This window comes from Callithrix jacchus, chromosome 17, assembly GCF_049354715.1.
Source record: "Callithrix jacchus isolate 240 chromosome 17, calJac240_pri, whole genome shotgun sequence".
Classification (NCBI taxonomy): domain Eukaryota; kingdom Metazoa; phylum Chordata; class Mammalia; order Primates; family Cebidae; genus Callithrix; species Callithrix jacchus.
In genome coordinates, this window is record NC_133518.1 from 31,163,346 (window position 1) to 31,451,703 (window position 288,358).

The 288,358-nt window shown below is 37.9% G+C and overlaps 1 protein-coding gene, 1 non-coding gene and 2 pseudogenes across 3 annotated transcripts; 2 read left to right on the top strand and 2 right to left on the bottom strand.

Annotated features, from left to right (window-relative positions):
* Nucleotides 1–6,196: 6,196 nt before the first annotated feature.
* On the bottom strand, nt 6,197–143,689 carry ARHGEF26 (Rho guanine nucleotide exchange factor 26). 2 transcript variants are annotated; one of them, XM_002759476.6, is made up of 15 exons: nt 143,577–143,689; nt 142,034–143,158; nt 140,682–140,721; nt 135,177–135,322; nt 114,573–114,629; nt 110,489–110,649; nt 71,749–71,901; nt 68,222–68,351; nt 64,725–64,799; nt 50,731–50,820; nt 42,841–42,995; nt 25,929–26,138; nt 11,121–11,188; nt 9,404–9,508; nt 6,197–8,646 (listed from the first exon to the last, which is right to left on the bottom strand). In XM_002759476.6, the coding sequence occupies exons 2-15, from the start codon at nt 143,105–143,107 to the stop codon at nt 8,504–8,506; spliced, it is 2,607 nt and encodes an 868-aa protein (XP_002759522.3). In that variant the 5' UTR covers nt 143,108–143,158; nt 143,577–143,689; the 3' UTR covers nt 6,197–8,503. The 2 variants fall into 2 exon arrangements, with proteins under 2 accessions (XP_002759522.3, XP_017821229.3); XM_017965740.4 differs by having other exon boundaries at nt 142,034–143,689.
* Nucleotides 22,349–23,047, bottom strand: LOC100390217 (prefoldin subunit 5 pseudogene; annotated as a pseudogene).
* On the top strand, nt 117,968–118,074 carry LOC118149103 (U6 spliceosomal RNA). The gene has a single exon (XR_004736258.1). It is a non-coding gene; the product is annotated as a U6 spliceosomal RNA (small nuclear RNA).
* A 124,509-nt stretch (nt 143,690–268,198) lies between the features above and the next one.
* LOC118149052 (U8 small nucleolar RNA) lies at nt 268,199–268,339 on the top strand (annotated as a pseudogene).
* The last annotated feature ends 20,019 nt before the right edge of the window (nt 268,340–288,358 follow it).

Sequence of the window (288,358 nt, forward strand, 5' to 3'; positions counted from 1 at the left end):
CAAAAGTTTACAAAAATGAGCCAGGTATGATAGCATGTGCCTGTAGTCCAAGCTACTCAGGAGACTGAGGTGGAAGGATTCCTTGACCTGGGAGGTCAGGGCTGCAGTGAGCCATTGCACTCCAGCCTGGGCAACAGAGCAAGACTCTGTCTCAAAAAGCTCCTTTTGACAGATACACAATAACTACAAAATTAAAAATGTCATAAAACAATATTGAAGATGACTTTTAGCCAGTTTTTATAAATTTTTTTTCATCAATTGATGTAATAACCATATGATTATTATCTTTAGCTTGTTAATATTGTGAATTGCTGTCTTAGTCATTTTCTGTTGCTGTAACAGAATATCAAAAAATGGGTAATTTGTAAAGAAAATACATATTTCAGATTGCTGGCAACATGGCCAAATAGAAACAGTTCCAATCTGCAGCTCCCAGCAAGATCAATGCAGATAGTGAGTGAGTCCTGCATTTCCAACTGAGGTGCCCGGTTCATCTCCCTGGGACTAGTTGAACAGTGGGTGCAGCCCACAGAGGATGAGCCAAAGCAAGGTAGGGCGTCGCCTCAGCCAGGAAGCACAAGGGGTATTGATGAAACGTATCTCAAAATAATAGCTATTTATGACAAACACACAGCCAATATCATACTAAATGGGCAAAAACTGGAAGCATTTTCTTAGAAAACTGGCACAAGACAAGGATACTGTCTCTCACCACTCCTGTTCAACATAGTATTGGAAGTTCTGGCCAGAGCAATCAGGCAAGAGGAAGAAATCAAGGATATTAAAATAGGAAAATAAGTCAAATTGTCTCTGCTTGCAGATGATCTGATTTATATTTAGAAAACTCCATCATCTCAGCCCAAAATCTTCTTAAGCTGATAAACAACTTACAGCGAAGTCTCAGGATACAAAATCAATGTACAAAAATCACAGGCATTCCTATGCACCAATAACAGACAAACAGAGCCAAATCACGAGTGAACTCCCATTCACAATTGCTAAAAAGAGAATAAAATACCTAGGAATACAACTTACAAGAGACGTGAAGGACCTCTTTAAGGAGAACTACAAACCACTGCTCAAGGAAATAAGAGAGGACACACACAAATAGAAAAACATTCCATGCTCATGGATAGGAAGAATCAATATAGTGAAAATGGCCATGCTGCCGAAATTAATTTATAGATTCAATGCTATCCCCATCAAGCTACCAATGACTTTCTTCACAGAATGGGAAAAAACTTTAAACTTCATATGGAACAAAAGAGCCTGCATAGCCAAGACAATCCTAAGCAGAAAGAACAAAGCCGGAGGCCTCAGCTTTGAAGTCAGACTTTAAACTGTATTACAAACTATACTACAAGGCTACAGTAACCAAAACATCATGGTACTGGTACCAAAATAGATACATAGACCATTGGAACAGAACAGAGGCCTCAGAAATAACAACACACATCTACAACCATCTGATCTTTGACAAATCTGACAAAAACAGGGAAAGGATTCCCTGTTTAATAAATTGTGTTGGGAAAACTGGCGAGCCATACGCAGAAAGCTGAAACTGGATCCCTTCCTTACACCTTATACAAAAACTATCTCCAGATGGATTAAAGACTTAAACTAGGACCTAAAACCATAAAAACCCTAGAAAGAAAATCTAGGCAATACCATCCAGGACATAGGCATGGGCAAGAGTTCATGAATAAAACATGAAAATCAATGGCAACAAAAGCCAAAACTGACAAATGGGATCTAATAAAACTAAAGAGCTGCTGCATAGCAAAAGAAACTATCATCAGAGTAAACAGGCAACCTATAGAATGGGAGAAAATTTTTGCAAGCTATCCATCTGACAAACTGCTAATATCCAGAATCTGCAAATAAATTTATGAAAACGAACAACCCCATCAAAAAATGGGTGAAGGATATGAACAGATACTTCTGAAAAGAAGACATTTATGCAGCCAATAGACATATGAAAAAATGCTCATCATGACTGGTCATTAGAGAAAGGCAATCAAAACCACAATGAGGTACCATCTCACATCAATTAGAATGGCGTTCATTAAAAAGGAAGTAACAGATGGAGAAGATGTGGAGAAATAGGAATGCTTTTACACTGTTGGGAGTGTAAATTAGTTTAACCATTGTGGAAAATGGTGTGGTGATTCCTAAGGATCTAGAAATAGAAATACCATTTGACCCAGTAATCCCATTACTGGGTATATACCCAAAGGATTATAGATCACGCTACTATAAAGACACATGCACACATGTTTTTTGTGGCACTGTTCACAGTAGCAAAGACTTGGAACCAACCCAAATGCCCATCAGTGATAGACTGGATAAAGAAAATGTGGCATATATACACCATGGAATACTATACAGGATGAGTTGATGTCCTTTGCCAGGGACATGGATGAAACTGGAAACCATCATTCTCAGCAAACTAGCATTAGGAGAAATAGCTAATGTGGATGATGGGTTGATGGGGGCAGCAAACCACCATGGCACATGTGTACCTGTGTAACTAACATACACGTTCTGCACATGTACCCCAGAACTTAAAGTATAATAAAAAATAACTTTTAAAAAAGAAAATACATTTTTTTGTCTTAAAGTTCTTAAGTCCAAGACCAAGGTACCAGCATCTGGTGAAGGCCTTGCTGTGTCACAAATGGTGGAGGACATCACATTACTAGAGGGCAAGAGCGTGCTTGCCATCTCAGACCTCTTATAAAGCCACCAGTCCCGTCATAGGGACTTAACCCTGATTAACTTATCCAAGCTTAAAATTACCTTCCAGAGGCCCCACTTCCAATCAACACATGAAATTTATGGGGGGCATTCATACCACAGCAATTAAATCAATTGATTTTTAAATATTGAGCAATCCTTGCATTCCTGTAATAAACCCACTTGGTCTCAGTGTGTAATTTTTAAAATATATTTTTGGATAGAATGTGGCAGTGTCTTGCTGAAGATTTTTGTCTCTCTATTCATGAAGAATACCAATCTATAGTAGCTGCTGTTATAGTAATGTAATGCTAGCCCCATAAAATGTGTTGGGGACTGTTGTCTTCCTTTTATATTTTCTGGAAAAGATTATGCATAATTGCTGTTAATTCTTTAAATGATTGTAGAACTTTCCAGCAAAACCATTTACACTTGGAGATTTTTTCATAAATTATTTTAAATTATGAATTTAGTAATTATGAGATTATTCAATGTTTTGGTAGTTTGTGGTTTTATTGGTTCATTTTCTCTAAATTGTTTATGTGTGAAAGATTTTTTTGTATTGATCAGAAGCCTGGGAAGCAGTAAGAAAATTGTTTTTTGTAATATCCCTTTATTTTTTTATGTCTGTAATGTGGGATCTGTAATGATATCTTTGACATTCATGATTTTCTTTTTTGTCAGTATTGCTAGAATTTGTATCAACTATATTCATTTTTCAAAGAACTATGTTTTATAGATTTTTCTCTCCAGTACTGTTTTCAATTTTACTGATTTCTACATTTAAAAACTTATTTCCTTCTTTTTGCTTTTTTGGGTTTATTTTGTCTCATTATTTCTGGAGGGGAAAGATTAGATTTCTAATATAAGTTTTTTTGTGCTACAAATTCTCTAAGCACTGCTTTACCTGCATCCCATGTGTATTGATATTTTCTATTTCCATGTCATTTAGCCAATGTATGTTTTATTTCCCTCTTTATATATTTTTCTCTCTAATACGCAGATTATTTAGGAGTGTGCTGTTTTAAGTTCCAAGTGTTTGGAAATTATTTGTCTTTCTAAGATTAATTTCTAGTTTGATTCCATTCTGGTCAGAGAAAATACTTTGTATGATTTCAGTTCTTGTACATTGGTCAGTTTGCTATATGACTTAGAATATGTTTGAAAAACTATATTCTTAGATATATTTTAAAAATTGATAATCTTACATTGTTGGGTAGTATACTGTAAATGTCAATTATATTCCAGGTCTTGGTGTTCTGTTATATACTCTTAACACTATATTGTCATTTGTCTATTTTCTCCTTGTAGTTCTGTTGTTTGTTCTTCATGTATTTTAAAGCTCTACTACTTGCTGCATACATATTTAAGGTTTTTACGTCTTCTTGGCATACTGACCTTTGTATCATTATATAGTGTCCCCCTTTGTTCCTGATAATTTTCTTTGCTCCGAAGGCTTTGTCTGATAATAGTATAGCCCGTACAGCTGGCTTTTTTTTTTTTTGAATGGTATTTGCTTGACATTTTTTTAAACTCATATTTATTCAAAACCTACCTATATTAATTGTATTTGAAGTGTGTTTGGAGTAGACCCTGTTTTTGTTTCTTCTGGATTCAAATGCCATGTTTCAGTATTGACTGAAACTTTGGTAATTTGCCTTTAGAAAGAACTGAGAACTGTTATTTCTGATGATGCTAGTTTCTTCCAGAGACAGGATGTGTTTTCTTCTTCCAGGTCGTTAACATACTAGAAGCCCAGAAAGCAAAGCTTTAGATCTTTCAGATTCATACTCCCACATCGGAGTAAGCCCCCTTAGAGACCAAATCTACGACAAGTGTTATTATTAATGGTATCAACTCTGACCTGGATTATTTTTCAGCACTGCAAGTCCACTAAGTAGCACTGCCTCTCTGGTGCTTGCCAAACCTAGGGAAAATGCAGCAGCTATTTGGGATAGGGGATGGAGCAAAGAGGAGGATGCATCCTGCTACTTCCAGGGATGGTACTCTCTCCTCTTCCATCACTAGCTTGAGTGAAAATCCAGGAAAGAGGTATTTGATTGGTATATTCTACGATACAGGTATCTGACTGGTATTTCCTATAACTGTATCTTAGCTGCAAGAGATGCTGAAAACTCCAAACCTCAAGCATCTTAAGGTTTTATAGATGTTGTAGGCAGATTTCTAAGATGTTCCCCAATATCCTTTCCTGATATTACATCTGTAATTCTTTTATTTTGCATGGCAAAGGAATTTAGCAGATGTAATGAAGGTCTCAAATCATTTGATTTTGAGTCATAAGGGATGTTATCCCATGAGTCTAACCTAATTATGTAAGTTCTTTAAAAGCAGAGTTTTCTCCCACTGGTAGCATAAGAGGGAGTCACAGAGATTCCAAGTGGGAAAAGGAGTTAACATGCCATTGCTGCCTTGAAGATGGAAGGAGCCCGTGGTGAGGATATGAAGGGCCTCTGAAAGCTATGAGCAGCCCTAGCTGACAGCCAGCAAGGAAACAAGGACCTCAGCTCAGCAACAGCAAGGAAGTGAATCCTGCCAATAACAGAAATGAGCTTGAAAGAAGACACCAACCTCCAGATGAGAAAATAGTCAGCTAACACTTAGAGCCTTGTGAAACTCGAAGCAGGGAAACCCTGCCATGCTATTCTAGGCTTCTGACTACACAACTGTGAGATAATAAATGGTGTTGTTTATGCCACTAAGTGTGTAGTAATTTGTTATGCAGCAATAAAAAACTAACATAAAAGAAGTCTTTTTTTTTTTTTTTTTTTTTTACTTCTACCAAGGTTCACAAAGTGGCAAAATTTCACAAACAAACACTAAGGTTCAAATATGAGCTGACCAAATGAATGGCAGGTTATGCTCCAGGGAATAAGGGATCTGTGCACCAAATAAGGTAAGCAATTTAGTCCTGCAGGTTTATGCCAGCTATGTGAAGAAATAGCACAACCCATCTCCAAAAAATGTTCTAGTCTTCTACGGCAGCTGATGCCAGCATGTACCTAAAGAGAAAAGATTAGTCCCCTGAAATGTTAGCTACAGACACCTTTTATTTATTTTGAGATTGATGAGTCTCACTCTATCCAACCAGGCTGGAGTGTGGTGGCACAATCTCGGCTCGCTGCAACCTCCACCTCCTAGGTTTAAGCGATTCTCCTGCCTCAGCCTCCCAAGTAGCTGGGATTACAGGCTCCTGCCACCATGCCCGGCTAATTTTTGTATTTTTAGTAGAGACGGAGTTTCACCATGTTCTGGTTTCGAACTCCTGACCTCATGATCTGCCCACTCGGCCTCCCCCAAATACTGGGATTACAGGTGTGAGCCACCATGCCTGGCACAGATACCTTTTAAATAGAGCTCTGATTTGGCCAAAAATCCAGGAAACTATATACTTAACTGAAAACAACCTAGAGTAAAATAAATGACACCAGCACAAAAGGACAAGTATCTACAAAATCTTTATAAATTCACATATTTTTCTGAAAGTATACAAGCAGTCTCAATTCACTGGGACAAAAGTGAACGTTGTTTTTCTTTAGTAATGAAGTCAATGTACAATTCAGAACAGGTAGGTGTTCATAGAAACAACTAGGTTTGATAAAAAATCCTGTGTTATGTTACAGCAATTCAAGGTTGAAATCAAAAACTGAATGTGTTAAATACTTGCCATATAACAACACTTTAATACACAGCATTGATCTTCTTGCTAAATAAGACTATGATTCATAAGATGCATGTATTTCCAAAGCTGTATAACATTCTTACTTATAAATTAATTCACAGAATTCATACAGTTGCTTTTTAGCTTCAACTGGGTATTAGCAAAAATAATGCAAAATGATTCCCGTGCAAGCACAAATTTGCCTTCCTTCCTAAATAAAACATGACGTTAAATTACAACCTGTTAGCCTCTCCTTTAAAAAGTCTGTGACATTATTAAAGAAGAGACAGAATTCTTGTCTTGCAAACCCCAAGACATCTCTCACTGTGGTCCACTGCTTATTAACACAGTTGCTCAGACCTCAAGGCACTTGGACCTGAAATGTCTTTTACACTAAGAATGTATGCACAGGTCAAAGAGAGCAATCCAAGGGTTAAAAGTCCCCAGTGCCCCACACTGGCTCATTGCCGAGGTGGCAGGGTGCAGGGTGTGTGAGCCAAGCACACTTACCCCTCAACTGGGTTTCTGTAACTTTACAATTTTAACTAGTTAGCAGACAGTAGTTGGGACATGTCACATAGAGATATGAGTCTTCCAATAATGTCTACTTTGCTAGGTTTTATCCCTTTGTTAGAACAGAGAGGGAATATAGCTGCCAGTAAAAATCATTCACCCTCTTAATCTCCCAACCTTCATCATCTCCATGAAACCAACTATTAAAATAATCTTTCTCTCTCTGTGCACTAGTGGAAAAAGTAAAGTTCTACAGAAACTCACAGTTTAGAGAGACTCTGAATACAGCCAAGTAAGGCTTTTAGTGCAAATAGAATGTATTCCCACTAAGGTCAAAAGCTTTCAATTGGGTACCAAGCTGACTTCTTGATATCTTTTAAGGCCTAATTATCCCTTTCTTAAGATTACTGTAGTGTGTTCCAGCTAATTTCTACTTGGAAACAAGCTGGAACAGCTGAAAACCAGGTATTATTGAAGGCAAAGCAGCCTCACGTCAGTTTTTTAATCAGCTCATTTGGGAAGTTTTTTAATTAGAAAGTAGGCTGGGCATGGTGGTTCACACCTTTAATCTCAGCACTTTGGAGGCCAAGGCAGGTGAATCACTTGAGGTCAGGAGTTCAAGACCAGCCTGGCCAACATGGTGAAACCCCGTCTCTACTAAAAATACAAAAATTAGCTGGGCATGCTGGCATATTCTTATAAATCCAGCTACTTGGGAGGCTGAGGCAGGAGAATCACTTGATCCCAGTGAACCGAGATCACACCACCACACTCCAGCCTGGGTGACATGGGGCAGGGGCATCGGGAGTAGGACCCCTGTCCTAAATTCATGGTTTTCTCACATGTGAAACCATCTAAATTCTATGTTGTTAAAGGTAGTTTAGGTTAATTAGTCTATACTTATCTAAAACCAATGTGGGGTGAGATGGATTTTTTTTTTTAAATCCTTAAAGTAAGGCTCTCTACTTTCCTTCTAATGAGGAAAAAGGTGACAAAAATTCAAGTGTCAATGTCCCTTTCCTGGGAATAGGTTTAGAAAAACATAACAGCTCGCCTTCTGAACTCTACCAGTTCCTTCTGAAGTCAACAAAACATTAGAATCAGATTTTTAAAAAAAGAGAGACAGGGAAATATTTACAAAACTGGACATTCCTGACAGATATAAAATCTTGCTAATGCTGGGAAAACCATACAAGGGTGTTTAAAGACAAACAGTAACCTTAGTAAAGCATGATAGAGAAAACCAGGATATGATATGTGTTTTTTAATGCCAGAACATGGTGAAATTAGGAGGAGCAGAGATGACTGATCCCTGAAGTGGACTGCTCAGCTATTCTGCTCAGCCTCTAAGAAGGTCTTCAAAGATGTGGTTAGGTAAAAACTGAGCTGTGCAAACTAACTGTATCCACTGTTCTTCTCACAAGAGAGCAGAACAACCTGGCAAGCTTAAAGGCAAGTGTTTTCATTCTTTTAATTAAATAGGCTGTGATAAAATTAACAATAAAACTAGCCCAAAACCAACCAGCCCACTATGTGTCGTGCAAATCTTGCAGTAACGAAAGACCATCTGAGAGACTACACGTTGGTCTCCAGTCCTAGCAAGCGTCCCATTCTCTCTACATTCTTGTCAATTATAGCTTGACATGTTATCTCCTTGGCACATTCCATAGGAAACCAGCCTCTTTCTCCATCTCGCAGTCGTTCCCCCTCATACCAGCCTGTGAAAAAGAACAGAGTCCACATCAAACAAGTATTTGTGGTGTGCCAGGCTTCAAGAAGAATATGAAAAAGCTGAGACACAGTATCGCTCTCCAGGCTAGGTGCCATGGATGATGAAAGGTAAGGAGAATGAAACAGGGAAAGGTTTCAAGGGGGAATGAATGACATTCCAGGGAAAGAGCCTGAACAGAGGCTCTGAAGTGAAAAGGCTGAGTATCTGAACCTGGGCTGAGCTGGCAAAGGAGATGCTTTGGGTAAGGATAGCAGGAAAAATGATTTTTTTGAAAGGATGAATCTTTGGAGATGAGAACTAGGTCACTGTGGGACTGGGGAACAAAGAAAACTTCATGGTTTCCTTTTGAATAACAAATCAGATGACTGCATCTATATTCAAAGCCAAATTAGATGAATCATAAAGTGTAGATAGATGAGAGGCAGGTGAACATGAGAAAGCTGGAGGGAAAGCCCAAAAAGAGAAGAGGCAAATGTTTCAAAGTCCCCAAAACACCTCTCCAAGTCATCTTTAGGTCTTTGGTAAACCACTGATTTGGGGAATAAAGTCTTGGGGAAGAGGAAAGGAGTAAGAACAGAGAAGCAACAAAATTAGCCTTAGTGATAAGAATGCAGTACATGTATGTAATCTCATTCACGTATCAAGATTTGGAATACAGGCAATGATGACAAAATGAGACTCCTCTGGTCTGTAGAACTCTGAATCCTGGACCACCAGTGTCCCATAAGAACGCTCCCACTCACCATCGCTGACACGTTGATAGATGAGGACAACGTCTGCCACCTGCAGGGAGAGTTCATCTGGCTGCTTGGAAGTAAATGACCTAACGATTTCCACCTGGGTCAGTGCTGCGGCAAAGAGGACATACTAAGTTTCCAGTAGCAGAGAAAAAAACACGTGCAATCCAACAGTGTACATTTACTCGTTTTTCTCTGTAACTCAGGGCCAGCACTGAGGGAAACAAGTTGGGCTTCTAACAATAAGCAGAACATCTTTTCTAGCAATTCCTTTACTTGGCTATATGCTTTAGAATTTTAGAACCTCAGATTAGAGGCCTTTTATGATGCAAGAATCCCCTCAATAACAGGTTGATCAGGAGTCATTAGTCATGTCACACAATGGAGCAGAAAACAGCCATTTTTGCCTTAAGAAAACTGAGGCATGAGAGAGGTGCTGATGTGCTGAGTCCATGCAAAATATACAATAGACATAGTTCTCCTGGATCTCATCAGAGTGTTTTCCCATCCCAGCAGCAGCACAGGAAAGCTTCCAAAAAAGTTTAGAAATAAAAGGAGTTCTGGCTGTGCACGGTGGCTCACGCCTGTAATCCTAGCACTTTGGGAGGCTGAGGCGAGCAGATCACGAGGTCAAGGGATTGGGACCATCCTGGCCAACATGGTGAAACCCTGTCTCTACTAAAAACAAAATACGGGATTTCCAACTTTCTGGAATCCCCTCCCATACAGTGGGAGCTCAAAAAAATAAAACAAAATACAAAAATTAGCTGGGTGTGTTGGTACACACCTGTATTCCCAGCTACTCAGGAGGCTAAGGCAAGAGAATCACTTGAACCTGGGATGTGGACGTTGCACTGGGCTGAGATTGCACCACTGTACTCCAGCCTGGAGACAGAGTGAGACTCCATCTCAAAAAACCACCAAAAAAAAAAAATGGAGTTCCAACCAAAAGCTTAAAAGACATATTAGACCTCCTCAGAAATGCTGACATGTGACTTCTTACTTAATTTGCTTTTAATATAAAGCTTGATTTTAGGAAACTTTCGGACCATTCTGGCTTTTAATCTAAGCTTAAAGCTGTAATTTTTGAGGATTCCGAGAGAATGTTTTGTCCTAATTCTTTGGATTTAACCTTCCAATTGTAATAACCTAAGGAATCCCAGCATCAATGTTAGGAAGCTAATAAGCACACACCACCACCCTTTACTGCACCAGTTTTTAATTCTCTAGAATAATGAAACACACTTTCTTAGAAGGTCAAAAATGATTGTTAATTTTCTTTAAGATTAAAAATACTTTTCAGATTCTCAGTATGGAGAAGGCTTAAACATTATTAACTAAATTGCTCACTGATAACAGCTAAAAATGTAAAAGCTCTATAGTTCATATAGGGCTTTTAAAATAGATTATTTAACTTATCTTCACAACAACCCCATGTTGTGTATAATGGTGTAACTGACTTGCAGATGGTTAAATAGCTCTGTAATGCTAAGCAACGATTTGCCATGTTTCCACAACAAAGAAGTGCACCTTGGATTTCAATTCAGACCCCTTGACTTCCACAGCAAGTATCATACCCTTCTGGTGTAAAGCAGAAGGAAGGAAACCTTGGAGGAAACTTAGGCAAGGACTGTGGTGGTGTAAATGCATTAGTAACCCGGCGTCCAGCAGGGGGCAGAGCCCATCCATGTTCCCAAGTGGGCTTCCCCTTGAGAGCACTTACAGGTTCGGTCTGCTGGCGGCTTTCCGCTGCTGTGTCCCAGGGCAGTTATCCAGCGGGCTCGCTCACTCCTAAAACAGAAGGCAGATCCAACTGAGAGATTCAAGGTGTATAAACACAGAATGGAGTGTGTTCTAGACAGCCAATGCAAAGCCATTTCCAGAAAACAGATTCTCCAGAGAGGTACGGTAAAACAGGGTGAGAGTTGTTTAAAAGTGATAATCTGGAAATCTAAAATAAGCAAGAGATTAACAATCATTGTCAAAAGATTCTGAATGAACTTGGCTTGTTATTGATTAAAAGGAACTTCTCATATAACAGTTTAAAAGTTAATAAGGAGCTGATTACACAAACACACTATATCCCCAAATGATATTTTACATCCTCATAATTTGATGTTTAACACTTCAAAAGCAATGTTTCATTTTTTAAAAATCCTACTAATTTCTGAACTTCCTCCCTACTTCCCCTTCCCACTCACTCAAACCTTTCAGAAAAGATAAGAAACTTGACATATTTAGTTGTGTCATCCCTCATACAACTAATTTTGCCAAATATGAGCCTTACTGAAATAGAAATTATTTGGCCACTTATACACTGTTCCCAAATGTCTAAAATGGTTTAATAAGTATAGGAAAAATGACAAATATTTTTAATGTAATATTAAGTTATAATTACATAAAAATTAATTATTTAAAGGATCAAAAGTTTCAGATAAGCAAGGACTGTTCTACCTAATGCAGTTACCCTAGTTTTTTATTTTGAGAATCAAGTATTAAAATTGCAACTAATATTGCCCCCGCCATATACATACTTTTAAGTCTCTGTTTTTATCAAACACATGCTACATTCAGACACCACACTCAACGTCCACTATTTCTTTTTTTTTTCTTTAGATTACTTAGTCTTGGATATGTGACATCCACTATTTCACGTAATCCTCCCAAAAGCCCATTTGAAGGATACAAATACCAGACAGAAGTTCAGAGGCAAGCGATTCAAACCAAAGTCAATTTCTACTGTGCCACTCTATATTCTTAAGAAAAAGTGCCTTCATGACAAACATTTGGGGGGGGAAGTCTATTCTCTCATAGCAGCCTGAATCTACAGATGCTTGTCGCTGTCACCCCACCTTCATCCCCACATGCATCCTTCTAATCCAGGCAGAGAGGACTTACCGCACTGGAACACGACACCCTGGCCCCAGCCTTTCCTATTCCTTCCCTCTGTTTTTACCTAGATATGCCCACTCATTATTGCCATTTAAATTTCTTATTGAGGAATAACATACATAGCATAAACTGAAGTGTGCACAGTGTTTACTTGCCAAGACATGGATGCACTGGGCAGTTCCATTCTGTCCCTTTCCAATTAATAACCTCTGTCCAAAGGTAACTGCTATTCTGTTTTCCATTACCAAGGAATTTCTATTACCATGCCTCTTTTGTCCTTTTTGCAGATGAAATCCTTTAGTGTGTACGCTTTTGTATTTGGCTTCTTTTGCTCAACATATACCCACTCAATGTTGAAAACACATGGCTTGCTTCCTCCAGGGCGCCTCCTCTGATACATAAGCCAATCCTTCCATCCTCAACCCAGTCTAATAATCCTGTCATCCCCTCTGCACAATTCTATTACACTGCTGGTCAACAGTAAGCCTCAGAAAAGCAGTCAGCTTATCCATTTGGTTCACTGCATTATCTCTAGAACACTGCCTGACACATAACAGGGGTTCAGTACACATCTGCTAATGAATGAATCCTATAACTCATCGTATATTGAGTCCAATCATTTACTGACTCATCTGCTTCTCTTACCAGGCTATAAACTCCAGAAGGGCAGGAATTAGGCCTTGTTCTAAATGATATTCTGAAGCATGTATGTGTCAGCTATGGTACTAAACAATTCCAAGTATCATCTAATTTTTACAACAGTCTTGCAAAGAAAATATTACCAAAATTATTTCTGTTTTTTCAGAGGACAAAGGAAGTCTGGTATGTTAAACACCTAACCCAGGCAGTCTGAAATCAAAGAGCCAAGATTGCACCACTGTACTCCAGCCTGAGTGAGAGTAAGACTGTCTCAAACACACACACACACACACACACACACACACACACACACACACACACACACCTAATACAGGACAAAGGGCTGTACAATAGTTCTAGAAGAAATCAGCAAAGCACAACTTCATGTAAAATAATTCCCAGGCAAACACTTATATCTTTGCTATCATCTCTTTATTGGGAATAAGATCTATTTTTTACTTGGGCTCAAGTGGAATTTCCAAAGTACAAACCCAATCGAAAACTAAATACTTCATGAATGGAAGAGTTGCTCACCAAGAGAAATCTAAAATGACACATTTGTGTGTCTCAATGCAATACCCAAACGAGTTATACTGCTGTCTCAATGCCATACCCATACAGCCCGTACTGCTGTCTTCCTGGAGCAATTAAAGCAACTTGGAGCCATTGAGGCAGATCTTCCTGTACAGAGACACTGTCACTAGCACTGAGGGGCCAGTCTCAGCAGTGGCTTTGCCCTGCCACCAGTTTCCAAAAGTCCAGATGAAATCTTTCACTTATGTGGCATGCTGCCTGGATGCTAATGGCATCCCTTAGACACAGCTTCCCCTCACAGGGACTCCAGAGGATAGAACAAGACACTTCTTGTTGCCATCACTGAAAGGCACCGCTTCTTGAAACTGCTTCAATTGAGTCAGTCCCCACCCCACTCTTCGATGCTGTCAAATCCGTGGGACTTCCCTTGGGGCTTCCAAGGGCCTACCAAGGAGCTTCCCCAGCTATGAAGCAGAAAGCACTACATTTCTAAAGCAGGAACTAAGTTGTCGTAAGATGAATTCAAAAGGACAGGAAAAACCAGGGCATAGACTTATCCATTATTAAATTTAGGTATCAAGTCTAGGGCTCACTCACAGACATCTATTTTTTTCAGGGACATATTATCGATAGGAAACAATTAAAATGAATTCAAAATCTACCACACACCCAGTTCATAGACGTTTCCCTTTGCCCAAAATGACAGAATAAACAATGCTACACTAAAGTCCACCTGCAGCATATCAACTTTCTCTTTAATCTTTTTTTTTTTTTTGAGACGGAGTCTTGCTCTGTCCCTCAGGCTAGAGTGCAGCGGCGAGATCTTGGCTCACTGCAACCTCCACTTCTCGGGTTCAAGCAATTCTCCTGCCTCAGCCTCCAAGTAGCTGTGATTACCACCGTGCATGGCTAATTTTTGTATTTTTAGTAAAGACGGGGTTTCACTATCTTGGCCAGGCTGGTCTCAAACTCCTGACCTCGTGATCTACCCGCCTCGGCCTTCCAAAGTATTGGGATTACAGGTGTGAGCCACCACCCCTGGCCAGCATATCAATGTTCAAGTCTAACTTGACCACTCCTTCCTTCACCCACATTAACTCTGCACAGGCCCTGGGTTGGGTGGGGGGTGCAGAGTGAATACACTGGAGTCCCTTGCTCTTCACAGCCCTCAATACGAAGGAACACACAGAAAACACTCACAAAACCCAATACAGCAAGCAGTGTGCTGAAATGGAGCACTCTACCAAAACATTTCACCTAGGTAGAGAAAGACTAAATTGGGAAGAGACTCTTTTAACTTCTATATCCATAAATGCAGTCTTTTCATAACCCTCAAGTTCTCTCTGCATGGCATGAAATGATGTTTCTACGGTTTCCTATCAGCTGTGGTAGCACCTTGGCCTGTCTCTCACATAATTCATTATGCACAGTAGGTTTAAACTTAATTGCACAAAAGCCAAAGATACAGTAAAGTCTCACTTCTTATGGAATACCAGGCATCAGCTAGAAAGATAGATACCGACTGAAAAAGCAGGAAGTAGGCTTTGAAGTAACAGAGGCAGGGCTGCAGGTGAGACTACACAGAACAGAGCACTGGCAGAGGACTCCATCACTAACAGGGTTTTCCTGATTCCTCAACATAAAAAAAGAGCCCTTAGTTGCTCTTTAACCTTCCATTTATCCCTCCTCAAATGGCATTTGACCAGTTACCGTTTGTGTTTCTTCTCACAGCCTACACATTTACCTGTGGTTCCTTTTGAATTTTCTATACCCACGGCCTTCGAAAAAAGTCCTTCAAACCTTTGTAAAGAATAGGATTGTGAAGATGGTTGTTTTTGTTCATTCCCTCACATATTCAATTCAACTAGATTAGTTCAGAAAACTGACCCATAAAACAAAAGCCATAGCATGAAAAACAGTTATTAAAAACGCTATGAGACGAGACCTTAAAAACTAGATACCATCTCAACTTGCTAAATTTTAAAAAATCTACCTGAAGCAAAATAATATCCCTAGCCCACTAAGATTTCTAAAATTTAGATTTTTGTCACATGCTATATAGTTAAATCAATTATTTCTTGTTTATCATATTATGTTAGTTTGGACCTAAAATGTCTGGTCCAGAATCCTTCAGTTAACCTGAAGTGGGTCAATGATCTGTTTTCTTGCTGATAAAAGACCTCTTTATCCTACTGGGGTTGGTGCGAGGATCACATAAGATCAGGTCCTTTGACAGGCACTAGATAAATGTAAGATTATTACTGGGCTTAGAACTTAGATTTGACAAGGAAAAAATCCTGTGCCCTACAATAAGTAAAATTTTTCCATGCAAACTGTCCTCTTTATGTTGTGATTTTTCTTAAAGGATGAAGTATTTGACTGTCAGAGAAACTATTTACAATTTTATTCCATTTCATGTACTTCCTGTTAATGAAATCATTAACAGAAGCAGGAAAAGCTCAAAGACTGCCTGCAAACAATGCCCCTTTATCAGGAGGCCCAGGAATTGGTGTCTGGATGGTTGACAGCACCAGCCACATTCATTATGCTTCTAGCTCTGTGAGGGAGAAGTTTTGAGATGGGTATTTGATGATGGGCTAAGGTAATCATATTCTATATCTGAAATATAATGAGTGAAGACAGTTTACGTTCATCATGAACATGTCCTAGATGTTTCCTGATGGTACACACTATACCCAAATGACATCTAAATGTTCCTGCAAATGCAGGAAGCCAAGGACTCCACTTGCCACAGCCTGTTGTGTGTGCCAGCTGCAGCTGTCTGCGCTTCATTTTAATGAGGGCAGACAAAGGGGTCTCTCTGGCTCCCACATTCCTCTTGAAAGGCCCAGAGGGAAAAAGGAATGACAGTAGTAAAACATTCTTTCTTTGTCCTTTTATACGGGGTAGGCTTTTGTATTTTTCACAGACTATTGTCTCATTAATAATACCATGACTTAGGGCCTGTAATGGATAAACAGCTATAACACAGTATACATGACTTAGATGTACATTCTAAAAATCATTTGACTGAATCCTTAACAGCAAACATTGAAAAACAAGTAAAATTCAGGAAAAACTTGCTCCAGCATTAACAAAAAGGGCAGTAAATAGAGATAGATAGGAAGCAGCTTTTCTTCATACCTGGTTACTCTTCAACCTTGTCTTGGATAGAGAAAAGCTAGTTATAATAATTATGGGTCAATCCCAAAAATATTTATTGGGAACCCACTTGCTGTGTATAAAGCATGGAAAGGACGAGACTAGAGCTGAGCTTAGGGATTAGTGATAAAACAGTACCATACTGATGGGAGAGAAGAACGGCTAGGAGGCTATCAGGGTAGTTCAATATGATGTGACTGACCTAGGAAGCGGGCAGTGGAATGGAAACGTGGAAAGATGAAACAGACTTTTACACAGGAACAACTGGCAGGTGATGGGTATGTTCTGACACAGAAGCATCAAAAACAGCACCCAGTCTCCAGACTGGATAACGCAAAACAGTGCAGAGGGTACCATTTACAGAAGTATGTGTGTTGGGGAAATCTACGGGCAGTGTTGATGTTTGGTTTTGGACAGGCTGCATTTCTGAACATATAGTGAAGAGGAATGGTCACAGGTGTGACAGGCAAACTAAGAGAGCAAAGATAAGAAGCTGAGCAAAAAAAACCTCAAAAAAAGGGGTTAGTGTGAAAGAGCTGGATGGTCAATAAAACTAAAGGATACTAAAGGTAAACAAAGAGGAAGACTGGACTACTGGGTGTGAAAGTAGGAAGCCTCTTAATCTGATGGAGAGGGCTCAGCAGGATGCCAGAGGAAGAGGCCATGCCAAGATTAATTAAGGAACAACTCAACATATGGTGCCAGCAGCTTGTACCAAAAATCTGAATATCATCGATTCCTCTCTTCCATTTACTGCCACCCCAACTCATCCAATCCATTCATTGGTCCTGTTGTTTTTATCTCCAAAATATAACATTTCTATCTCCTCTTATATGCATGGTCCAAGCCAACATTGGGACTCCCTTTGACTACTCCAACAGGATTGGGGTTAGGGTTCTCATTGCTTGTCCCACTGAAACACACTTCTGTCCCCACCCCAGAGCCCTTGTTGTTCCTGGAACTCCATGCTATGGTTTATGCGGCTCTAAATCAGTGCTTCTCAAAAAATCTCTGGTAGAGAACCAGTCCCCACCCCTTGAATCCACTGCAGACCAAGAGTTTTTAGAAATACAATAAAAATAAATTAATTGTTAAAATCATCACATGCTTTGATGCTTCAAAAATGTCCAACTGCTTCCCACATACCAGGCTGGTAACTGCCCACAGACAGCACTGGGGTAGCTCTTAGATCAACTGGCTTTTGTTGCCCATTGACTGCTACCCTCTCCCTGGTTAATTCTGCTCCAGCCACATTCTCCATGTTCAAGCCAAGTTTGAGAACACGAAACTTGTTTCCTTAGAGGTCTTCCATTTGCTGTTCTCTTTGGCTGAAACATTCTGTCTTTGCATTTTCCTAATGCAGAAGGGTTGACTCCTTTTCACTCAAAGCTCAAATATCCCCTCTCAAGAGAAGTCTTCCTGCACCACCTAAGTTAGAGTGCATATCCCCACCCCCGCCCCAATTAGCACTCACTCTGGATCACATCACCAGCTTTAGAGTCTTCACTGCACTTACCACTACCTGAAATGATCCTTTATTTTTAATTGGATCAAGAAGAAATGCTTTCCTATCATCCCAGCTCATTGCAGGCCATTTGCCCAGGCAGACTGGCAAAAGCTCCTTTCCATCCAAAGTCACCCTTCTTAAGAGCAGGAAGTCCAAGGGGATCAGGTCTTCACTTGGATATGGGCCTAAGAACAGAGATCTGATCTCTGTATGGTTCCCTGCTACATCCCAGCAGTGAGAATAGCACTTCACAGAAAGTAGCTGCCCGACAAAAATCCCTGAATAGGCTGGGTATGGCGGCTCAAACCTGTAATCCCAGCACTTTGGGAGGCTGAGGCAGGTGGATCACCTGAGGTCAGGAGTTTGAGACCAAATCCCATCTCTGCTAAAAATACAAAAAAGTTAGCTGGGCATGGTGGCGGGCACCTGTAATCTCAGCTACTTGAGGGCTGAGGCAAGAGAATTGCTTGAACCCAGGAGGTGGGTTGCTGTGAGCCGAGATTGTGCCACTGCACTCCAGCCTGGGCAATTAGAGCCAAAGTCTGTATTGAAAAAAAATCCACTGAATTAATTAGTCTGGAGAAATGAAGGCCATTCTCTTGAGAAGTTCTGTAAAGGGAAGGAAGGATGTAGGAGCAGGTTGGGAGTTTGGAGTCATGAAGTGGAGGCCATGGATGAGACAGGAAACATGACAGGAAAGGTGAACAAACAGTGGCACACACAGCAAGCACCAGGAATTCTCAGAATGAGACTGCAGTGTGCAGTACTGAGAGCCTTCTTCGGCAGAGGGTACACTTGACATGGGCCCTAAGAGGAACTATCTGGCCATCTTAGGAGACCTGAAGTGGGCATTCCAAGAAGTATGAAAAACACAGGCAAAGGAACAAAAAAGAAAGTTTAACATGGAAAATAATTTTGGGGATGCAATATCTATTTAGCATTTTATTATAAAATCTTCCAACCCACATAAGATCACAAATTTAACATCTAGATTTCCACAAACATCTTCCTTTTTAAAGCCTACGGATTTAGGTCAGGCATAGTGGCTCACACCTGTAATCTAAGCACTTTGGGAGGCTGAGGCAGGCAGATCACTTGAGGGTCAGGAGTTTGAGACCAGCCTGGCCAATATGGTGAAAACCTGTTTCTACTAACAATAAAGACATTAGCCAGGTGTGGTGGTGGGCCCCTGGAATCCCAGCTCTTGGAGAGGCTGAGGCAGGCGAATCACTTGAACTCATGAGATGGAGGTTGCAGTGAGCCGAGATTGTACCACTGCACTCCAGTCCCAGCGACAAAGTGAGACTCTGTCTTAAAAAATAATAATAGTATCATTTTTCATCACCCGCTTATGAGTGAGAATATGCGGTGTTTCATTTTCTGTTCTTGTGTCAGTTTGCTGAGAATGATGTTCTCCAGATTCATCCATGTCCCTACAAACGACATGAACTCATCATTTCTGATTGCTGCATAATATTCCATGGTGTATATGTGCCACATTTTCCCAATCCAGTCTATCATCGATGGGCATTTGGGTTGATTCCAGGTCTTTGCTATTGTAAACAGTGCTGCAATGAACATTCGTGTGCATGTGTCCTTGTAGTAGAACACATGGACACAGAGAGGGGAGTACTAAACACTGGGGTCTATAGGGGGGAAAAGGGAGGGCCAGTGGGAGGGGGAGGTGGGGAGGGATTGCCAGGGGAGAAATACCAAATGTGGGTGAAGGGGAGAAAGCAAGCAAAACACACTGCCATGTGTGTACCTATGCAACTGTATTGCATGCGCTACACATGTACCCCAAAACCTAAAAAGCAATAAAAAAAAAAAGAGAAAAAGAAAAAGAAAAAAAAAAAATAATAATAATAATAAAGTCTTTGGACTCAAAAATTCTATATTTTAGTAGTTTCTCACAGCTAACAGTAACTGACTTCCTAAAGTTTTCCTTCCAATTCTAGAACAAGCCAAACTGAGCAGCAAAGTGGGGGTGGAACAGCCTACTGGTTGGCAGCTTCTTTGTAAAAAGATTAAAATTTATTACTAGAAACAGTACTAGACTGTCAGGAAGGCCAGATTCTAGCCCCAGCTTTGGCAATAACTCACTTCCTGTATGGCCTTTGTGAGTCTCGGTTCACATAGGGGAAGAAAATGAGGGAGCTGAACCATATATATATAATTAAAAATATGTGTATATATTTATATTTATTTATATTTTATTTTATAATATAATTATATATAATTAGGGTCACCATATATTTCATTCTTCAAGAATCTTCCGAGAGTCAAAAAGAGTATCATTCATAATTTCACCAGGAAAATGGACCTAAACTTGGAATTAGTGATTCTGGGAAAACCAAAAGGTCTGACCACCTGTATCTATATGCTTTCTTCAGCTCAAAAGTCTATCTTCCTCTAGAAACACCCATGGGTCGCTTTGTCATGTTCTATAGCTGGCTTGGTACCTAGCACATCCCAGATGCTCGCTGTTTGCCCCATCTCCTTTTGGTGAGCATTTCTGCATTCTTTATGTAATCAAATTCACTGATTTTTCTTCCACAATTTTACTGTCTCATGAAGTTAAATTGTTCTTGTGCCAAACAGCTCCTACTGCTGATTTTACATGTTGAATATCCTCAGGTGGCCTCTAGTTTTTCAAAGGAGGTAAATATTCAGGGGCAAAATTCATTATTCTACAGGTTAAAAAGTAAGTAGTGAAAAGATCTACCTGACTGGTCCTAAGTTCTTCAATGACTTAAGGCCAGAGTAGTAGCGAAAACCTTGTTTTTTCAACTAGATTGCCAATGAACCATATTAATCAAATAAGAGATAAAAGAAAACCTAAACAACATATACTTATTGATGCCTTTCACAAATCTTGGAAGCAAATAACACATTCTATGCAGATCAAAACTCTAACTCAAAACTAGGAAGGCCAGAGCTATATTTCCAAATATGGCATGTAACAATTTGCCAAGTTTTTAAATAGTCTTTTTTTTTTTTTCTAAGGAAACTCGAGTGTTTGATTGCTATTTTTTCAACACCAATGCTATTTTATGTCTAGAAAGCATGTTTGGGGGCCAGGAGCAGTGGCTCACGCCTGTAATCCCAGCACTTTGGGAGGCCAAGGTAGGCGGATCACCTGAGGTCGGGAGTTCGAGACCAGCCTGACAAACATGAAGAAAACCCGCCTCTACTAAAAATAGAAAATTAGCTGGGCATGGTGGTGCATGCCTGTAATCCCAGCTACTCGGGAGGCTGAGGAAGGAGAATCACTTGAAACTGGGAGGCAGAGGTTGTGGTGAGCGAGGATCACACCATTGTACTCCAGCCTGGGCAACAAGAGTTAAACTCTGTCTCAAAAAAAAAAAAAAAAGAAAGAAAGAAAGAAAGAAAGAAAGAAAGAAAGAAAGAAAGCATGTCCATTTATTTACTTCTCAACTGTAACTGAGGGTGAGGGCAAAGAGAATGAGAGAGTCACTCCTTCTGTACCCAGGGAGACCTCTGTTCCATGCCCCTTCTGGAATGTCCTCATGCTATTAATTAAAGAACTACAAATATGAGTCAGACCCACGGGTTTACAAGTGACATGACTAAATATTCTGAGAACATGTCTGATTGAGGAAATGAACAACTATTCAGTCTTTGGCAAGAATGAAAGGCAAAAGGATGGAACAAATGCTACAGAATGTCCCAGGAAAGGATCTAGCCTTGGCGTGAAATAAACTGAATATGTCAGTTCACCTCCTACTCTCTTGGAATAATCTCAGAAACGAGTAATGGAGATTACCTAAATTATGAATGAGACAGTCAGGAAAATCTCTGTTGAGATGTTGGCAAGGCCTGAATACAGAAAACAATCCTTGTAAACTGGAAGAAAAGGAAAACACGAGGCAAAACCAGCAACACTTTCACCATTACTAATGATATGGGGCAAGGGAAGTCTCTAGTTTCTGAGAATATAACACTGGAAAAGTACTAATCTCCCAGGTGTTTAAGCTGTTCTCATCCTTAAAGTCATATAACATCCAAAGCACAGGCATACTAAAAATTCTGTTTTTAAGAGATGTTTCCCCACACAAAGGAAGTCTAGGTTTGTCCTCACTGGTGAAGGAGTTTAAACCACTGGAGTTCAAGCAATGCTTCCTTCCCCTTGCCCCTGGTCTTGGGTGTATCACATGTTGGTCACCTCACAGACCAGCAAGCACACTCCCACCCAAGCTCACCTCCCCTGAGCCACAAACACAGACGGCATGCTTGGAATGCCATGAGCGCTTTTCAGAGCCTTCAGTGGAAGAACTCTGGGACCTCAGAGAAAGGCATTGCTTTTTTTTTTCCTTCTGCCCAGCTGGCACATTTATTGGCATTAAACACAAGACCCTTTCCAGCACCAGGAAGCCACGCCCAAAGGGTGTCCCTCTGCCCCATTTCTGCAAAAACTCTCAGGACTTAGCAGTAGCCTAAGCTGCCCCAGGGCTGTGAGCTGCTGAATCTTCTGGCTCATCATTTCCACGACAGCCTGTTTCATGGCATGCTTCTCCTCGAGAGCTGGTTGGATTTTCTCCATCTGCTTGGTTAGAAAATCTATCTTCCTCTTGAAGAAGTCCTTGGCATCCTCAGCTGTCTTCTCTACATAGTACCCAGTTCCCACATCGATGAGCACATGCTCCACATCATGCAGCTTCCCAGGGACATACATAGAACTTGTCAGTGGGACGAGTAATTCTTTCCCCTCAGTGCTCTTGTTCAGCACATTCAGACAGTACTTGGCTTCCACATACTTGGTCTGTACCACTTTGAGCTGGGCAATAGACATGGACAAGAACTCCACTTCCTGGTCCAGCTGGTTTTTGAGTATTTCTAGCTGCGACAGATTCAGCTCCGTGATGTTAATCGACTGCGCCATGTTGGGAAGCGAAAGGTATTTCTTTGCTTTGTAAACAAACACATGAGAATGAACCTCCCTTTTTTTTTTTTTTTTTTTTTGATGGTTGCTAACTAGGGTAATGGTTGCTGAAGGTTTGGGTCGCTATGGTAGTTTCTTAAATTAAGACAACAATGAAGTTTGCTACATCAATAGACTTTTTCATTCCTGAAAGATTTCTGTATAGCATGCAATGCTGTTTGATAGTATTTTACCCTCTGCAGAACTTCTTGCAACATTGGAGAGAATCCTCTCAAACTTTGCCACTGCTTTATCAGTTCAGCTTATGTAATATTCTAAATCCTTTGTTGTCATTTCAACAACGTTCATGGCATCTTCACTTTCTTTGCTCATCCTGAAGAAGCAACTCCTCATTCATTAAAGTTATATTATGAGATTGCAGCAATTCAGTTGCATCTTCAGGGTTCTCTTCTAAACCTAGTTCTCTTGCTATTTCCCTTGCATTTGCAGTTGCTTCCTCCTGAAGTCTTGAACCCCTCAAAGTCATCCATGAGAGTTGGAACCGACTTTTCCCAACTCCTGTTCATATTGGTATGTCGATCTCCTCCCATGAATTATGAATGTTTTTGATGAAATCTACAATGGTGAATCTTTTCCAGAAGGCTTTTAATTTACTTTGCCAAGATCCATCAGAGGAATCACTATCTACGGTAGCTGTAGCCTTATGAAATATATTTATTTTTTCAATACCTTGGTGAACTCTCTAGTTCATTTGGAATATTCTATAGCTTTCACCAACCTGTCCTTGGTGCTCTCCAGCCTGTGAAATGTTACTTCTAAGGCCAAAAAATGTTAAATAATTTGACATTTTATGTGGATGCCTTGTAATTTTCACATTTTTTAAAAGTCTCTTGATAAGATTCTTTGCTTGGCCAAACTTTAGTTAGACTTCTGTACCTTCTCCCAGGCTCATCTGTATAGTTCTTCATAAAATCCAGTTTTAGCAAAGAACTCTACTAAGTCAGTTTGGCAAGAATATCCCCCACCCCATCCTCAATATCTGATAAGATTCATTATTCTCCATCATCCCACGGGTTATAATGTCTGATCACCCTGGCCTGTCGTCAGCAAGAATCCTGTTCAGTTAGTTTAGCCAGAATCTCCCTTAACCCTGCTATTTCCTCTTAGTAATTTTCCATCCACGGACCTCCATCCTGCTCCATGGCTATAAATTCCCACTTGCCCATGCTGTATTCAGAGTTGAGTCCAATCTCTCTTCCCCACTGCAAGATCTTGTTGCGATGGTCCTTGAACCTATTAGGAGGGTCTTGAATAAAGGCTGCCTTTACTGTGCTTTAGCAAGTGCAAGTGTCTTTGAATAATTTTTCTTTAATATTCTCTTTATTCATCTAGGAACACTGTTAAAATCACTTTTTTTTTTTTTAGGTGGAGTTTCACTCTTGTTGCCCAGGCTGGAGTGCAACGGTGTGATCTCGGCTTACCGGAACTTCCACTTCCAAGGTTCAAGCGATTCTCCTTCCTCAGCCTCCTGAGTAGCTGGGATTAGAGGCATATATCACCATGCCTGGCTAATTTTGTATTTCTAGTAGGGGTTTCTCCATACTGGTCTGGCTGGTCTCGAACTCCTGACCTCAGGTGATCCATCTGCCTCGGCCTCCCATAGTACTGGGATTACAGTCATGGGTCACCGTGCCTGGCTCTATAATCACTCTTAAAGATATTTCTTTGGGATCACTTTCTCTAAGATCTTGCTACAGTTTTAGGGTTGTTATTCCCCAGCTGCTGATCCATTTTAACCACACCATTTAGGAACCTTGACAGAGATGAAGTGAAAGGCAGGAATCTGAGAGGACGAAGAAATAGGGAATTTCTCACTCTCTGACCCAACAGAATATTGATGATTATTGCAAATGGAAGTTTCTCATTTCCAAACAAATAAATTGGTCAATAATCCCTAAGTGGACCAAAAAAAAAAAAAAATCACTGAGGTGGACTTGAAAGTTAAACCCACCCCAGCTCATACAACATGAGACCTAACTGCACCCTAACCGCTGGAAAAACTGCAGGCACAAACAGTTTTGCTCTTGCATAAACTCTGGATTAGAAAGAGGATTTACTGGCATATTTTTATAAACTGAGTAGCTCTTTTGACAGAAATCATTGGGCCTTCTGCTCTCTGGTTGAAGGCAGGAGAGTGAGAAATGATCTCAATTCCATTACCTAAGAAGGCTTATGGCCTAGACTCAAACTACCAATTGAGTCATATTCCCTAAGGATAGTGTGTCATCTTTTTGTCAATGAAAAAGGTAAAATTATTCTTAAACCACTCTATAAAATAAAAACATCATCTAAAGCACAGTGTATCAGGACTTTTTTTTAATTTTTTATTATTTTTGAGACAGAGTTTCACTCTTGTTGCCTAGGCTGGAGTGCAATGGCGAGGTCTTGGCTCACCGCAACCTCTGCCTCCCAGGTTCAATCAATTCTCAGCCTCACAAGTAGTTGGGGTTACAGGTATGTGCCAACTCACTCAGCTAATTTGTATTTTTAGTAGAGATCAGGGTTTCTCCATGTTGGTCATGCTGGTCTCAAACTCCCAACCTCAGGTGATCCACCCGCCTCAGCCTCCCAAAGTGCTGGGATTATAGGTGTGAGCCACCATGCCCAGCCTATCAGGAGTTATAGAGACAAAAATAGCAACATCCATCTCCTGTAAGAAGATTATAATGAAAAGAACATCTGTAAAAAGCACCCAGTGGCAGTGCTTAGCAAACAGTAGGTGCTCAACAAAAACATGAAAAGTAGCTGCTGTTTTAGGGAGTCTGTAAGCCAAAGGAAATCAGGTCAGTGAGATACTACCAGATATTCCGGATCCTTTTCCCACATATACTTACTGGGTCTCAGCTCCTAGCAGCATTTCCACTTTCTCGTTCGCATGGTTACTAAGAACTGTCAGAGTAAAGAGGTGACTGGCAGAGCTCTGTCTTGAATAAAGCATTGTGGAGCTGTTCTTCCCTGGAGAAGAATTAAGCTCTTCATTGTCACAAGATTCTACCAATAGCTGATCTCTTAAGGAATAATCATTGACGTTGTAACTTTCTTCACTATAAAGGAAAGGGAAAAGAACATGTCAATATTCAGCAGATAAGACTGTGACACTGTCAGTTTTCAAGGCACATTTTGGTGGAAATGTTAAGGAGTAGGCAGGAAGGAGAGGGAGAGAATGACTTATTTTAAAATATGAATTGGAATTCTATCTACTGATTATGATTCAATGTAACCCCCTCCAATTAAACCTAATTACTATTTTTATGTGTGTAAATACTAAATTGCATTTTGAGTATAAAAGCAATACAAAAAAATAAAAAATAAAACCCTCTAGGTTTCGTTTGACATCATCCTGGAACTGTTATGTGATCCTTGCATCCATCTTGGTAATGCTGCAGCTGGTATACCTCCCCAGCTTCCACATCTCCATTTGCAAAATAAAGAAGCCCCAAATCTACTCATGCTCTGGGTAACAAGACCTTGCCTCCAAAACACCCATCTCCAAATGACCATGCATTAGAGAGAAGAGCCCCAGAGGTCTGCTTGCTTCTGGCAAGATACTCAACCCATTCTTCTGTCCCACACCCAGAGCCTCACCACCTGTTTCAGAAACCACCAGGACTAATCCCATCACACCCTCTATTCCCACTTAGGCTCAGGACCCCCCCAATATCCTTCATTCGCCTACACTCCACCTTTTTCCACTCCTCAGCTGGTTCCTGAACACCTTCCACTGTGCCCTCTGGGAATACAATTTCCTAATTTAGGGAATGCAGTAAAGTCTTCTAAATACTTGGCCCCATCCCTGAACTTTCCCTTCACATTCTTGCCTTAAAAGAAACTTGGCTATCCCTACAAGACAAGGCAACTCCTGAGAGCTCTCTGCCTGCCTGCTTTTTATTCTTGCTTCTATACAATCATCACTTCCGCCTCCTGAAAAATCATCAGCTTTGAAGTTCATGCCATCAGTCTCTAACTCACAACCACAGTCATCTATAGACCTCTGGATCATTCCCAATCCTCTCCCTTGAGTTTCATTGCTGGCTCTCTGTCCACAATACTTCACACACACACACACACACACACACTCTCTCTCTCTCTCTCTCTCTCTCTCTCTCTCTCTCTCGTCATCTACATCAAGTCCCCAACACTACTTCCTTCTTGAATTCCCATGTAAAGGATCTTTCCATTACCCTGTACCCTCAACTCTCTGACTTACTCTCCTCCAATAATATTGTTTTCTACTCTACTTCACCCACAAATCCACGGTTGTATCTTAGTCCTTGTCATTACAATCAACTACAACCTCTCTGTCATCCCAGTGTCAAACATACCACTCTCTAACCAACACAGCCTTTCTTTCCAACTGACCTCCTCTAATCCTCAACACCAACCATTATTTAACCCACCAGTTCTTGCAAACCATTGACTCTACAACCTTTTCCTGCCACCCTTAATTCCCTCAAATCCTCTTGTTCCTGCATATTAAATTACCTAGCTTGGATTTCTTGGCACTTAGTTATAATTGTGTCTTGCATACATGTTTATCTCCTTGATAGTACCTGCCTAGCAAATCCCAAACCTGGTTATATACAGCTTTTCCTCCAATCTGCGCCTGCACCCTTGCAACTTAACATGGGAGCACTCAATAAATAACTGTCACATAGTGGATGAATATGCAATAAATTCTAATATACTCTAGGAACATCAAATAATTACCTCATTTAATAATAAATGCAAATGCATGAAGTCAGGGGAGCTTAGAGAAAAGAAAAATGCTTGTACCTAATCAAGTACACTAGGAATTTCAAAACGGGACAATTTGCTCAAGATTTCTTGGAATTAATTTTACTCAGCAGCGGATATCTGTCAACCACTCTCTTGTAATGTTCCTTGAAAAACTGTAATCTTTTCTAAAATTTAGCTTGATAGACTCTCCCCTCAAAAAACAGTAAATGCCGTTATCTATAAAAGCAAAATACTGCCTTCTGATCAAGCCTAATTGTTTCTAGGATAGTAATCTGTATTAACTAAAAGTTTGTGTGGCATGATTATGTCCAAAGCTCTCCTGAGATTGCCTACAGACCAGCACACCCACACCTGGATATGTCAAATATTTGTTACATCCATAATGAGACTTATCAAAGCAGACATGACGTTTACAAAGAGGAAGCTGAATAATACGCTTTACAAACAAATATGGTTATTTCTTAAAAGACTAGATTTATAGAAACAAAGCAGTCAATTTTTAGCAGCATAGAACAAGTTTATAATGTTATAGATACTACATCAGACATGCATTTAACAGCACAGAACTCGGGATAAAACCCAAAAACCAGGATAAAGCAGCAAACATAACAAAACCTCAACAGCAACAGCATCAAAAACAAGAGAAAAAGAGGATGAACTGAGGCTTCCTTGTTTCCATTTCCTCTCTGCCTCTTCTGATTACTCTTTTGGTCCAATTTACAAGTTAAAAAAGGTAACCTGTTAGTCAAAGGCACCTGTTTCCACTTAAAAACAATTCTGCTTCAGAAACAGAAATGGAAGCAACCTAATATTGTGAACGTGGGGTAAGGCCCTAAACAATGACATGTACATAGGTATTGTAGGTATTTTGAAAGAAATAGAAGTCAAAGAAATGTATATGCTAAAAAAGTCATCATTTGAGATGACTCAAGTTCCAAAATGTTGTCAACATAAAATGGTTTCACCTATCAAGTCATTCCAATAGAATTCAAGACCAAAGGTTTACAAAAAATGAATATAAGTTAATATGAATAAACTATTTAAGGGTTTTTTTGTTTTGTTTTTTTGAGATGGAGTCTCGCTCTGTTGCCAGGCTGAAATGGTGCACTCTCGACTCAATGCAACCTCCACCCAAGTTTAAGCAATTCTCCTGCCTCAGCCTCCCATGTAGCTGGGATTACAGGCATGTGCCACCTCACGTGGCTAATTTTTGTATTTTTAGTAGAGATAGGGTTTCACCATGTTGGCCAGGCTGGTCTGAAACTCCTGACCCTCAAGTGATTGACCTCCCAAAGTGCTGGGATTACAAGCATGAGCCACTGTGCCCACCCAGTTTTGTTTTCTCATTCAAGAGCCATCAATGCTTTAAATTTTTGTCTTTTGGGGATAAAGACAGAAGTAGATGTTTTTAAACGTTTATTAGTTGTTCTCTTAAGTAATGACAACTACAAAGTCACTGATTAAGAGCCAGGGTGGCTGCTGGGCTCATTTTATGCCTACAGTCCTCTCAAATGTCCAGTTTGAATGATAAACTGGCTGCTCTAATTATAGCTGTATGATTTCACCCTAAGTATTTATTTCCACACATCTGCATAAGTGTGTCATTAAATACACCTGAACAAGGATTTTGGTCCACTGGACTTCTAGGTCCAATATAAAATGCAGGAAACATGTTGGCCTTTTTTGTTTTGCTTTTTGAGATGGAGTCTCACTCTGTAGCCAGGGCTGGAGTGCAGTAGCGTGATCTCGGCTCACTGCTACCTCTGCCTCCCGGGTTTAAGCGATTCTCCTGCCTCAGCCTCATGAGTAGCTGGGATTACAGGCGCTTGCCACTACATCCAACAAATTTTGTGTATTTTTAGTAGAGAAGGGGCTTCACATGTTGGCCAGGCAAGTCTCTAACTCCTGACCTTGTGATTCGGACACCTCGGCCTCCCAAAGCACTGGGATTCTAGGCGTGAGCCACGGTGCCCGACCCTTTTTTGTTTGTTTTAAAAGCGATTTACTACCAATCATCCAATATTCAATACTTATTTCATCTAGGCCAGTAAACTTCTGTATTACATAATAAATAATGTAGGTGTTCACCCCTTTACTGCTTTTTTAGGGACTCTAATATAAAAAGAAACAATTCCATTTAATAGTAGTGAAGTAAATAGATTTATCCTTATTGGCTACATAATTCAAACCCAGTGGGACAAAAACTGAAAGGAAAAAAAAAAACTGAGACTGGGTGCAGTGGCTCATGCCTGTAATCCCAGCACTTTGGGAGGCCGAGGTGGGCAGATCACAAGGTCAAGAAATTGAGACTACCCTGACAACATGGTGAAACCCCGTCTCTACTAAAAATACAAAAATTAGCGGGCGTGGTGGTATGAACCTGTAGTCCCAGTTACTTGGGAGGCTGAGGCAGGAGAATTGCTTGAACCTGGTGGGTGGAGGTTGCAGTGAGCTGAGATTGAGCCACTGCTCTGCAGCAGCCTGGCAACAGAGTGAGACTCCGTCTCAAGAAAAAAAAAAAAAGAAGAAGAAAGAAAAGAACTGAAAAAAAGAACAAAAATTGAAAAGCAGCTCACTCTTGCTTGCTAGCTCTTGATGTTCTCACACACACACATATACACTTACACACTTTATCTCATGAAGATTTGAATGATCACTGAAATACTGAATGAAATTCGTTCTCTTACTGTCAGCCAGCACCTATCTCTTAATAGAGAGTAACTGTTAAAACGTGTGTTCAGTAGAAAGCGGCGAGGCAACTCTATAGCCAGGTGCAGCTATTTAAAGCCCATTTTCCACCTCTGCTTACTTACCCATGTCTAATAAGTGTGGAGCAGGCTAAACAGGGTTGGGAAAGAAACTCCTTTCCTGAGGGAAGCTGATGCTAATCAGACTTCCCCATATTTGTCTCTATCATTTAACAAACATATGGTTTACATAGCCTCTGAAACAATTTGGAACATGTAACGAGGAAGTTAAAGTGCTCAGAAAAGGGCAAATGGAAAAACCATCTTTCCTTGCATGGAGAAGTTTATATGGAGACTTCCTTTGATTGTCTTATATGTGCTCCAAGTTTACCAGCTGCTCATCAAGGCATCTGCATTGTGAAAGCAGTGGCTCCTATCAGGTGCTTCGACTGAATCAAATCTATGTAAATCTGTTGCTTGGAGTGTAAACAGTGATGGGTTCTCCTCTGTTGAAATCCACTTAAGGTCCTAGTAACCTTTGTTGAGATTTCTTTCTCTTCTGGCTTTTAACAAAATAAAGAACTAGTAGTAGAGAAAAGGATATGATGATAAACACATATTCTAATTGTGTTTTTCCTCTGGAAGGCATTCTTTGTTAAGCAGGTCAGACAGTGTTTGGTTCTACTATATGCAACATAACATCAAGGGCAGAAAAATGATATACCTTATTGTGAGCAGTGGCTTTCTTAAGGAGATTATTATGTAGCCCTTTAAGTTTCTGTCCCATAATTTCTATAAAGGTTAGAATTTTCATACTTAGCATATATTTATCCCTTGAAATCAGGAAGGCATTTAAAATTTGCATACAACTTGCATACATTTTTAAAATACCAAAGCTACATATATGCATATGCAATAGTTTGCACAGGAATAAGAGATGCCAACTTCAGCAGAGTAGGTACTCAGGGGAAGAGGAGGAAGAAGGACTGATGGTGGAAGAACTTTAGGTAATCCGAAGTGTTTTATATATTTTTTTTGTTAAAAAAAAGGGATCTGACTCTAATATGGGAAAGAGTATCACTTAAGTGTGGATGATAGGTATGTTCGTGTTTGATAAGTTTTTACAAGGTTGAATCATTTTACAACTAAAAAAAATAATTTAACAAAAAATACATAGTTGTGACTGCTATCATTACTCTAGGTGTCTGTGGCTTCTTAAGGAAGCAACTGAAGTCCTGATAATGGAATGCCTTTTCTGCCCTCTGACAATTAATTCTTTGCAGATGACATCATTGCCCGAAAATACACTAACAAGTGAGACTGAATTCAGTAAAGTGATTAGGTGTTTAAAGAAATGGCTTTTTCTGCTGGGTGCAGTGGCTCACACCTGTAATCCCCACACTTTGGGAGGCCAAAACAGGCAGATCACCTGAGATCGGGAGTTCGAGACCAGCCTGACCAACATGGTGAAACCCTGTCTCTACTAAAAATACAAAATTAGCCGGGCGTGGTGGCGCATGCCTGTAATCCCAGGTACTCAGGAGACTGAGGCAAGACAATTGCTTGAACCTGGGAGGCGGAGGTTGTGGTGAGCTGAGATTGTGCCATTGCACTCTGGCCTGGGCAACAAGAGCAAAATTCCATGTCAAAAAAAAAAAGGCTTTTTTCTATATATGAATAACACCCAGTTAGAATATAAAATAAAAATGTCACTTTATGATGGCCACAAAACCCATAATATATTTAGGATTAAACTTAAGAGGTTTCTTCTGTACATAGACAATTTTAAACAACTTTAGAACAAGACCCAAATTAATGGATAGAATAGCTTGATATTATAGATATCAATTCTTTCTAAATTAATATGTAATTTAAACACAATCCAATGAAAACACAAGTAAGGGTTTTTTGAGAGATGGCAGGGAATGGAAATAGGTGATTCTAAACCACAGAAAAAAATAAACATGCAGAAATAGCCAGAAAGATTATGGAAAAAAAGAATAAACTAGCCTTATGATGTATTCAAACATACTATAAAGCTGCAGAAATTCAAAGACTGGGAGAAGGTCATGAGTTGACTGATGGATTAGTGAAGCAGAATAGAGGGTTCATGAATTGACATGGACATGTCTGGAGATCAAGGACATACCACAAAGGTGACATTTCAAATCTCTGAAATAATAATGGATCAATCAGTGAATAATATTAGGATGTTTGAGGAAACATATCAAATCATTTTTAAAAGTGGATCCCAATCTCACTCCAAAAACCAGGATATTTCCTTGGACCCAAGCTCTGGGTGGGTAAGAGTTGTGAAGAAGTGAGTGACAAGACAGGTCTTTCTGCTGGATACAGACCTGTAAGGGCCTTCCTTGTGGTCAGAGAGGTCCTGTTTTAACATGTATATACCACCTCAGGGCGAGTTCTCATCTTAACCCTTATTAGCAAGCATTTTAGGTACTTAACACAGATGAACAGGAATGGGAAACAGGCTAACTTAGCAAGATGAACCCAGGAGGGTGAAAGGTAGGATGGTGATGGCGAGGCAAGGGAGAGGATTAGACTGCACGAGCCAGTTTTCCCACAACCCATGTCGCTTAGCCCTATGTCGCTTAGCCCCAGCTGTAAGTATAAGTCTCACGCACCCCCTTATATTGTTTTAGAACTCTCTTTTATGGTCCATATCTGACAAATGGAAACCCACGCAGCACTTCCACTTTTTCCTTTTGTAAAAACGTTTAATTTAAAAGAAAGACGCTATTGAGATTTGTCACTAACATCAATATTACACGATTTTTGACATATATTCTCAAAATAATGCCATTTATTTTTACCTATTCGGTACTTGCCTTTCCATAGGCTTTTAAAACATTCACATAGCTTCTCTATCCTGAAAAAAAATCTTTACTAGAATGTGCTGGTGCCATGACAAGTGTCTCCTGAGTTAGCAACTGCCTGCGTTTTTCAGATCCTTGTGCTTACAGGCCAGTGAAGTGGCTTCCCAAGGCTACCACGGCCCTTCACCCCACCAAATCAAACACCTGGATTTTGCCATTATTTCTCCTTGTGTGTGTACAGAATCTAGTGACACTGAGCAACTGTGAATCCTAAAACTCATCTTCTAATGCCTTTTGTGAATTTTCTATGTCATTCTTCTCTGGGAACACTCTCCAAGCTCCTCTTCTAGGCTATCTTACATTAAATCCCTCTGAAGAATTTAACTGGATACACAGGAGTTGGGGTTTTATAAGCTCAAAGGAAATTCACCCATATTTATGAGAAAAACTGTTCTGTAGATTTCAACTTGTTTCCCTTCTCCTTCTAAAAAACACGACTCGTAAACCCTCATACTTGATCTTGTGCTTAAATACTAGTCAAACTTAGCTGAGATGAAGGACATTGAATTTATGCTGAAATTTATTTTAAGTCAAGAGATTAAAATATTTTTTCACATGACTGAGGTTGATTTCCATTTTACAGCTTGGTTTTAGAATTATACTACTAACATGCTTTTGGTGGAATACTATACAGTTTTAAAGGAATGAAGTATGGCACAGCAAGTAAAAGTACAGCCATGATTTGAAATGTCTGAGAAACCCAATTCTATCACTCACTGGCTTTGTGAACCCAAGGAAGTTACTGATCCTGTCTGTGCTTTAGTTTTCTCATCTGTAACATGGGAATAATAATACCAGACTCACTGGATTGTTGAGAGGATTAAATGAGATAATACATTTATTACCTCATTGTGTATAAGGCTTTTACAATCATGCCTGACTTACAGTAAATACTTAGTAAAATGTCAGCTATTTTTTTTAATTTTCCCAACAGAATGCCATCCATTTAAATTGCTGGCATTTTGTTAAAAGCCTGATAATTATATGTGTTTTGCAAATCTGCAGGTGGACCAAGCATAATTAAAAGTTGAATGCTCATGTCAAGAAATCCACAAATTGGCAAGTGCTCAGACCAGTAAAACAAGGCACAATATTTATCCAGAAACTGATTTCAAATAGTGTTACTTGCTCAGTACCTCAAGATAATTCTGAAGTCTAACAAACATGCCACACACATCCCATTTTATTGTTAATAATATAACAAATAGTGGAGATGAGATCCCCATTCATCAATATGATAAGGATCTGCTGTGATTCACTGCCACCAAAAAGACAGCCAATGACCCAGAAAAGGGCCAGGAAGCCACATTCCTGTCACCACGGACCACCAGATGCCATAGCCCAGCACCTCTGTGGTTGCCCAAGGGATGCTCTGAACCCACAGTCCTTGACAAAGAGGAGATGGACAGTTCTGAGAGGCTGTCAGCACCTTACTGAAGCTCTCTCCCTGGGATAAGTAGAAGTAAGCAAGCCCTGAAGAGCAGGCAGGCAGCTTCTTAAGTGGGTAACAAGGCAATCCAAATTATAGAGCAACCCCACACTCCAACTCAGGAGCACTGCACCACTGACGTATGTCAACATAAAGGAAAAATTTACTATTTATTTTACTTTTTCAACCACCAAGTTATATTGTCTCCTAATTGTGAGGAACAGTGCAAAAAAACCTGCTACTAAAACGTGTACACGATTTACACCAATTTATAAAAGAATAAAAGTAGATCAATAGTTATTCCTCACTCATGTGCTACCTGACATGGATTTCATGAAGAGGGAAAGGCACAGAGTTAAAGGCATTTATTCCCAAACTGCTTTTGTTCTGGAGGCCATAAATTCAGGTCTGGTCCCAGAGTATGCCATACCTTCAGCTAGGAAGCAATTATATAAAGGTTTAAAATCATCTTTTTAAATAATAAAATATTCTAGAAGCAGAAGGGCAACAATTTGATTTATGGCAAAATCTTTAGAGAGAGAAACACAGTATCAAAAATAATCTTTTTTTTTTTTTTTTTAGAGAAGGAAAGAAAAAAAATAAGTAAAGGAGAGGAAGAAAGAGGAAGAAAAAGAGGGAGAGTAAATGGAAATATTGCTTTATTTTGAAAAAAATTGGGTATTAATAATGGCCAATCAATGTTTTATTTAAACTTATGGGTAGGTGTGATGTGGTATTGACAAGAATGTATATTTTGTGTATTTGAAGTGGAGAGCTCTATACATATTTATTAAGTTTACTTGTTCCGAATCTGAGTTCGAGTCCTTGATATCCTTATTAATTTTCTGTCTCATTGAATCTAAGTCTCGTATCTGGGTGTTAGGATCGTTAGCTCTTGTTGTTGCATTGATCCTTTTACCCACTACATCTTTGTTGCTTTAAAATCTATTTTCTCCGATACGAGAATTGCAACTCCTGCTTTTTATTTATTTATTATTTATTTTTGCTCTCCATTTGGTTGGTAAATCTTTCTCCATCCTTTTGTTTTGAGTCTTTGTGTATCCTTGCATGTGAAACAGGTCTGGTTGTAACATGCTGTTGGGTTTTGGCTGTGTCTTTTGATTGGGGGATTTAGTCAATTTAAATTTAAGGTTACTGCCATTTGATGTTGACTGGCTGTTTTATCCATTCGTTGGTGTAAATTCTTCTTTATGTTGGTGCTCTTTACTTTTTGGTGTATTTTTAGAAAGGCTAATACTGGTTGTTTCTTTCTGTGTGTAATGTTTCTTTCAGAAGCTCTTGTAAAGCAGGCCTGGTGGTAATAAAATCTCTGAGTTCTTGCTTGTTCATAAAAGATTTTATTTTTCCTTCAGCTGTGAAGCTTAGTTTGGCTGGATATGAAATTCTGGGCTGAAGGTTCTGTTCTTTGAGGATGTTGAATATTGGCCCCCACTCTCTTCTGGCTTGTAGAGTTTCTGCTGAGAGATCTGCTGTACGTCTGATAGGCTTGCCTTTGTGGGTAACATGACCTTTCTCTCTGGCTGCCCTTAGTATTTTCTCCTTCGTTTCAACCCTGGTGAATCTAATGATTATGTGCCTTGGGGTTGCTCTTCTTGAGGAATATCTTTGTGGTGTTCTCTGTATTACCTGGGGTTGAATGTTGACCTGCTTTGCTAGTTTAGGAAAATTTTCCTGAATAATATCCTGAAGGGTATTTTCCAGCTTGGATTCATTCTCTCTGTCGCATTCAGGTACACCTATCAAACGTAAATTTGGTCTTTTCACATAGTCCCACATTTCTTGGAGACTTTGCTCATTCCTTTTTATCCTTTTTTCTCTAATCTTTTCTTCACGTTTTATTTCATTAAGTTGGACTTTGACCTCTGATATCCCTTCTTCTGCTTGAACAATTCGAGTGTTTAAACCTGTGCATACTTCTCAGAGTTCCTGTATTCTTCAGTTCCATTAATTCACTCATACTCCTCTCTAAGTTGTCTATTCTCAATAGGATTTCATCAAACCTTTTTTCAAAGTTCCTAGTTTCTTTACGTTGGGCTACAACATGTTCTTTTAACTCACCGAAGTTTGTTATTATCCATTCCTTGAAGAGTGATTCTGTCATCAGGATGCGCTCGTTCTCCATCAAGCCTTGTTCCATTGTTGATGTGGAGCTGTGATCATCTTTAGAGGGAGAGGCGTTCTGACTTTGAGTATTCTCAGCTTTTTTACGCTGGTTTCTTCCCGTCATTGTAAATTTATCCTCCTGTAGTCTTTGAAATTACCAACTTTCAGATTAGGTCTCTTGAGTGGGCGTCCAGGTTGTTAGTTCCCAGGGCCAGAGCAGCCGCGTTAAAACTGATGGTGCTTTTCTGCCCAGGATTCTCCTGTCTGGCTTCCTTCTTGTGTCCGTAGTAGGCGACTCTGCCTTCCCGGGGCTCCAAACCTCGGTCAGAAGGGGAACCGGTCCCGTTTACTCTGCGCCGAGCGCTGCCGCACCGAGGTGCCATCACTGCCGCTGCACTGGGCTCTGGTGTCATGCTGGAGGCCCTTGGGGGTCCTCCGAACCTGTTTACTCTGCTCCGAGAGCCGCACCAAGGTGCCGGAGGAACCGCTGCTCTGGCCACGAGAGTCGCGCTGGACACCCGTGTGTTTCCTCCACTGGGGGATCTTCTGCTCCGTGAGCAACCAGACTTTGTCTGAAAGTGTGGCGTCCTCTAGTTCTCCGCGCCTTCCCTGAGAGCTGCAATCTCGGGATGTTAGCGATCGGCCATCTTGGATCGTTCCGCCTCAAAAATAATCTTAATTATAGCACGTATCAGTTACTTAGCAGGACTATTCATATTCACTGTAGTAAGAGTTTTATGTGCATTATCTCATTTAATTCTCACAGAAACTCCATGATGAAGATGATGTTATTATCCCCATATTACAGAGAGAACACTAAGGCCCTGAGAGATGAGAAGTAACTTGCCCAGGATTTGAGCTCAGTTCTTTCTGACCCCAGGCATCGATATTGTGCTTCTCAGTAGTGGCAGCTTTCAACATTTAACAGCAATGCCAACTGTCCTGACATATACAGAGGAATATTCCTCATAACAGCAGAAGAATCAAGAGTACACAGGACAGTGGGGAAAAAAAGAAGCAAAAAAGAAACAGGGCTCTCATTTCTTTTCCACCCCGACTCGCCATCTTGAATTTAGAGCTCAATATAAAAATAGTCAGGAATAACCAAGTTTCATGTGTTCCAGGAATAAAAAATCTTTCAATCATTCTTACTGCCCTTCCTTTAGCCAAGATACTCTTAATTTCCCTAGGAAGGAGTTTATTCTGCAGATGAAGACAGATGTCAGATGATTTTAGCCTTCTATAATAGGGAAGAGCTTTCTCATGGAAAAAGCAGAAATGGAACCAAACCAGGCCATGAACCTTTCAAAGGAGCCTGTACAGCTTTAAGCCACTGGGTATTCAAACTACTCAGGAAAATCCAAGTTCAAACTTAAGTCCTTGACTTTATGATAATAACCCAGCAGTATGTATTATAGAAAATTTTATAAAACCTGAAAAAAATTTAAAAATTTTGAAAACCTTTTTATGAAACCTGAAAACTTGTAACATGTCATGGAGCTTCATGGGGCTCAAGCTATGTCTGTATATACAGTATTTATGGCACCAGAAATCAGGAAGTAGCAATATCCTATCTCAGTCTGCAGGAAGGAAATTCTATGAAAGGGAAACTCTTCTGCAGCTTCTGATGCTAGATTAGCAAATGGTAGAGGAAAACTCGCAAATATGATTGGATACTGGTTCTAGTTTTCTCCTAAAACCCATAAAACTATAAAGATACTCAACAATAGCTTACTTTGGAAAAGATGTTTCTCAAAACAGAAAAGGTGTACGTTTCTATGCTTTTCCCCCCAATATCTTTATAGGATGAGGGGAAAAGTGAAATATTCTAGAAAAATACAATGAAGTAGTAATGAACATAAAGAAATTGAGCCTTTGGAAGCAAAGACTCAGATTAGAATCCTGGCTCTGCTAAAAGACCTTAAAAAAGAGATTTTATCTCTCTTTTCCTCAGTGTCTTCATCTGTGAAATGGAAATAATCCAGGCCTCCAGAAGTGTGAGACAATACATTGTGTCTGTCTTAAGCCACTGACTCTATTCGTGGCACTTCGATATAGCAGCTGTAAGAAACTAACACAAATGAGGAAACTAATACAGGAAGGAAAATTTTGCTTTTAGCTTCAGGTAAAATTGGTGGAGAAGACCGAAGCCAGACAGAAGGGACTACATCTTACAAATAAACCTTTCAGGAGTTTGAATCTAGTTAAGTTTGGATTCAGTTTTGTATTTCAAAACTAGAGACAATAGTGCTTACAGCACAAGGTTATACATGAAGGTATAGTCTGTAATAAGTCTTAGATATAATAAGTTGTTATTAGGCACAAATTGGATATTATAATGTTACTCATTAATCTATGAGTATAATTTGACAATCTATTACTTTTATAATACAATATTACTATTCTTGCTGTGTCAGTCTGATAGATTTACACATCTTCACTACTCCAAAGGCAAAGCTGGTTTGGTTTACCACCATGCTAGTATTGTGGTTTTCAATTAGCAGTGATTTGCCTCATGGAGACATTAGGCAAAAATGTCCAGAGACATTTTTGGTTGTCACAACTACAGCGGATGGGGGCTGCTACTAGCAAACAGTGGATATAGACTAGGAATGCTGCTAAAACATCCTAAATTGCAGAAGACAGCCCCTACAACAAAGAATCCTCATACCCAAAACGTCCGTCATGCCAAAGTTGAAAAGTCTGCTCTTACAGTAGCACCCAGATAACTTCTAGTCAAAGTTTCAAATGCCAAAGTGTTCATATTTTCATCCAGAGTAGTCAATCATGTATCTTTTTGAAATTTAGTAGAACCAGACTATTAACAGTGACTCATTAGCAGCTCAGTGTTAATGAAAACATTAAATTTTCTTTTAAAGAGCGAGGCATGCACCGATAGCCCCAGCTACTCAGGAGGCTGAGGTGGAAGGATTGCTTGAGCCCAGGAGTTTGAGGCTGCAATGTGTTACGATCATGCCTGTGAATAGCCACTGCACTGTAGCGTGGGCAACATAGCAAGGTCCTATCTCCAAAAAATAATTACAAATAAAAATAACCTTTCTTTTAATGTTCTAAAAAAGTGAAAATTCCTATTCACAAAGACATCCTCACAGCCACTCATCAAGCCAGCTTTACAAGCAGTAGCAGTGATACATGCACTAGCTAGTGGAAGGGGCCACACACCTCAGCAATCTATGGAATGTGCTCAGTATAAACCATCTGCCAGTCGGGATCAGAGGAGGAAGAGTAACGGTCCTCCCAAGCAACCTTTCTCAGTAGTTGAAAAACCTTCCTGAAGATGAAAACCACTGGAAACCCAGCAGCTAAGTTCCTTGACTGAAACCTGGAATTACAATTAGGCAGTGGGTGGCTAGATCAGTCCTCAAGCACTGGCACCGGTGATTTTCCTTTATCTGTAACTTGTAGCCAAGCCTGAATTATTGCCTTGCTCAGGGTTGTTGTATCCCTTTTACTGTTGCCTCTGGCATGCAAAGCATTTGCAGTCGCCTCCTTGAAGCTATCATGTAAATACGATCAGGCATACTGTACATTTTTAACCAAGTCTGTTTATCAAGCTTCTGTGGTCCGCATGTCACCTCACCACACACTCAGGTCATAAACAATTTAGGTCTCCAATACTATTCCCTAAGAGCACGCTAGAAATATAATGAACTAATTGGCAAGGCAAGAAAATTCATTTTGGTAAACGCCAAGTTAGGGACTCAGGCTGTCCTCTCCATTGAAGCTGTGTATCTTGCTTTAAAAAAAAATTCATTGATCTTTGTTTTATTAATAATGCAAGTTCAAATTTACCTGAGCAAATAAATGTGGGATAGCTAGGTGAGCAATGTTAAATATAATGGCAAAACCAACTGTGAAGGGCGAAGTTTGCTGCTAGGTAGAATAGCATATACCTTAATTCTAACTTTCTTTTTTTTTGAGACAAAGTTTCGCTCTTGTTACCCAGGCTGGAGTGCAATGGCACGATCTCAGCTCACCGCAACCTCTGCCTCCTGGGTTCAGGCAATTCTCCTGCCTCAGCCTCCTGAGTAGCTGAGATTACAGGCATGTGCCACCATGCCCAGCTAATTTTTTGTATTTTTAGTGGAGACGGGGTTTCACCATGTTGACCAAGATGGTCTCGATCTCTTGACCTCCCAAAGTGCTGGGATTACAGGCTTGAGCCACCACGCCCGGCCAATTCTAACTTTCAATAGTCTGTATTTATTGACTAGTTCTGTGCAAATTTAGGAACAAAAGTCACACTGTACTGGTTTAAATACCTTTAGTGTTTTCATTAAGTCACCAAAAATCATCATAATTAAAATTACATTTATATTTAACATTGGCATGGTAATGTCAGTGTACATTTTATCATTTAAATCAAAAGTTTAGTTAAAGCTCTTGGTCCACTGAGACAGAACAAATATTTCAACAGCTGGAATATGTTAAAAGTCAAGAGTTCTGGCATTTGGAGAGACATATATAATTACTCTCCCCTAAAAACAAAACATCCTGGAGGAAACCAAGAAAAAATGCTATCTCATAGGAAACCAACAAAACACAAAAACATAAAAATTGTAATTCTTCTCCAATCTTTATTTATAAAATTTACTTTGCTACTAGAACTATTTAGACTGCCCAAGGTAAGAGAAATAATTTTTCCTTGGAGATATGGAAACCGTATTTTCCTAAGTATGAAAAATAATTATCATCATTTTATATATCATTTCATATTACGGCTTTTTAGGGAAGACTACACTAACTTTTCATTTCAGCTAGACAGCCACTCGGCTGAAATAATTCATAATATGGTCTGATTAAAAGGAACAAAAAGAAAAGCTCAATCTGTTTCAATTTAGTTTGAATTTTCAAGCTATAAAGTCAGCAACTCAGAACCAGCATTTAATTAAATATTTCATGATACATTTGGACATTTATTTTGTATTTTCATAGGGATCTGTTTCTATCATTCTCTTCACCTTGCCTCAATTGCACCCCAGGGCCACCCCTGCTCTCACCACGTGCCATCAATTCAGCCCACCATTATTTCCCTCATATGTGGAAATAACAGACCAAAGATTTATTTTTCCACTCCAAATTCGTATTCTAGAAAAGATGGAATATTTACATAGAACCTCACATGTATTAGGTGCATTTAATAAAATATGTTCCTTAGAGAAAGGCAGAGCTGAGGGTGTGTGTAGAAGAGGAACAGTTTAAGAGAAGAAATACTGCAAAGAAAAGGTTTTTACAGTATTCTTCATTGATGTCTCACCAGAGTTGGACAAAACTACGCAGCTAGAAACCTGAAGTAAGAAGAGCAAACACTCTGCCAATCAAATGATTTACTTTACTCCCTTCAGAAGGGAGTATGGCTAACACCTTCCCAGTCACAGGGGAACGTTTTAGACTAAGAATCATTAAAAGAAGTGCATTTTAAATTAAGCTAAGAGGAGCACTAAAGTTGTTCTCCAGCCTGTTCTCAACTGGACCAATTTTTTTCTGTTTTACACAAAGGTTTTATGGTAGAAGAAGTCTGAAAAACACTGAATGAGCAGAAAACCAATACTGCCTGACCAGGGATGTTATAAGAATTGAATGATATAAATGCGCAAAATGCTTAGAACAGTAGCTTGCACACTGCAAAAGTTCAATAGATATTGGCAAGAATTATGATGCAGATAATGATTCAAATCTGAACTACATAAGCAATTTAAAGAAAATGAACTACAGATGCTATTATGTTTCAGTATGTAGAAACTGTAGTTCTAACACCTCTAGCTTTTAAAAGATGATCACCCTAACAGGTATCTGGATGACAGAACTTTAAAACTGGATGTCTAGTCAGCAACACCAGATAAAGACTTACCTCTTCTTCTTGGTGATAATGAGCACATCATTAAAGAGAAAGAAGTAGACTTGCTGTTTGGATGTCCTTCTTGAGAAAAGCACAGTGTCTTCTACATAGGCTGTCAATTCACCTCTTTTTACCAACCACCGGGAAGAGGAGACTAAAGGAAAAGGCTGCAAAAAGAGAAAAACCCAGTGGCCAAAGCCAAATTAAAATCCTTTTAAGATTACTGAAAGTAAAATATAAAACTTACATTCAAATAAATGATACTTATCACAGTATGCATCGTTTTACAGACATATAAAACTGAAGTTAAAATACAGAAGTACAGTGCATTCTTCAAAAAAAAATGAAAAAGAATATATCTTCCAACACAAAAAAAACTATTAACTTCCCAATATGAAACTAAAACTCAATGAGAAAATGTTATTGAATCAATAAAAAATTATGACCCTTCTATTAACTCTCAAGTGAAAAAGGAGTTACATAAAATTGAAAAACCTCGTAATAAAATCTATCAGAATCAACTAGTTACCTTAAATACCTCAAATCAGAATCTAAAAATACAGAAAAAAACATGATTAATGACACAAATATAAAAGTCTACATTTACTTCATGAACTAAAAAGGTTTTTTCAAGAGAAAAAAAAAACCCACATACTTATTTTTTTGTCTACTAATTATCTACCTAGCCATATTCTTGAGAACACATGTTCGTAAGATCATGATACCTTTCTTTATGGAAGTTTGTCCCTGAAAGCATCATACCACTTTATGGCTGTGAAAATGAGGTTCTTCCAAAATAATTCATCATAGAATCATAGAAAAGGCTGTATCTAAAAAAAATCACATGCTACATTTTTTATTTTCTTTAGTCTTGTGCAAGCCAACTGGAAAACTCTCAAAACTACAGAACAATCCTTACCCTAGAAAGCTTTTTTTTTTTAAGTTACCAGAAATGTTTACTGCCAAAGATCTGATTTAAAAGACAACATCCATAAAATAAGCAAAAGTTCTTGAACACATAAAACATAATGCAGAAATGTGGTGTAATCAAACATCACCCTTTGCAGGAAATAATGATTAAAAATAGCTAAAGGAAATTGAGGATTCTTAGAGAGGAAATGAGAAGGTTAAGAAAGGATTTCATATTTACTTTAAACTTTATAAAAGGCTTTTAAAAAGATTGCTTATCATTTATATACTGTTTTCCTGAAGGTCCAAAAATGAAGATAAAAGATTATGGGTAACCCCAAACTTTTCAAAACTGGCTACTAAGGGAGGAGTTCATGAAGTTTCCAACCCCCTAAATCTCAGAATCAGACAATTACCCTACAGAGAAGGCTGAGACCTTAAAGGTCAACAGATTGCTTAGATAACTCCAGCAGATTAGGCAGCACATATAAGAGGTCACCTTGTGTCAGGGTAGGTCCGGCTGAAGGGTCATAATTACAGGAAACAGAGGACTATCTTGCTATTGCGTGTAACCCTACAAGATTAACCAAGGACAGCATTATGGTTAAGTTTTAGTGTACATGCTGCCCTGTTACTGTTCTGATTTAGGGGATGGAGAAAGAAAGGTTTTTTAATTGTTTTACAGTTTATAAAGCAGATTAGTTTTTACACAGTCCTCATACTCCACTAGGGGCAGAACTAAATTTCTACCTATAAGCACCTAAAATTGACAATGGCTTTCAATATATCTATGCTTCTTTCGAAAACAAAGTCCAAAATTACATATAGTGTATGATTCAAATTTATTATTAGAAGACTGAACTCAGATAGGTTTTATTGAAGAAGAGATATTAAAATGATCAAAATAAAGGAAATCAGAACGGCCCAAAGTGAGCATGAATGAATTCCCCTAGTGAGGAAGTACTAATACTAGAATTGAGGTGTGAACCAGAAATTAGAAAAAAAAAATCATGAACAAAGATATATCCTGAACAGTATTGAAATAATGCCTATGGAGCAAAGACTTCATTCTTTTTTCTATTACCTAGTATCCTAGAAAACTAGCCTCAGCATAAAATGTAACTAATTTTATAGGCAGCAAGAAAAGAAAAGAGCTGCTGAAGAGCAAATTTTTTTTTTTTTTTTACTGTTAAGATAAAATTTACATAAAATTTAGTGGTTTGTAGTATGTTCACAATGTTGTTTAATAATCACCATTATCTAATTCCAGAACATTTTCATTACCTCAAAAAGAAACCTCACATGCATTGAGCAGTCATCCTCCAGTCTTCTTCCCCTAAGCATCTGGCAACCACTAATCTACTTTCTAACTCCATGGATTTGTCTATACTGGTCATGTCATATAAATGGAATTATACAACATGTCATCTTTGAATTTGGTTTCTCTCACCTAGCATATTTCCAAGGTTCATCCACATAGCATGTATCAGAACTTTACTCTTTTCTCTACCTAAATATTTTACTATCTGCATATACCACATTTTGTTTATCAGTTCATCCACTGACTGGGGTTATTTCCACTTTCTTGGCTATTATGAATAATGCCATCATGAAAATTCATGTATACATTTTGAAGTATCTCTTTTCAGTTCTCTTGAGTATATACCTAGGAGTGGAACTCCTGGGTCATATAGTAACTCTTATATTTAGATTTTTGGGAAACCACAAAACTGTCCTCTATAGCATAAAGACTTTTTAACACTTCAGAGTTCTTCACGTTGTCTGTTATATCTTGGATTTCCATTATTAGCAAGGCCCCAATATGGCAACCAGCAAAGCCTTCTGCCAACTAATATACCACCACTCTACTCAGTGACACTGAATGTATGTCTCATAAAGCAGCCTAAGAACCCACAACTTCTCCATGGGCTTATTCATAAGGTCAAACTTTCCATCACAAGACAAAAAAATAAAAATTCTTCCCAATTCTATAGAGGCAACTTTTCAAGAAAGCTGTTTTCTAGTGGAGAAAAAAAAAAAACACTGGATTTGAGACATGAACTAATTTCTGGTTTTTGATCTTCTTGGTTTAGTGACCAGCTTTTTCTCTATAACCATCATTTTCTTTCCTACCATCTCAAAGGATAAGCTCTCCAGCCTTCAACACTCTGCTTTCAGCTCAAGGCCTTATTCCCTTGATTTCTTTCCCTCTTAGTATTATCTCCTTCCTGGCTCATTTTCTACAAACTATCCTGAAGACTATTCACTAAAAATGGTCCCATGACTTTGTGTATTCTCTAGTTCTCGTCACTACCTTATCCTCTTAATACTCAAGTTTCTGGAATGAAAAGTCTAATCTGCTTCAACTGCTTCATATCCCATTCCTTCTTCAGTGCACCCACCACATCTATTTAACTATTCTGATAAACATCTCAATAATGTTTGCTGCTTGCTACTATAAACTGGGTCTGTTTAAGTCCTTTATATCTTTTAAATAATTTAATTTTCAAAATAACTCCATGAGGGAAAGTATTAAATTAGCTTCATTTTAGGGTTCAGAAAACCAAGACATGAAAAGGCAAGTGATGCCAAGGTTGTACAGTTAGTAAGTGGTAGAGCTGCTACTGCAGCTCAGGCAAGTCAGCTCCAGAGTCTGTGCTCTCACTTTATACCAGCTTCCAATTTCCAATCCAGGGATGCTTTCCACTCCTCTCATATTACTGCAGTTTAGCACTTGACAGTCTTCCAGAAACTCACAAACAGAATTAAAAATGAAAAACATGTGTGAAATGAAAATGAAACACACACATACATGCCCTACAAAATTTATTTTCCTCCAAATTAGAAAAATATCCACATTATTATATAGTCATTGTTAAGAATGTAGACTCCAAAGATTTGAATCTAGACTTTATGATATCTTGGCCTATGACCTTGAGCAAAGTACTTAATCTCTCTAGCTTCAGGTTCTTCATCCATAAAATGAAGTTAATAATAGGATACTTTATAGGGTTTAAGTGAGAATTAAATCAGACAAATGTGAAAATGGCACTACTTAGTAAATTTGCAACCGATATTCTCATAATAGGAGCACTATGGCCATACCATAAACCAAATATGGCCAAAATAGAACTAATCACCCCCAAACTTGTTCCTCCTCCTGAATTTCCTGAGTGAGTGGATGGCTCTCCATCCAGTCAACACAACAAGGCACACTAACTGCCCACTGCCCACCACAGGTGATGATTAATAACTAGTTTCATCTGCATCTGTCCAAAGATTTCATCTGCAAAAGCAAACTATTTTTTACATGTAAGCCTTACTTTTTCCATTGAATAATATATAAGAAACTTTTCCATAAAGTTATCTCAAATTTTGCTTTATTCTGAGTGGTATCACATTATTTGGGTGTACTATAATTTATTTAATCAATCCTTTGATATTTAGATGTTTTTCCTTATCTTTCAATATTACAAACACCACTATAATAATAGCTGTCTGTGTATAATTTTATACATTGATGAGTACAATGTATATGTACTTCTAGATATGTACTCAATTTTACTTCTAGAATAAATTCTTAGAAGTAAAATTGCTGAGTTGTAATAACTTGCACTTGTAATTTTGATAGTTATTGCCAAATTGCACACCACTGGGGGTGTAACAATCTTTCCCACTAGCAACATATAGAAATGACTTTCTATTTCCACCAACAAAATGTATTATCAAAGTTCTGAATTATTTATAAATCTAAAAAGTGAAGTTCATTATTTTTATTATCTGCTAATCAATTAGCAAATTTCTTCTGAGTGAAATAAAGCATCTTTTCAAAACTTTAATAGTCATTTGGATTTCCTTTTCTGGTAGCAGTTTTCAGGTGCTTTTTTTTTTTTATACAACAGAAATTTATGTCTCACAGTTTTGGAGGACAGGCCAAGATGAAAGTGTCAGCAAGGCCAGGCTCTCTGAAGGTACTAGAGAAGAATCTGTTCCAGGCCTCTCCTCTAACTTCTGGTAGTTTGCTGACAATCTTTCATGCTCCTTGGCTTATAGACTAGTGGGTCTTCTCTTATCACTTTGATTTTATACACTGGGGATATTTACCCTTTGTATACATGTGAGTTGCAACTAATTTTTACACCAGTTTGCTCTTTGCCTTTGTACTTTTTTCATAGTCTTTTTCCCTCTAGAGAGAAATTTTAAAAAAATTTATATAGATAAATTACAACTTTTTTCTTTTAATGACTTCTGGATTTGGAATCAGCTGTAAAAATCTTTCCCCACTGCTGAAGTTGTCTTTACTAAACACACATCTATCTGATTGTGTCACTTCCCTGCTTAGAACTTTTCAGTGGCTCCCAACTTACTCAGCTCCTCCTCTTGGCACACAGGGCTGTCCACATAAGTGTTTGCCTGCTACTGCAGCTCCACCCTGCTCCTCTTACACCCCAAGTCTACCCACACTGAATACTTACAATTCCTGGGCCACAGCAGTAGAAACTGCATTTGTTTCTGCTCTAAGACACTTCCTAACTCACCTTTCAAGATTCAGATCAAACACACCTCTGGCATGAAGCTTTATCAGACTGCTCCAAGCCCTCCAACTCTCTGTCTCTTGCTCTTAGAGCTGTCCATCTCCCTTCCATTCCAGTATTTTCCATAGTCTTGTAGCTACTGTGACAGCTGTCGACTTTGATTTTCAGCAGTTTTCTATTAGATTATGAGGGCAGGGATCATGTTTTTGTTTATCTATTGCCTTCCACATGGAAGATGCTCAGTAAATCTGTTATCTTTCTATAATACTTGCCATGTACTCAGATAAATCACTTAACCTCACTGAACCTCTATTTTCTCATCATTAAAATGAATTAAGTAGAAATGTCCATTGTTATTCATACTGTGTTATAAGGTCCTAAGATTTTATGAGTATTTTTAATTAATACTAATTAGTAATTCTAAGAGTTCTAAATTAGGGACTCCACTGTAAATCTGTACTTTAGGCTCACAAATACTTTAATCATTGAATGAAAATAAAACAACCAACCAAAAACTCATGAACTCAATTGATGTTAAAAACTTACTTTTAATGATCCTTGGGGTTAGCATTTTTCAATTACAAATTAATTTTAGGTTCTAGATAGAGTTTCTTTTTTTTTCTTCTTTGAGATGGAGTCTCTGTTGCCTGGGCTGGAGTGCACTGGCGAGATCCTGGCTCACGGCAATCTCTGCCTCCCAGGTTCAAGAGATTCTCCTGCCTCAGCCTCCCAAATAGCTGGGATTACAGGTGCCTGTCACCATACCTGGCTAATTTTGTACTTTTAGTAGAGACAGGGTTGCCATGTTGGCCAGCTGGTCTGGAACTACTAACCCCAGGTGATCCACCCACTTCAGCCTCCCAAAGTGCTGGAATTACAGCCATGAACCACCTCTCCCAGCCTAGACAGAGTTTCTTTCTTTGAGACAGAGTCTTGCTCTGTCGCCAGTGGGGAGTGCAGTGGTGCAATCTCAGCTCACTGCATCCTCCACCACCTAGGTTCAAGCAATTCCCCTGCCTCATCCTCCCAAGTAGCTGGGACTACAGGCACATGCTACGACTCCTGGCTAATATTTTGTATTTTAATAGAGACAGGGTTTCACCATGTTGGCCAGGATGGTCTCAATCTTCTGACCTCATGATCCATGCACCTCAGCCTCCTAAAGTACTGGGATTACAGGCATGAGCCACCGCACCCGGCCCAGAGTTTCTTAAAAAAATCTACCAATTGACTTTCAATGGAAAAGGGGGAAAAAATAGAAATGTTTTTCGTCTTTTAAAAGGAGGAAATTAAAAAAAAAAAAACCTGTTGTGAGACGTATTTTCCGAAATATTTAGAAACAAATTAGACCAAAAAAATGGATTTTTTAATTGCTGTAAATTTCTGTATGAGAACATTATAACTATTTTAAGTGTGCGTGCATGCTTGTGTGTGCATGTGTGTATCTTGTTTTTAGCAAATACTCATCATCGTCCCTTTTACAGTTTGTGTTTCTGCATCTAAACCATTACAGTCAGGATGTTACAGTAGAGGAGTTTACACTGACCTGCAGGTCAGGATGTCTGGACCTTAGTCCTGATTTTATCACCACTAGCCAAGGGACTCTGCTGACAAGTACTCTGTGGGTTTCTTTTCCTCATTCATAAAATAAAATGGTGTAGCTGTACTATATCAATGTTCTTCAAATGTAGTATATATGCTGCCAAAGTAAGCACACAGTAATCCTCGCACTATATGACATGGCAGAGAATCTGCTCTCTACAGAATACCATGAAATGCTGATCTCTATTATCTCACTGCATGAAATAGAAACACTTTTACTAGGGAAAAATAGAACCTGTCATTTAAAATTGCTTAATTACATTTGTATGTTATAAAACTAAATAGAATCACAATCGTGACCACTCACTTCCCATTAAAAACTCAGCTGTGAGCCAACAAAGGAACGGCCAAGACCTAGATTTGCCATTAACTGTCGTTTTCTTGTTCTTTGTTCATCTTGTCATCTGCTCAAGAGTAGTATCAGACAAAGAATAACAAGTCACACATATTCAAAAAAGTTATGCGAGAAAAACAAACTTGAAAAAATGATCAATTAACAATCTGCTTTGTAAACAAGAAGAGGAGTATAATTATTTAATTTAGGAGAACACTGGTCCAGCTCATGGAATACCATTGTTTTTTAGAACGTTTTGCGAATAAAGTTTGGTGTCTTCCTGGGGAAAAAAAGAATGCTTCTTAGATAATGCCTGGCTTCAGGGCGTGAAGAAAGGTCACTGTGTCTGGTACAAACAAAAGCAAAACTGCCTGAAGCATTTGCTACTCCCTTTGCCAGCTTCTCTCTTATCAATTTATGATCCTTCTTTGAAAAGCAAATTCCTATCCACTTTGTCCCTCAACTGTCTCTATTTAGAGAAGACTTAGACAAGAACAGTGATAAACACAGGTACGAGAATACCTTAATTTTAAATTCCAGCTGGGAGTTAATTGTGTACATCATCTCAGTCCTTTCCATCTTCCGGGCGCCCTCATTGCACAGTCGAACCAACTGGGAACACAGAAGAGTAACAAGGGTTAAAGGTCAAGGAGAGAAACCTCACTTTCAAAAGCAGAATTCTCACAGGAAATAACTAACACTTGGAAAGCCACAGAGATTCACTTCCGACACAGAACTCACAGTTTTTCAGTTACCACATTCATATCCAATTAAAAGTGGTGTGATTAGGATGTGAAGACAGAGCGGGGGAGGGGGGGGGGTGTCACCTTATCTCAGGGAAAGCTACACCCTTCTTCCCTCTTTCAAATCAGAGCAGCTGAAGGGAGATGGTCAACTTCAAAAGCAAAATCTAAGCAGAGTGCTATGTAAAGCACGTGACCAGTAAACTGAGTGCTGATGAGGAAAGTGTTGCACAACAGTCAGCAATTCTTCAACAACCGCCAAGCTAAGGCCATCAGTTACCTTTCAGTTTCATTGGAAGCACTAAATTATCTACAAAGCAAAATTACCTACAAAGGACTTTCACAGTCCTTTAGTGAGTACCTAATCTTAATTCACTGGTCTAAATTAAAATGAATTTTGCGTCTCCAATTTCTTATTAACTGTAAACCTGAAAAAAAAGAGATAATATAAGGGTCATTGGCCATAAAAACAAATGTGATTGTTAAAAGTAAGGATTGGAAATTTTAATTTGGTTTATTTTAAATATTTCTGCTTTGTTAGGTAATAGATGCCCACTATAAAAATAAATAAATTGATGATGATGATGATGATGATACAGAAGTAAATAAAATAGGTCATAAAAGGTCCTGACCTACTCCCACTGCACAGATGTAGTTGGAAACAGACTGGGTTATATACTTTCTCTTTTTTTTCCCTATGTTTATAGGAACATATACATACATACATATATGTATAGAAATTTTCTTTTGTTTTTGGAAATGATCATTCTATGCTTATGTGTCTTTTTTCACTTACCAATTATTATAGACTAAATGTGTCTCCCCTAAATTCATGTTGAAATCCTAACCTCCAATGTGATATTAGGAGGCAGAGGCTTTGGGAGGTAAGTAGGTCATGAGAGTGGAGTCCTCATGAATGGGATTAGTGCCCTTGTAAGAAGAGACAGGATAGCTTTCTTCTTCTCTCTGCTCCCTCTCCACCATGTGAGGATACAGGGAGAAGGTGGCCATCTGCAAACTAGGAAACCAGCCTTCATCCAACACTGGATCTGCCTATACCTTGATCTTGGACTGCCCAGCCTCCAGAACTGTGTGATAAACATCTGTTCTTTAACAGATAAACATCTGGGTGTTCTTTAAACCACCCAGTTTATGGTACTGTTACAGCAGCTTGAACTAAGATAAAAATATTTCCCCTTCTAAAGTATCATTCATTAAAAAAAACTTTATTTAGTACTTACTATGTTTCAGGTACTAGAGCTGTAACAGAATCCCTAACCTCATGGAAGGGCAGACAAAAGGAAAAAAGAAATCATAGACTCAGAGCATAGACTAAAAAAAAAAAAAAGGGGGGCAGTAGGGGAGAGGGAAGTTGGGAGGGATCCAAGAGACCCTCTCCTGAGAGGTCATTTAAGCTGAAAGCTGAAGGAGAAGTAGTTACTACTAAATGATAAGATGCTTCAAGGAGAGGGAACACCATGAGCAAAGGATGAGATGGGAAAGTGCGTGAGTATTTGAGTAATTCAAAGATCATGGCATGAAGGAAGGTGGGATGGGAAGAAGCCAAGAGAGATAGGCCAGGGTCAGATCATTCAAGGTCTTAAGGTGTCTGGATTGTATTCTCAGTACAGAAAGAAGTCACCAGCATGCTTTCAGTGGGGGAATAATATGACCCAATTTATGCTACAACAATTAGATGAGCTTTCCACAATGTATTTATTCTATTTCCTGTTGATGGGCACTTAAATAATTTCTAATTCTCACTTGGCTTTTAGATTTGGAGAGCAGACCTGTCTTCAATAACAGCATATCTTTAGCTTTGGCCTGTGAGTTCACTGATGCAGGGACTGATGGCTTTATCTATCTGATCAAAGCTAAGAGCTGAAATATCCAGGTGTGAGGCAGAGGCAACCTGAAACTGTAATACCCTGAAAGGAACAGGGCACATCAGAGTGAAATCCAAGCACCATATCAGTCTTTTGCTGCTTGAGACATTTTTGTGACTTCTTTTGGGGAATGCGTTCACAGCTCCCAAATGTATGTTCCCAGACTCTGTCTATATATACCCTAGGCTCTGGATGCAACTATCTATATGACATCTCTTCTTGAATGTCCCAGAGCCATTTAAAATTCAGCATGACCAAACCTGAGCATCTCCTTCATCACGCTCTTGCCCCAGGCTCCACATTGTCTATCTTAGCATCATCCACTTCCCCCGAAAACTTGGCCCTCATCACTCAGACCCCTTCCTCTGCTTTGCCCTCTACATACGATCCAAGTCTCCTTAATGATGCTGTCCTGCTGTCCACTTCTCTCTACCTGCCTTGCCATTGAACTTAGGCTCAGACCTCTTGCTGCCTGGATTTGGGGACTCCTAATTCTTTTCCTCACTTCTGCCCTACATTATGCAGGCTCCACAAATAGGATGTCAGTTTTTCTAAGTTCAGATCTGATGACGAAACAACTCCACTAGAAATCCTTAAAAGGCTCCCGGAAGCTTTCAGAATCAAGTCTTAGCAAGACCCTTCATGATCTGGTGCCTACTTCCTTGACCCCTAACCTCTCCCTGCTCACAGGTGGGGCTTCAGCCCTACTAAATGTTGGATGCGTATGCTCTGTCCTGCCTTCCCACTTTTGCATGTGTGTTTCCCTCTGTCTGAACATCCTTCACCTCACTCTGTCCAACTGACTCCTTCTTATCTGGATTTATATCCCCTTACTTGTATCCCTCCAAAAAGACTGGAGAGCAGAGACTGTAAAATTTCTGTAATTGTAGGCCAAGAGCCCAACATAGAACCTAATGCCCAGTGGGATATTGTGACATAAACCACCTTCAGAGCCAGTTTATAAGTTACTTTTAAAAAAAGAAACAATTTCTTTATAGTTATTCTCCCCACTTTTTTGTGGAGATGAGGTCCTGCTATATTGCTGAGGTTAGTCTTGAATTCCTGACATCAAGTGATCATCCCACCTTTGCATCCCAAACTGCTAGGATTATAGATATAGCCAGCACACCAAGCCAATAGTTATCCCTTTAAAAAATGAAAGGAAAACACAGCATTATTAAGTTTGGGTTATCTTATTTCTTTTTGAGATGGAGTCTCGCTCTTGTTGCCCAGGCTGGAGTGCCTCAGCCTCCCAAGTAGCTGGGATTACAGACATGTGCCACCATGCCCAGCCAATTTTTGTATTTTTAGTAGAGACGGGATTTCTCCATGTTGGTCAGGTTGGTCTCGAACTCTCGATCTCAGATGAGGCTGCCCCCCTCAGCCTCCCAAAGTGCTGGGATTACAGTGAGCCACCGCGCCCATCGTGTTATCTTATTTCTTAAACTTCCAAATTCTGAGCCCATCAGCAAAAGCTGGAGTCATGCCACCACTAGGGAAATCCTAAAAAAACCAAAGGTGCTTCAGAAGCCTTACCAAAAACAAACAAGATTCCCAAGATGTCGTAAGCAATGGTGTCATCAATGGAGCTGGTTTTAATTAGTATTTTGAATGGAAGAGCATTAATTTGAATATATATGTTCTGCTGTTTTTATTGAAAGCAGCTCCAGTATATTACTGGACCTTCCTTCCGTTTATGCCAAAGCCTTATTAAATTTAGTTCACTACAGTTTTTGTTCCAGGCCTAATAAATATATATTAAATTTGGTTCACTAAAGTTTTTGTTCCAGGCCTAATAAATATATATTAGGCCTGGAACAAAAGCACGCACACACACACACAAACACACACACACACAATATATGCTCCATATATACACAATATTACTAATAAAGAAATATAAGTTAAAACACGAAGTCTTTTGGATCTATCAAATTCACAAAGATTAATAGAATATTTGATGCCGGTAGTATGCAGTAAGATAGACACTTTGAAATACTACTGGTGGATGTGGTCATGAACTTTTCTGGAAGGCACTTTGGCATTATATACAAAAGACTTTAAAACATTCTTGTATGTTTCTTCCCATAAACCTACTTCTGAAAATTTATCTTCAGAAACGGTTAAATATGCACAATCATTTATGTAAGACAATGTTCAATGGAGCACAACTTAGAATGCTAAATGAAATAGGTACCATATGTACCATGGATCCCCCCCCACCCCGGGGCCATGCATTGCTTAGGAACCCAGTGCACAGCAGGAGGTGACCAGAGGGCAAGTAAGCATTACTGCCTAAGCTCTGCCTCCTCCTCCTGTCAGATCAGCCGCAGCATTAGATTCTCATAGGAGTGTGAACCTTATTGTAAACTATGCATGTGAAGGATTTGGTTGCATGCTCCTTATGAAAATCTAATGCCTGATGACCTGAAGTGAAACCTGAAACCACCTACCACCCAGTCCCCAGTCTCCCCAACCAGTCTGTGGAAAAACTGTCTTCCATGAAACAGTCTGAGATGCCAAAAAGGTTGGGGACCACTTTTAAGTGTTCCTTTACTGCTATGTGCTATTATTGGAATAGAAAGCTAACCTGAAGGATACAAAATAGAATGACAAGAGTCATCCTTAAGTGATAAAATTACTGATGTATTTTATTTTCTGTTTCTTAAATTTTCCAAATATTCTGCAACATACATTTATTATTGTATATGCTTTTACTTTTTTTGTTTTTTGAGGCAAGCTCTTGCTCTGATCACCTAGGCTCTGATCACACCCAGTGGTGTGATCACTGTCACATGGTCTATCATAGCGTGATCAACATCCTGGGCTCAAGCAATCCTCCCACCTCAGCCTCCCGAAGAGCTGGAACTACACCTGTGTACCAGGCTAATTTTTTGATTTACTGTAGAGACGAGGTCTCACTATGTTGCCCAGGCTGGTCTCACTCTTGGGCTCAAGCAATACTCCTACCTCAGCCTCCCAAAGAGCTGGGTTTATATGTGTGAGCCACTGCACCTGGCCACTTTATCCACTGTTAAAATAAACCAATGTCAACTTAAATACACTTTTTTTTTTAAGAGGGAATCTTGCTCTGTCACCAGGCATTGGGGTAGAGAGAACACAGCAATTGTGATGCACTGTCCCGCTAGAGCAGAAAGAAAAATCAGACCAAACTCAGCTGATGCCCATCCATAGAGGGAGCATTTAAATCAGCCCTAGTCAGAAGGGAATCACCAATCCCAGCAGTCTGAACTTGAGTTTGGACCTTGCCACCAAGGCCTACAGCACTTTGTCTCTCAGTGAAATTGAAAGGCAGTTTAGGCTATAAGGACAGTGACACTTTGGCAAATCACAGTCGTAGTGCTCAACTATGCCCATTCCATAATGGAATGGGGGCTCACATGACATACTGAGACACCAGCTGGGGCAGCCAAGTGAGTGCTGGCATCACCCCTCCCCTAACCTCAGGCTTCAGAGCTGGGGCTCCAAAAGAGACCCCTTTCTTTTGCTTGAGAAGAGGAGAGAGAAGAATGGGGAACACTTTGACCTGCATCCTGGATACCAGCTCAGCCATAGCAGGAGACGGTGTTGTTCAAAGTTGTCAGGCCCCCATTCCAGAACCCACCTCCCAGGTGACTTTTTTTTTTTTTTGAGACATAGTCTTGCTCTGTCACCCAAGCTGGAGTGCATGGCACAATCTTGGCTTACTGCAACCTCCACCTCCCGGGTTCAAGATTAATTCTCCTACCTCAGCTTCCCAAGTAGCTGGGATTACAGGCATGAGCCACCACACCTGGCTAATTTTTGTATTTTTAGTAGAGACAGGGTTTTACCATGTTGGCCAGGCTGGTCTCGAACTCCTGACCTCAGGTGATCCACCAGCTTCAGCCTCCCAAAGTGCTGGGATTACAGGCATAAGCCACAACGCCCTGCCCCAGACAACATTTCTAGATGCAACCTGGGTCAGAAGGAATCTACTGCCTTGAAGAAAAGAACCAGTCCTGGCAGTATTCATCACCTGCTAACTGAAGAGCCCTGAGACCCTGAATAACCAGCAAGAAACACACTTCACCTATAAAGACACACATAGGCTAAAAACAAAGACATACATACACTAAAAACAAACAATGGAAACCAACCAACCAAACAAAAAAACAGAAGTCGCTATGCTTATATAAGATACAATGGATTTCAAGACCAAAACTATAAGAAGACACAAAGAAAGTCATTATATAATGACAAGGAGGTCAATTCAGCAAGAGGATATAACAATTTTAAATATATATCAACTCAACACTGGAGCATATAGGTATAAAAATCAAATATTGTTAGCACTAAAGAGAGAGATAGACCATAGTACAATAATAGCTAGAGACTTCAACACTCCAAAATTAGCACTGGACAGATCTTCCAGTGCTAATTGTGGGGAATACACCTTCTTTTCCTCAGCACATGGATCATTCTCAAGGATAGTCCATATTTAGGTCACAAAACAAGTCAGAAAACATTCAAAAATTCTGAAGTAATATCAAGCATATTATTTGACTACAATGAATTAAAACTAAATATTAATAAGAGGAATTTTGGAAACTAAAAATACATGGAAATTAAACAATATGCTCCTGAATGATCAGTAGGTTAAGGAAGGAAACTGAAAAATTTCTTGAAACAAATGATAATGGAAACACAACATATCAAAACCTATATAATATACTAAAAGCAGTACTAATATGAAATTTTATAGCTGTAAGTACCTACATCAAAAAAGAAGAAAAGGCCAGGGGCAGTGACTCACACCTGTAATCCCAACACTTTGAGAGGCCGAGGCAGGTGGATCACTTGAGGCCAGGAGGTCAAGACCAGCCTGGCCAACATGGTGAAACCCTGTCTCTACTAAAAAAACAAACAACAAAAAAAAATTAGTCAGGCATTTAGGAGTGCCTGTAGTCCCAGCCATTTAGGAGGCTGAGGCATGATGGAAGCAGAGGTTGTAGTGAACCAAGATCATGCCACTGCACTCCGACTTGGGAGATACAGCAAAGCTCTGTCTCAAAAAAAAAAAAAGAGGAAAAATAAAGAAACCAACAACAATGAAACTCAAAGAACTAGAAAAGCAGGAGCAAACCAAACCCAAAATTGGTAGAAAATAAATAATAAAGAAAACCTAGAGGAAATGGACAAATTCCTAGACACATACCACCTATCAAGATTGAACCAGGAAGAAATCCAAAGCTGAATAGACCAATAACATGTAATGAGATTGAAGCCATAATAAAAAGTCTCACAGTAAAGAAAAGCATGAGACTCAATGGCTTCACTGCTGAATTCTACCAAACATTTAAAGAAGAACTAATACCAACCCTACTCAACCTATTCCGGGAAATAGAAGAGGAGGGAATACTTTCAAACTCATTCCACAAGGCCAGTATTTCTGATACCAAAACCAGACAATAACACATCAAAAAAGAAAACTACAGGATGATATCTCTGATTAATATTGATGCAAAAATCTTCAACAAAATACTAGTAAACTGAATTCAACAATACATTTGAAAGATTATTTATCATGACCAAGTGGGATTTATCCCTGGAATGAAAGGGTGGTTCAACAGAGGCAAACCAATCAGTGTAATACATTATATCAACCACACAAAGGACAAAAAACATATGATAATTTCAATTGTGCAGAAAAAACACTTGACAAAATTAAACATCCCTTCATGATAAAAACCCTCAAAAACTGGGTATGGAAGGAACATACCCCAACATGATAAAAAAAAAACACATATGACAGACCCATAGCTAGTATCATACTGAATGGGGAAAAACTGAAAGCCTTTCCTCTAATTTCTGGAACATGACAAGGATGTCCACTTTCACCACCACTATTCAACACAGTACTGAAAGTCCTAGCTAACACAATCAAACAAGAGAAAGATATAAAGGCCATCCAAATTTGGAAGGAAGAAATTGTATTATCCTGTTTGCAGATGACATGATCTTATATTTTGAAAAACCTAAAGACACCACAAAAAAACTATCAGAACTATCAAACAAATTCAGTAAAAATGCAGGATACAAAATCAACATACAAAAATCAGTAGCATTTCTATATGCCAACAGTAAACAATGTGAAACAAATTAAAAAGTAATCTCATTTACAACAGCCACACATAAAATTAAATACTTAGGAATTAACCAAGTAAGTGAAAGATCTCTGTAATAAAAACTATAAAACACTGATGAAAGAAATTGAAGGAGACACCAAAAAATGCAAAAATACTCCATATTCATGGACTGGAAGAATCAATATTATTAAAATGTCCATACTACCTAAAGAAATCTACAGAGTCAATGTAAGCCCTATCAAACTACCAATGACATTCTTTATAAAAATATTAAAAATCCTAAAATGTATATGAAACTACAAAAGACCAAGAATAGCCAAAGCAGTCTTAAGCAAATAGAACAAAATTGGAAGAGTCACTTTATCTGACTTCAAATTATACTACATAGCTATAATAACTAAAACAGCATGGTAACTGGCATAAAAACAGACACATAGGCCAGTGGAGCAGAAAAAAAGAACTTAGAAACACATCCACATACCTAAAGTGAACTCATTTATGACAAGGGTGCCAAGAACATACACTGAGGAAAAGACAATCTCTTTAATAAATGGTGCTGGGAAAATTGAATATCCATACACAGAAGAATAAAACCACACCCCTATATCTTATCATATACAAAAATCAAGTCGAAATGGACTAAAGACTTAAACCTAAGACCACAAACTATAAAACTACTACAAGAAAATACTGGGGGAAATCTCCAGGACATTGGTCTGGGCAAAAATTTCTTTAAAAATACCCTACGGCCACAAACAACAAAAGCAAAAATGGATAAATGGGATTACATCAAGTTAAAAGGCTTCTGCAGAGCAAAGGATAGAGTCAACAAAGTGAAGAGACAACCCCTAGAATAGGAGGGAGCTACCCATCTGACAAGGGATTAATAACCAGAATATATAAGCAGCTCAAACAACTCTATAGGAAAAAATATCTAATAATCCAATCAAAAATGGGCAAAAGATTTGAATAGACCTTTCTCAAAAGAAGACATACAAATGGCAAATAGCCATATAAAAAGGTGCTCAACATCACTGATAATTAAAGAAATGCAAATCAAAACTACAATGAGATATCATCTTATTCCAGTTAAAATGACTTATATCCAAAAGACAGGCAATAACAAATGCTGGCAAGGATGTGGAGAAAAGAGAACCCTCATACACTGATGGTAGGAATGTAAATTAGTACAACCACTATGGAGTACAGTCTAGAGGTTCCTTAAAAAAACTAAAAATTGATTACCATATGATTCAGAAATCGGACTATTGGGTATATACCCCAAGGAAATCAGTGTATCAAAGAGATGCACTTCTCTGTTTGCTGCAGCACTGTTTACAATAGCTAAGATGTAGAAGCAACCTAAGTGTCCAACAATAGATGAATGAATAAAGAAAATGTGGTACACATATACAATGGAGTACCACGTAGCCATGAAAAAGAATGATATCCAGTCATGTGTGGCAGCACGGCCGGAACTGGAGATCATTATGTAAAATGAAATAAGCCAGACACAGAAATGTTCTCATTTGTGGGATTTAAAATTTTAAAAAGAATAAATTCATGGACATAGAGAGTAGAATGATGCTTACCTGAGGCTAGGAAGGGTATTGGGGAGCTGAGGAGGAAGTGGGTATTATTAATGGGTACCAAAAAATAAAATGAGTAAGACCTCCTATATGCTCTATATGATAGCACAACAGGGTGACTACAGTCAATAATGACGTTCTACATTTTAAAAGAAAGAGTATAATTGAATTATTTTAAACAAAAAAAAATACTTTCATATCTACTTATTTATAAAACAAATTTATTTCCATGCTTTTCAGGGAACAGGTGGTTTTTGATTACATGGAGAAGTTCTTAGCAATGATTTATGAGATTCTGGTGTACCTTGAGCACTGTATACTGTGCCCAATGTGTACTCTTTTATCCCACAACCCTCCCCCCTTACCCCTAAATCCCCAAAAGTTCATTATATCATTCTTACACCTTTGCATCCTCATAGTTTAGCTCCCATTTATAAATTAGAACACATGATATTTGGTTTTCCATTCCTGAGTTCACTTATAATAATGGTCTGCAACTCCATCCAAGTTGCTGCAAATGTCATTATTATTTTTTTAAATGGCTGAGTAGTATTTCATGGTGTATATATACCACTTTTCCTTTACCCACACATTGGTTGATGGCCATTTGGATTGGTTCCTTATTTTTGTAACTGCAAATTGCGTTGCTATAAATATGAATATGCAAATGTCTTTTTCACATAATGACTTATTTTCCTGGCTAGATACCCAGTAGTGAGATTGCTAGATTGAATGGTAGTTCTACTTTTAGTGCTTTAAGGAATCTCCACACTGATTTCCATACTGGTTGTACTAGTTTACAATCCCACCATCAGGGTAAAGGTGTTTCCTTTTCACCAAATCCACGCCAACATCTACTACTTTTTGATTTTTAAATTAGGGCGATTTTTGCAGGAGTAAAGTGGTACCTCTTTGTGGTTTTAATTTGCATTTATAGTTAGTGATGTTGAGCATTTCTTCACGTTTGTTGGCCATTTGTCATACACATGTACTTCTTTGTAAATGGCTGAAGCAATACATTATAGGAAAAGATTAAATAGAGCTTGACTATTTTGCCTCTGGGAGAAAAGCTCATAATGTAACACTATCTCCAACTCTAAATACAGTTTTGATGAGGTCAGAGTTAAAGCAGACATTCTCTTTCCATGGGAGAGTGAATAGATGGAAAGGACAGGGAAGATTCATTTGGCATAAGACCATCTCTTGATCACCATTCCTTACACAGTACACATCACTCTAGATAAGCTGAATTATTGGATCCTCTGGAAATTATCAGATTCCCTAGAAATCCTCTCCCCCTAGCATGTTAACAGAAAATCAGTAGGAAAGCACATTTTTCATTTTATAGAAATGTACTTCTTATAGTTCTTGTTTTTGAGTTGTTTGATAGGTCAGTAAGTCTTTTCAAGGCCCTAAATTAAAGAAGTTGTCACAGTCTTTTCAGCAATATACATGAGCAATTTCAAAGAAGTATTATTTGCATCATGCAAATAAACTGCATTAGTATTTTAATTACCGAAAAGGTCTGACTCTTTTTTTCCCGAGAATGAGTAACTACTTAGAGAGACTTACCCAAGAGATAAAGGCAGCATCTGGTTCTAAAAACTTGGGCCTCAACATACCAAATTTAACTCTGAAATAAAATGTTGGGAACTCCCCATTTCTCTGATTTTAGGTAAAGCAAACAAATGTACTTCTACATTTTCATTCTGAACCGTAAACGCTCTCTATGCATACTCTTTCTGCTGAAAATAATCATATTGTTTTCCCAGAATCTAAACAACCTCATCAGTAACCTTCACAAATAAAACAGAAGATTAATTCTCGAGCTGACCATATTAATGATTTCAGTTCCTCTGTAACACTGGGAGACTGAGGGAATAATTCAAATATTTACAGCTCATGCTCAATAGAGAGAAAGGAATGATGCCCTTCAGAGAAAGCAAGTCACTACCATGCACAGCCGTAGATACACTTACTCTTAATATAAAAATGTATGTTAGAAAAATAACAACTAGCAGCTGGGTGTGCTGGCTCACACCTGTAATCCCAACACTTTGGGAGGCCAAGGCTGAGGGATCGTGAGGTCAGGAGTTCAAGACCAGCCTGGCCAAGATGGTGAAACACCATCTCTACTAAAAATACAAAAATTAGCCAGCCATGGTGGTGGGCACCTGTAATCCCAGCTACTCAGGAGGCTGAGGCAGAGAACAGCTTGAACCTGGGAGGTGGAGGTTGCAGTGAGTCAAGATCACGCCACTGCACTCCAGCCTGGGTGACAGAGTGAGACCCTGTCTCAAAAAAAAAAAAAAAAAAGAAACTAGCTTATAAAACCCATGATTTTCTAATTATTATTGGCAAGGATGAGGATAAGTAAAATGATGACTTGATGTAAAGTTGACTAAAAGAAATAGTACTTCATGGTAAAGTGGTACAAAGCCATACCAAATTCACAAAGGGCTATGTAACTGGAGACATTTAGGAAGCTTCTGATGCTACCATTATCTCTGCTCCTGTGCCAACCTCATACAGTATCCTCAGTGACACCTATGCCTTCTATTGCTTCCTCTCAGCTAGATATTTTTGTCAGTAGCTAACCCTACCTACATTTTTCTAATCTTTAAACAAATAAACTAACTAAGACCCTCTCTCACTTTCCTTTCAGCTACCATTCTTGCTCTTTCTACTCTCTGAATCTTAGACATTTAGCTACCACTGCTGGCTGGCTGTATATTCGCACCTCCCTCTCACTTCTCAATACACTCAACTCAGTTACCCTCCCCACAACCACCAACCCCAGTATATAACCTATAGGATGATAAACCCAAGGAAAACTTCAATCATTATCTCACTTTATCTTTCAGGAGCATACAACAGAGTTGACCACCAAACTATCTGCCATTTGCCAAGCTATTACCGTTTTCCTTCTTCTCTGGTATGTTTTATTTTGTTTTATTCTTTTTTTTAGTTTCCTCTGCTGGCTTCTTTTTCCTAAATAAGACTATGAATGCCAGAATTCTTCATGGTCATTCCTCAGGCTCACTGCCCTTCTCATTCCACACAGTCTCCCTAAGTAACCCCATCCACTCTCCCAGCTTCAACTACTGTCCATATGCTGATGATTCTCAAATCCATGTCTCCAGTCACCTCTCTGAGCTCCTGACTTGTTTATTTAGCCAACTGGGGTATTCTAAAGGAATCTCAATGACGTGACCCAAATGGAACTTACCCACTTTTCCCTATGTTCATGTTATAGATGAAGAAGAGCATCCACCTTACTGCCCAAGCCAGAGACATATTCCTTAACTTCTGTCCTGAAATGTGCTCACTCAATCAGTCTCCAAGCCTACCTCCCTAGTACACAGGCAGACTTCTCACCACCTTACTATCACATTGATAGAAGCCACTACCATCCCTTGCCTAATCAACTACCACTGGCCTCAGAACTGGTCCCATTCCCACTATCATCTTCATAACACATGAATTTAGCCTCTGTATCATCTTAGAATAAGGCACCCAACAACCTAGTATGTATAACAAGGACCCACACAGCTGGTTCCCTAGTGCTGTCTCTCAGATTGCATTCTGGTCACATAAAGAACATTCCAATTCTTCAAAATCTCCAATATTTTCTTGCCTTTGGATCTCTACACACACCTGGGACACTCTCTTCCCCAATCCTGGGCTCATAGCCACTCCTGTGTTAGGTCTCAGTTTAGACACCACTGTGGCCTTCTCTATCACATCACCCACTACCCTTCATTGTAACTCTATTCAGCGTCTGCCTTCCTCTTTCCACTGCACATTCCACAAGTGCAGTGGCCACATATGTCTCACTCATCACTGCATTTCCAAGAACTGGCATCATTCTTGGCTCAGTGATTGACACTCAATAAACATTTATTGAATCAGAAATGAATAAACAGCTATTCAGCCACCAAAAAAAAAATGAGGTATCTGTTGGCCCATAAAGCAAAACTGTCTGAAACAGCAAAAATACCAATTTCACTTGAGTAGAGCAAATATTGTTTTGGTTTCCAACTACCTAAAGAATGCTGTGCAAATGGCAGTGAGACTCTACCAGTTTTCAGCATCAAACCAAGACAAACCTTCTTCTGAGGTAACTGAATGGTTTCCTGTCTTACAAGTAAACTGTCACCCAACAGTTACCTTGCTTACTTCCTTCAAGGCCCTTTTGCAGACTTCATACTTCGGAGAGTCCTTAGGTGTTTTTTGACAGATAGTCTGTAATGAAGTAAAAGTGAACAAAATTAATTGATTTATTTTATTAAGTAAATTACACCAATGTCCAGCCATACCCTCTTATTCACAGCAAAGTTAATGCCGAACACAGTATTATGGATGAGTATGAGGATAATATTAAAATCCTATTTAGAAACCAGGAAATAATCTTTAAACACAGGATCCAAGTCCATCCAGGGAATGGTTAAGAAGACAGAATTCAGAGATGGGCAAACCTGGTTTCAAATCTCAGGTCTGCCCCTTACTAATTATCCAACCTTGGGCAAGTCACCAACTCTGTCTTTATAAGCCTCTCTTTCCTCATTTGTAAAACTGGGGTGATGCCAAATATATCACAAGGTTGTTGGAAGCATTAATGATAATTTATGTAAAGTTCTTTATGAGTGCCTGGCATAGAGTATGCCCTCAATACATAAGAGTTTCTTTAATTATCACCATTATAATCATTATTATTAGAGGTAATTATATTTATAGAGGATACATTAGGAATAAAAAGAACACACGACGTCTGTAATCCCAGGACTTTGGGAGGCCAAGGTGGGCAGACTGCTTGAGTCCAGGAGTTCAAGACCAGCCAGGACAACATGGAAAGACTCAGACCAGCCAGGGCAACATGGAAGCCCTCAATACATAAGAGTTATTTTAATTATCAACATTATAATCACTATTATTAGAGGCAATTATATTTATAGAGGATACATTATGAATAAAAAGAACAGCTGGGCACAGTTGTTCATGACGTCTGTAATCCCAGGATTTTGGGAGGCCAAGGTGGGCAGACTACTCGAGTCCAGGAGTTCGAGACCAGCCACGGCCACATGGAAAGACTCCCCAAAAAATTAGCCAGGAATGGTGGTGTGCACCTGTGGTCCCAGCAACTCAGGAGGCTAAGGTGGGAGGGTCACTTGAGCCTGGGGGGTGGAAGCTGCAGGGATCCAAGATTGCACCACTGCACTCCTGGACAACAGAGTCTCAAAGAAAAAATAACAACAACAAAAACAAAATCAGCAAGGGAAAAAAAGCCTGTTAGGTTTTTGGTTGATATATTTATACTGAGAAATTTCATTTGTGATAGTAAAATCATGTTCAAACCGGGTCAATTCACAGTAAATTTGATTACGTATAACTTTAAAGCTATACACACACATTCAAAGCCTAGGGAACCACTTAATTGTTGAAAGTATTTATTTCAATTAACAAGCTTAACCGAATTTCCAATGAGGTAAAATTGGAGAGACATCATTTTAAGTACATTTATATTCTGCCTAAATGGCCAGATTTCCACACACGAGAAACAGATTAAGGCAATAGCAATCAGGCAGAGGTAGAAAGTAGTTGGCTATTAGCAAATCACTGGGTCCTGGACCCTTAAACGTAGAGAAGGACCAGGCCAAGATATCTGAAAGTCAGGCATGTAGATTTTTAACTATGTGCTATGTGAGAAACACAGAGTGTACCATCTGTGGAGGTTCTTATATTTTTTGACTATGACCCACTGTAAGAATACTTTTACACTGCAAGAAGCACACAGACACACATAAATGAACCAGGATTTTGTGAAACAACGTTTAACTACTTTATGAGCAATGTATGTATGCCCATAATTCAAAAGTCAGTTTTATGACCCACTAATGGGTATGAAAGCAGCATGAAAATACCAGTTTACAGCCCTGAGAGAAGGCATCCTTAGCTGGAGTCCATATATTGACATTTCATGTAACATTTTGTGCACACACACATTCTCTGGGAAGAAAAGTTATATAGTTTTACTCAGAATCTCAAAGGGGTCTGTGGCTCAAAAAAAGTTTAAAGCCTACTGCGCAATCATGGCATGAATCTCCAACACTGTATAATATAATGTGTTAGATTATGGAGTCCCATTCTATACAAGTAATTTTCTCAAAACTAAAGAGGCTATAAAAGGCTTGAAGATCACAGTATATACAAAATCTGGAAAACATGTTTAAAATGCATTTTATTTATTTTTGTTTTTTTAATTCTCAAAGAGGAATAAAATGCATTTCCAGAAGAAGAAAAAGACAACCTGGAAATTCAAAAGTCTAACGTTACAATAAGCATTATATTTACAAGGAACTCACTTCTTGTGAGGTCACTAACGTCTGAAATAATATTTCTTTATATGGACCAAGATTCCTTCTTAAGCCAAAATTTGATTTGGATAACTCAGCTGCATTCTATCATTAGACATGATAAATACAGATCTCAAAAAAATTAGAAAGTGAAATATTCAAAACTGCAAGCTTCCCACTATGCACACAGGAGGGATGTTCCTGAATTACAGGTGATGGGTGGAGAAGGTGTGAAGGCAGTAGATCAAGGGGAACTTGAGGAGCACAAGGTGCTGTGAGTTCTGAAATATCTGACAAAACCTCTCCAAAACTGCAGCAGTCAACTAAATGCTCACGATCCCACACTTTTACACATTTCAAAATTTCAGAATTTTAAATGAATATATTTTAGAATTCACAGTGGGATAAAGAATGTGAAATTTACTCTGTAACTATAACCATAATTTTTAATATATATTTTACTCTGTTTTGATTAGTAAAAATCAGGTATGTAAAAAGTTGATCTTATATCAACATTGTGATCCCATTTTAAAGTAGGATTGTAACAAAATATTTTCTAACTGGATCAAAAAGACGCTCTGTGGTCCACTGCTGGAATGTGACCTCTGTCGAGCCACCCCGCTTTTCTCTTTTGCTGCCTCAGCAGCTCCAGTGCAGCCAGTGGCAGGGCCTCCTGCCCATGGCCTACCTGTCTTTGCAGCTGCACGTACTACTAAGCAGGCTACTCACTTGCCCCAGTCATGTCTTATCATTATTCAAAGTTAAACACTTGCTTTCTTCATGAATACTGCTAACACAAGAAGGATGCTGGGCTTTCCCCACTCACTTTGCACAATGCATAATATAAGCAATACTATGCTTTGTCATGGTGAAGAAACTCTCACTCCTGTATTAAGTGGAAGACCCAGAGTACCTTGGAATATTACAGATGCAGGGATCTCAATGATCAGTCTGAGGAAGCTTAGGCCCAAAGAAACTGAGTTGCTCAAGGTCACATGCCTAATGGCTTAGCTAGAACTGGAATCTAGGCCTCTTGACTTAAAAAAGCCACAACTCTTCCTATTTCAAAAAAGTTGAGTCAGTGGGTGATGAGATCCAATTTCTTTAGAATGACCCTGGAAGCCTAAATGAAAGATAATTTCCAGAGCTATCAGATACAGGTCAGACTCCAAACAAACACCACCTTCTCACTTGATTGGGGGATTTTTAGACCTTTATATATGCATCAATTTAAGTGGAATAATAATAATTTTCTTAATCAGATTTATAGAAGCACAGCTATCCACAGAGGAAAAAGCCACCGTCATGTCTTACATCCATCAGCAGGGGAAGGCGGGTCACCCTCTGCATGGGGAGAATGAGAAAAGAGATCATGGGTAAGTTCCTACAGTCTTCATGGGACTCAATCCTTGACAATACTTCCTTAAAGGATGGATTGGTAGCTCTGAGGGAAAACAAAGAAAAGAGAAACTTCAAAATATTTCCTCCTCAAATTAAGGAGCAAATAAAAATGTACTACAAAATACTGTGATAAATACATATAGCATCAACTATTTAAAAATATATGAAAACATCCTACACACATAATTACACAGGCAAATACAAATGGCTTGTCTGCCTTTTATATTCAAGGCTGAATATAATAAGACGTGGATTTCACTTAACAGTAGTAACAATAAGGCAAAACATGTATGAGTTAGAAACTTACAGAAGTGGAAGGTAAGCAAATGAAGAAGCCATGGCATCATAATGGTGAGCATATGGGTCATAAATCAGTATACAAACTAGGCCTTATATCTGATCATCTATAAACACATTTCATTAATAAGATCATAAATAATGTTTAAAGCCACTATTCCAGCCCTAGACAATGATATAAGAAATTATCACTTAGATTAGACTTCAGAGGCTTTAGGCCACAAAGATCCTCTTCCTGAGACAGAAACTTTTTGACATATCGAAATATTCCTCTTTTTCTCCTGTTAATGTAAGAAAAGTATTAATGCTGCTGTAACATTTTAATGAAACCTGGCGAGATACTGTGACATATATTCTTTCATGTGGAACCACCAACATAACTTTTAAGGAAGACCAGATAGGGATTCCAGTAAGAGAAAGGAACATAGAAAGGTGCCTAGCCCACCGAGTAAGTATGACTTAGTAACTGGTAAAGACAGAAGTCAAACCCAGGTTTTCTTTTCTTTTTTGAGTTGGAGTCTCGCTGCCACCTAGGCTGGAGTGCAGTGGTGCGATCTCAGCTCACTGCAGCCTCTGCCTCCCAGGTTCAAGCAATTCTCTGCCTCAGGCTCACCAGCAGCTGGGATTACAGATGTGCACCACAATGCTCAGCTAATTTTTGTATTTTTAGAAGAGACGAGGTTTTTGTCATGTTGGCCAGACTAGTCTTGAACTCTTGGCCCCAAGTGATCCACCCACCTTGGCCTACCAAAGTGCTGGGATTACAGGCGTAAGCCACCGCACCCGACCTCAAACCTAAGTTTTCTAATGTTAAATTTGATACTCTTGTCCCCTCACTTTTCACTCTATTCTCACTTCATCCTGTGAGAAGCTCTGGAGAGTTCCACTGCCACTTTCCAAGGCAAGGAGGGTAGGAGGTAGATGGATATGATACTCCCATGAGGGGAGGAGGAAGCAGGATAGTGGCAATAGCAGTCATATTTTTTTAAATGTTATTTTGAAAATTAAATAATTTGGTTCAAGGCTGCTACTAAAAGCAGGAGGGGGAGAATGCCAGAATAGCAAATAAAAAGAAATTATACAGAAACATTTCATTTCCACTTTCTCAAGTTGAGAAGTTTTAAGTTTCCTTTTGCTGAAAGCTTTGAGATTTTTAGAAAGTTAAGACAACAAAACAAAAACAAACTCTAAACTAGTTGCATATTTAAATCACTCAGGTCCCAGTCCCCTCCCTCACCTTCCAAAGCTTCTGATTAAATAGTCTGGGACAGACTCTGGGCACTGTATATTTGCTTATTTCCAGGCCCCAAGGCATTTCTTACATGCAGCTAGAATTGAAAGGCACTGTTCTAACCTCAGATTCACATCAACTGCAACATAGGCCCTGAAAACCCAACTACTAATTCCCATGTGAAAGTGCAGATGATATCATTACAATCATTAAGATAAGAACCTTTGAGAGTCACATGATGTACAGCAGTACCTACTGATCTTTTTTAACTCCTGCAAAACAAAATGAAACCCAAATTTATCTCTAATTCAAGACTTTGTTTTCAGATATGAATTTGCATTCTCTAACAGTTACAGAGCAACCTCTGTGGAGAGGGGAAGTGATGGGTGTGGTTTTACCCTCAGGGGACCTGTTGCAATGTCTGGAGACATTTTTGGCATCTGGCAGATAGAAGCCAGGGATGCCCTTAAGCATTCTACAATGCATAGGACAGCCCACCACAAAGACTTATCCAGTCCAAAATGTCAATTCTGCGAACAAACCCTGCTTTATACTAAAAATCTCATTTGGGCTTGGCAGCTGTGTGTTTTCCACCCTGGCTATATGAAAATGTCGTGAAGATGTGGAGGAGAAAGGGGGCCATCATCAGCCCCTCTTACCAGCTTGGAGGCTTTGACTATTTCTACGAGCAGCCATAAGTTAGTCACCCTCAACCCCTTCTCCTCCACAGAGGCTTCACATATTTGCACAGAAGTTGACTAAAGCTTCATGCTATGGTCATAAATGCCACACCTCACAGGAGGGGGTGAGAACGATAACAGCCATTAAGCTCCCAAACTGGGTTTACAGCAGTGCACAACTGTGCTGTAACAGATACTTGTGATAAACAGGACCCTTTGAAAGACATATAGGCATTACTGAACAATTGCTGACTCTCTTAAGGACACAGAGGACATATGAATCACATCAAAACTCTCAGTAATCTAAAAAGGACAAAAAGAAAAGATGTGGTGGGAAATCTAATGTTTGAGTCTTTTCCTGCACAGCTGAAATCTTCAAGAACATTTTTTTTTTCTATTGCTTTCCTTCAGAACTTCCTTCTCCTCAACTCTAACAACCCGGCAGTGGGGGCGGGGAGGATAATCAGCAATTTTTATAAAAAAAATTTATTATCATTGTCAATTGAATGGAGAGAGATTAGAATAGTAGAGAAAACCCTGAATCTTAGCTTCTAGCTCAATCTACTCAAGAATCCACTCTAGGTCTCAGGAAAACCATTTTTTGCCAGTTAAAAGCTTAGAAGACTGTGGGTTTGGAGTGAGGACCACCTCTGTGACTTGCAGCAATTAAAAACAAACAAAGAAACAATAAACAAGGACAACATCAATAACAAACTATCATTTTAAAAGAGAAAATTCGGCAGGGCGCGGTGGCTCATGCCTGTAATCCCAGCACTTTGGGAGGCCAAGGCGGGTGGATCACGAGGTCAAGAAATCAAGACCATCCTGGTCAACATGGTGAAACCCCATCTCTACTAAAAATACAAAAAATTAGCTGGGCATGGTGGTGCGTGCCTGTAATCCCAGCTACTCAGGAGGCTGAGGCAGGAGAACTGCCTGAACCCAGGAGGCGGAGGTTGCGGTGAGCCGAGATCACGCCATTGCACTCCAGCCTAGTAAACAAGAGTGAAACTCTGTCTCAAAAAAAAAAAAGAGAGAAAATTCTCTACACACTAGATCTTTCTACTTAAACACCCTCACTCTAAAAGTCATGCTCTTAAACATTTCTCTTCTGGGAAATAGCCTATCAGGAGGCGTTTCTAAATATAATTCAAGAGATCAATTAATTTGTCAATGTAGCCTAATTAAAACTAGGTTAGACTATTGAAACTGTAGCATTCAACATTGCTTACAACAATTTCTGTAGTGTTCGTTGTTGGTAGACTTCATTCGTGCAGTATTTCACATATGGGTCAAATGTGGATGCTGTGTGTTTTTCCACAATGTCACTTATATCATCGATGAAGATATTATTCTGATGTCTTGCTTCCAACTCTATAAAGAACCTGAAAAACAAAAGGGGGGAAAACATTTATGTTTCTTTCATACACTCTAACAGAGATAACAGATAATCCTCATGTAATGCTATTACATGAGGTTTGAAAATTCAACAGTGCAGAATACCAACTAAAAAATATGTTTAAAAACTATAAAAATTTTATCTAAGTTTGAATCTACCATATTAACACACCTTGAGGCTGGGCTTTGTGGCTCACACCTATATCCTAGAACTTTGGGAGGCTGAGGCAGGAAGATCACTTGAGGCCAGGTGTTCAAGACAAGACAAAACCAAAAAAACCCAATTTATTGCTTTGAGTGTTTGACTTCAAACATTGATAATCCGAGGCATTTCTTTGCATTCAGGTACTTTAGACTAAACATATTTCACTATTTTTCAAGAATTATTTAAATATGGGGAGGGGAGTAAGTTCATGCTTACATATTTTACAATATTGAAAAGTATATGAGCAAAACAACTAAATAAATGGCTAAAAAATAAGTCTGAGGCCGGGTACGGTGGCTAATGCCTGTAATCCCAGCACTTTGGGAGGCCCAGGTGGGCGGATCACAAGGTCAAGAGATCAAGACCATCCTGGCCAACATGGTGAAACCCTATGTCCACTAAAAATACAAAAATTAGCTGGCCTGGTGACATGTGCTTGTAGTCCTGGCTATTTGGGAGGCTGAGGCAGGAGAATCACTTGAATCCAGGAGGTGAAGGTTGTAGAGAGCCAAGATGGTGCCACTGCACTCCAGCCTGGCAAAAGAATGAGACTCCATCTCAAAAAAAAAAAAAAAAAAAAAAATTCTGAGACAAATCTAATGCTATGTTTTTTTCTCTCAAAATAAAAACAATCACATTATTTTAAATATAATAATATGCTTGGTATTTAAATTTCTCCCTAATTTACTCAGATTGCAAGGTAGAGTCTCCCTTCCCTTCCCCGCTTCCCTTTCCCTTCTTTCCTTCCCTTCCTCCCTCCCCTCTCCTTCTTTCCTTCTTTCTCTCTCTCTTCTCTTTCTCTCTCTCTCTCCTCTCTTCTCTCTCTCTTTTTTTCTTTCCTTCTTTCCAAAAGAGCCTCACTCTGTCACCCAGGCTAGAGTACAGTTGCATGATCTCAGGTCAAGGCAACCTCTGCCTCCTAGAGTTAGGCAATTCTCCTGCCTCAGCCTCCTGAGTAGCGGGGATTACAGGCATGTACCACCATGCCTGGCTAATTTTTGTATTTTTTTAGCAGAGATGGGGTTTCACCAGATTGGCCAGGTTAGTCTCAAGTTCCTTACCTCAAGTTATCTGCCTGCCTTGGCCTCCCAAAGTGTTGGGATTACAGACGTGAACCACCACACCCGGCCAGGGTTACCAGATTTAGTGTACAAATAGATAGCAATTTAGGGTCACCTAAACAGGTATACAGATACAAGTGTATATATCTATGCACATACATATGATATACATAATTACATATGTCATATAGATAGCCATTATTCATCCATTCATTTGCTGATGGAGACTTGGGTAGTTTCCACTTTTTGGCTACCTGAAATAATGCTGCTATGAACATCTGCATACAAATATCTGTTTGCGTGTCTGTTTTCAAGTCTCTGGGTATATATCTATCAGTGGAATTTTAATCACACTGTGCCAATAATAATATGTGTGTGGGTGTGGCAGAGTATGTGGGTGTGGCAGTGTGGGTATATGTGTGTGTATAGATGTGTGTGTGTGTGTGTGTGTGTGTGTGTGTGTGTGTGTGTATAGAGAAATAGTAGCATAATACCTGAACCAAAACACAAAAAGCTGAATTATATGTAAAGGAGAGGTTAGTTCACTAAACAAAATTTAGTTAAGAAATGATCCCTTCCCTCCCAACACTCACAGTGGTGTGATGGGAGGCATGCAGCCAATTACAATACAGATCTATAAAGAGGTGAGGTATAATAAAAATAAATAAGCATTTGTTCTTCATCCCTGGTTCTTGGAACACAGCTCCTGAAATGCCTGGAATCTCTAGAGTGATAGGATTGTCTTTTGTATGCCAATGAGATGACTGGTAGCTGGGGATCCCTGGCTACAGCACGGCTCTGGTCACCAGAAAGACCAAGGCAAGACTGGAGGGTTAGAACTTTCAGTCATGCCTGGCCACCTCCAGTCAGAAGAGAAGAGTTTGAGTTCAATTGCCAAGGAACAATGATTTAATCAATCAAGTCTATATAATGAAACCTCCACAGTAACCCTTAACTGATGGGGTTGGGAGACATGATAAACACCTTGAGGTGCTGGGAGGGTAACAGGCCCTTGAGAGGGATGAGGAGGTCTGCAGTACCTGCATGCACTCCAGCCTTGTCCTGTAACAGTCCTTGTATTTGGCTGTTCTTGAGTTGTAGCCTATATAATAAACCAGAAATCGTAGAGTACCTTCCTGAGTTCTGTGAGCCATTTTAGCAAATTATCAGGGCCTGAAAGAGGGGAACCCGCCCCCCCACTGCAACTTTGTAGCCAAGTAGGAGAGAAGTGTGGGTTACCTGGAGACCCAATACTTGCATCTGCCATCTTAAATGAAGGCAGTCTTGCGGGACTGAAACCTTAAAGTTATGGATTCTGATGCGAACTCAGGGTGGTTAATGTCAGAATTGAAATTTTAGGACTGGAATTGTAGGACACACAATTGGTGTCTTGAGAGTTGAATATTGGGTTGGTATAAAGAAAAAAACCTCACACATTTGGTATCAGAAAGTGGTGATAAAAATGAAGAGTCCTCTTCAGAAGGCAGAGTGACCACTTTTGTGGTCAACACAGGTGAGGAAATGTGTAAGCTGGATCATCAGTGCCAAGGATGACATGACAGGAGCAGGGGAACGAAGCACAGCAGGCAGAGGAAGCAACGTGGGTCTGTTTGGGGAAACTGGGAAGTTCAGTAGAGCTGAGCTATAGACTCCAGAAGGAACAAGGGCATAAGGAGAAGACTGCAGAGCAGGTTTGAACTCCATTGCAAAGGTTATACTGCGTGCTGGGAAGTTTGGGATTAATCTGAAGACAGTAAGAAACCGCTGGAGATGTGGAAGCCAATAAATCACTCAATCTGAGAAAACTGGAGCAGAGCAAGGATGGATTTCTAGTAGGGAGGGAGAGATGACAAGCAGGCTGGTTAGGTGGCTAATATGGGCAAGCTGACAATAAAGCCTGGCAGTGGGAAATCAAGAGAGGACATAGAGTAGGTAAACAATCTGGAGAGAAAATTAATAGATTCAAGAAAGTCATTAGATGTGAAGTCAAGGAAGATGCTGACATTTCTGGTCAAGGTTTCCACCTGGCAATAAAGTGTGTTCTTAAACCTTTAACAAAGACAGAGATTTAGGAAGAGGGAGAAACAGCAGGGAGAGCACCATTTAATTTTGTCTTAGACATGTGTAATGGACAGCTAAAAATACACATCTGTGACATTTCAGAGGAACTGGAATTCTAGGTACTATATAGCTAAGACTACTTGATTTCTAGCTGGTTTTCATATAAATGTGGAATATTTGTCATTTAATTCCAACTGTTTTGTAATGCAAATGTAAAGAAAATTGTTCAAAGAAAATTGAAATAAGAAGAAACTATTCATAAGGCCATTATCATATAATTCTAGGGTATAACTATCTTTGAGGCAAATATCTCTTACAATTTCTTGTCTTTACTTACAGTTACCAGCCTGAAGGAATGCAACTTTGTAACCAAAAACAACAGTAACTTGGCTTTTCTCAATGAAAAGGAAAATTTCATTTATCACTGTAAAAGGTTTGCCAAAGTACAATATTAAAAATAAGGTACCAATTAAATATCTGTTTATGCTATTCACTTCAATATAAACCAAACCACCCATCTTTTATTTTTACATTGACATAATTGAGACAGAATTTAAAGCTTTCTATGTTAAATGATATATTGGTTATTTTGGGAAATTTGCATACTTTACTAAGTAAGGTAGCTATAAAAAGACCAAGAAAATATTACTAAAAAATGAGGAATGATTTCAGGAACCAAGAATGGTGGTGAATCAAATCAAATCTGAAGTAAAAGTAAAAGCATTCTGGTTCCCTGGATGAAATTTGAATGTAATAATTTGGGTTACTAAGAGGACAACTTTTTAATGGAAATACATATTTCAGTTTTATGAATTTTTTTCTAGGATAATACTTTCATTATTTCCTCTTTGTAGTATTACTAAGATGTTCACGTTTTATATCAATCATGTTACACAACCTTTATCTTTTTTCTTCCCCTAAAACTTTTCCAATCTCACCACTAAAGAGAAACCTTCTATGGACCAGGAAAAGCTGGCTAGAAACATCCTCCTTACCAGAAACATGAGTTAGCCCTGTTTGACTGTTAACTCACCATCACCAGCAAAATCACACCCATACTTCAAATGAGTGCTTTAAATGATTGTAGTCTACCCAGGTGAGCTTCTCAACTGTGCAGGTAATGGTCCTACCAAAGATAAAAGGTCAACATCCCAAGAGGTTCAGGATGATTCAACTAAACCTATGTTTGAAAAAAGAGCCTGATATGGAGCTTGCTTATGGTCTGGTAACTTTTCTTCTAATGTTTTTAAAAACTGCAGGGATTGTATATTCTTTAGGCTTTTTGTGGTTGCTTTATTACGCGATGATCTTAAATGTGGCAGTGAATTTTTGAGGAAAAAAAAACCAACAGCAGGGTAGCCACTTCTGATACACTCAGCGCATGTACTTTTGTTAGGTTCACTTTCGCCTTTGTGTAGTAGGTAGGAAAAGAGCTATAGATGTGATATGTCAATGCTCCTTATACCATTACTGACAGCCTTCTCAAAGGACAACTGGTAATGTAATTGGCATGTCAAATATGAGCATTCCTGATAGCTCTCAAAAAGACTGTACAGTAGAGCTCACCAATTCATAAAGGAGATTAAAACTCATTTAATACAGACAAAAAAAAAAAACCCTGTTTTAATCAGTCAACCAACAAAATCTTCTCTCATGTGTCTAGCACAGAGCAACAGACTGGTGGATGTCAAGTAGCAAACACTTGATAAATATGACTGCTATTCATAGTGCCAGGCCCATGGCTGTGTGTTTCCCATACACTGTCACATTTCATTTAATCCTCAAGCCTGCTTTATGAGATGGTCATTATACCCATTTTTACAGATAAGAAAACCAAGGCAAAGAGTGCTTATGTCACAACTCAGTTTGAAACCAGAGCCAGACCCTGTGCTTGACCCAACACACCTGCTGCCTCAGCTCTCAGCAGTGAGCTGATCTTGCCCACCTGTTGCTACTGGCCAACTCTCAACCAAGACATCCAGCAAGAAGAGTAACAGCTGGAATTGAAAAGAAAAAGGTCATTTTCCAAGACTAATGTTGAATGCCTCAGTAAATAAATTACACAAATCAACGAAGTGTAGACATTCACAGTAAGATTTATGCCATGACAAGATGTACAGACAACAGAAGGGTCAGCAACCATATTAGGTGCAGCCTCCAAGAAAGATAATCAGGAGAACCGCAGACAGCAATGTGCTCTGATCCTGGCTGACAGAGTGTGATCAAATATTGGCTTATGGGTACCCTGTGAAGCTCTCTGGAGGTTATTCATTTTGACCCTCCTATTCTTGCTCGATGCCCTTTTTGCCTCATGAACCCCACTTATCCTTCATGTATCAGATTAAACTTCATCTCCTCTAGGAAGCTTTCCCTGACCCTACCAGGATAGGTTAAGCTGTCTTGTTCTATGACTTCATAAACCCCATGCTTTTTCTTCAGCATTACCTGCTATGATGGCAATGAATTCTTTTGTAATTTTTGTTTACTTTTGTCTCTCTTAGCAAGGTCTAGAGGATGGGGCCATGTCTGTTGTGTTCACTACTAAACATACATGTATACATACACACACATACAGCTCAGACCTGGCCATAATACCTGGAATATAGGAGACAGTCAAATATTTAATAAGTGAATATAGAAATAAATCAAATTTATTGTTTTAAATAGAAAATTATAAAGCTGAAACATGTAGAAGAATTTTGTTCCATTGCTATTTTGCTAGGAAAGTAATATCCACAAATTGGGTCAGTCTCTACCTTGCTTTTCTCACTGATAAGTCAACATATATTTAATTGACCACAAGTTGGCTTCCCAGAACTGTATGTACAGGAAGGGCCACCAATGAAGACACGAACTCTCAGCACAAGCCTTTACAATTCTTCAACTAAGATTACTGAAGTGAGACCCAGTCCAGTATGAATTTGTTCAATGCCAGCTGCATTTTCTGAAAAAAACTGTCAGACCAGACCCTCCTTTATCCTACTTAGGAGGATACCAGAGAGGCTAACAAGCTCAACATTCAGCGCTCTAGCTCTGGAAACACAGAAAAAAAGGAGGTCTGGTTATAATCAACGCCGCTGTCCTGTGCCCTCCTAAGAATGGCATCTTTTCAAGGTACTTTTTCTTCATTAATATCCATCTGCCTAAAGCAAACTCAAATCATTCCTAGACGTCTCCCTCATTTAAATGAGCTGTCAGTCTAAATGGCTGCAGTATCCCACCAGAGAGGGTCATATTCACTTAGGCTGGAGATTTGTAACATTCCAGGCAGGTTTCACATGTCTAAGTTGCTGTTACTTAATAAAATATCTTCACTAAACAAAGAAATATTCCAGATAAGTGGCAGCAAAGTATGTGCTGCTGGAAATACTTTCCTAATACAGAACATTCTGTACTCTACCGAGATGAATTTATATTCTGCCGCCGGTAAGTGAGATCTGGGGCTTCTTTATTTGGACTTTTTTTGGTGGTCACATTGACATTGAAGATCAATATCAGTTTCTTTTGATATACTGGATCAGAGGGAGTAAAAGCATAGCAAGCACACCATCACTAACCCATGGCAGGCATCAGTAACTGTCTGGCACTCTGCCTACACGCAGAGTTTGCACTCCAGGCAGCCATTAACAATAAATCAAAATCAATGCTGAAGAAGATGAAGCTCAATTATGACTCCTTCACCAGACTAACAGTGATAGGGAATCTGTTAATTCCACTAAACTATAGGACAGTTGCTGCTCAATCAGAAAATATCCTACCTACACCCTGATCTGGTAAAGGTCTCAAGAGATTTCCTTTCCAGTTGACTATATGTCTTCTCACATTCTATTTTATCCTTTCTTCTAAAATTTTATCTCTGGATTGATAATAAGAGGATAAGAAATTAAAAGTGGTTTGAGATGTGAGGGAAAAAAAATTCTAAATAAAAATGTTCTGGTAGCTCTAATTCCCATTCTGATAGCTACTATTTGATCCTTAAAATCTCTAGAATAATTTTTGTTAGACAATTCCTATCATCCTGTTAAAACCTTTAAGATCAGCCAGGATATATGGCAGAAGAGACTGAGGTAAAAGACAAAAGCTCAGGTATTTCAGGACTTTGAATCAAAGGGTTTTCTTAGCCTTAATACCACACAACACAGAGCCTGCTTAGGTTTAAATCCAGCTCTGCACAGGCACCTTCAGTTCAAGGCACCTGGCAAATCCCAAAGGAGGGGGAGTGGAAGCCAGGGGAGGGAGAGGCAAAGAGAGACTACAAAACCAAGTGTCCTTCAACACTTCCCTATCAGTTAAGGCTCCAACTTACTAAGTCCTTCCTCTCACTGATAATGTATTTGCTAGAAGGAATATATACAGGACCATACAAATATGGGAAAACAGTATAAAAAAGACCTTGAAATTTCAATACCATTAAGACTGAGTTTTTGCCTAAAAATGACAATTTCACATATTTATCATCTGAACTTGCTTCATAGAATTAATGTGGAGAAAAAGGAACTTGTTCCCATGGTAACCTGAGTACTTGATCCGTTTGTTTCAGTGCTATTCAAATGCATTCATCCACATTTTAATTTCTCCCAGACATGAGGATAACACTCCTCAGAAATAGGGATAATGAATGACAGAAAACATGCCAGCACTCCTATCAAAACGTTCTTAGAAAAGAGTCTGTGAATGCATGGGCCTGAGATGCTCTGGGTTATGATGGAGAATTTTTCAATTTACTATTAATTTCCATCTAATAAAAACTGCCCTCTAATATTATATATGACCATGAAGACACAGACAAGTATGCCTGTTCACCCTGGGATCTCCAGTGCCTAACAAAGAGTAAACACCCAATAGATGTGTTGAACGAATCAATACTAAGTACCTATTATTCCCTCCTTGCCCCCACCATTAAAGTGCCTTCTTCCAAGGAGAACAATGAGAAAAAAAAATACGAAGCAAGTATCTACCAGGCATGATTTAACAACCACATTAAATTAACACTTCTGATGAGGTGAGCTCCGCGGAGAGGCCAGCTTCCCCCAGCTGTCAGAATCAGGCTGGCAAATACCACACGTGGGAGTTTACACTCCTTACACAACATCCTCAATGCAGAGATTGTATCTTCAAGAATAGTTTTGCTAATCCATTGCCTGGCAAAAATTCTTGAAACCTCAAACCCTAGGAAAGGTTTCTGACTTCTAAGGAACATTTCTTTTTAGGATACAATTGCTATAAAACCGGTTATGTGACTGACCTTTTCATTTTCGCTGCCTAGAAGGGTATTGTTGTTTAATTCTCACTCATAGTAACTCTACCAGAAGTGGTTAGACATGCTTGCTCTCTTCACCCCTGCCTTGTTTTCTGTGTCCCACTTAGCCTCACTGAGTATATGTATTTTATTGTAAGTTTCCTTCAGCTTTTTATGGATGCAGTTGGAGTATAAATAATAAATTATAAACAAACTGGGAGAATATGGATTCTTAGTTGCTGCTTGGAAAGCCTTTGCATGCTGATGCCCCCTTTCCTATTGTGGACTGGTCATTCTGGGATAAAAATCAGTACAGGAAAGAACACATTTCTCTTTGGGCACTATTTTCAATTCCTTTTTAGGGAATGTCCATGATATTTCAAATCCAAATTCAGCCAATGGTAAACATAACCTTTAAAGTGAGCCCCAAATCCTTGTATCTCTTGTCTTATTAAACATGTACCCCCACCCCACCCCACCCCACTCAAAAAAACTGTCTTCCTGAAAAAAAGACATGCTTTCTATGGCTTTCATCAGTTTCATCAAAAAAAAAAAAAAAAAAACAAAACAGGAAACAGAATTCCGAAAAACTCTAGAGGTCGATTTCCTAAGCCATAATATCCTAAGAAAAATGATGCTTGTCTACACGAGGAAAATAGAATTTCATTTCCTCTCTGATATTTTCCAATCCTGCTCCAGCTTATGAAGCAGCTGACTCCAGTTTACCCCTTTCACACAACCCTCCCCTTCAACTTTAATCGAAGTCTTTAAAATCTTTTCTTTTTAAATATTATTATAATGGATTAGCAAGCATCAGAATAATAAGATGTATGGGGTAAACAAGTCCTTGCCCTGATTTTAAGTAGATTTGGAAATGATAAATTTCCATTTATTCATTTATTAAAACAAAACAAACAAACAAGTGGAGAAGACAGGGTCAACCTCCAGTCCTGCTATAGACAGCAATCAGCCCAAGAAAGACCACTGGCAACCAAGAGAAAAAGGAAGCATGCCAGGAAGAAAAGGTCTTATAAATCAAAGATAGTGAGAATAAAAGAATGAAAAGAAGGAACGGGTGCTTATGAAGTTTCCAAATCACCTCCTCAACACCAAAGACCAGGCTTTCCACCTTCTCTTTTTCCCAACCTTTGTGTTTTCCTTTTCTTTTGTTATTGGTGAGATGGGATCTGTTACCTCATGAGTAAACTCTATAATAATATCTATAAGTGAATACACTTCCAGATAAAGTCCATTTCACAGACTGCCACACTATACATACTGCAGCACCCAAGGCTAATTATGTACTATGCACATCACCACTTTGGAAAATGTTAGCAGGGTATTGGTTACAAGTGCAAGCTCTGGAGCCAAACCACCTGGGCTCAAATCCTGGCTCCCTCTTTTATTAGCCATGCACCCTTAGGCAATTTTATGTCCCCACATCATGCCTCTATTTCCTTATTTGCAAAATGGGAATATGATGGCATCATCTCATTAGGTTCTCATGCTGACTAAATGAACTAAAACATGTTAACTGCTTAGATCATGGTTTGGCACATGGTACAGGCTCATTAACATTAATTGTCATTCAAAGTGCAATAAAATGCCTTTCCCTTCTATATGAATTCATAGAATTTTCAGGTCTTTTAAATAATGCCAGCAGGCTTTCTTCATATTCTAATTCATTCAGTTCAAGGACAGCAAGCCTCATTCCTATACTGTATTTCTATTAAGTCTGGTGGGCAGGTATAACAATCCTGCCATACACCAGATCTGCTCAGAATCACAGGTAAACACTTTCTCATCAACTTTTAAAATTTAGTAGGTATTTATCAAGGACAAAATTAAAGGAGGATGCAGCACAGACATTTTTAAGTCCTCTGTGTTGGTACCTCCCCAGTCACTGTGTTACACGTGGGAGAGAAATGAACCAGGGACAACTAACGGTTCTCACAACTTCTCACAAGTAACTGAGAAGTGGTGGAACATTTCCTTACATGCAAACACTGTTCTTGGCCTTGGCATAATCACTGTGAGAAAGAAGTAATGTTGTAATTAAGAAGCCCTGAGCAAGGCACAGGCACACTTGGCAAAAACACAAAGGGTGCCATGTTTATTTTTAGAGCCCTCTGTGGCAGGCTAAATTTAGTGTGGGCATGTACATGTCCATTATTTACGTCCATCATCTCAAAAATGTCCATGTTCTGTGAATATGTTATCTTACATGGTAAAGGTGATTTTACAGATGTGGTAATGATACTGAGATGGGAAAATCATCCTGGATTATCCAGGTGGGCTGAAAGTAATCACAGAGGTCCTTATAAGAGGGGGGCAGGAGGAAAAGAGTCGGAAGAAAAGTAGAAGTCAGAGAGAAGATAGTACATAGTAGGCTCTGAAGACAGAAGAAAGTCATAAGCCAAGATATAAAAATAACTTCTAGAAGTTGGAAAAAGCAAGAAAACAGATTCTCCCCTAGAGTCACCAGAAACAGCCTAGTGACTCCGTGACTTTAGCCCAGTGAAACTGATTTCAGATTTCCCACCTTCAGAATTGCAAAAGAATAAATTTGTTGTGTTTTAAACCACTAAGTTTGTGGTAATTTGTTACAGCATCAATAGACAACTAATACATCCTCTTAATCTGTTGTAGAAATTCTCTTCTAACCTCTTGTTCCATTTCTAATAACCAACATCCAGTATCTACATATCTGTCCCTCATTAGTCATGGGCCCTACTATAGAGCTTCTTCCATTCCAGAAAGCTGATGGTTCCAGATCCAGTTCCCCTTCCTACCCATTCTTTCAGTGACTACTTAGTGAATCCCTACTATGTGCCAGGCTCTATTCTAGATACACAAAACACACAGCTCAAGACAATTCCAACAAGAGTTTCTGTCTTCACTGCACTCACCATCTAGTTCTCAGAGAGGCTAGCCCTCTCTGTTCAATTCCCTCAGGACCCTGCTGCAGGCCTGCATAAACAACTGTGGAGCAGCAATGGTGGAAAAAGGAGCCAAACCACTTTCCTTCCCAGGTTCTCTGAAAGACACTCTAAGAAGCAAGAAAGTTTCTCATTAGGCAATCGGCAGGAAGGAAGAAAGCAGGAGAAAAGGGAGAGGGGTGAGAGAGTAGTATGAACAAAAACAGAATACTCAGATTGTGCCCCGGCAATGGGGTGGTGAACTTCATGGTTTGCTAATGATGTCAGAGTAATCATAAACTCTCTGAACTTGCATGCCAGGTTTGTCGTGTCAGCACAATTATACATGCTTTTTTTTTTTTTTTTTTTTTGAGAAAGCAAGAAACGTATGCCTACTGAAAAATTTTCAAAGGGGTCCATAACAAAAAGAAGTTTAATAATCACTGACTTGTATAATGAAATATCTAATGCTTGTATAACAAAACATCTACACAAGAACTTAGAAATTACTATTAAATGAAATTAGAAACATAGCCTGGGCCTAGACAGTGCAGAACTCGAAATGGCATATTAGGTAGTTTCCATTCATTTTGAAGTAACAGAATCACAATCACTGGAGTGATTAGAAAAGTAACCCTGGAGGAAGCAAGGTGAAGGACAGGAGGTAGGGCTGGAAAAGGCCAAACTGAGGTACAAACTGTGGTAAGGAGGCCTGCTTCAAGTCTACACATATCATTCACTTAAGAGAAGAGGCTGGCAGTTCCTCAAAATGTTAAACATAGAGTTTCCATATGATCCTTCAATTCCACTCCTAAGTATATACCCAAGAAAAATAAAAATCTAAAACACAAAAATTTGAACATAAATGTTCATAGCAGTATAATTTAAAAAAGAGAACTCAATATCCATCAATTAATGAATGGATAAATAAAATATAATATGTCCACACAACATATTATTCAGCAACAAAAAGAAATTACTTACTCCTTACGATATGGATAAACTTTGAAAACCTTATGCTAGGTGAAAGAAAGCAGTCATAAAAGACCATATTTTATATTTTCTATTAATATGAAATATCCAGAACAGTGAAATCCATAGAAACAGAAAGTAGACTGGTGGCAGTCTAGAGCTGGGGAAGTGTCGGGGGACATAGGGAGTCAGTGCTAATGGGCAGGGCTTTTCTTTTTGAGGTGATAAAATCCTAAAATTGTGGTGATGGTTGCACGCTCTGTGGCTATACTAAAAATCACTGAATTATACTATTTAAATGGGTTAACTGTATGGCAGATGAATTGAAATCTCAATAAAGCTCTTTTAATAAGAAGTACAGCAGTTAGAGAAATGGATGGAGGGCCAGGGCTGGCATCAGCTAGTTCTGTTCACATATAGAGCGTTCTCTTTTCCTGCTTCCCCAGATAGCAGATTTTGCATGTTTCATCCCTTTTCAAGGGAATCTTATGAAAAGTCCCAAGACTTCCACAAGAAAAGAGAGCTGTTCTGCTTGTAGTGGGGTCAGGAGGCCCAGAGCCCAGTTGCTTTGGCTTCCCTGACACCCAAATTGGCAGACCCTAAAGTGCCTTCAGGGAATTCCAGGCCTGGAACGCAATCTGAAACCACTCTATAGATCCAAATGGCTGAGAGATGGGGAATGTAAAGCATCTCTGTAGGGTCAGTGACAGGGAATTTAGCCAGAATATCCCCACCCTAGTCACACCAGGGAATGAGAGACAGTTATGTCCACACTAAAGCCAGTCCTGCACAACCTTTAACACATCATAAACGCTATCCTTCTGCTTAATCGCCATGCAAGATACCCTAGTAAGAGGAAATGATGGTTTCACTTACAGGAAGCTTAGAAAAGTTTGATTTTATACCCTCTTACGAGGGTTTTGGAGAGGTCCGATGCATGTTAATTTAGTCCATAACGGTCAAATGTTTCATATCCCAAAATCTTACCTAGCATTTGACCTTAACCAAAGTGCTGGCAGCCTCTAACTTTGTTTAATAACAGTAAGTTTAGAATTATAAAATATGTTCTTTTTTTTATTTTTTGAAACAGAGTCTCTCTCTGTCACCAGGCTGGAGTACAGTGGCATGTTCTCATCTCACCACAACCTCCGCATCCTGGGTTCAAGCGATTCCCCTGCCTCAGCCTTCCGAGTAGCTGGGACTACAGACGTGTACCACCACACCCAGCTAACAGAATGATAAAACACGTTATTTCTTTAGAGAAATTTCTATAGTATATATATTCTTAAATCTACATTTCTTACTGCCAGCCAGTAATTTATAAACCATAAATAGTCACATTTCACCAGTGTTGTTCTGTTTTATACAGGCACTCCTTACTTGTCTTATTACTCTACCCTGGCTCTGAAGCACACATCTTCTGCAATGGGCTTTTTATGGTATTTACTCTTCTCCCTTTTATTCTTGCATCAGTCTCCTTTTAAAGAACCTACCAAGCCAGGCACAGATGTGTATGCCTATAATTTTAGCTACTCAGGATGCTGAAGTGAGAAGATTATTTGAGCCCAGAAGTTCGTGACTAGCCTGGGCAATATAGGAAAACCTCATCCTATTAAAAAAACATACATATACTTTTTTAAAAAGGTAAAAAGAATCTACCAAAATCTGCTTCTAAAAATGTCTCTGGCCTCATTACCATTTTTCTCTGAAACACCAGACCCAGCTTTTCAACCCGAATTTCTAACTACTGGCTTCGAACCATACAACACCCTCTAAGTAAAGCACACAGAGGCACACTTCATCTTGGTTCTTCCCAACCACCTCTCAACCACGTCATGCCTCTCAGCCAGCCTAAATGCCTGGACCCACCAGCATCCTGTGAAGCAGAGTCATTGTGAAATCTTCTTTCATTGCTTGCTAAGAATGTTGACACTAATCACCAGGACTATGTCACTCACCAGGACACAGAGCAGCTGATTCGTAAAGAAGTACTCACTTATACACCTTCAGGGACTTTGCCATTTTCTAGTGTTACCTGTGTTTTTTTTTTTTAATTGCCTCTTAATAGCTGTAGTGAAAACTACCAAAAAAAGTTAATCTTAACTTTGGCCCATATACATATACACTGACATTTTGTCATTTCCCTACCAAAGAGCGGCTCCCAAACATTCTCTCCATCCTCACTTTCTGCCACAAAAGCAGAGCTGGCTCCCAGTCCGGTGCAGGTATGTGAAAAACACTAAAGAAACTGCCCATCTGTCATTTACTCGGGAAGGCCGCACTGTGATCCTTTCACAGGGTGATAGTCTCTAGTTTAAAGGGAATGGAGAAAGATACTCCTGAGGAACAGAAGGTAAGCACCACTGGATAGCGGCCTGTGGGATCCTGGCCCTGCCAGGGTCACATGACTGAGTTGTCAGCAGCTACTCTGGTTTCTATAAAACGTCAGAGCCCCAAAATGCCTTGGCACCTGTGCTGATAACAAAGCCAGCACAGAATGCTTACCTGTCATTATATCCAATAGCTTAACTATACCTTGCATAATGCTTTGTAGTTTCCAAGTGGGTTTATACATCTTTCCATTAAACATCAGTACCATTTCCAAGTGCTTTTCTTAGAACTTATTATAGCTATGCAAAATAAATACCATCTGGCTTCTTTAAAACAAAACAAAAGACACAGTGTCAATACTTTCCTTTGAAGGGGGAACTATACCACCCTCCTTCAGTTATTGAGAATTGTTCCCTGGGAAGTGGTCTTTGAAACAAAACAAAAATCATTTGTAGGTTCTAATTTGTAAATTAGTATTTCCCAGGAGATACAAACCTGAGGCAATTAGTTTCATTAAGAATTATATATGGTTTATCTTTACCAAATTATCTACAGGAATGTTAAAAGGACTCAAGATTTTTGAAAATACAATTTTAAAGGTTTTTCTTTTACAAATCTCCAGGTTGTGGTACATTAATTCCTGGCACTTTCTTTTCTCTTTTAATATTAGCTTGAAGTTTAACAGTAGAAAAAGAAGAGGGAAGTATTTCATTTCCTTGGAAAGTTAATGAACATATGAAAAGGTAAAAATAATTACCATAATGCCTGCCCTCCCTCTCCAACAGTGGAAATCGTCTTCAATATGCAGCTTCCACACTGAGTTACATGTGCAGCCCAAGTCAGGCTTAAACACTGTGATTTAGGACTAGCTGCAGGTGTAGGAACAGAGGTCAAAGATCTAACCATTATGGTTTATAGAACTTTTAATACAAGATAAAAGGGATGCCATCATATTTTCTTAGACTTTAAAATCTGAACTTTACCCTCTAGTCTTATGACACAGATGGTAAATTCAATTTTTTCTAAAACATAGAGGCTAAAAGCATTATATATAGAAGACCCATCCCTAGTAAATCATGACTTGCATGCTGAGGGCACTTACACTATGTCTAGAACCATTAGAGATTGAACTTAAAATAGTTTCCTTCATCATCTTTCTTTGCAGTGCTTATAAAAAGTATATTTATCTATATATTTTCTAATTTAAAGCAATTTCTCAGTTTTCTTTGACAAGCCAACTCAAAGTTCTTAATTATTTTTTTAAGTCAGAAAAAAATGAGTATGTATATGTATTATATATTTCCTTATTCTTTTAAAGAAAGGCTACTTTGTTTTTACTTCTGTATTAATACTGTAAAAAAGATAAATCTATCTGATCCTTTAGGTGCTCTAATATAAAAAGTCTGACAAAAGCATATTATTTAACTGATTGCCCAATTAATTTTAAAAGGAAGGAAAATGAAGAAAAGATAAGCATGTTTTATCATTGTTATATAATTGTATTTCCTCAATGCCTCAAACTGCCTATTAATATTTATTAATATAATTCATTAAGATATATTTTCCCTTCTTCCCTCCAAACCCTGCTGAATTTGTTTAGAGAGTCTCTGAGGATCTTCCAGAGTGCCACTTCATGCATAGGCACAAGCCCCAGCTTTTGTATCAAGCTAATTCGGACCAAAAGATCAAGCCAACACAGTGTCATTCAGTGCTCTCAAATGGATGGCTGGTGGGTTGAAACTGCCTTACACATGTATTTTAAAAACCTAAATTCACTCCAAACATTTAAAAATCAAGGAATTGCACCCAAACATCTAGATTTCCCACTTTTTCTGAAACATCAGTAGATCTGGCAACACTGAGCTCACATTCTACCATGGCTGGAAAGATTGGGGCCATACTAACAGTTCAGTTTATAGTGATCCCACTGCTCAGACCCATCTCACACCCATCCTGCTTTTCTCAGCTACATAACCTGGCTGCCAGGGCAGGTATTTGAACTTAACTCCCAGTAGGAAGAGCTCTGGATTCAGATCTTGTCTGAATTCCGGCTCCTACTTAGTATCTGAGTACTTACTTGGATACAACTTCTTTAACCTCTGTCTCTCATCTACTAAAAAAGATAATACTATATCCCTCATAGATTGTGGCAAGGACTAAACAACAAAGTACTAAAAGAACTTACCACAGTACTTGGCACACTGGGCTGAATAAATGGTAGTATATACTATTATTATCATCACCAAATGACAAGGCATCTAAGAAATACTTGAGAAGATGCTAATTTTCATCCAAGCCAAAAAAATTTCTGAAATCACTCATTTCCAAATTTATATTTTATTGAGAAACAAACTGAGCTTTTATGGACTCCTTAAACTTTTGCTCTTGTTTGTCAGGAACCTGCAAGCCTCCACTCTACATATGCAGAAAAAAGAATAAACAAACCTCTGCAGCCTCTGGTTTTTGTTTAGTTGCTAAGACAAGCAATAGATTGTTCATCAAAAATAGTTTTATACATGTATCAATCAATCTCTTCCCTACCCCTGAAAAGTTTCTGATGTTAACATGAAGAGAGCGGAGAATGCAAGCTTTCATTAACCTATAAAACATATAACCATGAGAAAGAACTAATTGCTGCAATTAGCAGCAAACATTGACAAATGTAAATGTTTATCTTTCATTATAAAGGCTTTGGAGTTTGCAGATTGCAATAATTGATATCTCTGTAAGAACTGTAATTGAGAACTTTTACAGTTCACTTACAGAAGGAGTAAAGGGAAGAGAAATTATATTCAATCATCTCTTCATAATGTTAATGTAATCTTGGTGAATTAAAATTGGCAGAAAAATTTTATCAACTTATTCATAATCTGAGACAGAAGAAACTATAACAGAACTTAAATCCAATTATTTATTCTATATTGGCAAAAGTCCAAGGCAGTAACATAAAGAATTTTTAGGTAGATGATTGCAGATGAGGTGGGGGGGCAGGTCATTGGAGTGAAGGGTAATGCAAAGAATCATCCATGGAAACCTTGCTAATAAATTCCCTTGAAATGGCATAATTAAGATTATGAAAAGTATTAATAGTACTTGGCTGAATACACTATATTCTGATAACAAAGTAAACGTTGCTGTAAAACCTTAACCATTTCTCAAATGTTGATTTTGGCTACGGTATATGTGAAAATTGGTACTTATGATCCTCAATAAGCATTTTACTTCAAAGTCAACAATGGTACAGCACAGACTATCCCACACATGATGACAATTTGAAGTTATAAAATGGGGACATTATTTATACAATTTATGTTTATAAAGCTAATTATTTTTGTAAATCAAATCACTACAAATGACCAAACAAAACCCTTGGATAGTTCATTTTGTAAGAAGAAACATTTTAGGGATGAACATGTTCCCCTCAGAATGAATGTATCTGTTCTATATGACTGGCTCTTCCTTTTTGTTTTGTTTTGTTTTGTTGTTGTGGTTGTTGTTTTGTTTTTTGAGATAGAGTCTTGCTCTGTTACCCGGGCTGGAGTACCCGAGTGGTGTGATCTTCGCTCACTGCAACCTCTACCTCCTGGGTTCAAGTGATTCTCATGCCTCAGCCTTCAGAGTAGCTGGGACTACAGGCACACACCACCATGCCCAGCTAATCATTGTACTGTTAGTATAGATGGGTTTTTGCCATGTGAGCCAGATTGGTCTTCAACTACTGGCCTCAAGCAATCCATCTGCCTTGTCCTCCCAAAGTACTGGGATTTCAGGTGTGTGCCACAGTGCCCGGCTGCTTCCTAGGCTAGCCTATCTTTAAATACAACCTGTGCTTTCTACATTCTGAAAACAAATGAAAGAAGAAGACTCATCCATATTGCATAGCTACTGTGAAACTTCAACAGCCATTTAGAGTGAAGTGCTCTACCTACCCTTCACTTTTCACTTCTTTGAAAGTGATGCTGATTACTCTGATAATCTTCTGAAGGCACGGAGACCATGCCAAGACTCTAGGGTTCCAAAAGTGTATCCTTTTCACATTGATGACAACCCAAAATGAGCCCATTGCAACTGCTTCTTGTGCAGAGCCTTTCCTGTCTACACCTCTGTATCTCATTGACATGCCACAAAATACTGATCTTCGAAAGAACGCCACAAGAGATTGAAACCATTCTTGAGGCATGTTGATTTCTTCCTTTATAAATATGCAAGAAGAAGAAACAAATTACATCCTGCTTGCTTTCTAGAGCATACCATACTCCTGGGTTTCCTTCTACTCCCACTGGCTTCTCCGTCTTGGCATTCTTGGTCAGCTCCTCTCCTACCACCATCTTGTCAACATCTTAGTGTTGGAAGGTCCCAGGGCTTGGTGCTCAGCTTTTTCTTCTCTATCTCCAGTCTTTCTCCAATAATCTCATTCAGCACCATTGTGTGAAATTCCATCTATATGCTAACCACTTCCAAATATGTCTCCAGCCTTCAAACAGCCCAAGTCCAAACTTCCTTACTTGGCTGAATACACTATTACCTGCCCATTTAATAGTGCCTCTTAAGTCTCATAGCCATCTCAAAATGTACATGTGGGACAAGGGACAAACAACTACTGCAAAACTCAATAGTATTAGAAAAGGCAAAACTATTCAAATAATAAAAAAGATCACTGGTTGCCAGGCACTTAAGGGGAGGGAGGGATGAACAGGTGGAACACAGAGGATATTTAGAGCAGTGAAACTACTCTGTATGATACTATAATGGTGACTGCATGACATTATACATTTATCCATTCCACAGAGTGTAGAACATCAAGAGCAAACCGTAATGTAAATTATGCACTTTAGGTGATAGTGATGTGTCAACATAGCTTCATCAATTACAACAAATATACCACTCTGGTGTGGGATGCTGATAGTAAGTAGGGTAGAACTGTGGGGGGTGGAAGCAGCATCAGAGGGTATAAGAGAACTCTTTGTACTTTCTGTTCAATTTTCCTACAACCTAAAACTGTTCTCAGACATAAAGTATATTTCCGCCAAGTCTTTCCTCGCTGCTAGACAAAGAGCTGACTAGTAGGAAAGGTGTAATGTCACTATGCCAGAACCAGATTCTAGACCACTTTCTTTCACTGAGCAAAAAAACGAAATAAGAAAATGCCACACAATTATGCAAATAAGAATACTCAACCTGTTCCTTTTCTATTTCTCTTCTCCAAGCAGCCCTCCAAAACCAGGAGGAGGGAGTAAATTGCTGTTGGGATCATTGATTTCTTTTTACTTCTTGAAGAAGAAAAAGAAATCAATGTTCCCAACAGGAATTTATAGAAATAGCCACTAATACAGTATTAGCTGTTAATTATGAATCATCCTCACATTAGAGGGTCACCATAAAATTTATCCTCCAAATTGGAGTATCTTTGAGAATGAAAGGGGCAACTAATAATTACACCCAAACAACTAAAATTATCCTGGGCAAATGAGGAGATGCAATTACTCTAGTCATTTAAAGAGCACTAACTGTATACCAGGAGCCAATCTAATGGCTTTCCATAGACTGACTCATTTAACTTCCATAACAACCAAAAGAAGTAGTTAGTGGTATCATTTCCATTTTAGACACATGACTGCTGAGGCACAAAGATGTTAGGTATCTTGTTCAAGGTCACACAGGACAAATGGTAGAGAAGGGACTGGAACTCAGGTGGACTGATGACAATCTTAGTCACCATGCTATATTATTGGTAGCACTACTGTTAGCAACATTCAAAAAGTCTCAATTTTTATAATGTTTTATAATAAGCAATTAAAATATAGTATTTCACAGTCCCTAGTTATCTCATTAATGGAAAGTTGTGGTTTTTTTCTCTTTTTTTTGAGACAGAGTCTTACTCTGTTAGCCAGGCTGGAGTGCCGTGGCACAATCACAGCTCACTGCAGCCTAGACCTCTTCTGGGCTCAGGCAGTACTCCCACCTCAGCTCCTGAGTAGCTAGGACTACAGGAGTACACCCCACACAATTTTTGTATTTTTTGTAGAGATAGGGTTTCACTCTGTTGCCCAGGCTGGTCTTGAACTCCTGGGCTCAAGCAATCCACCAACCTTGGCATCGTAAACTGCTGAGATTACAGGCATGAGTCACCATGCCCAGCCAGTTGTGGTTTTTTTCTTGTATCTAAACTAAATATTCCCGCTGTATCTTAGGGTAGAATGAGAAGAAATAAAACATAGCTAGAACTAGCAGGAAGCTGGCAACTTCTGGTTTTGCATTTATTACCTATTTTCATTATTCCCAGAAGTTATGTTTCATGAAGCTGCTGTGAACACTGAATTAGTGAATGCTGAACTAGTGGAAACAGCATGGGTTCCTACAAGCCTCTTGTCATGATATTTTCATCAACTGATCAATACATAACCTTGTTTTCTGTGTGTTTCTGTTTAAAGATGCCTTATTTAATATATATGGTGTTGATTCATTAACAATGAACTCACGCCAATGGCACTATCACTGCAGTCACATCACTATGTCATATTGTTGATTTGTTCATATTGAACTCATGCCAACAGCAGTACAGCACTGGAATTCTAACTTACAATAGCACTATAAGCTTGCCTAATATGCACATTTTCTCTCTAAGACACTACAGCCTTCTTGTACTTTGGAACACTACACAGTTTAGCACTATGCTTTGGATCATTTTAAACAGCAAAGTGATCAATAACAAGCACAAAAATTAAAAAAAACTGTGGCACTAAATTGACCATCAGAAGGACTCTTGTTTACAGTATAAGAAAAGACAGAGCTCTGACTTGTTCAATCTCAGTGGAAACACATCTCAGGAAAGACATTTTTTGCTGCTCTGCTTGCATGACTGTGAATGACCACAAAACTACTGCAAGTATTGATTGGGGGTTACAAATAAATTTTAGCAAATAGGTAAATTTGTGAATATGGAATCCACAAATAGTAAGTATCGACTGTACTTGTCACTCACAAATATATCAGGCTCCTGCAGCAGATGGGGAATTGAGACTTCAGCACCGGCCACTAATGTGAGTGCAGGCCCCCATTGAGACTCTGAGTGCCCAGGTAACTATGGGTAAAGTCCCTCACCTTCATCTGAGCCTCCCCTTTTCTTGTCTATAAAGTAATAATGTACAACTTTTTCTTCCCTAGGTTAAATAATAACAATTTCAATAATTTCCAACCTTTTACTTTACATTTCTAATCTTGTTTTTCACTACAGTCTTCATAGAACTATTCCACATTTCTCATATGGTAGAATTAGGCTAAATATAGCAACCTGGTTCTGATCTAAGTGGAGAAAATGAAGTGGGATCTGCAGGCACACTGACTTTTCTCAGGAGCTTAAATGTAAACTTCCTTGAGAGGAAAAAAAAGAGGCAGAATAACATATACACTCAGCATGCTGTGTTTTTAAAGAAAAGTGGGACAATAAGAAACCATTTTTATTTGCCTATCTCTGCATAATGAAATGCTAGAAGGATAAACAAGACATCTAATATACCAAATTAACAAAGGTGAAGGGTAACAGAGTCAATGGGGGTGGGCTTCTCAGTGTATAATTAGATGCCATTTGACAATATTTGGACATTTTTTCTTTTTTTGAGATAATGTCTCTGTCACCCAGGACTGAGTGCAATGGAGAGATCTCGGTTCACTGCAACTTCCACCTCCGGGTTCAAATGATCCTCCCACCTCAGCCTCCCGAGTAGCTGGAACTACAGGCATGTGCCACCACACCTGGCTATTTTTTTGTGTATTCTGTAGAGACAGGGTTTCACCATGTCGCCCAGGCTGGTCTCAAACTCCAGAGCTCAAGCAATCCATTCACCCTAACCTCCCGAAGTGCTGGGATCATAGACATGAGCCACCGTGCATACCTTCTTTGGACTTTTAAGCCATGTAAATACATGACATATTAAAAATACCATGAACCACCCTTTCCTATAAATTGGCTTAGAAGTCCTGGGTTCTAGCCTTAGCTCTAATTCTAACTAGCTGTGAGATCTGGGGTACTATCTGTAAATTACAGAATATGATATATGGCCTCTAAACTCAATCCCAAAATTCCATGGAAGTAGTTGATTAATCATAAAGTAGAAGAGTGAAATGAGCTCAGGCACATCATATGGCTTATGAAGATAAATAAATTAACAGCAGGTGAGTTATATCTTAGTCAAGCTATGATCACACAGTTGATAGGTTTTACAATTTCTATTTCTTATTTTCAATAAATTACCTGGAGACTATAAAAGCAAAACCGCAATCATGAGTTACAGAAATTTTCACAAAATGAAGTGTTACCTAAGGACATGATGTAAAAGCAGTTTCTAGTGAATCTGAAGTATAGATCAGATAACTTTTCCATAAGATAGATAAATTGACAGGATCCAAATCTTTCTGATTTAAAAATCATTCAGAGGCAAGGAAATCCAAGAATTATGCATTCAAACTAGAAGTATGTTTCATATTTTGAGCCGTGACATAATCCAGGCTCTGTTTTTCTTTAAATAAAAATTTTCATATTGCAGCTAAAGAATCCAATTAACTACAGTACAGAAATGTGCGTTTATTATGCTGTTCCATACATCCCAGGTGCCCATTTAATGAAGTTACTTGCAAATATAAAATAATTACTAACATGTGACTAGTATGGTATTTCTACATATAGTTAGAGACTAGATTGAATTATACTTGAATTAAAACATCTACTAAAGACTATTAATCTAATGAGATTAATTTGAGGAGGGAGGGAAGAAAAGAAGATTGAGGGGTAAGGAAAGGTCACCTCTTCAGTTCCCCCATCCAGGCTAAGGTCCTACTTTGAGGAATACTCTGTTTCTCAGGCACCTGTTGTGTGTGTGTTTATCCCCCCAGACCTCAAGGACAAGGACCTTGCTTGCCAAGCTTACTGTTATATTTCAGATACCTAACACAGTGCCTGGTACACAGTAGGTACTCTCACCCTAAAAAATTTTATCAAAAAATAAGATGTAATGCTCAATAAGAATCCCACATAGAGCAATGACTATTTTCACAATAAAATAAAGTCCAAAACTCACATGGACTTATTCATTTAAAGTTCCTTCATAGAAAAAACTACATAAAGAAAGCTTGGGCTTATTTGGGGAGAATACAAAGATCAAAAAAAGATACTCGGTGTTATTCTTTATTTAAGACTCTGGCTGTTTGATGGACTAAAATAGGTACTGGTGCATAACAGTGTGTATGGTAGGCAATCATTGTATTAAAAAATTACACTTGTATGTGCAGAGAATATCTCTGGAAGCTATGCCTCAAACCAGCCGTATGGGAACTTGTTGCTCAATGCATACTTTTTGGCAGTATTTGAAATTTCCACCATGTACATTTATTACTTTGAGTGGTGGTAGGTGGACCCTCTCAACTACTGTTTCTTTAATTAAGGCTGAGTATATTCCTCCAGATGGATAAGCACTGAGGCAGCTCCTGCTGAGGATGCACACTGTGAGCAGTGTGCAAGAAAAAACACAGGCATTGCAAATGGATCAAAAGAAGCTCTGGAGAATCCAAACTTTTACCATACCAAACAGCCTACAACACAATCCCAGCCTTACTCAAATAAATACACTCACTAAAATTATCAAAATACTGTCATGTTCTCCTCAAAGATGTTGTTCAACAATTCCAGAGGAAAGGAAAAGGCAGCTCCTTATAAAGCTCTCTGCTCCATCTGTTTTTCAGAGCATGGATGTTCACTCACAAAAAACCATTTGCATGCATTATCTTCCTATCCACAGGTGTCATTCTTATGTCTGCTACCTCTAGCAACTCTTTCCCACATTAAAAATAAATACTGGCAGGATGCGGTGGTTCATGCCTGTAATAAATCCCACCACTTTAGGAGGCTAAGGCAGGTGGATCACAAAGTCAGGAGATCAAGACCAACCTGGCTAACAAGGTGAAACCCTGCTTCTACTAAAAATACAAAAAATTAACCGAAGGTGGTGGCATGCACCTGTAGTCTCAGCTACTTGGGAGACTGAGGCAGGAGAATCACTTGAACCCAGAATGCAGAGGTTGCAGTGAGCTGAGACTGTGCCACTGCACTCCAACCTGGGCAACAGAAAAAGACTCAATACATACATACACACATACATAAATACATATATATATACATACATACTGTAGCAACATGTACAGTTATATTTTTAACAAACCATCCCCAGTAGGCTTTCACTGCATCCAGGCCCTGATTTAAGTCAGACTTCTGAGCCTAAGGTAATGTTTGCAAAGCTCACTCTCTAAAAGATTAACTTTCAAATCCACATACCATGGATAGAATTTATTGTCTAGAAAAAACACTGGTAGGAAAAAGAATTCTCCAGTGTGAGCTGGTGATAACAGACTCAGAGCAAGTGAGGACCTTAGGGCACTGGCTTTATTTATTTATTTATTTAGTTAGTTAGTTAGTTAGTTAGTTATTCCAATAAACATGAGTTTCATGCTGATGGAAAACTCACTGAGCAGCTGACATGCAGAGGTTCAAAGTCATCTGCCTAAGAATGAGATTAACCTTCCTTAGGCAGGTCTCAGGAAAAAGAAATGTGATCAATAAAAACTAGTATTCAAATTTGGGAATTAGTTCATGCCAGGAAAGTCTGAAATAAAATAAAGGCAAGCAAAAGTTTCTCCAGTTTGAACATCTGAGTTTCCAAATACAGGGGGGTCTTCAAAGAGTCCAGAAAAATATGCTTTATTCAACAGTATGCAGAGAAAAAGTGTTTTAATTCTAAATAATTATACTGTTTTCCCCATTCTAAGTTGGAAAAGGTACTTCATGAGTAACAGAAAATCACTTAGTGTGTCCCTCTCAGAATTATTAATAAAATGATATCCTGATCTCTAAATTTATTAGTAAACTGGTAAAGTAATATTCTGATATTCTAAACAAATTAAATTATATTACGGTTACAAAAGCAGCTTTGTGAAAGTAAACTGGGTATGGGCCAGGAAGATGGGAAAAAAAAGACTGAAAAAGAAAAAGGGTTAAAAAATAAGTCAAGGTTCAAAATAGGAGGTATACAGTAATCCCTAAAAATGGCATAAACGTAAGTGAGGTAAACCAAACTACCCTTAGATTTAATATTTTTAAAACCTGAAAAACATAGATTCTCCAATGACTATATCAGATCCTCCAAAAATAAAGATGAAGTAATTAAATCTATACCTGGAATATAGATTTTTTTAAACCAGTCTTCCTAAAAATCCTTAATGCTACTTAGATAAATCCAAGAGAATAATTTTGTGGCCTAATCACTCCTGCTGTCTTTTCAAGTGAATTCAACTTGAAATTTCAAGCAAAATTTCAACTTGTGAGAAAGCTTGTTGAGGATGCCTTGGAAAGCATCTTATTCACAGCAGATTTTTTCAGAGCTGTCTATATACATTCATAAATGTATACCTAAATATTTGTAACTAAGTCATGTGTATCATATACACAATGCAAGAGAATAATAAGTAGGAGCTACATCACGGGACAACTTCAGCAGATGAACACAAACATTCCTATTGTGTCCGGTTCTGGTTATTCATTATTACTCTTCTCTGCTAGAAAAGAAATTCCAATGAACTCCCGATACAGAGACAGTTTTTCTTGTTACAAAGGGACCTTTGTTTGAATCCCCCACAAGTGACAAGGTCAATCTCAGCCAATCTTGACATTTCTATGGAACCTTTCCATCAAATTTTTTTCAAAGTCCAAGTCATTTCCCGAAACTTTTCTGAAATCCAAAGAAAACACTGCATAGATAAAGTATCCATTAAGTTCTTTAACAAATACCATTCATCCTATGTTCCTCAGAAACATGATTTTTTATACATATATTTATAAAATTAAAAAACAAGGCTTACATGATTTAATCCACATTCTTAAAAAATTAGAGAATAGTAGTATACTGAATTAATATTAAAACAGTATTCACCTTCTTAGCATACAAAAGGTGATTTCAGAATTTTTAAAGAAAAGCATATTTTCATAGCCTTTTACACAAAGTTGACACTCTAAAAAATTAAAATATTTTGCTGTGAGGTTGCTCAGTATTTATATCAGCATCTAAAAGATAAACTCTTTCCTTTAAGGCCTAAAAAAGATTTGTAAAATTATTTTCTACAAAAGTTTATTTCGGAAACAGAGTTTTCAGACCAAAAGAACACAAAATTATAATCAGAATTAAGTTAGCACCTTCCAAACATACATTTTCTTTTTTTCCTCAAATCACTGTAGAGTAGCTTAGGGAGTCTGGTGTTAGTTATTTGGATATTTTTTTAATCTGAGGGAAATATATAGACAGTATACATGCAAAAGATAATCAATACAAACTCCAGAGACTTCAGATTATGGGACACTTTTATAATCAATTAGGTTATTTCTAGAGAATACTGCAATGCTGCAACCATTGGGACACACGCACAGACTGCTTATGCTAAAGATACGAACAATATTCTTAACTTCGGGAACTGTTCATGAGAAAATAAGACAATGATCTTTATGATGTGCCACAGAGCTATGTCACAGAAAACAAGATACTCTTTGCTTTCAAGTCTCCATATTCTAAGAGGTCAAAGTCATTCAAAGATGAGATAAAAATCTAATCATTCCCTCTGACTAGCTCCATGGGTGAGGTACACCAAAAGGAGCAAATTCAAATAATTTTCCACAAGTGTAATCCCTGGCAGATTAAAATTTAAATTAAAAAATAATTCTGTAGACGAAACCCTTAACTGCACATATATATATTTATGCAGTTAAAATACCTATTTACATACACACACACACACACACACACACACACACACACACAAACACACACACACACAATCCCAGGCTGGAGAACATGGGCATGTTTTGGGCTCACCACAGCCTCTGCCTCCTGGGTTTAAGTAATTCTCATGTCTCAGCCTCCTAAATAGCTGGGATTACGGGCATGCACAACCACACTGGCTAATTTTTTGTATTTTTAGTAGAGAAGAGGTTTTGTCATGTTGGTCAGGCTGGTCTCAAACTCCAGAGCTCAGGCAATCTGCCTGCCTTGGCCTCCCAAAGTGCTGGGATTACAAGCATGAGCCACCATGCCCAGCCACAAGATATACATGTATTTTTTAACAAGAGTCTATGCCAATACATTGTGAAGAATCAAAAAACTCACTAGGTTCAATTCCAGTTAGGTGAATGACTTTAAACAAATCCATATAACTAATTTGGGCCTCAGTCTCCTTACCTGCAAAAGGGAAATGATAGTACAGTAAATCCTCATAACGTTGTTGATAGGTTTTGGGGGCTGCGACTAGTCAAACAACGTATAACTAAACTAATTTTACCACAGGCTAAATTATATAAACAAAAGTTCTTACAGGATATTTCTGGTCAAAAGAACATCACCAAACTTCTAAATAAACACCCAAAACATTTCTAATATTAAACATTGAAATAAGTATAAGCTATACATACATTTAAGAAAAGAAAAAACAAAATAATATTTACTCAATTTTTGGTGAATCAGTGAGTGACAGCAGTTGTGGTGGTGGTGGGTTAAATCAAGGGATAAATGTTTGCAAAGTGAAAACTGGAAGGAGCACCTCCTACCACCATGCAGTTCGAAATCACGAACACGATGGCTCAATGAGCACTTTCGAAAAGCATCGTTTATTGTAGTGCATTGGTATGATTATCATGTATCATACAAATCTGTATTTCACAATCATTTGTATTCATTGTTTCATTCCTTTCCCGAGCACCTGATTCCAGTTCAGGGTCACACCTGGCCAGAGCCTACTTCGGCAGCTCAGGGAGCAAGATGAGAGCCAACCTTGCACAGGACACACTTCATCACAGTGCACTCTCACACACCCACATTCACTCCGACTGGGACTACAGACACGCCTATTCACCTAATGTGCACATCTTCAGGAGGTGGGAGGAAATCTGAGTACCTAGAGAAAACCCAAGCAGATACCAGGAGAACATGCAAACTCCGCACAGGCAATGGCCCTGGCTGGGAATCCATTTTTTTTCTTCATCAACATTATAGCAAAACAACATTACTCAAGCTTTGGCATACTTCACAGCATGCTATTAAGGATTAAATCAGATGAAATAAGAAAAGTTTTGGAGAAACACAAAACTGATGCCCAGATGCTAATAATTAATGCAAAGCAATCAGAAAAAACATCCCATGATAAGCAGTTAGAAGGCTTTAAAATATTTGCTTTTGAAACTTAATTCATCAACCATCTCCCTTGCCCTTAAATCAAGTGCTAGATTTAACTTGGCTAGAACACAAAGTTTACATTAAAATCTTTTCCATCCGCCAGAAAAACTGTGTGGTCCTGCTTATTTTACTCATAACTGGCAGAGTCAAAAATCCATCTAATGATTCAAAACCCACAGCTATAAATGCAATGCAGATGAAATACTACAGCTAAACCCCAGTCATTGTTTCTTTTTCCATATAGTTGTACCCTAATTTAAGATTGATAACAGCTAATGACTAAGTTGGTAACACTTCAGTCTGTCCCAACCAGGCTCATTATCTGAGTTTAAATCTCCATGCGACAACTCAGAATCCACAGACTTAGAACTTGCAAAGGAAATGCAAAAGGGCAAAATAGAATGTAATGGGTCCAAGTGCCTGCAAAAAAGTGACCAGGAGAATGGACTAACTGGCAGCCTAAGCATGCCAGGGCCTGCTAAGAAGCACTGATAGGAATCTACCACTCACAGATAAAACAGCAAACTGGTTGGAAGAAATAGCTTAAGTTTTAGTTCTAATCTAGGTCACAATTAATGCTTTTTGATTATGGAAGAAACTATTTACTTGGATTCATTCAATGCCAAAATGTAATATTGTGCCACAAGTATCTTTAAAAATAAACTCACGCAAACCATTGCAATATATGCTGCATAAAATAAGACCTATTCTTTAACTTAATCCTAGACCAATGCTGGCAGAGGCATATATATATATATGTGTGTGTGTGTAAACAAATATAAAATCCAGAGGCATTTCTGAATAACAGGCATAGATGATAAAAATGATAGTAATAACATCAACAAAATAACTGCTACTAAAGAACCTGCCTAGTGTTACGCTAAGCATTTTATGTATCATTTAATCTTCACAACATTATAAGGTTAAGTATACCATCATCCTTATTAAAAACAGAAACTAAGCCTCAGAGTCATCAAGTACTTGCCTGTTACTAAAATGGATATGTTTTAAGGTTTGAGGCTTTATTTATTTCTGCTGTCATCCTCAACTTACGGTTTCCTACAAAACCTAATAATGATGTTAATACTAATGTATCTGAACATAAATACCATTGACAAAGATGATAAAATGTTATTTATCCTATACTATGCCAATCACCATTTGACAAAAAAGGGGCAAAGTATACACACACACCTGGCTACCAGCATTCCAAAAGGAGAGTAGGGCAGAAGACTGTGGGTACCAACTGCCACTATACCTGTTTCCTGTACAACAGTCCCCTCCTTACGTGGATCTGGGTCCCCTGGTCCAGGGTTCACCAATGCTACTCTGCTGCTGGGGTAAAGATGGTCATCATCTTGCTAGGTAGAGCCAAACAGGGGGTCGAGGGTCTGACCACTTCTCAAACAGACTTGCATGAAACTTGCAGTTTTAGTCACACCTTTACCCAACTTCATCGTCAATTCCCGCACCTAGGAATTACCTTAAACCTAGTCCTAGACCAAATTAATGTAAGTTAATCACATTTATAGGTATGTTGCTATTAACACAGCAATTATCTATGAATTATTCCAAGTAACCATAAATTTGTGAAGGAAGAACCAAAAAAAAAAAAAAAAAAAAAAAGGAGAACCACCTTTCAGAGGTTCTAGGGTTTCAAACTGGTTGATCTTTGGTTTTCCTCACTGTCAGCCTAGATTTAAACTTTCCTGAATTACTCAGGATCCATCTCAGGTTTTTCAAGTTCCAAAATATTGTTGCTGTTGTCTCTATTCTTATTTTTTTTCTTTCTTTTCTTTCTGAGACGGAATCTTGCTCAGTTGCCGAGGCTGGAATGTCATAGCACAATCTCAGGTCACTGCAACCTCCGCCTCCTGGGTTCAAGCAATTCTCCTGCCTCAGCCTCCCGAGTAGCTGGGATTGCAGGCACATACCACCACACCCGGCTAATATTGGTATTTTTAGTAGAGACAGGATTTCACCATGTTGGCCAGACTGGTCTCAAACTCCTGATCTCATAATCCACCCACCTCGGTCTCCCAAAGTGCTGGGATTACAGGCATGAGCCACTGCATCTGGCCTCTATTCTTATTTTCTTTATCCTTATGTATTGACCTTCCCATCATTTTTACTGGGATTTTAGAAGAGAATGAATACAGTGCATGTCTCTAACCAGTCACCTTTAAGTGATCTCCTATTCAATTTTTCAAAGACTTCAAATCCCACCCTGCTTTTCTGCAGTCTTACCCAAAAGGACTGCATCTATTAAAACATTGCTAGTCTTTCTTTCTTTACGTGAAATAATACCTAAATAACTACCTATTTCTTTTTCTACTACTCCAGACACTGGTTGTTGATAAGGGTGAACAACATGGACTAGATACTCACGTAGACTTACTTTGAAATACTGGGAAAATACTTTGGGTGAATTTCAAATGAACTTTATCATTCATCTCAGGATACAGAAAAAGTCAAAAAGTGTTATAAAGAGTGGCTTTTGAATGTCACTGTCTTTTAACTGTCAGTTGAAGAAATCGATTTTAGAAAGAATAAAGTTTCTCTGCTATATTCAGGAAAACAAGGTAATGGATTTATTTACCAAAGATTCTGTGGCCAACCTACATTGAGTATACATGGAATAAGAAAATAACGTTTCCTAACACAAAACAGCAACAGCCATTACTTCAGGGCAAAAATTCAGCAGGTTCCACAACTTAAAGTGTTCCATATTCTCTGACCTAGTTAAATTTAATGTGTTTTTCCTTTAAAATTTGGCTTTAAGAATTAGTCAGGAAGGTTGAAATGCTAATATTAATACTATAGAAGACTTTTGAAGGTTTACTGTTATTTGTATAGCATTAAAGTTCAGAATTTTAATTACCAAATAAAAATATATATTTCATAATGCAGATATGCTATACTATTATTTAAATAAATTATCACTTATTGGTAACATGAACTCATTTCATAAAATAATATTAAAACGTGCATGTAAAGTAGTTCTTAATGTCATATGATATTTCAATTTTAATACAATCTGATTAAAATTAGGGAAAAAACTTCTAGGAAGCAAGTGCTGGGTAAGTACTATTTTGTATAGTTACTATTATTGTAATTTACTCTGCTACAGAAAGCAGAAACCAGAGAATTTGGCATTCACTGCTCATTATATGTTGGGAACAAATTCAGTTCCTCCGGACACAAAAGCACACTGATGGATATTTTTACTTTACTCTGCAGAAATTGAAGACAAGCATAGTGTTAGCTTTAAATGGTTTCCAAAGAAACACCAATGTTTTAACTTTGTAATTGGAAAAGAGAAATAAGCACCTTGCAAAGTTCTTCGGCAGCATGTTTTTATAGAGTACTAATAACGGCACACTCTGTTATTGAAAAAAATTAAATGCAAGATTGTTAACAAAACCTAGATATTTAGAATGAAACTCAGAATTGTGAGTAAAAACACATCTTTTTATGAAACATCAAAACAAAGACTCATCTAATTTCCATTTTTCAGAAAACTTTTTAACACAAAATAACTTATTTAGACCTTAGAGTTTCTAAACAGGGGAGAAGGGTTAACATTCAGTCTGTACAAAAGACAATTTTTTTCCTAAGAGTATCAGTCTTTTAATAGGGAGGTATCTTAAATTTAAAAACAATTGGGATTAGATCATATTCTGTTGCAAACTAATGAAAGTTAATCACATTTACAGTTCTTTTTGTATTAACACAGAAATCATCTATAAATTATCCTAAGTAATGATAGATTTGTGGAGAAAGAACCAAAAGAAATCAAAGGAAATATGAAAATATGCAAAGTATATACATGTGTGATGTTTTGTTATGAATTAAGCCTATTCATTTCTAAATGAAAGATGGTCTCTAATACTCATTTTTCAAGAGATGATTAGGCTTTTAAGATAGCTGAGATCCTTAAAAGACAAGGAGATCATGAAACCAGGAATAGTTCATAAATTTGAGTCTGGGAAGAAGTTGGTACAGTTACAAAGGAAGGAAGTAGACTTGGAAGTCAACAGCTTTTTCCTTGACATTGACCCTAAGCCATCTAGGTACTACCTAACTTTAAAGAATTTAGCTCTAATCATTCCATGCAAAAGGAAAGTGTGTCGCCCTTCTTAGGTGGGGTGAAAACAGAATCAGTAGGATTCTATCTAACTCCCCACATTCTCCTTTAAAGGAGGGTTAGAAAACAAACAATCATCAGGCTGTGGCACTAAGAGAGAGGGTAAAATAAAGGCATTATTAAGAGAGGCAAACCCTTTACAGCCAAAGAACTTGATAAAGGTCCATGCACACTGTGAAATTCTTCTTATCCTGTTTACTTCATTTCTGTCTCAACGCACAGACTCCATAAATATTTCTGTATAAAAATTCTAACCTTAGTCTTCTTTTTACTCCATCCATGTATCTCAAAGGGGCTTTAGTAGCATTTGGGTGGGACAATTCATGCTTACCTGGGACTGTTCTACTAAGTATATAATGGCTGGCCCCCTGGCCCCCTGGCCCCCATCTACCAATAGAGCCCTCCAAGTCTACTGGGGCAACCAGGAATGCATTTCCAAGTATCCTTAGGGGATAAATACCACCACCACTGCTTACAAACCGTGGCTACAAGCTCTAGTTATCTCATTTAAGCTTAAAATGACAAGAACCACCTCTGTGACTCAAATCAACATCCCTACTGAAGATTTTTCTGGAGTTCTAACCTGCTTTTCTCTTTTTAACTAAATACCTTACCCTCATGTTTCAGTCACTCAAATATAACATGCCCCAAACTGAATCCCTTGTCTCCCTCACTAAGCTCCAACCTGTTTGTCTTCTATCCTGGTTAATACAAACTCCAATCATAGTCACCTAGGTAGAAACCTGGGAGGCAAACTAAATTCCTTCCTGCCTTTCAGCAAGTCCTCAAGAGTCCATATTCCAAATTATTTCTTTGAGCCCCTATCAGTTTGCACCCTAGCTGTTACTTCAATTGCCACAAATCTTTTAACATTTCCACCTCTCTGCTAATGCAAACACCACACTGTTCTCCACAATGCCACAAAATCAGTCCCCTACTTAACTGGCAAATGTTTCCACATAGGCTTTAGGAAATGGTGAAAACACCTCAGCAGGGCACACAATGGCCCTTACCATCTGCTCTCCTGCTCTCCTTCTCACCAAGGGCTTAAAAACTCATAACCTCCAGCCACACTCAAACCTTTCCATTTCAAGGAAAGTGCCCTGAAATGCCTATGCAAATACATTTGAGGTATTCACCAACCACCATGGGTCCTAATGGCCAAGAGCCCCAGGGCAAATGCCGCCATCTGAAATGCTTTGGAACTTAGGAGCCTTGAAGAATAGGAGGCCCTCAGTGTTAGCTGATACACATACACATGCAACACACACACACACACACACACACACACACACACACAGTCAGAATGACTGTTGTCCCTGCTAGTCTGTTTTCAAATGGTGTCAATTTACATAAATCTTCTTAGTGTTACTTATTGGCAGTTAGCAACCTAAGCCACAATAAAGGGGAGAAGACACCACACTTAACAATCGGATGTTAAGGATGTTCTGACCACAACTATCTCATCACCTATAGCTATAATTTTTCATTAGGAAAAAGTAAAACAATGAAGATAGCCCTGGTTATGACATACTTAACAATGCCATGCTTACTCTGTAATATCTAATTCAGATACTGATCGTTTATTTTATTCAAGATTTTATTCACATTTTCTTAGTATTGTAAACTCTTTCATGAATATTACATTAAGTAGTTATCAACACTTGGGAGTTACTCTTGAAGTTCAACAAGCAGGCCTTATATTATAGAATGGCCTTTGCAAATCTTCTGAGTACTCTGAATTTCAAAAAGGCCGTATCTGAAATGAGTGTTTCAAACTAAATCAAATACACTTTTGTAATGTAAGTTATTATGATATAGACATAGGATTATCATGTAAAAGTTAAATATTACTAGTTGAAATATAACAGAGATCAAGTTATCACAAAAGCAGATATCCAAATTAAAGCACTGCATCTCAAGTGAAAACAAGATAAAAATGTAAAGATAGGAATATTTCTTTGTTTTTCTTTTAATGGAAGCTGAAAAGTATCTCAGTTTTCTTTTTAAAGAAAATAGAAAAAAAATGTTCAAAATAGACCCTTACTATAAGCTAGGACAGAAATAAAACATTTTCATAAAATCATAAATGATTTAAGTTTTGTGAATGATTGAAATCAAAGTAAAATTTTAGTCTATAATTTAACTAAAATGACTTATTTCAAGGTTAACCATAAGCTTACCCAGTGACTTCCCCTGTTTTATTCTGGACTCACGTTTGTTACTGCTTTTTTTGCCTTTCCTTGTGTTTTCTTTTCTAACTGTATAAACATTGTGTTTATTGTCGAAACAAATTACAGAAAAGTACAAAGACAGAAATTAAAATAACTCATAATTCTATCACTAAAGATAGTTATCCTTTATGTTTTGATAAATTACCTTTCAAATAATTAAAATCCAAAACAATATAAAATCCCACTCTTTAGACCTGCTTTATAATCAAAAAATATTGTGAAAGTTTTTCCATATTATTAAATATACCTTTAAAGCATTTTATTGGTTACATAATTGTACATTATACAGGTATACATAGCTTATTAACCTAAACTCATATTACTATTACAGACCTTCTAGAATTTTCTTTCAGTTTTCCTGACCCCTTAGTGATGACCTTTACATGCCTACTAACCATGAACTACATTAATACTTTTGTTATTTATCCTAAGACTTTGTTCACTGAGGGCAGTCTATTTAGTAGTACATATATACTCTGTTGAAAAGGCTATAACATAATGCTTGATATGAATGATAAGTATTCCATAAAAGATAACTAAAATAATAACTAAATAAATTATCCTACACATCCTTCAAGCTTCAGAGAATACCCTGGACTAATATTTTGGTATCTGAAAAATTCAGTTAAGTTCATAATTTCTAGTTATATTAACTTTTTCAGATAAGATGCCTCTAAGAGCCTCTATGAGCAGAAAAAAATGCTAATACTTTTTCCCTCTCCTCCTTGTTAAGCAGATAACTCTGTGATTAGCTAAGACAAACTTAGATGTTGACACTGCTGACCTAGTCAAAGCAAATATCCTTGTTTCTGCGAGCACTGGAAAGCCTCCTTCCTTCCTTCACTTTTGTTAATGTACTGTTAGTGCTTATCGCAAATTTTAAATCGTATCAATATCATACATGAGTATTATTAGTTTAATAATATCTTACTGATGATACATATTATGTTCCAGATGGCTCTTATTCATATGGAAAAGCTGGTAACAGAAATGCTAACTGAACCTCAGATAATCCTTCTTACCTACCAGATTGACAAAAATCTAAAGGTTTACTCACAAACTGCTAGAAAGTCTCTGGGGAAACAAGCACTCATCTATTCTTGGTGGTACTGCAAAATGGCACAATTGCTTTGAAGAAGAATTTGGCAGTATCTTACAAAATAGCATATGCATTTGCCCTTCGATCTAGCAATCCTATTTCTAGAAATCTATCTCAAGGATGGAATGGCTAAAATATAGCAGGCTGTAAGCACAAAGCAAGACTCTCTGTAACACTGAGACTGAAAATAATCCTAAAAACTACTAAACTAAAGTCACTGGATGGAGAATTACTGTAGCCAGAGAAAGGAGTAAAACATCTCTATAAACTACTATGAAGTAACCTCTAATATATATTGTTACACGAATAAAGAGATTGAGAAAAATAAGTGGAATATGCTTTCATTTATCAAAGAAAGCGAGAATACATATACATAAACACATGCATATGCTTCTTTTAAAAAACAAAGATAAACAACTTATTTGAGAGTATATGGAAAGGGAATAGGATAGAAGGGACAGGAATAGAAATTTTTTATTTTTTAAGCTTTATTGAGGTATAATTGATATACAAAAAACATATATATTTAATATATACACTTTAATTTGGAGTGCCTATGGGCTTTGAATATATCTAGTTTTGTAGAGAAAAAATTTGAACTTTTTTTCTGGCTATCTATTGCAAAAGCCTAAAATCACTTAGCAAGGAGTATCCCTGGTATTCACTGAGGTTTTAAAATACCATTTCATTTCAAAAGGCACCAGAAATCTTTGGGGAAATGGCTGATTCCAGGCCTGGAGCAGGAATTGTAAAACATAGTCCTTTAACATCTTAAAATGTCATATAGCAAGAAAATAATAAAAAATTATTAAGATCAAAGATGGAACAATTTGAGCATTAATAAATAGAATAACGTGAACTTTACCACCAGGTATATGAATAGACGGATGTACCTTTTCCTTTATAGAAATATTCCAGCTAATAAATGAATGAAGAATGATAAATTAGAGTAACACTGTTTTGCAATCCTTAATGAATTAATGGATCTGTTATTGATCGCCACCCATACATTATGTGCCTCATGGGAAATTCTACATAACAAATGACCTGATTTCTTCAACGATAATTGCACGGAAAAAGCATGAAAAAGAATGAGAAAACTTTTTATGTACAGACATGCTATAATCTCCAGGAAAAAGGTTAAAAAAAAGTAAGGAGCAGAACAGTATTTATAGTATGGAAACAATCAAGTAAAAATGAGAAAACATATATAAATATATTTTAATACAAAATCATAAAAGTATTACTAAAAAATACATGAGAAAGCAAATGTTGACTCTGGTTGTGTTTCAGGTGGCCAGGGAACAGTATATGAATGGCATTTTACTATAGGGTCTTTTGTATTTTTTGAATTTTAAAACATGTGAATCTATTACTTACATACAAAAAAATTAAATGGAATAAAATCATAAAAGCAGCATGATCATAAGTATGACCACAACCATGTAGTTATCTAAGAAAATGACCTTATTCATAAGAACTGAATACTGAAGCATTTATAAGTAAAACATCCTATGTTCATACTTGGAAAAATTTAAGCAAAAAAATATTTAAGTAAATATGGAAAATTTTAACAATTGCTAAATATAAGTTTTGAATGCATAAAAGTTTATGATTGTATCTACTTTTCATGACAAAAAGTGAAGCAAAAACCCTTAAATATGATGAAATATATATTATTAAATTATAGCCAGATATTGCCTACAGAAGACCTACTCTTTCTTTACTGAAATGGACAAATATCACAGACCAGCACCAAACTAAGATCCTCTCCTTGTTGTAATCAGAAGTAAAGAGCAAGCAGAAGGGGGAAAGAGCAGGAATAAAGTGACTTTGGACAGCTGTCTGCTGTGAGAATTCATTACACACTGAGCATCTATCTATCCACCAAAGTTGAAACATACTTCAAAATTTATTTCAAGGAATCAAGACAAAAGCCAATTGAATGAAACTTTATAACCCTAAATGCCTTCCTTTAGAGATAACAAAGTGTTTATTAGTATGCAACTTCTTGGCATTACCAAAGGCAGACTGCAGTGCACTTACTTTTTGCTTGCCTCGCAGACATCTGTAATATTGGAGAAAAGATGGTGCCTCTCAGTTTTAGTCATCGTATCACTCAGTTCTTTAGAATTTTTAAACATTCGTATCAAGATCTCCAAGCTGAGTAAATATGAATGTTCAGAGGATATGACTTCAAAGATAGCCTGGTAAGAATGAAAAAGAAATGTATTATTAATTCTTTTAATTAAAGAAATAAATATAGCTCTCATAATTTTCCTATAAGAATAACAAGATAGTCTGCTTTTGAGGTATAATATCTTGGAAAGTATAAAAAGAGAAGCAGTAAGGAAACAATATCACCAAACTACTATCTTTACATAGTATACATTTACCCAAATCTCAAAAAATACTCACTGTCTGGAGTGTAAATATGAATAAAATGAAAGCATGTGGATGACTTGACATCATATCCTGAGGTCATGCCTTTGCCAAGGGGTAGAATCTACAGAAGGAAGCTAAGGCATGTCATAAAATCTCAGTGCGACATTAATTAACCTTTGGGGTCATCTCCTCCAGCCCTGCTTTCAAAGCACACTGCTTTAGGGACAGTAAGGATTTATTGACATCTCTTGAGATGCAAAGAAAATTTCTCGCGCCTTCCTTCCCTTCCCTCTTGTGTGTCACACTCTTACTCTCCCTATGCTTAAACTGACTTATTTTCAGTCAATAACAGCAAATATTCTGGTATGACTGTATCTACCCTCAAAAGGTTCTTATCGGCCACAGGAATTCTCTTATATAAACTCATACAATTGAAAGTAATTCCATCTGTTCAACAAGTCACACTCTACTTTCATCAGTGTCTCAAAAGGGAGCAAAGGACTCTGCAGAGACTCTCAGTGACAGGCACACAGTGGTTTTCCTGATAAGTGTTAATGATGGAATGCCAACCCACATATGTGGATAAGACTCCAGCACCCTGTGTAAGGAATTCACCTAGATCCTTAACAAAATCAAATTCAGATCCTCTAAAAACGGATATAGGGACAATGCAGGCCTGAGATCCACAGCCTTCCTGGAAAGCTCCCTGGTAACACTGCCTTCATCACCCTGATCTCCAGGGCTCTATCTCTTCAAGTCCTTGCCCCAAAGAGCAGAGGGTACTGTGGCTGGGTGGGAGCAGGAAAGGCACAAGCAGGTCGACACCCAGCTGCTGATGGGTGCTCCATATCTTATAAATCAGGCTAGAAGTGCTAATCTTAGTTAGCCCTTAGTTCACCTCCATTTTTAGCTTCTGTAAGGTTAAGGGACTTGGGTCTTACTTTAATGTGCTAATCTAGCCTCAGTTGTCTTCCATGAAATTAAGTGATGTAACTATCTGAAGAGTAAAGAGTAAGAATGTTAAGAGTCTCGGCCAGGTGCGGTGGCTCAAGCCTGTAATCCCAGCACTTTGGGAGGCCGAGGTGGGTGGATCACAAGGTCAAGAAATTGAGACCATCCTGGTCAACATGGTGAAACCCCATCTCTACTAAAAATACAAAAAATTAGCTGGGCATGGTGGCGTGTGCCTGTAATCCCAGCTACTCGGGAGGCTGAGGCAGGAGAATTGCCTGAACCCAGGAGGCAGAGGTTGCGGTGAGCCGAGATCGTGCCACTGCACTCCAGCCTGGGTAACAAGACCAAAACTCCATCTCAAAAAAAAAAAAAAGTCTCATTTAACCTGTATATTGTACAATTATTTTTTTCAATCAATACAATAACCGCCCCCCCCCACAAAAAACTATATAGTAAGCAAATTAAAGAAAAATTTCCCTTCTGGATCATAAATGGATTTCAGGTGTTGATGTATATGATGTCTTGGAATGACTTAAAATATATACAACAACAAAGACACTTTCCACTTCTTCAGTGTTGAACTATGCTAATTTATTAATATGATTAAGTGTTAATTGAGGGTTTTGAGAACCAAAAATTAATATTGCGGCCGGGCGCGGTGGCTCAAGCCTGTAATCCCAGCACTTTGGGAGGCCGAGGCGGGTGGATCACGAGGTCAGCAGATCGAGACCATCTTGGTCAACATGGTGAAACCCCGTCTCTACTAAAATTACAAAAAATTAGCTGAGCACGGTGGTGCGTGCCTGTAATCCCAGCTGCTCGGGAGGCTGAGGCAGGAGAATTGCCTGAATCCAGGAGGTGGAGATGGCGGTGAGCCGAGATCGCGCCATTGCACTCCAGCCTGTGTAACAAGAGCGAAACTCCGTCTCAAAAAAAAAAAAAAAAAATTAATATTGCTGAATTTAACATTTTAAATAATTCCTTTTAATTAATTTTTGAAGGGCACAAACTAATAAACCCTTTGCTATCTCCAAAAGAAGGCATTTAGGGTTATAAAGTCTCATTCAGTTGGCTTTTGTATTGATTCCTTGAAATAAATTTTGAGGTATGTTTCAAGTCTGGTGGATAGACAGATGCTCAGTGCGTAATGAACTGTCACAGCAGACAGCTGTCCAAAGTCACTCCTTTCCTTCTTTTCCCTCACTCTGCTCGCTCTTTACTTCTGATTACATCAAGCAGAGTGTGGGTTATCTACACCAAATACTCAAACTGGGCAAAAAGACATAATTAACTATTTATAATAGAGCACAGGAAATGGTGAATAACTGGTAGTTTATTATAATAAGTTTAATAAAATAATTGTTAAAATATCCTGCAATAATGCCATCAACTATTTAAATGCAAATTAGGTTAAACCTGTTACATATAACAGGTAGGAATAGCTATATAGGGATAGAAAGTCTGAATAAATATTTTCAGAATATGATAGAAATAGGCAAGGTTTAAATATACAAAATTTAAAAGAACAGAAATGTTCAAATGGGATTAATACCTTGGAAGAGCTTTTAAATTTATCCACAAGGAGAGGGAAAATTTGTTTATGTCACAATGTTAACAATGAAGGAAAAAGTCCCACCTACTGTCCAGCATTGAAAAAACAGATAAAAAATATTTAAAGGTGATGTTCATAGAATAGAATACTATATGATGATTAAAATGAATGATCTAGATTCATATACACTAACATGAATAATCTCAAAAACAATGTTGAGTGTAAAAAATATATGCACAGAATCATATCATATGTATTCATTTTAACATATATGCACAAATATGTCTGTGTGTATGTTATATATAATTTTAAAACATAGGCTAGAACTATACGTACCAATTCATAGTTATAGTTGTCTCTGGGGAGGAAAGGAAGGAAATGAGACTGAGAAAGAGAATGTAGGCCTTCTACACTATCAGTTTTATTTTCTTTAAAAAATATGGAGAAAAATTACAATTGTATACAATTTGGTATACAATGGATGAGTATACCAAAGTTCTGTACTACTATGTTTTCTTAAACTTGAAAAAATGGCACTATACTGCACCCTTATATTTTGCTTTATTCCATGCCAATGAAAAAAGAAAAGGGCATCCTTGTGTCCTTTGTGGAATCAATTTATATGCATGTATATGCCCTGACATACACACACGCACACACACAAACTAATATACATAAGGCAAGAGGAAAGTGCTTTGAGAGCTTCACAATATTATTCCAATTTCAATATCCTCAAATTGCATCGATTTAAACTTCAAGTTGTAAAACTCCATTATTAACCTGTTTTTTTACTAAATAAACTTATTTGGTATAATTTTAGATTTATAGAAAACTTGCAAAGAGGGTTCAGAGTCCCTTATATACTTCATCCAGCATTCCCTAACCTAGGGTATCTTATATAAATAGGCTACATTTATCTACAGACTAATGTGAATACCAGTTTTTCCATAAACATCCGTTTTCAGTTCCAGGAGCTAATGTTAGTTTCATTTCTTATCATATTTCTCCCAGTTTAAATACCTGAACTAGGTGCTTTGTTGTTTAAAATCAAATGATGTTGAGATATTGAAAATTTTTTTCTTTTCTGGGGGCTTTCTTTAAAATGATTACTTAATGCTTTTGTTAAATACATTTCCAAAGGACAACGCTGAACAAGTGCACTTAATAAATGAAAACACAAAAGAGCAAACGCCCACATGCAAACTTCAGCTCTAAAGCAGCTGCACAGTAGAAACATACCTCTTGTCTCTTTCTTTCCTCCTGGCTTACTGTCTGAGATAATCCATTTCTTTTCACCTAGGAGAAAAAGCAAAGTAGACTTGATGCATTTATTAACACTTTAATTATTTACTAAACATTTATAGTGTGCCAGAAAATATACTAAGCATTTTCTACCCTTTTTCCCATTGAATCCTCTTACAAACTCTAGAAAGCTGATACTGTTCTTTTCCCCATTTCACAGATGGGGCTAACAACTGAGGCTTAGGATCCAAGAGCACATAGCTAAAAGGTAACAAGGCCAGGATCTGCATCCATGCTGGTCCAACTCCAGTACTCATGCTTTTAGTGAATATTATTGGTTAGGGACCCCCCTGCTCTCTATAAAAGTCATCCCATTTCTAGGGTTGGGCTAGCATCACTAAGTCCCCTTCTAATATCAAGTCTGCACCAGTTTTCATGTGAGCATTTTTTTGGGGTGGTTTTTTTTTTTGGTCCACAGATATCTTGGAATGTTCTTAGCTTTACCCACCATCCTGACCCTGGGTCAGCCTGTCAGCAATAATTCATGGCGAAAAAGGATTCTTTACACATATTAATAAGGGAGGAGACTGGCCAGAAGAATGTAACCCTTCAGAGCTTCTCTCCCTTTGGTTAATCCTGAGCAGGAATTTCACAGGATTTCCTGCCTGACCTAAAATCCTGGCAGATGGTACACTGGTGGCATGCCCACAAGCTCTTCAACAAGAATTTTCATGCCAGTGGCATCTCCACCCAAATGGGGTTCAGACCCAAAAATCTTAAGGAGAGGAGAATGAAATACCTGGGCTTAGAGGCCTACAGGTGACAGCCAGTTTACTAAGGAATTAAGTTTACTTTGTCCTATCCAAAGAGAGGCCAAACCCACAACTAAAGTACTTGCTCTTTTGAGGGGAAAGAGAAAGTAGTTTTGGAAAAGATAAAGTATTAAAATATAGAATTATAATCTTTCACCAATACTAACATGACAGATAGTAAAATATTCCTTTAACAAAAAAGCCATCAGGAAGGAACTAGCAAAACTATGGTGATAGAAAAAAAGATTCTGGGAAGTGTTCTTGTAGGGTGATTAAGAAAACTGAAGTGTCACACATTTGGGGGGCCTGAAAGTTTGCTCTAAAGTTATGACAAAGCAGTTCCTCATGGCTGGCTGCCCTGCTGCTGCACCTGGGCCCATGCTCCTGTCTCAACCCTTCCATGTTCTGTAACAGGACAGGCTCTCCAGGTTCTTCCTCTGCCATCCGGAGGAGTCATTTTGTCTACCTGAGGCCTCCTTCCACAGTCACCTCCAAATTAAGTAGCTCCTTAGAGCAGGTGTCTGGGGGTAGAAGGTCATGAGCAGGCAAAAAGATTTCAGAGACTGAGCAAAGTGGAGAGATGAAACCAAGGAGGGGATAGAATGATCTGAAAAGAGGCCCCAAGAAGACTGGGAGAGGGCAGAGAAGAGACCCTCAGGGGAGAATTAGAATGTAGGTGAATAACACCAAGTGGAAACAAGGAAGGAAGAAAGGAAGAGAGGAAGGGAGGGAGGAAAAAAGGAAAAGGAAGAAAAGAAGAGGAAAGAATGTGTACAAAGTTTTTAATAGGAAATGCCTCTGAAAACTCCCAAATTCAGAAATAGTGACCTTATCCATAAACTTAAGTAAAAATCACTTGAAGTTCCAGGCTTTTTTCAGCATGTCAAACACACATTTAAACCTATAGTCTTAAAATCTACATGCTTTTTGAAGTTTACCAATTTTTGCCAAGAGAATCTAAAGTATTGTCAAATTTATCACATTTCTTCAACGGTTTCTATCGTCTCCATTTGTGGGAAAGAAAACATAATTTACCAGCTTCTAAACCCTGTGAGTCTTATTTGGTATATAAAGTGTCAGAAATTAAAATTATACATGCTTTTTCATATTTATTTTATTTATTCTTTTAATTTTTTAAGACAGAGTCTCTCTGTTGTTCAGGCTGGAGTACAGTGGCATGATCTTGGTTCACTGTAACCTCTGCAATCCAGGTTCAAGCGGTTTTCCTGCCTCAACCTCCCGAGTAGCTGGAATTACAGGCATGCACATGGCACCTAGCTAATATTTGTATTTTTAGTGAAGAGGGGGTTTCAACAAGTTGGCCAGGCTGGTCTCAAATCCTGACCTCAGGTGATCCACCTGCCTCGGCCTCCCAAAGTGCTGGAATTACAGATGTGAGCCACCACACCTGGCCTCATTTTTAAAATATACATTTCATAGCAGCTTCAGCTGGATACAAATGGGAACACGTAAACAGCCAAAGCAACACTCCTTGAAACACTCAGACAGCCTATGCAACCTCACTTGAACTTTCTTATTCCTCACTGGTTTAAATTTCTAATTAAATATGTCATCAACAAGTAGAATTGCAAAAGTAGTTTTTAACAAAGCAGTAAGAACGGAATTTAATGTGAGGTTCTTGATTTTGTATAATCCAGCCAATTCCCAAAACTGTTCAAAACTGTGGATTCTGAATTTTAAAGCGAATACATGAACATACATCAGTATCGTCAATATTTTAAGTGGATAAAAATTAAACAACAGAATGAACAATACTACAGTTTTGACAGGTTAAAAGTATGAGCATATATCTGTGCCTTATTAAGATAGTGAATGCACAGAACTCGCTAATATAGTTTTAAATTCATAATTACAAATTTACTGTATAACTGGTGCTAAAATTCTTGACCTATGATCTTAACATCTGATATCTTTTACATGACAAAATGAGATGGAAATTAATAATTGGCTAAACCTAATACAGAACACTACAAGATACTTCCTCTACGGATATGATACTGTCTAGTTAGACCCAAAACATAGCTTATGAAATTTGTAAAAGTGTAAACTCCCAAAGTATAGATCCAAAAGTTAATTATTAGACACTCAATCTAAAATCATGCTGGTTTCCCTTTTGATACCTTGTACTATGGTCTGAATGTCTGTGTCCTCCCAAATTCATATACTGAAATCCTAACTCCCAAGATGATGGTATTAGGAGATGGAGCCTTTCAGGAAGTGATTAAGCTTTGCCCCATGAGTGGGATTAACACCCTTTAAAATAGGTCCCAGAGAAACCCTTAACCCTTCTACCATGTGAAAACCTAGCAAGAAAGCACCATGTGTAAGAAAGCAGCCCCTTGCCAAATATCAGATCTTCCTTGATTGTGGACTTCCCAGCCTCCAAAACTGTGAGAGATAAATTTCTATTGTTTATACGCTACCCAATTTATGCTATCAGCCCAAACAAAAGTACCTTGCAGGTCTGAGCTTCTCAGATAAATATCCTACGAAGGATCAGACAAGCTTTAGACCATGAGTCCCTTATTGCACTCATCACACTTACATTAAGAATCTCTAGTGCTCGCTTCGGCAGCACATATACTAAAATTGGAACGATACAGAGAAGATTAGCATGGCCCCTGCGCAAGGATGACACTCAAATTCGTGAAGGGTTCCATATTTAAAAAAAAAAAAAAAAAAAAAAAAGAATCTCTACCTTGCAGAACTGTGTAACAGAACTCTAAACTTTATGTAATATTTCTTGGTCTTTGACTCCACTAACTGGAATAGGTTATGAGCCAAGTTCTCTAAACTCTAAATAAAGCCCTCAAATTGCCATTTATACAGAACTTATCTATGGATACAGCCAGTCCTGCATTAGGACCAGTCTCTTGGCTTATCAGATCATCATTTTCTGTGAAGCAAATAGGGATTTTATGTTCTGACGCCCTCTATGTTACGTTCTGAGGCCATCCATGACTTGATATTATTTCTAGACGAATGTGCATTCCTTCTATTTTTGACACCAGCTAGGGAAAACAGATGGGAAGACCCCAAAAGCCTCACCAACCAAAAAGGCTCAGAAATGTAGCCAGTTAAAAATTACATTAGATTTACAATCCAAGATCACTCTTTCTCCAAAGAGCACTAATTTATACTGAACACCCATTTGAGCTAAGACTCAATGGAGTTTACTCACTTGCAGAAAATAAGCTTTTTCATGTCTTGGGGTGACTCTCTACTTACAAGCTTCTTTTCTCAAAAGCTCAAGTGGGAAGGGATTTCAAAGTAAAATTATACCACAGGACACAATCACTCTCAGATTCTTTCTACAGACTCAATGCAACCTGAGTCGTCCCTGACGACTAGCTCCAAATGAGCTGGAGTTCTTTCCCTTTAAATAACATGGGAACAGCAGCAATTTGAGAGTATGCTTGAAGTACTTAAAATGAAAAATCTGCCAGAGTCCAGAAAAAGTGTCCTCTGTAACCAGACCCAATAGGCTCTCTTTAGCCCCACTACATCCATAAGGAAAGGTTCTAAGACATCACTTTACGTAGCTACGAGCTACCGCAAAACACAAATTTTAAAGGGCCAGAGATCTGCATCACTAAACACTAGATATGAGGTCAAGATGGCTCATCCTTCTGGGGAGTGGTGGGTAAATAGAAAGAGAGAATACTTTTTTTTAAGAAAAGAAAAAGTAGAAGGATAATGGCACATATAATAAAATCATATACTTAATTTTATAATGCATCAGGTAATATGCTAGTGACCTCCAAATTAACTTGTTCAAAAAACTGATCTCTCTGATCTCCTGTTGTTAAGCTTAATTCTGTAATTTGCAAAAAAGTGTTTGGATCTCAAGAAATGTCAAGTACTCTGCCTCAAGTAGGCAATGTCAAGTTTGCTAAAATGATGTAAAACTCAGACTAAGCAGGCTAGAACATTTACTCCTCTATGGCCTGCATCACCATCTACAGATAGAGCCAGAATTCCTGAATGAACCCAATTTACTTCAATACAGACATGAGGCTGAGAATACAAATCACAGACAGGTAATTAAATGCACAAGAATGAACTGCTGTGCTTGGTACAATTTAGGAGATAAACATGTTACGTCATTTGCAGCCAGCACTCACTAGCTTGCTACCCATGTCTTGTCAATTCCTGACTCAAAGTTCTGGTTGGTTGTTAATTTATTTCTCAAACTACCATTATATCAAATGTTTACCATGAACCAGGTACTGCTCCTTCCATGCATCTAAACCCTACAACAATTCTGTGAGGAAGGGATTACGATTCTTAGTTTACAATTAAAGAACAGAGACACAGAAAAGTTAAGTCATTCATCCTAATAAGTGGAAAGCTGAGATTCAAACTCAGGCCTGTCTGTCTACCCCAAAGCCTGAGCTCTTAATCACTATAGTACCCCGCCTTCTAAAACTTCTGAGTTTTTTAAGAGCTGTGCAAGCTTCTCTTCCCCTAAATTAAGTTCCTACCCCTGAATGCCCAGAAACAACATCTCTCATTAGCTTCCTGGCTTCTGTTGCAGTGAAAGTGAAGCTGTCAGCAGGACTCTCTGGTCATTTAACTTGTTGATTAATCCTGACATTTCTACCACCAAACAAATTCCTTGTGGCTCTCTTGAACTTGCATTCCCCGCTGTGGGCTACTGAGCCTGGACCAAAATGGATTTATTCTCTATCCCCCAAATGAGCAAGAGATGCAGTTCTCATGCATCTATCAGAAATTAAGAAGAGAAAATTAGGTTAACAAATAAATGAAAAGCTAATGACACAGAAGTAGCAAAGATGAAAGGGAATAAATTCAGGGTAGAGGGCAATTCTATAATTTAACAAAATATTAACAATTTTTAAACATTCACTATTAAATAAAATACTAGACTAATAGCAGTGGTTAATAGCTAAGGGGTTGGGAATGGTGGTAAAGTCAAGCAGCTCTCAATCCTGTTATATTTAATTTTTTAAGCAAGAGAATATATTTCTTTTACTCCAGTAATTCAAAAATAACTATTTTTTAAAACTTAATCAGCTTTAAATTTTGAATTTTAAATTGAAAAATTAGAAACAAACACATGATTAACAATAGGAAATTGGTTAAAAGAGCTAAACATCCACTTATTTGAGGAACTAGTATTTGAGCTTTAAAAAGATTGTTGCAGTCCTGGTGTGGTGGCTCACACCTGTAATCCCAGCACTTTGGGAGGCCAAGGCGGGCAGATTGCCTGAACTCAGGAGTTTGCAACCAGCCTGGGCAACACGGTGAAACCCTGTCTCTACTAAAATACAAAAAAAATTAGCTGGGCGTGGTGATGCACGTCTGTAGTCCCAGCTACTCGGGAGGCTGCGACAGGAAAATTGCTTGAACCAGGAAAGTGGAGGCTGCACTAAGCCGAGATCATGCCACTGCACTCCAGCCTGGGTGACAGAGCGAGACTCTATCACAAAGAAAAAAAAATCTGGAGACAGCAAATGCTGGAGAGGATGTGGAGAAATAGGAACACTTTTATGCTGCTGGTGAGAGTGTAAATTAGTTCAACCATTGTGGAAGACGGTGTGGCAATTCCTCAAGGACCTAGAAATAGAAATTCCATTTGACCCAGCAATCCCATTACTGGGTATATATCCAATGGACTATAAATCGTTCTACCGTAAGGACACATGCACACGAATGTTCATTGCAGCACTGTTTACAATAGCAAAGACCTGGAACCAACCCAAATGCCCATTGATGATAGACTGGACTGGGAAAATGTGGCACATATACACCATGGAATATTATGCAGCAATCAAAAATGATGAGTTCTTGCCCTTTGTAGGGACATGGATGAACCTGGAGAACATCATTCTCAGCAAACTGACACAAGAACAGAAAATGAATGTGAGTGAGCATGTTCTCACTCACAGGTGGGTGTTGAACAATGAGAACACATGGACTCAGGGAGGGGAGCACTACACACTGGGGTCTGTTGGGGAATAGGGGAGGGACAGTGGGTGGGGGGAGTTGGGGAGAGATAGCATGGAGAGAAATGCCAGATATAGGTGAAGGGGAGGAAGGCAGCAACTCACACTGCCACGTGTGTACCTATGCAACTATCTTACATGTTCTTCACATGTACCCCAAAACCTAAAATGCAAAAATAAATTAATTAATTAATAAAATAAAAAAAGAATATCTAAACTAAATGAAGATTGAAAGCAGACCAGTAAGAGGGTGACACAAATTACAGATGTGAGATCATTGGACCTTGGCACGAAATTTGATAAAGGAGACATAATTTTTTTTAAAAAAAAAAGGTGATTGTAAAAGAATATTTAATGACATGAATCACATGGAAAGTCAACACTGGTAAGAAAAAAAGGTGAACAAACAGCAGGCTTAAGAACATGAAAAGGTTATTTACAACATCATTAAGGGAAAAAAATTGACAAAACTATTACTACATTATTGGTTTTGTTTAAAAGACAATCCCTCTGTCTATATATTTTTAAATCTGAAAAGTTACATACCAAAGTGTTAATAGTAATTGAATAGAAAGAGAGATTCCAATTAATTTTTTCCTTTTTATCTATTGGTACTTCCCAATTTTTCTATAATAAACATGTCTTGGCTTTTTAATTAAAGCGACACTTTGAATTACAAAAACTAAAATATACTTCAACATCCTCTTCCAAAAAAGAAGCAAAACAAGTAGGGAAGACAAGTAGAACTTTTTAAGGATGCCAATAATACCTCTATTTATTTGTTGCTGCCCCAAAGGAAAACTAGAGAAATGAGAGATGACCACCTGTAGATAAAAGAAATGAGAAGCTAAAGTAAAGGGAGGCAGTAAGAAAGAAAGACTTTAATCAAGTCCAAACTGAGCAATGGCTTATGGGGCAGTGCTGAAAATGAGTGATGACAGGCTGATCTGCAAGCGTGAGAGATAAAGGAGGAAGAAAGGCCAGTTAGAGTCAGAGTAACTGAGAATGACGCTATTTACACATAGTGAAGGTATGAGTCAAGGGGTTAAGGAACGTAGAACAGGTCTGAGGTTCCTCTCTTGCAGAAGAGAATACCTGTTTCTAAAGGTGATGCTGACATATTAGTTGCTATTTTATTTTTGTTTGCTATTTTTGTAAAATGACCAGTGTATAGGAATGACAAACTCCAAAATAACAAGCTACTCAGAACAACAGCGCACCGAAGTTAATTTCTGAGGTTTTGCAATAAAAATCTAACCTGAGCAAATCCTGATTCTGAAAAATGGGTAACAGAGTAAACCAATGCTTTGCATTAGCTATACAAAGCAGGCAGTGGTTTTTTTTGACAGGAATTATCTTATTGTACAGAGGTGTGACAAACAGACACAGAATTCCTGTCTTTCGACTTCCCTTTGCCTACTATCAAGCTTTATTAGCTAGCAGCGGTGGCTCACGCCTGAAATCCCAGCACTTTGACAGGTGAATCACTTGAGGCCAGGAGTTTGAGACCAGCCTGGGCCAACATGGTGAAACCTTGTCACTACTTAAAAAAAAAAAAGAAAAGCTTTATTCAAGCCATATATGCCTTCATTACTTTTATTTCCTACTCTTCTGCCCAACTAGCCCATCTAGTTTAAGTCACATCCTATACAGACTTTTCTCACCATCACCTCACTGCTTTCTGTGACTTCAACTGTTTCAATTCACTTTGGCATTCTGTCCTACAACCTTTCAAAACATCATTTAGACATGCCATTTTCATTGTCTTCTGCTCTAGGATCTAAGCTCCTGGAGGGTAGATGGGGTTTTAGCCTTGTTTTGTTTGTCCCGTCACTACAATGCAGTAGAAAACAAATGAATTTTGGAGTCAGATATCAGCATTGTTCAAATTACAAGTTATAAACTGGTAGTGAATGCAAAAAAAAAGTCTTACTGTGAAGTGATTGTTATCTATTTAAATGCAACGAAACAGAAAAAATTTAAAATACTATAGTACACTGCAAGCAGAAGTGTTTTATAAACTTTGAGATATATTCACACATACGCATGTACAAATACATATGTTCAGACACACATACTGGTTGGGTAAAACATTTCTTATCATGTGAAGTTGCTAATAAAGACCATGGTTTCCATATCCACTCTGTGATGTATAAATTTACACTAGACAAAAGTCAGTCATGTCCTTTAACACTCCCATGGACCTCTCTACAAGAAAAGCTTCTACTCACAGCTTCTGCAAAAGAAGCGGCCCCAAGGGACTATATTTTATGCCATAATACATCATGGAGGCCAAAGCTGACTGGAGCAGAGTTAGTTAAGCAACTGGCCAAATGACAATACATGTTCCAGTGACCTATTAAGTAGGGTCAAAATAGCTGAGCCAATATGATCCCTCTCTCTCAAGGAATTAAACTGGGCAGCTAAACTGTGTCACTCACTTTGGCTTTCTGGCCTACATTCTTTCAAACACAGGATGGAAGCTGAGAGAGTGACTTGAGGGCAGGACAGGGCTGTGTTAGGTAGCCTCAAGTGTAAGTTACAAGAACTCAGAGGCCGAGCACGGTGGCTCACGCCTGGCATCCCAGCACTCTGAGGCCAAGGCAGGTGAATCTTGAGCTCAGGAGTTCAAGACCAGCCTGACCAACATGGCAAAACCCTGTCTCTATTAAAAATACAAAAATTAGCCTGGCACGGTGGTGTGAGCCTGTAATACCAGCTCCTCAGGAGGCTGAGGCAGAAGAATCGCTTGAACCTGGGAGGCGGAGGTTGCAGTGAGCCGAAATCACACCATTGCACTCCAGCCTGGGCAACAGAATAAGACTCTGTCCCAAAAGACAAACAAAAAAGACAAAAAGAACTCAGAAATCCTGAGTATGCAGGACCTTTCACGAAAAAGGCAAGCATAGTAAAAACAAAAATACGCCAATTCATGAGAAGAGATGAGAGCCCACAGGCAGAGTTGCAGTCACATTATTGGCTGAGCACCTGAGAGAAATATAGTTCCTGCCCTTCCAGCATCCTAGGCACATGTATCCTTTTCTTTAGGTCACTTCAGAGGCTATTCCAAGTAGTCTCAAGACCCTAACTAGCAGCCATATTTAACATCCTAGCCTCTCAGTTGACTTGATACAAAGTAAAGAATTTGTGCTTACCCTCTGGTATTGTCACAAGGACTACATAAACTGTATTTGAGATTACCTAGCACAATCCTGGGATACAGTAAGTCTCCTGCAAATATTTGGTCAGTAATTTAACTACATGTAAACAAATCAATACTGTGATGATCCATGGCTGTTTCCAGAGCAACAACTATCCTGCAAGTCAGCCACTGCACTGCCTGCTCATCCAGAGACTTTGGACCCATGTGGGTATAAGGGCTTCCCGTTGCTTAGCGGGGCATACAACAATCAAACTCCTTTGTACTCCACTACCAGAAGCAGGATTTCTAACCATGCGAAGTGGAAATTGCTCCATTTTTGTGTTCTTACAGTTGGATAAGCTTATTTCCTACAAAGAGGGAAATAATCTGCAATTTTTTTTACTGTCAATAATGTTTCTCTCTGTAGAAGTTGTCCACTGACTATATAGTCCTTATCTCTCCAAAATAATAGAAATATAGATAATAAACATCCCAATAATCTTAAGACATTAGGGTACAGATTAATAATCTAGAAAATCAACAGGCTATATGTGTTCCAGATAAATCCACAAAATTTGTGTACAAACTTAAGGATTAATTCCACATTTAAAGATTCAATAGTAATTCTGAAGGTGACAATACTCTCTAACCATCATGGAGACCAACCACTGCGTAGATTTGACCTTGAGAAATAGCTCCATCTTTGGACTGAGGAAAGAGACCTCACAAGAGGATAAATTAAGGTCAACAGGGCAAATACAAGAATCTCATAGATAAGTCTGCAATCCAAAGCCAGTATGAGAAAGCCTTTCCACACAATTATTCAGAACTCCTCAACATCCCTGAGCCTTTTCTTCTATCTAATTATACTATATTCCTAAAGAATATTATTCTTGAATGTATCCCTTCCACCTCCCCAAAAGAATTATTTAGTTAAGAATAAGTCCATAATTTAATTTGATTTCACAGTAAGCAATAACTTGGGGTCATCAGAGTATATGATACATTTAAAAGTACAAGACTGACAAAATCATCACATGAGTGTAGGTAAGAAAAGAGGCCCAAGGATGAGCCCAGGGACCCTCCAACATTTAGAGAACAGAGGAATGAGGAAAATTCCACAAAAGAGATCAAGACATTCCAGCTACACTGGCCCTATCACAACTCCTCTTACCCATCATCACCCCAAAGGGTCTGTGCACATGACATTTTCTCTGCCTGGGACTCTTCTATCCTGCCACTTCCTAACTGTGTCTCATCACCTATCTGGACCCTCCAGATGATAGCTCATGTCACCTCCTCTGACACCTCTCTGCTGACTGCACCTTGCCCAGACAGGTGCTCTTCTCTAGCAGATCTTACAGCAGCACCAATAAGTCCTTCACAGCTTTACCACAGTAGTAATTATGCATTTATTTATGGGATGATTTGATATCTGACACCTGTCTCACCATTCAGGGTGTCTATGAAGACATGAATGCAAGGTGGAGTCTGTTCTTGCTCTATCCCCAGGGCCTGCCACAGAACTTCATGGGAGACAGGCCCTTGATGAAGACAATGAATACATTGATCTCTCTCACTGATTTTCTACTCAATAAAATAAGACCTTCTCTGTCTGAACCCTCTTAGATGTTTGTAGTTGAAACATCTGCTTTTGTAGTTATGGCCATAAAAATTAACTAACCCTGTTTTCATCTCCTCCTTCTTTCTTGGAGCACCTGTTATTTCTGATCTCCACCTACCCTAGGGTAACTGGTGTACATACACCCACATCCCAACACTTCATTGTTCTCTCAGAAGAATCACATAAATACTGGCAGATCTACCACTCGGTTGCCCTTTAATTACTCAGCTCCAACTAGAGTAGTTTTTTCCTGAATCTCTGTCTATATTTTTAGGGGTTATAGAAAGTTCCAACACTGCAATAATGCAGATAAAGAAATACTTTTTGAAGTGATATTGACAACATGGAAACTGTACTCAATACAAAAAAAACCTACACTAAAGTGCTCCTACTATTTGGAAATAAAGTCAAGAAAAAAAAAATACCTCCAACTAAAACTGAAAAAATAAAATGAAAATTTTACATTTATACATGTATGCATTTTTCTACAGAGAAAACCTATGGCTTATAATTTGTATTAGATTCTTAAAGCATGTATAACACTCCCAAAAAACATGGCTGAATGCATATCCGTCCTACATATTAATGCAGAGTTAAAACACTGTAGATCATGTGTAGATATGAAATGATTTATAAGACACATAGTTCAGAAAAGAAGCTATACATTTAAATAATCTGTTTATTTACATAAATATGGGTAATCTATATTGTTTCCTTAAATGCATATATGTGGATTTTCAGAAGAGTATTACCAAATTGAGTGCAGCATTATCTATGGAGAAGGGGAGAGAGATTGGGATTGCACGAATAACCAAGAGACTTCAGTCTTATCTGAAATGTCCCAATTCTTTTTTTTTAGAGATGGGGGTCTCACTATGTTGCCCAGGCTGGTGTCAAACTCCTGGGCTCAAGAGATCCTCGTGCCTAAGCCTTGCAAAGTTCTGGGATTACAGGTGGGACCCACTGCACCTGGTCCAAAATGTCTGAACTATTCTCTACATGAAGGACATATTATATATTGTTTATATAAGTTAACTTTCAGAAATGTTAGGAGAATACCACAATCTAATTATACAGAAAGAGCAAGACCACATAGAGCCCAGTCTCTGGCCCAAGCTAAGTAGTCCCCAATCTTTACCTCTCAGCTAGAGCAGTAATTCTAATTAGGGTCTTAGTCCATTTTTGGGTGCTTACAACAGAATACCTGCAATTGGGTAATTTATTTTAAAAAGGAATTTCTTTCCTATAGTTATGGAAGCTAAAAAGTTCCAGGCGGAGGGGCTACATTTGGTGAGAGCCTTCTTGCCGGTGGGGACACTCTGAAGAGTCCTTAAGTGGTATAGGGTATAATATGTCAAGGAGTCTGACCATACTGAAGTGCTACCTCAGGGCACCTCTTCCTATAAAGCCACCTGTTCCCCTCCCATGATAACGCTAATGAGTTAGCCCATAATCTATGGCTGTTAATCCATTCATGCAGGCAGAGCCCTCATGATCTAATCACTTCTTAAAGGCTCCACCTCTCAATATTGCTACAATAGGAATTAAATTTCCATGTGAGTTGTGGAGGGGACAAATATCCAAACAGTGGGTCTCAGGGCTAGGCACATGGGCCTCTATTTCTGTTTACAAAGACCAACTTTGTCTCCCAGAAGACCCACAGGCCAACTTAAAAGTGTGGACTCGTATGTGCCTGCAGTTCTGTTTATACTACGATTGCTAAATGTGAGCCAGCCATAAAAAATGAAAATAATTTTCCATGTTTTATACGCACAAAAAACGATATGGTAAAAGGCTTTAATCACCATCTAAAGTAAAAAATTATCTTATGAGACTGCTGTTGCCAAGCTGTAAATAAAAAATTATATAACTGCAGAAATCGCTATTTTAAGCAACAAGTCACAAAAAAACTGAAAATTCAGACAAATGTGAAAATTTAGGGAAAAGAGTAAGTTTAAATAAATTAAGCATTTCTGCAAACAGAATGACATTCAGGTTTACTACATTTGTTGAGCTCTGATTTTTACTAGAAAATAGTATGTCTTTCACAATAAGCACAGTATAAAATCTAAAATAAGTCCCATCACATCAAACTCTAAGACGCCAAAGTATCTGCTGTATTGTCAATGAAATGAAATGGTATTTACAATAAAATTCCTGCTTTTCAAATCTTCCTTTCTCATCCTGCAACTCCAGAAAGTCTCACACAGGTACTCTGTGTGCCTTAAGAGCTGAGCTCAGAACCAGAGACTGAGGTCTGAATTCTAGATCACCCATTGCACTGTTAGCCACACTAAGCACACAGCTGAATAATTTAATTAAAATGCTTTAATTAAAAAGTCAAACCATTTCTGACTACAAAGTTCAAAATTTTTGAGCAAACATTCCAAATGACTTAAGATTACTAATAAAGCCACATGTCAGCAAGTACAAAAGAAGAGTGCAGTAGAGGATCTCTCTATTAGGTGCTGAACAAAGAACACCCTTTTCAAAGGAATCTGGCATTTCAGGGTGATAGAAATTACACAAACACACCGTACAGCAAATAAATGGGGTCATGGCACAGCTGGCAAGTATGGCTTTGGTTCCATCACTGAACTTAACAAACACTGGTGTTGCAACAGTCATTTCTTAGTACATGCATAGTACATGATCTTGGAAAGATGGAGGGGTAGTTATGATGAAAAGCAAAAACTCCAATCAAAATCTATTTTAAAGAAAAGACGATAAATACTTCCAGGTCCTTCTAATGAATGAACACTTGGGGAAACCTGAAGTTCAGCTGATTATATACCTGGCATTAACTGTAACAAGTACATATTGTTCCATCCCTGACTAATACAATCAATATTTTTCTTCAAACCCACATGCTTTTCCCAGAGATCCAAGAACTGCTGGTTTAATGTTTGTGCTGCTGTTTTGGGTGAGGCACTGGGTGATCTACCTGTGTGCAGCAGGTTTTTTGTCTCTGAGCAGAGTTCCAGGTAATCTCCAGAGGTCAAAACTGAGTTTTCAAAGTCACTGAGGTTTCAAAACCTCAAATCCCTTCCACATATGACCAACCCAAACTGGGAACTATAACCATTAACATTATTTCAGGACAAGGGGAATATTACCACTGACCCCATAGAAATACAAACAATCATCAGAATATATTATGAACACCTCTATACAAAGTCTCAGGATACAAAATCAAAATGTGATTTAGTGTGTAAAAATCACTAGCATTCCTACACACCAACAGTCAAGCCAAGAGCCAAATCAGGAACAAACTGCCATTCACATTTTTTGCCACAAAAAAATAAGATACCTAGGAGTATAACTAATTAGGGAGGTGAAAGATCTCTACAAAAAGAAGTACAAAACACTGCACAAAGAAATAGAGGTGACATAAACAAACAAACAGATATTCCATGTTGATGGATAGGAAGAATTAATATCATTCAAATGGCCATACTGTCCAAAGCAATTCATAGATTCAATGCTATTCCTATTAAACTACCATTGAGACTCTTCACAAACTGGAAAAACTATTTTAAAATCTGTATGGAACCAAAAAAGAGCCCAAATAACAAAGACAACCCTAAACAAAAATAACAAAGCAGGAAGCATCGCCCTAACCAACTTTAAACTGTACTACAGGGGTACAGTAACCAAACAGCATGATACTGGTATAAAACCAGACACACAGACCAATGGAACAGAATAGAGAGCCCAGAAATAAGGCTGCACACCTACAACTATCTGAGCTTCTACAAACCTGACAAAAACACACAATGGTGAAAGGATTCCCTATAAATGATGCTGGGGTAACTGGCTAGCCATATGCAGAAGACTGAAACTGGACCCCTTCCTTACACCATATACAAAAATCAACTCAAGTTGGATTAAAGACTTAAATGTAAAACCCGAAACTATAAAAACCCTGGAAAACAACATAGGTAATACCATTCAGAACATAGGCACAGACAAAGATTTAATGATGAAGACACTAAAAGCAATGGCAACAAAATAAAAAATGAACACATGGGATCTAATTAAAATAAAGAGCTACTGCACAACAAAAGAAACTATCAACAGACAACCTACAATATGGGAGAAAATGTTTGCAAACTATGCATCTGAGAAAGATCTAATATCCAGTATTTTTAAGAAACTTAAACAAATTTACAAGAAAAAAACAACCCCATTAAAAGGTAGGCAAAGGACATGAACAAACACTTTTCAAAAGAAGACATACATGCAGTCAACAATTGTGAAAAAAAAGCTCATTGGAGGAATGCAAATCAAAACCACAATGAGATACCATCTCACACCAGTCAGAATTGCTATTACTAAAAAGTAAAAAAAATAACAGATGCTGGTGAGGTTGTTGAGAAAAAGGAATGCTTATATACTGTTAGTTGGAGTCTAAATTAGTTCAACCATTGGGGAAGACAGCGTGATAATTCCTCAAAGTCCTAAAGACAGAAATATTGTTCAACCCAGCAATCTCATTACTAGGTATATAGCCAAGGAATGTAAGTCGTTTTATTATAAAGACACATACGCATATATATGTCTTTATACATATGGCAGCACAATTCACAATAGCAAAGACATGGAATTAACCTAAATGCCCATCAGTGATTGACGAGATTTTTAAAAATGTGGTACATATACACCATGGAATACTATGCAGTCATACAAAAGAATAAGATCATTTCCTTTGCAGGGACATGGATGAAGCTGGAGGCCATTATCCTCAGCAAACTAAGGCAAGAACAGAAAACCAAAAGCCACATGTTCTCACCTATAAGTGGGAGCTAAATGATAAGAACACATGAACACAAAGAGGGGAAGAACACACACTAGGTTCTCTCCCTGCCTACTGGAGGGTGAAGATGGCAGGGAGAGAATCAGGAAAAACAACTAATGGGTACTAGGCTTAATACCTGGATGACAAAATAATCTGTACAACAAACTACTATGACACAAGTTTACATATGTAACGAATATGCACACGTACCCTTGAACTTAAAATAAGATTAAAAAAACAATTATTTCAAATACATTTAGGTTCCCTAAGGTCTGATGCTCAACACAAAGTTATATTCCCTAGAGTGAAGAAATCCTGTACTCCAATTAAGAATAGATATACTTTGAAAATCAAGTGAATGAAGAGTAAGCCTTAATTCCCCATCTCTTCAGATTCAAGAACCCAGGTCAGTTAAATAAATGACTATCATTCATTTTCCATTGAGGCCCAATTAAATAAATCCCTCTTACACAGTTCTAATTCTCCTTTACTCCAAAATGACAACACTACAGTTAAACCTGTCCCAACACCATAAATGGGGAACCGCCTATCACCTTTACGGCTGAACACTGCCTTACCCGGCATGGTCCAGTGAAACCGAAGGAGACATAAACAAACATGCTCAGATAAATTACACCACAGACTGAAGACTTAAAGATCTTATGTAACAACCATAAATTATTGCAAATTGCTGCACTTCAAAAGTATTCAGCATACTGAATGCTTTTTATAGTCAACTGATAAGGACAGTTTCACCATCCCAGGAGGCAGGCAGGTGTTTGCAATAAAGATAAGAGACTTTTTAGAAAACAAAACAATCAACAGTGCTAATGAACATACACACTCACTCCCTTACTCCTTAGCAGAAAGTGAAGGTATAAGCAAAATTGAGACCTAACCCACTGCCAGAAAACCCTTTGTCCTATTCTCTTTCTAGGATTAAAACTTGACTTTTAAGAGTTTTGTGTTAAAATGTTATACACAAAATTAGACAGGGGCTACCCTACTATTTTGATTACTAAAAGTTAAGTATGGAAGAATTTATATATATATATATAAATATAAAATGCTAGGTTTAACATATTAATTACATTAGGTTTAATATTTAAACCTAGTATAATATATATATTAAATCTAGAATTTAATATATCTATAATTAATATAATATAATATACATTTAATATATATATTAAACCTAGTATTTAATATACATATAATACCAGGTTTAACATACATACATATTATACTAGGTATTAAAATACATAATATGTAGTATACTAGATATTTATATATAGACCTCCAACTTTATATGTATACACACATATATATAATATATTTAAGTTGAATATATATATTAAAGTTGAAAGTCTTCTGAGACCTACCCTAAAGGCTGCAGCTTCACTACCAAGAGAGGTCAGATAGAGAAATGGAGGTGCCAATCACTTATGAGAAACATCCTGACATCATTAAAAATTCACAACGCCTTCTCTCTTTAGGGTCCTAAATGCAACTTGAAAATTTAGTAGCAGTTAAACTTCTAAAAAGGTAATGGTTGCTTTCTGGTGTTAAAATACCTACTTTCCTAACAGCCAGAGCTGTTCATATCTTTTTGGTGGACAGAAAATCCACATGAGAAGGACAGAAGAGAAGGTCAGGGATAGTGGTTACCTCTGGGGAGGTAGGGAGGAGAAAAGAACTGGAAAGGAAGGAGGGATTCTCTGAAATTGTCTTAAAAAATAAAAAATGAAGCAAATATGTTAAAATAACATTTGTTCAATCTGAGTGATAGGTACACAGAAGTTGATTACCTTTATTTTATTTTTTAATGTCTCTACAGGTTTAAAGCAGTTTATAACAAAAACAATTAAGGTAAAATATAAGTGAAGAGAAGACATAAAAGGCACAAAGAAAGTGCAAGCTGGCACCTAAGCAATGCTAAGTGGCGAAGTCCAATCATGCTACTTTCATTAAATGTAATTGCCAAGCAATACAATAAATACACACAAGCCTCCTGGGAACACTCAACTCCAAGATAACATACACTAAAGTCAGAACTCATTTTATAGTTTAACATTTTATTACAAGATAGTTCTATGATATCAATATTGTTTACAAAAGACACATCATTTATTTTTTGCCAAAATAAGGCACGTCCACAAAGTTGAACTGAAGGATATGCGCTATTATTTAATTGTAGGTGCATTTGTTCAACTATATAAAAGCCAAACTGCAGGAGGCATAAATATGGCAGCCTGTTTCTTGGGCTAAAGCTAAGTGGGATCCGGGTGTAACTGACATAAAATCCACATTTCTTTTTAGCATTCTTTCAGAGACCAACAGCAGGATTTAGGCCTGTGCTAACAAATGCAGCTGCTGCCACAAAGAGAAAACAAAAAATCCACAGCCTTCTTTCTTCTTCTGGATCCTCTACCAAATGGTCCCTACCAACAACTGAAGGAACTGAATGACAGCCATTAAAAGCTGACATGGCCTCAGTGGACCTTGTCACCAGTTTTTCCACCTATCTGTTTTGGGATACACTTATCATGAGATCACTAGATTAGGGTATAAGGCTGCTAACACACCAATTCTACCTATGGTTAGCTTTTACCTCCTAACCACATGCAAAAATTTTTGAAATATCACAGAAGTTACTCTCTTTTCTAATTATTAGAACATCTGGTCACACTGAGCCCCTGCACTCACCTGGTTTGAGCTAAGCAGTAGCTGTTCAATTTATGTAAGGCCTGTTCACCACACCTCCCACCACTCCCTATCACCTACATATACCAGCATCACATATTCATTCTACTTGCCCTGCCACTGTGGGTACTTTAATTTTTGGCATAATACTAAGGGTGCAATACCTCAGAGACACAGGAAGTAAATTGATTCCCTGAGATCAAAATTAGGAGGTGGGAAAGAAGACAGGGAGAAAGCACTTGGTGTACAGAATTTTGAATTCCAATACAGGTTAGAAGAGGCAAAGTAGAGTTTGAAGCAGAAGTTGCCTCCCACCGTTTACATACACACATTCTCATAGGCCTGGCTATACAGCACCAACATCAACAACTCCTTTTCTTACACTGGTGGTTCCCTAAATACATGAGATTTCCTGATTCTGAACACCTCTGTCATCTCTGTCTGATATTGCCTAAAGACTCATGGAGGTGTACTGGCTTGTTTTTGATGCAAAGCTCCCCTCAACCAACCCAGCCATGGGAATTCCTTTCTACTTGCTAATTCATCAGATACTTGCAAATGCTGTGCCCAAACTCTTATCAAGTAAACTAAGTATCACACTGTGACATTTTGTAAGCCAGGAGGAAAAAAATATATAGTTAAAAAGTAAAAGCCGTTTGAGGCAGAGAGGAGAAATTACTCATCAACACAAAATTAAGTGTCAGAGACAGGCACCCAAAAAAGGCACAGAGGGAGATAGAACAGAATACCATTCATTAATCAGCTTTAAGAATATATAAACATTTCTATATCAAATTAAATTTCCAGAGGAAGGGCCAGATGCGGTGGTTCATGCCTTTAATCCCAGCACTTTGGGAGGCTGAGGCGGGTGGCTCACTTGAGAAAAGGAGTTTGAGATAAGCCTGGCCAACATGGTGAAACCCAATCTCTACTAAAAATACAAAAATTAGCTGGATGTGGTGGCACATGCCTACTATAGTCCCAGCTACTCAGGAGGCTGAGGCAGGAGAATCACGTGAACCTGGGAGAATGCAGTGAGCCAAGATAGTGACACTGTACTCCAGCCCAGGCAACAGTAAGACCCCATCCCCCCGCCAAATAAAGAAATGTCCAAGGAAGAACTGTAACTAGCTCTCTATTATGCACAGATACATATACAGATACATACATACATGTATACATACATACATACATACACAAACACACAAACATATATATGTATATAGCCATAATTATGATAAAGTTCAGGTTATATTATTACCACTATAAATACACTATATTTAACAAAAAGAGAGACCTCATAGAGCTTCCAGAGTTCACAGTCCATCAGTCTCAAAGCACTTTATCAAACTTCATTTTCCTGATCAGAAATGTCAAAGTTCACGTTCTCATTAGTGCCAGCTGAGTTTCAAGAAACATTTCAATCTAGAGTTACAGGATCACTGGCAGAAAAGAACAAAAGCCAAATCCACACATAATTTCCACAACTTGGTTTTTTCCTACCACAGACAGAAAAGAAGGTAAACACTCACTGCAGAGAGCTGGCTCCATGTGGATCTCAATGGCTTATGGTGAATCACAATTTTTTCATCTGACTTCTGTTCTTTGGGCTCTGACTCTTCATCAGAATCAATGTCGAGTGCCTTTTCCTTGTAGTTCTGATACAGGACAGCATTTTCTGCAAGAAAACAAGGCCTATGTGTCACTAATTGTTCTCAATCATTATGCAACTTGTTCTAAACAAACGTCATATGTACCCAATGTTTGGCCTCCAATTTTATAAACAACAAAGAGACAAACAGACTTAGTCCCTGAAGAATAATTACAGAAAAGTGATTTTCTTATTCACATAGCTCTTTCTCAAACTTTACTGCAGGGGATGGGGAGGGACCCATACAGAGAATGCCAAGAGAAGCAAAGTTTCCATGTTTCTGTCCACTATCCATGAAGGACAGTCAGTCCTATTAAATCACTGTAATACAGGTTAAATTAGATCCTACCTTTTCTTTAAGGTCCATCACCATTCATTTATCTACGTAACAAACATTTATTGTATATCTATGATATGCCAGGGGCGGACAGTAAAATGGAAAACAAAAGAAAGACAACTCTCATGCCCTCATCCACCTCTCATGGGCTAACAGTTGAATAAGAAAAGCTGTCAAATTCACTCATGAAACAATTCATTCAACTGTTACTTAGAAAACACCTACTAGGAACCAGCAACAGTTTAGTGCCTGGAATATAATAAAAGACAAAAAATAAAAATCTCAATCTTCATGAGCTGCTATTAAAGCATGAGAACTGCAATAAATAAGCAAATAACTTTGATCGAATTTTTGATGGCGGTTAAGTATCGTGAAGAAAAATGAAACAGGGAAGTGGGGTAGAAAGTGCTGGGACAAGGGCCTGTAGATTTTAAGTAGGGTAGTTTAGTAAGGCCTCACTGGGTGACAACTAAAGACATAAAAGAGGTGAGAAAGTGAGCCACCTATATCAAAACTACAAAGAAAAGGCCCTTGACATTGACTCTGATGAAAAATTGGTGCCCAAAGAGCATCTTATCAGGGGTCACAGCAAGTACAAAGTCCCCGAGCATAAGTCTACTTGGTATGTTTGTATGTACCAGGAGCAGCAAGAACTGCATGGCTGGAGTACCAAGAAAATAGGGGGAAAGTACAAATGATGGGAGTTGAAGCTGGGCGTGATGGCTCACACCTGTAATCTCAGCACTTTGGGAAGCTGAGGCGGGCAGATTGCTTAAGTCAGGAGTTTAAGACCAGCCTGGGCAACATAGTGAAACCCTGTCTCTGTCAAAAATACAATAAATTAGCTGGGTGTGGTGGCGCACCCCTGTGCTCCCAGTTCTCAGGAGGCTGAGGCAGAAGAATCGCTTAAACCTGGGAGGCAGAGGTTGCAGTGAGCCGAGATCATGCCACTGTACTCCAGACTGGACTCTGTCTCAAAAAAAAAAAAAAAAGATGGGAGTTGAGGGTGAGCAGAAGGCTAATCAAGTAGGGCTGTGCCTCAGTGCCACTGAAAGGACTTTGATTTTTACTCAAAATATGATGGCAAGTCACTATAGGTTTGAGGTCACAATGATCTCACACGAATACATGCCTACAAACTGAAGGATTTATATACAGGTGCGAACAGACTGTCAGTAGGGTGTGATCTAGTCTGGCAGTTGGGTATTTTGTCAATGAGGCAATTCTAAGATCTGAAAGCTGAGAAGCTACAGAGCTATAGGAAAAGCACACACAAAAGCTCTAACAGGGACATAAGAGGAAACATAATACAGTCATGCACTGCATAACATTGTTTTGATCAATGGCAAACCAAACCACATCCACAATGGTGGTCCCATATATTATAAAGGAGCTAAAAAATTCCTATCACCTATCCATCTTAACGTTGTAGTGTACCACATTACTCTCACATCTATGGTAATGCTGGTATAAACAACCTATTGCACTGCCAATCATATAAAAGAATAGCACAGAGAATTACATACAGTTCATACTTGAAAATCAGCTATGTTACTGGTTTATGTATTTACTATACTACACTTTTTTATCATTATTTTAGCATGTACTCCTACTTTAAAAAAAAAAGTTAACTGTGAAATAGCCTCAGGCAGGTATTCCAGAAGGAGACATTCTTATCATGGGAGATGACAGCTCATGCATGTTATTGTCCCTGAAGACCTTCTTGTGGGACAAGATGTTGAGATGGGAGACAGTGATACTGATGATTCTGACTCTGTGCAGGCCTAGGCTAATGCATGTGTTTAGTTTCAACTAAAAAATTTAAAAAGCAAAAATAAAAATTTTTTACAATAGGAAAAAGCTTATGGAATAGGTATGTAAAGAAATAAAATATTTCTGTACAGCTGTACAGTGTGTTTGTGTTATAAGCCATGTTAAAACCAAAGAGTTTAAAACTTTTTAAAAATTTAGAATTTTACAAAATAAGCTACAGTAAGCTAAACTTAATTTATTATTGAAAAAAAGTTTTATAAATTTAACATAGCTTAAGTCTACAGTATTAAAAGTCTACACTAGTGTAGAGTAATGTTCTAGGTAGGCCTTCGCATTCACTCACCACTCACTCACTGACTCACCCAGAGCAACTTTCAGTACTGCAAGTTTCATTCAAGGTAGGAGGCCTATAGGAAAGTAACTTTTTTTTTTTCGAGACGGAGTTTCGCTCATTACCCAGGCTGGAGTGCAATGGCATGATCCGCCTCCTGGGTTCAGGCAATTCTCCTGCCTCAGCCTCCCAAGTAGCTGGGACTACAGGCACGTGCCACCATGCTCAGCTAATTTTTTGTATTTTTAGTAGAGATGGGGTTTCATTATGTTGACCAGGATGGTCTCAATCTCTTGACCTCGTGATCCACCCGCCTCAGCCTCCCAAAGTGCTGGGATTACAGGTGTGCCACCGCGCCTGGCCGAAAGTACCATTTTTAATTTTTTATATTGTATTTTTACTGTACTTTTTCTATGTTTAGATACACAAATACCATTGTGTTACAAATGCCTAAAGTATTCAGTACCGTAACATGCTGTACAGGTTTGTTGCCTAGAAGCAATTGGCTCTACCAAATATCCTATGCTATACCATCTGGTTTGTGTAAGTACACTCTATGATGTTTGCACAACAACAAATTTGCCCAAGGATGTATTTCTCAGAATGTATCCTCATCATTAAGTGATACATGGCTGTATCTTAAAAGAACTAGGAAAAGTCAATGTGGCTAAAGCTTAGGTACATCTAGTGGCCACAGGGTATAAGGTGAGTTTAGAGAGATCAACCAGACCATCCAAATCGAGTATTTGTAGGCAATACTAAAAACTGGATTTTACCCTAAGTACAAAAGGACTGAGTTTCTGTCATGATTTCATGTCTTTCCTGAACACAATGGAACTCCAAGAAAAGGAAATATTTGTGTAGATTAGAGAGCAACATTGACTACCTAGGAGACTAAGATGTTACCGGGGTAGTCAATCAAAGATGGTGGAGATTTGCGCCATATAACATAGAACAGACTGGTGAAAGACTGGATATGGGGGCAGAGAGATGGAGCTGTTAAGGATGTTTCCTAGGTCTGCAAGTCACACAACCAGAAAGTAGGAAATGGGAAAACCAGAAGACATTCAGGTTTGATGGGGAAGATGATGAGTTTGGTTTGGGATGTTTTGAGTTTGAATTGCCTTTTCCATCTGCCAAGACAAGCAAACATCTGCCTCTTTTCTCATCAACCATAGATTGTTCTGTACATTCTATGACTAAAGTAACACTGGAGTCTATGCAAGACTTTACTGATCTCTGTCATGCCATGCAAACTAGATGATGAGGGTAAAAACTGAGTCTCCAGTAGTCTTTACTCAGTGGTTGGCACAAAGTATATGCATAATATTGTTGATAGATTTCTCATTCATTTTCACAACAACGTGAGCAACAGTATCATTAACCTCATTTCACACATGAGGTGGCTCAATGAGGGCCCAGTGATATTAAGGGTTTTTCTCAGTATCACTCAACTGATGAATAGGAGCAGCAGGACAGGAACCTAGGTCTGCCTGGCTCCAATATCACAGATTCCCACCATTTGGCCATATTATTTCCTGAGTTATATTCTTGTTAATCATTAACTGTAAGAATCCTGCACTCCTCATACACATATATGTGAAAAAAATTCTAGGTCATTATATTTGAGAAGAAATGAGAGGATAAACAGAAACAGCTCCTATAAAAGGAAACAAAATACAACTAGTTATAATGAAGTCTACTCTCTAACTTAAAAAAATCTAAAAAGTTTAAACTCTCTTAGGCAAAGTTCACAAAAATAAATACCAAATTCCAGGGGATGTAAAGCAGCATCTCCTTAGGTAAATATTAGGTAGATGCTGTTCACTTCACAGTCAGAGTGCTACAAGAAGCAGTAAACTAGACTAAGAACCAGATCAGTGTCCTACTTCTGGCTGTGTAACTAGGTATGACAGGAAACAAGTCACCAAACCTCTCAGATTTTCTGGTTTCCTCAATTATAAAATTAGGGAGATGAACTTATTCCAACCAGCTAAATACTATATCTGGGTTTCCTAAGATTGGTGCGGTGAATGAATTTTTATAGATGAGTCATTTTTAAATGCTCCAATGGGAAACTCAGCTTGGTAAAAAATTATATAGGGAATTATTTGACAATCACCAAAGACTACATATTTTATAACTCTGGGTGGTTGTATATTTGCTTGGCTTATAGAGAGACATTCCTTTCTTCATTATTCTTTGAAGATTAGAAAATCTTCACACTTCAAAACATGGCAAAAACTAACTACCCTCACTGTCACCATGATCCTCCAGCCCAACAAGTGCTACAGCTGGGACTGCTCCCTTCATGTTCTTCCAGTTGGCTGACACTTGACCCATCTATTTACAGAAAGTCCAATAATCTGATTAGGGTTTGAACACCTGGTTGAAGCTGCTGCTGTTTTTGAGATCTTTAACAAAAATACTATATGGGTTGCAAATTCTTTAGAATATGTTTCTGTCAGCTAGGAGAGTTAGATTTCCCCCACAGTTGAAACTTAATACAGAACCAGGAAGTCAGAAATGATAATAAAATGTGGAAATATGGGCAGAATATTAAGTCAAAGGAAATGTGACCTAAAGAAATATGACCTCAGATCTAAATGCCAAACTCAGAATTTTTAACTAAAAAGCTAAAGCTTGTTCTTGTTTTTTCTCTGTTTCCTTGAGGGACATGGGGTTGGAGCCAAGGCAGAGAAGAATTAAAAATCTCAGGACATTGACTGAAAAAGTTATCAGCCTATAAAAAATGCCATTAACTATATTCACCATTAGTACTACTAGATAAAAATTTAGCTTGGTGAGAAGGTTTGGACTGTATAATTTGGGAAGAAGTTGGACATTCTCATCTTAAGTATTTTTGTTACTGCAGTTGAATTTCCACTTATAATTGGTATTCCACATTGAAACAGCAATAAAAGTTTGGAAAATTAAATGCTTACCTTCCCCATCAAATGTTCCTTGTCCTTTCAGCATTTTTTTCTAAGAGACAAGAAGAGTAAAAAGAAAAAAAAAAAAAAAAGAAAAAGAAAACTGTATGAATAACCAAATAGAAAATACAGCTATTTTATTTTGTTATTACATTAATTAGATTTCCAAGGGCACACAGCAGCTGAGTCCTGGAGCAGTTCACTCAGTTGATCAGTGCAATTCATTGAAATAGTGAAATAAAATGTTCAAGATCCCTCACACCCTGTCAAAACAGATTGAGAATCCTCAAATGACTAGCAGGTCAGTTCATTTTACTACTTGTGATTCACCATCACTGTTAAATTGAACTTTGTTATACTTGCAGAGTTGGAAAAAAACACTTAAAATGTTATGTAATTTTTTTCTTTAAGACCATAGGCTCTAAAATAAAACAGGCTTGCTTGTATATTACATATGTGACATTTATATAGTCTAGTTCCAGTGTTCTGATTAATCAAGAAAATAGGTGGCTGCCAAAAAGATTTCTGCCCTATTGCTGAGCTCTGTCTTGTTTCTGTGGACGGCAGCACGCACTCCAAAATTTCCCTCTTAAGTTTTCCTATTTCTTTGTCATACTTGGCAATATTTTGGTAAGTGCAGCTAACGGGACAATATAGGTGACCAATACCACACAGTGTCACCCTAACCTGACGTTTTCAGCTACCAACTTGTTAATGCACTCAAGGATGAATGAGCCTACAACGGGACTAACATACAACCAAAGGCCTGGTGACAAAAACAAGCAAGCAAAGGGATAACAAAATATATGTGTTTTTTATGATCCTGGCAATTGATTTTAAGACTCGCATTTTACCTGAATGACTTCAAGTGTGTAATAACCACTCAAAAAACAATTCAGTAAGTAAAAGCAGAAAATAACAGGCTCAAACAGGAATCAGTATTTTTCTGAATCAGCTGTGATAACAGCTACCATTGGCTGAAACCTCTAAGCAAACACTAGACAACTTGAGGCAGTCCAGTGCAGTTCTAAGCATGCTCCTCCCCCTTTCAGCTATCTCTTTTATGGTCAAGACTCAGCCAATAATCTGCCATAAATATTTCCTTTTTGTCCCCCCAATTTTGCCTGAGCTTAGAAAGTTAAAAGTGATGAATTTCACTTCTTCCCACAGAGTTGCATTAAACTCTGCTGTGCCTGCCAGCATCAAAGTGGCCAAGAAAGAGCTGGATGTGCACTAGTAATCAACAGCAAAACACAGAATTATAAGGGAATGACTTCTGGTTTCCTCTATGCTCCCCCTCCCCACCCCCAACATATCTACTTTTCGTTTAGTGAATGGCATCCCACACTCCTGCCCACTTTTACCTTTATCCTTCCCAGACTCGAAAACTTCTCCTTGTCTTCCATTACTGCTTTCAGAACAGGCTGGGACATTCTGTTCTTCTTCTTCGAGCTGGTAGGACTGTCAAAATCAAAGCCACTGACCACTGCCCTGCGATAAGACGTGGACCGCAAGCCTCTCCGCAGAGACCCTGGGCTATCCACGTCGTTATCGACCTCACTCTCCTCCCCTGCGTGACCCAGGGGTCCTCCTAGGCCCTCCACCATGCTGCGCACCTTAAGCAGCCTCTTGTGGGGCTCCACATTCTGACTGTTGGATTTACTGAGTTTAATTTCTGAAGCCAGACTCTTCGGAATGATCTGCTGCTTCCCCACCTTGAGAGCGGCGGGGCTGTTTGTACTCAAAACCACGGAAGGATTCTCGGGGAGCTCGTTCTCCTGGGAGGGCAGCCTTTGGAGGGGGAGTTTATGTTCCGAAGAACTTTTCTGGGGCGCAGGAGAGAGCCCCCTTTCGGGATCCTTAGCCTTCTGGCCACACTGCGAACCCGAGCCAGGAGAGTCGTTATTAGCGGCAAGGCCATTTGCAGTGGGCGAAGGCACCGGGCTGGCAGTCAACCCAGTCGGGTCCTCCTCGGGGGTGCAGGGGACGGGCGCGTTAGGAGTCCGCGGGGGGCGCAGCCCCGGCGGCGGCGCAGGGGAGGTCACCACGCCGTTTGCTGGGGACTTCGGGGAGCCGCCCGGCACCGCTTTAGGGGCCTGGGGTGACTTGGGTCGTCGAAGTCGAGGAGAGGCAGCCCTGTACTCCGGGGAGGCCATCCCACCATTGGCCACCGCTCTCTGCTGGGTGCCCAGAAGCAGGGGACTCCTGCGCACCGTCCTGCTGTCCGAAGCGGTGGGCACCTGGGCGGGAATCTGCGCTGCGGGGAGCGTCCCTCGGTCCTCCACTGGGAAATCCGTGATCAGCAACCCGTTGGGGCTCTGATAGGACTGGGGCCTCGGCTTGCTCCGGCCCAGCAGCTGGGGCTGAGGGATCGACCGCCTCCGCCACAAAGGCGTTATGCTGTTGCTAGAAAAATCCACCTCGCTCTCGCGGTCCATAGCCGGGCCTCGAGGTCAGCCCCGGGAGGAGCAACGCCAAGTTAGTCTTGCCTAAAGAGGAAAAAAGTTACGGTACTGTGCCTCCCGACAGCCCGGCACGCCTGGCAGACTCGTGCGCTTCGAATCCGGCGGTCCCCCTGCTGGAGCGCAGGACTCCACTGCACCGCACTTTAACCCGCCCTTTCTCGGGCAAAAACTGCACCACAGCGGTGCGCGTTCCCGGTCAGAAATCTGGGCTGCGGCCCAGGAGAATTAATCCAATCACCTTCGCGTCCCTCCCGCCCCAAAAGACCACCCGCACCAAACGAGCCCGCCACCAATTCACTGGGTGCAAGCCGAGGCACAAGAAACTTGGGACGAGTTCAGCTTTCTCGCGACCGCGGGACGCTCCCTTCTGTCGCCATCCAGCCGCCCGCCCTCATCGTGGGTACCCTCGTGTTCCAGGTGCTCGGCTCCCAGGCAAATTTACCTTCTGGGGCTTGCAATGTCCGGGGCCAAGGAGCACCCACTGCCCCGTGGGTGGCCCGGGTCCGGGACCTAAGTGCGGCCGCGAGAGTTCGGGAGAGCTCTGCCGCCGACGACGGCGCCGGCCCCGCCCCCACGCCTGACTACGCCCCCACACTTGGCCCCGCCCCCGCTTCGGCCCCGCCCAGATCCGCCTCAGTGGCAGCCAAGACAAGCTGTCTTCCCGCCCCCGCGTGCCTACGGTCGGCCCCAGTCTCCCAGGGAAACAAACTAGCGCACCTGAGCTGGGTTCTGAGCTCCAGCGTTTGCGGCTAGAAGTTGCGGACTGGTGGTGGCGGCGGCGCGGGAGTGCAGGCGCGCGGGGTCGTTGCTGGGGGACACAACTTGAGAACAAGCTATGGAGCCCTGCCGAAAAGGAGTTTACGAAGCCCTGAACCCTAGAGTTCCCGTGTTAAAACCGAGAACGCGGCGGAGCAGAATTTGTGAGATGCGTGGGCAGCAGTGCGGAGCTCAAACGCAGAGTCACGCCCTTTCAGCATTCAGGTGGTCTTATCTGATGGGCTGCTCCACTGCTGAAAATACATTATAATATAAACAGAGTGATGTGCTTGTTTGTGCCTAAAGTCTTTCCGTAGGAAAGACGCCTAGTAGCTGTGAGGAGGGAAACTGGGTGGCTAGGAAACTGGAATGAGGGAGAGTTTTCATATAATTATTTTTGGTACTTGTATGCTTTGAATCTTGAAAACTATCTATGAAAAATAAACTCAATTTACACGACAAGAAAAATATTGGTTTCCAGCAGTACATAGAATAAAACTCAAAATCCTTGGCTTACAAGACACTGGACTACTTACTGCCCTACCTCTTCAGCCTAGTTTTTCCGCTATCACTTTCTCCCTTATGATTTATTCGGCCACATTCAAAGTTTGACAGCCTCAGGAACCTTCTCTCTCGTTCCTTCTTGACCGTCTGACTTGTCACTGCCTCAGAAAGGCCTTCTCTGTCCCCTCATTTATACCATTGCCCCTGTTGTTTTCCCAGCTACTTCTGCACTTACCAAATTTTGTATATATACATATATTTTTTTATGTGTTTATGTTTATTTTCTGTTTTGTCGTTACACTAATTTGCATGAGGGCAGAGGTCGTGTTTTTTTTTTTCTTATTTCAGGCACATGGTGGGTACTTAATATTTGTTTAATGGGTGAGAGTGAATGAATGACAGGAATGAAGTGAAAACAGTGGCCATTCCTTCCAACGTGCTTGGTTGCCAAATAGCAGAAAGATGGCTATGTCTTGGCCAGGCTCCTGCTGTGTGACAATAATAAGGCAAACTTGAGAAGACAAAGAATTTTAGAACATAATAGCTGTATAATTGATTCTATTAGCAAGACATATGGGCCCTTCTCCAAGTTCTCTTTCAGCATTCATGCATTCAGCAGGGATGTAGTGAGAATCCACTGTGTGCAAGTTGTGCTGCCTGTTTTTGCCCTAGATTGAATGCAATGGCCAAAAATATTAAGACATGATCTCTGAGTGGTGAGATGAAAGATAATGTGTTTCATGTTTCTTTATATTTTTCTGTGCTTACAAAATATACTGTACAATGAAGATATATTACTTTGATACATTTTCATAAACGAAGAGTAGAAGTGTCATCAAAAATATATAAGAAATATTTTAAAAAAGAAATATTCCAAATTGGTTGGAATACATATGGCTAATTGCATACTCACACAGAGATACATAGACAATTGTTTAATATAGGGTGTTTTCTATACAAACACATATTGCTGTTATATTGGAAAAATAAATTAATTTCAGAAGTGGTTACCTCATGACAAATGCAGTGTTTACCTAATTCAAAATGCAATCTGTGACCTATATTAAGAAGCTGTAAGTGGTGATGTGAGAAGGAGGCTTTTCCTGAAATTCTGTTGCTTCTACAAACAAGTGTAACTGATATTTGTGAAGACTTTACAGAATCTGCTTACCTCATTTCTAACAAACAACAAAATGCCTACCAAAACAACAACAAAACACCAAGCTCTAGTCCTTCACTGAGGGAAGTTTACAAACTGACAGACCTAATGCCCATTCATCATTATCTATTCAAATCTAAGATATCTTCAATTACATATGCCACCAAGAAAGGAAAAGAGCTGCTAATTAAACTGACAAAGCGTGATATTGTATAGAACTTTTACTTTATATTTACTGAGTGCTTTTAGACACTTATACATAGATTTGTTTGGTACTGTGTATATGTGGGAAAGGAAAATATAAGCAAAATAAATTTACTGAAGTCCCGAGCATTGAGCCTAATTCTTCTGAATATCTTTTCATGTGAAACGTTCATATGTGTGTTTTTCTGCACAATGTCATTGACAGTGCACCGTTTCTTAAAGGATATTCCAGTCTTGTCTCTGGGATTTGCTTCCTAGACAGTGACATTCATTCTGCAGAGGTGATGCCGGCACTATTCCATTTGACTAAATAAATAATTTTCTTGTTCAACTGCGTTGTATGTCACTACAAGCTATGCAGCTTCTCTATTAATGGCCAGGAGAGAGTTTCTGACAAATTGTAGTTTCATGCCTGAACCATAGTCCTGCATGATACATGAACCAGTTATATCAACCTCTTTTTGCTTCAGAATTTCTTTCACCTAATCCGTCACATCTGGTAATTTCTCCTGCCTTCAATTGTGTTTCTTGGCATTTGGCTTTGGGACATGTAGGACTCAATTTCATAGAATTTAGTAGAAATGATGACCACTTATGCCCACGTTCACAAATAGGCAATGCCAACCATATCATCACTGTCACCTGGCCACTAGCTGTTTATTTGATAGTAAGACACATCTGAGTTTCAGAAAAATTAAAACGTGGTACCAAATTGTTCTTAAAATTGAAGAAGTACAGTATATCAAACTATTAGAAATGATATTTACCAGTGGTATATTACAGTGGTATACTGAACTATTAGAATATTTAGTGGTATAGGCTGGGCCTGGTGGCTCAAGCCTGTAATCCCAGCACTTTGGGAAGCTGAGGCGGGTGGATCACAAGGTCAAGAGATCGAGACCATCCTGGTCAACATGGTGAAACCCCATCTCTACTAAAAATATACAAAAAATTAGCTGGGCATGGTGGCGCGTGCCTGTAATCCCAGCTACTCAGGAGGCTGAGGCAGGAGAATTGCCTGAACCCAGGAGGCGGAGGTTGCCATGAGCCGAGATCGCGCCATTGCACTCCAGCCTGGGTAACAAGCGCAAAACTCCGTCTCACAAAAAAAAAAAAAAAAAAAAAAAGAATATCTAGTGGTAAAATGCAAGATACATATGGGTACATTTACTAAATTAGTCAACAATTTTGTGTCCCAAGCACAATAATTAGGCTATTTTTTTAAACACAAATTGTTAATGAGTCTTATTACATTTGCCAATATATCCCATCTCATGCCCCTTTTTAAAATTTGTTTGTTTATCCATTCCACAAATATTTATTGGGTGCATTTAAATGCCAAGCACTAGGACAGACCTTCCCGAAACTTACAATTTGGCTCATGAAACATGACTGACACATTAAAATAGTAATATAGGACACACAAACTGTGTAAAATGCATAGTAAGCTCCCTGTTCTGTGGAAACCTTTGTGAAGGAGTCTATAGAACTCGCCCAGATGGATAGGTAAAGTATTGCAGGGTGGAGAAGAGGGGAATGATGTCAGAGAAAGATGTTCCAGGATAAGCAAAAACATGGAGGGATGGCTGGAGAACTGTATTCATTAAGTGCCAACGATATGTTAACATTTGTTGTTTAGTACATATAATTTCACATTAGTGATGAGCCCGCTTAAATATGAAGCTAAAGCTCAAAAAGCTCTTCTCATACTGTTGATAATTGGTTGAGTCCGAATTCTAAACTTTTTCTTTACTCTGGAGCCCATGCATCAAGTCATACAAGAAACTAAGCTCACCAAAAGACGTTTGCATTTAGAAGTTGTGGGATATTAATTTGGTTGAATATGGTAAGAATAGAATGTGGGATGCAACAGAGACTGAGAGATTGAGATTCTACCTAGATGGCAACTGACTACTCTGATATGATTTGGCGGTTTGGCTCTTGTGTCCACAACCAGATCTCATCTTGAACTGTAATCCCCATGTGTTCATGGAGGGAGGTGATTGGATCATGGGGGCAGTTTCTTCCGTGTTGTTCCCATGATAGTGAATGAGTTATCACAAGATCTGATGGTTTTGTATGCATCTGGCATTTTCCCTGCTTGCACTTGTTTCTTGCCACCATGTGAAGAAGGTTCTTGCTTCCTCTTCACCTTCTGCTGTCAGTGTAAGTTTCCTGAGGCCTCCCCAGTCATATTGAACTGAGAGTCAATTTAACCTCACTCCTTTATGGATTACCTAATTTTAGGTAGTATCTTTATAGCAGTGTAAAAATGGACTAACAATACTCCTTGAAGAGATTTAAAGTTTGCCATCTTTTAAAAAATAAATATGATGATACCAGTGTCAGAAATAAAAAAAAACAGATGATTGACAGATTTGACAATTTAAAAATTTTAACATTTGTGCATTAAGAAAAGCCACATAAACCCATAAATTTTGAGGGAACTCTTCTCTTAGAAGGAAATAGAGAAAAATATTGAAATATATATAAAATACATAGAGATAGATTTGTGTATAATATAGCCATTTAACACTTTGGCATATATGATCAAATATTTATATATCACATAGTAAAAACATATTTATATATTATATATTAAAAATATATAAATGTTTAAACATATATATATAACAAAGTGTTAAATGACTATATCATACCCAAATTGTAAGAATAAGATAAGAAAAGTTGTAAAATGAATGGAGTAGGAATAAGCATTTTGGAGAAGACATGCGTGCCCACTATACATCAAAATATACTCAACCTCAATAATAAAAACAAAATGTAAGAAGTAATGAGGTAATTTTTCATCCAAGAGATTAGCAAAGATTGTCCTTTAAAAAGGCAAAACCGGGCCGGGTGCTGTGGCTAAAGCCTGTAATCCCAGCACTTTGGGAGGCCGAGGCGGGTGGATCACGAGGTCAAGAGATCAAGACCATCCTGGTCAACATGGTGAAACCCCGTCTCTACTAAAAATACAAAAAATTAGCTGGGCATGGTTGCATGTGCCTGTAATCCCAGCTACTCAGGAGGCTGAGGCAGGATAATTGCCTGAACCCAGGAGGCGGAGGTTGCGGTGAGCCGAGATGGTGCCATTGCACTCCAGCCTGGGTAACAAGAGCAAAACTCTGTCTCAAAAAAAAAAGAAAAAAAAAAAAAAAAAAAAAGGCAAAACCCACTGTTGGTAAAAACATAGGCAAAAGAGAATTCTGAATCATTCATGGTAAGAATGTAAACTGGTACATCTTTCTGGAGAGCAATTAGATGCTACTTAACAAAAATGTTGATTAACTTAACCAAACCTTTTCTTATGGTGTCCAAAAGTTAGCAACAGGCTAAATGTCTATCAGCCAGGGACAGGCTAATAAACCATGATGTACAATGCAACCACCAAAAATAATGGTATAGATATGTAATTGTCAAAAATTCAAAAGAGGTGATTAACATTTTTTTAAGAAAACTTTTTTTTTTAATTGCATTTTAGGTTTTGGGGTACATGTGCAGAACATGCAAGATAGTTGCATAGGTACACACGTGGCAGTGTGTTTTGCTGCCTTCCTCCCCTTCACCCACATCTGGCATTTCTCCCCGTGTTATCCCTCCCCAGCTCCCCCCGTGCTGTCCCTCCCCTATTTCCCCCAATAGACCCCAGTGTGTAGTGCTCCCTTCCCTGTGTCCATGTGTTCTCATTCTTCATCACCTGCCTTTGAGTGAGAATATGCGGTATTTCATTTTCTGTTCTTGTGTCAGTTTACTAAGAATGATGTTCTCCAGATTCATCCATGTCCCTACAAATGACACGAACTCATCATTTTTGATTGCTGCATAATATTCCATGGTGTATATGTGCCACATTTTCCCAGTCCAGTCTATCATCAATGGGCATTTGGGTTGGTTCCAGGTCTTTGCTATTGTAAACAGTGCTGCAATGAACATTCGTGTGCATGTGTCCTTACGGTAGAACGATTTATAGTCCTTTGGATATATACCCAGTAATGGGATTGCTGGGTCAAATGGAGTTTCTATTTTTAGGTCCTTGAGGAATTGCCACACCGTCTTCCACAATGGTTGAACTAATTTACACTCTCACCAGCAGTGTAAAAGTGTTCCTGTTTCTCCACATCCTCTCCAGCATCTGTTGTCTCCAGATTTTTTAATGATCGCCATTCTAACTGGCGTGAGATGGTATCTCAAGGTAGTTTTGATTTGCATTTCTCTGATGACCAGTGATGATGAGCATTTTTTCATATGTTTGTTGGCCTCATGTATGTCTTCTTTTGTAAAGTGTCTGTTCATATCCTTTGCCCATTTTTGCATGGGCTTGTTTGTTTTTTTTCTGTAAATCTGTTTGAGTTCTTTGTAAATTCTAGATATCAGCCCTTTGTCAGATGGGTAAACTGCAAAAATTTTTTCCCATTCTGTTGGTTGCCGATTCACTCTAGTGACTGTTTCTTTTGCCATGCAGAAGCTGTGGAGTTTGATTAGGTCCTATTTGTCTATTTTGGCTTTTGTTGCCAATGCTTTTGGTGTTTTGTTCATGAAGTCCTTGCCTACTCCTATGTCCTGAATGGTTTTGCCGAGATTTTTTTCTAGGGTTTTTATGGTGCCAGATCTTATGTTTAAGTCTTTAATCCATCTGGAGTTAATTTTAGTGTAAGGTGTCAGGAAGTCATCCAGTTTCTGCTTTCTGCACATGGCTAGCCAGTTTTCCCAACACCATTTGTTAAACAGGGAATCCTTTCCCCATTGCTTGTTTTCGTCATGTTTATCAAAGATTATATGGTTGTAGATATGTTGTGTTGCCTCCGATGCCTCTGTTCTGTTCCATTGGTCTATATCTCTGTTTTGGTACCAGTACCATGCTGTTTTGATTACTGTAGTCTTGTAGTATAGTTTGAAGTCCGGTAGTGTGATGCCTCCTGCTGTGTTTTTTTTACTTAGAATTGACTTGGCTATGCGGGCTCTCTTTTGGTTCCATATGAAGTTCATGGTGGTTTTTTCCAGTTCTGTGAAGAAAGTCAATGGTAGTTTGATGGGGATAGCATTGAGTCTGTAAATTACTTTGGTCAGTATGGCCATTTTCACGATACTGATTCTTCCTAACCATGAGCATGGAATGTTTCTCCATCTGTCCTCTCTTATTTTGTTGAGCAGTGGTGTGTAGTTTTACTTGAAGAGGTCCCTTATGTTCCTTGCAAGTTGTATTCCTAGGTATTTTATTCTCTTTGTAGCAATTGTGAATGGTATTTCGTTCTTGATTTGGCTCTCTTTAAGTCTGTTATTGGTGTATAGGAATGCTTGTGATTTTTGCACATTGATTTTATATCCTGAGACTTTGCTGAAGTTGCTTATCAGTTTCAGGAGTTTTTGGGCTGAGACGATGGGGTCTTCTAGATATACTATCATGTCGTCTGCAAATAGAGACAATTTGGCTTCCTCCTTTCCTATTTGAATACCCTTTATTTCTTTTTCTTGCCTGATTGCTCTGGCTAGAACTTCCAGTACTATATTGAATAGGAATGGTGAGAGAGGGCATCCTTGTCTAGTGCCAGATTTCAAAGGGAATGCTTCCAGTTTTTGCCCATTCACTATGATATTGGTTGTTGGATTGTCATAAATAGCTTTTATTATTTTGAGATACGTTCATCAATACTGAGTTTATTGAGGGTTTTTAGCATAAAGGACTGTTATTTTGTCAAAGGCCTTCTTTGTGTCAATTGAGATAATCATGTGGTTTTTGTTTTTGGTTCTGTTTATGTGGTGAACTACGTTTATAGACTTGCATATGTTGAACCAGCCTTGCATCCCTGGGATGAATCCTACTTGATCATGATGGATAAGCTTTTTGATGTGCTATTGCAATCGGCTTGCCAGTATTTTATTGAAGATTTTTGCATCTATGTTTATCATGGATATTGGCCTGAAGTTTGCTTTTCTTGTTGAGTCTCTGCCATGTTTTGGTATCAGAATGATGTTGGTCTTATAAAATGATTTGGGAAGGATTCCCTCTTTTTACATTATTTGGAATAGTTTCAGAAGGAATGGTACCAGCTCCTCTTTGTGTCTCTGGTAGAATTTGGCTGTGAACCCATCGGGACCTGGGCTTTTTTTGTATGGTAGGCTCTTAATTGCTGCCTCAACTTCAGACCTAGCTATTGGTTTATTCATAGTTTCGGCTTTCTCCTGGTTTAGGCTTGGGAGGACACAGGGGTCCAGGAATTTATCCATTTCTTCCAGGTTTACTAGTTTATGTGCATAGAGTTGTTTGTAATATTCTCTGATGATGGTTTTAATTTCTGTGGAATCAGTGGTGATTTCCCCTTTATCATTTTTTATTGCATTTATTTGGTTATTCTCTTTTCTTTTTTATCAGTCTGGCTAGTGGTCTGTCTATTTTGTTGATCTTTTCAAAAAACCAGCTCTTGGATTTATTGAGTTTTTGAAGGGTTTTTCATGTCTCTATCTCCTTCAGTTCTTCTCTGATCTTAGTTATTTCTTGTCTTCTGCTAGGTTTTGAGTTTTTTTGATCTTGCTCTTCTAGCTCTTTCAATTTTGACGATAGGGTGTCAATTTTGGATCTCTCCACTCTTCTCATGTGGGCACTTATTGCTATATATTTTCCTCTAGAGACTACTTTATATGTGTCCCAGAGATTCTGCTCTGTTGTGTCTTCTTTCTTGTTGGTTTTGAAGAACTTCTTTATTTCTGCCTTCATTTCATTGTTTATCCAGTCAACATTCAAGAGCCAGTTGTTCAGTTTCCATGAAGCTGTGCGGTTCTGAGTTATTTTCTGAATTCTGAGTTCTAACTTGATTGCACTATGGTCTGAGAGACTGTTATGATTTCAGTTGTTTTGCATTTTCTGAGGAGTGCTTTACCTCCAATTATGTGGTCAATTTTAGAGTAGGTGTGATGTGGTACTGAGAAGCATGTATATTCTGTGGATGTGGAGTGGAGAGTACTGTAAATGTCTATCAGGTTTGCTTGTTCCATGTCTGAGTTCAAGCCCAGGATATCCTTGTTAATTATCTGTCTGGTTGATCTGTCTAATATTGACAGTGGAGTGTTAAAGTCTCCCTATTATTGTGTGGGAGTCTAAGTCTGTTTGTAAGTCATTAAGAACTTGCCTTATACATCTGGTGCTCCTGTATTGGGTCCATATGTATTTAGGATAGTTAGCCCTTATTGTTGTATCTATCCTTTTACCATTATGTAATGGCCTTCTTTGTCTCTTTTGATCTTTGTTGCTTTAAAGTCTATTTTATCAAAGATGAGAATTGCAATTCCTGCTGTTTTTTGCTCTCCATTTGCTTGGTAAATCTTCCTCTATCCCTTTATTTTGAGCCTTTGTGTATCCTTGCATGTGAGCTGGGTTTCCTGGATACAGCACACCAATGGGTTTTGGCTTTTTATCCAATTTGCCAGTCTGTGTCTTTTGATTGGTACATTTAGCCCATTTACATTTAGGGTTAATATTGTTATGTGTGAATTTGATCCTGCCATTTTGATGCTAGCTGGCTGTTTTGCCCATTCGTTGATGCAGATTCTTTATTTTGTTGATGCTCTTTAGCATCTGGTATGTTTTTGGAATGGCTGGTACTGGTTATTCCTTTCTATGTGTAGTGCCTCTTTCAGGACCTCTTGTAAAGCAGGCCTGGTGGTGACAAAATCTCTGAGTACTTGCTTGTTCCCAAAGGATTTTATTTTTCCTTCACTTATGAAGCTCAGTTTGGCTGGATATGAAATTCTGGGTTGAAAGTTCTTTTCTTAAAGGATGTTGACTATTGGCGTCCACTCTCTTCTGGCTTGTAGTGTTTCTGCCAAGAGATCTGCTGTGAGTCTGATGGGCTTCCCTTTGTGGGTAACTCGACCATTCTCTCTGGCTGCCCTTAGCTTTTTCTCCTTCATTTCAACCCTGGTGAATCTGACAATTATGTGCCTTGGGGTTGCTCTTCTTGTGGAATATCTTTGAGGTGTTCTCTGTATTTCCTGGACTTGAATATTGGCCTGCCTTGCTAGGTTGGGGAAATTTTCCTGGATAATATCCTGAAGAGTATTTTTCAGCTTGGATTCATTCTCTTTGTCACATTCAGGTACACCTATCAAATGTAGATTAGGTCTCTTCACATAGTCCCACATTTTTTGGAGACTTTGTTCATTCCTTTTTGTGATTTTTTCTCTAATCTTGGCTTCTTGTTTAATTTCATTGAGTTGATCTTCGACTTCTGATATCCTTACTTCTGCTTGGTCAATTCAGCTGTTGAAACTTGTGCATGCTTCGCAAAGTTCTCGTGTTGTGTTTTTCAGCTCCTTCAATTCACTCATATTCCTCTCTAAGTTGTCCATTCTTGTTATCATTTCATCAAATCTTTTTTCAAGGTTCTTAGTTTCTTTGCATTGAGTCAGAACATGTTCTTTTAGCTCACGGAAGTTTCTCATTACCCACCTTCTGAAGTCTGATTCTGGCATTTCATCACACTCATTCTCTGTCCAGCTTTGTTCCTTTGCTGGTGAGGATTTTTGGTCCCTTGTAGGAGGCGAGGTGTTCTGGTTTCAGGTGTTTTTCTCTTTTTTCGCTGGTTTCTTCCCATCTTTGTGGATTTATCCACCTGTCTTCTGAGTGGTTGCTGATTTTCTGATTGGTTCTCTGAGTGGATGTCCAGATTGTTGATGATGAAGTATTTCTGTTACTTATTTTTCCTTCTAACAGTCTGGCCCCACTGCTGTAGGACTGCTGAGGTTCACTCCAGGCCCTGCATGCCTGGGGAACTCCTGTAGCAGCTGTGGAAACATGAGGGTTGCTACCAGATTCTTCTTCTGCTATCTTTGTCCCTGAATGATGCCCACCAAATGTCAGTCTGATCAGTACTTTTTGAGGTGACTCTTTGGATATACAGGGGTCAGGGAGCTGCTTGAGGAGACAGTCTCTACTTTATAGGAGCTCTAGTGCTGAGCTGTGAGCTCCATTGTTCATTCAGGGTGCTAGGCAGGTATGTTTAAGTCTGCTGCAGCAGAACTCATAAAGCCCCCTTATTTTTCTTCCTCAGGTGCTCTCTCCCGGGGAGTTAGGGCTTTATTTATGAGTATCCATTGCACTTTCCTGCCCAGCAAGGAGGCAGTCTAGTCACTGCCTGCCTATAGTGGCTAAGATGAGCAGCTGTGGTCTCGGCCCTGTTGCCATGGGCTCTGCCCTGTTGCCGTGGGCTCTGCCCTGTTGCCGTGGGCTCTGCCCTGCTGCCGTGGGCTCTGCCCTGCTGCCGTGGGCTCCATCCTGCTGTCATGGGCTCCGCCCTGTTGCCGTGTGTAATTCCCTGTAGTCCTGTTTATATGGGTGTGGTTAGAACTGCAGTGACAATGGTGGCCTGCCTCTGTAGTGGCGGTCTCTCTCTGTTATGGCGGGTTCCTCAGCAATGGCAGGCTGCATCAGCAATGGCAGAGTACCTCCATAGGGGTTGCATGCCTCGGTAGTGGCAGATGCCCCTCCCCCATTGAGCTGCACTGTCCTGGGTTCTGCTGTGCTTGCTGTGAAACTCTCAACCCCAAGCATTTCCAATTGCTGTTTTGTTTGTGTTTGTGGGGGTGGGACCCGCTAAGCCTGATCACCTGGCTCCTTGCCTCAGAGCCCTTTTTTTCTTCCTTTTTAAGTTGAATGGTTGACTCTCTCCCAGGTGTTCCAGTCGCCTGTTGCAAGGGCGCCAGGATCTGTGTGATTTCCCGTGCAGCGACCAACTGCGCCAGCTCAAACCATGTTGCTGCCCAGGAATATCTGGGCCTGGCTTTCTGTTTAAGTCCCATTTAATCAGATGAATGTGCTAATCTGCCTTTTGAAATCTCCAGTTGCCGGTTTAGCAGGGCAACCAGACCAGTGTATTTTGTATGGAGTGTTGCTGCACTGTGGCCTTGGCCCAAACAGCCGTACTGGCCCACACAGCCGCGCCAGCCCAAACAGCTGCACTGGTGGCCTATGGGGCTCTTACACCTGGGAATCTCCTAGTCTGTGGACAATAAATATCCATATGGAAATGCAGCATCCACTCACCCTCTGTGGATTCACTGGGAGCTGCAATCCTGAGTTGGTCCTACAGCACCATCTTCCTTCTTTAAGAGTTCAGAAAACTGTTTTTATACACGTTATGCAAAATATACTACTTTGAGTTTTGCAAAGTGCAAACAGCTATTTGTAAAACTATTTGGATATATACATAAAACATATTTGTGTATATATCTAATGCCTAGATTTTGAAATATCTGCTCCATACAGCTGGATTAAAGGTGATGCTTAGGTTATATTTTGCTGTGAAACACACACCCCAACACTGAGTGACATAAAATAGTAACTTCTATTATTTGTTATTTTTCACCATTTTGTGGGCTAGCTTGGCAGTTCTTCAGTAGATCTTACCTAGGTCTCCTCATGTGGCAGCAAGGCAGCCAGCTATGGGGTTGTCTGGGTCAGGAGGACAAAGCCTCACTCACATACCTCACAGTTGGTTGATGCTGGCTGTTATTTGAGGCTCCTGTTCTCCCTTTCTCAGATCTTCAATGTTCTGGACAAGATAATATCCCTGTGATTCCTGAGACAATGGAGTGGTAAGTCAAAATGAAAAAGAAAAATCTGGAAAGCATACTTGAAAAAGAGATTTTGAAAACTGACTAGCTCTCTTTGGGAAAAACAATTCGGGAAAAAGCAATTTCTTAAAAGGAGACTTTCTACAACAGTTATTAATGATTTATATGTTATATTATATGTTAACATTTTGTGAGTACTTACATTATACAGAACCTCTCTGTATAATGCTTCAACTATATTATGTAATTTAATCCTGGCCAGGAGTCGTGGCTCACATCTGTAACCCCAGCACTTTGGGAGGCCAAGGTGGGCTGATCACCTGAGGTTGGGAGTTCAAGACCAGCCTAATCAGCATGGAGAAACCCCACCTCTACTAAAAATACAAAATTAGCTAGGCATGGTGGCACATGCCTGTAATCCCAGCTACTCAGGAGGCTGAGGCAGGAGAATCACTTGAACCTGGAAGGCGGAGGTTGCAGTGAGCGAAGATCATGTCATTGCCTTACAGTCTGGGCAACAAGAGTGAAACTTCATCTCAAAAAAAAAAAAGATAATAATAATAATTTAACCCTCACAACAACCTTATGAGGTAGGAACTACTACCATAATCCATTTATACACAAGAAGATTAAGTATAGCACAGAGAGGTTAAGAAGCCATGCAGCCTGGCTCACAATGATTACACTATATTGTTATACTGTTTGTGATTCCATTATGTATTTATATTTTTCACAAATAAAATATAAACACCCCCAGGTCATACTAGTTCTTTATCTCCAGTAGTGTTTCAGTAATTGACAGATTGATCAATTGATGAAAACGCCAAGTTATAAGGAAAAAGGTGGAGCAAGGGGTGTCATCCAAGTAGGAAGAAAACCACAAAAGCCTGAAAAAGGAAGTTTCCAAAAGGAGAGTCAGATCAGCAGTCCTGTCAGTCACCTAATATTTATTCAGCTCCTGGTTGGTATCTGGCCCTAGGCTAGCTATAGGTACATTGGTAAAGAAAATACATACGTGATCCTTTCCATGGCGTATCAGGAAAGACCAACCTTAGAATGTGAAAGATGCTGCTCACTTAGTGCCCTTGCACCATCAGTCTTGGTGGGTACTGAACCCAAGTGTCAAGGCTTATGGAGAAGGCAAGTAGAAAATAGCCAAAGAACTTAGCTGCAGGTGTGAGAATTGTGATAGTAAAAGGAAGGAGAAAAATAGGGCAGTAGATGAAGGATAAGGGAGAAATAAACAGTTCTAGTTTCAAGACTGAGGACACTCGGCTAGACATCAGGAAGCTGGGTTTGAGTTTGTGTTTACCACTTTTGAACTGTGGGAATAAAGACAAATCATTTAATCTCTAAGACCACAGTTTCTTCAGCTGCAACATGAAGTTGTTCCTCCTCTCCAGCACAGTTTGGAAGCCCTGGTATAGATTAGAATAGTTTGGATGTGGCTGATCTAATGGTTGGAGGAAAGTAGGGACATGGAAATGGGGATGGGGCAAAGAGTAGGGGAGACCTGGCCAGATAAGTGCACAAAAAACTGAATTCTAATTTATTCCCCCCACTCTTGAACAGTAAAAAATTAGAACAAAAGGCTGTTATTTGTAACTCCATGATAAAGAATAAAGATAATAGTGAGAAAAGGGTTTGGACTCATTGAAAATGCCTCCAAGACTCTCCATGGCCAGATGGAAGGGAAGAAGACTTCACCAAGCAGAGAAGGGCTTCTTTCTTTCTTCCAGCCCTTACCTGCAACATCCAATATGTTCACCCACAACCCAACAGCAGTGAGAATGATTCAAAGATGATGTATTCAACCTCCAGTGATACCATGTTTTGAGGGGGAAGGTCTCTGTTTAACTAGAGTAATTAAGATCCCAGGTAAACCATGAGGTCAGAGTGGAGAGCAGCTCCCACAACTGGCAGGCACCAAGAGCTGTTAGCTTTTGTTCTTTGAATTGTAGAAATGAGATGAGCAATCGAGCAGGCACTTTGTTCAACGTGCTCTAGTATGAGCTCACTGTATGGCCTGTACAGACGCTTTACCTCTCTAAGCAGTGATTTCCTTGTTGATTTGTTTTTTGTTTTGTGTTTGCTTTAAAATATTTAATACATACATGTAGCAAAAATTGGGACTGCACAAAAGTAAAAAATCTCTGTCACTCTTGTCTCTAGTTTCCAAATTGGCCTGCTAGAGGTGTCCATTGTTAACAGCTTATGGTATTTTATAAATTTTCAGATGTACGATAGACATAAGTAAGCATATATGTCCCTATGCATACTGCACACTGGCATCCTTTAACACTCCTCTGTTCCTTACAAGTGACCTTAAATATAATTCATTTCATGCCAATACTTATAAAAGTACCATATATTTTTAATAGCTGCAGAGCATTAGATAGATCAAATAAAATTGCCGTTTTTGTAAGTCGAAAGCAGCCAAATATCAGGAATTTCATATGGTTTCACCTAATATTACATAATCCATTAGCAAATTTCCTGTTAACAGACATTTAAACTATTTCTTTGGAAAATCTTAGCACCAGTGAAAAAAATGTAAAATTCCTTCCAGTTCTTAATTTGTGTGATTCTTTGCTTTATTCTCATCCCTCAATGCCTGGAAGAGGTAAGATAGTAAAAGAGAATACTTTACTGAACAAAGATGCAGATATGATTTAATTTTGTTATGGTCAACTTATCGAGTCTGCTCTTAATGCAATCTTCATGGTGAAATAAACATGGATGAACATGCTCTAAGCAGGGTTCTGGTACTCTTTGGGGAAGTTGGGTTGGGGTGCTATTATCACTATTACTATTCTTTTGAGTATTATTTCCCCTCTTTTCCATCCTTTCCTGGATCCTGCTTTTTCTCTGGATTAACAAGACAGCATATAGAATCACAACTCTTGTTTCATAAAGTTTGTTCAGTAATTTGAACAAAGGTATGTCACACTGTTCCTTTTGTACAGCCAGTTTAAAGTTTGCAAAAGAACCCAAGATTTAATAAACAAATCTGTTGTGTCCACTCCATTTTCCAGGTAAATTTATATCAGGAATCACATGAGGATACTTAAGACTGGCTGATACTTTCAAGTTTTCTCCTGCCCAGATCTGTTTGGAAGAAATCTAGTCTTATCTACCTCAAAAGTCCAGTAGAGAAAAATAGCTGAAATAAATGAAGCCTGTGATTACTTGGTTCTGTGTTTACCTAGACATTCTGGCATTTGGTTCAAAAGACAAAACTTTTTAGGTTTTATTTGAACCTGAGTTTGCTATAGATTTTAAATTGGAAGAAAAAAATGGTAACAAAGTAAAGCTCTCTAAATCATACACATCTGGTCTGACTACCAAGCTCGTTTCACCGAGCAGTACTAATAGACTGTGAAAAATGCTTTCCAGAATTGAGACCTGCCACTTAGCAACCACTTTGAAATGCCTCCTGCAATGACCCAAGACTACTCAAAATGCCCAGTTTTGAAATTGGTGGGACATTTTGCTGTGTATGGGCCATAGTCATTGAAAGGAGGATTAGAACTTTGTTTTTAGGCCAAAGACATGCAGATTAGAAGGACTGTTTAGTTTAACTGCTTAACTGGTTTGGAAATAGAACTGGCAGATTAAATACAGATGAAAGATAATTGCATCGGCTATATGCTAAAAAAAAATCACTCTTTTTCTGAAATTGAAATCGACCTAAGCATCCTGTATTTTTATTTGTTAAAACTGGCAATCCTATTTGAGACTTTTTTAGTACAGAATAGAGGCATATTTGTAAAATATGCATTGTATATATTAACTTGATCCCCCAAGCAGATGACATTATGGACCAAGACACCTTTCTCAGAGCACTGGCTGTTGAGCCAGTGAAGAAGCCTGAACCATAGCAGACCACAGGTGTGGTAGGGCAGGAGCTAACAGAAGATAAGAAATTGCTTCAAGTTTGCACCCAGGACAGCTATGCTGAATGTAGGTCAGGCAAAAGAAGGGGTGGCACACAGAAGGGCAGTGACATCCCACAGGCAAAATGGTGGGTGATGAGGAGAGGGAAGTGCCCAGAAATCTAGAAGGAAATGGAAGTGGCACGACATCAGGAGTCGTTTTATTTTTGAGGGTGAGAAGAAGCACAGTGAAGCCCTCTACATAAATGTTCGCTCTGAAGCCTGGGCTGAGGTGGGAGGGGTGTAGCCTGTGATCCACTGGAGGGCGTTGCCACTTTCATGCAGCATCCCAGGAATTCTCAGGCTACTTGCACCAGCAAGGGAGCCAGCCTGGGACTGCAGAGGCTTTTTCAGGGACTCCCTTTCAGCTTCACCTGGCTTAGTTCTGAGCCTGTCATTTTGTCATCACAGCCTCCTATCCCAAAAATTTGTAGCCTCTGCTCACGAAATTAACCTAGCAGCACAGAACAGTTAAAACATACAACCACATACATCATCCCTATGTGTTTGTGCATAATTGAACACCTTCTGAAGAACACACAAGAAGCTGCTAACTGTGGCTGTGGTGGTAGAGGGGAGCAGGTTGGAGAAGGTAGGTCCTGAATGAAAGCGAGGTATTACGTTCCATATATCATATGTGGTCAGATTTCCACCAAGATGACCAAATAGGAACAGCTCCTGTGTGCAGTTCCCAGGGAGAGCGACACGGAAGGCAATGATCTTCGCATTTTCAACTGAGATACATGGTCCACATATTGTTCGTGCTCATCTATTTATTTTGCCATGTGTATGTATTACTGACTTAAAATAAAATTTAAATATATTTACTACAGACAAATTCAGCCCAGAATCTGGCTTATATTTAAACTACCTGCATCGATTTAAGATGGATCATTACACTAAGGTGTTTTCAAATAAAATATTTTATATGGTTTTGTATTATTTATATGTTAGAGAGGCCTAGGGTCTGACATTTTACTGTGCTTTCTGGAATATCTGCTGCTGAAATAGGTGAAAAATCAATAGCAACCCTTGACAAAAAGCTTTTGCTTATCTTTTAAAATATTTACTCTGAGATCTGCGCCATGCTGTTTTTATATATAGGTATTTTAAAATGCAAAGTGAAAGTTTGATAGAAACCAGAGTCTTTTTTTTTAAATTATTATGCTTTAAGTTCTGGGGTACATGTGCAGATCTTGCAGGATTGTTGCATAGGTACACATATGCCATCCACACATGCTGCCTCCATCCTCCCATCACCTACATCAGGCATTTCTCCCAATATTATCCCTCCCAAATCTCCCCACCCACTGCTATCCCTGCCCTAGCCCCCAAACCCCCAATAGACCCCCGTGTGTGATGTTCCCTTCCCTGTGTCCATGTGTTCTAATTGTTCAACACCCACCTATGAGTGAGAACATGTGGTGTTTGGTTTCCTGTTCTTGTGTCAATTTGCTGAGAATGATGGTTTCCAGATTCATCCATGTCCCTGCAAAGGACATGAACTCATCCTTTTTTATGGCTGCATAGTATTCCATGGTGTATATGTGCCACATTTTCTTTATCCAGTCTATCATTGATGGGCATTTGGTTTGGTTCCAGGTCTTTGCTATTGTAAACAGTGCTGCAATGAACATACATGTGCATATGTCTTTATAATAAAATGATTTATAATCCTTTGGGTATATACCCGGTAATGGGATTGCTGGGTCAAATAGTATTTCTATTTCTAGATCCTTGAGGAATCATCACAGTATCTTCCACAATGGTTGAACTAATTTACACTCCTACCAACAGTGTAAAAGTGTTCCTATTTCTCCACATCCTCTCCAGCATCTGTTGTCTCCAGATTTTTTAATAATCACCATTCTAACCGGTGTGGTTTTGTTTTGCATTTTTCTAATGACACGTGGTAATGAGCATTTTTTCATGTTTGTTGGCTGCATAAATGTCTTCTTTTGAAAAGTTTCTGTTCATATCCTTCTCCCACTTTTGGATGGGTTTGTTTGTTTTTTTCTTGTAAATCTGCTTTAGTTCTTTGTAGATTCTGGATATTAGCCCTTTGTCATGTGGGTAGCTTGCAAAATTTTTTTCCCATTCTGTTGGTTGCTGGTTCACTATAATGATTGTTTCCTTTGCTGTGCAGAAGCTCTTAAGTTTAATTAGATCCCATTTGTCTATTTTGGCTTTTGTTGCCATTTCTTTTGGTGCCATTCCTTTTGGTGTTTTAGTTATGAAGTCCTTGCCTATGCCTATGTCCTGAATGGTTTTGCATAGGCTTTCTTCTAGGGTTTTTAATGGTTTTAGGTCTTATGTTTAAATCTTTAATTCATCTGGAGTTAATTTTAGTGTAAGGTGTCAGAAAGAGTCAAGTTTCTGCTTTCTGCACATGGCTAGCCAATTTTCCCAACACCATTTATTAAACAGGGAATCCTTTCCCCATTGCTTATTTTTGTCAGGTTTGTTGAAGATCAGATGGTTGTAGATGTATGGCATTACCTTCAAGGCCTCTGTTCTGTTCCATTAGTCTATATATCTGTTTTGGTACCAGTACCATGCTGTTTGATTACTGTAGCCTTGTAGTATAGTTTGAAATCAGGTAGCATAATGCCTCCAGCTTTGTTCTTTTTGCTTAGGATTATCTTGGCTATGCAGGCTCTTTTTTGGAGAAACCAGAGTCTTTTATAGCTTTTTAAATTTTTTTAAATAAAAGCAATATAGAGTCCTCCTCTGTAAATTTCATTAGGTCAGGAGTCTTTGTTTTGTTCAATAATGGATGATCTCTAGAACCTAGAGGCTTTCTGTCATATATTAAGTGCTCAATAAATATTTGCTGAATGAAGGAATACATAATCATAAAAATCCAAGCATTACAGAAAAATGTTATTGTATATGTAATATTTTCTAATCCCTTTCCTCCAAATATTCATTACCCTAATCTCTTAAAATAAAGGAACAAATTATTTTCTGAGGTGTAAAATTTCACCATAAATATATTTTTAAAAGATAATTAAATGGCACCATAAAGAATGAAAAGACAAGCAACAGAATGGGAGAAAATATTTGTGCAAGACTAGTATTTAAAATACATACAGAACCCATTACAATCAATTAGAAAAATGGACAAAACACTTCAATACACACTACGTGTAAGAGTAAATCCTAATGGTCAAAAGAATATAAATCATTTCATTAGTCATCAGAGAAATGAAAAAACATACAATCAGAAGGTTAACAAAAATGTAATGTCTCACAATACTAAACGTTGGTGAAGATCCTGAGCAATAGGTACTCTTGTATATTGCCTGAAGGAGAGTAACTTGGTAATCTACATAACTCTTTGGCATTATCTTCTAAACATGACTATACATCAATTTTATGTATTTCAAATAAAAATTGATTAATGTAGAAGAAATATTTGTTACATGCCAAAATTGGAAACTACTCAATTATCTACCATTAGAAGAAGGGATTTAAAAGTATAGTATAGCTCTACTCTAGGATTCTATAAAACAAAGTGAACAAATAGCATCTTCAGGCAAAAACATGGATAAACTCATTTACATATAGTTGTCATAAGGTTTTGTAATGGCTTCCCTAGGGGATCAGCAAGTGATTTCAGTGGACAGACTCTTTTAGCAATTCAGAAATGTCCCAGTGCTGAGATAGTTTCTACGTAGAAAGCCAGCTCCATCTGGGGACAAGCCAGCTCCATCTGGGGGAAGAGGTACATATAGAGGTCACTAAAGGGATCTGTAGATGCAAGGTAGACTGTGAGGCCAGGGAAACATTTAGACACTGGCATAAAGTCTCTGGCATAGGGAGCAGAGAGCAAGTCTGTAGAGTTTGGGTTCTCACAATCTCTCCTGGGGTCTTCATGCTGGGATTCTTAGGCTTGCTGTGAATCAAGAACAAATTCCCCTACAGTGGGGATTATCAAGCAACTGGGAAGAAAGGGGCTGCAGGAACATATGAGTACTCCAACTACAGAATCCATGGAGGCAGAGGCTCTGGGTGATGTGCTTGTCTCCTTGTCTCTGGCCTGGTGTCATTGTCACTGTTGTTGGTCTTGCTACTGCTCTGGGGAGTGTCTTTGGCTCAGTTATTCTTGAACCATACCAGAACTTGGTGCTCAACTAAGGGTGAGTGTTTTAGCCCATGCCTCCCTTTCTTTGTGGGTTGGCCATCTCACCTCATAGTTTTTCTTTTACTCCTATCACTGTCCCCTATTATAGATGTGTTCCTGACGTTTCCTTTTTGAAGGGACAGCTGTGTAATCATTCATCCATCTGGTCATCAGTTTCCACATTTGTGAAATCAGCTTCTGCATCATGGAGTTATGAGTTCCCAAGGAACTTGCATCCTTCACTACGGCTGTTTCTACCTGTTGCTGTCACTTTGTTCTGAAGAACCACTGTGAGTTGGTTCTGCAAATATAAAAAAATGTGAGTTTTAGGGGGTTTGTATGAACTCTGCATATGGATAAAGACAGAATTTGTAGACATGAAAAGATAATGAAACCCATGCTCTCCCATTTTCTAGGGGAATCTTTGAATAAGTCCCTGAATCTCCCTGAATTTAATTTCCTTATCTTGAAAGTGGAGCTAATACTCCTAGCTCAGACAACCACCCAGACTGGGTGTGACTATGAAATTTTAAAATGCTTATGAAAAACACCTTATAAAATTTGTACAAAACAGAGGCAGACATTTATTATCGATTCACAGGGACTGATTTCTCATAGTCAAATGAACATATGAATTGCCTGAGAAGCATTTTCAAAGCACTCAAGTTTGACTCCTGCTTAGACCAGACTGGTCTTACGGTCTTGAGAAGATTTCTATTCTGTGGGCTGCAGCAGAGCCCATGAATCTGCATTTTATAAAGCATCCAGGTGATGTAGATGTAGATGACTCTTGGACTTCACTTTTAGAAAATTTTGGTTTCATTTCAGGTAATATTAACTTTTTCACACGCAGGTGTTATTTGTTCAAAGAGACCTTTAGTATTTCTGTATGAATAGTGGAGATATTAATATTTAGTATTAAATTAGAGATGCTAAAGGACCTCTCTAGAAAGCTTTCTTGGGGATATGATAAATAGAATTCCAACAAGTAAAAGGAGATTTTTCCAAGCCAAAACTTTGATATGTGTATGTTTGTATATACTACATACACAAATTTTTTTCACGTATCAATTGTTAACATCTTTTGTGCATTTTTATGTTGGGCAGTTGATCATTTCCTTATTCCATGTGAGCACCTTTCATATCTAGGAAGATAGGCTTTTGCTGACCATACATCTTGCAAAAGTTTTTCTAGCTTGTTGTCTTTTGACTATGTTTATGCACTCATTGCTATAGAGATTTACAGCAAATATTTCAGTAAGTATTTTCTTTCATGTCATACATAGAGAGGCCTATTTCACTCCATGATTATTTTTTTTAAAAAGTAGCCAAACTTTCTTTTGAGGCACTTATGCCCAGAGGGCATGTCTTACACTAGATATTTTGGTACTAATAATAGGCACCTCAACAATAGTGTTTATTTCCCTCCTTTTCTTGTAGTGGATACATCACTGAACCAGTTGCTTTATTCATGTTTACTCTTAATCTTCCTGCCTTATCAGAAACTACTGTCTGTACTTTACTATGAGACCCACAGAAGTCTTACAAAGAGGATACTCTTCTTCATTCCCTACCCTCTGAAACAGTTTAAAGAACCTAAGACTGACTCCCTTGTTTTTTGAAATCTGGAAAACTTCACAGTGAAATTGCATGAAACAGTCTTCTTTTTGGAGAATGACTCTTTAATATTTCTTTCAGGGTTATGTATGTATTTGGATTTTATAGCTTTTCTTGAATTGGTTTTTGTTTTTGTATTTTCTCAGATGTATTGAATTATTCTCTTAACTGCCTTACTCACCTCTGTTTCTAAGATCGGTTATATTTTCAGTCAGTCCTATTTTTAATATTCTGCATTTGTACACTCATCATTATTATTATTACTATTATTATTACTTTGAGGGGGGTATCACTCTGTCACCCAGGCTAGAGTGCAGTGGTGCAATCAGCTCCTGCAACCTCCACCTCCCAGGTTCAAGCGATTCTTCTGCCTCAGCCTTCTGAGTAGCTGAGACTGCAGGTGCATGCCACCATGTCCAGCTAATTTTTGTATTTTTAGTAGAGACAGTGTTTTGCCACATTGGCCAGGCTGGTCTTGAACACCTGACCTCAAGTGATCCACCTGCCTCAGACACCCAAAGTGCTGAGATTACAGGTCTGAGCCATGGCACCTGACTGCTCTTATTTATTTGATTAATATTGCCATACAAGCTTGCCTATTTAAATTTGGCAATTTTTTAAACGTTTCTTTTTTTCTTTTCTCTTTAAAAAAAAATATGTTATAGCACTTTACGTTCTGGGGTCCATGTGCAAAACATGCAGGATTGTTGCATAGGTACATACATGGCAATGTGGTTCGCTGCCTCCATTCCCCCCATCACCTATATCTGGCTTTTCTCCCCATGTTATCCCTCCCCAACCTCCCTAACCCCTATGTTCATCATGGATATTGGATTTGCATCTATGTTCATCATAAATATTTTTTGTTGAGTCTCTGCTGGGTTTTGGTATCAGGATGATGTTGGTCTCATAAAATGATTTGGGAAGGATTCCCTCTTTTTGGATTATTTGGAATAGTTTCAGAAGGAGTGGTAACAGCTCCTCTTTGTGTGCCTGGTGGAATTTGGCTGTGACCCCATCTGGAACTGGGCTTTTTTTGATTGATAGGCTATTAATTGCTGCCTCAACTTCAGCCCTTGTCATTGGTCTATTCGGGGTTCTGATTTCTTCCTAATTTAGGCTTGGGAGAGTGCAGGTGTCCAGGAATTTCTTCCAGGTTTACTGGTTTGTGGGCAGTATATTCTGTGGATTTGGGGTGGAGAGTTCTGTATATGTCTATTAGGTTTGCTTGGTCCAGATCTGAGTTCAAATCCTAGATATCCTTGTTAATTTTCTGTCTCGTTGATCTAATATTGACAGTGGAGTGTTAAAGTCTCCCACTACTGTAATCCCAGCTACTCAGGAGGCTGAGGCAGGAGAATTGCCTGAACCCAGGAGGCGGAGGTTGCGGTGAGCCAAGATCGTGCCATTGCACTCCAGCCTGGGTAACAAGAGCAAAACTCTGTCTCAAAAAAATAAAATAAAATAAAATAAAATAAAGTCTCCACTATTATTGTGTGGGAGTCTATGTCTCTTTGTAGGTCATTAAGAACTTACTTCCTGTATTGGGTGTGTATATATTTAGGATTGTTAGCTCTTCTTGCTGCATTGATCCTTTTACCATTATGTAATGCCCTTCTTTGTCTCTCTCTCTCTCTCTCTTTTTTTGAAAGAAAGAAAGAGAAAGAGAAAGGGGGAGAGAGAACAGAAGTCTTGCTCTATTGCCCAGGCTGGAAGGCAATCTAAAAATAGGTATTAAAAACCTCTTTTATGCCGATAAATGTGCTTAACAGCAGAGACAAGAAGGAATAAGGGAAGAAAATAACAAACAAACAGCCAACTAATATTTCATTTAAGTCTGTGAAATGCTATGCAAATGCTGAAGAGTGATTTACTTCCAATTATGTGGTCACTTTCAAAATAGGTGTAATGTGATACTGAGAAAAATGTATGTTCTGTGGACCTAGGGTGAAGAATTCTATAAATATTCACTGAGTTTACTTGTTCCAGGTCTGAGTTCAAATCATAGATGTCCCTGTTAATTTTCTATCTCATTGATTCATCGAATATTAACAATGTGGTGTCAAAATCTCCTGCTATTATTATGCGGTAGTCCAAGTCTCTTTATAAGTCATTAAGAACTTGTCTTATGTATCTGGGTGTGCCTATATTGGGTGCATATATATTTATGATCATTGACTCCTGTTGTTGCATTGATCCTTTTACCATTATGTAATGTCCTTCTTTGTTTCTTTTAGTCTTTGTTATTATTAAAGTCTATTTTGTCAGAGATGCAAGTTACAACTCCTGGGTTTTTTTTTCCTCTCCATTTGATTGGTAAGTCTTCCACCAAACCTTTGTTTTCAGTCTTTGTGTGTCCTTGCTTATGAGATGGATCTGGACACAGCATACAGATGGATTTTGACTTTTTATTCAATTTGCCTGTCTGTGTCTTTGATTGGGGCATTTAATCTATTTAAATTTAGGATTAATATTGATATTTGTGAGTTTAATATTGTCGTTTAATGCTAGCTGGCTATTTTGCTCACTCGTTGATATATATTCTTCATTATGGAGATACTCTTTACCTTCTGGTAAGTTTTTGGGATGACTAATACTGGTTGTTCCTTTCTGTGTATAGTGCTTCTTTCAGAAGCTCTTGTAAAGCAGGCCTGGTGGTGATGAAATCTCTGAGTGCTTGCTTGTTCATGAAAAATCTTATTTTTCCTTTATTTATGAAGCTTAATTTGATAAGAGATTCTGGGTTGAAAATTCTCTTCTTTGAGAATCTTGAATATTGACCCCCCACTCTCTTCTAGTTTGTAGGATTTCAGCTAAGAGATCTGCTGTGAGTCTGAAAGGCTTCCCTTTATGGGTAACCTGACCCTTCTCTCTAGCTGCCTTTAAAATTTTCTCCTTTATTTTAACCCTGGTGAATCTAATGATTATATGTCTTGGGGTTGCTCTACTTGAGGAATATCTTTGTGGTGTTCTCTGTATTACCTGGAGTTGAGTATTGTCCTGCCTTACTAGGTTAGGAAAGTTTTCCTGAATAATATCCTGAAGAATATTTTCCAGCTTGGATTCATTCTCTTCATGACATTCAGGTACACCTATCAAACGTAAATTAGGTCTTTTCACATAGTCCTACATTTCTTGGAGATTTTGCTCATTCATTTTTACTCTTTCTTCTCTAATCTTGTCTTCTCGTTCTGTTTTATTAAGTTGGTCTTCGACCTCTGATATCCTTGATCGATTCGACTGTTAAAACCTGTACATACTTGGCGGAGTTCTCGTGTTGTATTCTTCAGTTCCATTAATTCACTTATATTCCTCTCTAGATTGTCTATTCTCATTAGGATTTTGTCAAACCTTTTTTCAAGGTTCTTAGTTTCTTTACATTAGGCTAGAACATGTTCTTTTAACTCACAGAAGTTTCTTATTATCCACTTTCTGAAGCCTAATTCTGTTATTGGAATGCACTTGTTCTCCATCAGACCTTGTTCCCTTGTTGATAAGGAATTGTGATCCCCTGATCACAGGGAGAGGCATTCTGATTTTGGGTATTCTCAGCCTTTTTATGCTGGTTTCTTCCCATCATTGTAAATTTATCCACCTGTCATCTTTGTAATTACCGACTTTCAAATTAGGTCTCTGAGTGGACATCCAACTTGCTGATTCCCAGGGCCAGAATCTGAGCAACCCACTGCACTGGCTAAAACAGTGGCGTTAAGATTTGTAGTGCTTTTTCTGCCTGGGAATCTATGGTCTGGCTTCCTTCTTGAGTCCCTTTTTCAATCAGCTGAATAGGTGACTCTGCCTTCCCGGAGCTCCAAATGTCGACCAAAAGGGGACCCAGTCCCGTTTACTCTGCACTGAGAACTGCCACTCTAGGGCACTGGCAAAACCACCATGCTCGCCGCAAGAGTCACGTTGGCAACCTGTGTGGCTCCTCCACTGGGAATCTCCTGGTCCGTGAGCAGCAAAAATTTGTCTGAAAGTGTGGTGTCCTCTTGTTCTCTGTGCTTTCTCTGGGAGCTACAATCCTGAGTTGCTAGTAATCAGTCATCTTGGATCTCTCTCCTGTGCTTTTTTCTTCTTTGTCTCTTTTGATCTTTGTTGATTTAAAGTCCATTTTACCAGAGATGAGGATTGCAACCCCTGCTTTTTTTGCTTTCCATTTGCTGGGCAAATCTTCCTCCACCACTTTATTTTGAGCCTATGTGTATCCTTGCACATGAGATGGGTTTCCTAGATAGAGCACACCAAAGGTTTTTGACTTTTTATCCAATTTGCCAGTCTGTGTCTTTTGATTGGGGCATTTGGCCCATTTACATTTAAGGTTAATATTGTTATGTGTGAATTTGATCCTGCCATTTGATGCTAGCTGGTTGTTTTGCCCATTAGTTGACACAGTTTCTTCACTCTGTCGATAGTCTTTATCATTTGGTACATTTTTGGAGTGGCTGGTACTGGTTGTTGTTTCTATGTTTAGTGCTTCTTTCAGGAGCTCTTGTAAGGCAGGCCTGGGGGTGACGAAATCTCTCAGCAATTGCTTGTTCATAACTCATTTTATTTCTCCTTCACTTATGAAGCTTAGTTTGACTAGATATGAAATTCTAGGTTGAAAGTTTTTTTCTTTAGGGATGTTGAACATTGGCCCCTACTCTCTTCTGGCTTGTAGGGTTTCTGCCAAGAGAGCAGCTTTGAGTCTGATGGGCTTCCCTTTGTGGGTAACCCGACCTTTCTCTCTGGCTGCCCTTAGCATATTTTCCTTCATTTCAACCCTGGTGAATCTGACAATTATGTGCCTTGGTGTTGCTCTTCTTGAGGAATATCTTTGTGGTGTTCTCTGTATTTCTTGAACTTGAATATTGGCCTGCCTTGCTAGGTTGGGGAAGTTCTTCTGGATAATATCTTAAAGGATGTTTTCCAGCTTGGATTCATTCTCTCTGTCACATTCAGGTATACCTATCAAACATAGAGTAGGTCTTTTCACATAATCCCACATTTCTTGGAGGCTTTGTTCATTCCTTTTCACTCTTTTTTCTCTAATCTTGTCTTCTTGTTTTATTTCATTGAGTTGATCTTCAATCTCTGATATTTTTTCTTCTGTTTGGTCAATTCAGCTGTTGAAACTTGTGTATGCTTCTCCAAGTTCTCATGTTGTGTTTTTTCAGCTCTATTGTCATTTATATTCTTCTCTAATCTGTTTATTCTCATTAGCATTTTGTCAAACCTTTTTTCGAGGTTCTTAGTTTCTTTACATTGAATTAGAACATTTTTGTTCTAACTCAGAGATGTTTGTTATTACCCATCATCTAACTCAGAGATGTTTGTTATTACCCATCTTCTGAAACTGGTTTCTGTCAATTAATCAGACTCATTTTCCATCCAGTTTTATTCCTTTGCTGGTGATGAGTTGTGATCTGTTGGAAGAGTAGAGGCATTCTGGTTTTGGGTGTTTTCATCCTTTTTGCACTGGTTTCTTCCCGTCTTTGTGGATTTATCTACCTGTGGTCTTTGTAGTTGGTGACTTTCAGGTGGGGTCTCTGAGTGGACATCCTTTTTGTTGATGATGAAGTTATTTCTTTCTGGTTTTTTTTTTTTTTTTTTTTTTGGTTTTCCTTCTAACAGTCAGCACCTTCTGCTGTAGGACTGCTGGAAGTCCCCTCCAGACCCTGCTTGCCTGGGGATTACCTGCAGTGACTGCAGAATAGTAAGGGTTACTGCCAGTTTCTTCTATTATCTTTGTACCAGAATGATACCCACCAGATGTCAGCCTGAGCTCTGCTTTATGAGGAGAGTCTTTGAATATGTGGGGGTCAGGGAGCTGCTTGAGGAGACAGTCTGTCCCTTATAGGAGCTCAAGTGCTGAGCTGCAAGCTCTGTTGTTCCATTCAGAGCTGCTGGGCAGGTACGTTTAAGTATGCTGCAGCAGAACTCATAACCACCTATTTTCCCAGGTGCTCTGTCCTGGGAAGGTGGGGCTTTATTTATAAATTCCTGATGTGCTGCTGCCTTTTATCAGAGCTTCCCTGCCCAGCAAGGAGGTAGCCTAGTGACAGTGTGCCAGCAGAGGCATTGCTGAGCTGCTGTGCGTTCTGCCCAGCTGCTGTGTGAACTTCCTTGTGGTTTTGTTTATAGAGGTATAGTTAGAACTGCCTCAGTAATTACAGTCTGCCTCAGTAATTGTGATCTCCCTCAGTAATGGTGGACTGCCTCAGTAATGGCAGACGCCCTTCCCCCAGCAGAGCTGGACCATCCTGGGTCCAGCTGCCCTTGCTGCAAAACTCTCAATCCAGAGCATTTCAGATTGCTGGTCTTTGTGGGGATTTTTACCCACCAAGCCAGATCACCTGGCTCTCTGTTTCAGCCCCCTTTTTTTCAGACCCCTTGAATGGGTGGTTCTGTCTCCCAGTTGTTCCAGGCACCAGTTGAAATGGCCTCCCAGATTTGTGTGAGTTTTTGTGTGAAGACCCACTGTGCTGGTTGAAAACAGCCATGATGGAAACTCATGGCACATTTCAGCTCAGGAACCTTCTGGTCTGTGGGCAGCAATAACCTGTTTGGAAATGTGGTGTTCACTTACCCTCTGCATTGTTCTTGCTGGGAACTGCACTCCAGAGCTGTTCCTATTTGGCCACCTTGGATCTACCCCTAAATGTTTCTTATATGTATTTATCAGTTCTACTGACTATTTTTTCTAAGTTATTAATTTCTTTTTTATCATCAGTAATGTCTTCTTTCTTTTTCTTTCTTTTGTGTGTTTTATTCTTTTTCTAGTTTCTTGAATTGAGTGGTGTGTGTCAGTCTGGATCTAATTTGAAGAGGGAGATAAACCATATGATTTGAACAGGGAAGGTTTAGTATAAAGAATTATAAGCCACAGCAAGTCATTAAAATAATTAGGAATTGGCTAATAAGAAGTAAAGAGAACACTAAACACAGGAATAGCACATATAAGGAACAGTCACAACTCTCTGGGTTGAGATGGAGCACCTAAGCAAGAAGCTCCCACTGTCTGCCCCACCCCACCCCCAAGGCTGAAATCAGAGAGAATGCCCTCTTGGCTCACTGGATGGTAAAGAAGTCTCCATGATGCTACATCAGTGGAACTTGCTGGAAATCTGCTCTCAAAACTTGCCAAAAATCTGCCCTTTAGTATGCCAGGAAAAATTGTTCATAGGAAGGTGTCTCACTCTACTACAAAAGCATCCAGAGGGAATGTTGTGGGGTTGAGTGGGAGAGCTTCTGGCCCCTGGATTCTGCTGTCCTCTGCAGTGGAAAATACAAACTTTAATGGATGATGAAGTCATTGAGCATTTCACAAAATTAATCTAGGTTATGAATGACCTTGACTTACCACCATTCCTTCTGAGTGTTTGACCCCTTCTAGGACAATTATTAGAGCAGAAGTCAAAATCTGGTAGGTCACAGATGTGTTTTATTAGGACCACACATTGTTGGTCCACATAATGCTTTAAAATTTTTAAATAAGTTGCCAATATTTTAAAAATCAGGAGATTTTGCATTAAAAAATATAGATTTCTGGCTTCTCTTGAATCAGATGCTCTCTCTGGCAGTGCTGAGCACACATTCTCTCATGGAAGCAATAGACTGGGGCTGAGGAGCAGTTGCCTACTTCAGACAAGGAATGCATTTTCCAGGCCTCTACAGACCTTTTTGGACCATTTTGCATGCATAGGTTACCTTTTGGTCTCTGTAGGCTTGTTAGTCTGCAATCATTGTCTAAGGTCCTGCTTATGAACTTGCCCACCCACTGTACACATGCACTCAATATGGTAACAATTGAGCTTGCCCAGTACTGACCCTGGACTCCATATGGCAAAAATGTTGTAAATTTTGGCTAAGAAATAACTGCTTGGTCAAGAGCTACTTTCCAGAAATTCCCCTGCAGAGTCCATATGCACATAAAACTACAAACAATGGAAAATTCTTCTTTCCTCTTTATTAAGACCTAAAAGATTTTAGTAAGACGATATTTTTAATTGGCAAATTTGAATCATGGACTTGTTAAGTATGAGTAGAAAAAAATCAGTAGTAAAATAAAGCAAACATAATATGCTTTATTACACATTCACATCCAGTGTAATATCACCCTTTCTCACGTCAATGGACAGTAACCCAGGCCTAAGCCTGATTAGGAAATAGCATTTCCTAGAAACACAGGTTACAGCACAATAACTTTCCTGGGCTAGGTTTACAGATTTTAGAGGTATAAGAAATTCTAGAATTAAACTATTCAGTGTACCTATTTTTAGAGGAGGAACTGAAGTCCCCAAGAGGTGATGTGAATTGGCCAAGAACATGTAGCTTCTAGAAGTAGAATTGAGACCATAGCTGAGTCTCCACACTCTGTCTCTTTTATTTAAATTTATTATGTTGCCTTTAAAAATGAATATCTCTCTTAGAATTATTTTGCATTCATCATTCTCTTGCAACTACTATTTATATTATTCTACAACTCAACTCCATTCCTGGCCTGTTTACCATATAATATTTCCATACTGTATGCCTCCCTGCTCCAAATTCAAGATATATACTGTTAATTTTGCTCATTTTATAACTGTGGCAATCAGGACTCTTCTAATATATAGAAGTAGAAAACCAATCAAGCTGTCCTTGACCAACAACTTTTTTTCTTTTTGTCACTCAGAAGTTTGTTGATGCTGATGTAAGCACTGCTGAATGCAGGGCCAATGATGTCATCAGATTTCTTGATCTGCTTATCTCTGTCCTCTGGGTGTAGTGGACTACTTCTGGAGCAGACAACCTTTTCTAGGCATCTGGGGAAGATAGGTGCCAGAAGCACCACACATCATAATCATCATTTAGTAACCACATGGAGAGAAGTTTCTTCACTCATTTTGCATTTTTTGTAGAGACTGGGTTTTGCCATGTTGCCCAAGCTGGTCTAGAACTCCTAAGCTCAAGCAATCTGCCTGCCTTAGCCTTCCAGAGTGCTGAGATTGCAGGTGTGAGCCACCATGCCTGGCCTATTAGATGCATTCTGATATTTGCTTTTTTATTCCATTTCTTTATAATCTACTTGATTCTATTCCATCCTACTCCGTTTTAAAACGATGATGATTGCAGCCCACAAAACACAACCCACTAATGGTGTAGTGCCTGTTACTCAGCAGATATTGGATAATTTGCAGCTCTTATTCTTACTGTTATTATTATTATTAGTAGTAGTAGCATTAAGGTTGTACAAGGAGGTAGTTAAAGGCTGTGCCCTTCAAGAATATCAGGAAATTGATGGATTGAATGTACTTTGGTTTTACTGTATGCTTCAGAGTGTAGAAGCAGTCCATAAGCACAGTGTAGATTGACACAATTAGTATAGATGTAACAGATCTGAGAAAGCAGGTGGGTTTGTTCTGTACTTTGTAATAAATTAAGTTGTCAATGGTGATGGCAGCAAAGCTGGAACTTTGGTTTGGAAAGGCAGGCAGGATTAAATGAAGTGAGTTAGAAGACTGCATTGGCTGACACACTTGAGAAGTATTAGGATTCTTTCAGTTGCAGGTGATCAAAGCCCAGAACCAGGCTTAATGGAAAAAGCGTTATTGGCTCATATGCTGAAAAATCTATTGGTATTTTGGTGGTTCCAGGCCCTTTAAAAAGTCCTCACAAAGCTATTTTTTATTACTGTCTTTTGGTTATACTTTGCTCCACTGGCTTCACTCTCAGTAAGGTGCTTCCTTAATGGTGACCTCCAGCAACTTCAGCTCAAAATCTAGAAGAAGGAGAAAGTATGCCCTGCTAAGAAGTTCCAATAAAAGTCTTGGGCCTAGCTCTCTTTGACTTGCATTGTACTCCATCCTGGACCCAGTTTCTCTAGCGGGGAAAATAGTTTCTGTGATTGGCTAGAGTCCCAGAGCCACACAGACTGAGAAATAGATGAGTTACCAAAGGAAATGAGAATGCTGCTACCAGAAGTAAGGAGAAGCAGGATTAGGGAGACGTGAGAGTACAAAAGCCAAGAAATGTTTAAAATAGATAGTAATAGTTCAGAGCTAGACAGTAGATCAGAAGTCCATGTAGGTAAGCAGCAGGTTTTAGAAACTCAGGTAAAGTGAATGGTCATGAGGGGCTAAAATCCAGGCATTAACCACAAACAACTTTGGAACAGTAATAACAAAAGAATTCAAAACTCCCGTTACCCTTCTGTGCTTTGCCAACCTGGCGTGTGCAAAGACATCTGGTTAGGAGCATCCTCCTTAGCAAGAAGGGGAAAAGAGACCTACAGCAAGAGAATTGTACTCAGCTAAGGAGTATTATCTTTATTATTATTTTTTTAACAAAAGATCCTCAGGCAGCCCTGGCATGGGTAGTAGTGTTTACACACACACAAATACACACAAACACACACACAAGTAAACTGAGGTCACACAGCTAAAAAGTGGTAGAGTCAGTATTTCAGCACGGGTTTGTCTTACCCAAAGTCCATGTTTATTACATCTGTTTGAAATTTTGTTCTTGTGTATTCCTGAATGGTGAATTCTGAGCCACACATTAGAGTGTACAGATTTACCATGCATCTCTGGGCTCCCATAATACTTAATTCACATCATGACTGCAGAATCTTTTAATACAGTACAACAATCAGTTGTTAATACACCTGTCAATAGTCTAAGTTTGTTGCTTAGGGTACCCTAGTGGTTAAAAAAAATCTGGGAGTAGCCTCCTGGATATGTATTTTTATGCTTACATACATTTATGACATAAATATACTATTGCATATTTATAATACTAATATTGGTATTGACATTAGATGGTAAGCCCATTGAAGGCAATGACTGTGCAATTCATTTTTATCTAGATTTTGCAGGGTCCCTGATATGTAGCCATAATAATACAATTTTCCAACAAAAGTTTTTGAACATGAAACTACATCTCTACTAAAAATACAAAAAAATTAGCTGGGTGTGGTGGCCGGTGCCTGTAATCCCAGCTACTTGGGAGGCTGAGGTAGGAGAATCTCTTGAACCCAGGAGGTGGAGGTTGCAGTAAATCGAGATTGTACCACTGCACTCCAGGCTGGGCGACAGAGCTAGACTCAGTCTCAAAAAAATGTTTTGAACATGTACTTTGACATATAACAGTGACGTAATTTCCATTATCACTAAATACTTGTATGTTATCCTAGAAAATATAATCTTCCTATTAATTCTAAGTGGTAGGCACCACTTTTCCCATTTTATAGATGAGAAATCTGAATTTATGCAATAATTGACAAAACTTGTATTCTAATCCAGTTATTCAGAGCCTGCAAAGATACTAAAGCTAAATACTATGCTAAAATTGATTTAATGCATGAAGTGACAATGAGTTGGAATATTGACACTGCAATGGAAATTTAGAATATAGGCTGTTTAAGACAGGGTTTCGCTCTTTCTCCCAAGCTGGAGTGCAGCATCACAATCACCCTCACTGCAGACTCGTCCTCTCTGGCTCAGTGGATCCACAGGTTTCAGCCTTCCAAGTAGCTGTGACCACGGGTGTGCGGTACTACACTCGGCTAATTTTTGTTGTTGCTGTTGTTGTTGTTGTTTTTTGTGGAGATGGGTTTTTGCCACGTTGCCCAGGCTTGTCTCCAACTCCTGGACTTCCCATTCTCCCACCTTGGCATCGCAAAGTGCTGGGATTACATTAAGAACAACTGCGTCGCCTAAACACATAATTTTAGTTGTTCATTAAATAGCCATGTGTTAGCAACTTTTTTGTAGTTTAATGCTTTGTCTTTCTAACTAGTTTATAAGGCTTTTATGTGTACATAAATTTTTACCTTTTTCTATTCCATCTTGTATTGCTCAGATGCTTTACCAATGTTTTCGTTTGGGTTATTTTTCAGAAGGACCAGAGAAAGGTGTATGTGGAGGAGTGGGCAAGTATGAGTGTAGAGAGGTGTCGGCTGGTGAAGGTGGGGTACGTAGCACTGACAGCAGAATGGCTTTCAGACCACTTTCCACACACCACACACCACAGGTTGCTAGACATCCTAGATAAGAAAAAACTCTACAGCCTATTAGGCACTGAGATTTCACATCTTCGCTATCCAGCAGTAAGAGTGGCATAGAAGTGATCACTCTGAGTAACCGATGATGTTATTTAAAAGAAGAAAGTTTCAAATTTAATTTCCAGTAAAAGTCCAAAGATTTAAATAAATGGAATGTTGCCAGCAAGGAAATGGTGTCTGCAGTGCTGGCTAGCAGTTACACAAAGCAAAATGCCTTCTTCATAATGAAATAGAACTTAAATTGGGTAGACACATTGTCCTACTTTAAATGCTACAAAATAATAGATATGTCCTGAGAACCAGAAAAAAACATAAATGACATTACAATCCAGAAATGAGAAAGTGTCTTAATTTCTGACAGCATTTTTTTCCCCTGCCACTAAAGCACCTGTATCAGGAAAGGTCTTGCACCCACCTTGTTGGAAATGAACTCACTTATCTAACTGTATTTCAAAGGTGAAGTGATGGTATAAATTCATTTAGATATAAAATTGAAGAAATTTCCTTGTATATACATGCCTCAGAGCAACACAGCTGTGCCCTCTAGTGATCATTTTCTTCTGTCGTTTCATGAGGAGTCTTGAGAAGCATTGTAACAAATTTACTCTGGGTTCAGGTTCCTCTTCTATTTTAGAAATTAGTTTTCTGTGGGGGATGATTGTCACTTTGAAAAATAAATCCTTCTTTGGCACCAGGTGTAGTGAGTGTAAAACAAAGTGTTCTTTATTTTTATTCTCTGGAGACAAATTCCTTTATAAATTTACTTCGTTGGGCCGTATCTTCAATTTCACTCTAGTTACCAGGGAATTGGATTGAAATATAAAGAATTCATATATTCAGTATTCCAAATCAGTTGGATGAAGTCATGACAATATTTTTTAAGGAATATTAACCTTCCTTAATACATATTGTGAAATGTGGTATGGCAAGAACTCTGTTAGGAATTTTCAGTGAAATTTGACCCTTGGCTCAATTTGATTTACCAGGTACACAGGAGTTCATATCTCAACTCTTTGCTGAATTGTAAATTCCTTGTACATAGGTCTTGTATCTTCTAGAGCTTGGTATTTTGCACTGTACTCTGTTTTGAAGTGTTCCTCACATGCAAAAAGTTCTAAGAATTTTAAAACGATCAACAGACTTTAAGTTGCAAGTACAAAGAACTTTTTTGATGGATCATTTAAGAGAAAGTTACCAGTATAAGACCCTGTGTTTCCTGGATATTTTAATATGTGTTTTCTAACATTAATATGTTGCTATCACCTAAATTCCAGACTTTATTCCAGTTTTGTCAGTTGTCCCAATAATGTTCTTTTTTTTTTTTTTAAAAAAGGCTCAATTTCAGGATCATGTGTTGCATTTAATTGTTATTTCTCTCAAGGTTCTTCCACTCTAGAACAAATTTTCAGTTTTTTCCCACTTTCATGACCTTGATGCTTTCAAAGATACTAGCCAGTTATTTTGTAGAACAATCTTCAGTATGGGTTTGTCTGAAGTTTTCTCATGATTATATTTAGATGACATATCATTGGCAGGAATATCACAGAAGTGATGCTGTGTTCTCATTACATCCTCTCAGGTGCACATGATTTTAACTTGCCCATTGATAATATTTTTCACTTTTATTACCTGATCAGGATGCTGTCTGCCAGGTTTCTTCACTGTAAAGTTACTCTTTTTCACGGTATAATTTTATAAGTGTTTTGTTGGGAGTTCTTTAAGACTATGTAGATATCTTGCTCTTCATTAAACTTTCAATGTATTCATTTACTTCTATGTCTTAGGGTTTGTAGTTTCTATTTTATTCAATGAACTATAATTTGTTAATATCAGTATTTTAATGTTCAAAGTTTCCCCAGTTTGGCCAATGATAACTTCTGCAAGTTGATGTCTGTGTGCTTTTGACACATTTCTATTACCTTTTCAGCACAAAAATTGATCATTTTATACTTTTCCTTCTACAGCCCTGGAATCTGCCATTTTTTCCAAGAAGTTTCTGGTTTCTTTTAATAGAGAGTAGTATTTAGAAACAGGACCTTGGCACTAGGTACTCTTGCTGTCTCAGAAAACTAAGCTAAGAAATAGATGTATGCGTATGTGCACACACACAAGCCTAGGTAGCTATAGATACTTCAATATCTATCTATAATTATTCAAATTCATAAGTTTATTATCAACAGCTCCAATTTCTGTTCATCACAGAATTAATTCTAGTTGTCTTTTTTCCTTTGTTTTAATTTCCCTTTCTGTGAGTGAGAAACTTGGCTCTTATATTCCTTAATATATTTACTTAACCAACTTGCCTAAATGTTGCCAATGAACATTTTCCCTGCCACTCCACCCAGGCATCGACACTCTGTGTCCGGTGGTGGCTTGTATGTCTGTTCACCCTCTTGCTCCAGCTCTGAGAACCCATGCAGGATTTCTCCCATGGGTGGGTATTCTCTTCACTCAGTTGGCACTCTGACTTCCCACTGAAGCTGCCACCTCAAACAGCAGTGTCCTTTCTCTTTTTTGAGGCAGTCTTGCTCTGTCGCCCAGTTTGGAGTGCAGTGGCATGATCTCGGCTCACCGCAACCTCTGCCTGCTTGGGTTAGAGCGGTTCCCCTGCATCAGCCTCCTTAGTAGCTGGGATTACAGGCAGGTGCTGTCACACCCAGCTAATTTTTGTATTGTAGTAGAGTCAGTGTTTTGCTATATTGGTCAGGCTGGTCTCAAACTCCTGACTTCAAGAGATCTGCCTGTCTCAGTCTTTCTAGTGCTAGGATAACAGGTATGAGTCACCGCGCCTGGCCCTTTCTCTTCTTATAAAGGTATGTCATATTGGATTAAGGGTCCACCCTATTTATTAACTTATCACATCTAATTAATTAACTAGTGAACGAACGGCATTTAGAAACTAAGATCTGGATGCCAGGCAATCCTGTGGCTTGGCCACTTTTAAGAAAAATGACCTTTTCTGATTTGTAGATTCTCAAGTCCCTTAGGGCTCTGTCCTAAGCCATTTTTTCCTCTGTATGTTAAACTCTCTTACCCATTCTTATGGTTTCATATGACATTTATATAACAATTTCCGATGCTGTACCACTTCCAATCTAGACCTTGCTCCTAAGCTTAAGGTTTTACATTGCATGCTGCCTAAATCACTCCACTTGATTGTTCCTCATATCCAAAACCAAATTCCCCCTACTCACCTATTTTCACCAAAATTGTACCTTCTCCCATCTTTTCTGTCATAGATAACGCAAACCAGATACCTGACTGTCATACTTGATTCTTATCCTCCTTCGAATGTTTTTCCCAAACCATTGCCACAAGTTACCAGATCTTTTGCTCACTCTTTTATCTCCTTTCCTTTTCAACTGCCACCATCCTAGTCAAAATGACCATTATGTCTTGTGGGTTTACTGCAGTTGCCTCTGACTGCTATCCCCAATTCTTAGATTGTCCCTTCCCATCTTTTCTTTATAATATTATCAGAGCGATTTTTTTAATAAAAAAAACTTTTTAGTATAAACACTTTTAGCTCTACTAAAAGTAGAGGAAATCGTATAATAACTCCCATTTACCCATCAGTCAGATTCAACAGTTACCAGCATTTTGACACACTTGTGTGCTTCTTGCTTGTTATATCTGTCTTCTCCCTTTTTTTATTCTTCCATCCTTCCTTTATTTTCCTTTTTGAGACAGAGTTTTGCTTTGTCCTAGGCTGGAGTGCACTGGTGCCATCACAGCTCACTGCTGCTGGAATGCCTGGGCTCAGGGGATTCTCCCACTTCAGCCTCCCACGTAGCCAGGACTGCAGACATGCACCACCATTCCCAGCTGATTTTTAAGTTTTTATTTCTGTAGAGACAGGGTTGCTCCATCCTGCCCAGGCTGGTCTCAAACTTTTGGGCTTACATGATTCTATCACCACAGCCTGCCAAAGTGCTGGGATTACAGGTGTGAGCTGCTGTGCCTAGCCTCTTTTTTCCTCTTTCTCTCTCCTGTTCTAATTTTTTTTAATTGTAGATGTAGTTTATAGGAACTTCCTGATGTCAAATAATTTCACCTCAAATACTTCAGAAGATATATCCAAAGAATAAAGAAAAATGATTTTTTAAAAAATCTGTATTTAAAGGCATTATGTAATCACAATACCATTATCACACCAAACCAAATTCAATCAAATTAAAAATAATTCCTCTATCACCTTATCTTCAGTTGATACTCGGATTCCTTGAATTATCTCAAACGTGTCCTTTAAAAATGTGTTTGTTACACTTATTTAAAAATATGGATCATGTTCGAGCCAACATGGGGTAGCCCCATTCTTTCCAGGTTCTCCATCCTAGAGCCAAAAAACCCTAGAGACAATACAACAAACAGGCATAGGAAGATTAAAAAATGTAGGAAGAATAAGGCAGATGGTCTAGGACCTTGAGACTTGAAGGATGACATGACGGTGAGTTTCTTAGGTTATTGCTTTCACATCATCCAGAGAGGTTGTTGTCTCCAAACTGGAGCTGCCAGTAGGCGCAAGACAAAGAGCCCCAAGAAAACCTATTCCCGTTGCTGAAGGATTGGGAAAAGAATGACCTAACAGAAGAAAAGCCTTTTGGCAATTCCTGCCCTACTCCAGCCAAACACCAATGGAAAAACTGCCTCCATTCCTGAGGTTTCAGCGGGACCAGGCAGGAAGCAAATCTTCTATTTCTTCTTCCCTGCCCCGCTCCCATGGAAGAAGCAGTTACCTGTGCTGATTGTCGTGCATATGCCTTGTGCACTTTTCCTTAAGAGCATGAAGCTTATTTCAGTTTAGTACCTTTTTATAACCCTGAGCCATAAACTCCCTTTCTTTCCTGTTTAAACACACTGAGGTACAGTCCAAGTGTGTAAGAACTGTGAAAGGAGCACCAGTCATAATACCTAAGTCCTTTATGCTTTGCTTATCCACGTTGGAATGCACTAATAATGTAATTTTTCACATAATAATGACAAAAACAAGTAAAAAGTAGCTTAGGAGGTGCAGAGAGACTTAAAAAAATAAGTATAACCACCTATGACAACAAATATCAAGCAGATTACATAAAACCATTTTTCGTATAATCCATGTCTTTCTTTTTCTCTTGCTCTAGTGTGGTAGACTGACTTTAAGCTACCTCCAGTCCCTATGTCCTTGCATAATTCCCTTTCTTTGAGTGTGGGCTGGCCTAGTTTTAACCAATAGAACTTACCAAAGGTTATGGATTGTCATTTTCATGATTAGGTTGCAAGAGACAGTAACTTCTGGGTAGCTAGCAGACTCTCTTGCTGGTTCTTATGAAGGATGCTGCTATGCTGTGAGCAACTCCATGGAGAAGTCCATGTGATAAGGGACTGAGGATAGCTTATGGCTGGCAACCAACTAGGAACTAAGATTCTTGGTTCAAAACACAGAAGAAACCAAATCCTGCCAACACCTAGGTGACCTGATTTTCCAGTTGAGCCTTTGGATGATATGTACCTTCCTATCACCTTGATTATAGCCTGTGAGAAACCCTGAAGCAGAAACCCCAGCTAAGACACACCTGAACTCCTGACCAAAAGAAACTGTGAGGTAATAAATACATGTTGTTTTAAGCTGTTAAATTTGCGGTAATTTGTCATGCTGTAATAGAAAACTAACAGATATAGACATAATTTTAAAATCGTTTTAGGTGAGATCTATGAGTGGCACACTGAACTTCTGTAAGGCTAAAAAGTATTATCTTGGCTGGGTGCAGTGGCTCATGCCTGTAATCCCAGCACTTAGAGAGGCCGAGGCAGGTAGATCACTTGAGGTTAGGAGTTTGTGACCAGCCTGGCCAATATGGTGAAATTCCGTCTCTGCTAAAAATACAAAAATTAGCTGGGCCTGGTGGCAGGTGCTTATAATCCCAGCTACTCAGGAGGCTGAAGCAAGAGAATTGCTTGAACCTGGGAGGCAGAAGTTGCGGTGAGCCGAGATCATGCCACTACACCCCAGCAGCCTGGTTGACAGAGTGAAGCTCCGTTTTAACAAAAAAAGGTATTTTCTTTCAGACTTGGAAGAAATACTTCAGCTGTTGTATACAATTGTTGATTTTTCACAAACATTTGAAATATGACCACATGTTTTTTAGCTTCTGTTGTGGGTGAGGAGTCTAATTATCATATTTTGCAGGTAACCTGTTTTTTCTCTATGTGTTTTTCTTTTCTTTTTTTTTATATAGTGAAAAGATATACGTATATTTAGAATTAGCCAGCTGGACTCAGTTTAGATGATCCCAGTTTTGTTGGCAACATCCGAAGCATTGTAATCAGGAGCTAGTGGAACATATGCCTTCTTCTCTCCATCAGGCCGAATCAGGGTGTTGACCTTGGCAACATCAATGTCATAGAGCTTCTTCACAGCCTGTTTGATCTGGTGCCTGTTGGCTTTAACATCCACAATGAACACAAGTATGTTGCTGTCTTCTATCTTCTTCATGGCAGACTTGGTGGTCAGCGGACGCTTGATGATAGCATAGTGGTCAGCTTGTTTCTCCTGGGGGCGCTCTTCCGAGGATATTTGGGCTGCCTCCGGAGTCGCAGTGTCTTGGGCCACACCGGAAGGTGGGCGACGTGCGGATCTTCTTTTTTTTGTGGCTGTGGACACCTCTCAACACTGCCTTCTTGGCCTTTAAAGCCTTCGCTTTGGCTTTGGCTTTAGGAGGGGCAGAAGCTTCCTTCTTCGCTTTTGGCGCCATCTTGTGAAAAGGGTCCTCTATGTGTTTTTCTTAAAGTTTTCCCCTGTATCTTTTACATGCTTTAAGAAGAATGCATTGGTGTGGAACACACATCCAACATATGTTTCTTTGTTCTTGTTTTATTATACACTCTCATTATTTTTATCTTACTTTAGGATATGCTGAGTTAATGTGACACAGCTTGTACAAAGAGCAGCCAGGATGCAGGCCAGCTGCAGAGGCCTGAGGGAAGCAAAAGGTAATCAACTTGAGGCCAGATGATTGAATGATTGACAGGCCAGGGTACTTGGCACTGATGCAGAGGTGATAAAGAACTTTTGAAGAATTTAGAGCAGGAATGTGAGGGTTAATGTTAAGAAGGTCAGTCTGATCTTAGCAAACAAGCCAAGGTGAATCAGAGTGACAGAAATTCCAGTGAGCAGTTTATCATACAACTGCAACCCAGTGAGCATGATAACCATGAGAATGGAGTGGAGAGTACAGAGTAATAGCATTTAGTGACAGATTAGAAACAGATGTAATGAAGGAAACAGCACCATGGGGAAGGACGTAAGAGGTCCCTGGAGTTAGACTTGGGAGATGTGAGTTTTATCAGTTTTGCCATTAGCTAGTTGTGTATATCCTTGGGCATATGACATTCTTTTTTTGTAATTCTGTTTTTTCAGTTTCCATTTGAGATGCAATTAGATTAGAGACTGTAGTGTAAAAGCTGCCAAGCTTCATTTTTTTAAAACCAATAAAGCATTTTATAAGAGTTTGAATTGACTGTAGACATTTATACACTGGAATTACATACAAATCTGGATTTCTGGCTTCTCTTGAAAAACTGGAAAATCTGGTAATACCAGGCTCCTGATCTCATGTGACAGCAATGTGCTTCACCCTGAGTAGCAGCTAGAGTGCTGTCTAGCCAGGTGACCACAGTTCTCCCTACTGTCCTTCATCTTGCCAGTTTGTTTCAGTCATGTCAATTATATTGCCTGCGTCGGCTCTGTAGGCATTTGAGTATGTTTAACCCTGGACCAGTTGATTTTCAAGTTTCTTGCATTTGTAAATCCTGTAACTCTCAATACATATCCTAAAAAAATGTGAAGTGAAAAGGGAATAATAGCAATCATAGATTTATTAAGAGCTTATTTTGTACACTATTGTTTAGGTACTTATATTATCTCATCTAATCCTCGTAACAACCTTTTAACATCAATATTTTTTAAATCATCATCTCCATGATACAAGTGAGGAACAAAGGCTTAGAAGGCTAATTTGTCCAGGGTCATACAGCAGTTGAGAGGTAGAGTCAGGGTTTGAACCTGACAGTCTAACTCCAGAGTTAAAGCTTCTAATTCTTAAGCTTTGCAATCATAGAAATGTCAGTGGATTTTGGAGAAAGCTAGTTTTTCTAGGTGTATGGAAGGGTGGTAGGCAGGGCATTATTGTGGTCATGGAGGAGATGAAGATGATCAAGATACTCACTACCTTACTTATGTAGAAGGGTGAGAATCCTCAACTGCTATGATTTTCCATGCCAACAGCTAAACCATGGGAAGAATAGGCCCAATCTAGTCCTATAGTAATGAAGCATTAAGAGATGCACTGAAAAAGGCCTTGAAAAGGGCTTAAGAATTAAGGGAGGAACAGAAGTCAGAATGGCAGTTCAAAGTGGGGAGAGTATGTTGTAGTAAAGCCAGGCATGTGTTAGCTTTTTTCTTCTGCCACGAAGCTTTGAGTGCAAACTTGAAATCTGGACCCAAGGCCAGGCAGGTACAATATTGCTGTACATTGATCAGATCGAGCTTACAAACTATGGTGAACAAGCTGCTTTTATAAGATTATCCAGAGTGTCTCTGGGCAATAGAGCTACAGAGAGGGCTTAATAACTATTTTAAGTTGTTGGTTTATTAATCATGAAGATTTAGCATATATAATATGTTTTAATAAAATATGGAAAATGTACATAAGTTCAGAAACTTACAATATAAAAAAGCTTAAATATGAAACTATAGGGGCATATTTTTTCTAAAATGCATACGTAAGCACTTTGATTATTGCAATTTGCCCTTCTTTTATTCTATCATTTTTATTTCTTTTTATGTTAGTGAAAAATAACGATGGGAAATTGTGAAAATTACATAATTAACAAAGGCCAAAAAGAACAGATACATATTAATGGAAAGTGTAGTGTTTTATAATTGGGCCAATTGAGACTATATGGATTAGAGAAATGGCTTGCCTGCTATAATATGTTTTTGGAAGAATTGATAAAAAACTAAGTTTAGAACTGTATTTTATTTTTCCATTTAGGAAACATTATTTTATGCTTGGCTCTCAATGAGAAGTGAAGGGAAAAAAATATTACAAATACCATAGGCTTCAAGAAATTTATAACTTCTTCCGGTTATCTGAGGCCTGGCGACAGTGACAGTGACTGGCCATTTGGCTATTTTGAGGCGAATGATTCTATGCTAAAGTGTGGATTACCCACTCCCCCAAAATCTTTTCTCCTACTACCTGATGCTATAGGCCGTATGTCAGGATGGAATCAGGCAGAATCTTGGACTGCTATCAGTCTGAAACATTCAGCAATGCTTTTCAAACTCCCTCCTTCCAAAGTGTGCAAAATATGTGTATCTTATAATATTAACTTTCTGTTTTTCACATCATTCTTAAAATGGAAAAAGGTTGAGCCAGCTCTACATAAACTGGCTTTATTTTCTACTTCTGTTAAAACTGCTTTTAGAAGTGTATAGAGCGTTTTCAGGGCAACACTTGGGTTATGTTGATTGTTTTTTACTTCATGAAAAAGTTAAGACAACTGTGACCAGGATTGGGAATGCAGAAATTTGTGAAAAAGTGAAAAAATATTTTGGATCAGCTCTTTAGACCAAATACTCCTTAGAACAGATACTCAATTTTGACAAGTAGCATAATCTGTTGATGTGTCAAGGGACAACTTAGCTTGTTTTCTCTCATTGTCCCCAATTGTTCCTAAAGCCATTCCAACTAATTTCCTATAAAATCTATGAAAAAACAGTAAGTTTGCTAGGCAAATGCAGCTTCACCAAAAGCCCCACAGTACCCCCTTCTAAATGGGATGACTCAGCTGAGCATCTTATATAAAAATTCTGAAGCATACACCAGCTGAATTTATTTTACAGAAGCTTTGAAGCTGCTGCTAAGCCCCAACAGAATCCTGTACTGGTGCTATCATTAGTCAGTCATCAGGGCTAAGAAAAACGCCTCTTTTAACAAGCAACCCATCCTGCAAGGATTAAATCAGTGATGTACAGTGAAGGATGGATTGGTTTAACCAATTTGCCTGGCAAGACAGGTGTTCTGGTGGTGGAAAAGAAAGAAGATGAATCTTTGCACACTGCCTGAAAAAGCAGGCCTGCTTGGGTGTGAACCTCCATGGAAACACTTGGAGTGGGGTGGGACCAAGACCCCAAGATATGTTTTGAGGATGCACATAGGTTATATGCAAATGCTACATCATTTTTATAAGTGATGTGAGCATCTGTGGACTTTGGCATTCAAGGAAGAGTCTTGGAACAAGTCCTTCAGGATACTAAGGGATGACTGTATAGCTACTATTTAGAGGTCAGTAGGTCCTTCTCCTAAAACAGGCTATGTAGTCATTCATTCAGGCTCCTTTACTAACTTGTATGTTCACTTTGGCAAGTCAACCAAATTCAATTCAGTATTCATTTTGCTAGAGCTTTTTCCTCATGCAAAATGAAAGCCCAGGGCTTCATAAACTCCAAGCCTTCTTCAGGCTCTACAGATACGTATTTCTTTGTGGAATCCTTGCAGTTGAGTGAGCTCCAGGGATGCCAATGATGTCTAGAACCAGATGTTGGGATTTGTAGTGTTAATCACAAATGATAAAGAGGTTTCCTGATAAAAGAAAGGAGAGAAAAGGGAGACCAGCTTGGAGTTCCTAGCGTCGAGCACACATTGGGATGGGCAAAGTGAGGCTCATTTGGCTTAAGGTGTCCAGAGTGGGTAGGGTTCTTTATTTCATCTAGAACCTGCAGTTACATAGGACTGGTAAAATTGTGGTGAACACATTACGAGAGTCAGAGAAAACATGGTTTAAGCCTTAAAGAATGAAACAGGGTGTAACAGAATGACTTTTTTAGTTTGACTAAAGACTTAACTTTGTCATTCTTTACTTAAAATGAGTTCTTTAAATTGTTTGTATAAGTAAACATTTTTAAATTTTGAGAAACAAATTTTATATGTAATACCCAGAAAATGTATGTGGTTAAAACCTTTTATTTGCACATATTAAATATTTCTGTGCTCCAGTTGTGTTAAACCAAAACTGTGTAACTAATCTGGTGTGCATATGGCAAATGGAGTGGAGAAGGAAATAGTTTATAAATTTTAAAATCACTGTAATTAATAGAAGAAAATATACAAGCCATCTTCATGTAATCGAATACACATGAACAGTTTCCACTTGCATCATGGGTGTGGAACTGAAGGCAATGTGGAATAGAAAGGAAGCCAATTCTAAAGATGTTTATTTTTCAGTATATGAAGAACATGCGGAATTAACTATATAGAAAAATACATCTGAAAATTGAATAACTACGTCAACAAGTTAATATTCAACTCTTTAAGGCCAGAGAGAGTTGAACCCATTTTTCAATCATTAGTACTTCTAACAGTACTTGCTACACAGAAGGTATTCAGTAAGTTTTGAGAGAGGAAGAAAGAGTTTTTTCTCATTAAAAGTTAAGAAAAGATTTACATTTACTTGAATCTGAGGGGGAACTAATCATTTTCAAAAAGTGGTAATAATCCACAAATAAAAACCAGATCACTTTATAGAGTACAGTTGAATTACTCTTTTAATAAATATTTATTCTTCACTTTCAATGTGTTGGAAAAATACCAAGGTTCAGAGAGCTAAGAAGAGAAATAAGACACTCGTTGCCCTTAGGGAATATTTGACCAAATAGGCGAGATAAAATATACACAAACAAATGGTGACAAAGACATAAAGTGATGCAAATATTTGTTATGTTATATAAATGTTCAAGTGAGATGTTAGTTTTTTTTTTTTTTTTAAGAGATAGGATCTCACTTTGTTGCTCAAGCTAGAGGGCAGTGGTGTGATCATAGCTCACTGTAGCCTCCAACTCCTGGGTCAAAAGATCCTCCTGAGTTGCTGAGACCATAGGCATGAACCATTGTACCTGGAGAGATAGATATTAATTTTGGTTGATGGAATTTATTGAATACCTATTACATGTTAGGCACATTAAAAATCATTTCTTCTTTCACATAATAGGCATTTTTTTATCTGTCTTACAGATAATGAAACAGGCTCAGAACGGTTTGCCAGGGAAGAATTCAGAGTTGGCATTTTGTGCTAAATACATCGTGGCCCATGTATTTAATTACCACATTATGACTTTCAGAATCAGAGGAGGTTCGTGCAGGAAGTACCACAGGCTGGGCATTGACAGGCCTTGTTCTGGTAGAGTCTTGTCCCATAAAGATTCCAGGGGGAGTGAGCCCTGAAGGCCATATCATCCTCTGTGACTTTCCTTCCCTGACTCCTCGCTGACCCATCTTAAACCAGATTAGTTAAAATCTGCTGTCGGGAATTTTCAATCTGAAATCTAAGGAATAGAAGTGGTCAACTCTCAATGTATGGGAGTCATGGGAAATACGTGCTGGGAACTCTCGTTTACCATGTCCTACAACACAGGGCAAAAGCTGGACCACTGCAGAAAAAATGAAGCTAATATATCTGTAAGAGCAGAGATGAGAATGGAAATGAAAATGAGAGAGAGTGCAAGAGAGCACTGTTTTCACTTTTCCTGAGGCCCAATTGTAGCCCTCTCCTCCCCCTGCCAAGGGAAAAATTCTAGAATCCTTTAAATTTCTTTGACTAACTTAACTCGAGTTTGTTTTTTTGTCTCTTGCAACTAAAAAATGAGTAATATGATGAGGTGGTCTTTGAAGGCAATATAAATAACATAAGCAAAAAAAAGGGTGGAAGAAGGTCTGTGTGGATTTCCCAGGAAGCAGAACCTGAGGCAAATGCGGGTGTGCTGGCACATCACAGGGAGTGCAGTCCTGGGAGCAGTGGTGAGGGGAGTGGGACAGGAAGAGAAGGATGTGCAATGTGAGGGTGTGTTATTCACTTGGCTGCCACTTGGTTTAATTATGAAAAATTTCTCTAAATTCGGAGAGGAGGAATTTATCCACTGACTCTCATCACTTGATGGTCAAAGCTTTGTCTGGTGGGGCATGAATTCTCTGTTCTTCTGAGTTGCACCACATAATTCGTTGGGGTATGCATGATCAGCAACAACAGAGAAGCACTGAGCACAAGTGAAGTATGTGATGCAGGCATGAAGCAAGGTGCTATTGGGTTGTGTCTGCATGGAATCGGTCAGAGTTCATTCAGAGTCTGTAATAATCAATCTTACTTTGACTTTGCCTGTTGACATAAGAATTAAATGTTAGGCCAGGTGCCATGGCTCACGCCTGTAATCCCAGCACTTTGGGAGGCCAAGGCCGGCAGATAATGAGGTCAGGAGATCAAAACCATCCTGGCCAACATGGCGAAACCCCATCTCTACTAAAATACAAAGAATCACCTGGGTGTGGTGGTGCATGCCTGTAGTCCCAGCTGCTCGGAAGGCTAAGGCAGGGAAATTGCATGAACCCAGGAGGCAGAGGTTGCAGTGAGCTGAGATAGTGCCACTGCACTTCAGCCTGACAATAGAGTAAGAGTTCATCTAAAAAAAAATTAAATATTACTGCAAGTAATGTACAGAGGACACTGCAGAACAACTGGTTATCATTAGCATTCAGTAGATATTAACTATTCCTGCTATTGTTACCGCTGCTATTACTATTGCTGTTACTACTCCTACTACTGTTACCACCACTTTTACTATTATAGGTGTTAGAAAATAGTGATAACACCATAAGGGTATATGTGATGGGTTAGAATAGAGGAGAAATGGAGGTGGGGAGACCAGTTAAATCCTGGAGCACACACTTGCTCCAGGTATTGCATGAGTTGATCAGAAGGTTATTGAAATAAGTTCAGGTAGGCAGACAAATAAAGCAGGTTGATATATTTCTAAAAATCACATGGCTCTCTTGGTTTGTTCTTGGTTTTATTTTTTTGATGAAAAAACATGAATAGGCTTGGCATGGTGTCTCATGCCTGTAATCCTAGCACCTTGGGAAGCCAAGGAGGGAGGATCAGTTGAACCCAGGAGTTTGAGACCAGCCTGGGCAACAAAGTGAGAATCTGTCTCCACACACATATATAAATAAATAATAAATTAGCGGGCTGGTGACCTGTGCTTGTAATCCCAGCTACTTGGGACGCTGAGGCAAGAGGACTGCTTGAGCCCAGGAGTTCGAGGCTGCAGTGAGCTATAATTTTAGCACTGTACTGCAGCATGGGCAACAGAGTAAGACTCCATTATAAACAAAACAAAGTGAAACAAACCAAACTAAAACCATGGATATAGAAAAATATTTATATACCAAAAGAAAAGCACTGCTAATATAGATAGCAATGATTCTTGGTGTTGATGTCAGGGAGATAATGAGAAGCACTAGGGACTGAGATAAGCTGAGAAGCACATGCCCTGTACGAAGGAACAACTATTTCTCAGTGGCAGTTGACTAATGCCACATGAAAAACTAGGCCAAGTGCTGCCAGATCTTCAGATTTCTGAAGAGCAGCTGAAATCCTGAGATTTGTTGAAATTACTCATGGTTTAAATATTGGCTGAAATTTTTCTAAAATATAATGTGAGTCAAAGACAACATATGTACCAGCCTCTTCTATCCTAAGCTTGTTGATTTGTAATCTCTGTGGGTAGTGAGGGATGCCTACAAGCCAGATCATAAGGCTGAGATGTCCCAGAGTACAGAATCCTATCTTAAGGATTTGTATATTCAGTATGAATAGTACCTCACCGGCATCAGTAAAAATCCTTCCCTTACAACCTAGCTGGGAGATAGGCATATGAACATATTATTATAACATAGTGTGATAAATACACTGACAGATCTGTTCAAGGTATTATGAAAGCACAAGGTATTCGTAAAGCAGTAAAACATCTCTAGTTAAGAGAGCCTATGTCCACCAGGACTTCTTGGAGGAAGTGGCACTGCATTGCTAAGTAGTAACTTTAAAACTCCTAAGAAGGTCAGCATGCATATTTTTCAATATTTGCTTTAACTGTAGTTGCAAGCATTTAAAACACATATTGAAAGTTAAAGAAACACGTGATAATTCTGTATCCTATTCAGTTTCATGCGATGATAACAATAAATGCATTAGAGGTAGGAGAGTAGCAGGACTTGTATTCTGGTCATAACCCTGCTGACCAAAACAGGATCTGGTCCAGACAGCATAAAGTAAACAAACCAACAGAAACCAGCAGATGGTGATGAAAATGATCCCAAGTGGCCCTTATAGCTGCTCGTAGCATAAGACCAGCACCATGACAGTTTACAAATGCCATGGCAACAACCTGGAAGTTACTTCCTTTCCTAGAAAGTTCTAAATAACCTATCTCTCAAATTTCACTAACCTGCTCCTTAGTTTACATGTAATTAAAAGTGAGTATAAGTGGGTATAAGTGCAGTCGCCAGCAGCCCATACATTGTCTACTCTGGGCACCCTCACTCTGAGTTAGTCCTACTCCACAAGGATCAGAACATTCAATAAAAGATTGCTTTCTAACACCACTGCCTCATCCTTGAATCCTTTCCTGGGTATGCCAAGACCTCTCATGGGCTAAGCCCCAATTTTCGGGCTCACCTGTCCTGTGTCATATTAATATTTTTTCTTAGAAGTGAAAATGGGGAAGCATAAAAAGTTTGTTTACCAAACAATTAAATATTTTATTTCCTTATGAAATAACCAGGTCTGCTTGGCACAGTGGCTTACACCTGTAATCCCAGCACTTTGGGATACCAAGGTGGGCAGATTGCTTGAACCCAGGAGTTCAAGACCAGCCTGGGAAACAGGGAAAAATCCCATATCTACAAAAATTAGCTGACTGTGGTGGCATGCACCTGTAGTCCTAGCTATTCAGAAGTCTGAGGTGGGAAGAACACCAGGGCCCAGGAGTTTGAGACTACAGTGAATCATGACTGTGCCACTGCACTCTGCACTCTAGCCTGGGTGACGGAGCAAGACCCTGTCTCAAAAAAAGAAAAGAAAAGAAAAGAAAATGGCCATGTCATGTGACAGGAGAAATTATTTGGAAGTTATAATAGTGTCTGTTCAGCCAGCATTGAGTAGTATCGACATTGCATTTATTCTCTTACTTGCTTCTCAGTCTTAGGAAATGTGGCTGACTTTTATCATCAGTTAAGACTGCTGATTTTATTTTATTTGAGATAGGGTCTCGCTCTGTTGCCCAGGTGGAAGGGCAATGGCACGGTCTCGGCTCACTGAAAGCTTTGCTTCCAGGATCAAGTGATTCTCATGCCTCAGCCTCTGGTGTAGTTGGAATTACAGGTGTGTGCCTGGCTAATTTTTGTATTTTTTATTTTTAGTAGACACGGGGTTTCACCATGTTGGCCAGGCTGGTCTCCAACTCCTGGGTCTGGGCCAAGCTAGTCTGGAACTCCTGTAATCCCAGCTACTTGAGAGGCTGAGGCAAGAGGATTACTTGAGCCCAGGAGTACAAGGCTGCTGTGAGCTATAATTGTACCACTATACTACAGCTTGGGCAACAGAGTAAGACCCTTCTCTTAAAAACAAAACAAAACAAAGTGAAACAAACCACACAAAAGCCATGAATACAGAAAAATACTTATATGCCAAAAGAAAACCACTGCTAATATAGATAGCAATGAATTCTTGGTTTGTGTCAGGGAGATAATGAGGAGCACTAAGGACTTAGTGCCTGAACTCCTGGCCTCAAGTGATCTACCTGCCTTGGCCTCCTAAAGTGCTGAGATTACAGGTGTGAGCCACCATGTGCAGCCTAGTACCTTATTTTTAAAGGACACATATTTTTATCCTTGGGAGCCAATAGAAAACTTTTATATGTATATTTCAGCAGTAAAATAAGTTTTAGAAATACCTTTGAAAATCTTTCAGATGTATGATTGCATTTGAAAATCTTTAAGATTCAGGGGGAACTAAAATTCTCTCTCTCTCTATTTTTTTCTGAGAAAAGCCATGTTTTGTTCTTGGTACAGATATATCAGATTAAGAAGGAACTTAAACAAATGTGTAATCACAGATGCCAAATTAGTTGAATTGGCACTTAATCAATGTGAGCAACGTGGAGAACCTCAAAGGGAAGTATTGCACTGTTCTGAAAGAGCCGATGGCTATAGGACATTATTTTTGAGTCTGGTGGAACTTTTATTTTTGGCTTTTTTACTTTTAATAAAATATATAAGACAGCAAGATTTTAGGAGGAACTGTTTACCTCTGTGGGGAGACACAATCTTCAGGACTGGAAGACTGACTGCTTAGTGTACCTCAGCCCCTCACACAATTCTGCTTCCGAAGGCTAGTTCTTGGTACCATAAAATATTATCATTTTGGCTTTGGCCAATTCATAATTTATAGTAAGTCAGAAGGGACATGGGGTAAAATTTATTTTTGAACCATTTGAAAGAGAGTAAAAATATTTTAAAGCAGCTTAATGTAATAAATGAGTCTGCAGATGAGATGTTTAAGACGATAAAAAAAGAGAACAAGCTGTTTTCAAACACTTTAGAAGTATGGACTTGAATAAACAGATGAGCTATGTGCAAATGACTTAAACCTGTTCTAAACCCTGTTCTATTTGTTATGAATCTGAAAGGTTATTCAGTAGTATTCTGCTTTCACCATCTTAAACATATTTATTTGAAAATGCTTTGTTCAAAATGTCACTAGTAAGTAATAAAATTACTTTTCTTAAATCACTCTATAATTCCAATTGTTCTTTCCAGAAAAAAAATCTAAATCAAAAATTTTCGGAATATCTGTAAATTATTTTGAGTAGCTTTCTTTATCTTTTCATTAGATTTCTACCTCTTTCTAAATGTATAGTTTTGACAATTAAAAAAAATTAAAATACCTTGGGTTTGGCTCAGCAGCACTTGACAAACTCTGCCCGGTGGAATAAACAGCATGGAGCTGGAGCTAGACCTGATGCTTGACCTGTGAACAGACTTAGCCACATGGGCTGAGTGGTGTCAGTCCAACAAGCAAGTCAGGGTATCCAAAACAGTATGGTAAAAGAAAATGGAAGCACTGGGGCTTCAAGAGCACATCCTGGGAGATTTGTGGGGCAGAGTCAAGATGAAATCAAGTGATATTTGATGGTCAAAAGCCAAGACAGTTGCCTTTAGGAAAGTTAGCCAATAGACCCAGGACCCAGATCCTCAGCAGAGAGTTGGAAAGAACAAGATAAGATCCAGTGCTAAATAGCAGGGGTAAGAAAGCAGATAACTAAGACAAAAAGCTAAAGAAACAGAATCAAAGCGAAATTGCATATAGTCCATAAACTAAGCTGATGTTTGGGGTATGATCGATCCTGTCTCCCAGGTAGTGACCATAGTACCCATGACTTGGTTTTTCAATACTTGACCCCCTCCTTCTGTCCTCCCTCTGGTAGGGCCATAGTGAATGTCAGGACTTTTACTAAGATGGCTGCAATACAGATGCTCTGTCCCTTCTTGGGCGCTATTGTAGCCAGTTTTGATACCATGAAGGAAACCATTTTAAGGAAAAGACTAACAGAAGAAGATGGGCAGAATTGGAAATTTGCAGAGAAATGAAGACAAACTCTAAGGATATAGTAAACCTTGGATTGTGTGATACCTAAGAACAACATTACCTCTGGACTTTTTAGTTGCCTGGACCAATGCACTTCCTTTTTGTTGCAGCCATTTGGGTTGGAAAACAATGGATGCATTAGCTGTTGGCCAGGGATAATGAACAAGCTCAGTTGTTCAGAGGATGATTCACAGTGGGCACCCACGTCTCAGGATGAAGACCAAAGCCTTGTGATTTGTGAGACCTGAGGTCAGAGGTAATCTCCTTCTGAATCCCGAAGTACTGGACAAGAACTATTTAAATTTCTTTTGCTGAAGATTAGAATTTGTGCTACAAATTTCAGTGAAAATTGAATCTGCAGATGGACAACAAATTGGATGAGAGGAAGATGGGCTAAGAGACAAGCTGGGACTGAATTCATTTATAACACTGGCAAAGTTGATTTATTCTTAGAATTGAAAACAAAGATTTTGAGTGGGACCCAAACTCTGATTTTATAATGCATGCCTAAGGAAAACATAAAACACATAAATAAATTAAATAGTTAAAAATATTTTTTTGCTTTGAAAAAGGAAAATTTATTTTTATGAACCTGAAGGGATAGTTCATTCTGTCTGCTCTTTCATCTGTTTTAAAGAATAATTTTAATTTTAATTTTAGATTCAGAGGGTACATGCACAGGTTTCTTACATGGGTATATTTTATGATACTGAGGTTTGGGGTATGATCAATACCATCTCCCAGGTAGTGATCATAGTACCCATTACTTGGTTTTTCAATCCTTGACCCCCTCTTTCTATCTTCCCTCTAGTAGTTGCTAATGTCTATTTTTGCCATCTTTATGTCCCGGAATACCCAATGTTTAGCTCCCACTTATAGATGAGAATATGTGGTTTTTAGTTTTCTGTTCCTGCATTAGTTAGCTTAGGATATTGGCCTCTAGCTGCATCCATGTTGCTGTGAAGAGACATGATTTTATTCTTTTTTATGGCTACATGGTATTCCATGATGCATATGTGCCACATTTTCTTTATCTAATCCATTGTTGATGGGTACCTAGATTGATTCCATGCCTTTGCTATTGTTTTTAATTTTATTTTATTTTTGGGACAGTCTCACTCTGTCACCCAGGATGGAGTACAATGGTGCAACCTGGGCTCACTGCAACCTCCGCTTCCTGGGTTCAGGTGTTTCTCCTGCGTCAGCCTCCAGAGTAGCTGAGATTACAGGCATGTGACACCACACCAGCTAATTTTGTATTTTTAGTAGAGACAGTGTTTATCCATGTAGGTCAGGTTGGTTTCAAACTCCTGACCTCAGGTGATCTGCCCACCTTGGCCTCCTGTAGTGCTGGGATTACAGGCGTAAGCCACTATGCCTGGCCGCCTTTGCTATTATTAATAGTGCTGTGATGAACATATGAGTGCATATGTCTTTTTGGTAGAACAGTTTATTTTCTTTTGGATATATACCCAGTAATGGAATTGTTGGATCAAATGGTAGTTCTGTTTTAAGGTCTCTGAGAAATCTCCAAACTGCTTTCCACAATGACTGAAATAATTTACACTACTACCAACAGTGTATAAGTGTTCCCTTTACTCTGTAGGCTTGCCAGCATCTGTTGTCTTTGACTTGTTAGTAATAGCCATTCTGACATGTGTGAGATGGTATATCATTGTGGTTTTGAATCACATTTCTCTGATGATTAGTAATGTGGAGCGTTTCTTCATATGTTCGTTGGTTGTTTGTATGTTTTATTTTAAGAAGTGTCTGTTCATGTCTTTTGCCCACTGTGCTAGTCAGGGTTTTCCAGAGGGACAGAGCTAATAGGATATATGTATGTTTGTGTGTGTGTGTGTGTGTGTGTGTGTGTGTATATCCTACAGGAATTTATTAGGGATAATTGACTGACATAATTGCAAGAGGAAGTCCCATGATAGGTCATCTGCAGGGTGGGGAAGAGAGAAGCTGATAGTGTCTTGGTCTGAATCTGAAAGCCTCAAAATCAAGGAAGCCAACAGTGCCACTCCCAGCAAGTCATGATGCAAGTCCCAGAGTCCAAAGACTGAAGAACCTGGAGTCTGATGTTTAAGGGCAGGAAGAGCAGAAGGATCCAGTATGGGATAAGCATCCAGCATGGGATAAAAAAGCAAGCCAGAAGTCTGAGCAAGCAAGGGCAACCTACATTCTTCTACCTGCTTTGTTCTAGCTGCACTTGCAGCTGATTAGGTAGTGCTCAGCTGCATTGAGTGTGGGTCTTCTGTTCCCACTCTGCTGACCGAAATGTCAGTCTTCTCTAGCAACACCATCGCAGACACATCCAGAAACAATTCTTTACCAGCCATCTGGGCATTTTTCAATCCAATCAAATTGACACCTAATAGTAACCATCACACCCTCTTTTTAATGGTGATATCATGGTGTATTTGTCTTTTGCTTTTTCAATTGTTTAAGTTCTTTATAGATTCTGGATTTTAGACCTTTATCAGATGCATAGTTTTAAATATTTTCTCCCATTCTATAGGTTGTTTGTTCACTCTGTTGATAGTTTCTTTTGCTGTGCAGAAGCTCTTTCAGTTAATTAGGCCCCAATTTGTCAATTTTTGCTTTTGTTGCAATTGCTTTTGAGGACTGAATCATAAATTCTTTACCAAGGCCAATGTCCAGAATGGTGTTCCCTAAGTTTTCTTCTAGGATTCTTATAGTTTGAGGTCTTAAAATGAAAGCTTTAATCCATCTTGATTTAATTTTTGAGTATGGCAAAAGGCAGAAGTCCAGTTTAATTCTTCTACATATGGCTAGCCAGCTACCACAGCACTATTTATTGAGTAGGGAGTCTTTCCTCATGGCTTGTTTTTATTGCCTTTGTCAAAGATTAGATGGCTGTAGGTATGTGTCTATAATAGACACATAGATCAATAGAACAGAATAGAGAACTATGCTGTTTTCATTACTGTAGTTTTATAGTATAGTTTGAAGTTGGGTAATGAGATGCCTCCAGCTTTTTTCTTTTTGTTTAGAATTGCTTTGGCTTTTCAGGCACTTTTTTGGTTCCATATGAATTTTAGAATAGTTTTTTTTTCTGATTCTGTGAAAAATGGTGTTGGTAGTTTGATGGGAATAGCTTTGAACCTGTATATTTCTTTAGGCAGTACAGCCATTTTAATAATATTGATAATTTGAATCCATGAGTATAGAATATTTTTCCATTTGTTTGTGTTATCTATGATTCCTCTCAGCAGTATTCTGGTTCTCCTTGTAGAGATTTTTTACCTCTTTAGCTGGCTGTATTCTTGGATATTTACTTTTTTTGCCTGTGGCTATTGTAAATGGGATTGTGTTCTTGATTTGGCTCTCAGCTTGAATGTTGTTGGTTTATAGAAATGTTATGGATTTTTGTACATTGACTTTGTATCCTGAAATTATACTGAAGTCATTTATTCTAGGATCCTTTTGGCAGAGTCTTTCAGGTTCTGTAGGTATAGAATCATATCATCCATGAAGAGAGGCAGTTTTAATTCTTCTTTTCCTATTTGGATGCCTTTAATTTCTTTCTCTTGCTTGATTGCTCTGCCTGGCACTTTTGGAATTACTTTGAATAGGACTGGTGAGACTGGGCATTCTTGTGTTAGTCTAGTTCTTAAAGGGAATGGTTCTAGCTTTTGCCCATTTAGTATGTTGTAGGCTGTAGCTTTGTCATAGATGGTTCACATTATTTTAATGTATTTTCCTTTGATGTCTAGTTTGTTGAGGGTTTTTATCATGAGGAGATGTTAGATTTTATTAAAAGCTTTATTCATGTCTATTGAAATGATCATGTGATTTTTTTCTTCAATTCTGTTTATGTGGTGAATTACATTTATGGATTTATGTATGATGAACTAACCTAGCATCCCAGGAATGATGCCTACTTGATCATGCTGAGTTAACTTTTTGATGTGCTGTTAGATTTGGTTTGCTAGTATTTTGTTGAGGATTTTTGTGTCTATGTTAATCAGGGATATTGGTCTCTCATTTTCTTTCTTTGTTGTGTCTTTGCCAGTTTTTGGTATCAGGGTGATGCTGAATTCATAGAATGAATTACAAAGGAGTTCTTCTTCCTTGATTTTTTGAAAGAGTTTCAGTAGAATTGGTACCAGCTCTTTTTTCTACATCTTGTAGAATTCAGCTGTGTATCCATCTGGCCTGAGGCCTTTTTTGTTTGGCAGAATTTTTTATTACTGATTGAATTTCAGAACTCAATATTGTTCTGCTTAGGGTTTTAATTTCTTCCTGGTTAAATCTTGGGAGGTTATGCATTTCCAGAAAGTTTTTCATTTTCTTTAGATTTTCTAGTTTCTGTGCATAGAGGTGTTCATAGCAGTCTCTGAAGAGATTGGTTGTAATGTCATCTATGTCTTTTCTGATTACACTTATTTGAATCTTCTCTCTTTTTCTTTGTTAATCTAGCTAGCAGTCTATCAACGTTGTTTATTTTTTCAAATAACCTACTTTTGGTTTCATTGATCCTTTGTATGGATATTCCGTTGATTCTTGGATGGGTCTCAACTTCATTAAATTCTGCTCTAATTTTAGTTATTTATTTTCTTCTGCTAGCTTTGGGGTTAGTTTATCCTTGTTTTTCTAGTTTCCTCTGGGTGTGATTAGATAATTAATTTGAGACCTTCCTAACTTTCTAATGTCGGTATTTAGCACTATAAACTTTCCTGTTAGCACTGCTTTTGCTGCATTCTAGAAATTTTGGTATGTTGTTTCTCTGTTTTCAGCCATTTCAAATACTTTTTTGATTTCTGTCTTAATTTTATTGTTTGCCCAAAAGTCACTGAGGAGCAAGTTGTTTAATTTCCAAGTAACTGAGTGGTTTTGAGAAATCTCCTTTGTATTGATTTATATTTTTATTCCATCGTGGTCTGAGAGTTAAATTTCTTTTCTAGCCAATATCTATATTATGTGAAGTAAACCTATATAACTAATCATTCTCCTTATCTTAATTGGCACCAAGAATGCCAATGAGAATAATATGACAGTAATTGTAATAAAAGGTTAAATTTCTTTTCTATTATCTTCCAGAGAGACTATACCTATATTGTTTAGTGTTATATTCCTGGTGCCTAGTGTAGTTATTATTTGGAAAATTGAGTGGTTAAGTTGGTTGTCTTTCTTCGGGCTCCCCACAAAGCCAGCCTTGACATAAGGACTTGGGTGGAGGTGGCTTATTTGGGATGTAAATTGAGGCAGCCAAGGTTGGGAGACAGGCTAAGAAAAAGAACCAATAAAAAGTATAAATAAGCCAGCTATCTTTGTAGGCAACTGGAATTCAATTCCCCTAGAGACATTCTAAGAAAGCATATTGAACATACTGCAAAATTTCCCACTGGACATTGAGAAGGTTAGAATTTTACCTACCAATTCACACTCTTCTCTGAGTGAGGATTGACTCCATTCCTGGTGGTTAACTCACGCATGCTTTGTCATGAGTCTTTGTGATGGTGCAAGTTTTCACAGTGTAGAAAAGGCCCTCAGGCAGATAAACGAGTAAAACCAGGAACTCAAGAAGGGAAGCTACCAGTGTGCCAGAAACCATCTACCACAGTGACAGGCAAACTCAGAGCTGGATCAAGAGAATCCATATTCTCTTGACACCAAAGGCATCCGCCACACTGTTTACCAACATCAGTCGTATTTTTCTGGCCATTATTTCTCACCCATATCTTTGAGTCATGGCATCTCCCTTTCATTTGGTGAACTGTTGTTCCTCCACTCCATGCATTTCTGGTGTGTCTGTCAATCAAGAACTGCTGGATTCTGTCACATTGCCGTAGAATTTTATATGTGGACACTGGAATAAAGAATATGTCTCTTTTCTCTTAGTGAATTAACTAGAATAATATAAACCTGGCACTGTCTGCAGCTATCTTTTTCCTTCCAATGCAGCAAGGAGGAAGCCATCTATAGTTGGAGAAAATAAAGTCAATATATACAAAGAGAAGCAAAATCAAGGAATGGAGAGAACCACATAGACAGGTTCTTAAATGCAGTCATTCCCTATGGCCAACCTAATCCTGTCAGATAGGTACTCTTGAACTATTAAGTCCCACGAGGAAATCAATTTTTACTTTACTCTCCCCCACCTAATTTTTTTCTTTGCATATGCCAAATTGAATTCTCTTGCAACTAAAAAAGTATTAATTAATACACTTGATTAAATATATATATATATATTTATTCCACAATGTGATACATTTTGACATTCAGTGTTATGGTTTGGATCTGTGTCCCCACCAAATCTCATATTAAATTGCAACCCCCAGTGTTGGAGGTCAGGCTTAGTGAAAGATGATCGGATCATGTGAGCGGAATTCTAATGAATGGCTTAGAGATGAGTTATTGTCAGATATGGTTGTTTAAAAGCATGTAGCACCTCTCCCCTCTCTCTCGGTCCTGCTCCTGCCTTGTAAGACACCTGCTCCGGCTTTGCCTTCTACCACAAGTAACAGCTTCCTAAGGCCTCCCCAGAAGCAAATGCTAATGCTTACTGTACAGCTTGAGGAACCAGGAGTGAATTAAAACCTCTTTTCTTTATAAATCACCCAGTTTCATGTATTTCTTTACAGTAGTGTGAGAATGGACTAATATATGCAGCAACCACTATTTTTCAGGGAATCCTAAAATGAACTACACATACCTCATGAATGGAAACTTAACAGCTGGGAAGAAAATAATTATCTTATCTCTGCACTAGAAATAGAAAAAAAAAATGATACAAATCTTGTGTGGTCTACAGAAGAGCAAAATCTCTTTAAAACGTCCTGAGTTTAGTGTATAGAAAGGTGGATTTTATACACAAGTTTTATTTTGGACATCAAAACACACTGGGATTTTGGCAGGAAGGGTCCATCAAGGAAAGCTTTGTATCAGCAGTGTATGCTTGGCTTTTGTGTGTTCTTCTAATGACTATCTTTAAAGCTGTTTTACTATGTATTTATTATTTTATTAAGTAATCTTCATAATGATGTCTTAAATACTTCAGCTCTTTTCCTCTTCTTTATGGTATCAGTTACTAGAAACAAGTTTAAGAAGTAAATAGCTTGATAACATCATTATCTACCTTATAAGGTATTTTTTTTCTTTCTTTCCTTTTGTTAAACAGAAATCCTTATACTTCTCTTAATCTGCTCCTATAAAACTCTGTTTATTTAGAGCTTTTCTATTTGACACTTTTGCGACACTTAATCAAATGGAAAAAAACCAGCTTCAAGTAATTTGTATTTACGTACATCAACCAGGATGTGTTTTCATTTAAAAATAGCAAATCAGTATTTTTGAGAAACATTTACAAATTGCCTTGTGTATGTTTCTGATCAGTGTTTAATACAAGTAGACACATTTTGCCTAGTTTATGTTGAGCCAGGATTGTGGTAGACTGAAACTATTAGATGAGTGCAAAAGTAATTGTGGTTTTTGCATTGTTGGAATTTACTGTTTGATAATGGAATACATTTTTAAATAAATGGGAATTTTTTTTGCTAATGACTTATTACTTGCTGTTCATTTTATGATTATTTTAAACAATGGAAATCATGTTAGACAAAAAGATTCGAACGATTTTCTTATTCAAGTTCAAAGTGGGTCAATCATAAAGCAGCAGAGACAACTTGCAACATAAACAACACATTTGGCCCAGCAACTGCTAAGGAACATAAAGGAAGTTTTGTGAAAGAGACGAGAGCCTTGAAGATGAGTATAGTGACTGGTCACTGGAGGTTGACAATGACCAGTTTAGAGCAATCATCGAAGCTGATCCTTTTACAACTACAGAAGTGCCTGAAGAGCTCGATGTCGACCATGCTACTGTCATTATTTGACATTTGAAGCAAATTAGAAAGGTGAAAAAGCTCACTAAATGAGTGCCCATGAGCTGACCAAAAATTTTTTAAAATGGTCATTTTGAAGTGTCGCCTTCTCTTATTCACAACAGTGAACCGTTTCTCGATCCAATTGTGACATGCGGAAAAGTAGATCTTATGTGATGACCAGTTTAGTGGTTGGAATAAGAAGAACTTCAAAGCACTTCCCAACACCAAACTTTTACCAAAGAGAAGTCATGGTTGCTGTTTGTTGATCTGCTGCCGGTCTGATACACTATAGCTTTCTGAATTCCGGTGAACACATTACATCTGAGAAGTATGCTCAGCAAATTGCTGAGACGTACCAAAGGCTGCAAAGCCTGCAGCCAGCATTGGTCAGCAGAAAGGGCCCAATTTTCTGCCAGGACAATGCCTGATCATATGTGGCACGACTAGTCTTTCAAAAGTTGAATAAATTGGGCTACGAATTTTTACCTCATGAGCCATATTCACTTGACTGTTCTCTAACCACTTCTTGAAGCATCTCGACACACTTTTCAAGGAAAATGCTTCCACAACCAGCAGGATGCAAAGAATACTTTCCAAGAGTTCACTGAATTCCCCAAGCACGGATTTTTTTGCTACAAGAATAAAAAAAACTTATTTCTCATTGGCAAACATGTATTAATTGTAATCATTTCTATTTTGATTCACAAAGATGTGCTTGTGCCTAGTTATAATAATTTAAAATTCAGGGTCTGAAACTGTGATTACTTTTGCAACAACTATCAGGCTGTATATCCAGGTCTCACATAAACCCTGGTAGATGATCCTTGTTATTAGAGAAGTTCTGCCAAAAAATTATTGTGAAACTCAACTGTCTCTAGGTTGTTCTGAGAAAAGAGACCTGGAACCATGGGTTGATCCCAGGGAAACACTGGCCATGGATGATTTGGACCCAGGTAGGGGCACAGGAGGAAGTTCATCCAGAACGGCTGAGGCCAGTAAGCTGGAGGGAAAGCACGAGTAACAGATGAAAAGGAAAGGTCACAGTAGCACTGATTATCAGGTCTGGAGGAGCTTGGGGCAGAAAACAGAAAATAAGGTGTCTGACAGCAGGGAATATTGAAAATAAGTTGGATCAAGGGAGTGTCAGCTGTGTAAACAGTGACAGGGTGGAAGGCCCACTTTTCTGGGGTGCTAGCAGGAGTGTCTGGTAGTTCTCAACAGCTATTCAGAACCAGCCATTATTCACAGTTAAAATAACTGCAAATCAAAGCAATGGAGGTAATCTACCCATTTACTTACAACATGTCAAATAACTTGTTAGATCAAATTGATTCTCCCAGTGTGGTTGTACCTATTTACATTCCTACTTGTTAAGAATGGAAATTCTAGTTGCTTCACATCTACACGTGTAGTTTCTATTATTGATCTTTTGTATTTTAGGATAATCGTTATTTTAAAATATATCCTGTTTACCTTATGAGGAGTAACGTTGAGAACAAATTTTCTATGATTTGAGAGAATAATACTAGACAGATAAGAATAAAGGACATTTAGAAAAGTCATGTGAGAACATTAGCCTCTTTGTGTTAACTAATCCTCATCTGTGGAATTAAGATAATACCTCATAGGGCTATTGTGAAGATTTGAACATGTAAAGACATGCAGAGCACATTGTGTTTGCAATGTCAACTATTACTACATCTTCACCATAGAGTCAACCAAATAGTGAACAAACATTCCTGGGTACAATTTTCCATAGATTGTGTTCGGCTTCCCCAACACTCCTGCATTCTACAGTATCAGGCGTGAAGATCGTAAGAGGCACTTTTCAGCCATTATGTGGCAATGCCAAACAAAAAAAAATATGAAAAAAAAATATTAACTAGGAGACAGGAAAATGAAGATAGGTTACCCTCTTTATGATTTCCACATTGTAAATATCTTCACAAATATTATGAATGTGAAGTATCTAATGATACTAATTTTTTTCTCAAATTTGAACTGTTGGCTTATGAGAAGCCTAAGAAATAAAATGGAGAAAGTAAAATTTAAAAATAACTTATGATTGTACATATACACGTAAAATAATTTCTACCAATTCATACAATTTCAGAAATGTTATAATTTCAGAAGAGGAGAGGGCAGATACTATCAGTGGGGTCAGTGTAAACTTAATGTAAGCATCATAAAAAACAAAACAAAACATTGTTTCATGTCAACACATTAAAAAACTGTTACTCTAAATGAATTTATTTATTTATTTTTTTGAGATGGAGTTTTGCTCTTGTTACCCAGGCTGGAGTGCAATGGCGCGATCTTGGCTCACCGCAACCTCCGCCTCCTGGGTTCAGGCAATTCTCCTGCCTCAGCTTCCTGAGTAGCTGGGATTACAGGCCCGCGCAATCATGCCCAGCTAATTTTTTGTATCTTTAGTAGAGATGGGGTTTCACCATTTTGACCAGGATGGTCTTGATCTCTTGACCTCGTGATCCACCTGCCTCGGCCTCCCAAAGTGCTGGGATTACAGGCTTGAGCCACCGCGCCCGGCCTGTATTTATAATTAAAAGCAACAACTGAGCATTTGCACCAAGTGTGCCATCTTTTACTTTTAAAGTTGTACTTAAAAGCAAGAATAGGATGTTTTGTTTGTGGCTATTTAGCACTTAGCAAGTGCATAAGTTTGAGGAAAGGTTGTGAATAAGTCTACAGTTTTTATTTATCAACCACTGTATAACCAAGACAAAATACCTTTGGATGTATAAGAGTCAAATGCATATTGCTAACTTTTTACACTGGTTATTTAAATATTATCTTATAAAAAATTTGAACAATATGTTAATATTGTAAGAAAGAAAAACATATCCCGAAACACTAGCACTATTATGTTTTGGTGTTCATGTTTGAATGTTTAATAAACTCTAAAAGTTTATATTTCTCATTAGAATTCTCATGGGCTAACTGGGTTGCTCAGTTAGATGCATATACAATCAAATTCAGAGCTCTCAGTCACCTTAAGCCCATCAGCATATTAGCTCGATAGGTGCAGATAAATTAGGATCCATAAGATTAGGTTCTGGGATTCCAGTTTTGGGAAGCAGATTTTCTCTTTTCTGCTGAAAACATGTAGCCTGGACACCTTCTTAAGACTTCAAAGAGAATGCCTGTTGGGAATGGAGCCATTGCTAAGGAAATATTGCTGAGAAACAAGAGTCCAGTCACTTTGTATAACTCACTGGTTCAATCTTCTGAAACTGTACCTCCTCACCTCCTTCTGGACTTTTCAGTTACGTGAATCAGTAAGTTCTCTGCATGGCTTAAACCAGTTTGAGCTGGTGTTTCAGGTATTTGCAACCAGTTATGCTGACCAATGTACTGAGCTACTGGCAGTTCCGTTTTTACAGGACTCTAAGTTCCACAAGGGAGTTGGTAGCAATCTGTTCTTGTATGTAGTCTCAGCTCTTTCATGAAACCACTACTTCTATAACGTGGCATGTCATATGGATAGACCGCTGGGCTTGGTGATAGAGAAAGTAGAGTTCACTCTTGGTTCTGACATGTTTTTTATCAAGTTAATTCTATAATTAACTTAATCTCAGTTTCTTTATCTATAAAATGAAGACGTAGGCCTTTAGTTTGTTTACATATCTATCTATCTATCAACTATCTATTTGCAGAGCTCTTTTTCAGAAGAAATCATATGTAGAACTCAACAAATAAAACAATGACCATTGTGAGTTATAAGCATGGCAATTGTTTTTCTCATTCCTGTTTCCTTAGCATAACCATAAACCTGGTGAAACGTATATATTCAGCAAGTAGTTGCTGAATGAATGAATAAAAGCAAAGCTCCTCTGTTGGAGAGATGACATGGAGGCTGGGTCCCCACTTGTTTGACCTTCCCCTCATCCCCTCACCCATCCTTGAGTTTCCACTAAGAAACTGGGTTTGGTAGATACTGCTTGGCAGAGGCTGAAAGCCAATGACCAAGTCATCTCTAAGGCCCTTCCAGTTCTAACATTGTGTAGAACAGTTTAGTGATTCCCAACTGTGGCAGTGGAGGAGTGCGGGTTGATTATGTCACCAGAATTAAATTATAAGACTTTACATGATTGTTCCTACTACTGAGAGTCTTTTTCTGTTAACCTCAATTAATTACTTCTATTAATTAACCATGTACTATTTTTATTAATCCCAATTTGATTGATTAATTAATCATTTTTAAAAGAGCCTCCCATGCCTAGGCACTGTGCACGGGCTAGTGGTCCACCACTAAACAAACAAGACAGAGTGACAGACATGATCCTGATATGGCTTCAAGGAATGGAGGAACACTAGGTTCTTCATCTCCAGTTGAATTAGAAAAAAATGACACAGACACCTGTGGAGTAGTTTTAAGGAGCAGAGAGTTTAATTGGCAAGAAAGAAGGGGAAAGAAACAAAGAAAAAGCTCCCTTGTACAGAGACAGGGGAAAGGGGGGCTCCAAAGCTGAGAGAGGGAACTCTACTTTCAGGTAATATCAGCCAGCTATATTCAATGACTGGAGGAGGCAGTATCTGATTTGCATAGGGCTCAGGGGATTGGTTTGAACAGGCGTGTCATTGACATAGCCTGCAAAAAAACAGGCCCCTCCCACCCTAGCCTTTTAATATGCAAATACAGAGCACTATGATATTCCACACATGTGGGGATATGTGGGTGCGGCCATGCTACCAGACACATGTGAGGCAAGGGCAAGAAGGCCACGGGAATCGCCATGCTGGGTGGACCCGGTTTCTAATGGCCTGCATTTGCATATCAAAGTTTGCTGGCCCTGGCTCTAAGAGCCAGGGCTTTACAAGAAATTTTTCCCTAGATGTTTTAAAAATGACAACTTACCAAGGATTGTTTTCCTTCCTTTCTGCCTAAAATAATTTCTTAATATCTCCCACAACAATCCCATTCTCTTGGAGCTTCCTTGGTTGAATATTAGCTCTCCCTGGGAGCTGTCAAAATCGACATGGATGAATCTGGAAAACATCATCCTCAGCAAACTGACACAAGAACAGAAAATGAAACACCGCATATTCTCACTCATAGGTGGGTGATGAAAAATGAGAACACATGGACACAGGGAGGGGAGTACTAAACACTGGGGTCTATTGGGGGGAAAAGGGGAGGGCCAGTGGGAGGGGGAGGTGGGGAGGGATAGCCTGGGGAGAAATGCCAAATGTGGGTGAAGGGGAGAAGAAAAGCAAAGCACACTGCCATGTGTGTACCTACGCAACTGTCTTGCATGCTCTGCTCATGTACCCCAAAACCTATAATCCAATTAAAAAAAAAAAAAAAAATCTTGATGCTTTAGGTCCCACTTCCAGATAATCTGATTTCAAAATTAAAAAGTATGAAATCACAACAGGTGCTGTTGTTTGTTGAATGACAGCTAACTGAAGAAATTAGTACTTGCAAAAAGGCTTACTTGGGACATGTTGCATTCTCTACATCTGAGACAGTCAAGAGAGATTGGGCAACAACTTTATATCTGTCTCTGCGTATATATATATTAATGTCACCAGGAGAGTAAAACTTCAACTGGATTGCCTGGTTTCCACACTGGAAGTAGATCCCGGGCCACCTGGGTGGAAACCAGGAATCCTAACAGCTAGACTCCCACGAAAACAGGATTGTAGCCGGCTGGTAGCCTCTTGGCCTCTCTAATCCAAAGAATGGGGAAAAGGACCCCGGAAGCTTAGTGTCCAAATCGTGGACCCGAAAAGGTTTGCGTAAGAACAATTTTTTGGACAAAGAGCGAGAAAGAAGACAGCTCCCATGCTGTCGTGGGAAGGGACCCAGAGAAGGAATCCGTTCAGGTAGGAGCAGCTGAAGTTTTAACTCTTGAATTATCCCCTCCCCATTCATGTTTTTGGCCAGTGAGGGGAGTTCTTTCAAACTTCCTCTGGATTGATTGATTTTTGACTCTGATGCCTGATTGGCTACTTGTTTTACATCCCTGAGTTAGAGCTCCCTCCTCCCAGCGGTTATGGTGGGAATTTGGGACAAAAGAGCCCTACCTGGCTTTTCCTAGCTGGAAGATCAGACAAAGAATTTTGCCTGGCCTGGTGGAGGAGGTGTTCAAAGAGCTCCAGCTGCCTGAAGCAGGGAGCCAGAATTGCATTTGAAACCCCTCTGGTCTCCAGATGAAGGTGTGGAGGAGGTGCTCAAAGAGCCCCAGGAAATTCCTGCACTTGAAACCCCTCCCCTAGCGGAGGGGAATAGAAGAGAAGTTTCTCTAACACCATCTCTCATTTATGCATATATTTTACACACACAGAGAGAGGAGTCAGTCATGGGGGGGTGATTTTGTAATTCTGAGCTTATCAGAATGTGTGAAGTTAACACACAGTCACTCTTGATGATGCAATTTTTTATGGGCTCTCAGGGAATAGCTGCACGACAATGAGGAGATACCAGGGGGCAGAGTTTTATTCCTTTTCCCACAATGTGTGTGTGTGTGTGTGTGGGTGTGTGTGTGTTTGTGTGTAGGAGAAACTGTGTTGGGATGAACAGGTCTGAAGAGAGTAAAGAACTTTTAGCTTCTTGGCATAAATGGTACCTAGTGGGAAGTAACTACACATTAGGTATATGGAAGAGGAAGTATTTGATGTATTAGGATGGTGAAGCCATCTTCAGATGAAAGTGTGTTAAGTAAAGCTTTTAAACCTAGCATATTTCAGACTGATTTAATCCTTACCTGTGGTAAAACAAACAAACAAACACCAAAAGCATACCTATGTGACTGAAATTTAAAGGAAAATAAAACCAATCTCTTTACTTACCTTGAGAAATGAAACTCTATGTATTAGTTTAGGCAATTAGAGTTCTGTTAGTACCACTTCTGGTATTTAAACTTTATAAAAAAATAAATAAATAGAGTTTAAAACACTCAGAAAATCTACTTATTGTTTTCAAAATGGATACTTTGATCATTGCTGTAGTGGAATTTTAGACTAGGGCCGGAATTAGATGGCATTTGTGCTTCTTGCCTCTGGGCATTTGTTTATTTCTTTTAAGGTTCAGCTCAACTGACATTTTCTTGCAAGAAATCTCCTCTGATCCTCGTCAGCACAAAAGAATTTGACAATTTTAAGACATGCAAAATAGTCATTGTTGCATTATTTATTATTTTGAACACCAAAATATTTCTTAATTAGTTGCAAGATCATAGAGGCACGACTTTGGTTCACTTCTCCCCCATTAGGCCAAACATATTGCCTTAGCATCATAGGTCGTTTACTGAATGGGACAGCTTTGTTTCCTTCCCCTGACTGGCTAATGAATGATATTATGATGCAATCGCTTTTTATTCTGGACTCCATTGTATGAAGTAACCGCAACAAATTTTTCTACAAACCTCACCATTAGATGTAGCAGTTCTAGAGAGCAACTTCTGAAACCAAACCAGGAAAAGACATTATGTATTGATGTTAGAAACCCACAAATGCTTCAGTTTTAAATACTTTCCACTGTTTATTTTTTTGAACTCATCAAATGAAATCTTTCCATGTTTTAGCTCTAGGAGAGATTAAGCACATTCAATCTAATTATACAACCTACTGGCAAAAGCAGTTTCAATGTGAAACACTCTGCTGGTTGTATTTCACAGTTGCTAATGGAAACAGAGACAAGTTTGGAAAACTGCAAAGTCAAGTCTGAGCCTTGGCAATATCATGCCTCTGAGGAAAGGCATTTCCTGGGTCTGTTCTTTCTTTCTTTCCTTCACTCTCTGTATGCATGCTGTGTGCATCCAGTCAGTCTCTGCAAATAACTGAAAACGGTCACATCAAGGTAGGAATATCATAGACATAAAAAATGGATAAAAGCTCGAAAAGTTTCACAAAAACAAAACAACTTGCTAGGGAGTCTGAGACTTGGTAAGTTTTTGTAGATAGATAAAATCAATTTGTCTGATGTTAAAGAATACCAGTTGTCATGACATTTAAAAAATTCCTAGTTCCGAACATCCTTGGCAGCTCCCCAGGCTAACAATGCAACCTTACAAATTATAGTTGTTAGCTGCAGGTTTTGTTTTTCACCCATAGTTGCATGGTATATTCAGATACAGAGAAGTCATTGTACTATTTCCAAAACAAGTTTTTAAAATTTTTAGTCACTTTAGGTTCAAAGATGAAACAGTTTGTTTTCTTTCCTAAAAATAATTTTGCTGAATTATAGACCAGATTTACATGAGAGCTGGAAAACATTTTGGAAGTGAAAAAAAAGAATGCTGGCATCGGTGCGAGGAACATTGAGATGCACAAATGATTTCCCTGAAATGAGAGCGCTCAGCCATGTAAAGAGAGCCAATTTGATCAGACAGCCAGTTTGACCAGTTTCCTTCCTGTCTTCTCTCTAGGCTCTGGTGTGTATTATCTAATTGGAAAATCTTTACAGCTGACTGACAGGTATGGCAAACCCCTGTAGGACTGCTCTTTGTAACAGGAACTGAACTCTGTGTTAAACTTTCTGTCAACTCTGAGTGTCCAAGTGTTAATCTAAGCAACTTGGACTGTTTTCCTGAGCTCTTCACCTCAAAGCAGGCCCTGAACTGACGTGTGCTGTAGGCCCTGGGCTCTTTGTCTTTTCTTCTGGCCTGGGGTGCTGAGGTCCCAGCATGCCTGAGGCAGGGCCCACCTCAGGGGTCGCTTGAATAGAGTTTCTTATTTACACAAATCTTGAAATCATTAAAAATTCAGTTTTTACATTCTATTTCATGACTCAGTCTCTTGTATTAGCCACCACCCAAGACCTCCCAGCTGGAATGACAGTGCTTGCCAATTGCAGGATTAGTGTTGACTATTTCCATTCATTCATTTACTCCCTCATCCAATCACCTATTCCCACCTCCATTCAGCAGCTATATCTGTCAATCACATACCATATGCTAGGCACAGTGCTATGAATACTGTAAGTCAAAGTAAACATGATTCTGTTCACATGGGTCTTAGAGTCTACTGAGGACAGGGAATACCAATCAAATAATAACCCCAAACAAATTTAAAATTAGAAATGAGGGCTGGGTGCAGTGGCTCATACCTGTAGTCCCAGCACTTTGATAGGCCAAGGCAGGAGGTTTACTTGAGCCCAGGAATTTGAGACCAATCTGGGTGATGTGGTGAAACCCTGTCTTCACAAAACATACAAAAATTTCACCAGACATGGTGGTGTGAGCCTGTAGTCCTAGCTACTTGGGAGGCTGAGGTGGGAAGATCTATTGATCCCAGGAGTTCAAGGCTGTAATAAGTGGTCATCACACTACTGCACTCCAGCCTGGGCAACAGAGCAAGACCCAGTCTACAAAACAACAGCAACAATAACAACAATGAAGAAATGAGGTAAGTTCTTTGATGGAAAGGTGCACAGTGCTATAAGGGAGCCTACTAGGTTGGAGGGAGGGGGCAAGAAGCCTTTCTCCTAGAAAAATTACAACTTGTCTGAGCTAAGATCTGGAGGGTGAGTTGCAATTATGTTACCAAAGGATTAAGGTGGTGGCCAGCAGAGCATTTCATTCAAAGGGAGCCATGCACAGTCTCCTCTGGCAGGTAGAGGCTCAGCCTTTCTCAGGAACTAATGGCAGTATGACAAGTGCACAGAGTGTGTGAAAGCATAAGGAGGGAGAGAATCTAAAGGAAGCCTTGTAGATCCATGATAAGGTTCTGATCAGAGACTAAGAAATGATCGAAGGCTTTAGAGCAAGGCAGTGAAATGACCAGACTTATGAGTATTTTTAAAGATTACTTTGGCTACTAAGTTGAAAACATGGAGGTAGGAGTAAGGTGGCTGATAGTCTTGGTGCAGATGAAGGTCCCTGGGCCTTGGGGGTGGTGAATATAAACAGTAGTGGATCAATTTGAGAGATTTTTCAGGACAGATCCATTGTGCATAATAATGTATTGCATATGAAATGTGAAGAAGATGATTCTGGGATTGCAGAATGTCCTGACTAGTGAAGCCATTTGTAGGGAGGGGAAACACACTGGAAGGGGGTCCCATTTAGAGGAGAAGATTATGAAGGTGGTTGTGGACATGTTGAGTTTGGAACATTAAACAGGAGATGTCCAAAAGGCACTTGAATATTTCAGTCTCAGGTTTAGGGGAGAGGTTGAAATTGCACATTTGTGGATCATTGATGTGTAGGTGGTAATTGCAACCATAAATTTGAAGGATCTCTCCTGTGTATAGTGTGAAGTGAGAAGACAGAAGGGCCTGAGAATGACGATGACATTCCAACATTTAATGATCAGACAGAAGAAAATACAATTATCTTTGAGGAAAGTTGTCAAACTTAAAGAGAAAACTGGGAGAGAATCATAGATATTCTCTGTCTGTCTATGCTTCTCCATGCTACTCTATGCCTTGAGGATAGAATTTTATGAATTACATCAGCCAGGCTCCCTGGCCTCTGGCTTGATATTGGGTTAAGCCAATGAGAGAAGAGAAAGATCCTGCTTCTCTTCCTGTTATGCTGTGATTTGACAGCAGCTTTATTTTCCCAAAGTCTATAGTTTCTATATCAGAATAAGTAGTTGAAGAACATAAGAAATTAAAAAAGAAAGTATATTGATAAGTCTTAGGAGATACTTAGTGAGTGTGGCTTTAAGTAAAAGAATGCAGCCACTATGAAATTGTAACATAGCAGATTTGGCTTAATGCATTTCTTCATACGAAATGTCTGGTGAGACTTGTTTGTTCTCTCTCTTTATCTTTTTCTGCATCTTCCACATGTTCTTCAGCTTATTCCAATCTGGCAACTTACCAACATTTTGCATAAAGGAAAAGAAAGTCAAATAAAAGTAGCTAGAGGTGAATATAGGTTCAAAAAATAGTTTTCAAAAAGCTTCAGAATCAACCTTTGGTGGGGATTGGAATTCTTTCAGATGCCATATGTCTGGTGTCTGGTGTGCAATTGGAAGAAACTTGCGCATCCCCCTGAATAATATGAACTGTATTACTGGTCTCAGTTCCTCACTATGAAAGTCCAAACTGTATGTTTCTTAACTCATTTGATTCTCTAGGCAGCAGTATCTTGGTCAAAATAATTAAGTGTGTCCATTTAGTATTGATAAATTACACTGAGGTTGGAGAGTTTTTAAGGTGAAAAATCTTGGCAGCAATAGGAGAAATTAATTGAAAATCGCTAAACCTATATTTTGAAATAAGAACTATATATTCTGTGGTATTTATAATAAGGCATGAATAATGAACTAATTCAGAAATTAATGTTCACATCTTCCTTTTAAAATTATTGCCGAATCATTTAACCAAGAGAAGCTAAAGATTTATCTCTGACCTGTTTTCTTTTCTTGAGTTGTCTCTGTTGTTCTGCACATGTCTCCTGTCTTGTGCCTATTTGGGCTAGGAAAGTTATATTCTTAAGTTTGTGTCTTAATGACCAATTACAGAAGGATTTTTTAAAAAAATCTATCATTGCTCTGAGTTTATTGTCAGTATAGAGACATTATCAATTGTCTTTGAAGGAGGTGGCTTCCATCCAGTGCTTTCTGTTTAATGCCTTATGCTTATTCTATTTTATTCTCTTGGAAATGGATTCTCTTTTTATTTGCTGGATTGCAGCTTTTGGCTTCTTTTTCAATACTCTAATGCCTCTGTATTCTACATGCATGCTGCAATGTGAGGGGCTTTATTTCACTTATTTTTGTGATGGGAAAGTAATTTGCAATTTGAATCTGAACTAAAAAAGGTCCCCCACTGGGCAGAAACAGTAAGACCACGGTAATTCTTGTCTAAGTCTCTTAATCATCTTTCCTTTCCAGTATACAAAACTCAGGAATTTATTTAACTGCTTTAGAACAAATATCATGCAGGTTATGTAGATACAAAAGTTAGATACGTAACAAAGGAGTTTGGACAAGTAAGGTTACAAAAATGGAGTTTAAAACTGGACTGAGAATTCAAAATCTGACAAATACCAATTCAATTTCCTAGATATTTCTTTCTTGGAGATAAAGTAGTTATTATATTGTCAGGGCTTCCTATAATAGTGAAAGAATGTAGGTCCAAATTTATCTATACAGAGTGAGAAAAAAATCATCTGTGGATTTGGATCAGCAATAACCACTTGAGCTTAGCAATTCTTTTCTTGCTCACCCTATGGACTAGACTCTAGACTCTGCCTAGGCGTCTGCTTCTCAACTGCCCTGCATTAGCATAAACTCCCTGGATTCTACTACTTGCCTACCCCAAACCATAATTAATCTCAGATCCCTGTCTGGGCTCTTTGTAGCCAATTTGGCCTTGCCACATCCTGTATGGGATTAGCAAGACATTGAGTTTGGGGAGAAATTATAAGGTGCGCTGGGGCACTAAAACAAGTCAATATATATGATTGTTGGTAATAATAGTTGACATATAGTTCTATTAACCTCACTTATGTAGATAACCTATGTAAGTATAAAGCTTGTAGGCAAGTTAACATAAACTATTGTCTGAAGATGTTCAGTGGCCGGGCATGGTGGCTCACACCTGTAATCCCAGCACTTTGGGAGGCCAAGATGGGAGGATTTCTTAAGGCCAGATGTTTGATACCAGCCTGGTCTACATGGCAAGATCTCATCTCAAAATAAATAAATAAATAATAGAGATGTTCAGTGATGGCTTAGAAAATATCATGTAGGAGACTCAAGATATGCTTTCTTTTAGTTCATAAAGATGGACTCATTCTAAACATCATGGACCACAAATATATGTTTATTCTCAAAATTAAGAAAAGAGAGTAGCTATGCCTTTAAAGGTGTCATTATGTTTAAGCAAATAAAATTTTTGAAGCATTGTGAAGATTTTGGCAGATTGTGGATTTTTTTTTTCTTTCAAGTCACCTAATGTGATGAGAATGGTTTGCAATATATGAATTTAAGTTGCAAAATGTAGAAGTTGAATTTCTTCTTTTTTAAAGATCAAGATTTTTTTTCCCATTTTTTTTCATTGTTACTAAAGTGATAATATTTAGAAGGCACTGGTTTTTGACTGATTTTAATAAACTGCATTTTCTAAAACCTTTTATTATTTAATAGTTATATATTTTGAGGCCTTTTTATAAGTGTATTCAAAATAGAATTATTGCATCTTCTTAGTGAATTAAAACTTTAGTTAATATTAAATTTCCTCTTTACCTCTAGTAATTTTTTTGGTTAGTGTTTGCATGGTATATATTGTTCCATTCTTTTGCTTTTAACATGTCTGTGTATTTACATATAAGGTTAGTTTCTTGAAGGTAGCTTAGAGTGTTTTTTCCTCCTTAATCCATTCTGACAATCTTTGTCTTTTAATTAGAATATTTACTTTGTTTATATTTAATATAATTACTGATTTATTTGAAGTTAAGTTCACTATATTAAAATTTGCTTTGTTTTTGTCTCATTTTGTATCTGTCCTTTCTTTCTTTTTCAATTTTTTTGCCTTCTCTCTGATGAACTCTCTTTCTATTATTCCATTTCTCCCTTTGCCATCTTTATAGTTATAAATTCTTTTACCGGTCTTTTATTGGTTACTCTAGAGATCACAATATATATCTTTGAATATTAATTTCTATTATAAATTACTTCTTTTCCCACTTTATAAATAATGCACAAGCCTTGGAATACTCTAAATTCACTTACTTCATTCATAATTTATATGCTATTGTGTTATGTACTTTAATTCCCTATGTATTTTGAACCCTATAAAGTGTTATTTTTACTTTAATTTTTATTATTTATTCAGTTAATAATCATCTAAACATATTCACATATTTCTCCTCTCCACTACTCTGTATTTTCCTATATTTTCAAGTTTCCATCTGGAATCACTTTTTTTCTAGAAAGACTTTGTTTAGTATTTCCTTTTGGGTGGTTTTCTGGTAATTAATTCTAGTGTTTGTGGGTCTGAAGAGTCCTTATTTCCTCTTTGCTTTTTTTTTTCTTTTGAGACAAAGTCTTACTATGCAGCCCAGAATAGGGTGCAGTGGTTATTTACGAGTATAATCATAGTACCCTTCAGCCTCAAACTCCTGGGATCAAGGAATTCTCCTACCACTGCCTCCCCAGTAGATGGAACTCTTGGCACACACCACTGTGCCCAGCTCTCTCCACTTTTGAAGACTATGCTTGTTGATTATAGAATCTAAGTTGTTCACATTTTTAAGAAAGCATTTTGGAGATATCATTTCATTCTAGGCTCTCATTGTTTTCACTGGAAAAATTAGTTACCAGTCCCATTGTTGCTTTGATGGTAATCTGACTTTTTCTTACTGCTTTTACGATTTTCATGTATGTGTAGCTTTTTAAAAATATTTTTTTGCTTGGGATTTTAAGCATTCTTAAATCTTTGCAAGGAAATAAGTAAGGAGAAACAATGGACTTTTCAGACACACAGAAACTAGAATTAATCACCACCAAAGCATCCAAAGGAAATACTAAAGAAAGCCTATTTTGAAAAAAAGTGAGTTCAGATGGAAACTTGAAAATATGGGAAAAAATAAAGAGTAGTGGAGAGGAGAAATAATGTGGGTACATTTCAATAAATATTAACTGAATAAATAATAAAATTATAATGAAAATAATAATGTTTTCTGGGGTTAAAAATACATGCAGAATTTAAAATACATGAAAACAATAGCATATAAATTTACTAAAGTAAATGAAGTTAGAGTATTCCCAAGCTCTATTTTGAAGACCTTATATGTTTTGTCAATTTTGGACAATTTTTTGTCATTATGTCTTCAAATATTGCTTCTGCTAGATTATTCCCTTTTTAATGAAATTATAAATAATCATAATTAGACCTTGCTGATACACACACAGATCCTCCGGATGGTTGACTTAATGGTTTTTTGACTTTACAGTGGTATAAAAGCAACACTGGAATAGTCATATGTGGTATGACACTTTCTTGTGTTGCTGGGCATTGGCAACAAGCTTGGCTTCCAGTAAGCTGTATGATCATGAACAACTGTGTACTGCATCCTCAGCTTTTTTAAACTATTGTGTTTTTTGCATCCCAACATATCTACAAAATGCTTATCTGTGTGATATGCTTTGGATCTGTGTTCCTGCCCAAATCTCATGTCAAATTGTAATCCTCAATGTTGGAGGGTCTGGTGAGAGGCGATTGGATCATTGGTATGGTTTAGCACCATCCCCTCAGTGTTGTTCTTGTGATAGTGAGTAAATGAATCATTGTGAGATCCAGTTGTTTAAAAGTGTGTAGCACCACCCCACTCTCTTGCGGTCCTGGTCCTGCCATGTAAGATGCCTGCTCCCACTTTGGCTTCAGCCATGATTTTAAGTTTCCTGAGGCCTCCCCAGAAACCAAGAAGATGTTGCCTTACTTCCTGTACAGCCTGAAGAACCATGAACCAATTAAATCTCTTTTCTTTATAAATTGTCCAGTCTCAGGTTTTTTTTTGTTTTTTTTTTTTTTATAGCAGTACAAGAACTGACGAATACACTGCGGACAGTATTCAACACTATTTTATTGTAAAATAGGTTTTGTACTAGATAATTTTTGCCTAATTGGGGGGTTAATGTAAGTGTTCTGAGCACATTTACAGTAGACTAAATTAAGCTATGATGTTCAGTATGTTAGGTGCAGTAAATGCATTTTTGACTTACAGTCATTTCAACTTATGATAGGTTTATTGGGATGGAACTCCATCGAAGGTTGGGGAACCTCTGTATTTCATATATTCTATATATAAAGTAAACATTTACTTACTTTTCAGTTGATTAATTCTCTTTTCACCTTTGTCTAATATGTTCTTAAATTCATTCATTAGATTCTTTTTCTATATATCTTTAAAATCTATTAAAATTCTTAGCTTGAACTTGTAATTTCTTGAAAATACTATTCCTACTTCTTTTCACTACATCTAATAAATCTATAATCTGGAGTCTGTCTTCTTCTTCTTATTGATTATTGTCTTCTCATGTGTTCAGTTATTTTTTATTGAGTCCCAGACAGTATATGTAAAAATTTGTAGAGCTATTTTAAGATTGTGGAAGATATTATCTTCTTCTAGAGATTTACTTTTGTTTCTCACAAGTAGTCAGAACTAGCAGTCCTAGCTAAACATACATTCAGTTAGGTACAGTAATGACTCAAAACTGGGCTTCAGTGTCTGATAGTGCTGGTCTATTTTTGTTCACCCTAACTCCTAGATGCAACCCTTACATGTCCCAGTCAAAACACTGATTTTTGTCATGGCTATCTTTTCTTGGTAAATCCTAGAATCCTAGCTTCTGTCCCAGCAGCCTCTAGAATCTGCTCAGGGCTGTGCTCAACTTCTCAGACTCTAAAGTCAGCAGACTCCTCTAGGAAAAGAGGAGTCTCAAATGTCAGACTTACCTCTCTGAGCTTTCTTTCAATCCTAGGTTTTGTCCCTACAATTTATTATTGGCTTGTTAGTTGTTTGGTGCCTCAATAAAACACGTTTTATATTTAATTTAGTTTTTTTTTTAAGATTTTATTAGTGGGTATATTGGTGCAAAATAACTTGGTTATTGCTTTATGTGGTGCATTTTAAGAACAATTTTATCAAACTATTTAGACATTGAATTGGCAATACACACACCCATCATTCTAAAATAAATACTGTAATTTGAGATGAACACTTAACATCAATAAATTATTTAGTTATCTGCTATTGATTAAAGTAAAAGTGGCTAGTTTAGTGCCAACTGGACTTTTTTCCAAACATTTTTCCAAAGCATATATGTAGATGATGATGAATAAAGCAATTTGGAGGAGAAATACAAAGAAGACAAATATTTTCAGATGTTAATGTATTTTCAGGGAGGAAATGTGTCAAATTACTGAAAATCTTCATACTGTAGTCACTAGCGTAAAGATAAATGTGCAGTTTTAGTTTCTTTTCAACTTAAAATTTTTTTAGTATAAAAGCAAAATGATATTTTTGTAACAAATACTCCATAGGTGATGTTTTGTATTTCTTATTCTATCCTATGTAGAGGTAAGTAATATTTAGTGTCCCATTACTGGTAAGGTATGAGAAAGGAAGACTTGTTTTGAAAATGCTCAAGATTACCCTGGGACGAGCAGAGGAGGTAGGAAGAGCTGGCCTATCTTTCAGAATAGAAAAGGGAAGGTAAAGTGAAATAACTGAGATGAAAACAGTTACCAAATGAATAAAGAGAAAGTCCTTGGGACTTGAAAGGAAGGGAAAAATCAGTAGATTTGGCTTCAAAAATTAATACAAGAAAATTATAGATGTTGGAATTGATGTGGGGAAAAGTGAAGATGAGATTAAATGTTAGGTATAGCAAGAACATAAGGAGAAGGCAGCACTTGCAGATAAAAGGAACCAGTAGAACTTGGCTTTGTGAGTAGAAGAGGAAAGAAAGAGGGAAAATAATATAGAAGAACCAATGGATGAAAGAGGAAAGCAAATGAGGCCAATAGGCTTGCAGCAGACAGAACAAAGACCCTAGAGGTAAGAAGACAGTTGGAGGAAGTGAAGGATATGACAGAAGCTGAGGTTAACTGGAGAGACAAAAGAGAAGACTGCAATTATTATATTACAATGCCATTATTATCTTCATTGTTGTGGTTACTGTTATTATTATTGTTACTTCTTCACAATTCCCCAGAGCAGTTATTTCAAACCTTTTCCACTTGCTAAGCTCTGAGCTTATTCTTAGCCACTGACAATATCTCCTACTCTGTTGAGAACAGTGAGACAAGTATGCTAGGAACCTCATTAACTTCTTCCAATTTTGCATCACATTTTCTATATTTAATATTTCTGTATATTTAATAATATACATTTAATATTTTTTGTATCTTTAATAATGCTCATCTTTATTCTAATTTTTAAATGTCCCTTCTTTTTCAAGTTACCTTTGATATTACTTACTCTTGCCTCTCATAGGAGTTGGCTCTTTAATTATCAATTTCTTTTTCTCATAATCAGTGCCTCCTGCACTACTCACTAATTTCCTTCAGAGGAGAAGCATTTTCATGTCTCTCCTGTGCTGAACATATCTTGCTTCTCAATTTGCTATTACAGTAAACTCTATACTTATTAATTTATTTAATTACACACACACACACACACACACACACATATAATTTTTTTTTGAGACATGGTCTTGCTCTGTCCCCCAGGCTGGAGTGCAGTGGCATGATCTCAGCTCACTGGAACCTTGTTTCTTTCATTTCACTACTAAGCTTCTTACAAAAGAAGTCTACATCTTTTCAGTAAAATATATAAAGTTTCAAAGTGAGAAAGAAAAGCGTATCACCTCAAAAGAAACGAAAATCATGCAGAGGGGGAGGCACAACAGCTCTATCCCACAGCCAAAGATAAGTAGAGTGGAGCCATTAATCAATGGTTCTTGGTAGGTAAAGAAATGAAGATGAAGGACAGGGTGGAAAAGATGCATCTACAAAGAGTTTGTAAGGATTATATTCCAAAAGATGAGTAAAAGAGAGGAGAATCATGATCATGGGGGTGAAGACCATACTAAGTCTGAAAGTTTGGAAAATGAAAAATACATGAAAAATAACGCACAAAAGAGAAAAGGAATAAAGAAAAATACATTCCTTTGTATGTCTACATAACTATGTGTGCATTTGTGTGTGTATATATATGTGTATACCATGAGTAATTTATAGATAACAGTTTTGAAATTTTACTCAGTTTGAAAGATGTTATAAAAATGTGTGTTATATAGTATTAATCATAAGCCACATTAATCTGCAGGAAATATCCATTACTTTATTTTTTCTAAATTAACTTGAACCCTGACCTGGTTTCTCCATTCTGAAAAGTGGATGAGAAATAAGGTATTAATCCTGACCATGGCTCTTTCCCCCACCTAGGATGGTACAGAAGGTGTGTGCAGTGCTTAGGAAATGAAAGCAGGGTCTCCAATTTCTAGCGCTTTTTGGTTTCTGTTCATGGTACACACACCCACAGACTTGTGACATTCAGCAGTTCTGCATTTTCAGTGCCATGTGTAGAGTCCAACTCCTCTGTGGGCTTGCCACCCATCCTGGGCTTTCCAGGGAGCAAGATGTAGATCTTCCAGACTGTCTTCCCCTTCAGTTGTCCAAGATCATTCATGTCCCACTCTCCAACAAAAACGCAGACTCACATGTTCACCCTTAAAGAAACCCTAGAACGACTAGCATAATATCGCCAATGGCGATAGACTTTTACAAAAAATTACCTGGGAGCAGCTTTTGCATCATGCCCTACAAATATCCCCGAGCATCTGGACTGGACAGTAGAATCTGATTTGGGTTTGAGGATGGGTAAGAACTATAACTTGGACTCAGCTTACTCCTGAAGCATCACAAAAGCAGAGCAGAAACACATAAAGATAGGGACACAAGTATGTAGGCACAGCTCCTCACTATCAGGCAGAGGCACAGCCAGTCTCAAGGGTCTTGGCAGCCTCTGAAAAGGGGAATACCTTCCAGTTTGGGGATGAGCTTGTTGTTCTTCATATTTCCAGCCACATCAGCACCCAGAAATAACATATTGCCCTGAAAGGTAATAACCTTCTCTAGGAAGCATGTGAACCAGACCAAAAATCTGGGTTCCAGGCCATGACATTATTGCTTTGCCAGCACAGGAACAGTCTCTCCTTATCTGAGTTTTCCATTTAAGTCTACTTCAGGGCTTTCTGTGGGCAGAGCTGGCAGTGGCCACCACACTTAGGAGAGGATATTAGAAAGACACTGTCTACATTCTTGGAAAAAAAGAGAAGAAACACACACATTAATACAGCGAGAACTTCTGCCAAACATATGTAAATATCTTTTATTATGTAGAGAGATCAAATTAAAGTATGTATGTGAAAATGTTCTGACAAATGGACCACAGCCCTGGGACATACTTGATTTCTGTTTTTCCAATTACAGTTTCCAAGTATCCTAAGTTTTATGACAAAGACACAGCTTCCATTTAGACAGTTGGATTTGTAATAGTTTATTTTAATAATGTATTTTAGAAATTCATTTCTGGCATAATGAATAAGAAAACATCTGATTCCAAGACCTGAGGTTTGCTCACTGAAAGAGAAATATTGTGAAAAAAAAACCATAGTAACTGGCAGTAATTAACTAGAATTATATATGGGATATTGGCTACAATAATTGTTCAATTAATATTGTGGGTTTTTTTCTTTAACAGCAAAATATGATTGGCAGGATTTCTGTAACACTTTTACTCTGGAAGATGTAGGAAAAAAACCAATAGAAATCAGTTGCTAAACTCAAATATTTATCTACAGGCCAAGCGATAGTTCCAAAAAACACTTCTCTTCATTTATAATATAGCAACACAGTTCTTAATCTGGAAAGATGGTTTAACATACCAGCTATTTACAGAAAAACATGGGCTTTGAACTTTCGCTTTATACTGAGGAATTCATGTTTCTCCACAGGTTCTTCTGTGACTAATAGCATGAATCTCTCAGTTGGCTTAACTGTCAGTCACAGAATTGTACAGTACCACCCCTCTGCTGAAAATGGGACCAGAATAGAGCAATCTGTTGAGCTAATTGGAATCTGATTTCCCACTACCAGAGTCTATCTCCAGAAGGGGAGAGTAGAAAAAAATAAAAATAAGCAATTTGCAAAAATATAATGGCTAATTTAAAAAATTTGATGAAATATATAAATCTAAAGATTTGATAATCACAACAAATTCTAATCATACTTGAACATATAGTAAAACTGCAGAAGTCTAAAAATAAAGAAAAGATTTTAAAACCAAAGAAAGAGGACAGATGCTACAAAGAAATGACAATTAGACCAATGGCAGACTTCTCAACAGCACTAACAGATCCAGAAAATGGTAGAATTTTATTTAAACTGCTGAGAGAAAATAAATGTCAACCTAGAATTATAAATTTTGCTTGATTTTTAAGAATGTGTACAAAATAAATATATTCTCACACTTGGAAAACTGAAAAAATTTGCAACCCCCTGTTTCTCACTAAAGAAAAATTTTAAAGATTTATTTGACAGTACAGTGTTGCTATTAGGGACAACGAAAATGTTCTGAAATTGATTGTATAGATTGTCATAGAATTCTAAATATACAAAAAATTTTACATTTTACATTTTATTGTGCACAAGTTGGTGAATTGTACAGTACATGTAGAGGTTGAATAGTGTCCCCCCAGAATTCATGCGCACCTAGAATCCCAGAATCTGATCTTATTTGGAAATAGGGTCCTTGCAAATGCAATTAGCTAAAGATCTCAAGAAATCATTCTGGATTTAGCACCTCAAATTCAGTGACTGATGTTTTTATAAAATGAAAAGACACAGAGAGACACAGAGAAAAGACCATTGTGAAGAAGGAGGCAGAATTTGGAATTATGCTGCCACAAGCCAAAGAATGCTGAAAGCCATCAGAAACTAGAAGAGGCAAGCAAGGATTCATTCTCCCATAGAGGCTTTGGAAGGAGGCTGGACCTAACAGCAACTTGATTTTGAATTTCTGGACTCTGAAACTGTGAGAGAGTAAATTTCTACTGTTTGAAGTCACTACGTTTATGATAATCTGTTATAGTAGTTCTAGGAAATTAATATAGTATATAAATTATATCTCAACATTTATATGATATTCTTGAAGAAGAACGTGAGTTGGAATTCAGGCATGCGAGAAGGACTGGTGAGAAAGATATCTGGGAAATATGTGAGTAAATCTGAAGAAAAATTGGGTGACACGATTTGGATAGTTAAATTATGATAGAACATAAATATTTAGAAAAATTAACATGTATGATGAGGGGTGTAAAAACGGTTAAAAGTAAAATATTTGTATTTGAGAGAAATTTGAAATGTTGAACGATTTCAGATCAAAGAAGTTTGCATATTAAAATCTTAAGGTTAACCAATAAGTGAATAGAAATAGAGTATGTAATTTTCAGAACTAAAGAAAAAATTAAATTAGAAACTTAAACTTACAAAAGAAGAATAAAAAAGCCCAAGCTCTCCACTTAGAAGACCAAGATAGGTTGGATTAAAAACAAAATATCTAGTATGCTATCTCCAGGAAAAATCTTAAGTGCAAAATGATCTAAAAAGTCAAAATGGAAAGATAGAAATAGTTATAGAGTGACTTACTACCCTGATTTGCTCTAATCTCTTTGCTTTTGAGTATGTTTGCAAATATCCATAATAAAATGGCAAATCAAAGAAAAAATGATATAACTGGAGAATTAACAGATATTTAGAAGAGAGCAAGAGATCTCTGTGAACAAATTTATGCCAATACATTAAAAAAAGACAAAATGAATAATTTCCTAGAAAAGCGTAACTTAGCAAAACTCAATCAAGAATAAAAAATTTTAGTACTCATATGACTGTTAAATAAATTAAAGCAGTTAAAATACCCACAGAAAGAAAACACTAGACACCAACAGTTTTACTAGTGAGTTCTATCAAGCCTTCATAAAGGAGTTAATTTCAATGCTTTGAAACTTTTTTGTAGAATATCAAAAGAATGACTATTCTTCAACTCATCTTATCAGGCTAGTAAATGCTAAAACTAAAATCAGAGTAGGATGTTATAGTAAAAGATAATTGCTGGGCACAGTGGCTCATACCTGTGATCCCAGCACATTGGGAGGCCAAGATGGAAGGATCACTGGAAGTTAGGAGTCTGAGATAATCCTGGGCAATACAGAGAGACCCTGTCTCTACAAAAAATAAAAAAGCTTAGCTGGGTATGGTGGCATGCCTGTAGTCCTAGCTACTCAAGAGGCTGAGGTGGAGGGATTACTTGAACCCAGGAATTTGAGGACGCTGCAGTGATCTATGATAGTGCCACTGTGCTTCAGCCAGAGTGACAGAGGGAGACCTTATCTCTTAAAGAAAATTACAAAAACCTGGGCTTTTGTATTTTTTAATCTATTGTAGGAGCTCCTCAAAGCCACCAGAACTCTGCCAATTCCTGATATGAGCTAAGAACAAAGTCTCAACTAAAGTGTTTAGTGGCCAAAATGTAAGCAGAAGGAAACCAGCAGAAGAGAGACCAACAAATACCCCCAGAGAGGAAAACGGCTGGTTATCAGGATCAACATCTCATCTAGGAAGGATTCTTCTGTCTTTGGAATTTATTTCATTTACTCCTAATTGTTTCTATACTTCTTCATTTTTATTGTTTTTTGGTATTGAACTGAATGAGGATATTACAACTTATTCTTCCATTTTTTAATGAGCTTTTAGGTTGTTTTCAGTACTTGGTTATTATAAATATGTTACTATGAACACTTGGTACCTGTCTCCTGTTGCACATGCGGGGAACATACTTAGAAGTTGAATTGCTGAGTGATAGGATATGTGCATGTTCAACTTTGGCAGTTAATGTCAAATAATTTTCCAAATTCTTGACCAACTTATATTTCCATCAGCAGAGTGAGAATTTTCATCGTTTTAATTTTAATCAGTCTGATAAATATATAGTAAGAACATATTTTGTCTTTAATTTATGTTTTCTTGATTACTAATGAGGTTGAGAATCTTTTTCTGCTTACTGGTCATTTGGATGTCTCTCTTTAGAATTCCTTTTCAAGTTTCCTTTTTGCTTTTTAACATAGATGTATCTCCTTCATATTAGTTTGCAGAAGTTTTTAATGTAGTCTTGATATGAGATCTCAGTTTGATTTATACATTTTCTCTCATTCTTTAAGGTGTCTTTTTTTTTAGGTACATGTTTTTACATTTAATTTTGGTAAACACACGCAACATAAAATTTACCATTTTAAATCTTTTAAAGTGTACAGTTCCATAGTGTTAACTATATTCACATTGTTATGCAAAAGACTTCTAGAACTTTTATATCTTGCAAAACTAAAACTTAATACCCTTTATGTAACAACTGCCCATTTTACCCAATCCCTAGTTCTTGACAAACATCATTCTACTTTCTGTTTCTATGAGACTGGCTATTTAAGATTATTTCATATAAGTAAAATCATACATTATTTATTACTTTGTTATGGACTTTTTTCAGTTAATATAATATTCTCATGGTTTATCTTTATCATAGAATGTGACAAGATCTCTTCTTTAAGATTGAATAATATTCCATTCTGTATATATGCCACATTTTCTTTAACTGCTCATGTCAAGGGACATTTGGGTTGCTTCCACCTTGTGGCTTTTATTAATAATGCAGTAGTAAATATGAGTGTGCAAATATCTTTTCCAGGGTCTGCATTGCCTACTTTAGATAGGTCCTCAGAAATGGGATTGCTGGATAATAATTCTCATTTTTAATTTTTGACAGCTCTCCACAGTTTTTCATACTGGCAGCATCATTTTTTTCCCAACAGTATGGAGGGAAATTTTCTTCACATCCTCAACAGGTTTGTTTTTCATTTTTTTTAATTTAATTTTTACTTTAGGTTTAGGGGTGCACATGCAGATTTGTTATATATAGGTAAACTGCGTGTCACAGAGGCTTTGTGTACAGGTTATTTCATCACTCAGGTGATAGGCATCATACTCCATAGGTAGTTTTTGATCCTCTCCCTCCTCCCCACCTTCACCCTCAAGTAGGCCCCAGTGTCTGTTTTTCCCGTTTGTGTCAATGTGTTTTGTTGTTTAGAGTTGTTTATAAGTGAGAATATTTAGTAATAGTGTTTTTGATTAATACAAGTTCTTCATTTTAATGTAATTCAATTCATCAATTTTAAGCTTTTTATTCTTTCCTTTTTTCTTATTTAACTGACTAGTTCAACCAATTCAGTTGACTAATTCTATGTGGTTTTTGATATCTCTCTTATGTTGTTTTGCCCTTCTAGGAGAGTTTATGGTTTTAACATTTGTACTTCTTCAGCTTTACAGTTATTATTTAACAATAACATTTATTTCTTGGTTGAAATAAATATTATTATAATATTCATATTATAATAATATAAATATTACCATAATAATTTTTATTATAATGTGAATATAATATTATATATTTTATTACACATTAAGAAATATCTCTTGATTGAAATAAAAATTGTTAATAATTCTAAAGCTGAAGAAGTACAAATTTTAAAACTTTAAAATGCCTATTTATTCACTGATACCACATTTTTCTTCAATTTTTTTAATATTTTTATAGACATAACTCTCTCTGAAGTGAGCTCCACATGTGCCAAAATACTTGGCTAACTACTGAGTTTTTCAGCATAGAGAAAACCCACAGAGAACTGCATTTTAAAAGCAGTGCAAAGACATTAGAATAGGGCAAAAAGAACATGAAATGGTTCTAAGATACAAGTAATTTCCTGCAGGTTTGTTTGCTTTGGGATCTGTATTCTGACCATTAGGTTTTCTGTTACTTGAACTTTTCACAAGGAATGTGCTTTTTTAAGAAAAGCATCCAATTCATGGATTCTACTCTGTATCACTATATTTCTCAAGAATATACATTTTCTTCCTACTGCCTACTTCTCTGTGGTGTCTCCTGAAGTCTCAAAATTTATGAATAGTTTAGTTATTAGTCAGACATTTAAGTAGTTCAGATTCTGCATTTGGGTGTCTGTGGTTTTTATATTGTGAGCTCACGATTCTTTGCTCTTCCACACAATTTTTTTAAATTTATGCTTTTAGAATTAATAACTTTAGGTAGTTTGGTTTTTAGTATCTTTCATGTTTTATAATTGTTATCTGCTGCAAGTTTATAGGACCACTTTTCTCCAACTATTACTGGAAGTTGATTTTGAATTAACTTTGAATATTCTCAATTTTATATTATCTGAAAATGTATGTATTTCATTTTCGTTTTTTAAGAATGATATTGCTGAGTATAAAAATCTAAGTGGAAAGTTGTGTTTGTACTGGTATGTTAATGATACTTTACTGTTTAAGTTTTCGTTCATTGGTGCTCTTGGAAAGTCATCTGTTAGTCATTGCTCTTTTGAAAAGAATTTATATTTTATTTCTCCCTTGGATGCTTTGTTCTTTTTTATTTGATTATATGTTTTGCTGTGATGTATCTCTTTGTAAATTTTCTTTAATCTGCCCTGTAGTCTCTTGAAGTTAGTTGTGGCTTGCTTGGAAAATTGTCAGTCAATATTGTGTAAATATTTTTGTCCAACTTCTTATCTTTTATTACAACTCTAATTAAATGCTAGATCTTTCATTTTTTTCTCTATGACTCAAACCCTCCTTATTGTATTTTTCAAATTTCTCTCTCTCTATATGCATCATTGTAATTCTTCCTGATCTATCTTCTATCTTTCTTTAATCTGTTCTTCAACTCATCCAGAGTTATTAATTTAGCTTCTTTGCATTTTTAGTTATAGAATTTTCTTTTTGCTTTATTTTTATTAATTGACAGGTAATAATGGTACATATTTGTGGGGTACTAGTGATGTTTCCATACATATACTGTATAGTGATCAGATTAGGGTAATCAGCATTTCCATAATCTCAAACATTTATCATTCATTGTATTGGGAATGTTCAATATCAAATTAGTTCTCTTTAAAATAAGCAATGCTTACTTTTTATAGTTTCCAGTTCATTTTGGAAATTTAAAAGTTGGCCTTTTAGCTTCACCTCATATACATGGTAATTGTTTTATATTCTGTTTCCAACAACTTTACTAACTGGAGATGCTATGGATGTTTCTGCTGACTGTTATTTGTACCATATCTTGTGTATGTTATCCTGTTTCCTCATGTTTCTCATTACCTTTAATTAGGTGCTGCATAGTGTATTTAAAAAATTATTTATAGAAAAAATTTGAGGCCTAAGATGATGTTAATTCCTCCAGGGAAGATTTACATTTGTTTCTTTTATGTGCCTGGTGTCATTACTAATCTAGGATCTCCTAAATCTAATTTTAGGATTTGGGATATTCTGTGTTACCCAGAAAATTTGATGGCAGAGAGAGAGAGAGAGAGAGAGATCTTGCATTCCATGTAGTTCTTTGATTATTTACCATTCACTTATTTATAGAATGCAGTTTGCAGTCCTTCTGAATCCCAAATTAAGTGGGGAGTTCTTTTCTAGGTTTCCCAACTTTGCTTATATGTTTTTATTCAAGTGACATTGTAAAAGGTGTTGCATAATCTTTGAGTCATCTTTTTTTTTTTTGATTTACAAATGCCCACTGGTGGGGTGGTTTTGAATGTTAGGCTCATCTCTTCAGATTCCTATTTTCTCCTAAATTTAATAATTCCTAATTGTACTTTTAGTTCTTTTATGCATTTAGGAGTTAAAAAATTTTAGCTAGTTGTTTTCATTAGGTTTGACTCAAATCACTAAACTAGGTATTGCTGGAAGTAAAATCATCCAGAGTCAGGGGTATACATTCTAAGCGATGCCATCTTACTTTTGCCTTCTGAATAAAAAGAACAGTGTTCAAGATCTTGAGTCCAAATGGATTCCCATCTTATTCATCATGTAACCAAAGTCTTTAGAAGAACCTGTAAGATACTATTGATCTGCCCTTCTCCAGCTCTCTGACCATATTTTCCACTGCTCTATCAATCACTTTGCTCCAATCACGCTGATCTCTTCCGTCTTCTTCTAACGTATCAGGCGTGCTTTTTCTCCTTCAGGATCTTTGCATTTGCTGGTCTCTGTGCCAGAAATTCTTCTTTCCCAAATATCCACACATCTTTACCTTCTAAGGCCTGAAATTAAATGCTCCCTTTTTAGTGGAACCTTCCCTGACTGCCCTGTCTAAAATTTCAAATACTGTTTTTTTCTCACCTATTGTCTTGGTGTGTTTTGTATTGCTATAACAGCATTCCACAGACTGGGTAATTTATAAGGAATGGAAATTTATTCTCTCACAGTTCTATATGCTGGGAAGTTCAAGATTAAGGTGCTTCCAGGTTAGAGCCTGGTCTGTCTGGTTTCAAGATGGCACCTCACACACTGCTTCCTCCAGAGAGGAATGTTGTGTCCTCACATGGCAGAAAAGCAAGAGAGAGAGAGAACTCTCTCCTATGAATACTTTTTATAGGGTCATGGCAGAACCTTCATGATCTAAATGTCTCTCATTAAGCCTGTTCTCTCAATACTGCTGCACTGGGGAACAAGTTTCTAACACATACATTTTGGAGGGGATACATTAAAACCACAGCACCTATGTGCTACCTATTGCTATATTCTATTTTATTTATTCCTTATAAAAGCATTATTATCTAACATATTGTATACTTTCATCTTTTAAATCTTATTAGAAACCTCTCTTCAACTAAAATGTAAATTCCATGGAAGCAGTGATTTTTGTCTATTTGGTCATTGTTCTACCTTCACTACAGAGAGTGGAGCTTGTCACAAAATAATTAGTCAGTCAATATTTGTTGAATGAAAAATAGAGAACTCTTGTTTATATTTCTCAGGTAGGCTAGATATACCTTGAATTATGCTTAAGGAATATTTTCCTAAGTTCCTTAAGGAGCGAAAGGCAAAACTGATCAAATGTTGTTTTTATTAAAAGTTAAATACAGATTATTATTGCTTTCAGGGCTCCACCAAGATGGCCAAATAGGATCAGCTCTGGAGCACAGTTCCCAGCAAGAGTGACACAGAGGGTAAGTGATCACCACATTTCCAACTGAGGTACCAGGTGCACTCAATGGGACTGGTTGGACAGTGGGTGTAGCCCAAGGAGGGTGAGCTGAGGCAGGGTGGGCTGCTGCCTCACCTGGGAAGTGCAGCAAACCCAAGGAACCCCCACACACCCAACAGAGGCCATCAGGGGCTTTTCTGGCCATTTAGCACTCTGGTTCAGATACTGTGCTTCCCCGGTGGTCTTTACGGCCCACAGACCAGGATATTCCCACCAGCCAACAAGTGCTGTGGGTTTCCAGCACTGAAAGCTGCACAAATCTGGATGGTCATTTAAATTGTTGCCTGGAATGCCTGCAAGATAGAGCCACACATTACCCTGAAGGCAGGGAACCGGATCATCCACCTAGGTAGTTCCCACCCCAACAAAGACCAGCAATCTGAAATGCACTGGCTTGAGAGTTTCACAGCCAGCAGCTGCAGTTTGAGCTTGACCCAGGATGGTCAAGCACTGTGGATAAAAGGGCATCCACCGTTACTGAGGCAGTCTGTTATTACCAAGGCAGTGTGCCATTACCGAGGCAATCAGCCATTACCGAGACAGTCTGCCATTACTGAGGCAGTCTGCCATTACCGAGGCAGTTCTAACCTTACCTATGTAAACAAAACTGCAAGGACTCTTACACAGCAGCCAGAAAGAGCTCATGGCAGCTCAGCAACGCCTCCTAAGGCAGACTGTAACTAGACTCCCTCCTTCCTGGGCAGGGCATCTCTGAAAAAAAGCAGCAGTACATCAGGGACTTATAAATAAAGCCCTACCTTCCTAGGACACAGCACCTGGGAAAAGAGGTGATTATGAGTTCTGCTGCAGCAGACTTAAATGTCCCTAACCAGCAGCTCTGAACGGAACAAAGGAGCTCCCAGGACAGCACTTGGCCACTGATAAGGGACAGAAAGCCTCCTCTAGTGACTCCCTTACTCCTGTATATCCAAAGAGACATCTCATAAAGGAGAGCTCTGGCTGACATCTGGTGGGTACCCTTCTGGGATGAAGATACCAGAAGAAGGAACAGGCAGCAACCCTTACTGTTCTGCAGCTTCCATGGGTGATTCCCAGGCAAACAGGGTCTGGAGTGGACCTCCAGCAGTCCTGCAGCAGAGAGGCCTGACTGTTAGAAGGAAAACTAAGAAACACAAAGAAATAGCTTCAACATCAACAGAAAGGACATCCACTCAGAGACCCCATCCAAAAAGTCACCAACTTTAAAGACCAAAGGTAGATAAATCCATGAAGATCGGAAGAAACCAGTGCAAAAAGGATGAAATCACAAAAAACCAGGATGCCTCTCCTCCTCCAAGGGATCATAACCTCTCACCAGCAAGGGAACAAAACTGGGTGGAGAATGAGTTTGATGAATCGATAGAAGCAGGCTTCAGAAGGTGGGCAATAACAAACTTCTCTGAGCTAAAGAACATGTACTAATACAATGCAAAGAAACTAAGAACCTTGAAAAAGTTTAGATGAAATGCTAACTAGAATAACCTACTTAGAAAAGAACATAAATGACTTGATGGAACTGAAAAACACAGCATGAGAACTTCATGACACATACACAAGTTTCGGTAACTGAAGGAATCAAGCAGAAGAAAGGATATTAGAGATTGAAGACCAACTCAATGAAATAAAATGAGAAGGCAAGATTAGATAAAAAAGAGTGAAAATAAATGAACTAAGCCTCCAAGAAATATGGGACTATGTGAAAAGACTGTATTCAGGAGACCCATCTCACATGCAAAGAGACCCATAGACTCAAAATAAAGGGATGGAGGAAGATTTACCAAACAAATGGAGAGCAAAAAAAGCAGGGGTTGCAATCCTCATCTCTGATAAAAATGGACTTAAAAGCAACAAAGATCAAAAGAGACAAAGAAGGGCATTATATAATAGTAAAAGGATCAATGCAACAAGAAGAGCTAATGATCCTAAATATACACACACCCAATACAGGAACACTCAGATACATAAAGCAAGTTCTTAATGACCTACAAAGTGTCTCCCTACACAATAGTAGCGGGAGACTTTAACACTTCACTGTCGATATTAGACAGATCAATGAGACAGAAAATTAAGAAGGTTATCCTGGACTTGAACACAGATCTGGACCAAGTGGACCTAATAGACATCACCAGAATTCTTCACCCCAAATCCACAGAATATACATTATTCTCAGCACCACATCACACTTACTCTAAAATTGACCAATAATTGGAAGTAAATCACTCCTCAGCAAATGCAATAGAACAGACATCATAGCAACCAGTCTCTCAGACCACAGTGCAATCAAAATAGAACTCAGGAATAAGAAACTCACTCAAAACAGCACACCTACATGGAAACTGAACAATCTGCTCCTGATTGACTACTGGATAATGAAATGAAGGCAGGAATAAAGATGTTCTTCAAAACTAATGAGAAAGAAGACACAATGTATCAGAGTCTCTGGGACCCATTTAAAGCAGTGTCCAGAGGACACTAAATACCCATATACAAAGTGTAGAAAGATCTAAAATCAACACCCTATCGTCAAATTAAAACAGCTAGAGGAACAAGATCAAAGAAATTCAAAAGCTAGCAGAAGACAAGAAATAACTAAGATTAGAAGAGAATGGAAGGAGCTAGAGACACAAAGAACCCTTCAAAAAATCAATAAATCCAGGAGTTGGCTTTTTAAAATGGTCAACAAAATAGAGAGACCACTAGACAGACTAATAAAAAAGAAGAGAAGAATCAAATAGATGCAATAAAAAATGATAAAGGGGATATCATCACTGATTCCACAGAAATACAAATTACTGTCAGAGATTACTACAAACAACTATATGCACATAAACCAGTAAATCTAGAAGAAATGGATACATTCCTGAACACCTACACCCTCCCAAGACTAAACCAGAAAGAAGTTGAATCCCTGAATAGACCAATAAGAAGGTCTGAACTGGAAGCAGCAATTAATAGCCTACCAACCAATAAAAGTCCAGGTCTAGACAGGTTCACAGCCAAATTCTATCAGACGTCCAAAGAGGAGCTTGTATCATTCCTTCTGAAATTAATCTAAATAATACAAAAAGAGGGAATACTCCCTAACTCATTTTATGAGACCAACATCATCCTGATACCAAAACCTGGCAGAGATACAACTAAAGAAAATTTCAGGCTAATATCCATGATGAACATCAATGCAAAAAATCTCCAATAAAATACTGGCAAACTGAATACAACAGCACATCAAAAACCTTATCCATCATGAATAAGTAGGCTTCATCCCAGGGATGAAAGTCTGGTTCAAGATATGAAAATCTATAAATGTAATCCATCCCATAGACAGAACCAAAGACAAAAATCACATGATTATCTCAATTGATGCAGAGAAGGCCTTTGACAACATTTAACAGCCCTTTATGCTAAAGACTCTTAATAAACTAGGTATTGATGGAACGTATCTCAAAATAATAAAAGCTATTTACAACAAACCCACAGCCAACATCATACTGAATGGGCAAAAACTGGAAGCATTCCCTTTGACAACTGGCACTAGACAAGGGTGCCATCTCTCACCATTTCTATTCAACATAGTATTGGAAGTCAGACCAATCAGGCAGGAAAAAGAAATAAAGGATATTCAATTAGGAAAAGAGGAAGTCAAATTGTCTCTATTTGCAGATGACATGATTGTACATTTAGAAGACCCCATTGTTTCATCCCAAAAGCTCCTTAAGCTGATAAGCCACTTCAGTGAAGTTTCAGCATACAAAATAAATGTGCAAAAATCACAAGCTAAACTACCATTGAACTTCTTCACAGAACTGGAAAAAACCACCTTGAACTTCATATGGAACCAAAAAAGAGCCCACATAGCCAAGACAATCCTAAGCAAAAAGAACAAAGCTGGAGGCACCATGCTACTTGGCTTCAAACTATACTACAAGGCTACAGTAATCAAAACAGCATTGTACTGGTACCAAAATAGATATATAGACCAATGGAACAGAAAAGAGGCCTCGGAAGTAACACCACACATCTATGATAATCTGATCTTTGACAGACCTGACAAAAACAAACAATGGGGAAAGGATTCCCTGTTTAATAAATGGTGTTGGGAAAACTGGCTAGACAAGTGCAGAAAGCTTAAACTGGACCCCTTTCTTACACCTTATACAAAAATTATCTCCAGATGGATTAAAGATTTAAACATAAGACCTAATACCATAAAAATCCTAGAAGAAAACCTAGGCAAAACCATTCAGGGCATAAGCATAGGCAAGGACTTCATGACGAAAACATCAAAAGCAATGGCAACAAAAGCCAAAATAGACAAATGGGAACTAGTTAAACTTAAGAGCTTCTGCACAGCAAAAGAAACAATCAACCAACAAAATGGGAACCAGCAACCAACAAAATGGGAAAATTTTTTTTGCAAGCTACCCATCTGACAAAGGACTAATATCCAGAATCTACAGAGAACTAAAACAAATTTACAAGAAAAAAACAACCCCATCAAAAAGTGGGTGAAAGATATGAACAGACGCTTTTCAAAAGAAGACATTTATGTGGCCAAAAAACATATAAAAAGTGCTCCTCATCACTGGTCATTAGAGAAATGCACACTAAGATACTATCTCACTCCAGTTAGAATGGCGATCATTAAAAAATCTTAAGACCACAGATGCTGGAGAGGATGTGGAGAAATAGGAACACTTTTACACTGTTGGTGGGAGTGTAAATTAGTTCAACCATTGTGAAAGGCACTGTGATGATTCCTCAAGGATCTAGAAATAGAAATACCATTTGACCCAGCAATCCCATTACTGGCCATATACCCAAAGAAATATAAATCATTCTATTATAAAGACATATGCACATGTATGTTCATTGCAGCACTGTTTACAATAGCAAAGACTTGGAACCAACCCAAATGCCCATCAGAGATAGATTGGATAAAGAAAATATGGCACGTATACACCATGGAATACTATGCAGCCATAAAAAGGGACGAGTTCATGTCCTTTGCAGGGATATGGATGACTCTGGAAACCATCATTCTGAGCAAACTAACACAAGAACAGAAAACCAAACACTGCATGTTCTCATTTATAAGTGGGTGTTGAGCAATGAGAATACAAGGACACAGGAAGGGGAATATCACACACTGGGATGTCTTGGGGGTTTGGGGGATGGGGAGGGATAGCAATGGGTGGGGATATTGTGGAGGGAGGAGAAATGTAGGTGGCAGGGGGATGGAGGTAGTGAACCACCATGGCATGTGTATACCTATGTAACAATCCTGCATGATCTGTACATGTACCCCAGAACTTAAAGTAAAATTTAAAAAAAGAGAAAAAAATTTATTGAAGATTTGATATACTAACAAAAAATGTTAAATATAAAGAGATAAATAAATCGCATACTAGAGCTGAAAGATAGTGTACTGATAATAAATAGTAAAGCAGTAGTTCGTAAAGTTTAGCTTGCTTAAGAAATATGGGAGGATGCTTATTAAAATAAAGGTTCTAGGGCAGGCCCTTCAGGTATACTAAAACAGCAAAGATGGGGTGATAGCTAATAATGTGCATTTATACTAATATTTGAAACTTGGAGAAATATTGACCTAAATAATCACAAGTTGCTCCCTGAGCATAAAAATGAGTACAGGAGTTAGTAGCTGAGCTTGGGAAAATACCTTCTTCTCTGACATTGCAAATTCACTGATCATATCCTCCTTTAGCAACGGGTTTTTAGACTCCATAATAATTTACTGGAATTCTCAGAAGGAGGCCAACTTCTTCATCCCTCAGTTTTCTTCTTTGTAAGTTAATTACGGACTCATTTACATTTACTATTTCATATTTACAAAGTGTTGAAAGTGCATTCCTGGAGCAGAACTGAATGTATGAAAACATCTGATGATAAACAGAGATTATACTGGAGAGGAGTTCTCGGGCTCCTGCTTTGTCCTCTTGGACTGTGATATTAAAATGCTCACCAGCTGTGTTCAATCAATATTTCTTTTCACATTGGAGTGTAGTTCCAACTCAGAGACAAAAGTCTAAGAAATATGTTCTAAAATTTATCAGAGAAAGAACTAAATACCTACAGTATGCCTCCTTTTTTTGACCTGTTTTCTACAGGCTCCATTTCAGTAATCCACAAATTCTTGCTACCACCTGATAAGTGAATATAAAGCATTAAAGTGCCAATTGCACAGTTTTTGTTTTTAAGGGTCAGCGAAGGGTTAGGACATCCTGGGTCTGGATTTCATTCCTCTCTAGACTTCCTGTGTAATTTAATGCTCCTCCATCTGGACTCAGAATCCTATTAGAATAAAAGAGAGATTTCAGCTGCTTTTTCACCCATATGTAACTGCGTTTCTAATGGCAACATCCCAATAGAGGTTCAGGTGTTTATGTGACAAAAGCACACTCTCACTCCATTTCAATAAAATTGGAACAATGAATTTAGAAGAATAAACTTTACATTTTTCATCCAGCATACCTCCTACCTTCAATTTAGAAGCAAGCAAGTTTATTCCTAAATATATTTTGAGATTTTCTCTACTAATTTATTGAATTTAAGTATTTTTCGAGGCCCTTTGAAGATTGTGGCATTATTTTGTGGTAGTTATTGTTTTACACTGCACAATAAGTTTTCCCATGTGCATCTTCCCACTTTATATAATAGGCCCTTTCATTATATACCCCAGGTGATGGAAATAACACTCAGTCGTGGCCAAGAAGAGCACTCATTCTCCTGGCTGCATACATTCGTTATCGGTCAATCAGTCAAACTTGTTAGGATATTCCTATTGGAACAAGGGTGGATTTGTCTCTTGCCTCTGTTGTCCCCTTACTGGAAGGATAGGAATCTAAAAGCACTAGAAACTATTCTCATCATGTGGGTACAGTCTGCTAACCATACGAGAGAATGAGGTCCACACCTAGACAGATGTGGAGCTGAAACATGAGGAAAAGGCTAATTAAAAAAATATTGTTTTTAATTGACATGTAATAATTGTGTATATATATACAAAATAAATACACAATTATTACATGTCAATTAAAAACAAAGTTTTTGTGTATATATATATATACAATTATTATGTGTGTGTGTGTGTGTGTGTGTGTGTGTGTGTGTGGAGTACACTGTGATGTTTCGAGGGGAAAGGATCTTGGTAATCTGATCCTGAATATATTAGGTTGGTACAAAATGTTTGATGCTGGGACCATTTCTTTCCTTTCCAATTACATAGTCAATAAATTAATTTTTACCACATGCTAGTTGAATTGCATTTCTGTTATTTTGAACTGAAAATATTCTGACTAAAATAAATAACAACAACACATAAAAATGGAGATTTTAAAAAAACATGCAGGAAGTTAACAATTCTTTGAATGGTACGTATGAGTTTTCTGGATATGTAACAGGTATAGGCATTTTCGTTAATAACTTGCTTTTGTGTCAGAATTCCTCTATTACTCCTGCATCTAACATTAATAAATTGCTCTTTATTGTTAAGGGAGCTCCTATAATATTAAATTTAGGGAGATCTCAGAAAGCCTTTCCAAATCTTCCAAAACTTGGCTACACTGTGACCTTAAGCTTAGGAATCCAAAATTCAATATGGACATAGAAAGATCTATTCTTAAGGGGAGAATTCCAGAGTAGCTGAAAATTTTTATTCTTTTTTTGGCACCATGACACACAACTATAACTGTTGAACTCTTTAGGGGGACTTTTGCATTTGCCATTGGAGATGTCATTTCAGTGCCTAAAAGCCAGATAGATTAAAGATAGTATGTAGCTTGGGACATGCATAGTAGGACACCTCTGAGAGTAAAAGGGTTTCTATCAACAGTTAGACCCAGGACAATAGGTCCAAGAATACCAAAAACAAAAACACCAAGAACCAAGCACATGGTAGAGAAAGGCAGGTATTTGTCCTTGACAAAGATGATAGACTTTTTCTAGACTAGCGGTTTCCAAACTGGTTCCACATTAGAATTGTCTGGGAAACTTAGAAATATACAGAAGCTAAGTTTCCTCACCTAGAGATTTTGGTGAATTGTCTGGAGTGTCATCTGGGAATTTCACTTCAAAAGTCCTCTGGAGACTGTACAGCATAGTTTTAGTATGTAAGTACGTAAACCTGAGACTCAAAAGGCTAAGACCTGGTGTCTCTTCTTTCATTAGCTAGGTGTGTGATTCTGGACAAATAATTTTCTGATCTTCACTGGCTTCATCTAAAAAAAAAGAGGTTTAGTCTAAAAATACTCTAAGATCTATTGAACACTGATATTCTACATTTCTGATCCTTTGGAAGATAACTCTTCTTTCCAGGAATTGAAATTTCTCTAAGCCAGAACCTACTTCCCCTAGTCTTGAAAAATGACAACACATTATTTGAAAGAAGGGTAATCAAGTTTATTTCTTAAAGCCAAGGATGTGTTGTATAAATGAAGTGAAAGAACATGTGCACATATTAATTCTAGTGCTGTTTGAGAGTACTGAGCAGTTTCCATGTCAGCTGAGAGGATGAAAGGCCTGCAATCCTAAGAGACATTATGTAATCTTTGCAATCTAATTCAGCACAACATTCAGCAACTGAAATGTTGAAGGACAGGTTTACTTTTCCCCATAATGAGGTTTTATGGTTGCTTATACTGAGAAGGCACTACATTGTGTGTGTCTTGTTAATGACCTAATCCAGTGTGTTCTTCTGTCTCTAAATGGAAACTAACTGAGAGATGATACAACTTGTCTAAAATAGAGGGCCTAGTTCAGGGTGTGAAATGTATTTTGTTAAGTCATTTTAAGCCTCAGTTTCTCATTCCTTTTAACAACAAATTCTTTAAAGACTTAATGCTAGCATTGAATTACTTTTCATAACTCCATAAAAATCCTCTCCCTCTGCTTCTTTTGTTCTGACTGAGTTAATATATCAGGTAGGATATGATAGATTGGGACAACTTTTCCTCAAATTCACCAGCCAGTAATCTTCCCTTCTTTTTCTGTGGAGTATTCGCTAACAAATAAAAATAAGGAGGAATATCTCTCTACTTAATATTTCACTTCTGAGTTGATCACATATAGTTTATTTGTCCAAAAACATTTTTTGAGTTCCTACTGGGTTTGCAGCAGATCTTTAGATTTAAACTGCCCTAAATTTTTGTTTGTTTTTCTTCATCTCTGTATCTGGGCCTGCAAAACCACTAAATGTGATCCATGTTACAACATCATGTTTTCTGCCTAGATCTCAAACCAAAATGAAAATTCCCCTTCCTGACAATAGTATCAGCTAAGAATTAGAAGAAAATCAGTCAGATTAAACTAATTTATATTACTGTATAAAAGACTACAAGAATATATTGCTTCAGTATGACAATAAAATATGCATTCTATTTAGCTACTTATAATATTTTTTCCTTTTCTGCTTGCTTTCTAAAAATATTTTGAATTATTTCTTATATGCATTTCTCACAATAAGTTGAATTCATATATTGGGGTGCTTGGTGCACATTTCCCCATGAAGTAGTGCTGTAGATGATAGCTAGCTTATCAACCAGTCCCTAAAATCCCCATTTAACTCTTCCTGTAATTTATAAACAGAAGACTATGAATAAATGTTGCCTAAGTGAATAACTGAATAGAAGCTAGACAGGGACTCATCCATGATGAGGGTCTGCAGGTAGTATTCAGTGCTTGAAGATACAGCCTTCTCTTTTCCAGGGCAAAACACTGCCCTGGGTAAAATTATAATGCTCACAGAGCATCTTTTGTATCATATCTCCCTACTCATACTTTCCAACCTCTTTAGACTCTCTCTCTCCAATGCTTTCCTAGGTTTATAAGTATAATCTTTGACCTTGCCCTTCTCATGGAAGGCTACCTTGCTCCAATATTACCTATTTCTTTCCTACAAAAACCCTTCATACCTCTTAAATAAAATCCATCTTTTATGAACTCTTCCTAATCACCTTTTAGTATGAAAATAAGCTGATTTAAACATAAGACTCCAAGATTGTTTGTGCTTTAAAAGAAGATATGTGTTAACCCAAAGTATCTTCAATAGTGGAGTTTTATGCAGTCTGGCTATTTCAATGAGACAATTTAGGCAGAGTGAGAGAATATATTTTCAAGAGGCCACACTATAGAGTGTCTTGACTGTGTGTCTTTCTCCAGAGTTACCTCCCTTTCATATCTTTTCTTTTTTCTATTTTTTTTTGTGGGGGAGGAATAAATGGTTAAATTATGTAGATAATTTGTCTAGAAAATAAATATCAAACAATGAAATTGCCTTGAACGTATTTTAAATTTTTTCATGCTTTTTTTGGGATTGTTTTGAATGTTTTTTAAAAGTTATTATTTTTCATCAATGCAAGAATGATTTGCTATTTGCTTTGTTGTAGCAGTGAAGGCAGTGAGAGGCTGTGGTGTGATCCAGGAGGCTGAGAATTACACAGTCGGTGCTGTCACCTTAAAGACATCAGCATGATCAGGCAGATTGTCATGGTAGTAAAATAGATTAGAAGCTGCTCTGAGAGGTCATTTTATGAAATAAAAGTGATTTACCACTGAGCAGGAGATATCCCAGCTGCAGTGGCTGGAAGAGAAATTTTCTAAGCAAAGATGAGAAAAAGCAAATGGCTGGCGCTGATGGATCTTTACCAGCAGTGCTATATGGCTTCTGTATGCTTCTGCAGAGACTGCATCTGTACTCCTGCAGTGAGTGATTCTGACATGTTGCACGTGCATATCAACACACATTTCCCTGAAGTACACACTTCATCGGGTTTCAATGACTGAGATTGTTTTGTCAGTGTCATTTTTTAAAGAAAGTGAACGTTCACTACTCCTGATGTTTTGTTGTTGTTCTGATTTTTGTTGTTGTTGCAGGAAATGATACAGTGCATCTGCTATGATTTTGTGAGCAAATGTTTAATTTTTAACAAATTTTATAAAGGTAAAGATGAAGCAAGATGGTTCAGGAATCCTGTAACTCCCAGCCCACTCCCATTCTCCCAATTTAACCCATATCCACCACCACCTTGAGAAAGGGAAAGGTGAGGAGGACCCAGCAAAGTGGCTGAATCTCAGCAAATTAATGAGTTGGGAAAGAGAAATAGTTTCAGACTGGGGATCGAAGGGAATACATTTATTTATTTACCTATTTATTTGTTTTTCTTTTCTTTTTTGCCTCTTACCTTGATTTTGGCAAATGAAAGGCTCTAGTGGGTGTGGAATTTGAGAGCACTGGAGAAGAGAAGGGAAAACAAGATGTACTAACTGTGACATTTTGCTGAGTGCTTAGAAATAGATCCCCTTTACTGTCTTTACAGAATTTTAAGTAAGGAATGAAATTCCATTCAAATCTTTTTTGTCTGTTTGGATTGTGCCTCTATGACAGTGGTACTACTCTGGGGTTAAGTCTAATGTGTCACAACCCAACAGTTTGGGCTTTATCTCTTTTTCAACTGATTACATGAAATAATTCTATTAAATAGAAAATGTAAAGGCATAAATGCCTTGATATATATTTCTTGTCAGTCCTCATATCCCTTAGTAGTTCTCTATTTAAAGCTCAAAAATTATCTTCTCCTCCCCGACATTGCTTTTCAGTCTAAACTTCCCAAATTTTGTGAATGTGAAGAAACTTAGAAACTCTGATATTTCTGAAAACAATCTTCCATTGTAAAAGTAATATGATCCCATTAAACAAAATTTGAAAAAAAAAAAAAAACCAGAAAAAAAGAAATAATCACCTACCACAGTATAAACTAAACTGATACAAAGAAACACAAAACTATTTTGGTATTTTTTTTCTATATTTTCTTTTAGAAAGCCTAGTCATGATTACATTAAGCACTTTACCTTAGGTAAAGCACTCAGCAGCTTCTTCGATTCTAGCATTTGGGATCTGAGGGGCATGATCTTTGGTAGCCATTTTTTATGCTTCAGGAGTTTATATGCCACGATCAGACTGTCAAATGGGTCCATATTAATATCTGTTAAATTCTGAACATTCAGGGGCGAACTTTTAATCTATACTTAGCAAAAACTGATAAACTTGGAGGTGCTAAGTAAATACAATTTCTTAATAAAATTCCATTACAGTGTTCACATGTACTATTCTGATACTGTATTTTTTGTTTGTTTGTTTTTGAGATGGAATCTTTCTCTGTTGCCCAGGCTGTAATGCAGTGGTGCAATCTTGGCTCACTGCAACCTCTACCGTCCAGGTTCAAGCGATTCTCCTACCTCAGCTTGTTTAGTAGCTGGTATTACAGATGCGTACTACAAGGCCCAGCTAATTTTTGTATTTTTAGTAAAAACCTTTCAACATGTTGGCCAGGCTGGTCTTGAACTCCTGACCTCATGATCCACCTGCCTCGGCCTCCCAAAGTGCTGGGATAACAGGCATGAGCCACCACGCCTGGCCATTTGCCCCTTACCTTTTTGTCTGCATGGCAGGGTGCCATGCCAAATCATCTCAGCAAGAGGTCTCTACGTCACAGTGCAGGCAAAGATACTGGAGTTGGCAAAGAGACCCTTCTATCACCTTTTCTTGGCCCAATTTTCTCATAATGACCCTGCATGAGATGATCTCTAAGGTTCAGTTATGTTGTAGCAATATATTCTGTGGAGTTGATAACTTGAAAAATTTCCTCCACTTAGCACAGTTTAGACAGAAATGTCTTTTGCATATTTAAGGCATATTGTATATGACAGTGGTCTTCTAATTTTTTTCTGACATGCCTGCTAAAAGAATTTTAAAAAGCTATATACCCTCCTGCACATTTAAATGGACATTACAATTTCTTATCATGACTTTAAACAATGATAAGGAATGTAATTCTCAGTAAAATGTAAATACTAACCTTTTTGAATAAAGCCATTTTAAAAGCACTCCGTATAACATAAAAATCATAGTGTGTGTTACTAGCTATAACCCATTCAAAACTAGGAGACCATGCTTTTCAAACCAGAAATTTCATTTGTAGTTTTATGTGCTCTTTTATTTCCATTTCATCCCCCCACAGAATTGTGTCTTAATTTAATATATTTTTATGCTTAAAAATCTTCCATTGTTTCACTTGCAGTTTTCTTTGTACTTGTATATCTGCCTCAGAATTGTAAACTGATTTATTTTTAAGCTTAAAAATCCCGTATTAATCACATTACTGAGCAATAAATATAGGAGTACTCATTTAGAACTAATTTTTGAAATTCATGACCATAGGTTCTAACTGTTCAAATGTTTCTTTGAATGGAGTTTTCATAATAGTTATTAGTATAAAATTGAACTAAATGGCATTAATGTATTATACATTTTGATACATAATTATTAAGCAAATGCATTTCTTAGGGGGACAGATATAATTGTTTTAACCAATTAACTTATTGTAGACATGGATGAATATTACTTATTGCTAGAAAGGGTTGAGCATCAACTTTGCTTTATTTCTGCTCCTTAGAGATTAAAAGCTTTTGTTCACTTAAATAAGTAGATAAGAATGAAAGTTTTGCTACAGTAATGTCATTCGATTTTATTGACTGGAGTCAATATATGCAAAAAAACATACATCTCTGTTATGGTTAACTTTGTGTGTCACCTTGGGAAGGCTATGGTGCCCAGTTATTTGATCAAACGCTACTTTAGATGTTGCTGTGAAGGTGTTTGTAGAGGTGATTAACACTTACAGCCAATACACTTTGAGTAAAGCAAATTGCCTACAATAATGTGGCTAAGCCTCATCTATTATATTGCAGGCCTTAACAGCAAAGACTAAGGTTTCCCAAAAAAGGAAGCAATTCTACTTCAAGACTGCAGCCAGCATAGAAACCCTGCCTGAGTTTACAGCCTGCTGGCTGCTTTATAGATTTTGGTTTCAAGACTGCAATGTTAACTCTTACCTGAATTTCCAGCCTGCCAGTCAGCCTTACAAACTTTAGACTTGTCAGTCCCATTGCAAGAGCCAATTCCTTAAGATAATTTTCTATCTCTCTCTCTCTCTCTCCCTTTATTTCTATCTCTGTCTCTGTATCTATCTCTATCTCCTATTGGTTCTGTTTATCTGAAGAATACTAACTAGTACTCTCATATCAAAAGTACTTTCAGTGATCTATCACTGACAATTGAATTAAGTACTCCCTCAAGTGCAAAAAATGATTTGTTACCTAATCTCAATTTTCTTTTATTTTTTTTTAACTACTGCTTTTCCTGGACCAAATCTTAATTTTCTTATTATCTACACCAACATTTCAAATAGATCTGATGCCCCAGAGATTTTTATACCCTTAAGGTAGTTTTCTTTCTTTTGTGAAGGAGAAGAAGGGCAATTATGAAAGGGAATTATTTCAACTATTATTTCCATAAAACTATCTTTGTCATTATAACCCATGGAAAGTGTTAAGTAGCCTCAGGATTATATCTCAGTTGGAAAACTGCTGATGTAAACCTTCTTGCTGCCTATCTGCTTACACATTTTCCTGTTGTTATTTATTTATGGATAGCATTTTGATTATAGCAGAAATTAAATACATTAAATGACTAAGCTCATAAATAAGAAAAAAAGGTCAGTGGTGATCACTTATTTGGAAACTATGATATTTTAATGATATTAATAGTGCCACTGACATTTAGCCAAACATATTTCAACATAACTAGAGCACTTCAACTCTTATGGTCCATTTAAAATTTAATCATACATTTATGTATTTCTAGTTAATGTTTGAAACTCAACTGAGTAATCAATGTACATCATTTATTTTGCTCCTAAGTTAATAGATAAAAGTATAAGTAAGTTATGCTTTGAAATTACTAATTTGCTGCAATATCTAACACTCTCTTTTGAGACTTACATGGGGAAAAAAAAGATATAAACATTTTATGACACCAACCCCAAGTATTTTTGAAGCCTGGGGTCTCTTCGAGATTTAGTGTAGTGTTTGACAATGATACTTTGTTACTATTTGTTGAGTTGATTAAATAGATTCTCCAGTATTAAGTATCCCCAAATTATGGCTGTGAGTACTGAAAAATGAAGCAATCACTTTTATAAAAGTAAATATTTTCATAGATTTAAAGAAAAGAGGATAAAATATGAGAAACTAGTTGAATAAAATAACCTAATAATTGCAAAAGATTGACACCCATCATTTGTAAGCTCTTTTATTTCATTTTTGTAATTAACCATTTGCATGTCCTACTAGTAAAACATAACCTTGATTAGTCCTAAAAATACAATTTAAAAGCTTCATGTAAATTAATACATATAAATTTTCAATAAGAGTTAGTCATCATCACTGTAGTTGTTATCTCTTTGTCTGCTTTGTTGTTTCTACCGATGGAATATTGTCCTAATTATATAATTCCATGGCAGTGTCAGATGAACAGATAGTATTACTCAATGTTTGAGGCAGCATCTGAATTCCTTTTATTCTTAAATTAATATTTTTAAAATGTATTTTTTTGTGAAAGTTAATGTGAATAGAAAAATTTCTAACATGTTATATGTGTGTATCTTTTGGTACAGGATGAGCATCTCAAATTGGAAAATTCAAAATCTGAAATGTTCTAAAATTCAACTCTTTTGAGTACTGACATGACATTCAAAGGAAATGCTCATTGGAGCATTTCAGATTTGGGGTTTTTGGTTTGGGGATGTTTAACCAGGGTAAATGTAGAATGCAAATACTCTAAAATGTGAATAAAATTGAAATCTGAAATACTTGTGGTTCCAAGCATTTTTGATAAGTGATGCTTAAGCTGTATAACTTATAAAACTGAATATAACAAAATTTTCCAACATGTGGAAAATGATGTCTTTTTTCAAAAATTTCAATAGCAGATACATGGTACAATAAGTTAGGGGAAAAATGAGATTTCATGTGTTCTATATTTCTAATTAAAAGGAACCCATTCTAGGTTGGAAGAAAATGTCGGTAAGATCATTTCTCATATTTGAAAATCATCCAAAGCTTGACAGAGTGATTCAGGCCAGGAGTGTAGCTGGGAGTGTAGCTGAATGATATCTCCCCACATCTGTATAATAAGCTGTCATCTGGTTTAAAAGAAAAAGCTCTCAGCATGACTTAATGTTGCATTTCTGGAATACAGCTTGAAAAGCTCTTCTCAAATTTGAATAGAGCATGAAGATAATGGTTATTATCTACTCACATTAAAAAAAAAAAAAAGAAACCACCACAGAAACCTACTTATCGTCTTTAGGCTCTGCTTTCAAAAGTGGTCTTCATGAATGCTTTTACACTGTTGGTAGGCAAAGGATTATAAATCATTCTACTATAAAGACACATGCACATGCTGTTTACAATAGCAAAGACTTGGAACCAACCCAAATGCCCATCAGTGATAGACTGGATAAAGAAAATGTGGCACATATACACCATGGAATACTATGCAGCCGTAAAAAAAATGAGTTTATGTCCTTTGCAGGGACATGGATGAAATTGGAAACCATCATTCCCAGCAAACTGACACAGGAACAGAAAACCAAACACCACAAGTGGGAGTTGAACAATGAGAACACATGGACACAGGGAGGAGAACATCACACACTGGTGCCTATTGAGGGTGGGAGGCTAGGGAAAGGACAGCATTAGGAGAAATACCTAATGCAGATACTGAGTTGATGGGTGCAGCAAACCACCATGGCATGTGTATGCCTATGTAACAAACCTGCGCATTCTGCACATGTATTCCATAACTTAAAGTATAATAAAACATTGTAAGTGCCCTTTATGTGTGCGTATGTGTACATACATACATATTATATATATGTTTTAAATGTATTATATCTCTCTCTCTTTTTTATAATTCAGAGGTATTTTTTATTTTTCTATACCTATTATGTCATGAATTGATAGGGACTAGTTTCCAGCACCTCACCCTCCTCTCCATTGGTTCTCACAAAGTGTACTTCTCTGGGTGGAGCTGGCTGACACCAGGTACCTTTCTCTTTGGCTTGCTTTTTTTTCTGATCATTTTTCTTCATGCGTTTCAGGAAGCTATTTCAGCTCTCAGAGTGCATATCGAGCACATGAATTCTCTTGGCAAGAATCCTGCCCTTGTTTGTTTACAACAACACCAACAGCATGCTGGGTAACATTGTAGACTCTTCCAGGTCTGCCATGGTAACACTTGTGGGGCTTCCTTTTTGAACAGTGTCCATTCCCTTGATGTCTACAATATCGCCTTTCTTATAGATCCCCATGTATGTGGCTAAATGAACAATTCTATATTTTCTAAAAGGCCAAGAGAACAATTACCAGGTGACCCTGTTTCCTTTTGTGTTCATCATTTTGGTGAATTACTGGAAAATGATGGTTCTGGCTGAAAGGAATATTTTTATAGCTTTTATTCTGCAGTTACTAATTTTTATATTGTTGATTTGTGTGTATGTAATTATAGTCAACCTTCCGTCTCTGAAATCCAATGATATAAAAGGATAATATTTATGTTGCCAAATACTTTACTTAAGAAACAAAAAACTGAACAGAATGTAAAAGATTACATTTATCATAAATTATATACCCTAAACTGCATAGTCAGAGTAGCAAAATGCAGACACTTTCATCAATTCAATTCTGATGGTTTTAAAGCATTTCCCCCCATTGGTGTGATGAAACAGGCCTGCACTGGCTTACAACAGCTAATTGTTAGATTTTTAGGAATTATGTTGGTAACTTGAATCGTCATAGAAGGAGTATTTACACCATGTAAACCAGCAAATGTCACAGACCAGCACCTTTTTATCCCTCCAGGGAGAGGCCAGATGTTAAACAGTAACCAGTACACCACTACCTACGTACACAAAGTCTCTCTCTCTCTCTCTCTCTCTCTCTCTCTCTCTCTCTCTCTCTCTCTCTCTCTCTCTCTCTGTCTCTGTCTCATAAAGTATGTATGATTAGGAGGAAGAAATTCAATGATTAATATCAAATTGCCTATTATGTTTTTGTAAAGTTGTTGTGAATCAAATGTATTATATTCTTGGGAGAAAAAAATGAAGTCTGGATAAAAGATGAATGCCTTGTAGAAAATGTATGAATTGGTTTCAGAATGTACAGTTCTAGATTTTCTTGACAATCAAAAACATGTTCAATGAAAATGAATGCTTTTTTATTTTAACAAATAAGGACTCCATTTACAACTGAGCAACTGTCTTTTTTTACAGGAAATTTTTTACAAGATTATTCCTCTTGCCTCAAAAAAGGAGCCCAAACTTAGACTCAAGTTCTGTTTAATGTTAGGCAATGCTTTGTGGCAAACCAAGAGAACTGTGGTATTCTATCACTATAGAATTAGCCTCAAGGCATGCTGTTCCAAATACTCTTACTTATATTGTTACCAGTTAAAAGAGCTTTTATTGTACTCAATATACAGACACACAGGAAAAGTAGAGTCAATATTGGTGGTGGAACTGTGAGTTGCACTAATATGCTGGCTGAGTAGTTATGTGTCTGAATTCGCTAATATTAGCTTCTGTTATGTCTAAATAGCTTTCAAAATATGATAATGAAATTTCTCTCTTCTGCCCCAGAGTTCCAATGTCAAAAATTATTGAATTTAGAGATTTCTAAGATTGATATGCAAACCAATGTAGTCCAAGATTCTCTTACAAGGCTACTTATTAAGAAAATTTGTGAGACCTAGGTCATATCTCTTTTCATTCATATAATTTTTCCATACAGACAGTTTTAGCAATAATTAGAGTATTATCATTGTCTTATGTAATTTTATTCTTTAATAAACAAGATTGCAGTTATGACAGAAAAAACATCTACTTATTATGGTAATGAATTATTCATTCATGATTGAGACAGACACCTATAATTATATTATGATTTGGCTTATCTTTGGTAAAGAGTTTTAAATTTTATTTTTTAAGGATTTGAAATAAAATTATGTGGTATGTAATTGTATTTTGTAAATGTTCCACTCATATTTTAATAAAATATATACTTTTTAGCTGGGTGTGGTGGCTTATGCTGCTAATCCCAGCACTTTGGGAAGCCAAGATGGGAGGATTGCTTGAGGCCAGGAGTTTAACACCAGCCTTGACAGCAGAGTGAGATCTTATCTCTACAAAAAATAAAAATAAAAATAAATAAGCTGGGCATGGTGGTGCATACCTATAGTTGCTGCTACTCAGGAGGCTTAAGGTGGAAGGATTGCTTGATCCTAGGAGTTCAAGGCTGCAGTGAGTTAATATTGTGTCACTATACTCCAGCCAGGGCAACAGAGCAAGACCCTGTCTCTTAAAAAAAAAAGTGTACTTTCTCTTTGAGAGTTCCCATAAGAAGTTTCCTCACAGGATTTTGTATTCATCAACTTCTCTATTTATATATGTTGAAACTACACTCAACTATTGTTCCTTCTTGGGGAATTATTCCCTTCATAAATTTGAAATACTCCTTTTTGTCCTTTTCAGTGTCTTGAAATCTGCTTTATTTGCTATTAAAAATACTAGTGTATCAGATTTTTAAAAAACTAATATTTCCTTATTGGTTTTTATCTCATTTGGAATCTTAAATCTTTTGTGTTATTTTGTTTAAATGAGTCTTTATATCATGTAAATAGTACAGTATCTGAGAATGTCTGTCTTTTATGAGGTAAAGTTAAAGCCTTCACTTTTTGGAGTAATTACTGGTAAGTTTGGACTCATTTTGTCATTTCTTTTCTTCTTTTGGCTCAATTTATCATCATTTCCATTTCTTGGTGGTTTCTTTTCTACTTCTTATTGGGTTGGCCAGTCATTCTATTTTCACCTGAATCCACAGTTTGGAAGTTATACATTTTTTGTAAGTTCTAATTTTCAGGAGTTCCCTTAATATTTGACATTTTTCTTGATTTCAAGGCAAGAAATCATAAACATATAGTTTGATGATTTCACACCCAAATCAAAACAACAGAATATTAGTGGTGTCCTGGAGGCCTCCTTGGGACCTCTTCCAGTTCTAACTCCTTTCCCCAAGATAACCATTATCTTGACTTCTAACATAAGAGATTAGTTTCTCCTGTTTTTGAATTTTATATAAATGGAATTCTATGGTATTTATTTTTGTTTAGCTCTTTTCTTCTTGCTGACATTATGTTGGTGAAATTCATCTGTATTGTTTCACATAGTTGTAGTTTATTCATTGTCATTATTATATAATACTCTGCTGTATCACTATCCCAAAATTTATGCATTCTACTGTTGATGGGCTTCAGGTAATTTTCACTTTTGGCAATTACAAATAATGCAGCCATGAATTTTGCAGTACAAGTTTTTTGATGTATATTAGTACTAGTTTATGTTGGATATATTTCTACAAATAAAATTATTGGGTCATATGGTATGTATATATCCAGTACTGGTAGACATAGTCACTTTCCCAAAGTGATTGGACCAATCTGAACACTCATCAGCAGTGTATGAGAGTTCTAATTGTTCCACATCTTCACCAACACTTAGTATCATGTGTTCTTTTCTTTTTAGCACTAATATTTTAAATATGAAAACTTTAACTCATGTTGAAACATAATTTTACAAATTATGTTGGGTTAATCTTATCCATTGGACCCAAGTATAATTTTTTTTCTTCTCTTTCCTGCCCATATAAAGATCATCTAGGATTTTAGTTACACATTATGATTATTATTACTTCTCATGGTTTTTGCAATTCTTTTTTTCCTTAAATTCTCTAGCTAATCTTTCAGAGAGTTTGTGAAAATTACATTTTAGTATCTGAAAATGTCTTTATTTTGTTTTTTCATGATTTGAAATTCTAACAAAAATTGTTGCTCTTTTAACTACTGAAGATATTTCTCATTACTTTGCATTCATTCTTACCTATGAGAAGTTCTATGTCACTCCAATTATTGCTCCTTACTGGGTCTTTTATCCTCTCTGTAGGATTTTCAGATTTTTCTGATGTCATGAAATTTTACCATAATGGGCCCACAGAAATAATTACTTTTACTTTTTCTAATGAGAACTTTAAATATTCTTGTTTTTTTTATGTTCTGAAATTAAAATAACACTTTATTATTTTCCCTTCCATTTTCTTTGGAACCTTTGAAATTTTTGAAACTTTTCAATCTATCCTCTTTCTTGACATTTTGGGGCTACATTCTAAGTGAAATATTAGATCTCTATGTGTGTGCATGTGTATGTGTCTTTGGATGTGTATAAAGAAACCCCATGTACACACTATCCAATCTCAAGGACTTTTATCATTCACTTTATCTATTTCTATACATGACTGATCTATCTACATATCTATTCCCATAAATGCACTATATATATGTGTATATATATATTTGTTGGAGTTCTCAAAGTAAATTCAGACAAATCATTTTATTGCTAATTATGTAAATATTTCTAATAGATAAGGATTTTTCTTTTAAATTAACTATAGCACCATTATCATTCTTAAAAGAATTAATGATAATTCCTTAACAATATTTAACATCTAGTTCATGAACGATTTGAGTCTCTATATCAGTTTATTTCTTTCAAATAGGTCAACACATTGGATTTGGTTGATTTACCTCTTAAATTCCTTTATTCTATTGCAGTCCCCACTTGTTTTTAAAATACTTTTTGTTTATTGCAGAAACAATACTTTTCTCCTTAGACTTTCCCATACTGTGGATTCTCTTGATTGCATCTTTCTGGTATTATGTAACATGCTTTTCTATGACTTGAAATTTCTGTAAATGAACATATTGATCTAGCTGCTCAATTGGATTCTGATCCAGTTTATTTTGGCCAGATTTATACATAAGTGGGGCTAGGTTTGTAATACAGAGGTAGGTCTTTCTGTCTTTGTGATCTTAGGATCCACTGGTGGATTCAGGTATTCTCTGCCTATCCAGTCGTCATCAAGATCCTTATCAGTAATTTTAGCAGCTGTTAATGAATACTATAAGATTAATTATTAGGAGTGTAAAAGTGTTTCTTTTCTAATAGATACTATTCTACAAAGGAGATCTCATCCCTTATGAACTTTTTTGTCCTTCTGAATAGTTTTTACAGAAAAGATAAGATAAATGCTATTTCATTGATTTCACAGTTTTCTGGGGAAAAAATAATGTCCTAACAACCCCTAAAAATTGTTAGGCATAGAATTTCGAAGTTTTATTATGAAATTATGAATTTTTATATATTTGATGTGTTTCTATACATTATGGTCACAATTCATTTTTGACATTCAAATTTATATTCTTTGTTTTTTGGGGGGATGGAGTTTCGCTCATTACCCAGGCTGGAGTGCAATGGTGCAATCTGGGCTCACCGCAACCTCCACCTCCTGGGTTCAGGCAATTCTCCTGCCTCAGCCTCCTGAGTAGCTGGGATTACAGGCACGCGCCACCATGCCCAGCTAAGTTTTTGTATTGTTAGTAGAGACGGGGTTTCACCATGTTGACCAGGATGGTCTCGATTTCTTGACCTCGTGATCCACCCGCCTCGGCCTCCCAAAGTGCTGAGATTACAGGCGTGAGCCACCGCACCAGGCCCTCAAATTTATATTCTTTAGTTAATGAGCAACCTGAATTGTTTTTATTGAAATTATATTGGCAGTCTGATAGCTTTCTTGCTTTCTAGCACAGCAATGTGTCCCAGGCCTATCTAGTGCAGTCTCTGCCCCAGACTTACAAAACTGGTCATTCTTCAGAGAAACCTGGTTTCTTTTGGTGGGGAAAGTTATTTAAAGACGACAATTTCCATCCATTGGCACAGAGCATGCACCTGTAGTCTCAGCTATTTGGGACTCTGAGGCAAGAGGATCAGTTGAGCCCAAGAGTTTGAGACCAGCTTGGGCAAAAACAAATGTTTACAAAGTAAAGAAAGAAAAGACATCCATCTGGTTCCAGGATTTTTTGTTGCTACTGGGTTGTCATTGCTCCTATGCCTTTTAAGTAGATGCAGCTAAAAACATATGCATATTGGTATTTCCAATTCAAAAGAGATGTTTAGTGAAACTTTTTCTAGAGTGTTACATAATTTTTACTTACTTTCTGTTTTACTAATACCTTAATTATTAATGACATTAGCATAATTTATTTGCTTTTCCTATTGTACATATATACTTATTAAAAATAAGTCTTATTTAATGTGTATATTTCATTCTTTGGAATAATTGTATTTTATTATAAATGTGTTATTTTTTTCATGGAAGAAGGATCCTCTTGTATTCAATGTAGAATGTTACACTTTACTTATAGTTTTCATCCTTTTGTTGTTTTAACTCTTCTTTATCAGATGCTATTTACTCTACTTTTCTTTGGTGCCTCACTTTCATGGTGTTGGTTTTGTTTTGTTTTGTTGTTTTAAATTGCTTATCTTTATATTTGAGATTTCCTTTTACTCTGTGGATTTAAGTGTCATACTTCTTATGGCAGCCTGTTTTGAGTGCTTATGAGGTAGAGCGGGGCATATTGAGGAGCCCAATATGCCAGTGACCATAAAGATTTCCTTCTTCTTCCTGGGTATTTGTAGCCTCTTGGGTTTCTACTGTTTTGTCCCTAGCACTTCCAGGCACTGCCCCTGCTTGTGTTCTGTAGCCCATTGCCTTGTGAATGAGGAGGAGGAATGAGGGCTGGGTAGGATGCAGCAAACTGACTGGTTGCACCTCAGCAGTCTTCCAATCAATCTCTATGACCCGTGTCCAGAACTAGCTCACAACTGGGAAGCTTGGAGAAACTCTTAAGCTTCCCCACTTTTTATTTTTTTTTTTGCAGAAGTCTTTTTGTAAAATAAGCAAAAGCCTGCTTTGGGTTGTACTTTTCTCTTTCAATTAATTGATATCTACCCTCTGGCTTCTGGGAACTTACTATATTTGGTCCTATAGTGGTTTTCACTGTTGTTTCTTTGGAAATTTTAAATGCCTATTAGGTTTATTATATAATATATATTTAAACACATCTTGCCATATGGAAACATAGAAATATGTTATATGGAAATATATGTTATCATACAGAAACTTAAAAAATATATTAAACTATTATCAAAAATTTGGCAATCTTGTTTCATCCCTCTTCCAACTTTTTTTTTGAATTTTATGGCACATTATATGTTCAGTTTTTTGGCTTATGTTTGTCCTATCTATATCATGTAATGAGGTCAGCAGCTATTTAACTCCAAATATCCTCCTCTTCTCCATAGGACTCAAACAGGAATCCAGAGACTCATTTGCACTAGAAGACAAACTCAAATGGCAATCTCAAGCCATCCTCCTTGATAATGAACACTTTCATTTTATGCCCATGTACAAATTTCAATTGTTGCATAACAAATCATGAATTTAGCAACTTAAAACAATGCTCATTTATTATTTCATAGTTCTATAGATGTAGGCATTCTAGACTGGGTTCTCTGCAAAGGTCTCACAAGGTCAAAACAAAGGTAAGCCAGGCTGGGCTCTAATCTGCAAGTTTTGAGGAAGAATCTGCTTCTAAGATCATTCACATTGTTGGCAGAATTTAGCATCCTTGTAATTGTAGGACTGAAGTCCACATCCCCTTGTTGACCGTCCACTGGGTCACTGTCACTCCTCATGGTCTCTCTCTAGTTCTTGACCATGGTCCCCTTCATCCTTACAGCCCCCAACAGTGGATAGATTGCTTTTTGTGCTTTGACTCTCTGATTTCTTTTTCTGCCACCAGCTAAAGAAAATTTTTTGCTTCTCAAGGGTTTGTGTGATTAGATGAGGCCCACTCAAGTAACTTTGCATTTGATTAACTCAAAGTGAACTGATTAGTAACTTTAACTAACTCTACAGAATCCCTTTGCTGAATAAAAGAACATAAGCCAAACATGTTAACTCATCATACTCACAGGTCCAAGAATCAGGGAAGATGGTCTTCAGGGACTGCCGTAGAATCATGCCTGCCGTGGTCCTGGTTAATTTCACTTTTGGCACCTTTAGGATGAGTTAACTCTTAAACATTTCCTAAAAAGCAGGTTCTGGTGAAACTTCTCCCCTCCCTTGAAGTTTATGTCCAAATGTAACAGAATTTTAAATCATGTTGTAGTTGAGACACTTACACACACACACACACACACACACACACACACACACTCCATCTTCAAAACAGCTTTTGAGTGTTAACATGATTCTCTCACTTTGAGGGATGCTTAAATGTTTCTCCATAAAAGCATTTAGCTCTTTTTGTAATATTGCATTGGAGGAGAAGGCTATCTTTAAAAGAAACAAGTTCAAATGATTTCTGAGAGTCTTAAAGTATGTTCAAAACAGGGTTTTCTAAATCCTTTCTTTTCAAAATGCCAGCAGTTCTTGATAAGTGAAAGGTCATGTTAATTCTTTTGGCATTTAAATCAGCCCCTTTAACGTGATTAATTGACTTAGCATTTACTACCTGATTGTACATTCCACTGTTATTATATGGAATACTGATTTGGAGCCAGAAGAATATTAAAACAATTATTAATTTATTCTAATTGTGCTAATCTCTGCATTTAATTCTCTCCCATCAGTTTAATGAAATAATAACTTTGCATTTATAAAATGCATCCCATTTTGCATTTTAGTTTATACTTATAAAAATAAAGGTTTAGAAATAGTCATATGATACAGATGATATAACAAAACCATCCATTTCCAATGTGAAAGCTACATGACCATTCTGTGTTCAAAGGAGAACAATTTTAAATACCAGTATTGTATTTCCAAGGAAGAACAATTACAGAAGCTTCACTGTATCCCTTTGCTCTCTAGAGATGATTTATGCTAATTCCTGTTCATTGTATTAGGAGGAATAAAGCAGGTGAATGAATCCCTTGAATAGAATGCAAACTCCTGGCCAGTCTGGCCCATGCCTGTAATCCCCGCAGTTTGGGAGACGAAGGAGGAGGGTAGATCATTTGAGGTGAAGAGTTCAAGACCAGCTTGATCATCATGATGAAACCCCATCTCTACTAAAAATACAAAAATTAGCCGGGCATAGTGGCATGCCAGTAATCCAGCTACTTGAGAGGCTGCAGCAGAAGAATCACTTGAACCTGGGAGGCATAGATTGCAGTGAGCTGAGATTGCCCACTGCACTCCAGCCTGGGCAACAGAGTGAGACTCAAAACAAAAAAGAATGCGAATTCCATTTTGCTCTTAGATCTCTCTGTAACAGTTTATTCTCCTTATTGGTACCTCGGTCTTCCCCAGGAAATGGAAGCTGGGCCTTTGTAATTTTATCATTATGGTGACATTCTTGATTTTGCTTAACATTCTTGGCTTGTTACTTTTGAAATAGTCCTCAACTTTCCTTTGGAGTAACTCCAACAGTCCCTTTGTCAGTAGTACCTTAGTCTTCCCCTAGGTATTAGTTGCCCTTTTCCTAAACAACCAGTTGGAACTGATTTATTCTTGGTACTTACGCTCTCAAGAAATAGCATATTACTGCTACTAAGATCCCTGGAGCTTCCTCAGTTCCTGCCCTTCCTGAAGGCTTGTTTTATATAGCTTTTTATTCAAGTTTTTGAACTATGCTTATAGATTTTTTTCTTTTTTGAGATGGAGTCACACTCACTCTGTCTCCCAGGCAGGAGTGTAGTGGCCCAATCTTGGCTAACTGCAACCTTCCCCTCCCAGGTTCAAGTGATTCTCCTGCCTCAGCCTCCTGAGTAGCTTGGATTATAGGCACGTGCCACCATGCCGGGCTAATTTTGTATTTTTAGTAGAGACGAGGTTTCACAATGTTGGCCAGGCGGGTCACAAACTCTTGGCCTCAGCCTCCAAAAGTTCTGGAATTACAGGCCTGAGCCACCACTCCTGGCTTATCCTCATAGATTTTTTAGTAACTTCATTCCCTACCAAATTACGAAGAGTTACTTTCTGTTGCCTGCAGCCAAAGAAACCTAATTAATACATCTATTTAACTGTGTAGAAATTCAGGTCTATACCCATTAAATTATCCTATATTTATCATGTTATTATCCTCAAAGGCCCCAGGATCCCAAGGCAGCAAGAAAAAAATCACATGGACGTTGCTGTTTTTCTTTCCTGCTGTGGCTCAAATGTGAACACATAGAGCATATTCAATAAATTTTTCTGTTTATATTAAGGAACTCCCGAACACTAGCTTTGAATAACAACAACAACAAAAGAATCTGAGTATAAACTCTCTGTCTTTCTGTATATTAGCCATGTTTGGAGAGAACATTATTAAATCATCTGGCAGGCCGAAGAATTAGTACAGGTTTTGAAAGTCAGGGCTACTTGTCCAGTAGCCTGAGGGCAAGCCAGTTACAGGAAAATAGGTTAGCAAAGAGGATAGGAAAAGCTTGACATTGTGTCATTTCTCAAATGTTTGCCCACATTTGACTTGTATTTTCACACATTTATACCACAGTGATGATTTCTTAAAATTGATTTAAGAAACTCATAACAATTCTTTTGTGCAGAAAGATTTTATGTGAAATTTCAGCTGATTTTAGAAAAAATTTATCTTTGGTTACTGTAAGTTATTATTCACTTTTTACAATTTGTCATGAAAACATGCTGTGCCATTTCTGTGCTACTTTAAATAATTAAATTCTATTTGTAAAAGTCCACGTTTCATTGCAAAAGGGTTGCATTGAATAGATAATGGGACTGACAGATAAAAAAAGAAAGCCACGAAAACAATGCTAATTCAAAGGGATACGGATATCGAAAGAACAAGGGAAAGAAAAAGTATTAGAAAAAAAGAGTAATGAGATCTTTTTAAAAGAGGAAATGAAAAACGTTGAGGCCCCCAATAGCCTAAGGTCCTAAAACATGTGGCCAGTTGGTCAAATTAAACCTGCTAATGTTAATGTGATTATTTGTTTGAGTCCCTATTTCTGTTAGATTCTACATTTGCGCTTCACTCTTTTCTTTCTCTGGGCTCAGTCTCATCACCACAAACTGGAAATAATGAATTCTAAAAGTGTAGAAACTGGTCTCGTGTTGGATCTCCTCTGCTCCCTGTTCTAGTCTTTGCTATTTGTTTCCACTTGCTGGTATATTTCTGCTTGTTTCCACCATGTGCCCAATCCAGAAATGGAGCCATGCTTTGATTCTTGTGTTAAGAATGCTTTTTGCTATCTATAACAGAAATGTTGAATTTCAGCTGCGTAACAAATCAGAGTTTCATATTCCATGTCTCATACCTCATTCAGAATTAGATGAACCAGGACTTGTACTTTGCATCACAATGGCATCAGAGACCACACCCACCATCTTCAGCATCTTTATTTATATACGCTTGATCACAAGATGACTGTTGCACCTTCAGATATTAAGTCTGATTTAAGGCACAGAGATGGGGAAAGAGTAAATGGAGTACTCTTGTTTCAGGGAACAAAGGGTTTCTTAATAGCTCTTCTTCCTCTGCTATTGGATATCTACACATCTTATTTATCAGTATATTAGTTTTTGATGGATAACAAACAACTACAAAACCTCAATATCGTACAACAATAAACACTTATACATCATAATCTGGGATTCAGCTAATATGGGCCGTGCTAATGGTAGTCAGTCTGCTGAGTTCTGCTGAGCTCACTTATGTATTTGCACATTAGCTGGAAACTGTGCCCTAGGCTGGATAAAGCTGGGCTTGGTTGAGGCATCTTTATTCAAGTGTCAGCTCTGCTTCGTTGTTTTCTTTTCCTCTTCCTGGAGCTGGGAGACTATCCCAGAAGAACAGAAGTGCAAGATTAAGCAAGTATATATATATATATATGCAAAGCCTCTTGAAACCTCTTAAAAGCCAAGGCTTAGAATTGGTAAGGATCGTTCTATTGGCCAAAACAAATTACATGGATGAACTCGGAGTCAGAGTTGGGGAGCAGAGCAAATTTCATGACAAACCACATGGCCACAGGAAGAGTGAAGAACTAGGGCCTTTAACACAATTTTCTAGGCAGACAGTGCCACACAACCATGTCTCACAATAAGAAAGGCTGAAAAATAAAAACATTTACCTGGGACATCAATATTAAAACAACAGTTATTTATTTTCCCTTTCATTTTTCTTCCTTCTTTCTCCTTCTAAGTCTTTTTTCTTCCCCTCCTCCTTCTCTTTCTCCTCTCTTTTCTTTCTTTTTTTTTCTTTTTGCAAAGAAAGGGAGTGGAGACAGACATCGGGTAGGCAGTGAACATTGATAATCATATTTCCTATATGGTACTCATGTCTGTAGTGTGGTTGCTACTGGACTTCTCTGACAGCCTCCCTTTGTTGACCATTACTTATTCTATTTCCTGCTTCTGAATACTGAACCTTACCCACGTGCTGGATTTCCCACTTGGTGCTTCCTGCCATGCTCCCTTCATGTCATCTTGTGCCCTTTGTTGGAGTTCCTCTAATTGCCTGCATTGAATCTAGGAGTCTATACATTTTAGACATTTTCAGTATCCCCACTTAATTTTTTTTTTTTTTTTTGAGACGCTGTCTTGCTTTGTCTCCCAGGCTGGAGTGCAGTGGCACTATCTCTGCTCATTGCAACCTCTGCCTCCCAGATTCAAGCAATTCTCCTGCCTCAGCCTCCCAAGTAACTGGGATTAGAGGTGTGTGTCACCATACCCAGCTAATTTTGTATTTTTAGCAGAGACAGGTTTTCACCATGTTGGGAAGGCTGGTGTTTAACTCTTGACCTCAGGTGATCCACCTGCCTCAGCCTCCCAAAGTGCTGGGATTACAGGTGTGAGACTACCGCACCCAGCTTCCATTTAGTTTTGATGAACATTAAGTAAAAGCAAAATGGGAAAAAAATGTAATGACATTTTTGTGAATCTTAAATACAGCCTATCAAATTACAATTTTATTTGACTAAATGTAATCATCAAGAAATAAGAATAGATAGAAGAGAAAAGCATAGATAAATGAAGGCTGAGGATTTAAAGCAAAAGCAAAAAGGAGAATCTCAAATCAGTAACTATCCCTGAGAGCTGAATGTGGACAGGGCTCCTTGAATGCAATCATTATTGACTGAAATCAGCTGAGGAAATCTAGTGGCAAACACAGTGGGAGAGTGTGAAGGTTGATGTGGCCTAGGAACAATATGACAGGAAAAAATGATGCAAAGTCCCAGCTGGACAGCAGGACTTGGTAAATTAGACTTGTTTCTGACATTTTAGAGACAATTTTTTAAGAAGCTTGAAACCATTTTTCTTGAGCGAGGCTTTGATATTGTTGTGCTCTTATAAAATCGAAGCTATCAAATTTTAAATCATATGTTTCTGCAATATGGGCTGCATGCTGCTCCTATTACTTTGCAGTATTTATAGAATTCAGATATAAATGTGATTATTAAAACCAACACAGTTTTTTGGTCTTTAAAATAGAACATTATGAAAATATGCCTTAAAAGCAATTTATAAAACAGATCAAATAGTTTCCTCCCTTAATTCTCAAAATTTAAGAAAATGTTTCCTGGAATCTGCTCGCATCCAGATGAATATGTTTATATTTACAGCACATATCTTGATCAAAAGGTGTAAACATAAACAGAATGAACACAAAAACATAAAACACTGGTTGAGACAAACGAGCCCAAGTTCTACCATTGGCTCTGGCACTAATTCGACATGTAAATTTATGTCACTTCATGTCTCTAGGCCTCAGTTCACACATCTAAAGATGTGATTGTGGAGCAATCATTTTATTTATTTTAAAGAAATGATGTAATTATAAATTATGCTTAAGCTAATATAAGCTCATAGTAATAAAGTCAAGTATTACACAAGATTGTAAAGGTTTTTTTCACTTGCCTAATTGTTACCTTTAATTCACCAGTAACAATATCTGTTATCAGTATCTTGTAGACTCTTAATAATTTTACCTGCACGTGAAAGTATAGTAATTCTTAGGCCCTGGTAAAAGAACAACAAAAGTAGGTCCTTGTGCCCAGCACCCAGCACAGAGCCTGGCACACTTACAATCGATGCCTGAATGACTTGATCTCGGTGCCCCAGGTCCTGCCTTACAAATGGGTTGGTGCTAAATTAATTTTTCTCCTGTGTTCTGGCTTTTTTCTTCTCAGTCTGCTACATCACTAGGGCTTTAAGCTGTGTCCTGAACTTCACTCTGTGGCGGGGGTTCTACTTGACTCCTGATACACGTTTTTCTGAAATCAGCTACAGCTTCCCTTCTGGTGGCAGCCTGGCACTGCTGGGCACACCCACTTCTTGTCTCAAACCAAGCCAGTCTCCTCCTGGCAATATGGTTGACTCTTCCAAGTGTGGTGGCTGTGTCATAAGAAAACACATAACAGCATGGGTATTTTTAAGTTTTGCGGTGTTTTCTCATAAGTCTGTTGTACAGTTGGACTGTAAATGGGCACCTTGGGCCAGCACAATCATCTGCAGGCCATGACATAAGTACAGTGGGACTGAATTTATTGGCTCTGAGTTTTCCCAGCATGACCTCAAACTATTACTTAGGTTTTTATATAAGCAAATAGACTTTTGGCTGCTACAGGTTCTAGCACAGATGCCTGAAGGAGCGACACAAAATATGTTGCCAATTAACTGTCTGGAGGGACTACTGTGCAATTTGAAACCATTGGAATATCCAGGGGCTTTCCCAAAATAACTTTTCTGGAAGTGATGTGTTTGTGTCAGCTAATTTCCTTGTCTGACGGTCTATTATAATAAACACACAGGACCATGAAAACGCTCTTGCCATATTTGGTTCAAATTTAAAATTTTATTTAATATTCTGTAGACAAAAGACTGCGTATGTAGATTATAGACTAAAGAGTATGTATGGGTAGTCCAGTCAAAAAGGATATAATGTAAATTTTTAAAAAAAGATTATCTTCTATTTAGACTAATCTATGTTGATTACTTTAATGGATCAGATAAAGTATTGTCTAAGACTGAGCTAAATATATTACAATGTACTATATTTTGATTAAATATTTTTAGGGGAGAATAAAAACCAAAGCAACCATGAACCCCAATGATCTTTTAACCTTTTTCGGTTCATCCATCTAAGTTCTATAGATCCTTTATGTAGTTATTTATTGTAAAAATGTGTTGTAACAACAGAAGTGAAAATTAAAATGGCAAAATATTCCCTCAGTAGCTCTGCTTACATTTTCTCATATTCTTGTAAACTTATTGTTACCTGAATATGCATACTTTTTTTTTGCTACAGGGTATAATTATATATCTTAGTTCTTTTTTAAAATTTAGAAATATTTCAAATTTGCAGAATAATATTATGAGCTGATGTACATGTATAACTAAGCTTCAACAAATATTAAGATATTGGCATGTTTTCTTCAGCTATCTTTCCTTAAAAAATTATAAAGAAATTAAACACTGTAGAGTTTAGATCCCCTATACCCTGTATGCCCTTCTTTAGCTTTATTTCTCGTTTCTTCTTCAAAGGTAGCAATAATCCTGAATTTAGTGTTTATTTCTTTCATGCGTGAGGTTTTACTGTGTAAGTATTTCATCTTTAGCAAATCTGGTGCATCATTTTCATGGTTTTACATTTAATAAAAATGGTATTAGATTAAATGTTCTTTTGCAACTTATTTCCCTCCAAATATATGTTAGAGATTTACTTATGTTGACACATATAGATTTAGCTCATTCATTTGAAGTGTCACATAGTAGGCCTTTGAATGAATGTATGTTAACATATATCCATTTTATAACTAAGCTGTGAGCATAATTACTGCTTTATGTCACTGGCTGTTGGAGAGTTTGTTATACAGGGTATGTAATCCAATTTTATTAGCGACTGACAAGTTGCTCTCAAGATATTTGCACAATATTATAATTCTGTGCTTGCTTCTTGACATACTTGCCAAAACTTGGTATTGTGAGTTCGCCACATTTTTGTTAATTTCCTGGGGGGGAAATAGTGTTACTCTTTCACTTTGTGTTTTTCTGGTTGTTGGTCAGTTTGATTATCTTCTCATGTGTTTGTTAGCCATTTAGATTTCCTGTTCTGTGACTTGAATATGTTCCAATTCTTTACCTATTTTAAAATTCGGTTGTTAATATTATTCTTACTAATTTTTAGGAATTCTTGCATTTATTCTAGGCACTAGTTCTTGTTCAGTGAAATCTTACAAATACCTTCTTTCAGACCTTAGTTTTTGTTGTATTGAAGTCCACTTTATTAATATCTTCCTTTATGACTTATGTAATTTGTATTGTTTAAGAAATTCTTTTTTATAACAAGGTTACAAACATATTCTGTATTTTCTTTTAAACATTTAACAATTTTGTTTTTAACATTTTGGCTTTAATTCCTTGGGATTTATTTTGGAGTATGGCATAGGATGGCATATTATTTAATGTTTTACCTTTGGATATCCAATTATCATAGCCCTATTTACTGAATTATTGGCAATGCCCCTTCTATCATGTATCTAGTCTATATATTCCTGTGTCTGTTTGCTGGATTCTATTCTGTTCCTGGTCTGCTAGTTTATTCTGCCAATGCTCTCCTAGCTTAAATGACAAAACTTTAAAATAAATGTCTTCATATCTGATCTTTAGTCCTAATTCATTAATTTTTTCTTGATTGTTTTTGCCTATTTGATCTTTCATATTTTAGGATAAACTCATCAAATTGCATGAATGACCTTGTTAGGATTTTGATTGGAATCATATCAAACTTTTATATTAACTTGGGGACATTTGACAATTTAAGGTCTGGAGCCCTGGGATTCATAAATACAGTATCACTATTCTTTTAATCAGATCTTCAATAATGTCTTCTAAATTTCTCCATAACAGTCTTGCATAGTTAGTGTTAGTTATATTTTTAGGTACCCTTTGATTTATTGCTATGGAGAATGGTATCTTTTTTGTTTACATTTTGTAATTGTTTATTAACTGCAATAGAGGGCTTTAAAAAAATTTCTAACTTTTGTGGGTACATAGTAGGCATATATATTTACAAGTTACATGAGATATTTTGATGCAGGTATGCAATGTGTAATAATCACATCAGGGAAAATGGGATATCTATCACCTCAAGCATTTATATTAATATCCTTTTAGTTATTTTAAGAAGAGCAACTAAATTATTTTTTAGCATAGTCATCCTGTTGTGCTAGCAAATTCTAGGTCTTATTTATTCTTTCTGGGTTTTTTTGTACCCATTAACTATATCCCCAGAAGGCCTATTTTTATTCATTGACTTTATTATATATTTAGCAATCCTTCTAAACTCGGTCATCAATTTCAATAGTAGGTTTAAGAATTATCTTGGATTGTCTGTGTGGACAATTATATTGTCAGAATATAAGGGCCGTTTTTTATATTTTTTTCCTATTATTACTATATTTTCATTTGTTTATCTAGACATTTCTAGGATTTGTTTCCAATAGGCTGTTGCATAGAAGTGGTGATGAGTATATTCTTGTCTTGTTTCTAATGTTAAAGCAATGTCTTCAGTTTGTTTGGCTAGTTGATAGATATCCTTTATCAAATTATGTTGGTCATTACTCTCTTTGTTCTTAGATCTCTGCCTTTCTTTTGCAAACTACATCTCCTAGACACTCCCAACTGGGTTTTGGCTATGTTTGGCCAATAGAATGAACTGTTAGGAGACTGGAGTGAAAGAAAAACTAAAGTCGGGAATTTTCTCTCCTACTCTTGATGTTTTTTCAGGTAGGATCTGGCAGTAGTTCCATCTCCTCCTAGAAACAGTTCGTTTTTACATGGTTCTCTTTCATACCAGATAGTCTTTATATACATCCCGCCCTTGCCTGCTGGCCTGAGGTCTTGGCCTCTACCTATACTACCTCCTTCTTTTGTACCTCACATTAGGAATTAAGTAGCTTCCTGCTTCATCAATGTTTGTCACCTTTTCTGATTTTGTGCTCTCTCCACACCTCTGTAACTAGTTCCCTATGTTAAATTCCTTACAGGACAATTTGGTGTGGGATTTTATTGACTGGATCCCAATAATACATCAGATTAGAAAAGTACCAGTTCCTTCTTTGTTTGCTAGCGGTATCGTTTGTCTGCTTTGTTTTGTTTTAATATAGTGAGATTACATTTTATTAAATCATTTTTGTTATTGAGTTGCTATATATGAACAACTGAGAATTGTACATATTATTACCCTTTTATTCTATTAATGTGGTATATTGAATTTAATAGACTCCCTAAAGACACACCATTTTTGTACTCCTTCAGTAAACCCTATTTGTTTATGATGTCCTTTCAAGAACATTGTGCTGATCATCAGGTGACAGAATTCTTACTTACATGTTCTTCCTTTTGCAGGGCAGATTAGAACATGATGATTGGGGATTCACATGATATGTGATTAACATTTCTGTGTAATCAGGACTTGCAACACCCCAAATGCTCCTATCTGACACTTCCTAAAAAATAAACAAATAATAACACAGTGCTAAACTTTATTGTTTGCTATATTTTAAAAGAACTTTTGCATCTGTGCTTATGAGTGTAATTATTTTATAATTTTCTTGTATTGCCCTTATCTAATTTAGGAATGCAATTTCAGTGCTCATTGTGAGTTTCATTTGTGTTCATTTTAAAGGTAATTTGTTATTTATTTCAGCTTTTAGGATTAATTCTTCATCCTTAACAATTACAGTTTTATTATGATTTTATTCTTTTGAATAATTATCTCTTTAAATATTACTTCTGCTCATTTCATTCATGCTTTTCTTATATTCCTATAAGATTTACATTGGACACACTTTCACCTCTGTTCATTTAAAAATGTAATTACTTCTTTTAAATAATATCATATTATTATTTTTGCAAGTTGAATTTCTTTTTTTTTATATTGCATTTTAGGTTTTGGGGTACATGTGCAGAACATGCAAGACATTTGCATAGGTACACACAAGGCAGTGTGTTTTGCTGCCTTCCTCCCCTTAACCCACATTTGGCATTTCTCCCCAGGTTGTCCCTCCCCAGCTCCCCCACACTGCTGTCCCTCCCCTCTTCCCCCCAATAGACCCCAGTGTTTAATACTCCCTTCCCTGTGTCCATGTGTTCTCACTTTTCATCACCCACCTATGAGTGAGAATATGTGGTATTTCATTTTCTGTTCTTGTATCAGTTTGCTGAGAATGATGTTCTCCAGATTCATCCATGTCCCTTCAAACGCCACGAACTCATCATTTTTGATTGCTGCATAATATTCCATGGTGTATATGTGCCACATTTTCCCAATCCAGTCTATCATGGATGGGCATTTGGGTTGGTTCCAGGTCTTTGCTATTGTAAACAGTACTGCAATGAACATTCGTGTACATGTGTCCTTATAGTAGAACGATTTATAGTCCTTTGGATATATACCCAGTAATGGGATTGCTGGGTCAATTGGAATTTCTATTTCTAAGGCCTTGAGGAATCGCCACACTGTCTTCCATAATGGTTGAACTAATTTGCACTCCCACCAACAGTGTAAGAGTGTTCCTATTTCTCCACATCCTCTCCAGCATCTGTTGTCTCCAGATTTTCTAATGATGGCCATTCTAACTGGCATAAGATGGTATCTCAATGTGGTTTTGATTTGCATCTCTCTAATGACCAGTGATGATGAGCATTTTTCATATGTTTATTGGTCTCATGTATGTCTTCTTTCCTAAAGTGTCTGTTCATATCCTTTGCCCACTTTTGAATGGGCTTGTTTGTTTTTTGCCTGTAAATCTGTTTAGTTCTTTGTAAATTCTGGATATCAGCCCTTTGTCAGATGGGTAAACTGCAAAAATTTTTTCCCATTCTATTGGTTGCCGATTCACTCTAATGACTGTTTCTTTTGCCGTGCAGAAGCTGTGGAGTTTGATTAGGTCCCATTTGTCTATTTTGGCTTTTGTTGCCAATGCTTTTGGTGTTTTGGTCATGAAGTCCTTGCCTACTCCTATGTCCTGAATGGTTTTGCCTAGATTTTCTTCTAGGGTTTTTATGGTGCCAGGTCTTATGTTTAAGTCTTTAATCCATTGGGAGTTAATTTTAGTGTAAGGTGTCAGGAAGGTTCCAGTTTCTGCTTTCTGCACATGGCTAGCCAGTTTCCCCAACACCATTTATTAAACAGGGAGTCCTTTCCCTGTTGCTTGTTTTTGTCAGGTTTATCAAAGATTGTATGGTTGTAGATATGTTGTGTTGCCTCCGATGCCTCTGTTTTGTTCCATTGGTCTATATCTCTGTTTTGGTACCAGTACCATGCTGTTTTGGTACCAGTACCATGCTGTTTTGATTACTGTAGCCTTGTAGTATAGTTTGATATCTGGTAGTGTGATGCCCCCACTGTGTTCTTTTTGCTTAGAATTGACTTGGCTATGCGGGCTCTCTTTTGGTTCCATATGAAGTACATGGTGGTTTTTTCCAGCTCTGTGAAGAAAGTCAGTGGTAGCTTGATTGGGATAGCGTTGATTCTGTAAATTACTTTGGGCAGTATAGCCATTTTCATGATATTAATTCTTCCTAACCATGAACATGGAATGTTTCTCCATCTGTTTGTGTCCTCTCTTATTTCATTGAGCAGTGGTTTGTAGTTTTCCTTGAAGAGGTCCCTTACGTTCCTTGCAAGTTGAATTTCTTATATTTTAATTCTTTTTTTATGGATTTTATGGATTTTAATTCATATTTTTTATGAATCATCACCTGTTAAATACTGTAATAGATTGATTACAAATTCTTTGTCTTTTTTATAGAATTAATTTTATCTTCAGTAAATTAACATTCTGAATATATTTTTTTCTGATTGTCTTTCTGAGCTTTAGATTTGGTATAGTATTTTGATTTGCAGCCTCATTTTGAATGGTAGCTTCTTTCCCACTTTTATCTCCTTCTCTGCTTGCCCCTCTCTAAGTTTTTTTTTTGTTTTCATGTAGGCTCCAAGTCCCCAGTAAGATCCAAGTGTTTTAATGTATTTTGGTGCCTCTGTTCTCATATAATTTTGGTGATGTTACAGATCGAAATACCAAGCCAGTTATTGGCTTAGTTCTCTTTCTAGACTTGAGCCTGTGTTTGTGTCCTACTACCTTGCCAATTGCGGTTGCAGAATAATGGCTCCCACAGATGTCCATATCCTGATCCTAATCCTTAGAACCTATGAACATCCTACCTTATAAGGCAAAAGAGACTTTGCAGATGTGATTAAGGTGAAGGACTTGGTATGAGGAGATTATCAAGGTGGTCCAATCTAATCACATACATTTTTAAAACCAGAGAAAAATTTCTCACTGTAATCAGTCAGAGATGACCAGAAAAAGAGTCAGAGAGTTGCTGTGTTTGAAAATGAAGGAAGGAGCTCATGAGTCAAGAAATGACGAGTGGAAAAACGAAAGGAGCTAGAAAAATAAAACAAACTCTCCCATAACCTTCAGAGAGGAATGCAGTTCTGCTGACATCATGATTTTAGCCCAGTGAGAACTGTGTCAATGTACAGAGTATAAGATAATACATTTATGTTTTTGAGGTAATTGGTTATAGCAGTGATGGGAGACTGATAATAATTAGTTTTACCAACCAATTATAAACTGTATCCTCAGTAAGAGATGTATTTCTTTTAAAAGTACTTTCAATACTTTAAAAGTACTTTTACATACTTTTTAAAGTTCCATTTTATTTCCTTTTTTGCTATGCTTCTTTTAAATGTATTAATGCTTGCTCTAGGAGCCCCTAAAAATGGTTACATTACAATAAAGATGTATTACAATATGCATCTTTAACACAGTCTGCACTGAATTAATATTATACCACTTTACATGCGATTTAAGAACCTACATTTACCCCTCCTCTCTTTTGTTTTATTATATAATACTTCCATCTATATTATAAGCCTCATAATGCAGTCTTGTAGTTTTTAAGGTAAACAACTATTTTTGAAACAATTAAATAAAAGAGTATTTTTTATTTGCCTTTGTATTTACCATTTCTACTTTTAACTTCCCCCTGTAATTCCAAGTTTTCATATAGCATAATATCCCTTCAAATTAAATAACTTTGTTAAGTACTTCTCATAAAATGAAACTATTGGCAAACATTATCTCAGCTTTCCTTTATCTGCAAATACTTCAACTTAACCTTGCTTTTTAACATATATTTTTTATGGATGTGGAATTTTAGGCGAATGGTTTTCCCCTCAGTACTTTACAGATGTCATTTGATTGTCTTCTGGTTGCCATTGTTCCTTATAAAAAGTCATTTCTTATTTGTATCATCATTCTTTTATATGCACTGTGACTTTCTTCAGTAGCCGTTTTAAAAATTTTCTTTCATATTTAGCAATTTGACTATGATGTTTGCAGATGTTGTTTCTGTTAACATATTTATCGTGCTTGGGATTTGTTGGGTTTCATGCATCTGTGACTTGAGGTTTTGCCCATCAAATGTGCAAAATAGTCCAATTTCTTCTAAATATTTTTCTGTTATATTCCCTTTCCCTTAATTATACATCTGTTAGACTATTTAAATGTATTTACAGAATGCAGATAATTTTCTCCTTACAAATTATTTTATTTTTTTCTTCAGTTTATATAATTTCAATTGGTTTGTCTTCAAGTTCACTTAGTCTTTTATCTACAGTGTGCAATTTGCTGTTAATCTTATCCAGTACATTTTGAAATGTAAAATACAGTACATTTTTGTTGTTGTTGCAGAATTCTATGTGGTTCTTTCTCTTTAAATACTTTTTACCTACTATAATATTCTTTAATATATTAACAATAATTGTTTTTATGTTCTACTTGCTCCTTAAGTAATGGGGTCATCTGTAGTTCTGCTTCCATTGGCTGTTTGTGTTTCAGACACTGTGATAAGAAGAACAATAGAGGTGTTTCATCTCTCAGACAAGGTGAGAAGCTGATTGCTCAGATTCCTTTCATAGTTGAGTTGTTCCAGATTGGGCCACCACTTTAACTAGATTGAGTTCATCTGTGACTAGCCCAACTTCCAACATCTAGTACAGCTGCCTCTTTTGATTTAACTGTGTTTGAACTGGGAATGGGCTGAGCTGCAGTTTTTGATTTTTAAACTTTTTCATTATGCACTCCAACTATGTTCCGGGAATCCAGTCACTGTGAGAGTATGCAGAACTATGGTTCCAGACTCTTCTCACTGTTGCTATGTTGTGGGAAAGAAGGTGAATTTGGGGAACAAATACATTTTTTTGTGTATGTTTGCATTCCTTCCAGGTTTCTTCCTGTTTGGCTGTCCCACACTATCTTTTAGAAGCTTGTCTAATTTCTTTTCCTTGTAAAATGTGTCAGGACCAAGGGAAAACTTTTCCTTTACTCTGTAAAGGTTAACTGAAAATTAACTCATAAAAGGCAGTTTAATAGGCGAAAAGGCATACCAATTTATTAACATGTACGGAGGACTTTATGAAATCTCAGCATAAGTTCTCAGAGAAAAGATTGTTGACACCTTGACACCCTAAAAAAATAGGGTTTTGGGTCACGGCAAAACAGGTATGGTAGGGAGAGGAAAGGAGGCCTGACTAGTAAATATGGTCTGGTTATGCAGATAAAACCCCAGAAGTAGCAGCCCTGCAACAAAGTAAATGTTTCTTTAAGATCTCAGTTAATCTTTCCTAAATCAAAACAGGGGAGGCACTCAGAGATAGCCTGGCTGCAATAGTGCAGACTTTCTGTAGAGATGCAAGTTCCCCACAAAAGACAGATTTTCAGCAGTTCTTGTTTTTTGAGCCTTCTGAATAGTTATCTTGAAATATGTCAAAAATATTTTAAGGTGAAATATTTTGTTTCTTTCAAATGTCTTGGTCTGAGGAAAGTCTGATGCCCTATGTTCCAGTACCTAAACCAACTACCTATCTCCAGGTATGGAAATTTCTGTGGTCTCTATTCTCCTAAGAAGAATATTTCTATTTCCCCTAAGAAGGGGTCTAGCTGAAATTTCTTTCATCAGACCACAAATAAGCCATGACTATGCTGATGCTCTATTTCATTGTATGGTAATGTTTAAAGTTGATTTTAAGTTAAAAAATTTGGAGAAATAAGAGACTCAAAAACAATTTTGTTAGAGTTGCCTGAGATATTTGAATTCTATTTCATTTACAGTTTGTAAAAAAAAATCAATAATACTGTTTTCTCGCTCATATAATAAATTGGTCCTCTAATTTTTTTAATGCACTATTTATTTTAGTTGGGACTTAAGTTTCCTTATGTGGATTGTCTTTATCTTTCTTTTTTAGTAATTATAGTAACTTTTCACAAAACATAGAGTGGGCTTTATCTTTTTTTTTTTATTTTCTTGAGACGGAGTTTCACTGCCCTGGCTGGTGTGCAATGAATGATCTTGGCTCACTTCACCCTCCATCTCTTGGATTCAAGTGATTCTCCTGCCTTAGCTACCCTAGCAACTGGGATTACAGGCACATGCCTGGCTAATTATTTTATTTTTATTTTAAAAATATTTTTAATAGAGGCGGGGTTTCATCATGTTGGCCATAAACTATTCTTCTGTTACTCTCTCAGTTGTATCCAGGCATCATTCTCTCTATTTTATCACTACTTTAAAAATGGAATGGTTTTCATCAAATGGCTCAAAGGTTTATTGATGTGAAAAAATTTAGAATGGCTTTTTCGTAAAGCATTTTAGAGACTCACATAGTGAGGATTACAGAGAAACTGTAGGAGAGTAATTGTGCAATTTATTTTAACTTTTAATTGTCAAAAAATCCCTAAATATAAATGTGTTAAAATGTGAAGTGAGAGTTCGTCTTTTCAACCACTGACTAAACTGTCAAAGCTGAAAACAATTGGCTAATCTGTACCACTCCCTTTATTACATACTGAGTGCCCATGTAGGAATGGGGTTACTTGGGGATCCTTCTATCTGTTTCACTGCTCTACTTGTTTGCCTTGATACCAGGCATGTCCAGGTGTGTATTTACTTTTAACTTTTCAGTAATAAGTATGATCTTTATTTGTGAAATTACCTTTTTCTGCAATTCAGAAAAATCACCAGCAGTTTATTTTCAGCTGTCACTTATTCATCCTCCCTGATCTCCAGGTCGGGAATGCTGATTAGCATCATGTTGGAGCATTTCAGTCTGTCCTCCAGGACGCTTAAATCCTTTTCATATTAAAAAACTTGATATTTTTATGCTGGCTTTGATTTAATTTTCTGTATTCTCCTCCAATTCATTAACACTCTTTGGCTAGGATTTAATAATCTATAACTTTTTAATAACAGTGATGAAAATTGTAATTCATAGGATTACTAAGAGCTGCTTCTCCTATTCATTCCTCTCCTCCTTTTCTTCCTACTGCTTTTTCAAGATCTCTCCGGTCTTTGATGCATAGCTACTTGTTGTATGTTGGTTTTATTTTGCCTTTTTTGATGTTATTCCTTTTTTTTTTTAAAACTTTTGAGAATTTTAAGAACATTTATTTTTCTAGAAGACTTTTAGATTATTTTTTATTTGCCTGGAATTGAGTCTTCCCATTTGTTGAATATTTTACAATTATTTGGGCTATCTTTCATCTTAATCTTTTATGTGTTCTGATTTTTGTTTGTTTGTTTGTTTTTGAGAAAAGTCTCACTCTCTCATCCAGGTTGGAGTGCAGTGGTGTAATCTTAGCTTACTCCCACCTCCACCTCCTGGGTTCAAGTGATTCTCATAATTTACCCACTGAGTAGCTGTGATTACAGTTGTGTGCCACCACACTCAGCTAATTTTTGTATTTTTAGTAGAGACAGGGTTTCATCTTGTGGCCAGGCTGGTCCCAAACTCCTGGCCTCAAGCTATCTGCCCACCTCAGCCTGCCAATTTGCTGCAACTACAGGTGTCGGGAACTATGCTTGACTATGTTCTGGAATTTTAGTTTGCAAGTTCATCATATGCAGAAGTTTCCTCTATGTCCCTCTCTACCTTCCCCAGCTTTCAGTTATCTTCCTGACTCTTGGTTTCTGATGCTTCCATTGGTTTCAGCAGGGTTCCCCATTCAAGAACAATTTTATATTGGTGGATCGGGACTTTTGTTTGCAGAGCTGGTGCTGATTAGTAATAAGAAATTTGGTCCAGTTCCTGTTGTTCCTTCTTGGCCACTCTAGGCAATGGAGCTATGAAGACCTCCAATAGTGGTGATATACTGACTTTGGTTAGTGGGTTGGGGAAACCCTCATGGCAGGACAATCTGGCTTGACTCAGTGTGTCTGTCTGCTCTCTTTCCCCACAATGATTAGGGATTTCTATCCTTTTTGTCACAGTAGAGGTGAAAACTGTCTGCCTGTTTTAGATTTCAGAGCTACTGCTTATATCCCTGTATTTCTTTTTCTATTTTTTTTCTCTCTCTGGAGTCATTTGTGTGTGAGGATAAGTATGTATTTGCATATTTTCTTATATTATATCTTTGCTATTTTGGTGTGGAGGCAAGAGGTAGAAAGGTGGTCTTCTATGTAAAATCATATACCATCTCTAGCAAAAGTTCAGATTTATATTTATAAATAGTATATATAAATATATTTGAAATAAGTATTTAGTAGGTTAGAGGGCATGAGGCTTGAGACATGAGTTCCTTTCTGAGAGATTTCAGGATTTTTTCCTGAAAAAGATACACTGTTTTGTGGCAAGAATAATGGAGGAGAAAGAGATAAATTCCAGAGATTTCAAAAATAGTATCCAATTAGAGATGAACAGTGGTTCTCAAAAGAGCTACACTGCCCCCAAGGGGGTGTTTTGGAAATTGACGGTAGTATTTTGGGTTGTCACGGTTATGGTGAGAAGCTTCTGATACTTAGCAGGTCGGGTCCAGGCATGGTTAATATGCAGGAATGTGCAGGACAGTCCTGTTCAACAATCTTGTATGTCCTGAATGACTTTCAGATGTCCTAGGCAGACATTCATGTGGGTGAAGCACCTATTTAAAATCATTTAAGTACAAACCTATTTTACATGTTAAGTATTTTTCACAAGATTTTATTATATACTGAATTTTCCAGGAAAACTACCATATTAATTCAGTGAATACTATGCTTTTTTTGTTTGGAATTTTACCATGAATTATTCACCATTTCAGAAAATAGTTTCACTGACAGCAACAGTGATCATGGTATAAAATCACCATAATAACAAATCTGGACTATTTTGTTATCTGTGATATTTATTCACAATGGAGAAAATAAGAGATTCTTTTGAATAAACTTAAAATTGAATATTACCTAATGAAATCACATGAAGAATGAAGATTTCACCACATTTTATTGTTTCTTAAGGGAGTTTCATATTATGAAACTGGTAGATTAGACTTCTGTTTGAGGAGATAATATAAAATTATTGATCATATTATAGTCATCACATTTTTTAGTGATACAATAATAAATATCTATATTGGAAATTACATAATGAAATTAGTTATTGCTTTTGGGATCCTGTTGCTTTTCAACATTATTCTGATACTGTCTCCAAAGGCCTAGCACACTAGTTCTCTTTAGTCTTTTGTACTGAAATTCCTTTTCAAAAGTATGACCCTTTATTTTCCATGATCTATTAAAAGCTATGGTTTCTGGAGTCTTTGTAAATTTTGAGACTAAATGTATGCTTCAACCTGTAGGGAGATATCAGGAAAGATGATAATATTTTTGCCCTATCCCATATCATAAGAAAATGATGCTTTTAATATTAGACTTATAAACACAGCCTAGCTTATTTATGAGGATATCCTACTTTCACTTACTTCTTCCACTTCATAAGCATGTAACTAATCTTGGCATTTATCCGTACTTTATTCCATGTTATTTTCCTCTTTCCCTTATCTTACAAAAACAATTTTGGCGCGTTAATACGTATCTTATCAGGTATTATTCTAATGCTACTCATGTTGCTGTTCTTTTTTCTTCCAGCTACTTTGTGTGGTTGACTTCTGATCATCTTTCTTTTCTGAAATCTACATATTCTTATTATAAGTAGATGCAATCACCTGACAACTTCAAAATATCTTCTATTGTCATGTTGTCTGAGAATTTACATATTGGAATACATGTGATTTTATCATAAATTTGCTTTTTAAAATTTTCATTTTATACTATAGTTAGGACTTCATACTGATTATTTTGATGTTTTTGTGGACAAAATTTTGTTTTCCTCTCAAATTCATATGTTAAAATTCTAACTCTAGCAGAACCCCCAGTGTGATAGGGCCTTTAAGGAGATAAGGGGTTAGGTGACATCATCAGGGCAGGACCCTAATCCAATATGACTGATGGCCTCTTAAGAGGAGAAAGACACAATAGGGATGTGCACACACAGAAAAGACCGCGTGAAGACACAGTGGGAGGGTGGCCTTCTGCAAGCCAAGAAGAAAGGCCTCAGGAGAAACCAAGTGAACTGATACCTTGATCTTGGACTTCCAGCCTTTAGAACTGTGAGAAAATAAATTTCTGCTGTTTAAGCCAATCAGTTTTTGGTATTTTGTTATGACAGGCCTTGCAAACTAATACAGGTATTATATCTGTAGGCAGGCGAAATTGTCTGTGATTATCTCTTTCAAGCAAGTTAAGAGGGTATCACAAATCATTTGTTACAAATGAGGTTTGGGAAAGTCATGGAGTACTCACAAAGAGCCACATGCTTTCCATATTCTCCAGCCCCCATGCAGCTTGCTGGAGCCATAAAACCAGCACTACCTCTGGCTCGTGAGCAGAAATACTTACATTATTTCTAGACCGAACTATAGATGAGTCAAAATATAACTTCTAGCGCCATCTTTGTACCTGTGACAGCAATTACCAAGTCCTGCATTCAGATGGTGGAGCACAAGGAGCTACATCTGAGACAGCTGCTCTTGAGGATTGAAAAAATTCACACTGGACATTGTGTGAGTGAGAAATACACTTTTCTCAGGGTCACAAGGTTTTTTAAGATAAAACTTACTGCTACTCTGATTATACAAAATTTGGCATAGGAAGAGGAATGCTGCAATAACAAAAACTGAAATATGTTTCATTGGCTGCACTGTCAGGTAGAGGGAGCAGGGAGACTTTACTGGAATCTGGGAACATGGCGATCTATGTTATACGGAGTAAAAATATATTAACCCTACCACCTTTGGTAGCAAGGGTAAGGAAGTGGTTGGAAAAGAGAACATTAACAATGTATGCAGGGTGCTATGGGTGACTTTCAGCAAGGTATAAGAAAACAGGAGAAGTGAATAAAGCATTATGGTAAATAGAAGGAGTCCAGAACCTTGCAGTGCTGGAGAAGCCAACTGCTTTGAGATCCTAGATGAAAGATATTTAAGCAAGCCTTCAGAAATAAATACCCTAAAAACCTCTTAGGTACCTGAAAAACTTCAAGGAAAAGATTAGAAGGAGAATATGGTCTCCCCATATTAGTTCAGCAACTTCAGGGTAACAGCTACCAAGTTAAAAACAAATATACAAAGAAAAAAATCCCCACCAAAAACCTCACATAGGTAAGAGAGAAAATAAGTAGATTTATGACATCACAAAAAGACCTGAAGTTGTAGTTTCTGGAATATCGTTCTCAAAAGATGCAGATTGATCATGAGACATGAATCTGGTATAAAAAAGCTGTGACAATTGGAGATTTATTTATTTTAATTTTTATGTTTTTTCCATAAGTTATTGGGGTACAGGTGGTGTTTGGTTACATGAGTAAGTTCTTTAGTGGTGATTTGTGAGATTATGGTGCACCTACTACCTGAGCAGAATACACTGCACCGTATTTGTAGTCTTTTATCCCTTGCACCCCTCCCACTCTTGCCCCCAACTCCCCAAAGTCCATTGTATCATTCTTATGCCTTTGAATCCTCATAGCTTAGCTCCCACATATCGGTGAGAACATACAATGTCTGGTTTTTTATTTCTCAGTTACTTCACTTAGAATAATAGTGTCCAATCTCATTCAGATTTCTGTAAATGCTGTTCATTCATTCCTTTTTATGGTTAAGTAGTAGTTCATCATATATATATATATATATATATATATATCTCACAGTTTCTTTGTTCACTTGTTGATTGATGGGCATTTGGGTTGGTTCTATGATTTTGCAATTGTGAATTGTGCTGCTATGAGCATGTATGTGCAAGTATCTTTTTCGTAAAATGACTTCTTTTCCTCTGGGTAGATACCAAGTAGTGAGATGGCTAGATCAAATGGTAGTTCTAGTTTTAGTTCTTTAAGGAATCACCACACTCTTTTCCACATAAGCTGTACTAGCTTTCATTCCCACCAGCAGTGTAGAAGTTTTCCCTGATTACTACATCCACACCAATGTCTTCTGTTTTTTGATGTTTTGATTATGGCCATTCTTGTAGGTGTAAGGTTGTATTGCATTGTGGTTTTGATTTGCATTTCCCTAGTCATTAGTGATGCCGAGCATTTTTGCATGTTTGTTGGCTGTATTAGTCTATTTCCATGCTGCTGATAAAGACATAACTGAGATTGGGAAGAAAAAGAGGTTTGATTGGACTTATAGTTTCACATGGTGGGGGAGACCTCTGAATCATGGCAGGAGGCAAAAGGCACTTCTTACATGGTGGTGGCAAGAGAAAAAATGAGGAAGATGCAAAAACAGAATGCACTGATAAAACTGTTGGATCTTGTGAGACTTATTCACTACCATGAGAACAGTATGGGGGAACCGCCCCCATGATTCAAATTATCTCCCACCAGGTCACTCTCACAACGTGTGAGAATTATGGGAGTACAATTCAAGATGAGATTTGCGTGGAGACACAGAGCCAAATCATATCATTATGCCCCTGGCGCTCCAAATCTCATGTCTTCATATTTTAAAGCCAATCATGCCTTCCCAACAGTTCCCCAAAGTCTTAACTCATGTCAGCATTAACCCAAAAGTCCATGGTCTAAAGTCTCATCTGAGACAAGACAAGTCCCTTCCTTCTGTGATCTTGTTAAATCAGTAACAAGCTAGTTACTTCCTAGATACAATGGGGTACAGGCATTGGATAAATAGACCTGTTCAAATGGGAGACATTGGCCAAAAGGGGTTACAGGGCCCATGCAAGTCTGAAATCCAGTGGGGTAGTCAAGTTCTAAAGCTCCAAAATAATCTCCTTTGATCCATGTCTCACATCTAGGTCACACTGATGCAAGAGGTAGGTTCCCATAGTCTTGGGCAGCTCTGCCCCTGTGGCTTTGCAGGATGAAACCTGCTGCCTGGCTGCTTTCACAGGCTAGTGTTGAGTATCTGTGGCTTTTCCAGGTGCATGGTGTAAGCTGTAAGTGGATCAGAGGTCTGGATGATGGTGGCCCTCTTCTCACAACTCCACTAGGCAGTGTGCCTGTAGCGACTCTGTGTGGGGCCTCTGACCCCATATTTCTTTTTCACACTGCCCTAGCAGAGGTTCTCCATGAGGGCCCCACTCCTGCAGCAAACTTTTGCCTGGGCATCCAGGAGTTTCCATACATCTTCTGAAATCTACATGGAAGTTCCCAAACCTCAATTCTTAATTTCTGTGTATCCACAGGCCCAACACCATGTGGAAGCTGCCAAGGTTTGGGGCTTGCACCCTCTGAAACCATGGGCTGAGCTGTACCTTGGCCCCTTTAAGCAATGGCTGGAGCAGGTGGGACACAGGCAACCAAGTTCCTAGGCTGCACACAGCATGGGAACGCTGGGCCTGGCCCACAAAACCACTTTTTCTTCCTGAATCTCTAGGCTTGTGATGGCAGGGGCTGCCATGAAGACCTATGACATGGCCTGAAGACATTTTCCCCATTGTCTTGGGGATTAACATTGGCTCCTTCTTACTTATGCAAATTTCAGCAGCCAGCTTGAATATCTCCTCAGAAAAATGGGTTTCTCTTTTCTCATCATCAAGCTGCAAATTTTCCAAAGTTTTATGTTCTGTTTCCCTTTTAAAATGAAATGTTTTTAACAGCACTCAAGTCACATTTTGAATAGTTTGCTGCTTAGAAACTTCTTCCACCAGGTACCCTAAATCACCTCTGTCAAGTTCAAAGTTCTACAGATTTCTAGGACAGGGGCAAAATGCCACCAGTCTCTTTGTTAAACATAACAAGACTCGCCTTTGCTCCAGTTCCCAACAAATTCTTAATCTCCATCTGAGACCACGTTAGCCTGGACTTTATTGTTCATATCAGTATTTTTGTCAAAGCCATTCAATAAGTCTCTAGGAGGTTCCAAAGTTTCCCACATTTTCCCCTCTTCTTCTGAGCCCCCATAAACTGTTCCAACCTCTGCCTGATGGCCAGTTCCAAAGTAGCTTCCACATTTTTGGGTATTTTTCAGCAACACCCCACTCTACTGGTACCAATTTACTGTATTAGTCAATTTTCATACTGCTGATAAAGACATACCTGAGACTGGGAAGAAACTGTAAATCCATTAATTGGATTTACAGTTTCACATGGCTGAGGAAACCTCAGAATCATGGCTGGAGGCAAGAGGCACTTACTGCATGGTGGCAGCAAGAGAAATAATGAGGAAGATGCAAAAGTAGAAACCCCTCATAAGACCATCAGATATCATGAGACTTATTTACTACCATGAGAATGGTAAGGGGGAAACTGCCCCCATGATTCAAATTATCTCCCACTGGGTATCCCCATAACACATGGGAATTATGAAAGGATGATTCAAGATGAGATTTAGGTGGGGACACAGAGCCAAACCATATCATTGGCCATTTGTATATCTTCTTTTAATAATTGTCTATTCATGTCCTTAATCCACTTTTTGATGGAATTGTTTTTTTTTCTTACTGATTTGAGTTCATTGTAAATTCTAAATATTAGTCCTTTGTCAGATGTATAGCTTGTGAAGATTTTCTACCACTCTGTGGGGTGTCCATTTACTCTGCTGGCTGTTCCTTTTGCCATACAAAAGCTTTTTAGTTTAATTAAGCCCCAACTACTTATCTTTGTTTTCATCGCATTTGCTTTTGGGTTCTTGGTCATGAAATCCTTGCCTAACCCCAAAGAAGGGTTTTCCAATGTTATCTTCTAGAATTTTTATAGCGTCAGATCTTAGATTTACGTCTTTAATCCATCTTGAGTTGATTTTTGTATAAGATGAGTGATGAGGATAAAGTTTTTATTTTCCCATACGTGGCTAGTCAATTATCCCAGCATCATTTGTTGAAAAGGTTGTCCTTTCCCCACTTTATGTTCTTGTTTGCTTTGTCAAAGATCAGTTGGCTGTAAGTATTTGGGTTTATTTCTGAGTTCTCTATTCTGTTCCATTGGTCTGTATGCCTGTTTTTATACCAGTATCATGCTGTTTTGGTGACTGTGGCCTGTAGTATGGTTTGAAATCAGGGTAGTGTGATGCCTTCAGATTTGCTCTTTTTGCTTAGTGATGATTTGGCTATGCAGGCTCTTTTTTGGTTCCATATGAATTTTAAAATTGATTTTTCTAATTCTGCAAAGAATGATGGTGGTATTTTTATGGGGATTGCATTGAATTTGTAGGTTGCTTTTGACAGTATGGTCATTTTCACAATATTGATTCTATCCACCCATGAGCATGAGATGTGTTTCCATTTGTTTGTGTAGTCAGTTTCTTTCAGCAGTGTTTTATATTTTTCCTTGGAGAGGTCTTTTGACTCCTTGGTTAGGTATATTCCTAAATACTATTTTTTGCAGCTATTATAAAAGGGGTCAAGTTCTTGATTTAGTTTTTTGCTTGGTCACTGTTGGTATATTGAAGAGCTACTGATTTGTGTACATTAATCTTGTATCCAGGAACATGGAACATGGCTGAATTATTTTTTCAGTTCTGGAATCTTTCTAGAGGAATATTTAGGGTTTTCAAGGCAAATGATCCTATTGTCAGCAAACAGTGACAGTTTAACTTCCTCTTTACCAATTTGGATGCCATTTTTTTCTTTCTCTTGTCAGATTGCTCTGGCTATGAATTCCAGTACTACATTGAAGAGGAGTGGTGAGTTGACATCCTTGTCTTGTTCCATTTCTCAGATGGAATGGTTTCAACTTTTCCCCATTTAGTATTATGTTGGCTGTGGGTTTGTCATAGATGGCTTTTATTATATTGAGGTATGTCCCTTGTATGTTAATTCTGCTGAGAGCTTTAATCATAATGAGATGGCAGATTTTGTCAAATGTTTTTATCTGCATTTATTGAAATAATCGTAATTTTTGTTTTTAAATTCTGTTTATGTGGTGTATCACATTTATTGACTTGTATATGTTAAACCATCCTGGCATCCTTGATATGAAACCCACTTAATCATGTGGATTATCGTTTTGATATGTTGTTGGATTTGGTTAGCTAGTATTTTGCTAAGGATTTTAGCATCTATCTTCATCAAGGATATTAGCCTGTAGTTTTCTTTTTTGGTAATGTCCTTTCCTGGTTTTGGTATTAGGGCGATGCTGCCTTCATAGAATGAATGAGGGAAGGTTCCTTCTTTCTCTGTCTTGTGGAATAGTGTCAGTAGGATTTGTACCAATTCTTCTTTGAATCTGGTAGAATTCTGCTGTGAATCTGTCTGGTCCTGGAATTATTTCGTTGGTTATTTAAAAGTTATCATTTCAATCTCACTGCTTGTTACTGGTCTGTTGATTAATCTTGTACCTAGAAACTTTGCTGAATTCTTTTTTCAGTTCTAGAATCTTTCTGGAGGAGTCTTTATAGTTTTCAAGGCAAATGATCATATTGTCAGCAAAAAGTGACAGTTTAGCTTCTTTACCAATCTGAATGCCCTTTATTTCTTTCTCTTGTATCTATTCTTCCTGATTTAAGCCAGAAGGGTTGTATTTTTCCCAGAATTTATCCACCTCTTCTAGATTTTCTTCTAGATTTTCTAGTTTATATGTATAAAGGTGTTCATAGCAGCCTTGAATGATCTTTTGTATTTCAGTGGTTTCAGTTGTAATATCTCCTGTTTCATTTCTTAGTGAGGTTATTTGGATTTTCTCTCTTCTTCCTTAGTTAATCTTGCTAATGGCCTATTAATTCTATTTATTTTTTCAAATAACCAGCTTCTGGTTTCACTTATCTCTAGTATTTTTTTGGTTTTAATTTCATTTAGTTCTGCTGAGATCTTGGTTATTTTCTTTCTTCTGCTGGGTTTGAATTTGATTTGTTCTTTTTTCTCTAGCTCCTTGAGGTGTGGCCTTAAATTGTCTGTTTGTGCTATTTCAGTCTTTTTGATGGAGGCATTTAGGGCTATAAACTTCCTCTTAGCACCAACTTAGCTGTATTACAGAAGTTTTGACAGGTTGTGTCATTATTGTTGTTCAGTTCAAAGAATTTTTAAACTTTCATCTTGATTTTGCTTTTGACCCAATGCTCACTCAGGAGCAGGTTATTTAATTTCCACATATTTCCATAGTTTTGAAAGTTCCTTTGGAGTTGATTTCCAGGTTTATTCCATTGTGATTTGAGAGAGTGCTTGATATAATTTCTATCTTCTTAAGTTTATTGAGGCTATTTTGTGGCCTATCACATGGTCTGTCTTGGAGAAAGTTCCATGTATTGCTGAATAAATATGTATGATATAATCATTCGATGAAATGTTCTGTATATATCTTTTAAGTCCATTTGTACCAAGGTGTAGTTTAAAATCATTGTTTCTTTATTGACTTTCTGTCTTGATGATCTGTCTAGTGCTGTCAGTGGAGTACTGAAGTCTTCCACAGTTTTTTTTTTTTTTTTTTTGAGATGGAGTTTCACTCTTGTTACCCAGGCTGGAGTACAATGGTGCGATCTCGGCTCACTGCAAGCTCTGCCTCCTTGGTTCAGGCAATTCTCCTGCCTCAGCCTCCTGAGTAGCTGGGATTACAGGCAAGCACCACCATGCCCAGCTAATTTTTTGTTTTTTAGTAGAGACCAGGTTTGACCATGTTGACCAGGATGGTCTTGATCTCTTGAACTCGGGATCCACCCACCTCGGCCTCCCAAAGTGCTGGGATTACAGGCGTGAGCCACTGCGCCTGGCCGAAGTCTTCCACTATTATTGGGTTCCTGTTTATTTCATTTCTTAGGTCTATTAATAATTGTTTTATAAATTTGGGAGCTCCAGTGTTAGGTGCATATATGTTTAGGTTTGTGATATTTTCTTGTTGGACAATAGTGTCAATAGGATTGGCACCAATTCTTTTGTCATTGTATAATATCCCTCTTTATCTCTTTTAACTGTTATTATTTTAAAGTTTGTTTTGTCTGATATAAGAATAACTACTCCTGTCCCCTTTTGGTGTCCATTTGCATGAAATGCCTTTTTCTACCCCTTTAAGTTTATGTGAGTCCTTATGTGTTAGGTGAGTCTCCTGAAGGGAGCAGATAGTTGGTTTGTGAGTTCTTATCCATTCTAGGGTTCTGTATCTTTCAAGTGGAGCATTTAGGCCATTTACATTTGATGTTAGTATTGAGATGTGAAGTACAATTGCATTCATTGTGCTATTTGTTGCCTGTGTACTTTGGTTATTTTGTTTTGTTTTTTTTTTTTTTTTTTTTTTTTTTGCTTCTTGTGTTTTTGTTTTCTAGGTCCTGTATGATTTATGCTTTAAAGACATAATGTTTTGATGTGTTTCCAGGATTTGTTTCAGAAATTAGAACTCCTTTTAGCAGTTCTTGTAGTGGTGGCTTGGTAGTAGTGAATTCTCTCAGTGTTTTTCTGAAAGAGACTGTACCTTTGCTTCATATACAATGCTTAGTTTTGCTGGATACAAAATTCTTGGCTAATAATTGTTTTGTTGAGGAGGCCGAAGATAGGGCCCTTCAATTCTTACTAGCTTGTAGTGTTTCTGCTGAGAGATCTGCTGTTAATTGATAGGGTTCTCTTGATAGATTACCTAGTGCTTCTGTCTCATAGCTCTTAAGATTCTTTCCTTCACCTTAACTTAAAATAACCTGATGACAATGTGTCTAGGTGATGGTCTTTTTGCAATAACTTTCCTAGTTGTCCTTTGTGCTTCTTGTATTTGGATGTCTAGGTCTCTAGCAAGGCTGGCAATGCTTTCCTTGATTATTCCCCCAAATATATTTTCCAAGCTTTTATAATTCTCTTCTTCCTCAGGAGCACCAATTATTTTTAGATTTGATTGTTTAATATAATCTCAGATATCTTGGAGGCTTTGTTCATAGTTTCTTATTCTTTTTTCTTTGTCTTTGTTGAATTACATTAATTTGAATATCTCATCTTTGAGCTCTGAATTTCTTTATTCTACTTGTTCAATTCTATTGGTGAGACTTTCCAGAGCATTTTGCATTTCTATAAGTGTGTCCAATGTTTCCTGAATCTTTGAAGATTTTTTTCTTTAAACTATCTATTTCCCTTCACTTCTTGTATTGCTATTTTAAATTTCCTTGAATAGTGCTTCACCTTTCTCTTGTGCCTCCCTTATTGGCTTAATAACTAACCTCCTGAATTCTTTTGCTGATAAATCAGGGTTTTCTTCTTGGTTTGGATCCATTGCTGGTGAACTAGTGTGATTTTTTGGGGGCTGTTAAAGAGCCTTGTTTTGTCATATTACCAGAGTTGGTTTTCTGACTTTTTCTCATTTGGGTAGGCTTCTTTCAGAGGGATGATCTAGGCATGAAGGCTGTTCTTCAGATTCTTTTGTCCCATGGGGTGTTCCCTTGATATAGTTGATGTGGCTTCCTGTGAGCCAAACTGCAGTGATTGTTGTCTCTCTTCTGGGTCTAGCTGCCCAGCAAGTCTACCAGGCTCTGGGCTGGTACTGGGGGTTGTCTCCACAGAGTCCTGTTATGTGAACTGACTATGGTTCTCTAAGCTGTGGATATCAATGCCTATTCTGGTGGAAGTGGCAGGGAGGTGCAATGGACTCTGTGAAGGTTCTTAGCTTTGGTGGTTTAATACTCTATTTTTGTGCTGGTTGGCTTCCTGCTGGGACATGGTGCTTCCCAGAAAGTGTCAACCGTGGTAGTATGAGAAGAACCATCAGTGATGGTGGGGAAGAAACTTTGAATGCCCAAGATTATATGGCATTTGTTGTCACTTACCAGGATGGGTAGGGAAGGACCATCAGGTCGGGGCAGGTCTAGGCGTGTCTGAACTCAAACTCTCCTTGGGTGGGTCTTGTTGTAGCTGCTGTAGGGGCTGGGGGTAGGTTCCAGGTCAATGGAGTTGTGTACCTTTGAGGATTATGGCTGCCTCTGCTGAATCATGCAGGTTGTCAGGGAAGTGGGGAAAAACCAGCAGTCACAGGCCTTACCCAGCTCCCACACAAACCAAAGTGCTGGTCTCATTCCCACTGTGCCTTTTTAACAGCTTCAAGTCTGTCTCTAGGTGTTGGGGCAGGTGGGCTTGAGAACTTGCCCCAGGTTACCTACCGTCTAGCTGCAAAAGACAAGGACCTAGTTCTTCTCTGGCCTGTGGAGTCTGCACACTGGATTTGTGCCTCCTCCGAGTTCTGGCCAGGAGGCTTCTCTCCCAGTTCAAATAGTTACAAAGTTA

Coding starts and splice junctions, on each gene's coding strand:
- ARHGEF26 (XM_002759476.6), bottom strand. CDS start 143,107: ATGGACCGCGAGAGCGAGGTGGATTTTTCTAGCAACAGCATAACGCCT. Junction 11,189..25,928: donor CTGCTAGGAGCTGAGACCCA/GTAAGTATATGT, acceptor CTTCTGTTTTAG/GAGTGAGCGAGCCCGCTGGA. Junction 8,647..9,403: donor CTATCAACGTGTCAGCGATG/GTGAGTGGGAGC, acceptor TCTTTTTCACAG/GCTGGTATGAGGGGGAACGA.